The sequence below is a fragment of the Rhinoraja longicauda genome, chromosome 1, assembly GCF_053455715.1.
Source record: "Rhinoraja longicauda isolate Sanriku21f chromosome 1, sRhiLon1.1, whole genome shotgun sequence".
Classification (NCBI taxonomy): domain Eukaryota; kingdom Metazoa; phylum Chordata; class Chondrichthyes; order Rajiformes; family Arhynchobatidae; genus Rhinoraja; species Rhinoraja longicauda.
The window spans coordinates 53,271,353-53,559,710 of record NC_135953.1 but is presented as its reverse complement, the minus strand read 5'-3'; the positions used below and the strand labels follow the sequence as shown (position 1 = coordinate 53,559,710).

Here is a 288,358-nt window from a genome sequence, read left to right as displayed (position 1 = left end):
TGGGCACTGAAAGATATTGGAAAGATATTGTCAAGCTTGAAAGGGTTCAGAGAAGATTTACGAGGATGTTGCCAGGATTAGAAGGTCTGAGGTATAGGAAGAGGTTGAATAGGCTGGGACTCTATTCTTTGGAGTGCAGGAAGATGAGGGGTGATCTTATCGAGGTGTATAAAATCATGAGAGGAATAGATCGGGTCGATGCACAGAGTCTCTTGCCCAGAGTAGGGGAATCGAGGACCAGAGGACATAGGTTCAAGGTGGAGGGGAAAAGATTTAATAGGAATCTGAGCGGTAACTTTTTCACATAAAGGGTGGTGAGTGTATGGAACAAGCTGCCAGATGAAGTTGTTGAGGCTGAGACTATCCCAACGTTTAAGAAACAGTTAGATAGATAAATGGATAGGACAGGTTTGGAGGGATATGGACCAAGCACAGGCAGGTAGGACTAGTGTAGCTGGGGCATGTTGGCCGGTGCGGGCAAATTGGGCCGAAGGGCCTGTTTCCACACTGTATCACTCTATGACTCTACGACTCTATTGTTGTAGAAGTCCTGAGCAATATCCTTCATGGAGCAGATTCTGCCCATGCTGGACTGTACTTCCTTCGCTGTTTCCCTGAACAAGCCACTTGTTTCAGGGAATCAGAATGAAATGGTCATTCTTAAATGCAGGTTCAACAGCATTCACACCTTGAGAGCAAATTATAACCAAATAGGCTGAATATATATATTATTGGTTCCAGAAACTTAATGGGAAAGTTGGAACTTTTACTATTAAAAAGTACTTTGAATATGTATCGCATTCGGCCAAACGTTTGATTATTTATCACAGGCAATGAGTTAAACATTAAGGTAGAAATATTAAACGTGAAGGAGAATAAGCTATGAGTAGTCAGATGTGAAGGATTAAACATTTACATGTTGGGCTAATTGCAATGAAGAGCATAAAAAGCTTTCACACCTTGCTTCACAAATTGGAAGGAAAGGATCTTTTAAGCTTGGTAAGTTTTAAGCACACCTTTGAAAACAATAAAGGTTCCCGTACAAGGGGTGGGAGAGGCCAGGTGGGATAAAAAAATAATGAACCCAAATCCATGCACAAGCTCATTCGCTTCCACTTAACATTTGTCAAATATATTTGTTCTTTTAGTGGCCCTCCTGCTGAACAAAGTGGGTTCTAATTAATATTGTAACTTTAATAATATCAATGCAATGTCATCATCTGTATCATGATTGACACTTGACCTAAAGTGAGAGAGAAACCTGTGCTATAAGATTCATGTCCATGCATTGTCTCATAATAAGAATAAAGAAAAGGCCATAAATCAACTGCTTGCTGCTTTATCTGACATTTTTAAATTGGCACAGTTGGGAGAGCTGGCAAAGCACCAAAGACTCAGGTTTAATCCTGACCTTGGGAGCTGGCTGTGTGGAGTTTACACGTTCTCCCTGTGACCACATAGGTTTCCTCTGCATGCTTAAGTTTCTTCCCACATCCAAAGACATGCAGGTATATTGGTAGTTGGCCTCTGTAATTTGCCTCAAGAATGTAAGGAGTGGATGTGAAAGTGGGATTACTTGGTCTCGATGGGCCGGAAGGGCCTGATTCATGCTGTATCTCTAAACTAAACTAAACTGATAAAAATGGATCTCCAACCTTTTAATTATCGAAAAGGTGAAGAGAATAAAGGGAATTCTCTGATGGAGCAAGAGAGACTGAGTGGCGCAAATGGTGCTGAAATCATTGCTGAGGAATTGCAAGTAGAAGACGGTGAATGAAAGCGGAGGTACCAGCGAAAAAAATAGCTGAAACTGCGAGATGTAAAAAACTGTAGTTGTTGAATATGTGAGATCTGAAATGGAAGACAATGTTGGAGACACTCAGCAGATCAGGTAGCATCTTCCGTTTACAATGCCTTCAGGCAGATTACCTATGATTAATAATCCCTCACTGCCCTCTTCCAACCAGTACCTCCTTATGTTGTATCTCTCAGTCTCTCTTGGTCTTCACTCTAACATAAAAATCTCCTTTGTTCTCTCCATTTCTCCCTATTCCCTGCAACTTAAAACATATTAATTTCTGAACTTTTCCAAATTGCAATGAAAGTTTGCTGACTTGAGATTTAAACTGTTTCTGCCTCCACAAGGGTTGCTTAACCTACAGACTATTTCCATGTTTTCTGTTTTCATTTCAGATTTCCAGTATCTGCAGTTATTGCATTTTTATTATATCTTATTAGTTAAATTTTTTAAAAGTGCTTTGAATGTCCTATTTCAAAAAACAAAGATGTATATATAATTCTGAATATTTAATTTAGTAAAAAGCAATCAGAGATGAACATAAAATTCCAAATGTCATTCAACTTCAAGTTACATTAGCTTTCTTTAGCTAAATCAATGATTTGAAATGAAACTTTTAAAATCGCAGGATTTTAGCGTTCTGAAAAGTAAAGTGAATAGATAAAAAAATTCAATGAGTCCTGAAATATTTCCTAAGTGTTGCAATCTCTAGCAGAAAGCTTGCATGATGGATCACTATGGAAACCAAGTGCAAAGCATTCAACTCTGGTTGTTAAGTGACTTTGGACAACTGAAAAATGCCACTAATATAGATCTTGGGTGAGCATCGTTAATTAACAGGCTATTTTATGACACAATTGGTGCTGGTGTGAGGTTTTGGTCTTGCATCATTTGAGCATCTGTCAGAACATTTCTACTGTCTTTGACTCTAATTATTAAAAAAATTAATAATCTCTTGAATAGGGAACCTTTAGGTCTGTCGGATATAAAAGGGAGAAGCTACTTGACCCATCCAGTGTCATTCAAAGCATCCACGCATCTGCAATAATTTTTCTCTGGTCTCCAAGAGATTTCTTCTGTTGACTGTTTTTGAACGAAGGGCCTGAAGTGACATGTAGGCTTTGGAGAATTATAAATGTGAACCAAAAGACCCTAACAGGTATGATTGGTTTATTTAAAATTGTTCTCAGACTATGCACATGCACACAATAGTACACACATGATTAATACATCATAAGAGACTACATTTATATACAAACTATTTTCCCCTTTAAGGGAAGAGTGGAGCTACTTTAATGACATTTGCAAATTCATGCTTAATAAATTCAAGTATTTATTGAATTCATTGGTATTTTCACAACTCTATTAGTATTGTTTAGTTTTAGGTTTATTATTGTCATGTGTACCGAAGTGTGCCTTCTTGGCCTTCTGTAAAATTTCGAGACTGAACAGTCAATACGCATACAGCTTCTGCCTCTGGGTTCAAGAAATGTTTCACTTGTAGGCATTAATCTGAGAACAAAATCAGGGATTTGATGCTTCATAATAAGGCCTGATCCTGTCTTCCTTCATCTGATTCTCTTGTGCCTCTTTCATTGTAAGTGCAGATCTGTTTGGCTGTTTGTTTGACGCTAGATGTTTAGAGATATTGCTTTTGCTTTTTGTATACCTTCAATAAATAATTAATCACAGTTCACAGGAGGACTTGTCAACTTCTCAATCAGAAGTAAAAACAAACTGAGCTGACATAATCTGGGGCATGAGACAGAAAATGGTGGAAATGTTTGGTAGGCCTGGCTGTACCTGAGGAAAGAGGAAGAACTTTAACATGTCCTGCACGATTTGTTGAGTATAATGTTATCATGTTGGCAAAGTGAGTACTGATGCACATTTATCTTTATCCAGTTACACCTGAGTGACCCTGCCTTTACCTTGACAAGCTTATTCCACCACATTATTCCTCATATCCACGGGACACTTGTTATATATTTCTGCATATTCCCATTTAACCATCGACCACTGCCACTTACTATCACGATTATACAATTTGAGACAGAAAGATTATTAAGGGATTGGACACGTTAGAAGCAGGAAACATGTTCCCAATTTTGGGGGAGTCCGGAACCAGGGGCCACAGGTTTAAGAATAAGGGGTAGGCCATTTAGAACGGAGATGAGGAAAAATATTTTCACTGAGAGTTGTAAATCTGTGGAATTCTCTGCCTCAGAAGGCAGTGGAGGCCAATTCTCTGGATGCTTTCAAGAGAGAGCTAGATAGAGCTCTTAATGATAGTGCAGTCAGGGGGTATGGAGAGAAGGCAGGTACGGGATACTGAGTTGGATGATCAGCCATGATCATATTGAATGGCGGTGCAGGCTCGAAGGGCCGAATGGCCTACTCCTGCACCTATTTTCTATGTTTCTATGTTTCAAGAGAGAGCTAGATAGAGCTCTTAATGATAGCGGAGTCAGGGGGTATGGGGAGAAGGCAGGAACGGGGTACTGATTGTGAACGTTCAGCCATGATCACATTGAATGGCGGTGCTGGCTCGAAGGGCCGAATGGCCTACTCCTGCTCCTATTGTCTAATGTCTATTGTCTATTGATACCACTGCCTGATGGGTATCCTCACCAAGTGCAATTCACTCGTGGAATATTTACATGCTGCTATAGTCAGTCATGGGTCTGCATTTTCTCCATTTAAAGGAGAAGAATGAATGGTCTGTCACAAGCATTGATGTTCCCAAGACCTCAGTGTAACTTAATATCTAAAATAACTGCAAAATATTGTGAATGGGATATTATGGACATTGAGCTGTAAATTCAATAAAGTAAGTGAAGTAGCATAGAGAAAAGAACCCAGTTGTTTACTGTTCAAAACTTTTTTTCTGGTGGGGTGTTGCTTTGTAAATTTATTTTTAAAATGTAATTATATTTTTGAATATATTGTGAGAAACTTGCATTTATCTTTCATCCTTCATATCCCAATGTGCTTTACACTCAATTAACTTCTTTTGGAGGGTTTTTACTGTTATAATGTAGAAAAGATAGTAGCTTTGTTTGTGTGCAGCAACCTCTCACCAAAAGCAATGTGACCGTGCCAGATAAAGAGTTCTGCAATGTTGTAAAGAGGATCAATATTGTCCTTGTTGATTTCTGTTTGTAGCAATTTTGGAGATCTGATCACTGCATTTCTTGAGATGTTTAATAACTGAAGATACGCAATTTTCTTTGAATACAAAGAAAACCCTAAAAACATCCCCAATCTGAACTCAATCTCCAGTTTATCTTTTAATAAAAATGAATCCACTCTTAAGAACCCAACTGGTTTAATTTAGTTTAGAAATACAGAGCTGAAACAGGCCCTTCAGCCCACCGAGTCCACGCCGACCAGAGATCCCTGCACACTAACACCATCCAACACACGCTAGGGAAAATTTACAATTTTACCAAGCCAATTAGTCTACAATCCTGTACAGGCTTTGAACCTTCCCCACCTCTTTTTCAGCTTTCTCTCGCCTACTACGATCTTTCTGAGGAAGGGTTCCAACCTAAAAATTCGCCTTTCTATTCCTTTCACAGATGCTTGACCGGGCTCAGTTACTTCAGCACTTTGTGTTTTGCTTATGACTGGTAAATGTTCACTGCCAGCATGCTTATAGTTGTAACAAGATGCCTTCTGTTGTGCCTTCAATTGCTTGTCAGCATGTGTGTTATTGATGTCTTTTTGTAGGTCCAAGGATACCCTGAAAACTCCAGGAATCAAGTCCAATTTCTCACCCATGTGGTTTTATTAGTATTTTTTTTTTTTAAATAGTGTATTGCTTTGCCTATAGTGACCCCTGCTGGCTCACCTACTTCACTGTAAGCAGCCTTCCTCAGTCAAAATAACTGGCTGTTACTCCAGCACTTTGTGATTTGCTTATGACTGGTACATGTTCATTGCAAAAATACTTATAGTTGTACCAAGATGCATTACCAGATATGATAGACTACCTTTCATAAGGAGATAACAGTCAAGAGTGGGTAAGATTTCCCCCTTGCTGTTGCTATTTTATTTTAGATTTCCCAGCATGATATTTGCTATTTCTCAAAGCTTCTTTTAGCCCTGCTACCATTGTCTTAGTGGACTGGAAACCCAGAATGGCCTTGCCTGCGGGAACTCATTGTGCATTACAGAAAAATAGCCCATTGCATCCAGAACGACTTTTTAGCTTGTTTAATACTCATCATCACTTTACTTGTGATCTCAAGCACACATTAATGCAACTGACTATGCATTACAGCGGCTTTCTACAATAATGTGCACAATTGGAGACATAATGTTCTAGTTGTGTAAAAACGGCTTCAGCATAAATCTTGGAAGAGAAATCTTCTACCCTGAGCCCTAGGGGGGACATCAGTCTCAGTTTAAACATAGCAAGCAGTGGAAATTTAACTGGAATTACTTTGTAAGGATTAAGGTTTGTATATTGCTTGCTGCCAGAGGAATTGTACATTGGATGACAGTCAGCCCTGTGGGAGTAAATCTTCCTTAAAGTGGACAAGCACAAATGCATCACATTTGCTCCTGGTAGTTTCACAGTACATTCAGCAAAGCGATAGAAGATGTCATTGGCAGTGCTATCAAGTGGGACCTCTTCAGTAACAACCTACTCGCTGATGCCAGTTTGGACTTCTCCAGACTTCATTGGAGCTTTGGACCAACATGGACCAAAGACTTGAGTTCCGGAGGAGAGGTGAGAGTTATTGAGCTTGACATCAAGGCAGCATTTGATTGAATGTGCCATCAGAGAGCTCTGGTGAAACTGAAGTTAATGGGCATTGCGTGGGTTTCCACCGGGTACTCCAGTTTCCTCCCACATCCCAAAGATGTGCCGGTTTATAGGTTAATTGGTCTCTGTATATTGCACCTGGTATGGATGACAAAGTGGGATAACATAAAACTAATGTATGAGTGATCGATAGTTGGCAGGGGACCTGGTGGACCCAAGAGCCTGCTTCATTGCTGTGTCTCTTAAAACTAAAACTAAATGGATGGAAATCACGTTGTGGGTGTAACTGGTCTAAAACGCAGATTCCAGAAATAGAGGACAGAGGACAGGCAAGACATCTACATACCAAGTTGGATTGTAAAACAGTTTGGTGATAAAGGCTGATGCCAAATAAAGATGCATGCTGAGAAAATAAGAAAGGGTTAAACAGAATATGGACAGTGATCACCATTACTCAGGTTACCTGCCATATTTGTTTGATTCATGGCGTTTGGGGAATTTCAGATTGAGTATACTTAGCTCACAAAAGAAGTGAGAAGCAAAATTAAGATTTAACTGGTTCATTCAGGCAAAAGAAAGACAAGTCATAGGCATCCAATGGATTGTGGCTTTTTCAGGCGTGATATAGCCACACACAGCAGGTCTGGAGATGGCTTGATTTGGTGGGAGCAAAGCACAGGTACGAGTCTAACAAGGGAAACAGTTCTTGAATTCACAGCAAAGTCCAAGCATTTTAAAATAGGGGCTTGAAAGAGTTCATCTGGGCATAAGGTCATAAGTGATAGGAGCAGAATTAAGCCATTCAGCCCATCAAGTCTACTCCGTCATTCAATCATGGCTGATCTATCTCTCCCTTCTAACCCCATTCTCCTACCTTCTCGCCATAACCCCTGACACCCGTACTAATCAAATGTTATGTGTAGCTTGTGGTAGTGCATTTTGTAGATGAGAGAACTAAGTAAATATAAATTTGTGTCTTGGTACATTTAGACTAATTTATATTGTTTATGTATATACTAAGATTTTTTTTTTTCTGCTGATATAATTAAAGTATGCTGACAGTTGATTTGCTTGCATTTGCAAGTTTTGTTAAAAAGAGTTCAGTATAATTGAGTATGAGTGTACATTTTAGAACTGCGTGTACCGCAAACAAATCTTGATAATTTGTGATACTAAACTTTGTTGATTAATCTGGGAATAGCTGCCTTTGGTAAAGCACGATCTGTTGTTAACTCTGTCTTATCTGAGTGATAAATTTCCTCTCAACTTCCTCTATTTCAAGAAGGACAATCCCAGCTTTTCCAGTCTAGCCCCATGAATAAATCCCTTGTCTCGATAATCATCCTAGTAAATCCTATCTGCACTTAAAATGCATTGCCCAGAACTGGACAGAAATTCAGGTAGTTCTGTTACAACGCAATAGTTGCAACCTAAGAAACCTTGTGTTATAGAAAACTGTGTCAATGAGGAAAGGGGGTTCGGGGCTAGAGAGTTTCAGACTTGCAATAACTTGCACCGGATTTTCAAAATTAATGTTTCAAAAGCAATACGTTTATTTTTATTTCTGCAAGCTAAACATGCTGTTTTGTTACATTGTTTAACTGAGTATAATTGCACAAGTGCCATTAGAAGTGGTTGCTAGTTAATTTCAGTAGCCGCCCGCGGTTAAAGTAACAGCCTTGTTTTTAAATGCCAGTAGTGTCTGATTACTGTGGGGAAGTTCTTTTCCCTGAGACTGTCAGGAAAGTAATTTTTAAGTGGTCCTCTAGTTCCTGATCGAAATCGTGATATAACCATTTTGGCCCATGTAAACAAATAGTGTTCTTGAATTCATCACTCGTGTTATATCCAACTCATCTTATGCAAACACGTATTAAAGCAAAACTGCAAGTTCTCCATTTACAATGGAAATGATTATTTATTTATAAGAGTTCATCGTGACTGCCTGCCTTTTCTATTCTATTCCTTTATTTGTACATCCCAAGCATCCCATTTACTTATTGTCAGTGTTACCCTCTAATTTATGTAACCTCTCCTCAGTCTTGTATTTGACTGCATAAAATTCCATCTGCTATGTCTGCTATTCCATCAGTCTGTCCATATGCTTTTGAGGTCTATTATTACCTGTAGTCTGTATTGCATTTGTATTATTGTGTACCATTTTAAAGATTATTTTTATTAATAAAGTGCTTTGCTTGCCTCATTCTACAAGCTATCCTTGAGTATACTAGAAGGATTGAAAAAGATACAAAGACAGTTCACTATGTTTCCAAGCATATCATTTGGCAATGTATACATTTTGGCTTGAAGGTATCCAAATCCAAATCCAAATGATTAATATACATTGAGAAAAGCAATCGTCCTGGTACTGATCACTGGAAAACTCCATACGTTTTCCTCCAGTCAAAAAAACAATGTTCAACATGCTTCCTTTCATGGCAGCTGTAGCGTTGCTGCCTTAAAGCGCCAGAGACCCGGGTTCGATCCTGACCACAGGTGCTTGTTTGTACAGAGTTTGTGCGTTCACCCCGTGACCTGTGTGGGTTTTCTCTGAGATCTTCGGTCTCCTCCCACACTCCAAAGACGTACAGGTTTGTAGGTTAATTGGCTTGGTATAAATGTAAATCGTCCCTAGCGTGTGTAGGAAAGTGTTAGTGTGCGGGGCTCACTAGTCGGTGCGGACTTGGTGGGCCGAAGGGCCTGTTTCCGCGCTGTATCTCTAAACAAAACTAAACATTCACTTTGCCAATTTTCTATTCACGTTGCCATCGCCTCATTCATTCCACAGGTTTCGCTGGTGACAAGCCTATCGTGTTCACTTTATTAAATGTACATTGTATTCAGTGAAATACTTTCAATTGTTTTAAATGTCGTGGTGTCTCAGCTTTTGCTTTTCTTCAGCTTTTGGTATTTTTAAAAAGTTAAAATATTTGGGGATTTTAATATTTTATGTGTTTCTGAGACATATTGAAAACTTCAGAGAGGTTTGACATCAGGGGCTATTCCAGGGCTGGAGGCAGACCAGACGAGTATTTTCAGCTGTTACTTAGACAGATATAGTTTCAGTTCAGTTTAGTTTGGTTTATTGTCACATGTACTGAGGTACAGTGAAAAGCTTTTGTTACAAGCTAACCAGTCAGCAGAAACACAATGCATGATTACAATCGACCGAAATAGTGTATAGATACATGATAAGGGGATAACGTTTAGTGCAAGGAAAAGTCAGCAAAATCCGACCAAGGAGAGTCCAAGGGTCATCAAAGAGGTAGTTATCAACAAAGAGGTAGAGACAGTGATCATTTCTGACTCCACATGTGATGGTATTACAGACTGCTCCCACTGCAGTGCCACAGCATAGTAGATCTGGATGGCGAGGAGGAAGAAAGATTCTAAGGGGAGTAAGAGGCGACCGTGGCTGACAAGGGAAGTCAAGGACAGTATAAAAATAAAAGAGAAGAAGTATAACATAACAAAGATGAGCGGGAAGCCAGAGGATTGGGACTCTTTTAAACAGCAAAAGAAGATAAATAAAAAGGCAATACGGGGAGAAAAGATGAGGTACGAAGCTAAGCTAGCCAAGAATATAAAGGAGGATAATAAAAGCTTCTTTAGGTATGTGAAGAGGAAAAAAATAGTTAAGACAAATGTGGATCCCTTGAAGACAGAAACAGGTGAATTTATTATGGGGAACAAGGAAATGGCAGATGAGTTGAAAAGGTACTTTGGATCTGTCTTCACTAAGTAAAAGACACAATCTCCCAGATGTACTAGTGGCCAGAGGAAGTACAGGAAATGGTGTTGGGTAGACTGATGGGACTGAAGGGTGATAAATCCCCAGGGCCTGATGATCTGCATCCCAGGGTACTTAAGGAAGTGGCTCCAGAAATCGTGGATGCATTGGTGATCATTTTCCAATGTTCTATAGATTCAGGATCAGTTCCTGTGGATTGGAGGGTGGCTAATGTTATCCCACTTTTTGAGAAAGGAGGGAGAGAGAAAACAGGAAATTATAGACCTGTTAGCTTGACATCAGTGGTGGGGAAGATGCTGGAGTCAATTATAAAAGAAATTGCGGAACATTTGGATAGCAGTAACAGGATCGTTCCAAGTCAGCATGGATTTAGTAAGGGGAAATCATGCTTGGCTAATCTTCGGGACTTTTTTGAGGATGTAACTAGGAAAATGGACAAGGGAGAGCCAGTGGATGTAGTGTACCTGGAATTTCAGAAAGCTTTTGATAAAGTCTCACATAGGAGATTAGTGGGCAAGATTAGAGCACATGGTATTGGGGATAGGGTACTGACATGGATAGAAAATTGGTTGGCAGACAAGAAACAAAGAGTAGGGATTAATGGGTCCCTTTCAGAATGGCAGGCAGTGACTAGTGGGGTACCGCAAGGCTCGATGCTGGGTCTGCAGCTATTTACAACATACATTAATGACTTAGATGAAGAGATTAAAAGTAACACTAGCAAATTTGCGGATGACACAAAGCTGGGTGGCAGTGTGAACTGTGAGGAGGATGCTATGAGGATGCAGGGTGACTTGGACAGGTTGTGTGAGTGGGCAGATGCATGGCAGATGCAGTTTAATGTGGATAAATGTAAGGTTATCCAATTTGGTGGCAAGAACAGGAAGGCAGATTATTATCTGAATGGTGTCAAGTTAGGAAATGGGGAAGTACAAAGAGATCTGGGTGTCCTTGTTCATCAGTCACTGAATGTTAGCATGCAGGTACAGCAGGCAGTGAAGAAAGCTAATGGCCTTTATGACACGAGGAGTTGAATATAGGAGCAACGAGGTTCTTCTTCAGTTGTATAGGGCCCTAGTGAGACCGCATCTGGAGTACTGTGTGCAGTGTCGGTCTCCAAATTTGAGGAAGGATATTCTTGCTATTGAGGGGGTGCAGCGTAGGTTTACTAGGTTAATTCCCGGAATGGTGGGACTGTCGTACGTTGAAAGACTGGAGCGACTAGGCTTGTATACACTGGAATTTAGAAGGTTGAGAGGGGATCTTATCGAAACATCTAAGATTATTAAGGGGTTGGACATGCTAGAGGCAGGAAACATATTCTCATTGTTGGGGGAAGTCCAGAACCAGGGGCCACAGTTTAAGAATAAGGGGTAGGCCATTTAGAACGGAGATGAGGAAAAGCTTTTTCAGTCAGAGAGTTGTAAATCTGTGGAATTCTCTGCCTCAGAAGGCAGTGGAGGCCAATTCTTTGGATGCTTTCAAGAGTGAGCTAGATAGAGCTCTTAATGATAGCGGAGTCAGAGGGTATGGGGAGAGGGCAGGAACGTGGTACTGATTGTGAATGATCAGCCATGATCACATTGAATGGCGGTGCTGGCTCGAAGGGCCAAATGGCCAATTCCTGCACCTATTGTCTATTGGTTACTAGTGAAGATGATAAATGGAGATTGACAAAAGTTTGTTCATATCCTCCTGATTGAGTCCTGACACAGGGTCTCGACCTGAAACGTTGATCATCACTTTCCCCTCAGAGATGCTGTTTAACTCACTGAGTTCCTTCAGTAGTTTGTTTTTGTGCTAAAGCTTCCAGCATTTGCAGTCTCTTGTGTCTCTGTAACTTTCAAGTTGATCAGTGATAAACAATTTTTGGCCTTCTGAAGATGCAATTAACTTTGATGTAATTGGTACTTTCTAAGATGTAGGTGTTTGTGAGAGAAACTATGTGTTGGTGCTTGTCACAGATAAAACGATGAAAGAATATGGGAATAAAATAAATGTGATTAGAATTGTTTATTGGCATGAATAATAAATAGATTGGCTAGAGTAAATATGTGTTTCATGTTTTCAATCCCTCTATTTCTTTGCTCATCTGTTGTTGGAAACAAACTCCCCCTGGTTCTTTCTAAAATATGCACTTTCTTTCGGTGATGCAAAAGATCCAATTTTTACCAGTAACAATAATCAACCAAAAATTGGCAACAAATTTAATATAATAATTATTTAATTAATGTAAAATGTGTTTGCAATTAACAATCAGAATTATCTCTGGCACAGCTAAGGACATCAAACGTAACACAATTCTTAATATGTAGGTATCATGCTTTTATTTTCTATTATTAACAAAATGTCATAATTGCTACAAGGTAATTGTATACATGGCTATAGATACATTATAGATTTTAATATATTGCACGTTAGATTGAGTCATTCTTTTAATTCAACAAAATTAAAGAACACACAGTATGGTATTGAAGGCTAAATTTATAGAGTGACGTTTGTTACAATGCTAAATTGTATCATGTATGTACATGTGCAACAAAATTACTTATTATATTAAAGTAAAACAAAATAGCATCTATAATGGGATTAGTAATATTGGCTTTGTTTCCAACCCACAGCTGTTGTCTGACTCACTGAGTATTTCCAACAGTTTTGTTGAAGTGTTCTCAAAAATTGTAAGATTTAGCACAGGGGGAATGCCAGTATTCTGCACTCCAAATATTGCAGTTTATTTGCTCGATTTCTTTGAGAAACATCTTGTGCCAGATAGCACAAGGTCTTTTTTTGCGTGAATCCCTCTTTTCTGGTTAAAAAAAATCACTTTTTGTCTGAAGACAGATGAATGTGAACACTTTCAGCTTCAACATCTGGGGAATGACCGACCTCATGCTGACTGATTTTTGCTTAAATGAGAGGGAAATCAGCACCACTAGTTTAGCATTCAGGTGACAGTCACAAATTGCCTCTGATTGGATTTATGTCATTTGTATTGTTTGCTTCTTCACCCTAAGTCTCACGTATCCTCTACCATACATATTACTAACAAGGCATTGAGTATAAAAGTTGGAAAATCACGTTGCAACTCTACAAAACTATTTAGGCTAAATTTTGATTATTGTGTGCAGTTCTAGTCATCCCATTACACAAAGGATGTAAAACCATTTGGAGAGGCTGCAGCAGAGGTTGCATGAATTGGAGAGAATTAGCCACAAGGAGAGGTTAGACAAACTTGGATTGGTTTCATTGGAGCATCGGAGACTCAGGGGTAAACTGATAGAGGTTTAGAAAAATACAAAAGGCATGGATGGGGTTGACAGTAAAAGTCTTTTTCCCAGTGTGGGCATGTGAAATACTAGATGGAATAGATTTGAGAATTGAGGGAGAAAGTTTAAAGGAGATGTGTACATCAAATATTTTACAGTGGGGAAAACAGATATGATAGTAATGCTTGAGAGGCATTTAGACACACACCTGAACAGGCAGGATATAGACCACATGCAGGCAGATTGGATTAGTTAAGATTAGCAATATGGTTGGCACTATCATGGTGGCCTGAAAGGACTCTTCCTGTTTTATACTATTCTATGCTCCAAGGTTTCTGGGTTTTAAAATTGAAACACAAATATTGTCAGACAAAACAAAAATGGAAGTCCTTTCAGGTTTCCTTCTACCACCCTTATAGAAAACACTGCCACAATGATAATGGAGATTTGGACTAACTATGGTCATCAATTTCTACTCATTACGTTCAGAATACTTCGATATGAAGTAAGTGAAACGCAGTGATGGAAAAGTTTGACTTAAAAATATTTTTTTTAGAGATACAGCGCAGAAACAGTCCCTTCGGCCCACCGGGTCCGTGCCGCCCAGCGATCCCCGCATACTAACACTACCCTACACCCACTAGGGACAATTTCTACATTTGCCCAGCCAATTAACCTACATACCTGTACGTCTTTGGAGTGTGGGAGGAAACCGAAGATCTCGGAGAAAACCCATGCAAGTCACGGGGAGAACGTACAAACTCCGTACAGACGGCGCCCGTAGTCAGGATCGAACCTGAGACTCCGGCGCTGCATTTGCTGTAAGGCAATAACTCTACCGCTGCGCCACCGTGCCATTGGACACATCACTGGTCCAATGTCAGCAGTCCCACTCAAGCTGTATCTCTGACTATTTGAGCAGTGTTATTTTCTGATGAAATGATACCAACTGCTTCCATTGTATTATCAGAAAGCCTGTCCCACATAAAGACCAATCTGCTTACAAAGATCTGAATGCACCTCCCTTCAGCAAAGTCTCTTGTTCTACTTTTTTTACCAAAAATTAACAGTTTGGCTTTTCATAATATTGTCTTACAGAAATAATAAAATTTGTACTTATGTAAATCATGTCATATCCTTCAATTTTCAAAACTGAACATGTACAATTTGTTTATTATAATCCAAACTCTGCTTCACCCAGATTGCTCCCTTCATTTTCTATAAATTATGTACAACAACTTTTTGTATGCATAACTACACCAATAATTTGTATAATGGCAATATTATTATATTGATTCAATACTTTTTGTAGAGATCTGAGTTGCTATCCTGAGGATTATTGAGCAATGTTCCTTACGTTTGGTAAAAGTTCATTCTTGAATTCTTTCTTTTTCAGACTGAATTCCATCTGAATTTATTATCCACAACTACAGTCAAATCCTACTCCATCATATCTTGTTCAACTTTGGAGTCCATCAAATATTAGTTAAATGGTACCGTCCACGGAAAGGTTGCTTCCATTATTGTGAATTATTGGGGTTCTATTGCACTGATTATTTTGAAGACAGAGGAAGCAAGGAAGTAATTAAGGGATACTTCTTGAGTAAACAATCTATTACTATATTTAAACTCAATTTTCATCCTTTTGCAAATTTAGCATAGGGCCTATCTATTCCAAGGCCGTTTTAAGGAAATATGTGCCATTCTATCTGCATTAGGCTGTGAGCTATACATAATTTACCCATATATCTTTATCAAGTTATAAAAAAAACATGTATATCTTTTTTTATTTATAGGAACTAATCTTTTTAAAGTTCAGGTTATGAAAATTAAATTTAAAATATATATTCACGCAAAACACTGCTGGGGAATCCATGAATACTTGTAATAGTTCTCAAAAGAAAATTCAGTGAAGAATAAAATTTGAAAAAATGGCCATCCTGTACAGCAAAAATAAAACAGATATTTACAATGGACAGTAGGAGAAAGCAAGGGGAAATATCTTCTCACCAAAAGCATTTATTCCAAAGAATTAATACCAACATTTAATTTTTCCTTCAGTTTCTTTCAGCATCCTAGCTTGACACAAGGCAGCAAAGTCCAAAGAATCTTCGTTTCCTCCTCACGAGTGGATATGGAGTCAGGTTAAGGAGACTGCTATCATCTGTACAAGAAATATGTAACTCATTTAAATCAATTAAAAACAAATATTATCCTCACATATAAATATCGATTAACACACATTAAAAAAAATAGTAGGTTCTCTATCAGTGTTTCTGTACGATTGCATGTTTGTAAATGGAAATTAGTTTGCATGGTTGGTGATCAGTCCAAATTAACCATGGAAAATCATTTACCATTCAGATCTGAAACGAATATGTCAGCCAAGCTGCATTGAGAGCCACTTTATTCCCCTTAGCTGTAGAAGAACCTAGGAGTACAAGTACAGAGTTCCCTGAAAGTGGCATCACAGGTACACAAGATGATGGAGAAAGCTTTTGGCATGCAGATGAATCGGAATGCTTTGTTACAGTTATACAAAACATTGGTAAGGTCACCCTTGGAGTATTGTTTTTGGTTTAATCACCCAGATATAGGAATGATACCATTAAGCTGAAAAGAGTGGAGAAAAGATTTACAAAGATGTTGTCCGGACTCAAAGGAGGTACAGGGAGAGATTGGGCAGGCTGGGTCTTTATTGCTTGGAACATAGAGGACAATGGGATGACCTTATATCCTGTGCAATATCATTAGGGGCATTTTCCCATGATTGGGGAATCAAGAATAAAGAGCATAGATTTGAGGTAAATGTAATAGGAATCTGAGGGGCAACTTTTTCATACAGAGAGTGATACTTATGTAGAACGAGCTGCCAGTGTAAGTGATTCAGTCAGGTACAGCATCAACATTTAAAAACATTTGGACAGGAACATGGATAGGAAAGGTTTAGATGGACATGGGTCAAATGCAGGCAAATGTGTAACACTGGAGGACAGGGAGTCATCATGGGAAAATAATGGCCAGTGTAGTGGGGGAAATGGTTTGGAGTTTAATGTTAAAAAAGGAAGCCTCACAAACAAGTAGTTTTGCCAGGAATAATTTGGAAATGATGAGAGTACGAATGATGTTTTCAGGATGGCATGGTGGTACAGTGGTAGAGTTGCTGCCTCACAGCGTCAGCGACCCTGGTTCAATCCTGACTATGGAAGCGGTCCGGACGGAGTATATATCTTCTCCCCATGACCGCCTGGGTTTTCCCCGGGTGCTCCGGTTTACTCCCACACTCCAAAGACATACAGGTTTGTAGGTTAATTGGCTCTGGTAAAGATTATAAATTGTCCCTAGAGTGTAGGATAGTGCTAGTGTACGGGAATCGCTGGGCGGCGCGGAGTCGGTGGGTCGAAAGGCCTGTTTCTGTGCTGTATCTCTAAACTAAACTAAACTAAAACACCAAGACAGAAACAAAGTGACTAAAGTTATGTCTTTTACTTATCTGTATCTCAAATGTTTTTTATTGCCGTGGCGGCCAAGCTGAGCGAGTAAAGGTTTGAGGTTGTGGAATCATATCATATCATCATATATCTACAGCCGGAAACAGGCCTTTTCGGCCCTCCAAGTCCGTGCCGCCCAGTGATCCCCGTACATTAACACTATCCTACACCCACTAGGGACAATTTTTACATTTACCCAGCCAATTAACCTACATACCTGTACGTCTTTGGAGTAATTAATTTGCAAAAAGCACAAAAACCAAGAAGCTCTTGAAAACATAGATATAACTCCTTTGATAAAGTATTCTAAGGTTTTCCATGGGTTATTACTAAGCAAATTTGATATCAGGTCAGATCACAAGATATTGGGGCAGATTACTAAAAGCTTGATCATAGAAGTGGACTTTGAGGAGAATTTTAAAAGAGGAAAATAAGATAGAGCCATGAGAGAATCAATGGTGGGTTGGAATAAGGTTGGGAATTTGGGGGTGCATCTGGATCTTAGAACCTCGATAGCTGGAGATAACATTGCCAGTTGTGGAGGAATTAAAATCTGGCATGCTGCCAGCATTGGCAGTGGAGGCCAATTCTCTGAATGCGGAGTCAGGAGGTATGGGGAGAAGGCAGGAACAGGGTACTGATTGAGAATGATCAGCCATGATCACATTGAATGGCGGTGCTGGCTCAAAGGGCCGAATGGCCTCCTCCTGCACCTATTGTCTATTGTCTATTGAATCAGAGTAAATGGCTGCACCAGTACTTACCCCAATGTTATAATAGCAACAGACCTGTCCCCATCACTACTGCACTCCAGTCTTATAATGGAGACAGACTTCAGTACTCATCAGTACTGCACCCTACTGTTGTACAATCTTAGATGCATCTTCATTAGTGACCAAATGAAGGAATATATTTTGAAGTATCTCCACTAACATAGTCAGGAGAATGTAACATTATACTACCCTGGAATTTTAATTATGTTTGACTGAAAAAAGAGAAACTGCAAGCAACTCTCAGTGGAAGATGCAACATATTTGAACGAATGAATGGTGGGTTGAATGAAGTTGGTGATTTATTGAGTAATTTTCTAGATACTATGCGGTATATTAGATGAACAGGAATAAACAGGGGAAAAAATGACCCAAATTGCTGAAGTAACTCAGTGGGTCAGGCAGATACTCCAGCACTTTGTCTTTTATTTGTAAACCAGCAGCTGCAGTTCTTTGTTTCTCCAAGAATAAACAGGTCTCAACTGAGCAAAATAAAATTAGTGCATTTGTATTATCATGGCAGTGGTACTACGATATGTAAGAAAAATGACTTGGACATTTCATATTCATAATTCCAGTATTTGTTCCTAGAAACAATAATAACAGTTCACGATTTCACGATAGACGGTGTCAGAGGTTATGGAGAGAAGGCAGGAGAATGGGGTTTGGAGAGATAGATAGATCAGCTATGATTGAATGGTGGAGTAGGCTTGATGGGCCAAGTGGCCTAATTCTACTATTCCTTATGACCTTATGATGATTGCAATGTTTTCAATGGGATTGGACCTATATTTGTGGTCTCCTTTCCAAATAGAATGAGGAAAAAATCAAGATGATGTTAAGTAGTTCATGTTGCTCTGCTTTGCTCATGAGCTAGATTCTCCTCTGTGGCTGATATATTTAGAGTAAGCAGTTCCCAGCTGTGTTACAGGTCAAGTTGTTCCAATGCCTTGGAAAACTGATAAGCTGCCTATTTCAGCCCACTTCTGTTTTCTACCAAGTATTGCAATGGTGTTCAACCTGCAGACATCATCAAACTTACAGTCTGAAATAAGTGTTAAGAATCGTTTTGAAATATGATCAATAAGGAGTGATACTTGCCTTGGTTCTTTAATGGTAAAGGCATCGTCTCCCTGAGTTTGCTTAGAAGATTTTTCATTTCTCGTATATCCCTGTAAAAAGAGATAATTAAATGAGAAAGTAAATAGAACCCATTTCAAAATTAAAATGTTTACTAACCTTTCAGTATTTTCTATATCTGTGGAAACATGCCACGAATACGGTTGAAGATCTTGGAGAGGAGAGGATGGTGTATCTTCTAAAATTGGAGCTTGGGAACTCTCTTCCTTTCTATTGTCTATTACTTTGGGAACCACCAACGCGTCCTTTTCTTTAAAATTAAAAGAAAGGGAAAAGACAGCAGTGATCATAATAAATGCCCACTGTCCACCATCTTTGAAAAGTTATCAAGTTTATGAAGTTTCTATGAAATAATGGCTCCATAACAGCAAGCACCTAAATGTACTGAAGCAAGAGCTCAAATACTGCAGATGAATTTAACTAGGTTTAATAAACAGGGTTATTTCTTGGCAGAACACAAAGTGCTGGAGTAACTGAGTGGGTCAGACAACATCTCTGGAGGACATGGATAGACAACGTTTTGGGTCGGGACCCTTCTTCAGACAGGAGTCTGAAAAAAGGGTCCCGACTCGAACGTTGCTTATCCATGTCCTCCAGTGATGTTGCCTGACCTGGTGAGTTACTCCAGCACTTTGTGTTCTATGCAAGATTCCAGGACCTTGTGTCTGTATTTTTATTGCCAGATATATTCTCATAAGAGAGAGAAAATGTGTTCATGCACAACATGTCAATTAGGATCTTGTAAGAAAATGGTTGATAATTTGGGAGAGCCTCTGCAACACATTTTAGAGTTATATATTTTTTGAGAAAGGTCATTTACCCATCGCTGTTCATTTTCTTCTCAGTGTTTGCATAAGATCAGAATTAGGCCGGTCAAGATAATTATTTATTGGACTCAAATTTAAACTTGTTATCTGAGCCAGCAAGTACAGCTTTTTGTGGGTCAAAGTTCATTGACACTCTTTTTCTGTGAAACAGTTTTTTTGCAACTTCTCTCTGGAATGCTCTGGCTCAGATTTTATGCTCGTTAACATAATAACGCAACTATGTAGATTTCAGTGACTTTCAACAAATTAGGTATATTCCCATTACCATGATTTTAATTGTTAGCCAGAAACTAGAAGGTCGATTTTTAAAAATTTACTTTGACATATCCCTTATGACTTTTCTTTACAAAATGGAACTAACAGAACCTCACGGTTTATGATATATTCATCCTTTGCCAAAAGTTTATTGGTAAAGCAGAGGCATAGTAAAATAAAAGGGAGAAGTCAAACACAGAGAGTAAATATGAGCTACAAGGAACTGCTAAAGTTGGTTTACAAAATGACACAAAGTGCCAGAGTATCTCAGTGGGTCATGCAGCATGTCTGGAGAATATGGATAGGTGATGTTTCTGGTCAGGACTCTTTTTCAGACTTATTGCTTATTATGTAGTAAACTTATTCCTTGAGATTTACCCATTACTATTCTCAAACAGGTCTGAACGTAGAAGGACAATACATCTTTTAGAAATAGAACTCGTTAATTGTTACTCGAGGGCTGTGGGGACCAATGGGAGTCCAATGGGTGAGGGGAAATGGGGAAATTTTGCATCTTTATCCAGAAATAATGAATATTTTTTGGAGAGGGTAAGTCCTCACACCAGTGCTTGCAGATCAGAAAAACACAGTTCTCCAAATCACCCCCAAATCAACCCTTTCGGTGAAAACAGTTGCCAACCACCTAGATTCTCTGAAGACATTGAAAGTGATCTCTCCAATATGGCTGAGGCCTGAGGATTGTGGATCATCTGTTCATATTGCCACTTAAATTGTGCCTTCAAGGATCAGGTTAAGAATAAAAATTGAGGAAAATTGTTTGGCATACTATCCTGCTGGATTACATCCATCAGGACAGACACCATATGGGAGGCAATTATGCCTAGCAAACTTGTTATTGTCGATGTTGGATGAGCAGTTGGTGTCATAGTATTTTAGCAATATGCCATAATTGTATTTCGTTTTAAAATGGGATGCTTGTCAGATTGCATTAACAGTTGATTCATCTTGATTGCCGGCTGGAATTATTAATACATTGGGACTGGTGTTTACAGGCTAGTTACAGACTCCTTCCTAATGGCTTCAGAAACCAACATGCCAAAAGTGAAGATCCCTGACCTGCACAGACAGTGATATGGCCCACCAGCTGACTCAGAAGGACAATTTGCCATTTGAAGAGATAAGAAAAGTGTACTGAAGAGAGAAGCTATTTTAATGGGAGACTTCAATTAACCCAATATAAATTAGTAGCGCCCAAGAGATATTGAGACAGGGTTGTTAAAATTAATGCAAAACTACTTAACAACTCAGCGTTTATGGAGGACCACCAGAGGCCATGTTCCCCATGATGTAGTATTCATAACTAACCCAGATAACGAGAAAGAAATGGAGATCATTGCACTCCAGGGGATATTAACTATAGAACAACCAAATTTAGCATAATCAGATTATTATATTTAATGCCCTGAGCCAAATTTGTAACTTTAAAAAGAATAAATTCAAGGAGCAATGAGAAGAATTAGAAACAAATTCAAGAATGATATTTGGCAATATTTCAGTACCATATACATTTAATTCCAATGGAAGTGTAATGCTGGAACATGCAGGATAATTAGCTAAAATCAGTAAATTCAAACTAACCATGCACATTTATAAATTGAGGATTGCAGTGATTTTCATGATTATTTTAAACTGTCGCATGGTGCAAAAAGGTCCACCAATTTACTTATTGCAAGCATTAATGATCTCGATTCACGTTGCATCTAAGAAAAATGTTAATTTGGTATCTTTTGAAAATTCCAATATTTCTTCCTCAATCTTATTCAATATTCTATTTTATATAAATGCGGAATAATTTATTTGCATCCCCATTCTTTGCAACTCACAATTAGTTCCGGAGCTAATTGTTCCACAAATGTATCCTTAGCTGCTTTAATTAAACATACAAGAGGCAATGGAAATATTGCTGTGCTCCAGTTCAATGGAAGTGTCTTTCATAAGCAGAATACAATGCTTAACCTATATCATATCATGCATCAACCATAAGCAACTGAAGACATATATCACTACCCCTTTATATATAGACATTATATTCCAGCTAGCTTAAAGAGTCAGTTTCAAAATGTTTACCTGCCCATTTGAATACACAAGTAATTTTCACACCTACATTCTCACAGATTCTAAATGTCAAATGCACTCAAAGTAAAATCTTAAAGTATTAATACCTTTCCAATGAAGTTGAAGGGATCCTAGTAGACAAACTGATTTCAGCATCTCTGTTGTGTACATCTCCAGACAGCACTGGAGCTGGATATAAAGTCTGCAGATTTCTGGGTGGATTTCCCCATCTTCAGCCCTGCACCACAATATTTACAGCATATGCCATGAATACATTTTGTTAAAAAAATTTGAAATAGTAATAATGAAAAACTAGGGAGTCTAGAGTGCTAGGCATATTTGCTTCATAGTATCGTACTACTGATTTATAGTTATAAGACATGCAAGGGGCATAAATGATGAGCATGATTGATGAGAATGATGAACGATGAATTACATGGCATGAAGATATATTTAAATGAGTCCTTATGTAAATGTCATAAGCAATGGGGGACTTGTGGAGGTTTTATTTGAAGGTATTAGAAAGGATTTAAAATCAAAATTGAGAAACAAGCAACTGAGAAAGATTACTAATTATCCCAGCATTATGCACATCCACAGATGATAAAGGCAATACAATCAGTCAGCAATTAGAGGTTTAGCTGCAAACTAAGTGCAACTAGAATTGTACAAGACTCATTACATAATATTTACTCATTCAATGAATGTTGTAGTCATGGAGCATGGAAACAGGCTCATGCTGACCTTGCCCATGTTGACCAAGATGCCCCATCTACACTAGTTTCACCTGCCCTTGCTTGGCCCATACCTTCTAAACCTATCCTCACAATGTGCCTGTCCAAATGTCTTTTAAATGTTGTTACAGTATCTGCCGCAACTACCTCTTCGGGCAGCTTGTTTCAAAGACCCACCATTCTCTGTGTGAAAAGGTTCCCCCCCAAACTTATGCCCTCTGGTTCTTGATTCCCCTACTCAGAGTAAAATACTCTGTACATTCATCCTATCTATTCCCCCCTTGAACTTATGCACCTCCATAAGATCGCCTCTCATTCTCCTGGACTCCAAGGAATATAGTCCTAGCCAGTCCAACCTCTCCCCTGAGCTCAGTCCCTCAATTCCTGGCACCATCCTTGTAAATCTTTCCATTTTAGCAACAACCTTCCTATTGCAGGGTGACCAAAACAAGAAAAAACAAGATACTGTACTTGAGAATAGGCACCTCTTTCCTATTTCGAGAAAAAAATTAATGGAGATTGTAGAGTAGGAGCCTTAAGAAGGCTGCATGTACGTTGGAGCACCAGAGATTAGTCCTTTTGATTTGAACAATTATATCTGTGTGACAATGAACACAAATGGCAACATGACTATTACTTTACAAGAATGCATATTGTTGTGAAGAACTAACTTCCATAATCACATTCTACATATTGTTATCAGTGCCCAGAAATGGGTTTCATTGTCTTTTGGTGCAATTAATGAGCTGTGAATTGAGCTGTCACACAATCAGTACTTGAAATTAGGTAAACATGTGTTAGACACTTTACAATGGAGGTTTTGCTGAGAGAATCCTGCGCTGAAGCAGGACCTGACCTATTGTGAGCTGTGTGAAGAGCTTGAAACTACAGAACTTTACAGCATTGATTACTATCAAGTACTTCAAATCTTAAAGTAATTTCCTCAAAGCAGCCATAGAACAAATGTCTGAAAGGTTTTCATGGTGGTGATTGATAACACAGGTTTGAGGGTACACATTGATCTCCTGAGTGCCTGGACGTCCTCAATGCAATGATCTGCTTCAAGTCCCATACTCCCATACTGGCAAGCTATGGCAATGAGCACAGGTTGATGAAAGGGTCAGCATGCAGCTATGACATGATTTGACCAAAGAGTCTATAAATGGTTATGTGAGCAATACTGAAGCAGTTTCCAGTATCCTAAACATTCAAAGCGGAGACTAACAGATATTGTGTGAAAGATATTGATATCACAGTACAGACCCCTAAACTGATGTCTCTTTTCTGATCCCTTCAGAATCTGCTTCTTGTTTTGCTATGAGTGCTCAGTGATGTTGGTAAGTTGCACACAAAACCTCAAATCTAAGTTGGCATGGGAGGGCATATGCAATATGCAAATTGTGATGAGTTAGGTATATGACTGAAAACATTGGTTTGATTGATTGATTGATTGATAGAGCACAGAAATAGGCTCTTTGGCCCCCAAGTTCATGCCACCCATTCACGATAGTTCTATTTTATTCCACTTTTGCATTCACTACCTACACACTAAGGGTGATTTACAGAGGGTAATTAACCTATCAACTGGCATGTCTTTGAGATGTGGGGGGAAACCAGGCTTCGAGGAGACCAATGAATGGTAGGATCTTATGGAGTATTGGAGAACAGAGGGACATTGGAGTACCTTTGATCCTTGAAGGTGGCAGCACAGGTAGATTAGAAAGGCATATGGAATTCTTGCCTTCATTAATCAGGGAACTGAACAGAGAAGTAAGGAGGTTATGTTCCAACGTTATAAAATCTTGACCACCCTGGCTGCAATACTGCATGCATTTCTGATCATCATGTTACAGGATGGATGTGATAGCACTGCAGAGGATGAAGAGGAGACTCACCATGATGCTGCCAGGAATGGAACAGTTCATTTAAGAGGAGCGAGAAGCTACATGTGATTATCCTGGGATGGAGGAGGTTCCAAGGGGACATGTCTGAGATGTATGAAATTATGTGAGGTATAGATAGGGAAGATACTTCCCCATTTCAGTGTTAATAAAACTAAAGGATATAGATTTAGGGTAAGGAGGTAGGGATTTAGAAGGATATGGCCTTCTTCACTCGGAGAGATGCAAGTATCTGGGATGCACTGCCTGAGAGAGTGGTCGAAGTTGGGTCATTGAGTGCGCTTAAGAACTGTCTAGATGAGCACTTAAATCACCTAGTTATAGAATTGTGTGGACCAAGTGCTGGAAGATGGGACTAATACTTAAGGGTGCCCACTGGTTACTGTGGATGAATTTGGCTAAGTGTCCAGTTTCTATGTTGTATGTTTCTACAACTATGTATGACTCCAAACCACCCTATGTAACTGGACACATCTGTGCGTCTGTCGCTTTTATTACGTGGACATTGACTGTGAATAAAAGTGAACACTTTTTTTGGCTGAGGTGACAAATTGTTAATATGTCAATTTAGAACCCAGACACCAGATGTTTACGAAGAGGGCATTGCAAAGTTGACTGGGTTGGAAGTGCCTTTACTGCATCAGCATTCAGTGGTGGTTTATTCTTTCTCTGCTTGAACAGAGTGGTAATGGTGCAGGTGAATGACTATAGCTTCATTAGTAGTATGAAAACAGTAGAGAGTTAATAGCAATCCTACCACATACAGTTACAGATGGTGGTGGACAATTAAACAACTAAAGGGAGGAGTAGGATCCAAAGATATTCCCAATCTCAATGATGGCATGGTGCAGCATGCGGGCGACTAACGCTGGATATGGGAATATGCACATTCTCTATCTGACCACATGTGGTTCCCTTTGGTTTCTGTTTTCCTCCCATATTCCCAAAGGTTAGCAGATTGTTAGATTAATTAGCCTTAGCATTGCTGGCAGGAGATTCAGGGCAAAATGAATGACACATGAGAGAGAACGGTTTGCATGGAAATTGGTGGAGAGAATGGCATTGATGAGATTGATCAGAAATCTCAATGGGCCGAATGGCCTCCTACTGTTATGTCATAAGGAAATGAGATAATCCCTTATGCACATCCCCACACTCTTCATTCCCTATTCCCTTGATTTTTCTCACCTTAGTCTCCATGGTTTTCCTTTTTCTGCCTGTATTTCTCTTTCCTTTTCTCCACATTTAACCTCAATCTCTCTCTGCTTCCTCATTTGCTCCCCCTCCTTCTTTCTTCCCTCTGTCATAACCCTCTTTCTGTCTCAACATCTCCTTGTCAGGATTGTGTAATAACCTTATTCGCAGCATTTTTCAGATCATACCTATGCACAGAATTATGTGAAGGAAATCTCTACATAAATCGATATGCAGCATGCCTGTGAAGTGAATACGGAATTGTGTTCATGTTCACTGAGCTACTAAATCATATCTATTATCCTACAGAGGATATTTGAGTCCTGGGAAGCAATGTTAGTGGACTTTGACTGTCCACATAATAAAAATAAACACATTTTTTAGCTGAGGTGACTAATTGTTAACAGCAGCCTAAAAAGCATGAAATTAAAATGCCATTATTCATACAGCATAGAAATTGGCTGATCGGTCCAACTGGTCTATATCAGAATTTATACACAGTATAAATTCCCTTTTTCTCTTTTCTCTTTTTCTATTCCTTCATGTGTTTCTATCATTTTCCCTTAAATGCAACTTTCCTATCCGATTCAACCACTACTTTTGGAAATCTATTAACAGTTCACTTATGTGAAGTGGACTAAAATATCCTTCCTAAACCCTTCATTTTCCTTCACGAATCTCTTCAGAATCCACCTCCTGACCAAATTTTTGAACCCCATTTATTGTGTCACCTTTGAACTACCTGGCATCTCAGTTCAGACACAGTAAAATTACTATCAGTGCATGTGAGGTACTCCTCACAAATGTCTGGGGTCTAGTTTAAATTGGGAGAGTCAATATTGAGGACTCCAGAAGCTGCCACCTATATATTGTTGCGCTTGGTGGCTTTCTCTTGCCAACCGTGATGGAGCAATCTTTAAGGCATGATTCTACGAGTATGAATATGTCACGCTATTGCTTGTATCACAAAATGCTGGAGTAGCTCAGCAGGTCAGGCAGCATCTAGGAGAGACGGAATGGGTGACGTTTCGGGCCGAGACCCTTCTTCAGACTGATGTCAGGGGGCGGGACAAATAAAGGATATAGGTGGAGACAGGAAGACAGTGGGAGAACTGGGAAGGGGGAGGGGAAGAGAGGGACAGAGGAACTATCTAAAGTTGAAGAAGTCAATGTTCATACCGCTGGGCTGTAAGCTGACCAAGCGAAATATGAGGTGCTATTCCTCCAATTTCCAGTGGGCTTCACTGTGGCACTGTGGCCCATGACAGAAAGGTCAGACTGGGAGTGGGAGGGGCAGTTGAAGTGCTCAGCCACCGGGAGATCAGGTTGGTTAGGGCGGACTGAGCGAAGGTGTTGAGCGAAACGATCGCTGAGACTGCGCTTGGTCTCACCGATGTAGAGAAGTTGACATCTGGAGCAGCGGATACAATAGATGAGGTTGGCGAAGGTGCAGGTGAACCTCTGTCTCACCTGGACAGACTGTTTGGGTCCTTGGATGGAGTCGAGGGGGGAGGTAAAGGGATAGGTGTTGCATCTCCTGCGGTTGCAGGGGAAAGTGTCCGGGGAGGGGGTGGTTTGGGTAGGAAGGGACGAGTGACCAGGGAGATATGGAGGGAAGTCTCTGCAGAATGCGGAAAGGGGAGGAGATGGGAAGATGTGGCCAGTAATGGGGTCCCGCTGGAGGTGACAGAAATGTTGGAGGATGATTTGTTGGATACGCTGGCTGATGGGGTGGAAGGTGAGGACAAGGGGGATTCTGTCCTTGTTACGAATGGGGGGAGTGGGAGCAAGAGCGGAGCTGCGGGATATAGAGGAGACCCTAGTGAGAGCCTCATCTATAATGGAAGAGGGGAAGCCCCGTTTCCTGAAGAATGAGGACATCTCTGATGCCCTAGTGTGAAACACCTCATCCCGGGCGCAGATGCGGCCTAGATGGAGGAATTGGGAGTAGGGGATAGACTTTTTGCAGGAGACAGGGTGGGAAGAAGTGTAGTCCAGATAGCTATGGGAGTCAGTGGGTTTGTAGTAGATGTCAGTCACTAGTCTGTCTCCTGTGATGGAGATGGTGAGATCCAGAAATGGTAGGGAGATGTCGGAGATAGTCCAAGTATATTTAAGAGCAGGATGGAAATTGGTGGTGAAATGTATGAAGTCAGTGAGTTCTGCATGGGTACAAGAGGTAGCACCAATACAGTTGTCAATGTAGCTGAGGTAGAGTTCGGGGATGGGGCCGGTGTACGTCTGGAACAGGCATTGTTCGACATACCCGACAAAGAGGCAGGCATAGCTAGGGCCCATGCGAGTGCCCATAGCTACGCTTCTGGTTTGGAGGAAGTGGGAGGAGTCAAAGGAGAAGTTGTTAAGGGTAAGAACCAGCTCTGCTATGCGGAGGAGAGTGTTAGTAGATGGGGATTGGCTGGTTCTACGGTTGAGGAAGAAACGGAGGGCTTCAAGACCATCCTTGTGGGGGATGGAGGTGTACAGTGACTGGACATCCATGGTAAAGATGTGGGAGTGGGGGCCTGGAAACCTATTTTCCTACACATCATGCTATTGCTTGGTCAGTGTCCTCTACCAAAAGTTATATGTCCATGGAGAGTAATTGTAATCCCAAAAAATTCCCAGTGATCCATTTGTAGTTCCAATCCAAGATGACTGAATTTTCGAATTTTAGGTAAACCACACCCTTCTGTCTTCTCCTTCACCACACTCATCTGTCACCTAGTTTTCTTCTCCCTTTGTTTATTATTTTCTCCCTTTGTTTATTATCTTCTCTCTTTGTCTATTATCTTCTCCCTTTGTTTATTTTCTTCCTTGATCTCCCTTCCCATTGTACCTATACCTCATATCACCATCCTTGTGCATATGACAATAAACTTGTCTTGACTTCCAAAGATGGACACAAAATGCGGCAATATCGCAGCATCTCTGGAGAGAAGGAATGTGCGATGTTTTGGGTCGAGGCCCTTCTAAGTTACTCCTGCATTTTGTGTCTATCTTCGGTTTAAACCAGCATCTGCAGTTCTTTCTGACACATTTTGGCTTGACTTCCTATGGGTTGGGGTTTGGAGTGAGAAATATTTCTGAAGATCCTGTTCCTCATCTCTCAGCTGATTCTTGCTATCTGCCTATGACTGTACTTGAATTCAAAAGCAGCATGTTCCTAGTCTGTTGGATTGTGCATTTTTCCATTTGAGTCATTTCGTATTTTCAAAGTTGAAATAGAATTTTTAGACTATAGGGAACCTGTAAGTTCTGAAGATCAAGAAATAAAATTGAGTTGAGACATACAATGAAAGTAGAAAGGAATGCCAGAGACCTACAAGTGAATGACCTACTCCTGTTTTTATTATGTTCTTATAGATATTGCACAAAAAAATCCAATGGTAGCTTTATAAAAGCAATTTTATTTTATATTTTTCTTTTACATTTAACTTTAACCAGAGGAATGTTTTAATAAGACAACCACAATAAAAATGATAAGAACTCAAATCTATATACTAAAACTCTCGGTCGTTTGTTTACTTGTTCCTGAATTACAGCCAAAATGGTACAGGATAGCGTGACAATCTTAGGCCCACTTTACTCACCGTCATCCCTTTGGTGCTAATGAAAGACGTTTCATTGAAATTGGTTATATTTTAAAAGTTATTCACATTTTAAAGTTTAAATCTATCTCCTCGGGAGGGAGGGGGGTGGAGGGAGGGGGGAGGAGAAGGAGTGTTGAGGGGGATGGAGTGAGGGGGAGGGGAGGGGAAGGGAGGGGGAGGGAAGGAAGCTGGGGTCAGGGAGAGAGCTGGGGGAGGGAGGAGAGGGGGGAGGAAGGGGGAAGGGAGGGGGGAGCTGAGGGGAGAGGGAGGGGGGAGTGGGAGGGGGAGGAAGGGGGGAGGGGGGAGTGGGAGGAGGGAGGGGGGAGAGGGGCATGGGGGGGGGGGGGGGGGAAAGGAGAGGGTGCTCCTACAATGCAGGAAAGGTTTGGGCCCAACAGGTCCACTTGGTCTAGTATAAATATAAAATGTAAGACTTCCAGGAAAAGATGGCTAACTAAGGTTCTCGACTCGAAATGTCACCCATTCCTTCTCTCCAGAGATGCTGCCTGTCCCGCTTACTTACTCCAGCTTTTTGGGTATATCTTTGGTTTGAACCAGCATCTCCAGTTCCTTCTTACATATTTGATTACATTGCTTGGTGGACGACCATGTCATTAATCAATATTTAGCTTCTGGTGACTCATTGTCAGAGTCTCCCCTTCTTCTGCAGAACAAGTTGTAACTATTCCTTATTCACAAGCAGACATCATTTATTTTAATATTGTTATGTTATTCAGCACACAACACATTACCATTAATCTGCTTGCTTACCAGGCGCAAGTTGTGCAATGCAAGAATATGAATCAGTTTAACAGAATCAATGCCTATCGTACCCTGGGGTGGTGGTGGAGGCAGGTATGATAATACCATTTAGGATGCTTGAAGATAGGCACGTGGATAGGTAGGGAATGGAGGGATTATGGATCACATGTAGGTAGAGGAGATTTGTTTAACTTGACATCATGTAGAGCACAGACATTGTGGGACAAATGGCCTGTTCCTGTGCTGTACTGTTCTAAGCTCCATAGAAACATAGAACATAGAAAAATAGGTGGAGTAGGCCATTCGGCCCTTCGAGCTAGCACCGCCATTCAATATGATCATGGCTGATCATCTAAAATCAGTACCCCATATCACCTGATTCCCTCAGCCCTAAGAGCCAAATCTAACTCTCTCTTGAAAACATACAGTGAATTGGCTTCCACTGCCTTCTGTGGCAGAAATACCCCAGATTCATAGTTGTTTTATTCTATATTCTAATTTGCTTGAAAACACATTAGTAGAAAAATGAGTTAATTCCCTGTCATTGTCCATATCTTTCAGGCTTCCACTATTATTGCAGGACAAGGCGTGGCATGGAATAGATGAACACCGGTGAGGGGGGAGTTTGATTGGCAGATGGTTGGACAAAGGCCAGGGTTAAAAGAAGGTGTGAGACAAAAGGATTGCAGCAAATTGTGAAGCCAGAGAAAGAAATGTAGGCGGAGGGGAGAATAGGGTTCAGTCTAGGTGGGACACAGGCGATGGGAGACGGAGGAAAGGAGGGGTGTGGGGAGAAAGAAGAAGGGGGGGGGGTGTTGCTGGAGGTTACCTAAAATTGTTAAATTCAATGTTGATACTGTTGGGTTGTGAGCTGCCCAAGCAGAATATGAGGTGGAGGAACAGCACCTATTTCTCCCATCCCCCAACCCTCCACCTGCATCCTTTCTCTGGCTTCACAATTCACTACTCTTCATTCCGTTTGTCTCACACCTTTTGTTCATCTCTGGTCTTTGATCAACCATCTAACTATCAACAAAACCCTCTTCCCTGTGTTCACCTATTACCTGCCACACTTTGTTCTGGTCCTACTCTCTTCAAGCTTTATCAGCCCCCTCCACTCCCTACAATCAGTGTGAAGAAGAGTCCCAACCTATCCATGTTCTTTCGGGAAGCTGCCTAATCTGCTGAGTTACTCCAGCATTTTGTTTCTTTTTATTTTTTATCAATAATTCCTTGAGGTCTGAAATCTATCAACACACCTTGTGAAATGCAGAATTGACTGTGTAATTCCACACAGCTCATCCACACCACTAGGATGTTCTTAAAGTGATCCAGTTTGCAAGTTTACAATTTAAATATTTTGGAGCCGATTTTATTTATTTTTCCATTTCCACCAAGCACACCATAAACTGTAAAAACTTTGTTTTGACAAATAAACCCACAACCATGACATATAGGCAAACATTAAAGATATTTTTCAAGTACATGTTCAGATCTGTTGCACAATGATACTGCAAAGATTTACAACAATATTTGTATTTGGAATTCTAATTACTTTGATATGCTTTTGGCCTATGACTTAAATTTTTATAAGAATTACTTAACAACCTAATCCCAAGTCTGCTATCAAAGCAGTAGTAGTCACTACCTCTCACTGTATACCTCTGAGCCTGAAAGTTCATTACCTCATCACCACGGCATAAAAATAGGGACACAAGACTTCAGATGCTGGAATCTTGAGCAATGAAGAAAGGTCTCACCCCAAAACAATGTCTGTCCATTTGCCTCCTCAGCCTCCTTCTGTGCTCCTCGAGCAGTTGTTGTTTTTTTGACCATGACATAAATGCAAAGGCTTAACCTATGGTGTCCAACTTTAATCTCATCAAAGTGAGCAGGAACCCAGGACATACAGGAACATTTTGGTCACATGCATGATTGAGAAGGTTGCAAGCTGTGATGAAATGTATCAGTTCCAAGGAGGTAGGGGCTTCATTCTTACCTCTGCAAGGAAGTCTATGGCCCACTGTACTGCATTGAGCTCTTCTTGCCCTTGTATTATAATTGTTATAATTGCACAGTATTATAAATCTGAGCTGAGCAAGTTGAATCTGGGAAACAGGTTTGTTTATTAGAAGAGCCTGAAGCATAATACATAACAGTTGGGGGGATCACTGGTCGGCACGAACCCGGTGGGCCGAAAGGGCCTGTTTCCGCTCTGTATCTCTCTAAACTGTATCTCTCTAAAGTTGGGCAGGCAGCTGGACCGACATTCACCAAATATCAGGCTTCTCCGATGATAATGTTTATCGGTCACTGATCTCACTCCAGAGTACAGTAATATCTCCGGGCTTGGGAGTCCTTACCCTCTGTTAAATATTGACTGATGCTCTGTACCAACAAAACCCAATAGAAACTTTTAGGATAGTTAAAGGACTCCCATTGAGTTTATGATTAGAGGTCCTATTGACCCTGACAAAAATTTCTTATCTTTGCTGTCAACAGTGCTGTGGAGCACCACATGCTGCTAAATAGAGGAAGATGAGGGGACAATTTCCTTTCAACATTTACCGAGCTCTGTTATGAGATGTACAAATGGATGTCTGGCAGCTTGCTCAACAGGTTTCTTTTCATCTCCACAGGGAATATTAAATATCCTTTCTAGATCACCCCTCATCTCTTTGAAAAAAATATATAATCCTGACAGCAAACTGAAAATTATTATTTAAGATGACAGCATTAAACTAATAAATATATCCCTGTCAAATTACTGTGAATGTTACTTTTAAAACTTATTTGCATCTCATCTCCATCCAATCTTTCCTGGACATGAAAATAATCAGTTCCTGATCAGCTTAACAGGACAGTAAATCTGCGGAAAACAACCGGTCCGGATGGAGTACCTGGCCGTGTCACGAGGACCTGGCAGATGTATTCACAGCCTGCTCACTACTCCACTCTGTGATCCCCACCTGCTTCAGAAAGACCATTGTTATCCCAGTGCCAAAGAAAGGTAAGGTGGCTTGACTGCTATCCAATAGGTCTGACAACCACCATCACGATGCTTTGAGAGATTGGTGAGGGCGCACATTCACTCCAGCCTCCCAGCCAGCCTTGATCCACTGCAGTTTGCCTCCATGGGATGCGATGTTATCACCCTGGCCCTAAAGTCATCCCTGAGACACCTAGACACCAAGGACTCCAACGTTAGACTCCTATTTATCAAATATAGCTCTGGCTTCAACACAATAATCCCATCCTAACTCATCTCCAAATTTCGGGACCTAGGAATCAGTACTCACCTCTGCCACTGGATCCTCGATTTTCTGACCTACAGACCACATTCAGTGAAGATAGGTGACAACAACTCCTCTACAACAACTCTCAAAACTGATGCCCCGCAAGGTTGCATTTTTAGTCTCCTACTATACTCCCTTTATACTCACTACATTGTGGCCAAATTAGGCTCTAACTCCAACTACACGTTTGCAGATAATGCCACTGTGGTGAGCCAAATCACGAACAATAACGAGATGGAGTACGGGAAGGAGATGGAGAACTCAGTGATATGGTGTTCGGACAATAACCTCTCCCTTAAAGTCAGCAAGATGAAGGAGCCACAGTAGTTATCAACTTTAGGAAGCAAAGTGGAGACAGGTTCCAATCAGCATCATTGGTGTGGATGTGGAAATGATTGAGAGCTTTAAATTCCTTATTGTGAGGGTTGGTAGATTAACTGGCCACTATAAATTGCTACAAGAGTGTAGGTGAGATCAGAATCTGGGGAAACTGAGAGGAGAATTAAATGGATTAGGGTAGGATTAGTGAAAAATGGGTGCTTGATGGTCAGCAAGGACAGAAAGGCCTGTTTCCATGTTGCACCTCTCAAATACTCTGTGATCCCCATTTCCAGTCCAGAATTACAGGTAAAATAATTTCTGCTGCATTAGGTCAATTCAGAGATAGCAATTGGTTAAGGAATTTGTCTTTTTTCGTGGAGCTCCCAGATTCTTGGCATCAGAAGTTAAAGAGCAGCTGTTTTGCCATTCGACAATTGTGGGAGTAGGGCAAGATTTTAATCTTATGTTCACCAACATATGGGCCAGGGATTCCCTTAGTTAATGGGATATTACAAAGGTATTACTTGCAAAATCCAAGCAGAATATGTTTTTTTACAGAGCAACGAGAAAATAAATTAGCCTAGAAGACAATAGGTATATAGTTTGTGATTGGGTTATGAATGGAGAAGATTCATAGGGAGAATAACATTTTTTTTTCATCCATAACAAAAACCTTTATGAATAATACTTAGATCATTCCACTATAAATTGCACATGGCAGAATCTTCCCCCAGAGAACATTTCACTGTTTATATGTACCACTTGGCAGTCTGAAATGCATTCTCAAAAATGTCAAATTCCTATATCAAGAATACATTGAACCGTTCAATGCAAACTTAATACTCCACTTACCACTGGATTCAAGTACAGTTTCTTCCCCTATGTTATCAGACTTCTGAACTTCCATATGCTAGGGTAAGGTTCTGATTTTCCAATTACCTCATTGCTGACATAGCACTCATTCTCTGGAACTGTTCTGCTACAATGCTGAGGAACTATATTCTGCACTCTGGTAGTTTTCTCTTCACTCTTTGTACTTGTGTTTGGCTTGATTGTATTAATTTATAATACTTACTGATTCGATTGGCTCGCATGCAAACAAAAGCTGTCACTGTACCTCAGTACAAGTGACAATAATAAATCTAAACCTAATCCTAAACCTAGTGTTTACATCTTAATATCTGCTGGGTTTCACTAGGAGGTTGAACAAGGTTCCAACAGATTTTTTTTAGATTTAGAGATACAGCGCGGAAACAGGCCCTTCGGCCCACCGAGTCCGCGCCGCCCAGAGATCCCCGCACATTAACACTATCCTACACACACTAGTGACAATTTTTTTTAACATTTACCCAGTCAATTAACCTACATACCTGTACATCTTTGGAGTGTGGGAGGAAACCGAAGTTCTCGGAGAGACCCTAACCAAAAATTTCTCACAGCTATACCTCGTATTTAGTACTTAACCAAACCACAAAATTCAGCTTATCTAACAGGATCAATCAGCATTTACTGTGATGGGATACAAGATGATGAGGTGACGGGAAGTACGAGAAGAATAAACAAAATTCAAAGAAATTAATGTGTCTGCCACAAATATGATTTCCCACATTGCTGCAGTAATTAGCCAGTAAAGCCACAGAATCGTATTGTCATGCCAAATCAAAACTTTCAGCCAATGCCTTGGATTCATCCATCACAATCCCGAAGCATGTCCTGTCCCACAAGAAAAATGAACCTGTCAAAGCTAAAAACGCAATGACTATGCACTCAACAGATAACACCAAATGTGGTGATATAATACAGTGAGGAAGAATATCTAAGTTTACAACGGATCTAAATGAATTGGAAAAATCAATCAAGAAAGAGCAAATGGAATTTAACTCTAACAAGGATGAGGTGCTGTACTTTTTTTTGTCAAACTAGGGCAGGACTTACACGGTAAATGGTAGAACCCTAGAGAATGTTGTGAAACAGAGAGATCTGGGAGTACATACGTATGCATGGTTACCTGAAAGTGGGAATTCAGGTGGACAGGGTGGTGATGAAGGCAACTGGCACACTTTCCTTCAACGGGAAGTATATTGACTGGAAGGTAGACACAAAATGCTTAAGTAACTCAGTGGGACAGACAGCATCTCTGGAGAGAAGGAATGGGTGACATTTTGGGTCGAGACCCTTCTTGAGACAGAGGCTTTTGATAGAGACCCACTGAAAAACTAGTTAGCAAAATTGAAGTCCATGGGATAAACACGTCAGTGGAAACATAGATAAGAAATTGGCCTCAGGATAGAAAGCAGAGTGTGGTGATGAATGGTTGTATTGTCAGACAGGAGGAAGATGCAATGCTTCCTGAGGGTCAGCACTGGGACTTGTGCTGCTATTTGTGATGCAGTGCAAACTCAATATGACATGCTTCATGAAAATGCAATTTTGGATATACTGTGGGTGTTACCTTATCCTCCATGATTGTGTTCACTTATTTCAGGATCACTGAGTTAGAAATATGGTAAAACAAATTTCATGCAGGGAGGAATACAAATAATGTCAAAATCTTAATAAGCGTAAGAGATAGACGAGATACACTAATATACATCTGTCTTTATAAATGTTGGATGTAAAAATTACCTTTAGTGGATACCCACCCTCCTCTTTTGCAGATTTGTTATGTATTGTTTAGACTATTTACAGCCAACATTATGAAAAAGATAAATACCGGAAGCTTCAAAAAATATTGCAGCTCTTTATATCAAACATCTTCCCTGCTTGCTCATAGCATAGCACCTACCCTACATTCATACAGCATCAAATATAGCACCCACTGGAAATGGTGGTGGGAAGTTGTGAATGATTTCACCAGTTTTCTTTCAATATATAGGGAGGTCAAAGAGTCTGTGAAGTTGATACCCAGGTAGGAGGGATGGGATTTGATGATCTAGCAAAAATGAATAAACTGCTAAAGACAAAGGACGAGGAACTCCTTGACAAAGCCTGTAGGATCTTGTACGAATTGAAAATGATTAGGATGAGGAAGATGAGGTTGACAGTGAAACATGCATTAGGTTTCTTTAGAAAATGACTGGCATTTTAAAGCAGCAAAGACATTCACGACAAAAAAACAAAGTGCTAGAGGAACTCAGCAGGTCAGGCAGCATCTGTGGAGGAAAATGGACAGGTAACCTTTTGGGCCAGGATCTTTCTACATACTGATGAAGACTTATGATATATTTTGCTCAAGGTTTCCAGTATCTGCAGTCGCTTGCGTCTCCAAAGACACTTACTGCTTTGTTCTTTGAATATGACCCATCCATGGAACGTGACATTGAAATGAAATGAGAAAACATTGGTGCTCTGATAACATCTTCAGAGATTCACAAAGAACTAAAATGGAAAGCATATTGGTTGCTCATAAACTATGCCCTTTACCAAGATATCCCGTGCTTCCACTCATCTGCCAGCCTGAAACCCCACACTAGCACCCTTTCCTCTTCCTTTCAAACTGCACAATTTATAATTATTACAAATATCATGAGGTAGCAGGAGTGGTAGAGAATGGCTTTGAAAGGTAATCAATCTGAATCAGTCTTTAAACTTCCACTTGTTTCCCAAGTGAGAGAATGTGAAGTGAGTGGAAGGAGAGTGAGAATGATTGCTGAAAAGCATAAAACCCAAAAAATTGACACAAGGCTGAAAATTGCTTCAGATTTCCAAACAGTTTTTTCTCATTTACTTTGCTATTTTTCCTTTCTTACTTTAGTTGTTGTTTCGACTTTGGTGAGTTCGTGAGCAGCAGGAGTCAAAGGCTTTTGTTTTATCTTGTTCTAACGACTGTAACCTGAGCTCCACTTGCTCCTAATAAAGCAGGTTCATGGACCAAGATATCCCACACTCCACATTCCCGTTTAGTTGTTTCCGAACCAGCACATGTACAGTACTACAATCTTCTTAGCATGTGATATACTGTAAGTATTTCTGTAGTGTTATGATGTGGTTTATTGCCTACTCAGGTATTTATCTAAATACAACGGGTATTTTTTGCTTTGGCCATTATAGTGGTAGGTTTATTACTATTCATAAAATATGATAATCAGGGGCATGTCTGGAACATATTTCTCATGAGTACTGAGGGTTGAGTTGAATATTCATTATGAGTATTCTGAACTGTATCGACCAGATGAAGGGTAGTGTTATAATATGCAGTGCGATGGTTAATATATAAACAGTGCTACATTTGGCAGGGTATGTTGCACTTCAGACATCATATTTTAGTGTTGTAGACTTCTACATGTAATATTTGGAACACATTTGCACACCCCGATGCTCAGGAAGATAACAACAGATGTAGACCATGTGGCCCCTCAAGGCTGTTCATCAGTCAACTAGGTCATTACTCATTTGTACCTCACATCTATTTATCCTTGATATCCATATCCAATAAAAAGATGTTTCAGTCATGGATATTTCAGCTAACCATTTGCAGCCTTTTAGGAAGAAGAGAGTTTCAGATTTCTCCCTTTTTGTGAAAAAAATGTTTCCAATTTCATTTCAATTTTTCAGGTCATTTTGCAAATGAAGCAGGACTTTTTCCCCTCAAAAAGAAAGTTTCTCTGTATTCAGCCCGTTAAATTCTTCATCATTTTAAAGATTTTGAGTGAAAGACTCCAGTCCTGTCCAAGGTTAAGAATTGTGGCCTCGTCCGTGGTCATTTAAGGTCCAATGTCATTTTGATGAATCTTCTGCAATATACAATACTTATAGATAAATATATCACTCCTTTGGTTCAGTGCCCATTCACAAAACATTGTACACAAGATGGAACCTTACCAAGGCTCTGTGCATCTGAAGCATCGCTGTATTCCAAAACGCTTGAGGTAATGCCCAAATCAAAATTCATTTTCATACAATAGGAGCATTGGACACACCAGAGTCAGTCAAACATTAATTGAACACAAGAAAAATTATTATTAAGTTATGAAAACCAGCAGTCAGAAAGTGTAGTCAACAGAAGCTACCAATGAAATTGCTCAAGATATTTCCTAAAATCTTCCCAGTTGCCTTCTTGCTTTCCCCTCTAAATTGAGAAATTTATACTAAACTTATAACTGCATAAGAATTTAAGAAATAGGAGCAGGAGTAAACTGCCTAGCCCATGGCTCTGTGTAAAAAAAAAAGTGTCCTTCAGGTTCCTATTAAATCTTTCTCCTCTCATCTTAAACCTCTATCCTCTGGTTACTGATTCCCCTATTCTGGGTAAAAGACTGAACATTCACCCTATCTATTCGCTTCATGATTTTATACACCTCTATAAGATCACCCCTCAGCCTCCAGTCCTCCAAGAAATAGTCTAAGCCTGCCCAATTCTCCTCAAGGCTCAGGGTCTCGAGTCCTGGCAACATCCTCATAAATCTTCTCTGCACTCTTTCTAGCTTAATGACATCCTTCTTATCGCAGAGTGATCAAACCTGAACAGAGTATTCAAATGCGGCCTTACTAACATGTGGTACAACTGAGTTATGTGCTTTATCCCAGTAATGGCACAAGAATGCAATATTATTTCTAAAACATGATCATGAGATTTTGAGGGGAATTTAGAGATGATCTTTTTTTCTTGTGCGTCTGCAGTGTTTTTCTTTCTCAATGGAAGAAGTAATGAATTTTAACTGCCATATTGAAAAGAGATTTGCAGGGTCTTTTAAGGTGGAGATTGATAAATTCTTGATTAGGAACAGCATCAAAGATTACGGGGAGAAAGCGGGAGAATGGGGTTGAGGGGGAAAATCAGATCAGCCATTGATTGCATGGCAGAATAGACTCGATAGGCTGAATGGCCTAATACTGCTCCTGCGTCTTGTGGTCATATCGCCCTGCCAGGGCAAGCGGGCCCCGTCATGCTTTGTACCAACATACTGAATTGTTGCTGGAGCTGCCAAATCTTTAATAAGTGACGGAAAATATATTTATATATTGAAAACCAAATTTCCAGTTCATTATTCTTAGGGCATGACATGTAATTTGCAGCCAAGTGAAGTAAGCAAAGAATTGTCTGGCTGCATCTTTTATGCATGGGGTAAATTTTGAATATATTCTCAGAAAGAAGCTTTATTAGCATAGAGATACTTGAACACCTTGCATTTGACCACTTCTTCATTATCTACATTTATTAATGCTGCTGTATGATTTTATGGGGTTGTAAGCAAAACAAAACATTTAATTGTACCTCAGTACACGTGGCAATAAAGTATTGAATTAATTGAATTAATGCATGGAAAGCTTTGGAATCTGTCTAAATACAATTATTTTCCATTTGTTTCAAATAAAATGAGAAAGTATTTGTAGACTCGATGTCTACTATGATGCTGAGCTGACTTTTTGACGCCATATATTTACCATCAGCAGATCTATCCAGATTCCTACATCCTAAACCATATCAAGAACTGTACGCTTCTTGTGTTGCAGAGACCTTAGCCTTTCAAGGCATTGTAAAAGTTGAAGATACTCTATAAGTATAGATTGTTGTTAAACAGTCTTTAAAATTTTAAACTTCCATCTTAGAAACTATTCCTTTTTCATTTCCACCAATCACCAGATGGTGTCTTGCCTAAAAGTGAATTCAAGTGTGGGTATGGTAACAATAGATGTGAACACTTTCATTATTGAACATAGTGTGTGTGTGTGTGTGTGTGTGTGTGTGTGTGTGTGTGTGTGTGTGTGTGTGTGTGTGTGTGTGTGTGTGAAAAAACAATATAAAGAAACATAAATCATTTATTGCTAATTATGTGATCCAGAGAAATATATCTAAAGCTTTGAAAAGTTATTTTGAATACTCTAAGAAAATTTACAGTGCATCACTTGCACATAGTAGTGCTATAATTACAGACATTACCAAAGGTACAATTTTAAAACATTAAAAATGATATTGAATTTGTTATCCCTTCTACTCAAGTCAGATGAACAATACACAAGGGTTCTAGTTTTGATCAGAAACTTACTTCTCTACTCTTGACTCTTTAATTTCAAGTTTTTGAGTACCTTGTGTGTTGTGACTGTCGGCAGACCAATTTCCCTCCAGGGATGAATAAAGTTTTATCGTTTCGTATCGTTTTGAAACTCTGCTTCGTTAGCTCAATGCACATAGTAATAATATTTTGAGCTTACATTTTACATATAGTTTAGTTTGTTATTGTCATTATTATTGGTACAGTGAAAAGCTTTTTGACGTGTGCTCTCCAGTGTACAGATACAGGACTTTCTTTGAATCTATATATTACTAAAATTCTCATCTTGAGTATTTGTGTTTGTGGATATATTTATTCTCAAAATACAGCCAAAACGGGGCATGATAGCGCAACAATTTTAGCCCACCTTACTCACCATTGTCCTGCGGTTCAAATGTTTGTTATATTTTAAAGTTTTTCACAGTTTTTAATTAAAAAATCACTTTTTAAACTTTAATAAATTCCTTCTCAACTTCCCCTGCCCGTCAGCCGTGTTCGATGTCACAATGGGAACCCAACAACCGCCCGGCCAATGAGGGTCGAGGGCATGGCGGGATCTGATCAATGGGAGCTCGGAGGGAGGCGGGACCCACCCGAGTTTCCCTCCGTCTTCTCCCAGCGCCCGCTTCAACCGACGGTATCATCGAGTCCCCGCTCCCGCCCAGCCCCAGTGCTCCCAACTGTCACCGGACTACAACCTCCAGCAGGCAGCTTCTTCTCCTCCTCCCATATCTCCTCCAGCACCTGCTTCAACCAACGGCCGCCTGCCCCCGGCCCCGGGGGAGACTCCGAGCAGGAGGAAGATGGTCGTTGTCCCCGTAGTCCATCGTTCCCCTCCGTCTCCTCCAGCGCCCGCTCCAACAGATGGCATCGTCGAGTCCCCGCTCCCGCCCGGCCCCAGCACCCCGCACCATCACCGGACTTAAACCCCGCAGTGGGCAGCTTCTTCTCCTCCTCCTCCCGCGTTTCTTCCAGTACCCACTTCAACCGACAGCGCCGTTGACGACTCCAACAACAATGGCGGCCGCTCTCCTTCCTCTCTTCCTCCTCCTCCCACTCCGCCATCTTGTGTGCCTCCCGCCGGGAGGTGTAGTCCATGCTCCTGCCCGGCTCCAGTGCCCCAGACTGCACTGAACTGCAACCCCCAGCAGGCAGTGCAGTGCACACACACGCTCACCCACACACACACTCACACACCTCCAGGGTAATGGGCAGCGCGGCACACACACACACACACACACCTCCAGGGTAATAATAAAAATAATAATGATATAATGTAATAACAATACTTAAAATATAATAACATAAGAATATCAAATGTTATATTGTATATCTATTAATATATATTAATCTCTTGCAGGGGAGGGGGACCTGGGGGGTTTGACTGATGCCCGGGTTGAGGGGGGAGTGGAGTGGGTGAGTGGGTGAGGGGGGGGAGGGGAAGGGGGTGAGTGGGGGAGGGGAGGGTACTAGACCAAGGCAGGAGAGCTTTGGGCCCAACGGGTCCACCCTCTTCTAGTATTATCCTAAAAATAGTGTAATAAACATCCACAAAATTAAATATCCAGTTTGAAAATGTACTTACCATGAGACTGGATAGTGTACAATTCTGCTTACAAACCAATGTTGTTTTGTGTTTGGCTTTGGAAATCCTCTGTTATTCAGTTTGTAATGATTGTTCAAAAATTCATTGCTTTAAATAATTAAAACTGTGAATTATAACTATGAATGTTACATTAGTTTGATTATGATAATGTAATGCAAAAAAAGGAGCCAGTGGTATTTTTACTTTCATGTTCTCTTTATAAAACAGCACTTAGGTATCACTTCTTGATGCTATCTTGAAATTTGTGACTGCACAATTCTCGTTTTAAGTGGATTCTCTTTTATATCAAAGGTCTCCATTATTTAGATCTTGATAAGTGTGACAGATCTAAGACACTTTCTGGAATACGTTTAAACTAGAATACAAACAAACATCCATTTGTGTGTAATTATAAATAAAAGTTGCCTGGAAAATGAACTGGCCCTTGGTGCCTCTTCCTTTAAAAAAAAGAATGAACAAGAATGCTACTGTTTGTTTTAAATGACCTCTTGACTACCATCTGCATATAAACCTCTGTCTTCACAAAATCAAAGCTTTTTGTAGCATTGGTGTAATGGTGCAGTGGAGTTGAACCAGATTAAATTATATCAAATTCAATTAAATTATTGAAGAAACAACAGGTACAGAACAGCTCAAGGTACACAGAATTTGCCATGGAGAATGTGGCAGAAGATTGGATTAATTCGTTCACAATGTTATAGCAGAAGTATGTGTCTTGATACTGAAAGACTGAGATGCTGCACGGGATGCACCTACAATTTTGGCCACAATCAAATTTATAATCCCATTTTATATTATTAACACAAATCTGTAATTTCTAATCGGAAGAGGTTCTGTTTTCCAAACAAACACAAAACCTTGTTTATTTTAGGAAATCGTTTGTTAATAATTTTGCAGAGCATTCATTAGTAAAATGCTATTTAATCATGTTTAGAAAAACCTTCAAAGCACAAAATAAATTTCAAAAGGCTACAGTGAAGTATAGTATCAGATATGACTTTCTTTCTCTCAGACTGATCATTCAAAATAGAGAAACAAATACCAATAAAAAATCACAAAATGAAGCAAATTTACTTGCATATGAAATTAACTGGCTCCTCAATATGATGTGCATGTTCCTAATACAATTATTTTGCTGTTATGAAATTTCAGCAGCACATTTTAAATTTCTGTTACCAAAGTTGAGTTTCTCACTATAGATGGAGCTCTTACACTTGCAATACCTTGGATATAGTAACATTGAGACAGTCTTTGCATCGAGTTTTACAATATCCTCCACTTCCCTTTGACATTGCAAATCAGCACTTTTTTCTTTAAAAGAGCTTCTCATCTATGCATTTAGATTAAAATGCTTTGACTAGTTTTTTAATTTTTAATATATGTGTTAGCTTCATGCAGAAATATGTTTGTGTGTTGTATTATTCATGTAACTTTTTCAATGTACTTTCTTGTTTGCCTCTATATCGATGCTCAATACTCAAAGAATGCAGACATTTCCTCAAGGATTGACATATGGGTTTGTTCAAAAAGGTTATTAGGTAATTACTGGTGAAAGAATGTGCAGAAGTATGGAGGATGATGGATTTTGCAAATAATTGGATGGATTTTTCATGGTGTGGGCATGAGCAAGATGCTGCCTTGTGAAATACATTCTAAAACTGTCAATTTCAGTTTTTAATCTTTGCCCAAATAGGAGAACAAAACTTATATGAATAAAAGGAATGCAGCAGAAAGTGCCTGGGAAAAAATAACCCTGACATGCATTGGAGCCATGTCAGGAAAGCTACAGTGCCAAGCACAGTTGAGTACCACAAAAACAATCTGCTTAAAGATCCAAAAAGGAAACCTAAATGGAATGCAGATAGAATCATGCAATGGCATAAAAAATAATATTCTTTAAATACACCTACAAGAGAAGGACATTGGGTAATTTGAAAAGAGCAAAATGTGCCTACTTGAATCAAATAGTGTGTAAGAAAATTGAACACCCTTACTATTACAACATAATTTGGGATCTGGGAAGGTGACTGAACCAGAAGTGAGGTCCAAGAATTTCTGAACATTGGTCGGTGAAATATCTGGTTCTGTGTTCACAGGGAAGAAAATGCGCACAATTCTATATGGATCTGAGGAGGTTACTTCTTGCGTACATCTTCAATTTTATTCCTTGTATTCTACAAAAGGTGCAGAATTGTTGGTTAATAATACACAATGAGATTTATTCCTGATTCTTGAAATTAAACTTAAGCGAGGAAAGTCTATATCATGGCAAATCACTTTCTGAAGAAGCTACGCAGGAAACAGAACTGAATGAACACTTCAAAGTTTGCACAAGGGTACTGCATTTGTATTTTCTCCAGTTGGGCAGTGACTTGCTGTCTACAGTAGTTCAGGTAGTTAAAGTTAAGGTTGACAACAGAAAGTAGGGGATCTGATATTTAAACCAATAAGTTCATCTTAACTTTCTTGATTGTGTTCTCTAAGTAAAGGCATGGTGCCCATGTATGTTCTTCTCATAACTTGCTCAATATATCCTGTGCCTCTAAAGATGGGTGCTTGCAGCTTGGTTAATTATAGTTCCACAACCTTTTGCATTCCGCAACCCCATCCTGCCTGTTTCTATCTTCTTCTCAAAACCTACAAACAGTACTGTCTTGAGGCCCAGGACAGAAAGGTCAGTATGGGAATGGGAAAGGAGGTGAGTGGGCTGGGATCCCTGGATGGATGTGAGAGTGTTGGGGTCTCTGAATGGATATGAGGATTATTGGATCTCTAAATTGCTAACCATTTTAACTCCCCTTTGCAATCCCATTCTGACATTTCTGTCCATGGAGCCAAAGTTCACAGCTCACTAAAGAAGGCAACACAAGTAGGTAGGGTGGCAAAGTAAGCATATTGTATGTATGCCTTTATTGCTAGGGCCATTGAGTACAAGAGTCAAGGAGTCATGATGCAGCTCTATAAGACTTTAGTGATGTCGCATTTGGAATACTTCGTGCAATTCTGATCGCCCCATTTACAGGAGAGATGTGGAAGCTTTGGAGAGGGTGTAGAGGAGATTTACCAGAATATGCCTGGATTTGAGGGGTTCAGATACAGGGAGAGGTTGACAAGACTTGGATTTTTGTTTTCTCTGGAACGTCAGAGATTGAGGGGACACAATAGAAGTATATAAAATTATGAGAGGCATGCAAAGAGTAGAGAGTCAGAACCATTTTTCCCAGGGTGAAAATATCCAAAACTAGAGGACATAGCTACCAGGTGAGAGCGAGGAAGGTTGATGGAGATGTACAGGGCAAGTTTCTAGATTGAGCGCAAAGCACATTGATCCACATTACACAAACTTTAATGACCACGCAACTATAACTGATGTATTTTCAAATTCCACATTCTGCCAAGCACATTGCTGGACACTGATACAGCTCAAAACAGTATGTTCCCATTGTTCATTAAAAATAATATATTAAAAATCATTAAAAAATGTAAGAATTGAATAATAGACATGTTTTAATCACATCAATCTCTTGACAATTAATTAAAATCATTAATATACAGTGAAATTAATAAAAAAAGACCAAAAATGTTGCTAATCTTACCTTAATGAAAGTTGATAATCCCATTCAAAATAATAGGTCCATACCAGATGTGACAGCCATGGCTGATGTAAAGCTGAATGCATTCAACCTCTGGACCAGAAATCCACAGAATGCCCTGATGAATCTAGGCACCACCAAAAAACCTGATTCATGCACATTTGAGACCAGTGTATTCTCAACATTCGTGCTGCAGAAGCATTGGCTGGTTAGCAACACATTCTGGCCCAGATTCCATCAAACTGAACTTATCCACAATATTCAAAAGTTCATCTGACTCACCACACAGAACTTCCCCAACATGGACTCATGGCCACCTATTCATAAATGACTTTATTGCATAGTCATAGAGTCATACAGCATGGAAACAGGCCCTTCAGCCCAACTTGCCCATGACATCTGACATACCCATCTACACCAAACCCACCTGCCCTCTAACCTTTTTGTATCTACATACCTGTCCAAATGTCTTTTAAATGTTGTTGTAGTATCTGCCTCAACTACCTCCTCTGGCAACTCGTTCGATACATCCAGTACCCTCTGTGTGGAAAAGATCCTCCTCAGATTCCTATTAAGTTTTTCCCCTCTCATCTTAAACCTATGTCCTCTGGCTCTTGATTCCACTATGGGTAAGAGACTCTGAGCATTCACCCTATCATGATTTTACACAACTCTTTTAGATAACCTCTCTCAGCTTCCTGCGCTACGAGGAATAAGTCCTACCCTGTCCAACCTCTCCCTATAGCTTAGGCCCTTAAGTCCTGGCAACGTCCTAGTGAATCTTTTCTGCACCCTTTCCAGCTTAACAACATCATTCATAGACCAGAGCAACCAAAACTCCAAATGTGGCCTCATGATTTACAGTGTTCCTCCTTTTAGACATTAATCAGCAACACACTTGTCCCTCTATGGCAGGACAAGTTGGCATATAAAAGGAACCAACAAAGCTAATCAGCGAGGGACAGGCATAGCTGCAAGACCTGACCCCCATTAGTGGAAAGGACATGTCTGAGGCCCTGGTCAACAGCAGAACTAAAATAATAGAAGTAGGAATTATCATATCTCATCCTTTTTCTCTCACCCCGTTCCTCCTATTACATAATATGTTTTAGTTTAAAAGTGGCAGAGTATTCTACCCTTCAATAAAATTATACCCTCTTGCCTTTCTTTTTCAAATAAAACAGAACGTCAACCTGGCAAGATCGTGTTGGAAGAGCAAGAGTCACACCATACTTGATCCAAGCCTTCAGAATCATCTAACATTTTTGGTGGATTGTCAGAACTCCAAAAAAACTGTGTGCAATGTCAAGGTGCAGGAAGGAGAATGTCACCCAATTTGTACCATGTTTGGCAGTGTTTGGAGCTCCTTATATCTGCTACGGAAATGGAGGGAAATTCTATGAGCATATTTGTGGATTCAATCCTGATCCAGTGTATGACAGCTAAGCAGGTCAATTTTATGAAGTAATCTGCATCATCATGGATATATTTATATAACATATGTACAAATAACTGTGATGTGCACAATACTGAATATTAAACTATTACATCAGGATGCCAACAAGAAACTGATATACAATATCCTGATTTCTGAATAAAAAAGATCATTTAACAACCTATACACATTTTTAAAAATTAAAGCAATTACTTTTTGGGGGTTTTAGTAACATACCCCATGTAACAAAGGAAATGCCTCATATACATATAACAAATTTAAGAATCTAAGAACTTCCAGATATTTGGTATAGCCATTATTGTAATCATCGAAATTCAATGGACAATTTACGAACCCTAAGTTTACACTCTATGACCATTAGCAATATGATCATCTGCTTTAGTGACGTTGATTAAAGGGATAAATAGACTGGGCATAGAGGACAGCTCTCGTAATTCTATGAAATGGTGCCACAGGATCTTACATGTTCACTTAAGGGAACAATCTAAGTTACAATTTTATGTATGGTCCAAAGAACAGCTGTTCTGTCAGTTCAACCTACTGTACCATCAGAACTGCACTCCTCTAGACTGAGGCCTTTTAAGTGAGACTTTATAATTATTTTCCAAAATTGTTATACAGATAAATACACTGGTTTCCACATCGGTGGCCATCTACAAACAGCTGCGAGTTGAATAAACTTTAAAAAAATTATATTGTCCACTGAGACAAAATCGTTCGATGAGGATCGAAGAGAATTCTTCCACAGAGGGAGCATTTGTGTTAAATATCTACTGGAACTACTGGAACAGGCAAATGCAATCTTGGCTTGACAACACAAAAGATGGCTCAATAAGCATTGGAAAACCTTTGCTGGATTTCTGCTGCCTTGAATAGTGAATATCAGTGAGCTATTTAATGAGAAGAAAGGAAAACCATATTAAAGTCTTAGTCTGTCCTCATCCAACATCTAGATACAATATTGTAATTGCTGTGCGGCTGCAATCAGTTTAGTCAAACCATATGGTGAATGATGTGAATGTTTTGTCTTTTCATTAAATATCTACCCCACCAATCAAATAACATGCACCTACCAAACAACATTATCAACCATAATGAAGTTCATTAGTTCATACATCAAAGATTCAGAATTAGGCCATTCATCCCATTGAGTCTACTCTGTCATTCAATCATGGCTGATCTATCTTTCCCTCTCATCCCAATTCTCCTGCCTGCTCCCCATAACTTTGGACACCCTTACTAATCAAGAACTTGTCAATCTACACTTTTAAAATACCTAATACTTATCAAGGGATATGGGGAGAAGGCAGGCACAGGTTACTGATTGTGGATGATCAGCCATGATCACAATGAATGGCGGTGCTGGTTTGAAGGGCCAAATGGCCTCCTCCTGCACCTATTTTCTATGTTTCTATGTTTCTATGTAATGACGGCCTTCAGAGACACCCGTGGCCATGAATTCCACAGATTTATCATCATTGGCTAAAGAAATTCCTCCACCTCTCCTTTTTAAAGGTACGTCCTTTTATTCGGCAGCTGTACACTCTGGTCCTAGACTCTCAAACTCTCTTCACATCTACTATGTCCAGGCCTTTCACTATTCGTTAATTTTCAATGAGATCCCCTCCTTAACCTTCTAAATTACAGGCCCAGAACATTCAACAATCCTCATAAGTAACCCAATCATCCCCGGGTTCATTGTGGTAAACCTCCTCTGGATCCTATCCAATGCCAGCACATCCTTCCTCAGATATGGGGCTCAAAACTGCTCACAATACTCCAAATGCAGTGAGACCAGCAACTTATAAAGCTTCAGCATTACATCCCTGCTTTTATATTCTAGTCCTCTCAAAGTAAATTGCATTTTCTTTCCTTAGTACTGATTCAACTGGCAAATTATCCTTTTAGGAATCGTGCACCAGCACTCCCAAGGCCCTTTTCTCCTCCGATTTCTGAATCCTCTCCCGTTTTAGAAAATAGCCTACTTTATTCCTATTACCAAAGTACACACTTTGCTGCGCTGTATTCCATCTTTCTTTCTAAGTCAGGGTCACATCATTCTCTCCTTCGAATCTTTCTTTCTCTTTGGGATAAAAAGATCCTGTCTCTTCTGAATTGCTCTCAGAAACACCGGCCATTGCTGCTCCATCATCATTCCTGCTCGGGTCCCTTTCCAATCAACTTTAGCCAGATTCGCCCTCATGCCTCTGTAATTACTTTTACTCAACGGTAATACTGACACATCTAATTTCATCTTCTCCTTCTCAAACTCCAGGTTGAATTGTATTATATTATGGTCACTGCCTTGTAAGGGTTACTTTACCTTAAGCTCCCTAATCAAATCCGGTTTGTTACACAACACATGAAGTGTATAATGCTTTGAAAGATTGGTAATGGACCACAACTGTGCCAATCTAGAATGCTTGTAATTTGCCTACAAGAAAAATAGGTCTATAGAGGACACTATCTCACTGATAGATCTACATTCAGCTCTGGATCACCTTGACAATAACACTTATATCAGGATGCTCTTCATTGACTACAGATAGCCTTCAACACCATAATACGAAATAAACTCATCCCTAAACTTCTGGACCTTACACCCGAGGCCTCCTTCCTTTCCTCCACACTGACTCTCAATACAACCATGATTGTGTGGCCAAGCAAGGCACTAAAACTTGATCTTTAGGTTCACGGATGATACCGCTATTTTTAGTTGGACCAATAACAACGAAGAGACAAAATACAGGAAATAGATAGAGGAACTTGTGTCATGGTGTCAAGACAACATCAGCAAGATAAAAGTATTTGTTTTTGTCCTAAAGAGGCTGAATAGTGAGATTTTTGTATGATAAACACACCCTGTCCTCATCAATGGTGCTACCATAGAGATGGTCAACAACTACAAGTTTCTTGGCATCCATATCATGAGCAATGTAACCTGGCTGCTTCACATTAATGCAATGTTCAGGAAAGCACATCCATGTACCTGCTTTCGTAGATATCTGAGAAGATTCAGCATGTCCACGAGGATTCTTTTGACCTAAAGAGTATTTGATGGGACCCATTTCAGTCTGGCATGGCAACTACTCTTCTCTTGCAGAGGCATAGCAGTAGAGCTGCTGCCTTACAGCACCTGAGACCCGGGTTCAATCCTAACTATGGGTCCTTGCTTGTACAGAGTTTGTATGTTCTCCCCATGTCTGGATGTCTAGGCTAGACCAAATTAGGTAGAACGGCTTCTTCCCATCGGCTATCAGACTCATGATGCAATCACATTTTTTCAGAGGTGCAGACACATACTCTAACTCTAAATTTTGCCTTATTCATTTATTCGATTATTACACATTATTATACAATTTCATTTTGCACTATCATCCTTGACCATTTGTTGTGTTTATTGTGTACTTATTGTATTTATTGTTTACTCTGAGAGCTTCATGTGAACTAGGAATTTCATTGCACCCTGGTGTATATAGCAGTAAACTAATCTGAATCTGAATCTGATGCAGTATTTCTACTTTCTTCTGGGTAGCAATGTTAGGAATCCCAAACTGCAGGTTAATAGTCTAACAGGAAATAAATTTGTGCCATATCAATGCCTAAATGGCAGTATCATTAAGAGATAGTCTTTTCCAACATATATTCCAGGGAAATTAGTTTGCAGTTGACAAAAGATCATTGTCTATTTTAAATTAGGTAGCTCAGAGTTACTTGCCCATTACCTTCAATTCTTAATTTTGTAAACCTCACTCTTTGCATATCTCTTCTGTGGATCATCTTAACCAGTTCAAATCCAGATTCAAGTTCAATCTTTCTATTCTTCCATTTTCTTTTGTCCTTGGATTTTTCTTAAATTCTAAAACCTAGAGTTTTTGAAGACCTCTACACTTTTTTATCTTAAACTCCTTTACCTCGTTAGATGTCCCCCTTGTGTAGGAAAAAACTGCAGATGCTGGTTTAAATCAAAGGTAGACACAAAAAGCTGGAGTAACAGCAGGACAGGCAGCATCTCTGGAGAGAAGGAATGGGTGACGTTTCGGGTTGAGACCCTTCTTCAGACTGATCTGGTCTGAAGAAGGGTCACAACCCAAAACATCACCCATTCCTTCTCTCCAGAGATGCTGCTTGTCCCGCTGAGTTACTCCAGCTTTTTGTGTCTACCTTAGATGTCCCCCTGTCTTGTTTTTGCTACATATTTTAGAAACTTTGTTTGAACTATTAAAATAGTTAATTCCATATCAAGATTATTATTTTCTTAAATGTAATTTCTCATAATATCTTAATTAGTTGGAGTGCAATTAACTTTGGCTGTGGTATAATGAACCAAGCGTAAATGGGGAACTCAATGTGCACATTGGATGAGAGAGTATTGGCTATAAGGAGAGGGTGGACAAACTTGGATAGCTTTCTCTGGAGTGTCAGAGGCTGAGGGGAGACCTGATAGAAGTATATAAGGTTATGAGAAGCATAGCTAGCGTAGACAAACAGAACCTTTTGCTCAGGGTGGATATGTCAAAGCTTGAAGGTGTGAAAGGTGAGCAATGTTTAAAAGAGTTGGGGGGGCAGGGGTAAGTTTTTTTTACGCAAAGTGCTGGGTGCTTGGAACACGGTGCCAAGTGTGGTAATGGGGGAAGGTGCTATAGTGGCATTTAAGTGGCTTTTAGATAGACACATAGATATGCAGGGAATAGAGGACAATAAACCATATGCAGGCGGAGGAGTTTAGTTTAACAAGGCATCATGTTTGCAGAGACATTGTGGGTTGAGGGGCCTGTTCCTGTGCTGTACTCTTCTATATGTTCTACTGCAAAGTTTTCTCTTCTATTGTAAATCAACAGAAAAAGAAAATGGGACAGCCTATAAAACAGTCACTAGTCATTATTGTCTTCTCTGTGTGCTGACATGACTAATACAATGGTACCCATCTGTCGTTAACTCGTTTGGACCTAAATGATAATGCTTTCATCGGAATGATCAAACGTATACAAATTAAATAGACAAATTCAACAATCAACTTTTAAATGTTACTCTTATTATCTTTCTAAAAAAACATCTGCTAACCGTTTCTTTATTTTCTGGAAGTTAGCAATTCCTTGCTATGACACACATTTCATTCCTATTGGAAAAGTGGCTATTTATCAAATGAGAACTAAAATACTGACGTCAAGATAATTGGCCCAAGGAAGAAGAGGGTCAATGCTGTTGATCTTGATCCGGTCAACTCTGTTCCTTCAAGAATCCTTTAAAGAGCAGCCACGTCAATCAGTCGGACCGGGAGGCTAATCATTTTCTTTTTTTATCTCAGGACTTTGGGGAGTTTAATATCTATGGAGCCGTAGAACAAGCAAATGAGATTTCTGTCCAACATTACATATGAAGACCCCCTAAGCATCGGCAGTCCAATTGGCAAATTGAATCATCTCTCCAGCTCCTTTGCTGAGATCACAATGGTATAGGAATATAATCAAAGAGGATCACTGCAAAACAAGCTTTGCAATTGAACGCTGACAAACCCAGGGTTGGACCAACCATAGATATAGTGTGGAAACAGGCCCATCAGTCCAACTTGCCCACACCGGCCAACATGTCCCAGCTGCACTAGTCCCACCTGCCTGCCCTTGATCCATATCCCTCCAAACCTGTCCTGTCCATGTACCTGTCTAACTGTTTCTTAAATATTGGGGTAGTCCCTGCCTCAACTACCTCTTCTGGCAGCTTGTTCCATACACCCACCACCCTTAGTGTGAAAAAGTTATCCCTCAGATTCCTATTAAATCTTTTCCCCTTCACCTTGTCCTATGGTCCTCGATCCCCCTACTCTGGGCAAGAGACCCGATCTATTCTCTCATGATTTTATACACCTCTATAAGATCACCCCTCATCCTCCTGCGCTCCAAGGAATAGAGACCCAGTCTACTCAACCTCTCCCTATAGCTCAGACCCTCTAGTCCTGGCAACATCCTAGTAAATCTTTTCTGAACCCTTTCAAGCTTGCCAATGTCTTTCCTATAACATGGTGCCCAGAACTGAACACAATATTCTAAACGCGGTTTCACCAACGTCTTATACAACTGCAACATGACCTCCCAACTTCTATACTGAATATAACCAATGTACGAAGCCAACAATATACGAGCCCAACAATATACGAGCCCAACAAGGATAATAAACACCGGCAGAAAATAAATGTGACTTTTCCACGGTATCCACGGTATTTTATCACGGTAAAGCCACTTCGCAAATATGATATTTCGAGGACTTTGGAAGGTCCTTTTGGGAGCAATGCGAGTGTCACCAACGTGCTGACCAACGTGAAGGAGGTCAACTACTCCAAGGGCGAAACCGACGTTAGAAAGGCGACAGGCACGGCAATCTACGCAGTGAAACAAGAGTGACGAACAACAACACCGAGGTCTAAGTTTAATCGCCTGATATCATTTTGCAATAAGGGCATAAAAAAATCTCAAAACTCGATTAATTCATGGGTTCACCTTTTGTGATAACCTCGCCTTCTTTTGGCAAGTTTACTCATAATGTTCAGTTAATTTTTTGAGAATGTGATTTTAGTTCAATTTCAAAGCAGCTCCGTAGCTTTCGAGTTTAAAGTGCTCACTCACCCCGAGATCGCGGAGAGTTTTTGATGTGCGCTTTGTGCCATCTCACAACCCTTGGTCCGCGTCTTCTGCATTTCAGATCGCAGGCAGGGACAATCCACGGAGGCATCTCCAATAGAAATGACCAGTTCGCGGAAAAGGGCTACTTGGGTGTTGAAGTCTTGCACCATCTGAAAAAAAAAATCTGATCACCGCTTTGAAGACTTTACAGTAGTTCCTATTTTTTAAAATCAAAGGAGTGATGGAATGGGTTTAGAAAAATAAAAGGTGGGCTTTTGCCACCACTTAAGCAGGAAATAAATTTGAAGGTCAGTGGCGGGACAGCCAAGCTACTCAGCTGCGATCATACACTATTGGCCATGCATACAACCCCTACAATATAGCCAATAAGTGGCGGTGTTACCACTGCACTATTAACAATCGCGATCCCTTAAAATGTTTTTTATAAATACAACTCCATTAGTTGTACCTGTCCAGCTTCCATCTGAGCTGCAAATCAAAGCAACAACTGCAAATAAGTCTGCTTAGTTTCTGATGTAAGATCCATAAATTGGCACAATGTTGGTAAACGAAAACACGTTCATTCTTTCCAGGAATGATGGGCTATTATTGTCCACCCACATCAAACAGTTGTGTTGCACGGATACTTGATTAAAACGCCAATGTTGATTGTAGTTACGCAGAGAGAAGGGTCTCGAGTCCTTTAGGCACTGTAACTCCACTTAGTATTCAGCAAAGTACTTCAACATGCAACGAACTCACATGCGATAGATAAGCCCTCGCCATAAATAGACGCGTCAGAATAACACTGACATTCAGTCATCATTCAGGCCATTGTTCCACATCAACAAATATGGTTGTGCATTTGCACGTGACCGAAATTGGAAGTAGTTTTGATGGGGGGTGGGGGTGTGGAGAGGGTCATTGTAGATTTAAAAATGCTTTTACTAGTTCGTACTTACCATCTTACACTCGTCCAGGTCGCGGAACGACTTGGCGGCGCTGTCGGAGCTGCCTCTCCGCCCCGTGTCTCTGTAATGCTCCTTCCCGAGGTGCAGGATGGAGCCGGGCGACTTGGGGCGGATTTTACGCCCGATCAGTGCAGAATTCATGCACACACCATCCAAGATGAACTGGTCCTCGCTAGGGTGAGGCGGGTTGCGATAGATCGCGCTCTCCGGGAATTAAATAGGCACACAAAATGCAAGAAGATGGTTGTTTTCTGTGTTCTCCTCCCTTCTCTTCCCTTCCCTACATAACCTTGAGCCTGCAAAGCGGGCGCTGGCTTTCGTCTTTCAACATGCTTCAGAGTCACCACTATCTAGGATCAGGCGAAATATCCTAATGTTAGCATGCTCCGTACTGTTTGGGACGCGCAGGAATTCACATCTCGAAGATTTAGGAGTTTCCATTAAGAATTTGACGGGTGCAGGAATCTTACGTGGGAACGACCTCGCTTTTAATTCCTCACTGGGAAATCGCAGTGGATTTTTAAATGTCGGCTTCGTAAAAAAAAACCCAACAGACGAAGAATCCAGGTGATGGAAAGTGGCCGTAGTCGTTCTCTCTGACCTTAAATATCGCCGAATGGCCTTTCTGCCCTTCTAACCTTGGTGGACATGCGAAGCGCAGGGAGCAGACAGGCTGACATGGAAGGCGACAAAACAATTGATAGGACGGGAATATTAATACAATGCTAAGAGCTGACCCTTGCTGCTCCTACAGTGAGCCAAGGAAATGCGAGACAGCGTTGACACCTCCTCTGCACGGTGTGCGAACACTGACACGTTCAAATATTAGGAAGGCAAGTGACATGGCAATTAAAACAGAGCAATTTCCTTGGCGCGAAGTATTTACCGTTATGCTTGCAATATGATTCCGGTTTACTTCAACAAAACAATAATTGTCCTTACCTTAAAAACATGTACCGATCCGAGCTTCAGTGGGACTATCCGTACCACGCCATTAAGCCACACGGCTAAAACATATACACGATATTACACCTCAGTTCTCCGCATTGTAATTTTATGAAACGCGGTTACATGAGAACCCCTAACAAACACGTATTTCTGAAAGAGCGAAAATATGGAGAAGACGCTTCAGAGAACAGTGAATTTTTTAAAAGCGTCATTTTTGTTATTACCGTGGAAATGATCATTATATCCGTTTAAAGATTCTCTCGGAGATGTCAATCCATTGGTAGGAATCCGATAAACACCTGTTAAGTACAAAACGATCAGAGGCAGTCATTTCTCATAACAGATCACATGGGAAGCTTTGCTGTTAAAATTTGATTGCTGTTAAAATTCAGTTCCATTTTACAGCGTGAACCACGAGGATAGGAAAACGCATAGCAACAATCTGAGAATGAATGAACTATATCGCCATAATAATCTCTTTTCTTTCTTTTCCAATTCTTATCAAGGGTCTTCGACATAAAACGTAACTCCCTATCTCTTACCACAGACGCTGCCTGACCCGCTGAGTGTTTCCAGCGTTTTCTGCTTTATAGACTAACGTCTGGATGGCAGCGACCCCACAGAAGACCAATACATTGATAATTGTGGGTCAAATAAAGGGTACGCCTGAACTGCTTTGTTTTATTTCTACGTGCAGATTGGTACCATTTTCAGTGGTATTGTCGGTCACCATTGATATCGTGAGCGTTGGAAGAAAGAAGCTATTTAACCAGATTAACACAGGGACAGGTGGAAAGGGACGCCGGAGATGGTGTTGGAAAGATGCCGGTTTACACCGAGATGGACAGAAAATGCTGGAGTAATTCAGCGGGACAGGCAACATCTCTGGAGATAAGGAATGGATGAAGGGTCTCGACCCGAAACGTCACCCATTCCTTATCTCCAGAGATGCTGCCTGTCCCGCTGTGTATTTCAGCATTTTAATTGACATATAGTTTATTACTCCAGCATTTTGTGACTATCTCCGGAGAAGAAGTACAGAGAAAGTGAGTGGGTTCTTATAGTCTGAAGGGAAAGTCGTGACTTTTTTCCCGAGAGTATTCTCCCCACTGGATCCGTGTCCATCGTTGGAAGTATTTATTCAATTAATCACATTATTTTCCCGACAACCATACCCAACGAAGTTCAATGAGAGTCCGGGGTTTTGGTTTACTGCTCAATAAATTCACCCTCGCTTACACTTGCACGGCGAAATCCTGAAACGTTAACTTTGAGAGCACATGCACTGTTAGTGGAGACCAATATATGCAGGACCGTTACTTCAAAAAAAAGTGCACCACAATAGGGATTGTGAAACAAAAACAGAAAATGTTGGGTAAAAGCTCAGCAGGTCCGGGTAGCACCTGAGCAATGAGCGAGTTAACGTTTCAGGTGGAAGACACATTGTCAGAAATGGAATAGAGATTTTAATAGACATATAGTTTATTCATCTTCAGATTCTTGCTCTGCCTTTCTTAACCTTGTGGATAGATGATCTTTCAGGGTTTCCGATATTTCCTCAGAAATAGAAAAGAGATAGATGCAAGTTAATTTTCATTCAGAGAGAACTTGAGGGTGGAGGTGGCATTTCAGCGTGTTCTTTGTGTGCAACCACTCAATTATTCAAAGCACCATTCAGTTTTACCACAATTGCTCACTTATTCAAACTCCTGTCCATTGGCATCACAGCATAAGATTCAACATTAGATGGTGGGAGAAGACGAGAAATAACAAGTGCATGTGCTCTCAACGTTAATGTGCCAGAATCTCGCCGTGCAAGTGTGTCACGTGCAAGTGAGGGTGATCCATTGAAATCACAATTTTATAGAAGTGTATAAGATCGTGAGAGGAATAGATCGGGTGGATGCGCAGAGTCTCTTGCCCAGAGTAGGTGAATCGAGGACCAGAGGAAAGGTTTAAGATGAAGGGGAAAAGCTTTAATAGGAATCGGCGGGGTAACATTTTCACACAAAGGGTGGTGGATGTATGGAACAAGCCGCCAGAGGAGGTAGTTGAGGCAGGGACTATCCCAACATTTAAGAAATAGTTAAGACAGGTACATGAATAGGACAGGTTTGGGGGGATATGGACCAAGCGCAGGCAGGTGGGACTAGTGTAGCTGGGACATGTTGGCCAGTGTTGGCAAGTCAGGTCGAAGGGCCATCCAGAGCAAGTATGACATGGGGTGTGGTTAGAACCCAATTTAATTGCATTCTAATAAGCCGTAGATTATCTAAATCAATTCTAATACCGATATTTTCACTTTACATCAAGAATGAGGGGGTAAAATGTTAATATCCTTGGGAAATCACTAATTCTGGATTAATTGCATCAGTTGGTACTGAAGGGACACAGCCAGCAGAGGAGCAGAGTATTTCAGATAGTAACTTTCGATTTTTCAGTTTAACTGTGAATTTATTGGCAATTTTGCAGTGACAACAGCCACCAGTTAGTCAAAGTGCTTGATCTCCTTTACAATACCATATTTCATAACAATATGAGTCATTCATCTGATCGAGCATCCGCCAGTGCTCCAATCATTCTCATCAATCCCATTCCCCAGCAATCTATTCTCTTTCACATGCCCAAGAACTAACTCTCCCCAACTCCCCGGCCACCCACCTACACTCAGGGTAAATTAAAATCACAAATTATCCTATTGAAACATCCGTGGGAGGAAACCAAGACATCCCAGAGAAATCCTGGGATTTGTTGAGAATGTGCAAACTTCACACATGCAGTATCTGAGGTCAGTATCCAGCCAAGATGCCAGAGCAGTGCAGCAGCAGTTCTAATTATTGCACCATTCTGCTATTACTGCTGCACCGTTCTCGAGTGATAAAACAATGGTCACTTGAAAGCAGTGGATGGATGTTGCAGTAAAATACTGCAAAAATATCTACAAGTCTGAGTTGCAGATGCTGCAATAAAGTGGAAAATATAAGGAACACACGCATATGAAGAGTTATGTTTTCAGGCTGATGAGCTTCAGATTTATGAAAGGTCGTTAAACCTGAAACATTAATTTTGTTCTCTATCCATGGATGCCACTCGACTTTTCATTTATTTCCAGCACTTTCTGATTTATACCTCCATTTATTTTTCCATTCTGTCACTGACTTCAGTTTCCATTCATTGCAAATCCACATAATTTCAGTCAACCCTGCTATTAAAACAGACATCTGTTTATTAATTTCCCCATTTTCTCGGTGTGCTTCCCATTCAATTCAGCCGTGTGTGCACACCATTGTCTCTCTTTTTCCAATACATATTATTTACTCTGCTTTCGTTCAATTTGATCCTCTCCATATAATTTCTGCAATATATATACACACTAAACACATCACCAAGACAGCCTTCTTCCACCTCAAAAACATCGCCCGTCTCCGTCCATCCCCCTCCTCCACAGCTGCAGAAACCATCATCCACGCCTTCATCACCTCCTGTCTGGACTACTGTAACAGCCTCCTCTATGGTTCACCCTCAAAAATCATCAATAAACTCCAATACATCCAGAGCTCCGCTGCCCGTTTACTCACCCACTCCCCGACCCGTGACCACATCACCCCCGTCCTTTACAAGCTCCACTGGCTCCCCATCCCCCAGAGAATCCAGTACAAAATCCTCCTCATGACCTACAAAGTCCTCCATAACCTGGCCCCATCCTACCTGACTGACCTCCTCCACAGACACACTCCCACCCGCACCCTCCGCTCTGCTGCTGCTAACCTCCTGTCCCCCCCCATCCGGACGAAACTCAGATCCTGGGGGGACAGGGCTTGCTCCATCGCTGCTCCCACCCTCTGGAACTCACTACCTCAAACCATCAGAGACTCCTCCTCACTCACCACATTCAAAACATCACTTAAGACTCACCTGTTCAACACTGCCTTCAACCACTGACCGTCGCTTCTCCTTATCCTTCCTTTTTTTTGTTCGTTTATTTATTTATTTTTGTTTTACTTACTCTGTAAAGCGTCTTTGAGTTTCCAGAAAAGCGCTATATAAATGAAATGTATTATCATTATTATTATTATATTCTTTTTTACTACGGATGCTTGTTGTGCATTTTAGCTCTTCTGCACACCATGTTCTACTTCCAGTCATCTTGCAAATTTTGACTCTTTCCAATGGAATGATTTTTTCTCTTGTCCTCATCTTCCATTCTCTATTCATTGCATTTTCTCTTTTTGTGAATCATTCTGAGGTTTACAGAGTTTTTCCAGAATTACTGAGTCTATGGCAACCAAGAAGCACAAAGATGTAACAAGATACACGAGGGTACAGGCCAATAAAAATGGAATGCTCAACTTTGAGCCCATTGCATATGCATTCACCTCTTTTATCTTGTCTCTCTGTGCCTTTTCCACACCCCCATGCATTTTTTCATCTGCTTCTCATTTTCTCTACCCTCCCCTTATGTTGTTTTGCCTGCTTCTTGCATTAGACAATAGACAATAGGTGCAGGAGCCAGCACCACCATTCTATGTGATCATGGCTGATCATTTTCAATCAGTACCCCGTTCCTGCCTTCTCCCCATACCCCCTGACTCCGCTATCCTTAAGAGCTCTATCTTGCTCTCTCTTGAATGCATTCAGTGAATTGGCCTCCACTGCCATCTGAGGCAGTGAATTCCACAGATTTACAACTCTCTGACTGAAAACGTTTTTCCTCATCTCCGTTCTAAATGGCCTACCCCTTATTCTTAAACTGTGGCCCTGGTTCTGGACTCCCCCAACATTGGGAACATGTTTCCTGCCTCTAACGTGTCCAACCCCGTAATAATCTTAAATGTTTCGATAAGATCCCCTCTCATCCTTCTAAATTCCAGTGTGTACAAGCCTAGCCGCTCCAGTCTTTCAACATATGACAGTCCCGCCATTCCGGGAATTAACCTAGTAAACTTACGCTGCACGCCCTCAATAGCAAGAATATCCTTCCTCAAATTTGGAGACCAAAACTGCACACAGTACTCCAGGTGCGGTCTCACTAGGGCCCTGTACAACTGCAGAAGGACCTCTTTGCTCCTATACTCAACTCCTCTTGTTATGAAGGCCAACATTCCATTGGCTTTCTTCACTGCCTGCCGTACCTGCATGCTTCCTTTCAATGACTGATGCACTAGGACACCCAGATCTCATTGTACGTCTCCTTTTCCTAACTTGACACTATTCATATAATAATCTGCCTTCTTATTCTTACCACCAAAGTGGATAACCTCACACTTATCCACATTAAACTGCATCTGCCATGCATCCGCCCACTCACACAACCTGTCCAAGTCACCCTGCAACCTCATGGCATCTTCCTCACAGCTCACACAGTTAAACAACAAGTTTCATTTGAGAAGAAAAACGTGTTGCGAAAAGAGAAGCGATTACAACATAAATAAAGGCCCCATAGCAGAAGCGGGGCTGGAAACTGGAAGTGTCCTGAGCTAATTCTGCCACCACCATCATCTATTGTACAAATGATGGCTCCCAGATTGTCGCCGGAAGCTTGCGCCCTTTTCAGGATGGACAGTGATGTAACATTTGAAACATGGATGATGGACACGATAAAATAACATAAATAAAGAAAAAAAGGAAAAGTAATGTCTTTTCACTGTATCCAGATATAACTTGAGTTTTTAAAAGTAAAAACAATTTGGCAGAAAAATTGACGGAAATTTTTTCAGTCAGAGTTGTGAATCTGTGGAATTCTCTGCCTCAGAAGGCAGTGGAGACCAATTCTCTGGATGCTTTCAAGAGAGAGCTAGTTAGAGCTCTTAATGATAGTGGAGTCAGGGGGTATGGGGAGAGGGCAGGAATGGGGTACTAAGTAGATTGTGAATGATCAGCCATGATCACATTGAATGGCGGTGCTGGCTCGAAGAGCCGAATGGCCTACTCCTGCACCTATTGTCTATTGTCTGTAAATCTTATACCTGCGCAATATTTAAAGTTTTGATAATGTTATGATTGCTAGTGAAATATTCTCATTTTACTGTACCATCTTCCATTTGGTCATAGAGGAAACAAAAGTTTTCTATTGCTTCCTAATTCATGGACAACGCGATACAGCTTATGATGTACAACATGTGACTGACAGCCTACTTTAATTCAGGGGTTCACACCGCTTCGCCTCTTGACTTTGCTTGCAAGTCGCATCAGCACCCGCGAGCGACTTATCTCCCTAGATCGGGGCGCGCTCCCTTCGTCACAGTGAGCCTGGCGCCTCGCACGTGGCGCTGCGAGGCCGCCGAGGTTCGACGTTGCTATAACGACGGCAGGGCGGTTGCCGGCGGCTCCCGGGCCGTTGCTGCTGCCAATGTGAGAAGATGGCGGCGACAACGACGACGGCGCCAGGTGCGCCCGATGCGTCGAGTGAAGCATCTGCTGCAGAGACTCCGCTTTTAACCATCCTCCACTTCAATGATGTTTATGAGATTCAACCGCGTGCAGAGGAGCCCGTGGGGGGCGCGTCCAGGTTACGGTCATTCTTTTTTACACGTTTACATGGTGCAAGGTGTGAGTTATTAAACCACGAGGACCCGTCGTTGCCGTGAGAGTTTTATCATGGGTTGGGAGTGAATTGTGAGGGGAAAAAACAGTTTATTCTGTACAGTTCATATGCATAGAACATTTGCATGATTTGTAGAAAAATCAAAACCATTGCAATAACATTTCCACAGCTTCGTGACCAAAGATTACAGGGTTTTTTTAATGACAGCAACACTTGGGTGATGTAGTTGGGAAGAAAAATTCGCTTTGTGAGTTGTAATCTTAATGATACAGTGGCATAGTTATTAGAATATTATGCTAATATCGAGAGACTTGGAATATTGATCTAGCGATATGTGTTCAATTCACCATGACCAAATTCAAATAATTAAATAACTTGGTAATTCATGTAGTATCATCCATATCCTTGCATTACATTGCAAGGGAACGTTGGGAATGAATTATTAGCAAAGTTTGCATCTGACAAATGAATGCTGCAAAGAGTGCTATAAGCATCCCGTCTATGCATCATAAAGGAATTGAATATACATTTGAAAAAGGACATATTTCAACACGTTTTGAAATATGAATCTTAGGATACTTCTGTCACAGTTTCAGTTCTCAACTTTCCTTCCCCTAATAGTAAGCCTGTTACAGTTGCGAATCATGATTTTTGTCAGTTTCCCAACATTTTTCTTCCGTTTGCTTGAAAACCTCAATGTTAGGACACCATTTGCCATATCACAGTAATTTGTTTTAATTGCTCCTATATATTTTGAACCCCTTTCCCAATATTCACAGGATTCCGTGGTGCACAACTTAAGGATTCAAATCCTTCACCAATATTTGTAGAAAGCATTAGCCTCCTGGAGTACAATCTGCAGGAGGCCATACTGAAAGGCCAATAACATTAGAATCGGGTTTGTGCTGCAACTCCCAGTGTCGTCCAGATGACAGTCCCAGACTTAACACAAAATTTCAGATCCTATCCTACTGATATAACATTACCAGGAATGACCCCAAGTTATGACACACTCAGTATTCCTCAGTATTGCAGTGTTGCATATCCTTGTTCGTTCCACACTGTTTTTATTTATGATCAAATCATTAGAAGTAGAAGCAAAAGAAACCATTGACCCTTTAAGCGTGCAGATTAATCCCATGTTTCATACCCACGTTTCTATTTTATTTCCATTTCCACATTCCAGGATTTCTTAAATGCCCGTCAAAAATGTCTTTATCTACAGCACGACATAGTTCCAACCTTCTGCATAAGGGAATCTCAGTTTTGAATGGATGTTCAAGCTGAAATACACAGCCATACATACCTACAGGGTAACCGATGGTCAGACGTATTAATGAGTTTTGAATGTGAATGTCAAAAAAATACAATAAAAATTTAACTTTTAAACTTTAAACTGATTGAAACATTTAAAATACCAGAGAATATTAAAAACAGTTAAATACATTTAAGTTAATTAAAATGTTATTTAATGCCTTTTGGCTTTTAAATCTACCATCTAATGCAAAATATGCTCAACGATTAATGTGTTTGGAAAGTATCATGAGAAAATGCTCATTTTCAAGCTTGTTTTAACATAAGAAAATCTTTAACATAAGAAAATTTGAGAATGAAAATATATTTAGAATGAATTACTGCACTGAATTTAGTAGACTTTAAAAATCTGTTTATTTCAGCTGTGGTTTTAAATGTAGTACTTTTGGTTTCATGAAAGCTCAGTTAATTGATTTAGAGAATTGTTCAAGGTTTACTAACCTTGTATATCTTAAAAATCTGTGAGATATTGAACTATCTACTAACATTGAGTAATACACAATTTGATTTGTTATAGTCATCAACATTTGTTCTTTATTCAGTCACAGATTGTGAGCATCTCTGGCAAGGGCAGCATTTATTGCCTAAATGTGCCTGAGAAAATAGTAGCAAGCTGCCATCTTAAACCAAGTCTTGGCGAAGTTACTCTCACAGTAGTTTTAGGTAGGAGGTTCCAGGGCTATGACCCAGTGACAATGAAGGCTAAACTAAATATATTTGAATTAGGAAATATTCTCATTCCCTTGTTTCACCTATTCTACTGAGAATTAGAAGCCAAGGGTTTGATAAGTGCATCTTTGAGATGAAATAAAAGCATAACACACTGTATACATTTTGAACAAGTCAGGCAGCATCAGTGGAACGAGAAACGGAATTATTGTTAACTTAATCATGGGGGGGGGGGGGGGGGCGGTTGGAGAGGAGTGGGTGTAATAGTGTGGGTAAAGGCAATATGCTTCATATGGTGATGCTTGGGTTGGAAATGTAGCTATGAATGGGTGATCCTTTGATTACTTAAAGGAGAGAGAGAGAGAGAGAGAGAGAGAGAGAGAGAGAGAGAGAGAGAGAGAGAGAGAGAGAGAGAGAGAGAGAGAGAGAGAGAGAGAGAGAGAGAGAGAGAGAGAGAAAATAAATTAAATCAAGACAGAGAAAGTTAAATCAAGACAGAGAAAGTTAAATCAAGACAGAGAAAGTTAAATCAAGACAGAGAAAATGTCATAAGAGGGATATGGTTTGGAGACTGAAAACCAGACCAGGGAGTTGTGAATGGAATGATCCTTGCACAATGCTGAAAGGGAAGGGGAGATGAAGACTCTTGGTGGAAATTGAAAGGGCTGATCCACTGAATGCAAAGGGTGGTGAGGTGGGAGGTGAGGACCAAGGATGTGTCTCACAAATCTGATAGTTCTTTGAAGAGGTTACCGAGTGGTTGGGAGGGCTGGACAGTGAATGTTGTCCATATGGACTTTAGCAAGGCCTTTGACAAGATCTCTCATGGAAGACTAGACACAAAATGCTGGAGCAACACAGCGGGTCAGTCAACATTTCTGGAAAAAAACTAATTGGTAACTTTTCGGGTCGACCCTTCGTCAGACAAAAGGTAGTTGTGGAGGGTTGTTTTTCTGATTGAGAGCTTGTGATCAGTGGAGTGATGCAGAGGTCAGCGCTAGTTCCGCTGCAGTTTGTCATGTACTTTAAGGGTTTGGATGACAATATAGTTAACATTGTTAGTAAATTTGCAGATGACAATAGGTGATATAGTAGACAGTGAGAAAGGTTATGTATATTCACAACAAGATCTAGATCAGTTGGGAAAGTGGGCTAAGAAATGGCAAATGGAAATGGAATTTTACTCTGACAAGTGTGAGGTTTTACACATGGGGATATCAAACCTGGGTAGGACATACGCAGTAAATGGTAGAGCCCTGGAGAGTATTGCAGAACAGTGAAATCTCAGAGTACGAGTGCACGGTTCCCTAAAAGTGGTGAGTCAGATAGATAGTGTGGTGAAGAAAGCATTTAGCAGATTTACCTCCATTAGGAAGGGTATTGTATACACACATTTTCAACATCATGACACACCGATGCAAGTTGTTGGTGAGATACTGTACATCTATGAGTAGTGTGCAATTCCTGGGCGCCCAGCTAGAGGAAGTATATTATTAAGTTGGAAAAGGTCTAAACGAGATTCATCATGATGTTGCCTGGACTTGCATGATTGAGTTAGAGGAAGAGGTTGGATAGGCTGGGATTTTTTTTTTGAGCTTAGGAGGTTGAGAGGTCAAGTCAAGTCAAGTCAAGTCAAATCAATTTTATTTGTATAGCACATTTAAAAACAACCCACGTTGACCAAAGTGCTGCACATCTGATTAGGAAAAAAAAAAAGAAACATACAGTGAACTTATTGAGGTGCACAAGATCACAAGAGACATCGATAAAGCAAACGTTCATAGTCTTTTGCCCAAGTAGAGAATTCAAAAACTAGAGGGTGTCGACTTAAGGTGAGAGGGGAGAGATTTAGTTGGTTCTTACGGGAAGCTTTTTCACTCAGGGGTAGTCTGCTTCTGAATGAGCTGCCAAAGGAAACAATAGAAGCAGGCACAATTATGACTTGGAAAGTTATTATCAGAGTGAATATGACAAAGATGAACAAACTGGGAGAATTGAATGGAGTTTTTGCAGGAGGCAGCTTGAGGGATGTAGAGCTATGGGATTTTGAATAGGAAGGAACTGCAGATGCTGGTTTACACCGAAGATAGACACAAAATGCTGGAGTAACTCAGTGGGACAGGCAGCATCTCTGCAGAGGAATGGAACTTTGTACACTTGTAGTGTACAATTGTCACTAACCTATGTCCTGAGGTGAAGGCAGAAATATCCAGAAAGGGAAGGGAAGAGTCAGAAGAATCCGAGATGTGTTTTTGTTTTTCATTTCCTCTCTTTCTCTCTTTGTAACAATCCCCATTGCCTAACTGAGCTCATTTACAGTTTATCCCAGCAACTCTGACCTCATCTTAACAGAGATATTCTCTCATCCTCTCTATAACTGTAACCAACTTGTTTTCTCTCTTTCCCAGGACTGACAAGTATATTTGACCTAAACCATTAACTCTGTTTCTCTTTTCATAGACACTGCATGACCTGCTGAGTGCTTACAGGATTTTCTGTGTATGTTTTACAGTACCAGCATTTGCAGTTTTTTTTAAATTTTCACATGGTATTTGTTTGGTTTTCTTGATTTATTTTATTCCACCAACTCATCATTTTTTTACAGGTTTGCCACAGCATTAAAACAGTTTAAAGCACTAAATCCCCTGATCCTTTTTAGTGGTGACTGTTTAAATCCTTCCCTCATAAGTACAACTACAAAAGGTCGACACATGATACCAATTCTTAATGCTTTTGGAGTACAGTGTGCGGTATTTGGTGAGTAATTTTAAGTATTATAAGTTGATACCTGTTACCTCATTTGATTTTCATTTTTCATTCAAATATTATGTTTTCTGATTGAAATAACTTTCAGTAAAATAGATAAATCTAATGATGAGCCATTACTTTTATTTGCTTTAGTTATAAGTTTCTACACAGTTATTACCATATCAGATTTTATGCAAAAACATACTGCAGAAAGAAACTGCAGTCTTGTGTATCATCATTTCAGAATTTATGTTGTTTTCTCCATTTTTATTGCTGAAATTATTTTGCATTTCACTATGGCTGCTTTCAGAAATGGATCAGTACATTTTGTTTACAGGATATTTTGCTTATAGGAAATCATGAATTTGACTTTGGAGTTGACCTGTTGGAAGAAATAATATCAGAAATGAATTTCCCTTGGTTGCTCAGCAATGTATATGACTTATTTACTTCTGAACCACTGGGACATGGTATAGAAAGCAAGATATTGGAATGGAATGGTGTAAAAATTGGTTTGATGGGATTGGTGGAGGAAGAATGGATTGATACTTTACCAACTATCGATAAGACGAATGTGAACTTTATTGATTATGTCGTTGTTGCTAACCAACTTTCTCAAGATCTTCAAACCAAAGGTGCACAACTTCTGATAGCCTTGACACACATGAAATGGAGTAATGATATTAGACTTGCAAGGAATGCTGATGGATTAAACCTGATTCTAGGAGGTCATGATCATGACTACGGCGTTAAAATGATTAATGGAACTCTAATCATCAAAAGTGGATCAGACTTCAGAAGCCTAACCAAAATTGACATTACAAGAACTTTTGAGAATGATTACAAGTACAGCACACAAAAGGTAGAAATTATAAAAGATTTGGAGGAAGATACTTTTGTGAACAACATTGTCCAAGAATTTACATATAATTTGGAGGTATGTTGACCACAGTCTAATGATTTTAACAATCCATTTTTATTCTATGAGTTTGTCTGAACAATGAGTTTGATGGAACATACTTCTCTGATCATATGCATAACTTAATGTTGTTTGTTAACATTGAATTAACAGATAATTAGTAATGCAAAATATTCTTGTTCAAAGCACATACATTCTAAACTATCTTTACCATGAAAAGTGTTATTGTGGTTAAGGAGCATTTATTCCACATTGTCTCCATGAGGTGATCAATTTTGGATTTTCATTAGGTGATTTCTTACTGTGCAACATTGTAGATGCTATTTTAATAAAGTGTGGGGGTTGTTTACATACTATGATTTCAAACGAAAATATTAATTAATTTGGAAGGGATGGGAAAGCTAGTTCTTGCCAACATGTTTCCTGGGTTCAAGATGTTTATGAGTGGTTCAGCTTTTGAAAATAAATCCATTTTGGGGGTGTCCTTTCCTTATGCAGATCCATGAATTCTCTAGATGCTTTCAAGAGAGAGCTAGTTAGAGCTCTTAAGGATAGCGGAGTCAGGGGGTATGGGGAGAAGGCAGGAACCCGGAGTACTGATTGAGAATGATCAGCCATGATCTAATTGAATGGTAGTGCTGGCACGAAGGGTCAAATGGCCTACTCCTGCACCTATTGTCTGTTGTCTGTTGAATGGCACATAAAAAAGAATGGGGCTACAAGAGGAGGTGCAGAATGGATTGCAAGTGTTGAAATATAAAGGCTTCATATTAATTGTTTGATTAGATTGGAGAAAGCTCAGAAATGGCCAGGCATGTGAATTATCCGTGTTTCCGCGGATTTCCACATTTTAAAAATCCATTTTCTGCACTTTTTGCATGATTTCCGCGTTTTTCACTTTGCCAAAATCGCATTTACCAACGGAGAAATCAGATCGGAAAAAAAGAAAATAAATGATGTATAGACTTGTAATGAACACTAGGGTTCTGCTAGAGGTCGCTAGGGGTTCCGCAAGAAATCCCCCGCGCCCTGGATGTCTCCCCGAAAATGTGGCACCTAGGCTGGGCAAGGCAGCCAATCTTGACCTCATCGGGACTTCCACGGCCGATCGGGGGGTTGAATATGCAACCTGCGGCCGGGGCTCTGGAACTCCAGCCCAGCTGGAGCCAGCACATCTATCCCCATAACCTACTTCCTTGGCTGGCTGGATAAACCAGCAAAGCTCTGGAACCAAGAGTGCCAGAAAATCAGTGATGAAACTGTAATGAGTAAATATTAAATTTAAATGCAAGATTATGTAACTAAATTAATTAATTAAGACGGGGTTAAAATATAAAACACAGCAGAAAAGCCAATTCCCACCTTTTTGGGCTGTTTATCAATTAATGTGCAAATTTACTTCAAAATGTTATTAGTATACAGTGACATATTCACATTATTGTGTAATGTCCATTTTTACTTTGAAATGCACTAATAGAGGCTTGAAGCTGGTAATTTTGTGTACATTTTCAAAAAAATTCCAATTTGCTGACCCCCACTGTACGCCTCTTTTCCTCTTTTTTTTAACCTCACTCACATGCCTGAATGGCATATACTTACATATTCATAGTTAATCTTATTGTCCACAGTTTATATATATATATATTTAAAATTTCCAATGGTGTGTTTTTCCTAACTATAGATCTTGTTCTCTGTTATTGGCGTTTTTGGTGAATGACTGCAGTTTTACATGAGTTTGTGAAAATTACTCGTTTACATGCAAAGCCTGGAATTGTATTCCTAATCACAAGATTAGGTATTAGCTTCAGTATCTTTTTTGTTTGTGTTGCTCAGGATGCATTCTTGCTTTAAGTCTACATAACCAGAAACTGAAATGCCCTCCCCCTTTCCTCTCCCGAATGCACAAACCCTTGCTCTGACAGCATTTGCCAAAAACTGGTGGATATCTCTTTACATCTCTGAGCTGCTGGGGTAAGATCTCTGACCTGTGATGCAATTTGACTGGCATCAGATATCTAAAAACATACCAGGTTAACTTGAATCTTTTGTTGGGTCAATTGATCTGTTTGCAGAATTACAGTGTTCATAAAACCTGTTATTGTCAATTGAAGATGTATATTTGCTACCACTGCAGATTAAGTTTATCTGACAAATAGTATCATTTGGAATCACTGCACTCGACTTAGTTCAACTGAATGGGTGTACATTAAAGTATCTAACGTTTTTTTAATGACATGTTGCTGGCTGTGGATGATTTTTGGCTGTAGAAGCCTTATGGACCAGTGGACACGAGAATACTACACTGAAGTAGAATGATTCAATATCTAATTAATAGGGTTGTTTTTGAGTGGAAAATTCCTCATAAGTGATCATGAATTTATAAATGATACATAAAATAAATTAAAGTGTCTATTGTTTACATCATAAGTTGCAGTTCAGTATTTAGATCCCCCCACTCCCACCCCCAAAGGACTTGGTAGGTCTTCCACTATACTGCATATTGTTACTTAGCTGGAGGAGTATTTTGCACCTCTTGATTTCTGATTCATTTTTTGATCACACAGCTTGGTCAGAGTACCTTAAAACCATGTAATGCAATTAGTTTGGTTAATTTTCAGTACTTAAAATTAGTGGATATATAATCATAATGAACTGGGATCTGGTTTGATGTGGTTACCAGTTGATAATTTACTAGAGTATTCACCATAAACAAAAATTTTAAAAATGTTACAGACTTTCATTTTTATCTATGCAGCACCTGCTGGAAGAAGTGCTTTGTCAGATAGAGGTAGAACTGGATGGCCGTTTCACCACAGTAAGAAAATCAGAGAGCAGTCTAGGGAATCTTGTTACCAATGCCATGCTTGAAGCCACGCATGCTGATGTGGCTTTGCTTAATTCAGGTATATTTTCTTCTATAAATCCTTGTTTTCAGTAACTTAGTAGGAACTATCTGACCATTTCTATTAAGGACCAATCTACAGAATATAGAACACTTTGATCTTTGATGAAGTGTATTAGGGATTTCCATGTTTTGAAATTTTCAATAGAAACAAAGACATGCTTTCTTTGATAATTTTCCACGGTTAGGAGAAAACATGATTATAAAGAACCTTTATATATGAAATAAAAATAAACAACCACGTTTTGCTTATCATTAGGTATCTTGAATTAATGATCTCAGCTATTCAGCTACCAACCTTCATGGATCATTACAATCCCTGGCAAAAGGGAACTTGTGCAGTCATGTTTTATTTAGGTATTGTAAGAAACAGCAAAGAAATCCGTCTCAGTGGTGTTTTCAGTCAGAGGGTGGTGAAGGTGTGGAATTCTCTGCCTCAGAAGGCAGTGGAGGCCAGTTCGTTGGATGCTTTCAAGAGAGAGCTGGATAGAGCTCTTAAGGATAGCGGAGTGAGGGGGTATGGGGAGAAGGCAGGAATGGGGTACTGATTGAGAGTGATCAGCCATGATCGCATTGAATGGCGGTGCTGGCTCGAAGGGCTGAATGGCCTACTCCTGCACCTATTGTCTATTGTCTATTGTCTATTGAACAAGTCCTCAGGATGAAAAGATATTTGTAATTTACTCTGAAATAAAATGAAGGTGGTAATATAATGTAAGGCTCCCCTCAATAGCACCGTGAGTAAATGCAATATATGATGTAATATTGATCAGTAGAAAATGGCAGGCTGTTTCCTGCTCTGAAATAGACAAGTAATTAGGTGTTGTTTTTGGCCTTGGTATATTATATTCCATTCCCAATTACAATCTAGTGACTTCTACTGAAAGCTTAATTACTGTATTTAAATAAGTGCAGCATTATTTTCAAGTTATTCTGCCCGCGTGGTTACATATCAAGCTTGTCTAGGTATACTTCGGAAGAACTGGCACTTTATGGAAGTTTACAAGTGATTTTGGAAACACATACATAAATGTCAATGTCTTTATGGGTGGAAATTAAAAGGAGAACAATCTCGAAAATAAATCTTAAAAAGTAAGATATTCATAGAGTCTGTTAATGGCAGAATACAAATCAGATTTGGTATATCCGTTCAACTTAGTGTTTATACAGCAGGAGGCATTGTGATCTCTGCTGTTTAGTGGAATGGGAATCGTAATCTTATTGATTGTACACATCTGTTGGAAAATTAGAATAATATTGGTTCTTATATATTAGCACATATGCCACCCCCGTGTTTGTTACCATATTTTCAGCCTGGCATTTTCAGTTTTTGCTCTGTGGTTTAGGAATTATCACCATGTTGACATGATTGCAAATTCAAATTTTATCTTTATTGAATGCAGATTTTTTTTCTGTGTTGACACTGAATTGATCTGAGTTAGTGGATCATTGATTCAGACAGATACAGTTTTATTTTTATACATTTTGTTTTCACCATGTAGAAATTACAGCTGTGTTTATCCATAGTCCCCCCCATTTCAGAGCACCATAATGTTTGGGACATATGGCTTCACAGATGTTTGTAATTGCTTAGGTGTGTTTAATTGCCTCCTTAATGCACATATAAGAGAGCTCTCAGCATCTAATCTGACAGACAGAAAGCAAAGAGTGGGGATAAATGGGTCCCTTTCGGAATGGCAGGCAGTGACCAGTGGGGTACCGCAAGGTTCGGTGCTGGGACCCCAGCTATTTACGATATACATTAATGACTTAGACGAAGGGATTAAAAGTACCATTAGCAAATTTGCAGATGATACTAAGTTGGGAGGTAGTGTGAATTGTGAGGAAGATGCAATAAGGCTGCAGGGTGACTTGGACAGGTTGTGTGAGTGGGCGGATACATGGCAGATGCAGTTTAATGTAGATAAGTGTGAGGTTATTCACTTTGGAAGTAAGAATAGAAAGGCAGATTATTATCTGAATGGTGTCAAGTTAGGAGGAGGGGGAGTTCAACGAGATCTGGGTGTCCTAGTGCATCAGTCAATGAAAGGAAGCATGCAGGTTCAGCAGGCAGTGAAGAAAGCCAATGGAATGTTGGCCTTCGTAACAAGAGGAGTTGAGTATAGGAGCAAAGAGGTCCTTCTACAGTTGTACCGGGCCCTGGTGAGACCGCACCTGGAGTACTGTGTGCAGTTTTGGTCTCCAAATTTGAGGAAGGATGTTCTTGCTATGGAGGGCGTGCAGCGTAGGTTCACTAGGTTAATTCCCGGAATGGCGGGACTGTCGTATGTTGAAAGGCTGGAGCGATTGGGCTTGTATACACTGGAATTTAGAAGGATGAGGGGGGATCTTATTGAAACATATAAGATAATTAGGGGATTGGACACATTAGAGGCAGATAACATGTTCCCAATGTTGGGGGAGTCCAGAACAAGGGGCCACAGTTTGAGAATAAGGGGTAGGCCATTTAGAACGGAGATGAGGAAGAACTTTTTCAGTCAGAGGGTGGTGAAGGTGTGGAATTCTCTGCCTCAGAAGGCAGTGGAGGCCAGTTCGTTGGATGCTTTCAAGAGAGAGCTGGATAGAGCTCTTAAGGATAGCGGAGTAAGGGGGTATGGGGAGAAGGCAGGAACGGGGTACTGATTGAGAGTGATCAGCCATGATCGCATTGAATGGCGGTGCTGGCTCGAAGGGCTGAATGGCCTACTCCTGCACCTATTGTCTATTGTCTATTGTCTTTGGAAACCTTTATTGCTGTTTATCAACATGAGGACCAAGGTGGTGCCAATGAAAGTCAAAGAAGCTATTATGAGACTGAGAAACAAGAATAAAACTGTTAGAGACATCAGCCAAACCTTAGGCTTACCAAAATCAACTGTTTGGAACATCATTAAGAAGAAAGAGAGCACTGGTGAGCTTACTAATCGCAAAGGGACTGGCAGGCCAAGGAAGACCTCCACAGCTGATGACAGAAGAATTCTCTCTATAATAAAGAACAATCCCCAAACACCTGTCTGACAGATCAGAAACACTCTTCAGCAGTCAGGTGTGGATTTATCAATGACCCCTGTCCGCAGAAGACTTCATGAACAGAAATACAGAGGCTACATACTGCAAGATGCAAACCACTGGTTAGCTGCAAAAATAGGATGGCCAGGTTACAATTTGTCAAGAAGTACTTAAAAGAGCAACTACAGTTCTGGAAAAAAAGTCTTGTGGACAGAAAAGACGAAGATTAACTTAAGAAAGGAAGCATGCAGGTACAGCAGGCAGTGAAGAAAGCCAATGGAATGTTGGCCTTCATAACAAGAGGAGTTGAGTATAGGAGCAAAGAGGTCCTTCTACAGTTGTACCGGGCCCTGGTGAGACCGCACCTGGAGTACTGTGTGCAGTTTTGGTCTCCAAATTTGAGGAAGGATATTCTTGCTATTGAGGTTCACTAGGTTAATTCCCGGAATGGCGGGACTGTCGTATGTTGAAAGGCTGGAGCAATTAGGCTTGTATACACTGGAATTTAGAAGGATGAGGGGGGATCTTATTGAAACATATAAGATCATTAGGGGATTGGACACATTAGAGGCAGGAAACATGTTCCCAATGTTGGGGGAGTCCAGAACAAGGGGCCACAGTTTAAGAGTAAGGGGTAGGCCATTTAGAACGTAGATGAGGAAGAACCTTTTCAGTCAGAGAGTGGTGAAGGTGTGGAATTCTCTGCCTCAGAGGGCAGTGGAGGCCAATTCTCTGAATACATTCAAGAGAGAGCTAGATAGAGCTCTTAAGGATAGCGGAGTCAGGGGGTATGGGGAGAAAGCAGGAACGGGGTACTGATTCAGAATGATCAGCCATGATCGCATTGAATGGCGGTGCTGGCTCGAAGGGCTGAATGGCCTACTCCTGCACCTATTGTCTATTGTCTATATATCAGAATGATGGCAAGAGCAAATTATGGAGGAGAGAAGGTACTGCCTAAGATCCACCTGTGAAGCACGGTGGTGGGGGTGTTATGGCCTGGGCATGTATGGCTGCTGAAGGGACTGGCTCAATTATCTGCATTAATGATACAACTGCTGATGGAAGTAGCATAATGAATTCTGAAGTGTATAGACACATCCTATCTGCTCAAGTTCAAACAAATGCCTCAAAATTCACTGGCCGGCGGTTCATTCTACAGCAAGACAATGATCCCAAGCATACTGCAAAAGTAACAAAGGAGTTTATCAAAGCTGAAAAATGGTCAATTCTTGAGTGGCCAAGTCAATCACCTGATTTGAACCCAATTGAGCATGCCTTTAATATGCTGAAGAGAAATCTGAAGGGGATTAGCCCCCAAATCAAGCATAAGCTAAAGCTGGCTGCAATATAGGCCTGGCAGAGCATCACCGGAGAAGACACCCAGCAACTGGTGATGTCCATGAATCGCAGACTTCAAGCAGTCATTGCATGCAAAGGATATGCAACAAAATACTAAACATGACTACTTTCATTTACATGACATTGCTGTGTCCCAAACATTATGGTGTCCTGAAATGGGGGGACTATGTATAAACACTGCTGTAATTGCTACATGGTGAAACCAAAATGTGTAAAAATGGCTTTTATTAAAATCTGACAATATGCACGTTCACCTCATGTAATTTTTTGCTATTACAAATCTCAAATTGTGGAGTACAGAGGCAAATAAATAAATGATGGGTCTTTGTCCCAAACATTATGGAGGGCTCTGTTGAATCAATTCCCATCATGGCGGCTCTCACCTTATGCTCTCTAGTTCCTGATTCCTGCATCCTGGGAAAAAAAGGCTCTGTGCATTCACCCTATCTATTTCCATCATGATTTCATGCACTTCTGTAAGATAATTTTTCAGCCTCCAAGGTATAAAGTCCTCGTCTGCTCAATCTCTCTATAGTCCAGGACCTGAAGTCATGGCAACATCTTCATAATTCTTCTCTGAACCCTTTCCAACTTAATGGTATCTTTCTATAGCGGGGTATCCAAAATTGAACACAATACTCCAAGTGCAATCTCACCAATGTTTTATACATCAAATAATACATCCAAACAAATCATGGAAACAGATATCTAACAAGAAATAAAGTAATTAAAGGAATACCTTGCACTCCGTTTGAGAATTTGGATCAAATTTACAAAAGTAATCAATATTTTTGAATTCCTAGGTACTTTGCGCTCAGATCGCTTACATCCACCAGGTAACTTCACCATGCACGATCTATTGTTGGTTTTGCCTATCGTGGATCCACTTTTGATTGTCCAGGTGACAGCACAACAACTATTGGAAGCTTTAGAAAATGGTGTCAGCATGTATCCAGAACTTGATGGAAGGTAATGATTTCTAGAACTTTTTTACCTTGGGATAGCTGAGTGGATTATGTCATAATTACTTTGTTAAACAAAAATAAAGAAGAACATTTATTTATGAAGAAAATAAATTAGAAATGATTGTTATTGCAAAATAAAAATTGTAATGCCAAGAGATATACCAATCTCTTGGAATATTTCCATAAATATTTAGATTAATCATGAAAATATTTTCCCGCTGCCCCGAACATTCGTTCACAAACTTACCTGAATGCAGGTGGAATGCTAATTTCTATAAGATGCTTCTTGTCCCCTTCTACAACACTATTCAAAAAAGAATACGAACCTTCTATTGGGTTACATTTTCTAAATTTACTTGGGCCCTATTTCATTGTAGTTGGTTGGCAATCAAGGTAAAAATCTGATTTCATGCATAAATCCTGTCAGCAGTTAAAATCCTTCCCCAAATCTTTCTAGATTTATTCATACAACTGCTCATCAATATCCAGGATGATAAAAGAATTAAAAAACAAGCTTTTTTGAAGTGGGTATTGGGCAAAAATCAAGAGTGTTTAATTGTCATAGCCTTCATGCTGGGTGACTTCACGCTGCCTCCGATAAGCAGTCAACAAAATCAACGACGTCCTACCCCATCCATTCCTTCTTCCTGCTTCTGTCTGGCAGAATGTACAGAAGCTTGAAAGCGCGCACCACCGGACTCAGGGACAGCTTCTTCCCATCCGTTATCAGGTTTCTGAATGCTCTTTCCATGACCTAGAGTGCTTTCTGGTTTACCTCTACCTCATTGCGGACATTGGACTTTGTCTCTGGAACTGGTGCTGAGAACTATATTCTGTACTCTTTATCTTCCCCTTTTCTCTATCTATTGTACTTTAGTTTGAACTGTTTGTATTCATGTATGGTATATCTGAACTGTTTGCATAATATACGAAATAAAGCTTTTCACTGCACCTTGGTACATGTGACAATAATAAACCTAATATCCGAAATATCCCTATACCAGCCCCCTCACATCCATCCGGGGACACCAGCAGTTCTTCCAGGTGAGACCATTTGCCTGCATTTAGCCCATATCCTTCTCAACCATTCCTACCCATGTATCTCTCTAAAGGATGTTTATTTTGGGAGGAGATAAGGAAGAATTTCTTTAGTCAGAGGGTGGCGAATCTGCAATTCATTGCCACAGAAGGCCGTCGAGGCCAAGTCAATGGATATTTTTAAGGCAGAGATAAATAGATTCTTGATTAGTACGGGTTCAGAGGTTATGGGGAGAAGGCATCAGAATGGAGGGAGAGATAAATCAGCCATGATTGAATGGTGGAATAGACTTGATGGGCCGAATGGCTTAATTTTGCTCCTATCACTTATGAACTTTTAAATGCTGTAATACCTGCCGCTATCACTTCCTCTGGCTGCTTATCCCACATACCTACCACCCTTTGTGTGGAAAAGTTGCCAATCAGGTCCCCTTTAAATCTTTCCTCTCTCATCTTAAATCTGTGCCCTTTAGTTGTAGATTCCCCTATCCTGGGACAAAGACTGTAAGCATTCACCTTATCTCTGGCCCTAATGATTTTATAAACCTTTACAAGATCACCATGCAGCCTTCTGTGCTCCAGGGAAAAGACCCATTCTATCCAGTCTCTAATAAGGGAGTTTATAATATGGAGAAAACAACTGTGCATAAGATCTAAATATCTATATAATTTTTACATAACTCTTTCAATCTTAATAACTAGTCTGCATAATTTGCATTTTATGGTTTTATTAACATACTTTTAATGATTTCTGGATCTTGTAAATTATGTCAGATTGCTAAATTGTTAACTGGAGATAAAACAGCTACCCCTTAATCACACTTATGTAGTAAGAATAGCATGTTTTATTTTTCATGTGAAAATTAATATATATCAGGGTATCATGCAGGAATATTACTTTTTTAATACCTAGGCAAAACAAACAAAAAACAACAACTTAGTCATTGAGATGAAGGATTTAAGCTTGTCTTTCTACATTAGTCTACATTGGTGTAGGCGCTCCCATTCTAGCAAAGAAGTTGTTTTGTTTTCATCTTTTTTTTTGCTTTCCTACGTTTGATTGCATGTTATTGCTTTATAATCAGTTTCCTGTCAATGTGTGTATGTCTTCTTACTAATTGTCATATTTTGTTTTTTTAATTTTTATTGAGGTATTTGTCATGCTATCGCCTATTGTTCCTTTTGCTAGTTTTGCTTTTGGTAAAGACAAAGATCATATTTGATCAGTTTCACTACCTGTGATCTGCACGATTGTCCTCCGCCCAGGACTTACATAGTCTCTTGCCGATGACTTATAAACCTGCGAGATGTGCTGTGATAATTCCTTTATATTAACAAGCATACTTTTGACCAACATAGTTAACATTTTGTGGTTTAAATATTAAACATTAAACATTTTACAGTAATTTGTAACCAAAACCCCTGATCTTAAAATCTATACCCAGGTCCATTTGTACATTCCTTCATGTGAAAATACTTTTTCACTTATACATCATTCTTTGAATTTGCTAATATCTTGCATGTAACAGAATAGCTTAGAATTAATTGTAAATTATAGTTTAGTATTACCTACAAATTGTGATGAAATATTTCTCATTCCCAAGGCATGTAACTGTTGAAAAACAATTAAATTCACAGTTAACATTTCACATTAAAAGATCTTTATCAGAAATATGAAAGAGATGAAAAAAATATTGTTTTAAATTGCAGAGAAGGTGGCAAGGCAGATAAACAGGACAAAGAGAATATGTTAGTGTGATGGCAGAGTTGTGTGGAGAATGATTCATACAGCCTAATTGATTAATGCGGGCAGTTAGACCACATTGTGAATACTAAATCTCATATTTCATACTTGAAGAAGTGCAAATGAATCGCTGTTTCATCAGGATGGACTGTTTGGATCAGAAATAAAAGGATAATGGGCAAAGGGGGAGGTATTGCAGACCCAGAAGATATAGTGTGTGGGTGATGGGCAGATGGAACCAGGTGGGGGAAGAGGTGAACCTGTGTGGATATGAAGATATAAGGAAGGGGCACAGGGAGTGCAGATTGCCTGAAATTGAAAAATTCAATGTTCATACCCTTGGGTTGTAAATTACCCAGACAAAATGTCGGGGGGGGGGGGGGGGGGGGAAGGGATGTGGGTGAGAACGGACATCTGGGAAATGGAGAAAATTCCCTCTTGCTCCATTCTTTCCTCCCCCCATGCGACTCTGTTTTCCTTTTTTCCTCTCTCCTTGTCTGCCTCTACTTATCACCCAACAGCCACTGTCTCCCAACTTCATCCTACCCTCTCCCACTGGCTCCACCTGCCCATTATCCTTCTCACATGGTTCCATCTATTGCCTGCCAACCCTTATTTGCCAGTCCCTCTTTATACCGGCTATTTCCCCTCTGCACTCGGTCCTGACTTTAACACTATCTTTTCGCAGATGTGCTCGACCTATTGAGTTCTTCCAGCAATTTTTTTTTGCTCCAGTTGAGAATAGTTTTGGACAGTTAAAGAAGTCTTTCTACGTCAGTCCTCATATACTCATTGAGCACACTGCATATTATTCCAGCTATAGGAATAAAGTCCCCCTCAATTGCTTTCACTTAATGAAATATCAAGCTGAATTACACCAGCATTTTGTGTCTATATTTGGTGTAAACCAGTATCTGCAGTTCCTTCCTACACGAGTGAATAAATAGGACAGGGAAAAATAATGAGAAAAGAGTTTGAGATATTTTGCTTCATGTCTGTACCTTGCCGAATAATCATTCTTCCTTTATTTGTCTCCTCAAAGGGGATAAATGAATGGGGGGGAAAGTAGGGGGGGGGGAGATAGTACAGTGCTCCTCTTCTCCAAGAATGTTTTGTTCATTTCTGTACAATGGGGTGATTCTAATGAATAATCATGCTTGCAGCTACACCACGAAGTATAAGTGCCAATGGATTTATTTTTGAAGTGGAGATGGTCTGTAAGCATATCTTCACTGCAAATTGCTTGATTTCCCAATGGGATCTCCCAGTGAGCATCGCTTTTGGCAGAAAATGAGACATCAGACTACAGAGGTAGACCAGAGAGGATTTTGTACATTCCCACACCATGCCTAGGTAGTAAATGGAAGGATTTGAGCTTGGGTACAAAAATAAAGCATATGGTTAAAGGAAAAGTGATAAGAGTCGCTGCACAGTATTCCTCACTCAGCTCTGACAATATTTCTTTTCTTCACCTCAACAGGATGACACTAATGCACAGGTACAATTAATGACTGATCAATACCTTGAGCAAATTTGCTTTGGATCCTTCACTACTATCCATAAGACCAGAATGAAGGGCTAATGAATTTTATTTTTTAAATTAAAGCCATTTCATGCTCTGTCCCGACCATAACTGTCATCAGCCTGGCAACTCCTTTTCTCTTGAATCTTCTGAATGAGATTTCATAACCAAATGAGAATGTTATTTGAAATATGGTGTGCCTTTTTCAATCTCTTTCTTTCATTAATTTTTTTTTCACCACAGAATTTATGCTTCGAGTCACAGGATACAGGCGAGGAACTAAACGATTACTTTGCATTTGTATTCACCAAGGAGAAGGACATGAAGGGTTGTAACATCAGTGAGATGTATACTAATATCTTAGGACAATTTAAGATCAAGAAGGAGGTGGTATTGGGTTTCTTGAAAAGCAATAAGGTGGATAAATCCCCAGGGATTTATCCCAGGTCATTGAGAAGAGCAAGAGAGGAGATTGCAGGGGCCTTGACAAAGATCTTTCTATTCTCTCTGGCCACGAGCAAAGAAGTCCCAAACTACTCTCCAGGAGCCAATGTTGTTCCTTTGTTTAAGAAGGAAAATAGAGATAATCCAGAAAATTATAGGGCAGTGAGCCTTATTTCTGTGGTAGGGAAACTACTGTGGATTTTTTGGGATAGGATTTACTCAGATTTGGAGGAGAATGAGATAATTAGGGGCAGTCAGATTGACTTTGTCCACGGCAGGTTATATCTTACTATCTTGATTGAGTTTTTTGAGGTGGTGACAAAGGTGATTGATGAAGGTAGGGCAGTGGATGTTGTCTACATGGATTTTAGCAAGGTATTTGATAAAGTTCCTTATGATTCAGTTCCTGTTAAAGTTCCTGCTGATCCAGCTGATTAAAATACATGGGATTCACGGTGACTTGGTGGTTTGGATACAGAACTAGCTTTCCCACAGATGATAGAGGGTAGTGGTGGAAGGGTGTTATTCTGGCTGCAGATTCTGGTGGAAGGGTGTTATTCTGACTCATGGTGTTCTGCAGAGATCTGTGCTGGGACCTCTGTCATTTGTGAATTGATGTACACAGGGATCTTGGGGGTCCAAGTCCATAGTACCCTGAAAATGACATCACAACTAGATAGAGTGGTGAAGAAACTGCATGGTATGCTTATCTTCTTCAGTCATGGCATTGCGTATAAGAATCAGGAAGTTATGCTGCAGCTTTATAGGATTTTGGTTAGGCCGTATTTGGAACATTGTGGGCAATTCTGGTCGCATCATCACAGGAAGGATGTGAAGGCTTTGGAGAATGTGCAGAATAGGTTTGCCAGAATGCTGCCTGGATTCAAAGGTATTAGCTATAAGGCGAGATTGAATTATTCTCTCGGGAGCATTGGAGTTTGAAGGGAGACATGATAGAAGTATATAAAATGATAAGAGCCAAAGATGGGGTAGACTTAGTTTCACCTGCAGCCCAGCACATCTCCTATGTTTCCTATGCTTCTGATTCCTATGCCACTGCCCAGGAGTCAGTGAATGGAGTCGGCCACTCCATGAGGTGGACGGGTATGTACGATGGTCTGGGAGTCATGTGCAATGACGGGCACTCCAGAGGTCGGGCTCTCGGCCTAATCAGGCCTCAATGTAGAGGGCACAAGACAAATAATTAGAATTCAGCAATTATAACCTGGCTTGCATTCCAATATTTAATTTTCAACCATACAAAGAGTTTCTACATTTTTTTTTTTAATCCGTTTGAATACATGTAGAATCCTTTAGTTTAATCTATCAAGAATACCTTTATCTGAATGTTGAAAAAATGTTTACATTGAATAAGTAAATTTGCCTGACACATTTAAGCTTTGCATTCTAAAGCTGGCTAAATATTTTAATAAAATCTACTTCAATATTTGAAACTTCATATAGGTTTCGTATTTTAAAGGTTCCCTCAAGTGGCAGGGTTAGAATTTGGATTTGATCCAAGTGCAGAGCCAGGACATAGAATTGTTATGGACTCAGTGAAGGTACAGGGACAATACTTGGACAAAAACAGAACATACTTACTTGCAATCAAGGAATACCTAGCTAAGGTAAGTTGCAATGTATAATTTATTTTTATGATTATTTTATTTACTTTAAAAACACAGAAAACTGTCTAAAAGCTATTAGGTGCGTCAATTTGTTAGTAAAACAATGAACAGAAATGATAATTTGTGCTAATAGCTTACAAATGCACAACTGTCATCAATAAGTCATACGTGGATAGGACAGGTTTGGAGGGATATGGGTCAAACCCGGGCAGGTGGGACATATAGCTGGGACAAGTGTGGACAGGTTGGGCCGAAGGGCCTATTTCTATGCTGTACAGTGCATTCAGAAAGTATTCAGACCCCTTCACTTTTTCCACATTTTGTTACGTTACAGCCTTACTTTAAAATGGATTAAATTCATTTTTTTTTATCATCAATCTACACACAATACCCCATAATAAAAAGGCAAAAACAGGTGTTTAGAAATTTTTGCAAAGTAATTAAAAAGAAATGACTGAAATATCACATTTACATAAGTATTCAGTCCCTTTACTCAGTACTTTGTTAAGGCACCTTTGGCAGCGATTACAGCCGCAAGTCTTCTTGAGTATGACGCTTCAAGCTTGGCACACCTGTATTTGGGTAATTTCTCCCATTCTTCTCTGCAGATCCTCTCAAGCTCTGTCAGGTTGGATGGGAAGCGTCGATGCACAGCTATTTTCAGGTCCCTCCAGAGATGTTCGATCGGGCCACTCAAGGACATTCACAGACTTGTCACGAAGCCACTCCTGCGTTGTCCTGTTAGAAGGCGAACCTCTGCCCCAGTCTGAGGTCCAGAACGCTCTGGAGCAGGTTTTCATCAAGGGTCTCTCTGTCCTTTACTCGGTTCATCTTTCCCTCGATCCTGACTAGTCTCCCAGTTCCTGCCGCTGAAAAACATCCCCACAGCATGACGTTGCCACCACCATGCTTCACCGTAGGTATGGTATTAGCCAGGTGATGAGACGTGACGCTTGGCATTCAGGCCAAAGAGTTCAATCTTGGTTTCATCAGATCAGAGAATCTTGTTTCTCATGGTCTGAGAGTCCTTTAGGTGCCTTTCGGCAAACTCCAAGCAGGCTGTCATGTGCCTTTTACTGAGGAGTGGCATCCATCTGGCCACTCTACCATAAAGGCCTGATTGGTGGAGTGCTGCAGATATAGTTGTCCTTCTGGAAGATTCTCCCATCTTCACAGAGGAACTCTGGACCTCTGTCAGAGTGACCATCGGGTTCTTGGTCACCTCCCTGACCAAGGCCCTTCTCCCCTGATTGCTCAGTTTGGCCAGGCGGCCAGCTCTATGAAGAGTCCTGGTGGTTCCAAGGTTCTTCCATTTAAGAATGACAGAGGCCGATGTGCTATTCGGGACCTGCAATGCTGCAGAAATTGTTTTATACCCTTCCCCAGATCTGTGTCTCAACATAATCTTGTCTCGGAGGTCTATAGGCAATTCCTTCGTCTACATGGCTTGGTTTTTACTTTGACATGCACTGTCAACTGTGGGACCTTATATAGGCAGCAGTGTGCCTTTCCAAATCATGTCCAATCAATTTAATTTACCACTGGTGGACAATCAAGTTGTAGAAACATCTCAAGGATAATCAATGGAAACAGGATGAACCTAAGCTCAATTTTGAGTGTCTTGAGTGATAATAATAGTTTGCAAATATACTGTAGATAAAGTATCCAATCCTGTGGCATTGGCATTCCTAAGCTTAATTAGCACAGAAGAGCTAGTTAACAAAATATAAGGTAGACACAAAATGCTGGAGTAACTCAGCGGGTCAGGCATCATCTCTGGAGAGAAGGAATGGGTGACGTTTTGGGTCGAGACAATTATACTTTTTCTTTAGATGATGAGGTTATTTTGTTAAAGGGTACATGGAATAACATGATGATGTACAGCAATATATGTTCATGACCTTTTAAACAGGGTTCTAGATACAACTCTAGTGCCGGTGCAGGATTCCCAAAAAGTGATTCTGCAAGTCGAATCGGGAGTAAAGAAAGCAAACTCAATGCTAGCATTTATTTCAAGAGGGCTTATTTTTCCAAAATCAGAGATGTAGTGTTGAGGCTTTATAATGCCTCATTTGGAATATTGTGGGCAATTTTGGGCACCATATCTGAGGATGTGCTGGCTCTGGAGAGGGTCCAGAGGAGGTTTGCAAGAATGATCCCAGGAATTAGTAGGTTAATCTATGATGAGCGCTTGTCAGCACTGGGCCTGTACTCTCTGGAGTTTAGAAGAATGAGGGGGGACCTCATTTAAAGATACAAAATAGTAAAAGGCTTGGATAGAATGGATGAGGAGAGGATGTTTCCACTAGTGGGAGAGTCTCGGACTAGAGGTCATCGCCTCAGAATTAAAGGATGTTCTTTTAGGAAGGAGATGAGAAGAAATTATATCAGTCAGAGGGTGGTGAATCTGTGGAATTTTTTTGCTACAGAAGGTTGTGGATATTTTTAAGGCAGAGATTGCTAGATTCTTGATTAGTATAGGTGTCAGAGGTTATGGGGAGAAGGCAGGAGAATGGGGTTAGGAGGGAGAGATAGATCAGCCAAGGTCCTATTCCTTATGACCTTTGTCCAACCGACTACCTATCAAAAACCTCTCATCTGTGTTCACTGATTCCCTGCCACTTCTATCCTGTTCCTCCTCTCCTCTAGCTTTCTTCCCTCGCACCAATCAGTCTGAAGAAGGGTCGTGACCCAAACCGTTACTATCCATGTTCTTCAGGGATGATGCCTGTCCACTGAATTACTCCAATACTTTGTGTCTTTCTTTTTGGAACATCCAGTGTTCCTATCATCGGTTGGTATGCTATCCACGCAGAATGTGAGGTGCTGTTCTTCCAGTTCGCATATGTCCAGAGTGTGGGTCAAAGATAGAAAAATCGATATGGGAATGGGAAGATGACTTAAAATGGAAACTAACCAGGAGGTCTAGCAGGCCTTGGTGGACAGAACGCATGTGTTCAACAAAATGATTACCTAGTCTACACTTGGTCTGGCTGATGTAAAGGTGGTGATATTAGCAACACAGAATGCAGCAGACAAGTTTGGAAGAGGTGCATTTTAACCTCAACCTCACTTGGAAGGGCTGCTAAGAACCCTGGATCAAGATGAGAGAGGAAGTGTGGGGACAAGGCTTCATTTGACCATTTGAAATTGATAATCAAAAATCCCTGAGATGCACCTTGTCCATTTTCTAATTAGAAATTTGGTGGATTTGATTTTTCACTCGACTGGCTTCTTAGTTTCAAGCAGGTGAGATCATAATAATATTTAATAGGAGTTTATAGTTTTTGTGATACTCTGCTTCAGTATGAACTTTGGATAGAGAAATTCGCTGCATTAGTGTATTTTAAACTCATGACAAGCTGAGCAGATTGTAGTGAGTGCTTCTCTCAACCATTTTCAAGATGAACATTAAGAAATATGAGAAAACTCAGTACCTTGCCTGCAACAACCTTTGAGGATTGGTTTGACTGATGCCTCTGCCACTGAGCTCAATAAATATCCACTGCTTCACTTCATTCTGGCCATTGATGATGAATTATTATATCTATTTCAGTTTAAACCACCTCCCAGCCTTTAGTTTATAGGTTCAAAAAAAGAAACATAAGGGTTTCTCAACGATAGGCAGGGATTGGAATGGCTGATCGTCACTTTTTTAATCAACATAATTTTTCAATTCTGTCCTTAATGCCATAGGATTTTTGAGTGCAGAAGAAAACTATTCATTTCCTCGAGGCTGCCCTGGCTTTTGGTTCCAATGATCTAAAACTAATATTTTTTTTCTCCATAACTTTGTATCTCTCTCCCTTTCAAATATTGACATATTTTGCTTATAAGGTGCTGAGCTTCTTAGTTCTTAGAACTGTACAGCACAAAAACAGGCTCTTCACTCACAATGTCTGCTGAACATGATGCCAAGACATTCTCCTATTCACCTGCACATAATTCATATTCCTCCATTCCTTGCATATGCCTTTCCACAACTCTCTTAAATCCCGCAATCGTATCTGCCTCAATCACTAGCCCCAGCAGTGCCATCCAGGCACTCATCACCCTATGTGTAAATAACTTGCCCTGCACATCTCCCTTAAACTTTGCCCCTTTCCCTTAAATGCTATGCCCTCTCGTATTTGATTTTTCCATCCGGGGAAAAATGTTCTGACTGTCTACCCTATCTCTGCCTCTCATAATTCTATATACTTCTATCAGGTCTCACAGCAACCTTGGCGTTCCTGAGAAAACAATCCAAGTCTGTCCAACCTCTCCCTGATCCGGGCATCATTCTAGTAAATCTCCTCTGTGCCCTTTACAAAGCCTCCACATCATTCTTGTAATGGGATGACCAGATCTGTATACAATATTCCAAATGCGGCTTAACCAAAGTCCTATAAAGCTGCACCATGACTTCCTGACTCCATGTCCTGACTTGTGAAGGCAAGCATAACATATGCCATGTTTACCACTTTATTACTTGTGTTGCCACTTTAGGGAGTTATGAACTTGATCACGTTAGCAAGGCACAACCTGCCATGTATAAAGCTATGCTGAATGTTAACTTATTCTCTTCTAAATAGGAGTACATCCTATCCCAAAGAATCTCCGATAGCTCTCCCCCACTGATGTGAGGCTCACCTGCCTATAATTCTCTTGATTCCTTTATATAAGGAGGTGGCCAAAACTAATGGCACTTGCACAAATTTATTGTTACTTCTTTGTTAAATCCAAAATGCGATTCTCATACATTTTGTGAACAAAATATTTCACCCCAGTTCTTTTTTAGTCTTTGGCGTCTTCCTGGTGTGTATATACGTACATGATTTACTATTGTTTTCTTCTGCCAAAATGTATTACATCCCATTTCTGCACATTACGTAGCTTGTACCGTCAATCTTTGTCTTAATTAAATCTAATGCCTTTTACTTTCACGCCTCCCAAACCTACCTAATTCATGAGAATTTTCAAGATTATGCTCGTAATGTCCAAATAAAAAAAATGTTTATACCAAAACTAAAAGCTGGCAAAGAATAACCCCACTTCCTACACTTCCCTAATTCAACAGACATCGCCTGACCTATTGTTTTTTTGGTCTCTGTTAACTATTTTTTCATTAATGTCTTGTTGTTGCAGGATATACTATGTTTGTTCTGGGAAACATCTCACACAGCTCTTCAGTTATATGTTGTTAACTCTCAATTTCATGATGAATCAAATACTATGTAAATAATGTGTAGGAAAGAACTGCAGATGCTTGTTTAAATCGAAGGTAGACACAAAATGTTGGAGTAATTCAGCGGAATCTGAAGAAGGGTCTCGACCAGAAACATCACCCATTCCTTCTCTCCAGAGATGCTCCCTGTCCTACTATGTAAATAATTTCAGGCATGAATGTGAGATAATTGCTTATACATCATTGCTTTTCCTTTGAAAAGCTGAACAAGGTAGAAAATTATCAGTGGTTACCTGTGTAGGCATGTGATATGGTAACATGCACATAACAGCCCACTTTCAAATTCTAGTTATTTTACAGTTAGTTGATCTAAATGTCAGAAGCAGTGTACAGTTACAATGCATAGCTGTAATTAAATCAGGCATATAGCATGTTATCAAGAGGAATTTATATGCTGGTATCCATGAGATCTGAGCTCCTAACTATAGAAGAACATCGCATCATGTTTTCTGTCTTCCACTAATTTTGAATATGTTCTGGTTAAAAATAAACTTGCGATAAAAACTTTGTGATGAATCAAGAACATCCACTTAAATGTGTGTTTTTGAGCTGGATATAGAGAAAGTGAGGTGCATCCCAGGATTGGAGAGGTGTAGACACAGGTAGACACAAAATGTTGGAGTCACTCAGCAGGTCAGGCAGCATCTCTGGAGAGAAGGAATGGGTGACTTTTCAGGTCGAGTCTTTGGAGAGGTGTGGCAGGAGTTGCAAATCTGGTTGATCCAGGTTGTCAAAGTTTCTTTTATATGAAAAAAAGACTTACTCACATTTTTCCTTTTAAAAGAGAGGGTGCATACAAATGTTTGCGTACACTGTGACTAACAATACCCAGAATTGACTTGTTCAGGCTCTCTTAAACTGTCTTTATTAAGTTCTTAGGTAGTATTAATATATTGTCTTTCAGTCTACTTGTTAGTGGCAGTTGCAGTTAATTCGATAACTAGAACTGATTACCAGATAATTAAGACACAAGAAATTGTACATTCTGATTTTCAAAAAAAGACAAGAAGTTCTGGAGTAACTCCACGTATCTACATCTCTGGAGAACATGGGCAGGCAACATTTTGGGCCAGGATCCTTCGTCAGACTGATTGTAGTAGGGGTGACGAAGCTGGAAGAGAGATGAGGGTGGAAAAAGGCCTGGCAAGTGATAAATGGGTAGACACAAAATGCTGGCATCTGCAGTTCTTCCCTACACAAGTGACAGGTGGGTACAGGTGAGAAGGGCTTTAATTAGCAGGTGGGTAGACAAAGGCCAGAGATAGACAGAAGACGGAAGGAGAAAAGAGGTGAAAACTGTGAAGTCAGAGGAAGGGATATAGATGGAAGGGGACAATGAAGGGGAATGGGTTGTTGATGGTTAGTTGGCAAATCTCCATGTTCTCCCGAGATGCAGCCTGACCCACTGAGTTACTCTAGCACTTTGTGTCTTTACCAGATAATTAATATCAGGCATGGGCTGGATGGGCATTTGGAGTATCAGCAAGCAGAAATACAGTATGTTAAGCAAATAGACAGAGTCAGTAGCACAAAGTCCAGTCCATGGAGTCCACAGATTACCTAACTCTAGAATGTGTGGGGTGGGGTATTTGGGGTATGGTGAGTAGGAGGAAGGAGATCTTGGAAATACAGGAATTGGAATCAGCTGGGAAATCCTGACCTTCATGATTTGGCACTTGAGCAACAATAGACATTGCTGCACTGCGTCCATGAGCTTGAGATTTTTATGGATTGAAATTCAGGATATGAGAGGCAATTCTGAGAGGCAGAGAGGGAGTTGTTGACTCCCTGACAGACAAAATAGTAGCCAAGTGGTTCAAGAGAGCCTTAGGACATCTTGTCTTAGGATTTCTAACCAGTATTCAGTGCTGCAAAATGCTGAGGGAGAGGGTTCTCAAAGGGATTATAGTCATAGTCAAGGCCATAGCAGGATGGATGACTCAGTAGTATAGGGAGGAAGGAGAAGAATTATATTTAGATATTAATGCAACATGGCTTTAAAAGATTCTGTTTAAATAATCAGATACAATCAGTTCAAACTCAAATACAATAGATAGAGTAAAGGAAATGATACAGAGTACAGAATATAATTCTCAGCGTTGTAGTGCATCAGTTCCTTGGACAAAGTCCAATGTCCTCAGTGGGATAGAAGTGAATCGAAGTTGCCACACTGAGCGGCAGACTGGTTTGCGAAGCAAAACGTGCTGTTGAGCCAAAACTAAAGAGGCCGACGTCAGGCAACGCCGTGGTAGTAGGAGACTCCATTGTGAGAGGTACGGACAGGGGTTTCTGCGGCAACAGGCGGGATTCGAGGATGGTGTGCCAGGATCCAGGGTGTCACGGATAGAGCGCAGAAAATCCTCAAGGGCGAAGGTGAACAGCCGGAAGTGGTAGTGCATGTCGGCACAAATGATGTCAGAAAGAAGGGGATGGATGTTTTGGGGTAAGGGGGAATTGTACAAAAGGGGCGGATTGCACCTTAACAGGTGGGGGACCAGCATTCTGGCGGGCAGGTTTGCCACTGCTACACGGGTGGTTTTAAACTAAATAGGGTTGGGGGGGGGGGGTGTCAAATGGGATAGTCAAGGATGGAGTTAATGGGAAAGAGAGTAAAGGGTAGTTAATGACCCCAGAATTAACAGGAAAGAAAGCTCACAAAGGGATAGGAGAGTATGGCCGTGTAATAGGGAGCGATGTGAAAGGTGAAATAAGTAAGGAATTAAAAGTATTGTATATGAATGTGCAAAGTATAAGAAGTAAAGTAGATGTGCTTGAGCTCAGTTAGAGATTGGTAGATATGACATTGTGGGGATTACAGAGACGTGGCTGCAGGAGGATCAGGCCTGGGAACTTAATATTCAGGGTTATACATCCTATAGAAAGGACAGGCAGGTGGGCAGAGGTGGTGGGGTAGCTCTGCTGGTGAGGGACGAAATTCACCCCCTTGTCATAGGGACTGACGAGGTAGAGTCACTGTGGATACAGTTGAGAAATTGTAAAGGTAAGAAGACACTAATTGGGGTTGTCTACAGACCCCCAAATAGTAGCCCGGATGTAGGGTGTAAGTTGCAGCAAGAGTTAAAACTGGCATGTAACAAAGGTAATGCCACTGTGGTGATGGGGGATTTCAATATGCAGGTAGACTGGGAAAATCAGGTTGGTTCTGGACCCTAAGAAAGAGAGTTTGTAGAGTGCCTCCGAGATGAATTCTTAGAGCAGCTTATAATGGAGCCTACCAGAGAAAAGGCAATTCTGGATTTAGTGTTGTCCAATGAACCAGATTTGATGAGAACTGGAGGTAAAGTAACCGCTTGGAGGTAGTGATCATAATATGATTAGTTTTAATCTGCAATTTGAGAAGGAGAAGGTTAAATCGGAAGTGTCAGTGTTGCAGTTGAACAAAGGGGACTATGAAGGCATGAGAAAGGAGCTGGCCAAGGTCGACTGGAAAGGGATCCTAGCAGGAATGACGGTGGAACACCAATGGCAGGAATTTCTGGGCATAATCCGGAAGAAAGGATCATTTCATTCCAACGAGGAAGAAAGATTCTAAGGGGAGTAGGAGGCAACCGTAGCTGACAAGGGAAGTTAGGGATGGAATCAAACTAATAGAAAAGATGTATAACACAATAAAGAATAGTGGGAAGCCAGAGGATTGGGAAACTTTCATAGGACAACAGAAGGTAACAAAACGGGCAATACGGGCTGAAAAGATGAAGTACGAGGGGAAGCTGGCCAAGAATATAAAGAAGGACAGTAAAAGAGTTGAACAGGTACTTCGGATCTGTCTTCACTAAGGAAGCCACAAACAATCTCCCAGAGGTACTAGAGGTCAGAGGATCTAGGGGGGTAGAGGAACTGAAAGAAATTTGCATTAGGCGAGAAATAGTATTGGGTAGACTAATGGGACTGAAGGTTGATAAATCCCCTGGGCCTGATGGTCTGCATCCCAGTGTACTCAGGGAGGCGGGTCTAGAAATAGTGGATGCATTGGTGATCATTTTCCAATGTTCAATAGATTCAGGATCAGTTCCTGTGGATTGGAGGATAGCTAATGTTATCCCACTTTTCAAGAAAGGAGCGAGAGAGAAAACGGGGAATTACAGACCAGTTAGCCTGACATCGGTGGTGGGGAAGATGCTGGAGTCAATTATTAAAGAGGTAATAACGGTGCATTTGGATAGTAAAAGGATAAGTCCAAGTCAGCATGGATTTATGAAAGGGAAATCATGCTTGACTAATCTTCTGGAATTTTTTGAGGATGTGACAAGTAAAATGGATGAAGGGGAGCCGGTGGATGTAGTGTATCTAGACTTTCAGAAAGCCTTTGATAAGGTCCCACACGGGAGATTGGTGAGCAAAATTAGAGCACATGGTATTGGGGGTAGCTTGTTGACATGGATAGAAAATTGGTTGGCAGACAGGAAGCAAAGAGTAGGAGTAAACGGGTCCTTTTCAGAATGGCTGGCAGTGCCGAGTGGAGTGCCGCAAGGCTCGGTGTTGGGGCCGCAACTGTTTACCATAGAAATTAATGATTTGGAAGAGGGAATTAGAAGCAACACTAGCAAGTTTGTGCATGACACAAAGCTGGGTGGCAGTGTAAACTGAAAAGGATGTTAGAAGGTTGCAGGGTGACCTGGACAGGTTGAGTGAGTGGGCAGATGCGTGGCAGATGCAGTAGAATATACCTAAATGTGAGGTTATGCTTTGGCGGCAAAAACAAGGAGGCAGATTATTATCTCAATGGAGGAAATGCAGCGAGACCTGGGTGTACTTGTACACCAGTCACTGAAAATTGGCGTGCAGGTATAGCAGGCAGTGAAGAAAGCTAATGCCATGTTGGCCTTCATAACGAGAGGATTTCAGTATAGGAGTAAAGAGGTTCTTCTGCAGTTGTATAGGGCACAAGGTATTGGGGGTAGGGTGTTGACATGGATAGAAAATTGGTTGGCAGACAGGAAGCAAAGAGCAGGAGTAAACGTGTCCTTTTCAGAATGGCAGGCAGTGCCGTGTAGAGTGTCCACATACCACATCTGGAGTATTGTGTACAGTTTTGGTCTCCTAATTTGAGGAAGGACATCCTTGTAATTGAGGCAGTGCTGCGTAGGTTCACGAGATTGATCCCTGGGATGGCAGGACTGTCATATGTGGAAAGATTGAAAAGACTAGGCTTGTATTCACTGGAGTTTAGGATGAGAGGAAAAATGTTCCCAATGTTGGGCGAGTCCAGAACCAGGGGCCACAGTCTTAGAATAAAGGGGAGGCCATTTAAAACTGAGGTGAGAAGGAACTTTTTCACCCAGAGAGTTGTGAATTTGTGGAATTCTCTGCCACATAGGGCAGTGGAGGGCAAATCACTGGATGGATTTAAGAGAGAGTTAGATAGAGCTCTAGGGACTAGTGGAATCAAGGGATATGGGGAGAAGACAGGCAAGGGGTATTGATTGTGGACAATCGGCCACGATCACAATGAATGGCGGTGCTGGCTCGAATGGCCTCCTCCTGCACCTATTTTCTATGTTTCTATGGTAGAGTAAATAGGAAGAACTATTCTCCCATAACAGGGTTGCCAGAGATCAGGTGGCATAAATTTAAAGTAAATGGTAGAGGAATAGAGGGATCTTGATGTGCAAGAGCAAAGTTTCAGTGCTGGTAGATAATGTGGTTAAGAAGGCATATGGAATACTGGCTTTCAATATTCCGCCATTGAACATAAGAGCAGGGAAGATATGCCCCAACTTTCTAAAACATTGGTCAGGCATCAGTTGGAGAACTGAATGCAGTTCTGATCACCACATTATAGGAAGGATGTGATAGTCTGGAGAGGGTGCTGAGGGAATTCATCAGGATGCTGCCTGGAATGGAGCTGAGATTGTGAAGATGGGACATACTTGAGCTTTGTTAAATTATGAGGTTGTATAGATAGGGTACAGTGCAAGAAACCTTTCCCCATGTCAAAAGCAGATAAAACTAGAGGACATAGATTTAGGATAAAGGGATGAGTTCCCCTCCCCCCTCCCTAACCCCAGATCGACATGAATGTGACATGTTGAATGGCATATTTTCATGCTTTATGACTTTAGGATAAGGATTGTCTTTTCTGGGTTCTGGAAGTTACTACCAGATAAAAGGAGGTAGAGATGGAAATGCACATTGAAGAGCCATTACGTAAATTACTATAGATTTAATGATGGAAAGTGGGATCAGCATAGACTGACTATCCTCCTGTATTGTAAATTTTCAATGCTGTATTATCTTATTTCCCACCTTCTCTCCTGTTTGTTTTCCCTTTAATTGTAGAGGTATCTTATTCTGTGGATTTGGAGGTTTTCATATTGTTTTCCATTCTGCGATTCCAATTTTTTATGGTTATACATGAGTGTTCCCAGGAAGAAAATATACATCTGTTCTGCCCCTTCTTCCCAAAATACAAGGATATGTATTCCATTTCTGATGACAGGTATTATCGTTGGGCAGTTATGACTGAACAGTTTGTAAACATGACAGCTTATTCAATGAAAACAGGATATTTCCACTCTATCCATTACTAACCTACCAACCTCCTCAGTAAAGTGTTCGGAGGACTCATCGGAGGCCATTGGAGAGTGATACTCAGTTCAATTTCTGCCAGAACCACTGAATACCAGACTGCATAACAGCTCTAATTTAGACATAGCATAAGTAGTGAGCTGCAAACATCTATTGGCCATGGTGATGAAAACGTTTTGAATTGTTGGCTGCATACTGCTGGTAATAAAGCTTGTTAAAATATTGGGGTCCGAGAGCGATCTGTAATATTGGGGAAAGGATTGTAACATATACAGTCTTCGTGTTAAGTAAATGTTTTAATTTCTCAATTTGGTGGATGTCTTGTGTGGTCCTTTTGTTGACTGATAGTTAAATATCAGGAAGATTAAATTATATTGAGCACAACCAGCCCACCACCAGTTTAGTTTAATGGAACACCATTTCATCCAGACATCTATATACTAAAACTCTCGTTTGTTATCTTGTTTGTGACTGAACTTCAGCCAAAACGGTACACGATAGCGCGACAATTTTAGGCCCACCTTACTCACCATTGTCACTTTAGTGATAATGCAAGTAGTTTTATTGAAATCGGTCTTATATTTTTTAAGTTATTCATATTTTAAAGTTTAAAAGGAGGGGAGGGGAAGGAGGGAGGGGGCAGTGGGGGAGAAGGGAACGGGGAGGGGGGGTTGAGGAGAGAGGGGAGTGGGGGAGGACAGGGTGCTGCACCAATGCAGGAGAGGTTTGGGCCCAACGGGTCAACTTGGTCTAGTTAGATATATTATTTAAGATTTGAAAGACTAATGTTCATCTCATACATGTATCTTGAATGACAATTTTGGGCTTCATTCTTTCAATCTATAATGAATATGGTTGCCTCTTAGAGAATTTAACCTCTGTTTTATGACTGAAAATTGGACATATCACCATTGAATTCATAGCCACCATTCTTGCACCAGAACATAATAACAGAATATAAGAAATTATAGATGCTAGATTAAGAAGTGTCCACTGTATCACACTCCCTCCCCTCCCTCCCTCCCTCCCTTCTCCATGTTCCAGTAGGGAGTCTTCAGGTGACGGGCCGAGTTGCCTCATGCCCTCCCTCCCTCAGTGGAGAATACCTGTGTATTCGCTCCTCAGATACTGCTTGACCAACTGAGTTCCTCCAGCACTTTGTTTTTTTCCTTAAAACAAAATAATATCTTGCTAACCTCTAGGATTTGCAGAAGTTTGTATACCATAATAATGACTTTGGTGTACTAAAAACACATTGCATTGAGTGATCTAAATTATTATGGAGGAGTTATCTGGCAGGAAGTGTGATGATAATATTCTTAACTGAATGTTCTTCGAAGGATACTGCAGCAACTCCCAATTCCAATATTAGCTGGTCGAGTGATTACTCACTCCAGTTTAAGCAAAGTAGTGAGTCTAATGAGAGTAAACATTTTTGTTTGGTGACAGGGGATCGAGCAACGCAAATAGTCTGCCATGGCTTTCAAGCCTTCTAGTGTCTGTAGCTTGGAGAAATATTAGCTGTTTAAATATTTGTAACAGTTGTGGGAACATTGAAACAATTCATTAGAAGAAGGAAGATGTAAAAACAAGGAATGGCAATATATTGGTTTACATAAACAGACATAAAGAGCTGGAGTAACTCAGCGGGTCAGGCAGCATTTCTGGAGAGCATGGATAGGTGATGTTTCGGGTCAGGACCCTTTTTCAGGCTGATTGTGGTGGAGGAGGGAGAGGGTAGAAAGCTGGAAGTGAGGAAGGGCAGGACAAAGTCTGGCAAGTAACAGGTGGATACAGGTAAGGGAGTATTTTGATAGACGATAATTGGACAAAGGCCAGAAATGAAAAGATTGGTGTGAGACAAAAGGATTGAAGAGTTGTGAATTGTTAAGTTAGAGGAAGGAATGTAGGTGGAAGGGGAGAAATATGTGTGAGTCCAGGAGGAATACAGAGGAGAGGGTGGGTGGGGGAAAGAAAGGGAGCAGCTCTCTTTTTCACCCCTTTCTCCACCTGGACTTACACCACCCTCCCCTTCCACCCACATTCCTTCCTTTATCAGAAAAGGGAGGACGGTTGCTGTGGGCCTGATATTGCTTTGAAATTCTATTTTGTTGGCAGTGTCAAATAAAATCTGGTCCTGCATGGCTGGAGCTTTATTAATTCACAATCTTGTTTCCTTGGCTCCAAGAATTTTACATATTGTAGCACTCACACTTGCATTAAAAAAATTATATTTTGTTTACCGAAATCATACTTTTGGTTCCTCTCAATTATTTTTAAGTAAATGGACATCAAAATCAGAACATATATGGATTCCAATATTCTCTGCTCAATTTCTGGGAAATTGTATCTGCTTTTATTTTTTAAATGTCTAAAAATAATGTGTTCTAATTGGCAGTATCATGTAATATTACATTATATGATAGCAGTTTCCAGTTTTCAACCAGTGATACTATAGTTTTCCAAAACGAGTAGTATCATTGCTTTTCTAATTTAAAAAAAAAATTACTGCGGAACCTTTTAGAAATTAATTGCTATAGGCTTTGCATAACTGCTGGCAATAGTTTTCCCATGAAGACAATATATTTTGTTTTTACAGGGGAAAGATGGATATGTGATGTTCCGTAATTGTCAGTGGTTGGTTGATACAGAAACGGCTCCCAGTCTTTCCACTGTTGTCGTCAACCACTTTGAATCCGTAAAAATTGTTCAAGGACTTAAAAAATGTAAATCTGGACATCGGATGGGTTTAATCAAAGTCTCACACTCTGCATCCATAACAGGTACTTTATTTTCCTTTGTTAAAACTTGTCGAATTGTTCCATGCCCGTGTCCTTGGCTTTTGACAGATCAACAATGATTTTGTTTGAAGTCCCAATGCTGGGAAATTCAGCTGTAGATGGAACCCAAGGCATGGTGTGTTACTGAATAGGACACGTTTTACTGAAAAGGACATGATGTGTTACTGAATAGGATATGTTTGTAAAAATCCCTTTTTAAGGCACTCCACCACCCCCTTCTTCATCTCAAACTGCACAGGCATATTTGCATACCCTGTACTGATCTCACTATTCTCCAGGTCAATATTGTAGATGGATACCGATTCAAAGTGCTCCTTTAGTACCTCATTTCCATACTTTGATCCCAAGCATTAAATCCCTCCTTTATCCTTCAGTGGTCTTACCTTCTCCCTAGTTACCCTCATGTTTTTAATGTATAAAAAGATGGGATTTTCTTTAATCTGATTTGCCAATGACATTTCATGGCCCGTTTGGCCCTTCTAATTGCCTGTTTTTGAATTATTTCCTGTTTGCTCTATATTCCTCAATAGCCCTGTTTGATTTCATCTTCCTTTTTCTGTTTGACCAAGTTTTCTACCTGCCTGATCTTCCAAGGTTCCCTTAACTTGCCATCCTTATCCCTCTCCTTACTAGCATTATAGAATACTTGGGGTGCAATTCTGTTTAGCAATAAAGAGGAGAATGCTATTTTTTCCCCCAAAAGGTAGTGGGATTTTGTTTATGGGTATATTACAAGAAAAAGTGGGAAATGTTTGTTTTTCATTCCCCAAAATATTGTTTTTATTATTTCTTAGATTTTGAAAAGAAAGCTGATGACAAAATTGTGGTTGCGCCTGTCCCTGATGTAGAAGGAAGAATATATCATGTAACTGAAGAAATGAAACAACACCTCAGGCATCTACGTTCTGATCGAGAAATAGGTCAAAGGACATTTCCCTTAGATATTTGTGATGCAAATAACTCTTTTGGTTGTGAATTAAAATAGTACAAACAACTTAATCTTTGTATTTTCAGTATTCATTTTACTTGTTATTCCTATGTATAATCTTTGTAATAAAAGAAAACCTTTACTTTATGGATATGAGTAAATGTCATTTCACAGCACTGATTTTGTAACTGAACAAAAATTCTTACCAATTGATGCAAAATCAGCTGAAAAATGTCTTAGTAAAATAAAAGTTTATTATTGATCCATAGTTCTCATTTGTCTCGTCAATCTAAATATAATATATTTTTTCTATTCCATGAAAATATGAACATTTCTGAACTTTATCAAGAGCTCATTATTTCTGAGCATTATATCTTTGCACCTTTATTATTTGCTATATTATTGAATTGCCGATAATGCTAGACAATACAAGGAGGCAACACAAAACTGATTATAGGGTTATTTATAAGAAAAGTGCATAGTTTTTCATTAAATCTGATGACATAACTCAGGATGTCATGAACATACTTCCACATATCTGGTCTCATTGAAATGGCAGATGAGATTTATTTGCCAAAATATGGATCTAGCCCAATTTATTTTACAAAATAAATGGTTTAGTCGTTAGAGACAGCAAATGGGGAAAAGGTATCCAAATCAGTAATGTCCTTAGTGAAAATAAGGAAAATCCAAACAATAAGCAAACCAGACTGGAATATTAGACAAAAAGATCAGTAATGTAAAACCTATAAATATAAAACAAAAATTTAGGAAGTGCTTAATATCATTTTTGTTCAAAATTCCATTTAAAATAAAATGAAAATTTATGCATGGGTAAATCTTGGTTAATCAGACTCCATTTCATAAATAAAAATAGCAAACTACGCATTCTCTTCTGAAGAAGGGCCAGGTGCTGACTCCTACTCCTATTTTTCCACAATATAGGTAGTCCCACTTGATACATATTACAAATGTCCAGTCCTAAATCCACTTGGTAAGGTAAAACTAGTGAAGAATCAGAGCGGCACAACTTAGAATGCGTTTTAAAAGATTATTGAAACTGTAGCACGACCACAAATTCCACGCAAAATAGAACAAATAATGTGAAAGATGTTCAAAGAAACCACTAAAGAATTAAACAATATAAGAAATGTTATAAGCTATAATAAAGTACCATGTACTAGTGCATCTTTTAAACCACCAATCTTACACAGGTTTTAATTCTCAACCAACTTAACTTAAAACTCCATGAAGTGCATTTGACTCTAACTCTGATTCTGAACACACCTCACTAGTTTCTTTGCCCAGATTCAGCACCTTTGACAACTGAATGATACAAACCTCTCCCTTTGTGATTGTCCCATCTGTATGCAATTTATTCCATGTAAGAGCATCCACCATAACCCAATTAAGTCTCATCGATTTTCACAGAAAGATTGTTTTAACAAAGCATTGAATCTATCACCACCAAGTAGTTACTACAGCAAGTGAAACAGTAGACAAATAATGTAAATTTCATCCTCCGATGAATCTTGCTAGTCTTTCCCTTTCAGCTTTTTTTCCACTTGCAGCTTGCTCCCCGCCCCCCACTCCCTCCCACCACAATCAGTCTGAATAACGGTTCCAACCCGAAACATCTATCCATGTTCTCCAGATGATGCTGCATGACCTGCTGTTACTCAGGCACTTTGCGTCTTTTTTTCACAAAATCAGCTCTTACCTAATTTGTGAATCTGTCTTCAGAAGGTTGTATTCAACATGGGCTGAGCTGGTTGCCAAGCTCTTTGTAGGTAGACCACCTACAAAGAGCTTTGGCAACCAGCTCAGCCCATGTTTCCATGCTTACTGGCTACTAACACCATCAAAATGGTTTAAATTTCGTAAATGTTTTTGTTATTCACAAACATTCAGTAGCAGGGAGAATGAAATGGGCGAAGAAATGGCAAATGGAGTTTACTCCTAGCAAGTGTGAGGTCTTGCACTTTGGGAGGTTGAATATAAGGGAAAAGTATACTGTTAATGGCAAAACCCTAAGCAACATAGATGCATAAAGGGATCTTGGGATCCAGGTCCATCGTTCCCTGAAAGTGACAACACCAGTAGGTGGAGTGGTAAAGGTGTATGGTATGCTTGCCTTCTTCAGTTGTGGTATTGAGTGTGAGGATTAGGAAGTCATGTTGCGGCTTTATAGGACTTTGGTTAGGCCACATTTAGAATATTGTACGCAGTTTAGACTTTACATTAGAGATACAGTGTGGAAACAGGCCCTTTGGTGCACCATCTACGCCGACCAGCATTCACCTTGTACACTAGCACTATCCTACACACTAGGGATCATTTATAATTTTACCAAAGCCAATTAACCTACAAACCTGTACGTCTTTGGAGTGTGGGAGGAAACCGGAGCATCTGGAGAAACCCCAAGCGGTCACAGGAAGAATGTATAAACCACACCGACAGCACCCGTAGTCGGGATCGAACCCAGGTCTCTGGTGCTGTAAATCAGCAACTCTACCACTGTGCTGCTCTTGGTCTGGTCACCCCATTATAGAATGATGTGAAGGATTTGGAGAGGGTGAAGAGGAAGTTTACCAGAATGTTGCCTGGGTTGGAGGTTGTTAGCTGTAAGGAGAATTTGGACAAACTTTGATTGCTTTCTCTGGAATGTTGGATTTGAGGGGAGACCTGATAGAAGTATACACAAATATGGGAGACATAGACTGGGTATCTTTTTCCTAGGGTGGGAATGTCAAAGTCCACAAGAGATAGTTTTAAGGTGAGAAGCAAATATTTAAAGATGTGTGGGGCACGTTTTTTTTTTACACACAGAGAGTCGGGGGCGTCCGGAATGCAATGCATTGTAGCTTATGGGGTTGACTTTTTGCTGGTGTTTCTGAGAGGTAGAAAAACAGGGAGAGGAGATCAACTGACAGGAGGGTGACAAAAGGAGAGAAATAAAAGACAAAAAAGAAAGAGACTAAAATGGAAGGGAAAGAAATCAAGAGCAAGAGACAAATGGGGGAATGGTGCAATGTTGAAACTATTATGGAGATATAGCTGTGCAAAGCATCCAAGGGGTATTTAACATTTATGCAAAACAGACAATAAGGGATGGGAAATGGTGGTTTTTGTATAAATGTCAAAGCAATAATGAGGGTGGACATTGGCTTGGAAAATCATGATGTGAAATCTGGAGTTAAGAAACACATGACGGAAAATGTTAATTATTGGCTGAAAATGAGGAGACCTGATAGAAGTATATAAAATTATGAAAGGCATAGATAGGGTAGACAGTCAAAACTCTTTTCCCAGGCAGATCCTATAGAGACATTCAAGTGGCTTTTAGATAGACTCATGGATTTGCAAGGAATGGAGGGAGATGGCTTCACTTCCAACAGCTCTTTAAATACAGGAACAAATTTATTGCAATAATTCAGAAAAAGGAACTGGCAAATATCCCATCAACACTCACTATTAGAATGTTTTTGGATCTGATTCCTTTATTAACTATGTCACAAGAATTTTTTTAACTTGTGAATATTTGGAACATTAACTGTAAGCAAATGCACAAAGGATGTCTCCACGATGGAAATGCAAATTTAATTACTGCAAAGGATATGTTTATGTCCATTAGGAAATAACTCCACAATAGAACTATCCAGATTGCTCTTTCAGACAGCATATCATCATATCATATCGTATATATACAGCCGGAAACAGGCCTTTTCGGCCCTCCAAGTCCGTGCCGCCCAGTGATCCCCGTATATTAACATAATTGTTAGAATGGCTTTTTACTGTGTTTTACAGTTCGATATTTGAATGACTTAATGTGGAATTCAGGACCACAAAGTGTTGGACATTGGCAAAAATTAGTATAAATGATATTAACATGCTGAATTTAATTCAAGAATTTTTAATGAACCGTATTCAGTTTATAAAGGTGTATGCCAATCTCATGCAGACTCCATCCAAGGTCAAAAAATTGCATTGAATAAAGCAACTTGTCTTTACTCTAATAAAAGATACTTAGCTCAATAGAATTACCCAAACTTATAACAGGGAAAAACTTCTAACAGGGAAAGCAAAGAACAAAGTGCTGGAGACAGTCGGCAGGTCAGGCAACATCTATGAAGGGGATGGACAGATGACATTCCAGATTGGGTCACTTCTTCAGACCAATGACATAGAGGGGAGAAAGCTGGAAACCCGAGGTTTGGGGCTGCAAAGCCTGCCAAGTGATAGGTTGATACAGGTGAGGGGGAAGGGATGATTCACACATGGGTAAGAGTAATTGACAGAGGTAAGATTGAGGAAAAGCGGCGTGGGATAAGGAAAGAAGACTGAAATATAAACCCGCAGGGAGGAATATGGGTGAAAGGGGACAGGGTGGAGGAAAGAGGGGGAAATCCAGTATCTCCTCAATACGTCAAGGAGATATGTTTTCACACCATTTTCATACTGGCAATGAACTTCAGACCTTCATCACTGCTTATTTTCCTTTAGCACCCTTTTACAGTCTACCCCATATTCAAGCTATACCTCCCTGCTGAGGACATTGACCTTAGCTCTCATAATTTTATGCACCACAATGAAATTTCCGTTAACTTCCTATGACCTGTAAAAACCCCCTGTAGCTTCCAGAGGATCACGCATGGCAGAAGCTCCGGAGAACCGCGGACTACTGCCATACCAAGGCAGGCAGCAGGCCTGGCTCGCCCGCCATGGAACTGGGAACCCGCCTGGTGTGGGAGACTCATCCGAGGTTCATCTGCTCGTCCTAAAAACGCAGAACCGTAGAGAAGGGTCGGCGATGGCAGCAGACGCTAGAAAGGGCCAGTAAGAACTTGGAATCTTACTTTCTATGCCCTCAAGATTGACAGCGGGAGGCACCCCCGACACAAAGGCTGAAGGTGGCCAGGTGAGGAGGGACAATGAATCTGGATCATGGCGACGGCTACAATGGGCCTTTATTCCCAGCTACAGCTGGTGCCTTGAAAATGGCACTAAAACCTGGCAACACTTGCATATGGACTCAGTGCGGTTTCTATGCATTCTGCACTAAATCGGAGATTGTACTTATGCCTGACAATAATCTAATTGGTCTGAATGCAATAAAATAATTTCACTGTACCTTGGTACACGTGATAATAAAAGAACCATTGAACCATTGAAACCTTCCAACCTACCTGACAACCAGAGCTTGATTATTTTGGCTTTTATCAATATTAATTGAAAAATACCCTTGAAGGCCTACTTAAATTTTCTTTTCATTTGTTTGAAAAAAAATTACATGTCCAATCTGTGTTCGTTGTTTAGTTTAGAGATACAGCGCAGAAACAGGCCCTTCGGCCCACAGGGTCCGCGCCGACCAGCGATCCCCGCACATTAACACTACAGTATTTGCTTACTGTATCACCATGAATCTCATGCATCTTAATCTTCTGAATCAGCCTCCCATGAGGGACCTTATCACAACATGATGTCAAGACAATAACCTGTCTGTCAATGTGATCAAGACGAAGGAGCTAGTTATTGACCTCAGGAAACAAGGTGCTGTACATGCCCCAATCACCATCAATGGTGCCGAAGTCGAGATGGTCAAAAGCTTAAAGTCCCTGGGCACAAATATCACTAACAAAATATCCTGGACTGATCACACTAACGCTAAGGCCAAGACAGTACACCAATGCCTCTACTTACTCAGAAGACTGAGGAAATCCAGCATGACTCCAATGACAGACACAAAAATAGACACAAAAAGCTGGAGTAACTCAGCGGGGCAGGCAGCATCTCTGGAGAGAAGGAATGGGTGACGTTTCGGGTCAAGACCCTTCCTCACCATTGACCTATGGTCCCTTCCTACACATGTCTTCAACAACTCTTACCAACTTCTATAGATGCACCAGAGAAAGCCTACCATCAGGATGCATCATAACTTGATTTGGCAACAATTCTGCCCAAGATCACAAGAAATGACAGAGAGTTGTGGATGGAGCCCAGTACGTCACACAAACTAGCTTCCTCCCCTATCGATTCCAGCTACATGTCATGTTGTCTTGGGAAACCAACCAGCATATTCAAGGATAGACCATTTACACTTTGGACATTCCCTCTTCGAATCTTTCCCATTTTTTCTGGCTTGAAAAACATTATCTCACCATTTTCCAGCACAAATTATTTTTGTTGGTTTTCCCTATCCAACTGTCCAATCCAATTAGTTTCTTGGAGACTGTAGTTTTATTATTCACTCAATAACATGACCTATTTTTTTGTAGCAAGGTCAAGACCGCTGAGAATATATTTTTCTAAGGGGAGAGGTCGGCAGGGTGAACTGCTGGGTGTAAATCAAGTGAAAAGAAACCTAATGTAGAGGCAGAGCAAAATACAGTTTGTGGTCAAGTGATTGAATATTTACCATCCAATACAATGTTTGAAAAATGTCCAAATGGGCAAACTTGCTTGAAATGAATATGACAAGAGTTACTATGTAAGGCAAGCTCACATAATTATAGAAAACTATCAAGATAACAAATGGTACTCACACTGGACTGAAAGAGTAGAGGGGAGATTGCCAGTATAAAAAGGTGAGGGGACTCATTCTGGGTTATGTTGAATGGCAGCTCATTCTGGGTTATGTTGAACACTCCTTGTTCTAAACATACCCTGGCACCATTCGCCAACTCTTTTCTCCTCTACATCGACGACAGGTTCTGCCTCCTGCACCTGTGAAGTACTTATTGACAGCTGTACAATGGCAGCCTCGCCAACAGTCTGTCTCGTCCTTTTCTTTCTTTGTTGTTTTTAGTATGTTGTTAAATGTATGTTTTAGTGTATCTTTAGCTATGTATTATGTGGGGTTTGGGAAAGTTTTTTTAATCTCTTTCCTCGATGGAGATGCGATTTGTTCCGTATCGTATCTCCGTCCACATGGCGGCCTAACATCGTGGAGCTGGCGACCTCTTGCTGGGGACCGACTTCGGGAGCTGCAACCGCAGGAGCTTCGACCGCCCCGATCGCGGAACTTCGATTGCCCCAACGCGGGAGCTTTGATCACCCCGACTGCGGATAGTTCGACTGCCCTGTCCGCGGGAGAATAAGGAGGAAAGATAAGACTTTATTGCCTTCCTTCACAGTGAGGAATGTGGGGGAGCCGCTGTGGTGGATGTTTATGTTAACTTTTATGTAGTTGTGTGTCTTGTTGCTTTTTTCTGGTATGACTGTATAGTAAATCAAATATCACTGTATCTTAAATGGTACACGTGACAAGAAAGGATCATTGGACCATTGAACCATTGATATCATTAACCTTACTATTAATTTCCACCGTCCTCAAATTCACTTGGACTATCTCTGACATCCCTTTCTCGGTCTCTCCATCTCCATCACAGCAGAGAGACTTTTGATTGACGTCTCATGCAAACTCACTGACTCCCACAGTTACCATGACTAGCCCTCCTCCCATCAGCCTCTTGCAAGGACGTCCAGTTACTATCAATTTCCCCGTCACATCTCATCCCAGAGGATACTTTCTACTCTGGGACATCTGAGATGTCATCTTTCTTCAGTAAATATGGTTCCCAAATTGCTGTTGAGGATGGAGCCCCAACCTATGTCTCCTCTATGTCCTGAAGTTCTGCTCTTGCCCCCTCCCCCCTCCCTGCAGACAGAGCAAGAGATTATCTCGTTCTTCCCTTCCCATCCAAAACATTATTCCCCGATGTCACCGCCATCTTCGACGCGATTCCCCTGCCAGTCACATCTTCCCGCCTCCACCCCTTGCCACTTTACAGAGGTTGCTCCCTCCACAACACCTTGGTTCACTCATCCCTTCTCACCTAACCCAGCACCTCCCCAGGTATTATTCCCTGTAATCACAGGAGATGGAACATTTGTCCCTACACAGCCGCTCTCACTTCGATACTCCTACCAAGTGAAACACACATTCACATGCACCTCCTCTAACCTCGTCTACTGCATTCAGTGCTCCCGATGTGGCCTACGTCAGTGAGACCAAGCAAAGAATAGGCGACTGTTTCGCTGAACACTTACACTATGTCTTCCAAAGCCTGCTGGAGTTTCCAGTTGCTAACCAATTTGACTTTGACGCGGGGAAAACCAGGGAGGTGGTGGTAGATTTCCGCAGGTGCAGCCAGGTCCCCCCGACACCGGTGAACATCCAGGGAATGGACATCGAGAGGGTGGATTCTTATATTACCTGGGTGTCTACCTCAACAATAAACTGGACTGGACTGAAAACACCGATGCGCTATACAGAAAGGGCCAGAGCAGACTTTATCTGCTAAGGAGACTCGGGTCCTTTGGAGTGCAGGGGGCACTCCTAAGGACCTTCTACAACACGGTGGTTGCATCGGCCATTTTCTATGGAGTGGTCTGCTGGAGCAGCAGCATCTCAGCGGCGGAAGGGAAGAGACTCGACAAGCTGGTCAGGAAGGCCTGCTCTGTCCTGGGTTGCCCCCTCGACTCAGTGCAGGTGGTGGGAGAGAGGAGGATAATGGCAAAGCTAACATCACTGCTGGACAACGACTCCCACCCCATGCAGGACACTGTCACTGAACTGAGTAGCTCCTTCAGTGACAGACTCCTTCACCCCAAGTGCGTGAAGGAGAGATATAGGAGGTCCTTCCCGCTGCTGTGAGACTGCACAACCAGCACTGCTCCCAGCAGACGAGTCAACAATAACAGCTAAGAACACACAGAAAACTGGTGACAATTTATCTATCTTTTATTTATAATGAATGATCTCTTGCTCTCTTGCTCTCTTGCTATCCACTTTGCTGCTGTAACACTAAATTTCCCCGGTGTGGGACGAATAAAGGAATATATTATTATTTCCTTTCAATTCACATACCGACTGTTCTCTCCTTGGTCTCCACCATTTCCAGAATGATGCCTCATACACAAATATAGTTATAGAGTCACACAGCAGAGAAACTGGACTTTTAGCCTAACTCGTCCATGCCGGTCAAGATCACAATCTAAGCTGATCCCACTTGCCCGCTTTTGGTCCATAACAAGCGTCTATCGCAAGTGTCTTTTAAATATCTCATCCAGCAGCTCATTCCATATACCCAGCACCCTCTGTGATTTTTCCCACCACCCTCATTACCCTGCTCCTTTCCCTTCCTTTGTATGTTTATGTCCCGTCCCCAAGTCCCATATTTCCATTTTATGCCTTCCCCTTCACCTTCCACCCATATCCTTTCCTCTGCGTTTATATTTCACACTTCCGTTTCTTTTCCTTATCCGACAGCCTCTCGCCTCTAGCTTTTGTCACTTACTCCACTCAGCTGCCAATCATTCACTCACTCCCCCACCTGTATCCGTTTATCAATTATAGTCTGAAGAAGGGTCTTGACCCGAAACATCACCCATTCCTTCTCTCCAGAGATGCAGCCTGGCCCGCTGAGTTACTCCAGCTTTTTGTGTCTATCTTCAGTTTAAACCAGCATCTGCAGTTCAATCCTACACATTTCGGCCGGATGTCAATTGCCAGGCCTTGACCCACCTTTGCCTCTCTTTTCTAGTTTTTACCTTCTCTACTCGAATCAGTCTGACGAAGGGTCCTGACCTGAAACATCTTCTTGTCTATTTCCCTCCACAAATGACCTGCTGAGTTCCTCCAGCACATTTATTTGTGCTTAATGATAGTAACGGTTTAATACACTTGTCTGGAACCACATGCAATTCTTGCTTTGTATGAAATGCATTCTGTACTATTCCCTGTTACTACCCATAGTAGCCTGGATACAATATCTTCTTCATAATTAAACAAAACACCAAAAGCAGCAGCAATTGAATAAATAAATCATGTTGTAAGTTGGTTACATTTACGTTTTTGAACTAAGTCCAAATTGTGTTCAATTTCATAGAAACAGTACTCGATTAATTGCATTGGCTACACACTGCAGACTCCACTTATGGTAGCTTGAATTTGAATGCTATTGGTTAAAACTACAGAAGGTAATCACAGCTGGAAAGAATACGGTTATTTCAATCCTTCAAGCATACCTCCATCAAATACCTAGACATTATTTAATGTGTAATACTTCAGAAAATGTCTTCTAAGCTTACTGATCAACATGATGTGGTTGAATTATTATCATGTTACCAAAGTCCTAAAAAAAAAACCCATTCAAAATGATGGAAAGAAAAAGTAGCAAAGAAAGCAAAAAATAATGAACCCAATGACCCAGTTGACAGAATAGATATATATGATAACCATGTCCATATCAAATCTCCAGCCACGATTGTCATCTTCAAAATCCATTCTGTAGGCACCATGAGGGAATTGTCTTCTTGCAACAGGATCTGGACGTCTTCCAAAACCTGCGAGAAAGACAACGTTAATGACATATGGCTCAGTAGTCTCATACAAATGAGAGCAGTAAATCTGGTACATTAAAGAGCAGAGCAGTCTAGGCCTTACGAGAACAGACATTTATAAAGCGACAATAAAATTTAAGAACTGATGCCTCTAAACCAAATATCAGTGTGCACTCAATAGACCACATGGCCTCTTTCTGCGTGACGCTGATTCAATTATTGTTCATTTTCAATCTGTAACTGAAAACAGTAGAGACAAAAATGGTTAGAAAGTTAAATAACAGCAGAAACTGCAGGAAACACTCAGTAGATCAGGCAGCATCTGTGGGAGAGCAACAATGTTTCAATCTGAAATGTTCATTGTATTGCTTTCCACAGAAGCTGCCCGACCTGCTGAGAATTTCCAGCATTTTCCCTTTTTACTTCAGAGTAACGGGATTTACAGATCTAAAAAAAATGCTAGTTAGAATGTCGTTTTAATTATTGTGAACTGAATTCAGCTTAAATCAACGTTAAAATTGTTCTTACTACGTCATCTCATGAATTTCGCCATTTCTCTTTGATCACTTCCCTCTTTAAAATAATACCTGCTCTGCCCTGAAGACTCTATTCAGGAAAGAGAATTCAGGTCAGGCCCCCTACATTTACTTCCCCTCGGGTACAGCTGCACCATTGATGTTTATGGCTGTTAGTCAGGGTACAATAAGGATGACTGTTACGACCCAAAGAGTCAAGAGAAGGTTTAAGGGTGTTTTATTAGAAACATAGAAAAATAGGTGCAGGAGTAGTCCATTTGGCCCCTTTGAGCTAGCACCACCATTCAATATGATCATGGCTGATCACTGAAAATCAGTACCCCGTTCCTGCTTTCCCCCCATATTTCTTGATTCCTTTAGCCCTGAGAGCTAAATCTAACCCTCTCTTGAAAACATCCAGTGAATTGGCCTCCACTGCCTTCTGTGGCAGAGAATTCCACAGATTCACAACTCTCTGGATCATATGTCCTGAAACGGAACAATTAAATTCTTACTTGTAGCAGCCCAACAAATATGTAAACATAGTACTCTGTAAACACCATTATAAACAACAACAAAAAAGATAGCGAGCTAGAGATATGGAGAGATATTATATATATATATATAGAGGGAGAGAGAGAGAGGGGGGAGAGAGAGAGAGAGAGAGAGAGATGGGGAGGGGGGAGAGAGGGAGAGAAAGGGAGAGGGGAGAGAGGGGGTAGAGGGGGAGAGGGAGATGGGGAGAGAGGGACAGAGAGAGAGGGATAGATAGATAGATAGATAGATAGATAGATAGATAGATAGATAGATAGATAGATAGATAGATAGATAGATAGATAGATAGATAGATAGATATAGATAGATAGAGATAGATAGATAGATAGATAGATAGATAGATAGATAGATAGATAGATAGATAGATAGATAGATAGATAGATAGATAGATAGATAGATAGATAGATAGATAGATAGATAGATAGATAGATAGATAGATAGATAGATAGATAGATAGATAGATAGATAGATAGATAGATAGATAGATAGATAGATAGATAGATAGATAGATAGATAGATAGATAGATAGATAGATAGATAGATAGATAGATAGATAGATAGATAGATAGATAGATAGATAGATAGATAGATAGATAGATAGATAGATAGATAGATAGATAGATAGATAGATAGATAGATAGATAGATAGATAGATAGATAGATAGATAGATAGATAGATAGATAGATAGATAGATAGATAGATAGATAGATAGAGAGAGATAGAGAGATAGATAGATAGTGCTCCTGAACCTGGATGTTAGTTTCCAGGCTCCTATACCTTCTTCCCGATGGCAGGGGTGAAATGAGAGCGTGGCCAGGGTACACATATACTAAGTTTGATTGCAAACATTGGATGTGGTCTGATATGGTCAGTGGGAATCCTGCCCAACCCACCTCCCCTTATTCATCTGATAGAGATCGAACCCTTGGATCACAGTTTCTAAATAATAAATATACAATTTCACTGATTCAAATCAACAAAAACATTAAAATTCTTAATACAATTTCACATCACAACTACCTCAGTCATTCGAAGGTGTATATTATTCGATATCTACAGAGCACTTCAAAATATTTATTTTCAAAATATGTTGCAATGATGTAAAATGTTTATGTGCATTTAAAAATGCATAAATCATTGAAAGACAGCCGACAGAATTTCATGAATCAAATTAGTCGGAAACAAACTCTTGGGGTCTTATGTTTAGATTTAGATTTTTTTTAGATTTAGATTTTTAGATTTAGAGATACAGCGCGGAAACAGGCCCTTCGGCCCACCGGGTCCGCGCCGCCCAGCGATCACCGCACTTTAACACTATCCTACACCCACTAGGGACAATTTTTACATTTGCCCAGCCAATTAACCTACAAACCTGTACGTCTTTGGAGTGTGGGAGGAAACCGAAGATCTCGGAGAAAACCCACGCAGGTCACGGGGAGAACGTACAAACTCCGTACAGTACAGCACCCGTAGACCTGAGTCTCCGGCGCTGCATTCACTGCAAGGCAGCAACTCTACCGCTGCGCCACCGTGCCACCGTGTTCTTCGCACAACTTGAGTTACATTAATATGCGGGATAAAAGCATCTTCCAGCTATGTGCTGAAGAAGAGGCCAGAGATTATTATGTGCATTAACCAGGTTGTATTTTATGCACCACAATATAAACCTCCTGGAGATTACAACATGTGGTAGCTCCTAGTTGATGAAAAGAGCCTTTGAATTGTGATGCATGAGATTTATTTATTGCCGACTTCAGCACCACCATTGACTTAAACTCGTGTGATAAAATGTCTATAGAAATGACAGACAAAACTGAAACCAGCAACTAACAGTGGCAATAAAATCTATACAGTAGACTGCTACAACTTGCTCCACCTTCCCAAACCCACATTCTCAAAAAGACAAATGGAAGAAAGGTGTAACAAGAAGATCTCCTGCATGTCATGTAGTTCTTACTTGGAAAAGTATCCCCTCTTTACCATTTCTGTTGGATACAAACAAATAACTCGAAGATAGACACAAAATGCTGGAGTAATTCAGCGGGATAGGCAGCCGCTGGAGAGGAATGAGCGGCATTTCAGGTCGAGACCCTTCTTCAGACTGAAAGTCAGGGGAAAGGGAAACGAGAGATATAGACGATGATGTAGAGAGATATAGAACAAATGAATGAAAGATATGCCAAAAAGTAACAATGATAAAGGAACAGGCCATTGTTAACTGTAGCTAGGTGAGAATGAAAGCTGGTGTGAGGTGGGTGGGGGAGGAATGGAGAGAGAGGGAATGTAGGGGTTATTTGAAGTTTGAGAAATCAATATTCATAACCCTGGGATGTAAGCTGCCCAAGAGAAATGTGAGATGCTGTTCCTTCAATTTGCATTTAGCCTCACTCTGACAATGGAGGAGGCCAAGGACAGAAAGGTCAGTGTGGGAATGAGAAGGAAAATTAAATTGTTTAGTAACTGGGAGATCAGGTAGGTCCAGGCGGACTGAGGTGTTCAGAGAAATGTTCGCCCAGTCTACGTTTGGTCTTGACGTTGTTCACATCTTGAACAACGGCTACAGTAGATGAGGTTGGAGGAGGTACAAGTGAACCTCTGCCTAACCTGAAAGGACTGTCGGGGTCCCTGGACAGAATCGAGGGAGGGGGTATAGGGACAGGTGTTACATCTCCTGGGGTTGCAGGGGAAGGTATCTGGGGAGGTGGTTTGGGTGGGAAGTGATGAGTTAACCAGGGAGTTGCAGAGGGAATGGACTCTGCAGTAAGGGGTGGAGATGGAAAGATGTGACTAGTGGTGGCATCACGTTGGAAATGTTGGGGGAATGTTTTGTATGCGACGGCTGATGGGGTGAAAGGTAAGGACTAGGTGGACTATGTCCCTGCTGCGACTAGGGGGAGGGGGATCAAGAGCGTGGGTGCGGGGTACCGAGGAGGCACGAGTGAGGGCTTCATCTATGATGAAAGAGGGGAACCCCCGTTCCCTAAAGAATGAGGACATCTCAGATGTCCTGGTATGGAACACCTCATCTTGGGCACAGATGTGGCATTGACAGACTACAGGGGATAGAGTCTTTGCTGGAAGCCGGGTGGGAAGAAGAACCAAATAATTGACTACCCTAAACATTTATTCCATCCAATAGGGCGTCACGGTGACACAGCGGTAGAACTGCTGCCTCGCAGCACCAGAGACCTGCGTTGGATTTTGACTATGGGTGCTGTTTGTATGTCCTCCCTGTGAGTTTTCTCCAGGTGTTCTGGTTTCCTCCCACATTTCAAAGAAGTGCAGGTTTATAGGTTAATTGGCTTCTATAAATTGCCCCTAGTGTGCAGGATGCAAAGTGGGATAACACAGAACGAGTATACGGGTGATTGATGGTCAGTGATGACCCAGTGGGCCTAAGGGCCTATGTATCTCTAAATTAAACTAAACTAAGCATTAAAGTGGCTGCAATGATGTACTATCTATTAGGTACGTGGCAGTTTGCTGCCAGTCTACTCTGACAATTCCTCCCAAACTTGTTATGCCTATCACCATGGGCAATACGTGCATTGGAACAGGTTTCCTTCTAACTCTTTACACCAGCCTGACTCGTATAATCAAGGTGCTCCCACTGTGCTGTTAGGAGCACAGTTTTCGCATTTGGACCAAATGACATTGCAAGATAAAATACTTCAAGGAGTCAAGGTCGTGTAATTCAAGAAGGCAGCTCACCACAGCTATCAGCATTACTCAGAGCCTGAATACAGTTTTTTCACCTCAGACATTACTTTCCAAATCAATGAATTTCAAAGGAAAATTGAATAATTGAAACGTTTTAATTCAAAAGAGCAGAATTGAATTAGTTCCGTCACCTACTGCCACCTCAATGAAACCATTCATTTAGAAATCACTTTCAATGCTCCAGCTTTTTATTTTCATGGAACAGTGGGTTTGCCGATAAATTTGATTGTACTTTTTGGAATTTGTTTTGACAATAATTATGATAGAAAAAATCCAAGTATGAATTGGTATTTAAAAAAAGATATTCTCTTGAGTTTACTCAACTATCTCCACTGAAGCACCATCCTTCTTTCTTTCAATGACTTTCTTCACTTTATTATCTCAGGCATGAGAAAAATCTGGCATCTCCAGTAATTTTAACAGGCACCCAGTTCACCATCAGTGAGTGACACTCCTTATGTAACTGAAAATGGTGTTTAAAACATCATTTAGTACCAAATGATTTATTGACAAACCACTTTCCTCAGTGACATAATTATTTCTGAGTAGTCAGAAGGCTGTGGGGATGTGCTTCTTATACCTTATACCTAAAAATAATCTTCACTTAGAGCGCATCTGCAAAAATCTGAAGAAGGGTATCGAACCGAAACGTCACCCATTCATTCTCTCCAGAGATGCTGCCTGTCCCACTGAGTTACTCCAGCTTTTTGTGTCTATCTTCTCCACATATGCTGCCTGACCCGCTCCAGCACTTTGTGCTTTACACCAGATTCCAGTATCTGCAATTCCTTGTGTCTGGCATAATTTCATGTTGTCTTTTGGACACGATGAATGTCTACAAGTTAACCTAAATCCTTTCCTCAGTACCAGAGGACCATTAGATGGGCTACCACAAGAGCATTTTAAGTCTACCTATACTTCACACCAACGGACATTGTATTCAATTTGACACTTTATGTATAAATGCAGTAGCAGCCGGTACCATGGTAAACACTTAAGGCTACTGCATTCCATGTAAAAATGTTTTTTTTTATTGTTGAAGGATTTAAAATTGCGACAAAATTGCAGCCTTTATATATTCTAGATTGCCTGCAATCAATTCACTGAAAAAAGAAAAAGAAAGAAGCCCCAAGCTCATGCTTTTCACTCTTCGTCTCCTTTATTTACTCTATAATGATTTCTCCTTCCAACCATCAATTTTTTGACACAAACACAGATTACCGTGCTTGTACCGAGCAACCAAATCTAATTAGCCCATTATAGTAGGTTCACAGGTCATTAGCTTGGAGCTTACTGTCATAAAATGTATGAGATATGTCCTTTCTTACTTAAACTGTCACACAAAACTATCACAAGGTTAGTAACATAAGAATAGAGATCAAATCATCCTACGAAAATAAATTTCTAATACATTGTAACTTCTATGTATTAAGGCTCTGTGGGCTAAGAATAGGAATAAGTTTGGAGGAAATATCACAAGGGCCCAAATTATCTGTGGTGTTATCAGGCAATTGAACCATCCTTCAAACAAGTATAGAGCAGTCTTGAGCTACAATCTACGTCATTGGAGACCCATGAACTATTTTTGATTGGACTTTACTGGACTTTATCTTGCACCAGATGGTATTCTCTTTATCATCCACGTGGCTTGAATGTCATCAAGTATTGTCTTTCCATTGATTGGTTAGCACTGTACCTCGCTCGGTCCAGTGACAATAAACTAAACTCAACTAAACATAGGTTCATTTATTGGGGTGTCCACAAACCTGCCTGGTTTCTGATTTTAACTCTGTTGATTTAGTATGCTGGAAGAATGATTCACCAATAACAACTTGAAGATTATTGTCCTTTTAAAATACTAAAATGGCCCAAGGCATTTCTGAGGGTTCTAAAATACCAACTGAACTGAGACACATAAGTATATAATAAAGCAAATGATTGAAAGGTTGATCTAAGTGGCAGGTGTATGAAAGGAGGACAGTACAGAAAAATCATTTTACACATGATCACCAGGTTCAAGAATAACATTTTCCCAACACCCACCAGGCTCTTGAACACGACACAACACTGACCTCAACTATGAACTATGGACTATCTTTGATTGCACCAAGAACTTCAGGAAATCTTTGCACTGGTGATGGGGCTATTAATTTTGTGCTTTTTTGGTTATTATATACTATCTATGTGTATTGTGTTTATGGCCGGTTATGTTGCTGCAAATAAACATTTAATTGTTCCATTGACAGTACATGTGGCAATTAAACACTCTTGGCTCTTCACACGGAGTGATTCTTGAAATCACTGTGTGGCAGTGGCGAAGTGAGTAAATGTGGATGGGTGGGTGCCAATCAAATGGGTGACCTTGCTCTGGATGTTAAGCTTGTCGAGTGCATTTGTAAATGCAGTCATTTGTGCAAGTGGGGAGTATTTTTCATCATCCTGCCTTACGGCTTGTAAATGGTGGAGTGAATCTGAGGATTCTGGAGTGGAATTACTGGGATACCCCAGCCTCTTAACCACTCTTGTCACCACAGAAGCCCAGTCCTGTAGGTCTCTGGTCAATTGTGACCTCAGAGCGTTGATGGTGGGATATTAAGAGTCAAGAGAGTTTGAATTAGTTTTGTGTTTTATTGTCATATGTACTGAAACAGAACAAAAAAAATCTTATTTGCAGCAGCAAAACAGGTTTGTAAACACTGTACTCAGTAGATAATATAATGAATGCAATAAGTAAAAAACCCAATATAGTGCAAAAACAAAGCAAAGCCTAAAGTCCCCAGTACAACCAAAGCAGTTCATATTTCATAAGTTATAAGATAAGTGATAGGGATAGAATTAGGCAATTCGGCCCATCAAGTCTACTCCGCCATTCAATCATGGCTGATCTCTCTCTCTCTCTCTCTCCTAACCCCATTCTCCCTGCCTTCTCCCCATAATCTCTGACACCCGCACTATTCAAGAATCTCTCTAATTCTGCCTTAAAAATATCCACTGACTTGGCTTCCACAGCCTTCTGAGGCAAAGAATTCCACAGATTCACCACCCTCTGACTAAAGAAATTCCCCCTCATCTCCTTCCTAAAAGGTCCTTTAATTCTGAGGCTATGACCTCTAGTCCTAGACTCTCCCACTAGTGGAAATATCCACTCCACATCCACTCTATCCAAGTCTTTCACTAGTCGGTATGTTTCAATAAGGTCCCCCCTCATTCTTCTAAACTCCAGCAAGCACAGGCCCAGTGCCGACAAACGCTCATCATAGGTTAAACTACTCATTCCTGGGATCATTCTTGTAAACATCCTCTGGACCCTCTCCAGAGCCAGCACATCTCAGATATCGTGCGCAAAATAGCTCACAATATTTCAAATGCTGCCTTAATAGGCGCCTTATGGGGCCTCAGCATTACATCCCCGTTTTTGTATAGAAGCCCTCTTGAAATAAATGAGTTTGCTTTCTTTATTACCGATTCGACTTGCAGATTAACTTTTTGGGAATCCTGCACCAGCACTCCCAATTCCCTTTGCACCTCCGTCTTCTGGATTTTCTCTCCATTTAGAAAATAGTCTACGCCTTTATTGCTACTACCAAAATGTATGACTCAACACTTTGCTACACTATATTCCATCTGCCAATTCTCTGCCCACTCTCCCAACCTGTCCTAGCCCTTCTGCAGAGTTCTTGCTTTCTCTACACTACCTGCCTTTCCACCTATTTTTGCATCATCTGCAAACTTAGCCACAAAACCTTCAATCCCCTCGTTCAAATCATTAATATACAACGTGAAGAGTAGCGGCCCCAGCACCGACCCCTGCAGAACTCCAATAGTCACTGGCAGCCAACCAGATAAAGCCCCCTTTATTGTCACTCTTTGTCTTCTGCCATCCAGCCAACCTGTTATCAATGCTGGTACCTGTCCTTTGCCATGGCTCCCATCGTCCTTAGCAGCCACATGTGTGGCACCTTATCAAAGACTTTCTGAAAGTCTAAGTAAACAACATCTACTGACTCTCCTTTGTCTGTCCTGCAATTTACTTCTTCAAAGAATTCCAGCAAATTTGTCAGGCAAGACCTCCCCATCACAAAGCCATGTTGACTCCGGCCTCGTGCAAAGTTTAGTTATTTTTTGTCGTGTTTAGTAGCCTGGTGGTTGTTTGGAAGAAGCTGTTCATGGACCTGGTCGTTAGTTTTCAGACTCCTGTACCTTCTTCATAGAATGGTAATAATGGTAAATGTTTGAGATAATAATTACAATATTTTCTTATCAATGTCTTTATTTTCAGATGAGTTTTGAAACAACTGAAAGCTATGTCATAGTGGAACAATTAAAACAGGTGATGCCTCAAACTCCAAATTAAAGGATCACGTATCCCTCTTAGGATTATGGGTCTCGAGGAGAAAGAATGGCAAGGTGAGACTACAGTTTGAAGGAACTTGAACATTTAAAAATATTACTGAACTAGGAGTCCGTTTTTGTCAGAGAGCATGGAGTGCCAAGTAGGACACGGGCTGCAGTGTTTTGGGTGACCTTAACCCTATGGGCCTAGGCCAATTAAGGGCAGTTAGGAGAGTGAAAACTACTTGTAACAATGACACTGATGAAGTTTTCCATTGACAAGGGCGAAATCTGTTGAAGTTATAGATGTTAAAGTACTGATAGAATGATGTGATCTGAAGCAACACCATTTATGCAAATTGTGAGGTTCAGCTTCAGACAAAGTTCAGGGAAAGGAGTAGATAAGATGGCTGGAGAATAGAGTCTGCAGTAAATATAGCATTTGTGGAAGTGTTTTCATTATTAAAATTTGAGTGTATCTTCACTTTTTTCTGTAAAAGTATATATTTTACTTTATTTTCATTAACTCAATAAAACAGAGTGTTTCCTGATTTATTACAATAAATCTTAATGCGGTCATATGCATGGTTTTGCAATGCAATATATGTCTGTAGTCAACAACTTGTTTATTAGATCTAAAAATCATAACACAAAAACCATTCTGAACATTTTTTATTGATTAGGACCTATATTGTTTCTTTTCATTCCTTAATTTTTCAAAATAAATGTTCAGTAACTGGATCTAAACCATGCTTGCAAACCCAGTTGTTTGTGCAGAAAATTTTGAAACATTGAAGCATTTCCTTACCCCCTAAGACTTTGATCAGTCTCCTGCAGCTAGGCAATGGCCACTTTGCACAGCTTGCTTTTTGAAAGCTTTGTCTTCTGACTAAATACTCCTCAGAGAATAAACTTTTCATAGTGGTGTTTAATTCTATAAGCAGAAAAGAAGAAAGGATATTAGAAGTTGCTGTTAATTAAAAGTTATGTATGTTTATTTGTCAGTCTCTGAAGTAAAAAGAGTGTTAATTAAAATGTCACCAAATCCTCAGCTTCGTTTTGCTGTTGTGGAGAACTGAGCAATGAAAGAAAGACACATCCAAAATGATAGAAAGGGAAAAATTAAAGGGAGTTTCATCAAAGCTGTTGTCTAACTTTGCACCAAATTTGTGATGGAATTGAGGAGGTTGGTGAAATTGCTTCAGCTCCTAAAGTCCGAGCAGCTGACTCTTGAGAATCTCAAGGTCAATCTGCAGTTTGTCCTAATTAGTAAGCAGCTGCTGTAGTTGTGATGGGACATGACAGTAGGAGTTGACACCATGAGTAACGGAAAATAATTTAACCATAGTTCATATTTCCAGTATGAACATGACTTTTGCTGAGGTTGAATGTGTCGGTGAATTTGCCGATAAGACAAGATGGGACAACAATATCTTTATCATTAAATCCCCATTCAGGATCATACAGGAAGAATGATCAGGTTGGATTGGTGACTATGCATACAAAACAGTAATCAGGCATTTCACATGGGGAAAGAAGAAGTCAATTTCATTGAAAGAAAAAAATTAAAAGTCGTTGCTGATTTGGTTGCCGAAGGTGTAAGAAAATAACTGCAGATCCTGGTACAAATCGAAGGTATTTATTTCACAAAATGCTGGATTATCTCGGCAGGTCAGGCAGCATCTCAGGAGAGAAGGAATGGGTGACGTTTCGGGTCGAGACCCTTCTTCAGACTGATGTCAGGGGGGCGGGACAAAGGAAGGATATAGGTGGAGACAGGAAGATAGAGGGAGAACTGGGAAGGGGGAAGGGGAGAGAGGGACAGAGGAACTATCTAAAGTTGGAGAGGTCAATGTTCATACCGCTGGGCTGCAAACTGCCCAAGCGAAATATGAGTGCTGTTCCTCCAATTTCCGGTGGGCCTCACTATGGCACTGGAGGAGGCCCATGACAGAAATGTCAGACTGGGAGTGGGAGGAGGAGTTGAAGTGCTCAGCCACCGGGAGATCAGGTTGGTTAAGGCGGACTGAGTGAAGGTGTTGAGCGAAACGATCGCCGAGCCTGCGTTTGGTTTCGCCGATGTAAAGAAGTTGACATCTAGAGCAGGGATACAATAGATGAGGTTGGAGGAGGTCCAGGTAAACCTCTGTCTCACCTGGAAAGGCTGTTTGGGTTCTTGGATGGAGTTGAGGGGGGAGGTAAAGGGACAGGTGTTGCCTTGAGGGTTACCGAAGATTGTCATTGGCATACCACACCCATTGTTGGAATCACAGTGGGTTAAATGTGTCTTTAAATGCAAAGGATAATAAATATTTCAAGAGTATAGGCTACCTTTTGTATATATTCATATATTTAGTTCCAAAGCTCTTGATTGTCAATCCATTCACTATCTTGGATAGTCCATTTCTCCATATACTCACAATGTGTAGGCTTTTTACAACAGCAGCACACTAAAGCCAGAAAATACTTGGGAATATCACCATCTGCAAGATCACTTCCAAATGACATATTATCCAGATCTGGAAATATATTGGGGTCTGGTGTTGGATCAAAATCCTATAACTTTTCACCCAATAGCATAGTTGGAGGAGCTTTTCATCCAAAAATGCCAAGAATATAATATTGAGTATAGAATTAAGTATTTATTGAGTATAGAAGTTGGGACAATTGTACAAGACATTGGTGAAGCCGAATTTCAAGTATTGTGTTCAGTTTTGGTCATCCTGCTATGAAGAATGTAATTAAGCTGGAAAGAGTGCAGAGAAGATTTATGAAGATGTTCCCAGGACTCGAGGGCCTGAGTTACAGGGAAAGGTTGGGCAGGGAAGAACTTTACTCCTTGGAGCAGTGGAGGATGAGGGGTGATGTTACAGTGGTGTTTAAAATCATGAGGGGAATAAATAGGGTGAATATACAGAGTCTTTTAAGCAGGGAGGGGGAAGTTGAGGGGGATGGAGTGGGGGGAGGGGAGGGGGTTGGGAGGGAGAGGGAGGGGGGGAAGGAGGAGGGGTTGTGGGCGAGGGGAGGAGGGGGAGGGTAGCGGGGGAGGGGGAGGGAAGGGGGGAGGGGGAGGGGGAGGGGGGGAGAGGGAAGGGGGGAAGTGGGGAGGAGAGAGTGCTGCACCAATGCAGGAGAGGTTTGGGCCCAACAGGTCCACTTGGTCTAGTATTTTATAAAATGCCACAATCTTCAGCTCTTTTCATACTTTCCTCCTTGCACATCATTTTAGAGTTCACTTGTCCACAATTGATTCATGGAGAAAATCAAATTAATATTCTAAATTATGTTAATACATCCCAATAGCAAGTACACACATATGATTTAGTCTATAAACATTAGGAGGATGTCCTAAAATGACAGATTTTGTTTTTAGGTTGGTTTTGGGGCTGTAATGTGAATTAATTTGTAAGGTTAATGGAACAATTGTTGCTTGCCCACTGTTATAAGCCCTGCATTATTGGCTTGCTGATTCATTCATTGTACTGTTCTGGTCACCTTATTACTTATCACTTCAGACTGACCCGTCTGCAGAAGGGTCTTGACACGAAACATCACCTATTCCTTCTACCCAGAGGTGCTGCCTGTCCCGCTGAGTTACTCCGGCATTTATGACTATTTTGGGTTTAAACCAGCATCTGTACTTTCTTCCTACACAGTTATAACTACCCTGCCATTTTCAAAGATTTGTGTATGTAAACTCCCTAGCTTTTCTGTTGATACACCCTTTTCAAAGATTTATGTTCCCTCTCCTCATTCTTCTTCTCAAAATTTATTAAATGTTATGTTTCTTTTAATTCTGCTTTTTATGTGATAATTCAGTTGGTGGAAGAAATATAATTTACTATTTATTTATACCTCCAATTAAAGTAATAATTCCAATCAACTTGAGATAGACCCTAAGGGCTACACAGTGGTGCAGTGGTAGAGTTGCTCCCTCACAGGGCCAGAGACCTGGGTTCGATCCTGACTACGGGTGCTGTCTGTATGGAGTTTGTACGTTCTCCCTGCGACCTGCGTGGACTTTCTCCGAGATCTCCGGTTTCCAACCATACTCCAAAGGCATACAGGTTTGTCCCTAGTGTGTGCAGGATAGTGTTAGTGTGCGGGGATCACTGGTCAGCGTGGGCTTGGTGGGTCGAAGAGCTTGTTTCTACGCTGTATCTCTAAGCTAAAAAACCTAAAAACTGAAAGCCAAACACTTCTGGGATGAGCATGTCAAAAGCTGAATATTGTGAATTCAACGTTAGGTTTAGGTATGAACCATTATAATGTAATATGTTACCTGTTTGATGGTTACAGACTGACCCCGCATCAAAACAACTCTCAAAGCCAGTTGGCCATTTGTATTCTGATGGAAATGAACAGTAATGGGGAATATTTAAGAGCATTTCACCACTTGAAGTAATAGTGAAATTTCAGTGATACCTTTGCCAATCACAATTTGTCAATCGTTGCAAATCCTCAAGCAGAAATTTTGTAAATGGCTGTTCAACATCGAAATAAATTCAAATGAAAATGTTAAATGTTAAATTTACGTCAGAGCCTCTCACAGATATATTAGAAGGTATTAATTCCAAAGTTTAAATGCATTTGATTTTGGATTAAATTTAATCTTATTTGACTTTTGAACTGTTTGACTATAAACTGATAGAAATTTCTCAGTAACACAGAAATGTTAAAGTTTTTTTTCAAATGAAAGAAATCTTCCTCACAACCTGAAATTAGATTTAAAGTTCTTGACCTCAGCACAGTAATAGAGTGTGACGTACCTACATGAAGCTAACTGAAGTGAGGGGCCTTGTGGGCCTGAAAGGTTAGAGAATATTTTGTGGAACACTAGAGATGACGTTGGAGCTGGTATAAAGCATGTTTGCAGCAGAGCAAATATCTCTGCCCTATTAAAGAGGTCAGATCTGGGAGGGGAACAAATAATAGCAAAAAACAACCCACACAAATGTTCTCTAATGATGTCAAGTGGATTAATACAGATGGAGATAAATGGGAAAGACAATTGCTCTGCTGGCTCCAGAAAGGCAGAGTATGGAATAGCCACAGGATGCAAAAGAGATTAAAGAAGCTACAAACTTGTTCCTGGAATAAGAAAGCTCTGCAGTAATGCAGGGATGGCTAATAGGTCGGTGAACACAGCTGGGCACCAGAGAAAATGTGGCTTTCAATAACAGTTCTGTTGTTTACAATGACCTTTGAGAGGATGTGATATTGATTGATTGAATCAAAGCTATGTTTTGTTATGATTAGATACTGCCGGAGGCAGGGTAACTTCTCCGGTTTGTCAAGAAGTGAGAGCAAAATGTCTTGTTAAGCCAAATGCTATTCTATGACGTGTGACCTTAAAACTGGATAATACAGGCCACGTAACAATACTCAGGGTATGATAATCACTGCTGGCTTATGATCTTTAAGTCAACCCAGAGCTCTGTATATGGCTGCTCAAACAAACCGGTGACCAAACAAAATATTTGAATTCTTTAACTTCATTGTGATCCTGAATATTCTGGCAAACTAGGAGCAGTGATCACTTGCATTCATGCAATGCAATCAGACCGGAGGTTTCTCAACATCAATATTTGTTCAATTTCATGGAGACACTGAAAAAAGATTCTATTGCAGACAGTACAAAAGAAATGGGGAGAACATTTCTGTGAGGGTTCTTCTACCTACTTGTGCAGGAATGATATAACCCGCATTTTAAACAATTTCTCCATGGTTTCACTGATCTACAGCAAGAGGCTGTGATATTGGAAGAAAAATATTGATCACTCTCTCTCTCTCTCTCTCTCTCTCTCTCTCATGGAACATATATTTCAAAAGTACACTTTCTATTTTGTTTTGTACCTGTTTGAAAAAAGACCCTTGTGATGTTGGTACGGCACAAAGGGCACGGCGTACTGGTCGGGTTGTCCTTTGCAAGGGTCCGAAGACAGGGTTCACAAAAGATGTGATGGCACGGGTAGCACATGTATGGACTGAAGAAAATATCCAGACAGACGGCACAGATGTAGCCTTTCTTCTCCCATTTGATTTCATCATCATCATCTGATGTGGTTAGATTTGAACTGGAATCCTGAAAAATGAAACATTTTCTTTTAAACGCAACATTTATAATTTCTTGAATGCATCAAGAGTGCAAATATCTGGCATATTATAGTGGCCCTATCAAACATACATTTAGTTTAACCAGTGTGCCAGGTTCAACTGTTTTTTTTTGCTTTTAGCTTTGTTTAGTTTTAAGATGCAGCCTGGAAACAGGCCCTTTGGCTCACTAAGTACACTCTAACCATCAATCGTTCTATGATATCCCACTTTCGCAATACAATAGTTCTATGTTATCCCAATTTCGCAGTCTCCAGACATTAGGGGTAATTTACAGAAGCCAATTGACCCACAAACCTGCACGTCTTTGCAATGTGGGAGGAGAAAACTCAGCGGTCATAGGGAGAATGTACAAACTCCACATAGATAGCATCCCTAGTCAGGATTGAAGCCTGGTCTCTGGTGCTGTGAGGTTGCAGCTCTACTGCTGCGCCACTGTGCTGCTTTCTTAATTGATTGAAAAACCAAAATGGTTGATTCCTAATACAGAGATCAAACTCCCTTAAACCTAGTTTTTGTTGAAAGGCTGTTCTGGAATCAGGCTAAAGCATATTGATTTTTGGTACAGCCATTTGATTGATAGGAGGTCATTCCTATCAGATTCTGTGAAATTGTTCACTTAAGAAAATTTAAATGCTTCTTCTGTGTGGTATCTCTCGGAAAACTTTGACATATGTAGTAACTGAATGGTGCTGCACAGAAACATGCTCTACGAGAGATTTTCAGCACAGAAGGAGGTCATATCATTGATTGTTTTTGTGCGGGCCAAAGATTAAATCTAAGGCTCCCATATTTACTATTCTTCAAGGGAGCAAGTACCAAATGCCCGCTAGCCTCTGAGTGATAGAAAATTCCTCTCGCCTTCCCTCTAATTCTTGTGCAATCACAGTGCAGCTATGCACCCGAATAATGACCTCTTGCTATAATAATTAGTTCATTTCCATTCACTGTCCATATCCATTATAATTTTATATGTTTCAATTAACTCGCCCCAATGCTTCCCCTGCTCTAAAGAAACCGTCGTCTTTTCATTTTTCCTCACAGCTATAATTCTAAGGGGCAATATTTTTGTAAATGTCTTCTGTTCAGTCTTGCATACTAGCAATTCTGGTAATGTGATGACAGACCTATAAGCAGTTTGCTAGTTATATTCTACCCCAAAGCCTAATACAAATATAACTTCCTGCTGCAATTTACTAAGGCTTGGATAATAAAGGGAATTATAGAAATGTCTTGTTCAAAGTCAAATGAACTCTTAAAGCAGGCATCAATATTTTTGAATATTTTAAACGGCATAACTGGAAATGCACTCTTCAGTATAATATTCTGGATTAAATTTTAAATCATGAGAAAGAAGGCTTTGCTCCTACGCCACATTTTATTAAAATCTTGTTTTCTCAGGATTGTACTCATTTCAAGGATGTGAAAGAGAAACACTGCAAAGAAACATTCGGATGAAATATGCAAATATATAATGACTCTTTATTTAATGCATTGCTCATGGGAAGAAATGAGAAAAGGTTCTCCTAACTTAAAAACAGTGCAGAGATAAGATACATGCATCAAACACTCTGGGCCATACTAACCCATCGAATCTACAATGTATTTTGTTTTCATTGCTCTACCATCCTACATTTTTTTACCTGCACAAAAATCATAATGAATTATGGTAATCTAGTCCCTTCCCTTCCCCAGTTGCTACACTACCTAGTAAAATACAGCAGATGCTGCAAATCTGAAAGTAAAACAAAAAATCCTGTACTAGCAATGTTCAGCGGGTGAGGCAGCATCTGCAGAGAGAAAGAAGTTTAATGTTTCAGGTTGATGATTTTTCATCACAACTGTTTTTATTTCAGCTTGGAAAGTGTACTAAAGGTTATAACCATGCTTCAGATAAACTTAATTCCTCATAATTCACAAGTAGAAGAACAGTCAATTGTCACAACAGCGACAGTTATGAAAACAATGGATCTTACGGTAAAATAACTTCAGACTTTGCACGAAAACAATTCACAAATTGTCTTTGTTGGGTCAAATTAGGTTGGGTAAAAAGAATCACTTTCTAAATGAAATGAGCTTGGGTGATCAGACGTCAGTTTCCCAGAAGGCAAAAACTCCAGCTAAGAACACTTTTAAAGCCCCAATTAACAGCAGGAAGGCGACATGGCGCAATGTAATAATTATAAACGCTCTTTTAGTAGTTAATAGCCTTAAAATGTGGGTGAGATTCATGTGCAAAGCGGAGATGAGATTTGTTAACAACAAAACAAATACGTATGTATTGGGAGATTTATATTTATTTTGTGGTCCACATGATTGACGTAGTGTAAATGGGGTAATGGGACATAACACAATTTTGATCTGTTGCACTGAATGGACTAATGTGGAAAGCATATAAACCATGCAGGGGTGAAATCAATCCTTGTGCAATGCCCACTTGAGGCCTCCCTTGTGAATTTGATTCGTGTTGATGAAATTAACACTCAATAAGGGCCACATACGGAAAAACAGGTCTGAACAACTGGTGCAATCATTGCACTGGAGCTATTTAAAAAGATCAATTACTTGCAGTTGCCAGGGGAATAATTTGGAGCTGAGTCACTGGTAAGGACTGGTATTAAAAGTCTTGGAGTGACACTTGTTGAATCTTTAATTGAAAGTTGCTTCTGAAAAAGATTGGAATAATTTATTGGTGAAAATATTCCACTCTCAAGCCTTTTTGAGGATAGATGCACCTATTTTTTTAACCTTGGTGAAGAGACCTTTCTGCAGTTTACCATCACTGAATTCTCCATGAACAAAAAACCTGGGCCACCTTCCACTGGTGGGAGAGTCTAGGACTAGAGGTCATAGCCTCAGAATGAAAGAAAGTTCCTTTAAGAAGGAGATGAGGAGGAATTTCTTAAATCAGAGGGTGATGAATCTGTGGAATTCTTTGCCACAGAAGGATGTGGAGACCAAGTCAATGGATATTTTTAAGGCAGATATAGGTAGATTCTTGATTAGTACGGGTCAGGAGTTATGGGGAGAAGGCAGGAAAATGGGATTAGGAGGGAGGGATAGATCAGCCATGGTGGAGTGAACTTGATGGGCTGAAGGGCCTAATTTTGCCCCTATCACATGACGTTATGATCTCAACCGTGCCTTCTCAATGGCAACGCTGTTCTTGTTAGCACCACGCTTAATGCAAATGAAGATTAGCAACAAATTTGGTCCAAGTTATATTATCTAATCATTACATAACAATAAACAATGTGAACCCTGTCTTCTCATAAGAAAACATATTACAGTCCCTCTTTAAAGACCAAACTAATTTTCACAATTGCACAAATCATGAAAGTCAGAAATAAGGAAAGCAACATTTTAAATATTTTGCATTTTTAATCAGTTCAGTTCAGTTTAGTTTATTGTCACATGTACCGAGGTACAGTGAGAAGCTTTTGTTGGTGCTAAACAGTCAGTGCAAAGACAATACATGACAAAGGAATAATGTTTAGTACAATATAAAGCCAGTAATTCCGATCAAGAGTAGGAAGGGACTGGGGATGCAGGTTTAAACCGAAGATAGACACAAAGTGCTGGAGTAACTCAGTGGGACAGGTCGATCAAGTCCGATCAAGGATAGTCCAATATTCACCAATGAGGTAGATAGTAATAGGTTATAATCATAGCAGATGCTCCTGTGCCTTGCTTTAGTTCTTGACTGCCAGGAACATTTGCATACCTTATTAATCCAATGCGGTCCTCCCAAATTGTCTCCACAAATTGAGGGTAATTATTCCCATACATTAGGTGACTGAAGGCTGTTTTTAAAGGTGTACTAGATGGCCTGGCTTTGGACAGTATTGACTCACCATGAGTGGTGGCAGGTAGTACTGATAACTGACTGGCAATTGTGAGAACAGTGTTGGGAGAAAGCATGAACACTGTCATTCTGAGAGGGCAGACAATGTATTCTCCATGGATCTTATCTGCAACTCCATGGAACAGGGAATTTGATGAACAGTTTGCTGGAGCGGTTAGATACCCTCAAAGTAACAGTGGAATACAAGGCTATGATAGCAGAAGTCCAAGCATGCAGTGATGAGTAATGTATTCTCTGCCATCAGACCTTGCACCATGGTAAGTTTATGAGTGTTGAAATGTCACAGGTCACCATTTTGACTGTGTCATCCACCAATCTATTGGCCCGGTATGCAAACTGCAGAGGGTCCAGCAAGAGGTTTGTGATGTTTTTCAGCTGGGCCAGCACGTCTTTCAAAGGTCTTCATGACTACAGAGGTCAGTGCGACAGGCCTGTAGTCATTAAGAGCAGTGATCCTTGTCTTTTTGGGTACAGGGACAATAGTGGAGACTTTGAATTCCTTTCTACAATTTCATCTTCAATGTTTGGTTTAATCAAGCATTACAAGTGTTAAATTTGAACCAAGTACACATACATTTACAATATAAAAATGTTCCCCACCAAAGATTCACCAGGATGAAGCAATTCTGTTGATATTTCTTGTCCAAATCTGGTAAAATGCTTTTGTTTCTGCAAACCCAAGGGTTCCCAATATAGAAGTTTTCTAATGAGATATCATTAACACTGTGAGGTGTCTACACTGTTATGTTTTTGCTCCATGGATAGAATTGCTTTGTACTATTCTAGGAATTCATCACAGTATGGATGTTATTTCCACATGCATACATCTGCTTGGGACTGCCAAGCTGTTTTATATATTTTACAATTCTTTGAACTATCTTATCCCAGACAACAGTTTTTTTTAAATTAAGAAACTAAAGTAATCTTAACTGTGATTCAGTATAATTTGCCCAAAGTGGAGATCAGTCTTTAAAGTGCTTTGGATTCCCTTAGAAATTATTTGATTAGCACATGAATGCTCAATAGAATTATTTTCCTGTTATAACGGTAGATATATTAATCTGTTCAAAAGAAATTAGCTGGGACTTAAATAAAAATAACAAACAAAGAAATAAGAAATTAAATTCTTAAGCATTTAAAATTTAGAAGTTGGAGCCTTAAGTGCATAAAAGCAATTTATTCTTTCTAGGCTGAGCTGCAATCATTTCTTGCTGAAATTGTGCTGATCAGGATATTGCCTGAATATATCTGTGTGCCATTCATCTTGGTGCATTGACTCCTGCTGCAGCTCTACCAATTTACCAGCTGCTCAATATCATTCTGTACCCTACAACTATTCTCCTTACTGTTATCCACGCCACCAAATTTCATGTTATCTGCAAATTTACTAATCAAACCTCCCATATTCAAATCTATGTTGTTAATGTATATAATAAATAGCAAAGGCCTCAGTATTGATCCCTGAAGTACGCTGCTAGTCATAGGCTTCCAATCACAAAAGTAACCCTTCACCATCACCCTCCGGCTCCTGTAACCAAATCAATTTTGAATTCAATTTGTCAATTTTCCTTGGACTCCACAAGCTTTCCATGCAGGACTTTGTCAAATATCTTACTGAGGTCCATGAAATGCATGTCAACCTCATGCCCTTTTCAACATCTTTTGTTTTCTTTTTCAAACACTCACTTAAATTAGTCACCCAAGATCTCCAATCAACAAATCCACGCTGACTTTTCCCAGATTAATCCTTGCCTTTCCAAATTTTTCAGAAATTGCTCAGTAATTTCCCTACAACTGATGTTAGATTAACTAAAATATAATGAATTGGCTTATCCTATTGCCATTCGTGAATAAAGGTAGAGTTTAGAGCTTGGATTAGTGTTTGGGACTACGATGTTGTGGCCACTCCGGAAACGTGGTTGTGAGAGGGAAACGACTGGCAGCTCAATGTTTCAGACGTAATCGAAATGGAGGCAAAAGAGGTGGAGGAGTTGCATTACTAATCAGGGAGATTGTCACAGCGGCAGTCTTACTAGCTACTTGGAGAGGAAATATTAGAGGCTATATAGGTAGAGCTTAGAAATAAGAAAGGTAGAAACACTCTGACAGGATTGTAGTATAGGCCCCCCCCAAAAATAAGCAGGAAATAGAGGAACATCTATGTTGACAGATTACTGAAAGATGCCAGAGCATCTTAGTTGGTGACTTTAACTTCCCTAATATTAACTGGGATTTGCTCAATGCCAAAGGCATAGACGGGGTAGAATTTGTGAGGTGTATCCACGAGGGTTTCTTGATTCAGTATGTGGATAGTCCAACCCGAGAAGTGAACATATTGGACTTTGTGTTGGGAAATGAGTCTGGTCAGGTGACTGGTGTTTAAGTGGAAGACTATTTTGGCGATAGTGATCATACATTTTAACAAGGAATAAGTCCAAATTTAATAAATCTCAAGAAGGGTCCTGACCCAAAATGATACATCCATTTTCTCCAGAGATGCTGCCTGACCCCAGCATTTTGTGTCTAGCTATAAGTTTTAAGATTGTTTCGAATAGAGAGAAGGCTGGACCTTTTAGGAAGGTATAAAACTGGGATAAGACAAACTACAACATTATTAGGCAGAGCTCGGGAGGTACACTGGGAGCAGTTGTTATTGGGTAAGTCCACATCTAACATGTGAGTATGGTTGAAAGAAGTTCAGACAGGGCCTTTGAAGAATATAAATAGAGGAGGAAAGAACTCAAGCAGATATGGGCCATAAGGGGCTACAAAATAGTTTTGGCAAGTTAGATTAAAGAAAATCTCAAAGCTTTTTATACCTCAAAAGTTTCAAAGGTCTGTTTATTGTCATGTGTACCAATTAAGGTACAGTGAGACTCGATTACCTGCATTAAAAATAAGAAAGTAACCAGGGAGAAGGTAGGATCGCTGAAGGATAAAGAAGGGAATTCGTGCTTGGAGGTCTGGGGATGTAAACGAGGTACTAAATACGTACTTTGCGTCTGTTTTACCAAGATGGGTATAGAAGACAGTGAGATCAGTGCTACATCTTATCCCAGGGAGTAGGGCATGTTTATCACTAACAAAAGACTGGCACAAAGAGCTCTCCTGGATGCACTGTAAACATTTATCCCCATTTAATCCTGCCACACTAAGGTAATCCCAGTTCATATTACGGAAGTTGAAATCCTCTACTATCATAACCTATTCCTCTTGAAACTGTGTGATTTGTCTACAAATGTGCTCCTCAATCTGTGGCTGACTGTTAGGAGGCCTTTAGTATAATCCCAGCCAACTGACTGCCCCACTTCTATTTCGGTGTTCTACCCGTATGCCTTATTTGAAGAATGTTCTAGGTCATCCTCCTTATTTACTGCAGTGATGATCTCCTTGTTTCCTCCTCCTCTATATTCCCCCAACTTCTATATCTTGTAATGCAGACTTGTCAGTCCTGCCCTTCTATCAACCATGTCTCAGTAATTGCAACAATATGGTATTCCCATATGCTGATCAATTCTCTACCATCCTCTGCCTTCCCAGTCAGGCACCTTGCATTAAAAGTGATGCAATTTAATGTTCCAACCATTCCAAGTACCTAATCATACACATGGCTGCTCTGCCTACTGAACTGACCGAGTTTTGCTTCTACATTTGACTGAACCTTGCTCCAACTGTGTCCCAAGCCCCAGCCAAATTAATTTAAAATCGGCCCAACAGCATGAGCAAACCTCCCAGCGAGAAGATTGGACCTGTTCTGGTTGAGGAAAAATTCCTCGTGCTTATGCAATTACCATCTATCCCAGAAATGTTCCAATAATTCAAAACTCAAAAGCTTTCCTTCCTGCACTATTCCATGAGCCACACACATTCATCTGATCTGTATTCCTATTCCTTTACTTAGTAGTTGTGGCACTGGATGAAATCCAGAGACTACTACCTTAGAGGACCTGTTTGTTCGTTTGCTACCCAGTTTGTTAACCTGACCTAATTTCTTTATCCAACCATGTTGTTGCTACTATTGTGTTGTTTATCTTCCTCCTAAAGAATCCTCTATAACAATGCAATGACATCTTTAACACTGACATCAATGAGGCAACATACCAGTCATGTTCATGGCCATGGAATTGTATGACTGTTCCCTTTACAGTCGAGTCCCCTATGACCATAACTCTCCCAGTCCTTTCCTCTCCTATGGTCCAGAAAGCGAGGTTGGTGGATGACAAAGCTGATAGGGGGTGAAATTGGTAAGACTGGCGGGTGTGATGATGGGTGGAGAATAGTATATTTTGTACGAAAGTGGGAAGAGGGAAACCATCCTCAAAAAGAGAAAATAGGTAAAGGAATCTATCTTAGTGGAATTCTTACCCTAGTGTTGGGACTGCTCAAAGGGTAGTACTCTGTGTGTGCCCAATGGCAAAAGCATCACATAACAAAGTGGCCTAATTAACTGGGCAATGCTCTAACTCAGTGTTACATGGGATATTAATAATGTATGCACATCTGGTACATTACTATTTGGACCGGCATGGTCCATGTCCAACAGAGCCCAGACAATTTTCACTTCAATGCAGGTATCACGTTCCATTCCAGACAGAATTGATTTTCATACAGATAGTGTGAAAGGTGTGGTGATTCATGAGTCTGTTTCTGGGCACCAATCTCAATCAGTCAAATTGCAATCAATGCTGCAACCATGTCTGTATAGTTCCTCCGTCTAACTTCTCTTGAAATGACCACTGTCATAAAGTTCCTCTTTCATTACAATGTTTGGCAACTCAGGCAATTTATTTTCCAAATTACTGATTAGTTACTTTATACTCACAAGTTAAATCAGACAGTGTAAATCAGTGGTCATGACATCTGTTCCTTCAACAATGCAGTGGCTAAATCATTGCATATTGGTTTCTTCCATGATTTGTAATGGGTTTGAGAAAAATTTGTATTTTTATATCTTTTACAAGTCTAAACAACAATTAATTTGTGCTAAATACTTCCTCTCACATCAACACCTTCTGATTCACATCGTTCACATGCTCTTAGGATTAATTTAAACTTAATTAATACTGGCTGACTTATTTTTCTTTCACACTTCTCTAGTTTCAGTGCTGTTCTGTACCAGGGCCATTCTTTTACTTGCATTTCTCTCCTTAAAAATGGGCAGCAATTGATTACTTTAGGTATTATTGTCACATGTACCTAGTTATTGCAAAAACCTTTTGTTTGCAAGCTATCCAAACAAATCAGATAATATTATACGCAAATACAATCAAGCCAAACACAAATATAAAAGGCAATTCGTAGAGAAAAATACCAGCGTGCAGAATATAGTTTCTCAGCATTGTAGCTGAACAGTTCCAGAGATAAAGACCACTGTCAGCAATGAAGTAGCTTCGAAAAACAGGACTGTACCCTAGCTTATGAGAAAGAACTGTTCAGAAGTCTGAGAACAGTGGGGAATACACTGTTACTTAGTCTGGTGGTCTATGCTTTCAGGCTTCTGTATCTTCTGCCAAATGGGAGTGGGGAGAAGTGGTAATGACCAGGGTTGATGAGGTCTTCGATTATGCTGACTGTTTTCGTGGGACAGTGTGAAGTGTAGATGAAATCAATGGTGGGGATAGACACAAAAAGCTGGAGTAACTCAGCGGGTCAGACAGCATCTCTAGAGAAAAGGAATAGGTGTCGTTTTGGGTTAAGACCCTTCTTCAGAGTGATCCGTTGAATCCAGAGATTCTGTCTAACCTGCTGACTTACTCCAGCTTTTTGTGTCTATCTTCGGTTTAAACCAGCATCTGCAGTTCCTTCTGACACATCAATGGTGGAGAGTCTGCTCTATGAGATGGACTGGGTTACATCCACAACTCTACAATTGTTTGCAGTCTTGGGCAGAGTTGTTCCCAAACCTGGCTGTGATGCAACCAAACTTTATATACAGTCTTATCATCTGTTTCTTAAATAAATTGTTAATGTTGTATTAGATCAAAGACAATCTTCCAGCCATGACAGAAGTTGCACTGAATTTTAAGCTATTGTCTCATATGTGATATTAAATTTGAAATAATATTTCCATGTCCAGGCTTTAAATGAGAATGAGAATCAAAGCAAATGGGCTTAGTGCAGGAATGTCTGCTGAGGTAAAAGATCAGTAATGAACTTACAGAATAATTCTGAAGAAGGGTCTCGACCCGAAACGTCACCCATTCCTTCTCTCCTGAGATGCTGCCTGACCTGCTGAGTTACTCCCGCATTTTGTGATACCTTCGATTTGTACCAGCATCTGCAGTTATTTTTCTTACAGAATGGTGGAGTAGGAGGGAGGGACTGATTGGCTTACTTGTTTATAACTTTCATTTGTTATATCCTTACAATCATGCATAATGTTGTTATATTAATTGGAAACTTCTAAAACGCTATTCATGGTGGAACAAATATCCAAAGAGATTTTACAGAAATGCTAAAGAAATTGACAGGTACATAGGAAGGCCGTTTCAGAAACTTGGAAGGGCTGGATAATGAAGCTTTTTTAGAAGATAGTCTCAAGGGGATGGCATGCATAAGAATCTAAGTTTCAAACCACAGCACAATAGTGCCTGCCAGTGATTTTGGAGCGAAGCATATCAGAGTTGGAGTAGCAGATGGTACATAGTGGAGAAAAGACATTTTATATACTGACAAAACCATGAAAGCCTGCAGCAAATTAAGTGAGAAATTTTATTTTGTGAAACTAATTGCAAACAAAAGCTATGTTATTCATGTTCTGCTTGGCAGAGGAATGTGAAAAGGAGGGCATATTTCTTGCTGTTGCAAGGATAGCTGAAGAGCATCTTGTATATGGTGATGACTTGCGATTAAATGGGGAAAGGAGCTTATTGTTAGCAGGTTCTGTCAACTCAAGCAGTACAATACAGAAGTTAGGGTTCAGTACGTGACCCCCCACATTACAGCCTTTCTGGTAACAAAGTTCACCCTTAGGAAATTCACAAAGCACTATCCATAAATTTGTGATACGGAATAAAATTTGCTCATTTGAAATTCAAGGTGGATGAAAATAAATGTAAAAGAAACAGTAAATGTTGTCTATTTTTAGTTTTAGTAGTTCAATACTGTAGGACAATATGATTTGGATATGACATTACTCAGTCGATTGAGGTGGCAGTCACAAGTGAGTCCCTCATTTGTCATGCATGCTTCAGTCTGAAGTCATGAGAACGAACATCAAAGTGCAGCACTGCCCTGCACCACCTGGGAGGCTCAGCATAGTCATACAGCGTGGAAGCAGGCTCTTCAGCCCAACTTGCCTACACCGACTAACATGTCCCATCTATACTAGTCCCACTTTTCTGCGTTTGGCCCATATCCATCTAAACCTATCCTATCCATGTACCTGTCTAATTGCTTCTTAAACATTGGGATAGTCCCTGCCTCAACTACCTCCTCCTGCAGCTCATTCTATACACCCACCACCCTTTGCCCCCTTCACCTTCAACCTATGCCCTCTGGTTCTCGATTCCCCTACTCTGGGCAAGAGAGTCTGAGCCTGTTCCATTCCTCTCATGATTTTATACACCACTGTAAGATCACCCCTCATCCTCTTGCACTCCAAGGACTGAGCCTGCTCAACCTGGAAACAAATTGTCAAGCTTCAAAGGATTCAGAGAAGATTTCTGACGATGATGCCAGGACTAGAGGGTGTGAGCTATAGGGAGAGGTTGAATAGGCTGGGTCTCTATTCCTTGCAGCGCAGGAGGATGAGGGGTGATCTTATAGAGGTAAACAAAATCATGAGAGGAATAGATCGGGTAGATGCACACTTGCCCAGAGTAAGGGAATTGAGGACCAGAGGACATAGGTTCAAGGTGAAGGGGAAACACTTATGTTAGCCTTCTGTGGTTCAGAAGAATATGATTTACAATACAAGGAAGAATAGAGTGAATGCACAGACTCTTTTAGCCAGGGTAGTTCAGTCTAGTTTATTGTCATGTGAACCGAGGTACAGTGAAAAGCTTTTGTTGCGTGTTAACCAGTCAGCGGAATGACAATACATGATTACAATCAATCCATTTACAGCTTATAGATACATGATATGGGAATAACGTTTGGTGCAAGGTAAAGCCAGCAAAGTCCGATTAAGGATAGTCCAAGGTTCATCAAAGAGTAGATAGAAAATAACTGCAGATGCTGGTACAAATCGAAGGTATTTATTCACAAAATGCTGGAGTAACTTAGCAGGTCAGGCAGCATCTCAGGAGAGAAGGAATGGGTGACGTTTCGGGTCGAGACCCTTCTTCAGTCTGAAGAAGGGTCTCGACCCGAAACGTCACCCATTCCTTCTCTCCTGAGATGCTGCCTGACCTGCTGAGTTACTCCAGCATTTTGTGAATAAATAGTAGTTCAGCACTGCTCTCTGGTTGTGGTAGGATGATTCAGTTGCCTGATAACAGCTGGGAAGAAACTGTCCTCGAATCTGGTGGTATTTGTTTTCACATTTCTAAACCTTTTGCCTGATGGGAGACGGGAGAAGAGGGAGGGACAGGGTGCGACTCTTCTTTGATGATGCCACTGGCCTTGCCGAGGCAGCGTGAGGTATAAATATAGTCAATAGAAGGGAGGTTGGTTTGTGTGATGGTCTGGGCTGCGTCCACAATTCGTAACAATGTCTTGCGGTCTTGGATGGAGCTGTTCTCAAACCAAGCTGTGATGCATCCTCATAAGATGCTTTCTATGGTGCATTTGTAAAAGTTGGCGAGAGTTGTAGGGGACATGCCAAATATTCGAAGCCTTCTAGGGAAGTAGATGCTTTCTTGGTCGTTGCTGCAATATGGTTTGTAGGTTAATTGGCTGGGTAAATGTAAAATATTGTCCCTAGTGGGTGTAGGATAGTGTTAATGTGCGGGGATCGCTGGGCGGCGCGGACTTGGTGGGCCGAAAAGGCCTGTTTCCGCGCTGTATATATATGATATGATATGATATGGGTGATCCAAGAGGACATAAGTTTTGAATCCTAATAAGAGTAGGTGAATCAAAACAAGAGGCCATATGTTTAACCTGAAAGAGGCAAGATTTGGGTATTTGAAGAGATAGTTGAGACAGATACTACAACAACATTTGAAAAACAATTGAACAAATACATGGATAGGAAAGGTTTAGAGGGACATGGGCCAATCGTGGGCAAATGGGACCAGCTTAGATGGGGCATCTTGCTCAGCATGGACGAATTGGGTCGAAGAGGTTGTTTCAGTGTTTTATGACTCCACAAGGTGAGGTAGCCTTAACCACACTATATTCTATGACCATTGTCAGGTTAATTCCCGGAATGGCGGGACTGTCATATGTTGAAAGACTGGAGCGACTGGGCTTGTATACACTGGAATTTAGGATGAGAGGGGATCTTATCGAAACGTATAAGATTATTAAGGGGTTGGACACGTTAGAGGCAGGAAACATGTTCCCAATGTTGGGGGAGTCCAGAACAAGGGGCCACAGTTTAAGAATAAGGGGTAGGCCATTTAGAACGGAGATGAGGAAAAACTTTTTCAGTCAGAGAGTTGTGAATCTGTGGAATTCTCTGCCTCAGAAGGCAGTGGAGGCTAATTCTCTGAATGCATTCAAGAGAGAGCTAGATAGAGCTCTTAAGGATAGCGGAGTCAGGGGGTATGGGGAGAAGGCAGGAACGGGGTACTGATTGAGAATGATCAGCCATGATCACATTGAATGGCGGTGCTGGCCGAATGGCCTCCTCCTGCACCTATTGTCTATTATCTATTGTAAGAAATAGGGCCTTGGAACCCAGACAAAGGATCTGAATTAAGCAACAAATTATGCCAAACAAGAGGCCTACTCTTCGCTGAACCACTGTCCATAATTCAGTTATCTAAATCACCATTCTCTTTGTGATCACTTACACAAAAGTTTGTATGGAAAAGAAACTTCATGACACACGTAATGAAGAATTGACAGAAAGTTGAAAAGAGGATGTAATATTAACACTTTCTTTCAAATTTTCTGCAACGTTTCTTCCTTCAGTCTGCACCTTCTCAACCCCCATCTACCTAATCGACAGTTCTGTAGTTGCCACAGAGCGAGTTCCTTTCAGATCTGACAGCCTTCCCAGTATTTCCCAGCATGGCAAAGGTACAACAGTTAACAACTTTTCACTTAGCTCCCATCTGACCCTAATTTAGCATATGAAGTGAGAAATTCCTAAATTGGTGAATTATAATTTATGCTTAATTCAGTGCTTGTGCAAAACATGGCACAGTTAACATTGTAGAAGTGGATGAAATTCAATTGCTTGGCTAAGTACTGTTCCCAGCTACTTCACAACTAGGATTGGCACAAATCTAATCTATAAGTTAGCAACTAATTCAACAAAAGTTGCTTTTGCTTAAGAACTCTGGAACAAAAGCCCCTAGTTGTGCAGCTACACTTTCAGTACTGCTCACAAAGAATGCTTAGGGTGGTGGGTGTATGGAACAAGCTGCCAGAGGAGGTAGTTGAGGCCGGGACTATCCCAACATTTAAGAAACAGTTAGACAGGTACATGGATAGGACGTTTGGAGGGATATTGACCAAGTGCGGGCAGGTGAGACTAGTGTAGCTGGGACATGTTGGCATGTGTGGGCAAGTTGGGCCAAAGGGCCTGTTTCCACACTGTATCACACTATGACCATAAATTCCAGTCAGGGGTTTTCATTTGTTGATTTACTATAACATCGGTTTCTGCCAGAATCATGAATTAGCGAATATATATATATATATATATATATATATATTAAAAAAGGATAAGAAAATGACTGCTGTTGAATATAACCAAGTTTAGTATGACATTCCTATGGAACAACTAGGCAAGGCCACCATCATCAGTAAGGATGAGTCGCACTCTGCCCACTCCCTCTCCTCCCCTCTCTCTCATCAGGCAAGAGGCGAAGAAGTGTGAAAACGCATACTTCCAGATTCAGGGACAGTCTCTTCCCTGTTGTTATCAGGCAACTGAACCATCCTACCAGCAACTAGAGAGCACTCCTGAGCTACTTTCCACCTCATTGGAGACCCTTGGGCTATCTTGGATCAGACTTTATTGGACTATCTTGCACTAAACGTTATTCACGTTATTCGCTTTATCATGTATCTGCACACTGTGGACAGATTGTCTTTCCACTGACTGGTTAGCACGCAACAAAAGCTTTTCACTGTACCTCGCTCGGTACATGTGAATATAAACTAAACTAAATATTTACTGTATTAGTGAGACTAATAGTTATTCTATGTGAGGCACAGGTGTAAACCTTTGTTTCCGAAAAACAGAAAGCCACCACTTGCACTGTTTGATGGTTGAGAACACCCATGGCTTGATTGTATTCATATATGTTTTTATCTGATTTAATTGGATGGCATGCAAGCAAGAGCTTTTCACTGAAGAAACAACTGCAGATGCTGGTTTACAAACGGAGTGCTGGCGTAATTCTGCAGGTAAGGCAGCTTTTCCAGAGAACATTGATAGGTGATGTTTTGAGTTGGGGCCCTTCTTCAGACTGATGGCCGTGGGGTGGGGGTAAGAAGGCTGGAAGAGAAGAGTGCCAGGATAAAACTAGTCTGAAAAAGGGTCTCGACCCGAAAAGTCACCCACTCTTTCTCTCCAGAGATGCTGCCTGTCCCGCTGAGTTACTCCAGCTTTTTGTGTCTATTTTTGTGTCTGTCATTGGAGACATACTGGATTTCCTCAGTCTTTTGAGTAAGTAGAGGCATTGGTGTGCTTTCTTGGCTTTTTGTCAGTGTAATCAGTCCACTACATATTGTTAGTGATTTTGGTGTCTATCTTAAGTAATAGATGGATGTAGGTGAGGGGGGTTTTGATGATTAGACATAGGCCAGAAATGAAGACAGAGGTTCTTCTAGGTGCGACAGAGGTTCTTCTAGGTGCGACAGAGGTTCACATGCACCTCCTCTCACCTTATCTACCATAACCGGTGTTGCCAATGTGGCCTCCTGTTCTTCAGCCTGACCAAGCAGAGACTCCGCAACCATTTTGGCGATCATTTGGACTCAGGCCTACCGGATCTCCTGGTTGCAGGCTATTTTAACTCCTCTTCTCATTCCCATACTACTCTTCCTGTCGCAGGCCACACAGAAACTGGGGAAACAGCACTTCATATTCCATTGGGTTGCTTCAAAACCCAACAGTTGGAACACTGAATTTTCCAATTTTAGATGCTAACCATACACCATCCCCCTTCCTCTCTTTCCTCCCCCACCTGGACTTGCACCTATTTCTCCCCTCTCCCTCCTTTTCCACCTGCATTCCTCCCTCTAGTTCCACAATTCTTCAATCCTTTGGACTCATTGTCTTTTCATCTCTAGCCTTTGTCTGATCACCTATTACTTGCCAGGCTTTGTCCTGGCCCTCCTTTCTTCCAACTTTCTGCCCCCCACCCACCCCCTAACCACAATCAGTCTGAAGAAGGGTCTAACCCGAAACGTCGCCTATCGATGTTCTGCAGAGAAGCTACCGGACCCACTGAGTTGTTCCAGCACTGTGTTTTAGTTTTATAAACCAGCATCTGTAGTTCCTTGTTTCCATTCCCCAGGGTATACTTCCCTATCCAATTTTGACATTGGTGATGTAAGAACTCAGATGACTCAAGCACTATATTTTTGTTATGTATGCAACGTTTGTATTTGTCATCAATATGTAAATGCGAGCGCCCTCTGGAGGCCAGGCTTTTCATTAAATAGCCGGGCCTACTCGCCGATCTTATCGGTGTCAGACGTCTCTTTATTGTGCTAGTCACAACTGAGTTACACACGGACATTACATGGTGTCAGAAGTGAAAAAATGGTGGGACTCAAGCCACCTCCATGCAAGGGAACTTAGCCAAGAATTATAAGGACTGGATAAGGGCGTTCCAGCTGTACGAGATGGCGACAGAGCTGACGAGTAAACCAGAAAATATTTGGTGTGCAACATTCCTCCACGTGGCGGGGCCGGCCGTTCAGCAGATTTATGAAGCCTTTCAGTTCGCCCAGGAGGAACGTGACAAAATACAACCGCTGAAGGAGAAGTTCCAGGCATACTGTGAACCAAAAAAGAACTTAACTGTCATGAGATACATCTTCAATACATGTAATCAGCAGCGAGGAGAGACTTTCTCCAACTACCTAACTGCAGTGAAGGCTTTAGCAAACGATTGTGAATTTGGCAGCCTGCAGGACTCGTTGCTTCAAGACAGAATAGTCTGCGGCATCACCAGCCAGCAGCTCCGGGAGAAACTACTCCAATCCGCGGACTTAACGCTGAAAAAATGCACTGATATGTGTACTTATTCACAAAATGCTGGAGTAACTCAGCAGGTCAGGCAGCATCTCTGGAGAGAAGGAATGGGTGACGTTTCGGGTCGAGACCCTTCTTCAGACCACCGATATGTGTACGATCGCCGAAGCATCGGCCGAGCACATGAAACAGATTGCCCCAACTCGGCTTGTTATGTAAAATAGTTTCTAGTTTTGATGTTTGTAGTATGACGTTCGAAGTATAAAGAGCACTGTGTTCATTGTGGTAGAATACAGCGAGGATAAGAATGATATCCTGTGTACATTGTTATTCATTAGCTATGTCTAGCAGTAATGAATGACTATGTTCTATTCGTAAGTTCTTTATATGTATACAAACATAAGTCAATGATTTCATGATGACGGCACACTTTATATGCCTTGGACGCACACGTATATGAAACCCCAAAGTTGAAGGGGGAGATGTTATGTATGCAACGTTTGTATTCGTCATCAACATGTAAATGTGAGTGTGAGTGGAGGCCAGGCTTTTCATTAAATAGCCGGGCCTACTCGCCGATCTCATCAGTGTTGGACGTCTCTTTATTGTGCTAGTCACAACTGAGTTACACACAGACATTACATTTTCATTCCCTGCTGCTTTTGTTTGTTGGCCCTTGTAAGACATTCTGAATTCCGGCCCTATCCTCCCTTTCTCCGATTATTCCTGACCTTCCATCTCTCCATCCTTTTTTTGTTGACTTTCAAATGAAAACAGCTCACATTTTAAAATTTATTTCAAAAGCAAACTGATGGAAACTCAGAAAAATGGTGTAACTAACTGAAAACCTTTAAAGTTATTAGGGATGGAGAGTAGGGTCCATGGTAAGTTATTTGGGAAGTCTGTCTACATGGCAAGACTGCTGCTTTATCACGCATATTATTCCTATTAACAGGCAGTTCCTGGTGGAGTCAAAGAGAGAGTCATAGAGTCATACAATGTGGAAACAGGCCCTTTGGCCCAACTTGCTCCATCAACCAACATGTCCCTTCTACACAAGTCCCATCTGCCTACATTTGGCCCATATCCCTCCTATCCATGTACTTACTCAAATGTTTCTTAAACATTGCAATACCTGCAAATAGTAGGTACTATGAATAATTTTTAAAAAATCAATGTGTCCAAAGCTCATAGGATTCCATGAACATATGTCCTAAATTGCAATTCCCGTAACTTCTAATTCTAAAACATTTAACGCTTACCCTTTCAATTAAGTCTTATTATAAGAAAGCTATCCCTAGTGAGTAAATGTGCTACTTGCAATCAGATCAGCTTGGTTATGTAGGAAGGATGATAACTCTTCAAATTCCGACCCACTTCTGCACACTTCATATGTAGTTTCCACATCACTGAGATTCGTTCTTATACAATCCACATTGTTTTCATCCCATCATTGGCAGTGTTCCTTTAGCCCTCTTGGCCCGAAGCCTTTGAATGGCATTCCTAAACCTTAACCCACACTGGTAATACTCAGCAGGCCAGTTATGTGGAGAGAGAAACAAACCTAAACATGTCAGATTGATGACTCTTCAATAGATGACTATGACTTGATGAATATTTTCAATATTGTTTTTGTTTTAGTTTTTGTTATAAATTTTTGTAATTATTCCAATTTTTAGATCTAACACTGTCAAAATAGTTCAATGCCTATCGGTAGTGACTATTGTTAAAAGAGAGCATTTCAGACATTAGATTTCTATTAGAAAAATACAAAAGCAAATACTGTAAATACTGCAAATCCAAAATAAAAGCTGAAAATGCTGGAAATACTAATTAGGTCAGGCAGCAGATGTACAACAAAGACAAAGGTAGCAATTCAGGTCATTGAACAAAACCAGTTTGCTGTTCTTTGTTCAGTTTCGGTACATTTGACAATTAAACACTCGTGACTCTTGGACCTCGGGACTCCATCCCACAGCAACGTCTAAGGCACATTTGCTGCCACTTCTGACTAGTAAGAAGTCGATAAGGCCATATCCCAGCTAAAATAAAACAAGGCCTCAGGAGCAGAAGCTATCCCTGCTGTAAACTTAAAACTCTGCAAAGAGAGCTTAGTCATCACCTTCACATCATCTGGGAAGGGGGGCTGAATAAGCCAAGGGAGCTCAGGGATGCTATAATCATGAATACAAGAGAGATAAACCTGTAAGAAGGAACTGCAGATGCTGGTTTAAACCGAAGATAGATCCAAAAAGCTGGAGCAACTCAGCGGGACTGGCAGCATCTCTGGAGAGAAGGAATGGGTGACGTTGCGGATCGAGACCCTTCTTCAATACTGGTTAGGGATAAGGGAAACAAGAGATATAGATGGTGATGTGGAGAGAAAGAACAATGAATGAAAGATATGCAAAAAGGTAATGATGATAAAGGAAACAGGTCATGGTAAGCTGAAGAAGGGTCTCAACCCGAAACGTCACCCATTCCTTCTCTCCAGAAATGCTGCCTGTCCCGCTGAGTTACTCCAGCATTTTGTATAATGGTGACTGTGTTGTCTACAGATGGGTGTATCTCTAATCACAGGGGAAATCATCACGAGGGTTCATCTGCACTGCCTCCACCCAGTGACTGAAGAGATGCTCCAAGAATCACAGTAGGAATTGTATCTGGAGGCACAGTGGACATGTTCTTCATTATGCAACAACTCCAAGAAAAAATGAAGACGCTACGTGCGTGGCCTTTTTCAAACTCACTAAAGCTATTGATTCTATTAATTGGAAGTGTTCTTTGACATCCTCCTGAAATCTGACTGCCTGCATAAATTTGTCGCCCTCATGTACTTTGCTCCATGACTGCATTTCAGCTATGATATTAACAAAACTAGTCCACAGCGGGTGTGGTGGTAGAGTTGATGCCTTACATCACCAGAGACCCAAGTTCAATCTTGACTACGGGTGCTGTCTGTGTGGAGTTTGTACGTTCTCCCTGTGACTACGTGGGTTTTCTCCGGGTAGTCCAGTTTCTTCCCACATTCCAAAGACGTGTAGGTTAATCGGCTTCGGCAAAATTGTAAATCGTCCCCGTATGTAGGATAGTGCGAGTGTGCGGGGTGATGGTTGGTCAGAGTGGACTCGGTGGGCAGAAGGGCCTGTTTTTGCACTGTATCTCTAAAGTCTAAAAGTAAAGTCTAAAGTCAGAACCAATCTCCGTGAAACTCGGTGACAACAAGCCGGCATTCTTGCCTCAGTACTTTTCTCAACCTTGCATAACACTTCAAGTAAACTTCACATGGGAATGGAGCTAATGATGAGGACTAATGGGAAATTTTTCAATCCACGATGACTACACTCCAGAACCATGGGCAACCAAGGCTCAGTATTCAAGCTATGGCATGCGTTTACACTATTCAGGGACTGAGGTTCAAGTCATCATCACCTTGTTCAATAAAGTCCATGACAAGATGGGCCTTATATCAACACCTGTAGAACAAAGGTCTTCTATCAATCTGCAGAAACATAACTGCAAATGCTAGTTAATACACAAAAGGACACAGAAGTGCTGGAGTAACTCGGCAGGTCGGGCAACACCGCAGGATAACATAGGGAGGTGATGTTTCGGATCGAGACCCTTCTGAAGACCTGCTGAGTTACTCCAGCACTTTGTGTCCTTTTCTACCAACCTGCCCCTGCTGCATCACACTGTCCTATGAGGCATGGCAAAACCTTAGACAAAGATAACTTGGGAGATAGGTAGACATTATTGATGAAATTCACCATTGCCTTTATTGTGCCGGCGCAGCTTTTGATCAATTGAGGAAAAGATTATTTGAAAATCAAGAGCTCAGACCTGGTACAAAACTCATGGTCTACTGGGCAACAGTGACTCCTGGCCTTCTTCAGGCCTCTGAAACTTGGACTACCTACAACAGGAGTTTCTTTCCCCTAACTGTGGTAGCAGCGTGTACCTTGCTACCACAAGTAGATGAGGTTAATAACGACATCATTAATGTCTACCTATGTCCCAAGATATCTTTGTCTTGGGTTTTGCTATGCCTCATAGGAAAGTGTAGTGTAGTTGGGGCAAGTTGGTCAATGAGGTTAATAGCAAAGATGCAAATTAGTTACACCAAGAGGAAAGGATATGCAGAAAGGGTTAAATTAGAGCTTGTTTTTTTAAGTAAAGTTAGGAAACATTTCTGCTTTCAAAGATTGGAAATGTTTCCCCACAAACACCATTTGATACTTTCTCAATTTTAAATCTGAGGTTGATTGACTTTTGTTAGCCAAGGGGATAAAATGATCAGGGAGCAAAGAAATACAGTGTTAGCAGGTCTAATGTCACAGATCAGCCACTGAATGCCAGAACAATTTTCAGGTGTTAAATGACCCACTTCTGCTCATTGTACATTGGAGAGGGAAGAGGAGATTCCTGTTCAGGTGTTCAGAATAAATGCCAACATGGAGCAATTGGGCTAAATTAGGTACTTTAGTTCTCCGTATTTTAAGAGCCATTGCACTGGGCATAGGGTTTAATGTCTCATCTGTCAGACAAAGCCGGTGACAGTGTAACACTCCCTCAGTACATACTGAATTATCAGCTATAATCACACTGATTTTGTGACTCAGCAAAAATACCACCACTGAGTCGTGTCTGATACTTTAAATCTTTAAGGACAACTTGATTAGCTAGTGCAAGTTTAATATCCCTTCTGAATAAAATGTTTACTTCCATTTCACAAATGTAGAAAGCAATAAGTTACGGAGAGAAGGCAGGAGAATGAGGATGAGAGGGAAAAATAGATTGAATGGCGGAGCAGACTCGATGGACTAAATGGCCTAATTCCGCTCCTATGTCTTATGGTCTAATAATGATAATTGCTGAAACATGAAAATCTTGTACAAAAGATCAATTTTCAAAGTTATCATGGGATATTCTGCAAGGAATCCATTAGTCTCCCACCAAAACACTTATGGGAACCTTTACAATGCATTGAAAAATGCAGAATAGACAATAGACAATAGAGAATAGGTGCAGGAGTAGGCCATTCGGCCCTTTGAGTCAGCACCACCATTCAATGTGATCATGGCTGATCATTCTCAATCAGTACCCCGTTCCTGCCTTCTCCCCGTACCCCCTGACTCCGCTATCCTTAAGAGCTCTATCTAGCTCTCTCTTGAATGCATTCAGAGTGCAGAATGCAGAATGATGAAAATATTCATGACTGAGAAAGGGTCTATCTGACCTTTGAAAATCTTGTCACTTTCCAGCACAGGTTTGCAATTCTGAAGGTCACCATGTTTCCAGTACACAGCCAGATAGTGTTTAAATGCACTGATCGTGTCTGCCTTCATCACCCTATCCTGCAGTGAGTTTAAGACTTGCCGAACTCTGTGTGTAAAAATTTATCCCCCATCTCTTCTCTAATCCTTCTACAAATACTTTAAATCGAAGAAACACAGACTGCAGATGCAAGAATCTGGAGCAATAATCACTGATGGAGGAACTCAGTGGGTCGAGCAGCATCTGTGAACGGAAAGAAATGGCCCATGTTTTGGGTCGAAACCTTGCATCAGGACCTGGGTTCCTCCAACAAATTGCTTGTTAATTTAAATCTCTGTGACCACGTTTTTGATTCTCTTTCTAGTCCGCTCTTAATTGTATATTATGTTATTATAACATAGTTATACACATTTTAAATAAGTCTTGTTTTATTCACAAAATGCTGGAGTAACTCAGCAGGTCAGGCAGCATCTCGGGAGAGAAGGAATGGGTTAGCCCACAGTCAATTAGTGTATCACATGCTGAGTTACTCCAGCATTTTGTGAATAAATCGATTTGTACCAGCATCTGCAGTTATTTTCTTAAATAAGTCTTGCTTCAACGCACTTTGATCCAAAGAAAACAATTCTTGCTTATGCAATCTTTCCTCCGAGTTACAATTACCCAGTCCTGACAAGATCTTGCAAATTCCCAATACACCCTCTCCAGCGCAATCTCATATAATGTGAAGACCAGAATTGTATGCAGAAACTGAGCTGTGGTCTAACTAGTTTAGTCTAATGTGATCTTCTTATTCTTTTGCGTGTTGGCAATAAATAAAAGCATCTTCTGTTCCTTTCTATCTTATTGAAATGCCCTGCTCCTTTGATGGATCTTTAAAGTTCTCCAAGTTATCTTTATCTCTATCATTGAACATCCTTCCCCTTGCCTTGTTTTACCCCACGTGCAACAAATTCCATTTGGCACTCCTCCAGCCAATGGCCCGACCATCTATTCTTCGTGGTCTCAGGATTTCCTCTCCCACCTGACTCATTTGTCGCTCAACCCGTCCATACCTAGATGCATCTATCACTTGTCAGTGCTTGTCCCACCCCTCCTCTCTATCATCTATCTCCCCTCTTCTCCATCATCAGGGTGAAGAAAATCCCAAAATGTCATTGATCCATTTCCCCCAATGATGCTGCCTGTTTCGCTGACCTTCCACAACAGTTTCTTTCTGCCAAAGATTCCACCATTGCAGTCTGTTGTGTGTCCTGTCCTCCTCACCGTTAGCCCACAGTCAATTAGTGTATCACATGCAAATTTATCTATTTTGTCCCCACTTTTAGCTCTCTCATTAATATATAAGAAAAACTCAAGGGACTGAGTACTGTGCTCTGTGAAAGCTGACTAGTAACAGGCTCATTACTGTTTACCATCTGCTTTCTGTCACTGAGCCAACTTTCCCTTGGATTCCTTCAGCTTTAACTTTCATCATCTGCCTATTATATGGCTTTTCAAAAGCCTCATGGACTCCTTCAAAAGCGCAGTCAATATAACTCTGTTAGCCTCCCAAAGAAATCATTTGTTAGTCAGAAATTAACTTCACTTCATGAATCTATGCAGACTGGCCCTGGTTATCTATGGCATTCTAAATAATTAGAGTCATTGGGTCATGCAGGCCCTTCTGCCCAACTTGCCTATGCTGACCAAGATGCCCCATCTACACTAGTACACCATCTACACCCACCTGCCCCTGTTGACCTATATAACACTAAACCTCTCCTAATGTCTTTTAAATGTTACCTAGAATACCTGCCTCAACTACCTTCTCTGGCAGCTCGTTCCGTACACCCACCACCCGGTGTGATTTCAAGAGTGTTTTATTGTCATATGGCCCGAAACGGGACAATGACTTGCATTGGCACAACAGATATGTAAACATAGTACTCTGCAAACACCATAATAAACAACAAAAAAGGATTTCAATATATATAAAAATTAAACAAGCAAGAATAGTACAAAGACAAAAACACTGCCCCCCAAGTCTATAGTTCAGAGTTTATTTGGAAGTTGTAGTGTTTAAAAGCCTGATGGTTGTTGGAAGAAGCTGCTCCTGAACCTGGATGTTACAGTATTCAGGCACCTATACCTTCTTCTCGGTGGCAGGGGAGAAATTAGTCCATGGCCAGGGTCCGTGATGATACTAGTTGCCTTTTTGAGGCAGCGATTCTTATAGATCCCTTCGATGATGGGGAAGTCAGTAATCTGTGATGGACGGGGCAGTGTTCATCACTTTTTGCAATCTTCTTAGTTCTTGGCTGTTCGAGTTGCTGAACCAGGCCGTAATGCAACCAGTAAATGTATGCTCTCCACTGTTCACGTTACCGAATCTCCTCAATCTTCTCCTCAATCTTCTAAGGAAGTAGAGGCATTGATGGACTTTCTTTATGACTGCATCAGTGTTCAGGGTCCACGACAGATCTTCAGAGATGTGTACACCCAGGAATGTGAAGTTTTTGACTCTCTCCACCACCGTCCCATTGGTGAAGACAGGTCTGTGGATGCTTGGCCTTCTTCTTCCAGTCAACAATCAGTTCCTTGGTTTTACTGGCGTTGGCACCATTCGGTCAGTCAATCAATCGCCCTCCTATACTCTGGCCTCATCATCATCTGTAATTCGTCCAACAACGATGGTGGTGTCGACAAATTTGAACTGTGTCCAGCTACATAGTCATGGGTATAGTGAGTAGAGCAGGGGGCTGAGCACGCAGCCTTGAGGTTCTCCTGTGCTGATGGTTATCGATGAGGAAGTGTTGCTGCTAATTTGTACTGATTGTGTTTTGATGAGGAGGTCGAGGACCCCACCATCTGAAATATGTGAAAAAGTTGCCTCTCAGATTCCTATTAAATCTTTCTCCTCTCACATTAAGCCTATGTCCTCTGGTTCTTGATTCCCCTACCCTGGGTAAAATACTCTGCATTCACTCATTCTATTCTTCTTTTCATTATGAATCATATAGTTCGATGCAGTGGAAGGCTAACATCCTTACCAAAAGGCTTCTGATAATCTAAAAACACACTATATTCCTTGATTCCTCCTTGTCTACTCGATATATCCTCAAAGAATTCTAATTATAATACATATCCTGCTTCTTTGCCTGAAACTAAATACAAAACTGCTCTTGCTCTTCCTGGTCTTGATACATACAATACATTTGAATGCGAGATGGGAACTCTAGAATTTAATACCTTTCACAGTCAATATTAAGGGAATTGAATCTCCCATTATTACCAATATAGTGACTTTGCATATGTCAGAAATTGACATACAACTTTATTCCTCTGTCTCCCTTGGATTTTATGAAGATCAAAAGTGCACTCTCAATAGTGTTATTGCTTGTTTATTGTTATTTTGTGCAATCCACACGGTCTCATTTGATGTTCCTTCTTATGATGTTTTTGTTTCTGTTTTTGGCTGTGTATGTGTGGGGGGGGGTGGGGTGGGGTGGGGGAAACCTTTCTTTTATTGGGTCTCTTCCCCGGGGCGCAGCTCGGCCGCGGGGCCTTCCATCGCCCGCGAGGCCTTCCAGCTCGGCCGCTGGACTTAACATCGCCGGCGCGGCTCGGCCGCGGGACCTAACAGTGCCCGGCGCGGCTCGGCCGCGGGGCCTTCCATCGCCCGGTATGGCCGCGGGACGGTTCAGTGCTCGGTGCGGCTCGGCCGCGGGGCCTTCCATCGCCCGGTGCGGCTCGGCCGCTGGACTTAACATCGCCGGCATGGCTCGGCTGCGGGACGTTTCAGTGCCTGGTGCGGCTCGGCCGCTGGACTTAACATCGCCGGCGCGGCTCGGCTGCGGGACGTTTCAGTGCCCGGTGCGGCTCGGCCGCTGGACTTAACATCGCCGGCGCGGCTCGGCCGCGGGACGTTTCAGTGCCCGGTGTGGCTCGGCCGCGGGGCCTTCCATCCCCTTGCGGGGGCTGTGCGTGTCGGTTGCCTCGGTAGGGGTCGAGCTGCCTGTCCGTGGGCGCGGGGGGAAGAGAGTGGAAGTTTTGTTGCCTTCCATCACAGTGAGGGGGTGTTTGGAGTCACTGTGATGGATGTTGGTGTTGGGGTCGTGTGTCCTGTGTTCTTTTCTTTTTTGCTGTGTCTTGTGACTGCTGAAATTTTGTTCGGTATTTATACCGAATGACAATAAAGTTCTGTTATGTTATGTTATGTTATGTTATGTTATGTTATGTTATGTTATGTCTCACCCCATCTCAAAGCTGTTTCCACTGAGTCCTGTCATTTTGCCGGTCAATAGACAATACACAATAGGTGCAGGAGTAGGCCATTCGGCCCTTCGAGCCAGCACCGCCATTCAATGTGATCATGGCTGATCATTCACAATCAGTACCCCGTTCCTGCCTTCTCCCCATACCCCCTGACCCTGCTATCTTTAAGAGCTCTATCTAGCTCTCTCTTGAAAGCATCCAGAGAATTGGCCTCCACTGCCTTCTGAGGCAGAGAATTCCACAGATTTACAACTCTCTGACTGAAAAAGATTTTCCTCATCGCCGTTCTAAATGGCCTACCCCTTATTCTTAAACTGTGGCCCCTGGATCTGGACTCCCCCAACATTGGGAACATGTTTCTGCCTCTAACGTGTCCAATCCCTTAATAATCTTATATGTTTCAATAAGATCCCCATCCTTCTAAATTCCAGCGTATGGTCCTTAGTTAGAATTGCAGAAAAAAAATTGTGAAGACTAAATGATTTTAAAAAAATTCTCAACATTGTTGATACAGTCCTGCTATTGTTTTTTAAAAATAAGTGCTTTCTGCATTGTGTCAAATTGCTGTTGCCACAAGATAGGAATGGAATTCTGTTCAATGAAGGACAGCAGACAGGAATACTCCATTTGACAGAAGCACAAGTTCTGCTGATCATCACACGGTGTTGACAGCAACTATGGAGTTATTCTTGATCCAAATGCTCCAGCTGTAAAAATGAATGCAGTAACAATTGCAGAATGTAATGAGTGAGAAGGTGAAAGAGAATAACTAATCCCACTATGTAGAGGAGTTTTGTAAAATTTACCTGCACAATCAGTGGCGGCGCCTAACGGCAGCGGCTGACTAGCAGTCTGTCCGTCTTTTTTTTTGTTGAGTGTCGGTGTTGGGATGATTTTTATATATTTGTTTTGGTTGTGTATGTGTGGGAGGGGGTGGTGGTGTGTGGGGGGTGGGTGTGGGGGGGGGGGGGGACTTTTCTCTTCCTCACGGCGCGGGGTGCGGCTCGGCTGCGGGGCCTAACATCCCCCGGTGCGGCTCGGCCGCTGGACTTTACATCCCGGTGCGGCTTGGCCGCTGGACTTACATCGCCCGGTGCAGCTCGGCTGCGGGGCTTAACATCGCCCGGTGCAGCTCGGCTGCGGGGCTTTACATCGCCCGGTGCAGCTCGGCTGCGGGGCTTAACACCGCCCGGTGCAGCTTGGCTGCGGGGCTGAACACCGCCCGGTGCAACTCGGCTGCGGGACTTAACACCGCCCGGTGCAACTCGGCTGCGGGGCTTAACACCGCCCGGTGCAACTCGGCTGCGGGACTTAACACCGCCCGGTGCAGCTCGGCTGCGGGACTTAACACCGCCCGGTGCGGCTCGGCTGCGGGACTTTTCACCGCTGGTGCGGCTCGGCCGCGGGACTTAGCTGCGCAAGGCTTGGTCACGGGCCTTTCATCGCCCGGTTCGGCCGCGAGACGTTTCAGGGCCCGGTGCGGGGACTGTGCGGGTCGGTCGGGGACGAGCTGTCTGTCCGTGGGCGTGGGGAAGAGAGGGGAAGTTTTGTTGCCTCCATCACAGTGAGGGGGTGTTTGGAGTCACTGTGATGGACGTTTGTGTTGGGGTTATGTGTCTTGTGTTCTTTTTTTTTTCTATGACTGCTATGTAGTTTCGTTCGGTACTTCGGTACCGAACGACAAATAAAGCTCTGTTATACTGTTATGTTTTCTTAACTTTAAAGAACTTTACAATGGGAAACTTGTTTTTGTCAATTTGCACCATCTTATATTTTACTAAACATTTGGATTGTCGGAGGAAGTAATATGTTTAATTAATCAATTTAGTTGCCAGATTATCATCAACTACATGTAATTTTTAGCACAAACATGGAAAATTCTGCAATACCACATTCGTATTACTTGTACTGCTTTAAATACTGATTAGAATGAAACATGTTTAAATTTTGTAATTATCATATTATCATTTACATGGCTGATATTACACCAGTTTCACTTTATCAAGTTAAAATTAGTAACTATTCTAGAAACAATTTTAAAAGTATTTTTTTAGTTTAGAGATTCGGCTTGGAAACAGATCCTTTGGCCCACGCCACCCATCGATTTATCGTACATTCTAGTTTTATGTTATCCCACTTTCGCATCAACTGCCTACAAACTAGGGCCATTTTTTAAATAAAAAAGGCCAATTAATCCGCATCTTTGGGATGCAAATCCGCATCTTTGGCTCCGGAGCATCCGGAGGTAACCCTCGTGGTCGCAGGAAGAATGTGTAAATTCCACATAGACAGCACCCGAGGTCAAAATTGAATCTGAATTTCAGAATATTGTGAGGCAGCAGGTCTATCAGCTGAGCCACTGTGCTGCCCTTAATGTGATGTGGCAAATATCAACATTCAGTTAAATGATAAATAGTTCAATGTGGATTGGTTGATTTCTCAGACAAGCAGACAAACTTGTACATTTACTTTGTAGAATATTATTTCCATGACCTTCAAGACAGCTCATCTTATTTCAGATACTAGAAATGACGTAGATTCTAAAATAATACAGCAGCCCATCTATCAATGTGAGTAAACAATAACTCAATGTTTGCCTTAATCCAAAAATGAAGTCACTGAAGCACAGCTACACCCTTCACCATGTAGCAACCATTGTGATTAATCTGCCAGAAACATTCCACTGCAGCTAATTTAACTGATATGGAAAGACAGAAACTTAATTTCAAAAACAGTACAAAGATTTACGAACTGTCAATTCTGACACCTCAAACAGATTAAGTGAAAAGAGGTTTACTAACAATATAAAACACAATTGTTTACAGATGTGCATTTTCCCCTTAATGCTAATTAGATACATAGAAACATAGAAAATAGGTGCAGGAGGAGGCCATTCGGCCCTTCGAGCCAGCACCGCCATTCATTGTGATCATGGCTGATCGTCCACAATCAATAACCCGTGCCTGCCTTCTCACCATACCCCTTGATTCCACTAGCCCCTAGAGCTCTATCTAACTCTCTCTTAAATCCATCCAGTGATTTGGCTTCCACTGCCCCCTATGGCAGAGAATTCCACTTTTTTTTTTGTGGAATCTCACAATCTCAATTGTGGAATACTATAAATCTCAAGCCTGAAGAATACTTTAATATTGTGAAGCAAGATTCCTAACACCTTTCTTTCTGTCGTAGACAAAATTTGATGCAAAACTTGGCAATTCTTCTGCTTTTACCTTTGACTTCTAATCTGCTTCAGTTCCTCCAGTACAATCTTTGGCTTTTATTTTATTTGTTCGTATAGAACAACTGGTACTTATTTGTGCTGTTAGATCTGTATTTCTGCATTTGTTTTTTCTGCCATTGCAATTGCCCATTTTACTAGTCTGTCTATTACTTCCTCTTCATTGATTACTATATCTCTGAGATTTGTGTCATCTACTAAAAGTATTTCATAAAGTCATAAGTGAGCAGAACTAGGCTATTTTGTTCATCAGGTCTACTCCGCCATTCAATAATGGCTGATCTACAATGCCCTCCATAATGTTTGGGACAAAGACTCATCATTTATTTATTTGCCTCTGTACTCCACAATTTGAGATTTGTAATAGAAAAAAAATCACATGTGGTTAAAGTGCACATTGTCAGATTTTAATAAAGGCCATTTTTATACATTTTGGTTTCACCATGTAGAAATTACAGCAGTGTTTATACATAGTCCCCCCATTTCAAGTCATCATAATGTTTGGGACACATGGCTTCACAGGTGTTTGTAATTGCTCAGGTGTGTTTAATGCCACCTTAATGCAGGGATAAGAGAGCTCATAGCACCTAGTCTTTCCTCTAGTCTTTCCATCACCTTTGGAAACTTTTATTGCTGTTTATCAACACGAGGACCAAAGTTATGCCAGTGAAAGTCAAAGAAGTCATTATGAGACTGAGAAACAAGAATAAAACTGTTAGAGACATCAGCCAAACCTTAGGTTTACCAAAATGAATTGTTTGGAATATCATTAAGAAGAAAGAGAACACAGGTGAGCTTATTAATCGCAAAGGGACTGGCAGGCCAAGGAAGACCTCCACAGCTGATGACAGAAGAATTCTCTCTATAATAAAGAAAAATACCTAAACACCTGTCTGACAGATCAGAAACACTCTTCAGGAGTCAGGTGTGGATTTGTCAATGACCACTGTCCGCAGAAGACTTCATGAACAGAAATACAGAGGCTACACTGCAAGAGGCCTTGTGGACAGATGAGATGAAGATTAACTTATATCAGAATGATGGCTAGAGAAAAGTATGGAGAGAAGGAACTGCTCAAGATCCAAGGCATACCACCTCATCTGTCTCAATTATCTTCAATGATGATACAACTGCTGATGGTAGTAGTATAATGAATTCTGAAGTGTATAGGTACATTCTATCTGCTCAAGTTCAAACAAATGCCTCAAAACTCATTGGCCGGCGGTTCATTCTACAGCAAGACAATGATCCCAAACATGCTGCTAAAGCAACAAAGAAGTTTTTCAAAGCTAAAAAATGGTCAATTCTTGAGTGGCCAAGTCAATCACCCAATCTGAACCGAATTGAGCATGCCTTTTAAATACTGAAGAGAAAACTGAAGGGGATTAGCCCCCAAATCAAGCATAAGCTAAAGCTGGCTGCAATATAGGCCTGGCAGAGCTTCACCAGAGAAGACACCCAGCAACTGGTGATGTCCATGAATCGCAGACTTCAAGCAGTCATTGCATGCAAAGGATATGCAACAAAATACTAAACATGACTACTTTCATTTACATGACATTGCTGTGTCCCAAACATTATGGTACCCTGAAATGGGGGGATTATGTATAAACACTGCTGTAATTTCGACACGGTGAAACCAAAATGTATAAAAATGGCCTTTATTAAAATCTGACAATGTCCACTTTAACCACATGTGATTTTATCTATTACAAATCTCAAATTGTGGAGTACCGAGGCAAATAAATAAATGATGAGTCTTTGTACAAAACATTAGGGGCACTGTATCTCTCCCTCCTAAACCCATTCTCCTGCCTTCTTCCCATAATCCCTGACACCATACTAATCAAGAATCTATCTATCTCTGCTTTAAAAATATCCATTGATGGCCTCCACAGCCTTCTGTTGCAAAGAATTGACTAAAGAAATTCCTTCTAATCTCCCTTCTAAAGGAACGTCCTTTAATTCTGAGGCTATGACCTCTAGTCCTAGACTCTCCAACTAGTGGAAACATCCTTTCCACATCCACTCTATCCAAGCCTTTCACTATTCGGTACATTCCAATGTTCCCCCCTCATTCTTCTAAACTCCAGCAAGCACAGGCCCAGTGCCATTAAATGCGCATCATAAGTTAACCTACTCATTCTTGTAAACCTCCTCTAGACCTTCTCCAGGGCCAGCACATCTTTCCTCAGATATGGTGCCCAAAATTGCTCACAATATTCCAAATGTGCCAGCGCCTTATAGAGCCTCAGCATTACATCCCTGTTTTTGTATACAAACCCTCTTGAAAAATAAGTGCTAGAATTGCATTGCCTTCTTTGCTACCGATTCGACTTGCAGACTAATTTTTGGAAATCCCACACCAGCACACCCAAGTCCCATTGCATCTCCAATTTCTGGATTTTCTCCCCATTTGGGAAATAGTCTACACCTTTATTCCTACTACCAAAATGCATGACTCCACACTTTGCTACACTGTATTCCATCTGCCATTTCTCTGCCCACTCTCCCAACCTGTCCAAGTCCTTCTGCAGAGTCCCTGGTCGTAGCTGCTGGGGACAGCACTTTCTTCAGGCACTTTCTTCAGGCCACTGCTACTGACTGGAGGCACTTGGTCACTGTGGGGCTTCCTCCCCTCTCACCCGTCACTTTGTCCACTCCCCACTCGCCCGCCGCCTCTTCCTGCCCCACCCCCGCAGTTGGCGACATCTTCCCAGGTGAAGTATGTAGCCTACTGCAGGGAAGGAGGAGGAGGTAACGGTGGAGGAGGGAGAGGGGGCAGAGGCCGAGTGGACAGGGTGTCGGGAAGAGGAGCAGAGACGGCAGTGGGGAGGGAGAGGCCGAGTGGACAAAGCAATGGCCAACCGAAAGATGAGGAAGCAGGTGAGAGGGGATGGAGCCCCACAGTAAACGGGCACGTCCTGTCGGTGGCAGCAGCTGAAGAAAATGCTGTCCCCAGGGGCTACAACGTGAGTCATAACAGCCTCATCAATTAGACAGTGGAGAGTGAAGGAGGGCTTGCTGGTGCACTATGCTAGCCGGAGGTGGCTTCGGAAGCTGGGACTGGGGAGGTGGTATGAGCTGTGGTAGCGTTGGCAGGTCACCCCGCTATAACCAAAATCCATTATAAAGGGATCTGTTCAAACAAGGATTTAGTGTAGGAGCACAAAAAACAAAAATGAGATTGATTTATTCTCCCAGAAGTATCACTGCAACATATTTCCTGCTTTAGTTCCCTGTCAGGTGATTGGAATCATTAAAAAAAGACCATCACTGGACAAGTGATTGAAATGACAGTTCTTTGACCAAAACAGTCACCTTCCCCCAGCTAACAATGAACCAATCTACATGTCCTTGAGCAGCTTCTGCTTTGATATGTCATTTTCACACCTTTCTCTTCCATCTCCCCTGACTCTCTGTCCGAAAAAGAGTCTCAACCCGAAATGTAACCCATTCCTTCTCTCCACAGATGCTGCCAGTCTTGCTGAGCAACTCCAGCATTTTGTGTCTATCTTTGGTGTAAACCAGCATCTGCAGTTCCTTCCTACACTTTAACTCCCCTTTCCATTCCCATACTGACCCTTCTGTCCTGAGCCTCCTCCACTGCCAGAGTGAGGCCAAACCAGAGTGAGACCATCCAGTGATGGTCTTTTTTTAATGATTCCAATCACCTGACAGGGAACTAAAGCAGTAAATTGGAGGAACAGCACCTCATATTTTGCTTGGGTAAACCCAGTGGTATGAATATTGATTTCTCTAACTTCAAGTAACCCTTACATTCCATCTCTTTCCATCCCTCCCCCACCCGAGTTATCGTACTAGTTTCACTGTCATCCTGCTGAGTTTCACTGTTTGTATCACTAATTTTCTTCTCCACAACCAACAATTGACTTTTGTGTGCTCCACCTTTCCTTTATCATTGTTGCTGGCTTTTACCTGATTTTTTACATATCTTTCATTCATTTCATTAAATATGTACCCTTTCATATCTCTCGTTTCCCTCTTCCTGACTCTGTCTGAAGATGGGTCTCGACCTGAAATGTCATCCTTTGCTTCTCTCCAGAGATGCTGCCTGTTCTGCTGCGTTACTCCAGCATTTTGTGTCTATCTTAGGTGTAAACGAGCATCTGCAGTTCCATCCTACACAGCGGTACACTTGCCTATTTGTGGTGATGCAAGTTGGTTCAACTAGAGAATTTAGAGAAACTGTAATAGAGCGCAAAGTAAAATGTTCCAAGCTTTATCCTTTTCTTAAATAAGCTATATATATTTTTAACAGTATTCCCTTTTGTTTTGCAGTAGAGAATACACTTAAATTGCACCTCCTTTCCAGGAAGCACTCAGTAAAGGAAATGTACTGTAAAGACAATGCTCATGACAAGCAACACACACCATCCAGCAATAATCTCCAAATGTACTGAATGTTTTGTTTATCTGCAATAAAGACTACACATTCATTCTGATCCATGCTGTGCAGCAGAAATGTATCTACTGGTGCCGTAGGAAACTGTAGATGCTGGAATCTTGAGCAAAATACTAACTGCTGGGGGAACAGCAGGCCAGGCAGCAACCGTTGTGGGAAAGAAACAAGTGAAGTTTCGGAGATAGACGCAACATGCTGGAGTAACTCAGCGGGTCAAACAGCATCTCTGGAGAATAAGAATAGGTGACATTTCAGGTCGGAACCCTTCTTCAGACTGAAAGTAGAGGTGGGGGTGGAGGGTAATAAATTGGAGGTGAATAAAGGCCAGAACAAATCAACAGAGCTGACTTTTACTGCCATAATCTCTTACTAATAAGCACAGAGTCAATAACAACAATAGGAATCTTTCACTCTTGGTTCACCAAAACAGAAAACCTGCTCTGGTCTCGTACACACTCAAATAAAGTGAATATTCAAAAGTTTGAACGTTACTTTAAATATCAGCATGTAAGAACATGAAATGTTATTTTTAATTGATAGCACTTCACACAAAATGGGCTGATTAATCCCCATACATTTGTTTTACAAAGTCTGTGTGCACCTGAGACAGCTCAAGGTGGGAAGATAATGTGGAGCTCATTGCTCACTTCCAGCAATATGTTGCCTTTCTGATGGAAACAGAATAATGTTCTGTCATAGTTGTCGTCTGTCATTGTGATATACCTCTCACCAAAACAAAGCTTGGCACAAGGCCCAGAAATTCCGATTATGGTGTTCTGGACAGAGACCTGCAGAAGTGACATTGGATATCCATCCTTATCTGGTCAAAAGGTCCAGAACTGAACTTTGCACAATGGACCTGATTGCATTAGGCAAAAGGATTTTAAATAATTTCATTTGCTCAGTACATAAAAATATTCCATTTGGCAAAAGAACCGCTTGTCCCATAAGTTGGTGCTGGAGGATACCGGCAACTCCAATCTCAACAGGCATGCCAGAAAAGTGTCCTGTGTATTTTCTAGTTTTGTTGCTCGATCCTTAGATCTAGAAATTAAGAGAGCATCAGGAAATCTGTAAATCAACCACAAGAACCATTTAAACCATTTTCCACCAAAAAATGAGCATCAGAACCATACTCCACATTCAGAATACTCATGATTAACGTTTTATCGTTTGACCATCTATTCGTAAATTAACATTTGTTATAGCTTTCTCAAAACTTGTTTTAGCTTGGTTTTGTATGGATTATTGATCAAAAACAAGATTACCTGCTACCTTTTAAAGCCAGATGGAACATGACGTGGAAACCTCTGAAAAGTAGCACTTCTCACAATAAGCAAATAAACATTCAAAAAGAAGCCATTAAGTTATATTAAATCTTTGTAAAACACCAGTTAGTTCTTAGATGGACTATTGTGATGAATTATGAATATTTTACTACAGGAAGGAGTAAATGCCTTAGACAGTGTAGTGGAAACTTACAAGTATAGGAATAGCACAAACATATTTCAGTTAGTTGAAACCATGGGAGAAACAAGAGTTCTCCGTGCACAGATGATAAGGAGAGATTTGATATGGTTATTCAAAGTCTTAAAAGGTTTTATTCAATAAATAAGGGGAATGTTTTTTTCCAGTGGCATAGTGTCAGTAATTACAACAAACAGATTTAGGCCGACTGGCAAAAAAGAATGATAAGCAACACAAAGGAAACAAAAATGCATAGAAAGCTGTGCATAATGTGAATACGCTCAGAGTGTACATTCAATAAATAGATAAATACATCAATTGATAAAATGTTACAGGAAAAGTACAATGGTACAGCTCTCTCAAAGAAACAAAACAAGCATGAAGCCACAAGAGACTGCAGATGCTGGAATACCTGAAGAGTTAGATGAAAGGTCCCAAACCTGCACCTCATCCATTTCTCTCCACAGATGCTGCCTGACCTGCTGTATTCCTCCAGCCGTTTGTTTTTGCTCAACAAAACCAAATACTGGACTGAATGGCAGGCTTTTGTGTTGGATTAAGTATCTGATACTGCATGTACTGTTATTATATCAAATTATTTACAGAAAGGCACACAATAAATACCCCGACACATTTATCTACACACTAATCATACAGTTTTAGTAACTGTAGTAACTTGTGTTACTTGTCAGTCATGGAGATAAAGCATGGCCGCTAATCTCCCGTTTTACACTAATTTTACATTAATCACGTTTTTAAATTTTTGCCAGTCTCTTCAACTAGCCAAGTATCAAATGTCAGGTGAAAGACAGTTTCTCTTGACAACCTATCATCCTCTCTCATTGTTCCTACATATTGACCAGGTTTTGGTAGAAACATAGACATAGAAACATAGAAAATAGATGCAGGAATAGGCCATTTGGCCCTTTGAGCGAGCCAGCAACGCCATTCAATATGATGATGGCTGATCATCTTTAATCATTACCCTGTTCCTGCTTTCTCCCCATATCCCTTGATTCCATTAGCCCTAAAAGCTATATCCAACTCTCTTGAAAACATCCAGTGTATTGGCCTCCACTGCCTTCTGTGGCAGAGAATTCCACAGATTCACAATTCTCTGGGTGAAAAGGTTTTCCTCATCTCAGTCCGAAATGGCCTACCCCTTATTCTTAAACTGTGACCCCTGGTTGTGGACTCCTCCAACATCGGGAGCATTTTTCCTGCATCTAGCCTGTCCAATCCCTTAATAAGTTTATGTTTCTATCATCCCCTCTCATCCTTCTAAATTCCAGTGAATACAAGTCCAGTTGTTCCATTCTTTCATCATATGTGAGTCCCGCCATCCCGGGAATTAACCTGGTGAACCAACGCTACGTTCCCTCAACAGCAAGAATGTCCTTCCTCAAATTAGGAGACCAAATGGACACTAAGGTAGCAAGGCCACAGAAAATGGGTGGGGGATTTCACTGTCCATCTGCAAGTGTGACATCGTGCCACTATCAATGACTGAGCTGGCCAGGTCCTGAAGGCCATAACTGCTAGACTGGATCTGCAGCAATCGGTGAGTGAACCAACACAAGGGATAAATCAACTTGTCCTTATTTTCCCTAATCTACTTGTGCCCGATTCACCTGTCCACGACAACAACACAGTAATGTGGAGACAAGACCTCGTTTCAGGTGTCATGTGCCTGTGCAATCTATTTAAATGAGAGAACAGACCAGGCAGTTCAAAACTGATAGTCCATGAGGCATTGTGGACCTTCAACACCAGTTCCAACCAGTGGAAAACTCTCAAAGAATTTGACCCCAATCATGACAAAGCTGCCCACTTGATTGGAAGTTTATCAATCACACTAAACATTCATTTCCTCCGCCACTGACACCTTCTACAAAATGCAGTGCAGTTAAATTCCCAGGTTACTATGTCAGCTCCGCCCAAACCCATCACCTTCATCACTAGAAAGGACAAAGGCATTAGGTGTTTGGGAGCATTGCCACTTGCAGTTACATGGTACTTGATCTGCATTAAACATACAGCACAAAAACAGGCCCTTCAGTCCACAATGTCTAATGCCTAAACTATAATTTACTGCTTATTTGCACATAGCCCATTTTCCTCCATATCCCCCCTGCCGATCTATCCAAAGGCTTTGAAATGCCACCAATGTACCTGTTCAACCACCACAGTCAAGGTACTCATCAACCTCCAGGAAAAAACTTGCCCTGCACATTTCCTTTAACCTTTGCCCATCTCACCTTAAAGCTATGCCCTGACAACTTCTGGGATTTGGGAGGAGCAGAAGGGTTAACAGTAGGGCGGTGGCAAAAAGATAAAGATTGCTTATCTGTGGTGCTCATAACATCATGGCCAGAATTGCAGATAGCAAACACCATTACAAATCTTGGGATGCCATTCAATAAAAGCAGAATTTGCTGTATTCACTTAATGCACGTCCTGATATTATCTCCAAATGTTGTAAAATACTGCATTCTCCGACACCACGTACTTGTTGGAAATATGATATCACTGACCAGCAGCTGAGTGTCAAAATGGGTCCAAAACACATCATAAAGTGCAGTTTGAACATGAGGTGGTGTTCCTCATACTTTGGTTTATGACTATGACCAATGAATCTTTGCAAAATCATTGTGAAGAACTTTGCTATGCAATAAAATACAGTGCTGGGGGAATTCTGTGGGTCAAGCAGCATCCATGGAGGGCATGGACAAGCGACGTTTTGGGTTGGGTCCTTCATTCAGACTGATTAGAATAGGGGGAAGAAAGCTGAAGAAAAAGTGGGGTGGGACAAGGCCTGGCAAATGATAGGTGGCTAGAGGGGAGCGAGGTAATCGGCACATAGGTGGAGTAAGCGAGAAGAGGTGAAAAGGAGACAAAAAGTAGTCAGATAAGGAAAGAAAAGAAGTGTGGTGTAAAGCTGAAGGGAGGGATATTGGTGCAAGGGGACATGGGGAGGGGGATTGAGGGAAGCCTGGGACTCAGATGGGAGATGAGCGTACAGAGGAGGGGAAAGGAGCTGGGTGACTGCCATGGTGGGAAATTGTGGAAGAGATGTATGTGTACTGCATTGGGGGCACTGGAAAAGGTAGAGAGGCTATTACTTGAAATTGGGGAATTCTATTTCATACCATTGGGTTGTAAACTAGCCAAGTGGAATACTGTTCCTCCAGGTACTGTTCCTCCAGTTTGTATGTAGTTTCATTCTGGCAGTAAAGGTCAAGGACAGAAAGGTCAGCATGGAAATGGGAAAGGGAGTTAAAATGGTTAGCAATCGTGAGCTCCAGCAGGCCTTGGCGGACAGAGTGTAAGTGTTCGGTAAAAAGGTCACATAGTCTACGCCTGGACTTGCCAATGTAAAGGAGGCCACATCGGGAGCACTGAATGCAATAGATAAGGTTTGAAGAAGTGCACATGATCATTTGTTTTATGTGGAAGAGCTGTGGCAGGCCCTAGATGGACATGAGAGGAGGTGTAGGGATAGGGTCACATCTCCTGTGGTTGCAGGGAAAAATGCCTGGGGAGGGTCAGGTTGGGTGGGAAGGATTGAGGGAACCAAGGAATTGCAGAGAGTCCCGGGTGGGACGGTATTTTTTACAATGCATTGTTTAGACACATTACAAACATTTTGAAATATCAACTTTTATTTCAGGATTTGGGCACGGGGCTAACATTTTTTGCATTTCCATAATTGCCCTAGCAAAGGTGGTGATGAACTGTGATCTTTCTGGTATTAGGGACTTCCATGACGCAAGATGGGGAGGGAGTTCCACAACTTAGATCCAGTTAAAAATATGTTGAAGGAAATGTTTCCAGTCGCACATCATCCTGACACTATGCTGCTGGTCAAGACCCTAGAGTTCTGCGCCTCATGAGGTTCGCAGCATCTATCTCCTTTGCTGAAGTATGTCATGTTAAAATGGATAGAAATGTAAAAGCCAACTATGACAATGGCACAGTGGCACAGCGGTAGAGTTGTTGCCTTATAACGCTAGAGACCCAGGTTCGATCCTGACTATAGGTGCTGTCTGTACAGAGTTTGTATGTTCTCCCTGTGACTGCGTGGGCTTTCTCCTGGTGCTCCGGTTTCCTCCCACACTCCAAAGATGTACAGGTTTGTAGGTTAATTGGCTTTGGTAAATTGTCCTTAGTGTGTAGCATAGTGTACAGGAATCACTGGTCGGTGTGGACACACGGTGGGCCGAAGGGCTTGTTTCCATGCTGTATCTCTAAAACTAAAACAGATGAAAATATAACTGGATAACTACTTAATGTATTCATATTCCTCTTCGTAATTTTTATTCTGCCTTTTTATTCCTATTAATGATTCTATTAAAATAGCAAGCAGATGAATGTCATATGATATGTTTTCAGTTTAAATCATTATCAGTAGTTTCTAGCCTTGCAATTCCTGTTAATTGGAAGAAACATTACTCGGAAGTGAATCCTCACATGCGAGTGCTATGGGATTTCTGCACCAATGAAGATCCATTACTACTAAGTAATTGTGCAGTGCTGCTTGTCATCTTTGATAAGACTAAATTCTTCAAAGTTGGAGTTTAACTATCAGTTGCGTACTTTCAAAAATCAGTTGTAAAGAAGAATAATCAGCTTCAATCTCCTCTAAGCAGATCTGTTTAAACAAACTTGTTTAAAGGAACTGAATATTTGTTAAGCAATCAATGTGCTCACATTACCAGTTGTAGTTTAGTGTAGTTTTAGTTTAGAGATACAGTGCAGAAACAGGCCCTTCGGCCCACAGAACTCACATTGACCGGCGATTCATGAGAGAGCTAGATAGAGCTCTTAAGGATAGTGGAGTCAGAGGGTATGGAGAGAAGGCAGGAACGGGGTACTGATTGAGAATGATCAGCCATGATCACATTGAATGGTGGTGCTGGCTCGAAGGGCCGAATGGCCTACTCCTGCACCTATTGTCTATTGATTCCATGCACACTCGGGACAATTTACAATTTTTTTACCAAAGACAATTAACCTACAAACCTGTACGTCTTTGGAGTGTGGAAGGAAACCGGAGCAGCCGGGCTACACCCACCCAGTCACAGGGAGATCGTACAAACTCCATACAGACGGCACCCGAGGTCAGGATTGAACCCGGGTCTCTGCCGCTGTAAGGCAGCAACTCTACCGCTGTGCCACCATGCTGCCCCTGTAAAATCATTTTATTACTTTTAAGTATCTTTAAGGTAATTCCCGGGCAAAACTGAACTAACATTACATTCCAACTTATTTGTAATTGAGATCACAATATGATTTAGCAATAAATCGGTCGCTCTGATAACACAATGAGCACAAGATCATGTTACACCCCTAATGTTGTAAAACTCACTGTCACAGGAGATCCAAGCATTATTATAAAAATAGTTATAAAAATAGTACCTTTGCATACCCTTCCTATTAGTTACATTTCAAAAATTTACACCATGCTTTTGACAGATTTGCTGAAGTTTGACAAAAAATCAAAACAATGCAGTAAAGAAAGAATAATTACCAATAAAAAGAAAAAACTGAACCAAATTGTCACAAATTTCTATTCATTTTTAAACTTTTTTTCCCCATTACCTAGCTGATTACACGTAGACAAATATTACAATTTTCAACATAACAAGGAAGTAAAATATGATACTTACGTGTTGAAAGGAACTGCAGATGCTGGTATACACCAAAGATAGACACAAAGTGTTGGTGTGATTCAGCAGTTAATAGACAATAGACAATAGGTGCAGGAATAGGCCATTCGGCCCCTCGAGCCAGCATTGCCATTCAATGTGATCATGGCTGATTATTCACAATCAGTACCTCGTTCCTGCCTTCTCCCCATACCCCCTGACTCCACTATCATTAAGAGCTCTATCTAGCTCTCTCTTGAAAGCATCCAGAGAATTGGCCTCCACTGCCTTCTGAGGCAGAGAATTCCACAGATTTACAACTTTCTGAATGAAAAAGTGTTTCCTCATCTCCGTTCTAAATGGCCTACCCCTTATTCTTAAACTGTGGCCCTTGGTTCTGGACTCCCCCAACATTGGGAACATGTTTCCTGCCTCTAATGTCTCCAGTCGTTCAACATACAACAGTCCCGCCATTCCAGGAATTAACCTAGTGAACCTACACTCTCTCAATAGCAAGAATGTCCTTCCTCAAATTTGGAGACCAAAACTGCACACAGTACTCCAGGTGTGGTCTCACTAGGGCCCTGTACAACTGCAGAAGAACCTTTTTGCTCCTACACTCAACTCCTCTTGTCATAAAGGCCAACATGCCATTAGCTTTCTTCACTGCCTGCTGTACCTGCATGCTATCTTTAAGTGACTGATGAACAAGGACACCCAGATCTCTTTGTACATCCCCATTTCCTAAATTGACACCATTCAGATAATAATCTGTCTTCCTGTTCTTACCACCAAAGTGGATAACCTCACATTTATCCACATTAAACTGCATCTGCCCACTCACACAACCTGTCCAAGTCACCCTGCATCCTCATAGCTTCCTCCTCACAGTTCACACTGCCACCCAGCTTTGTGTCATCTGCAAATTTGTCAGTATCAATACCATGTGCTCTAATTTTGCCTACTAATCTCCTATGTGGGACCTTATCAAAGGCCTTTTGAAAGTCCAAGTATACTACATCCACTGGCTCTCCCTTTTCCATTTTTCTAGTTACATCCTCAAAAAATTCCAGAAGATTAGTCAAGCATGATTTGTCAAGCAAGTTCAGGCAGCATCTCTGTATAAAAAGGATGGGTAACATTTCGGGACAGGACCCATCTTCAGACAGAAAGTAGAGGGGGGGGGAACTGGAGGTCAGAAAAGGGGCTCCTACTTACCCCATAAAAAGGCCCCCTTTCCTTACCTCCAGTTCTCTCCCCTCTACTTTCAATCTGAAGAATGGTCACAACCCAAAACGTCACCCATCCTTTTTCGCCAGAGATGCTGCCTGAACACCTGAGAGACTCCAGCACTTTGTGTCAATCCTAAATTTGATACTAAATTGGAATAAAATTGTCAACCTCTAACAAGCTGCAAGGCACGCAATATCAGAAAGAGGTAGATGGAGGCCATTTTACTCAGCACTCAATGAGATCACTATCCTCATATCCTTTGATTCTTTTAATATCCAGAAATCTTTGGAGTGTAAGCAATGGTAGAGCCTCCACAATCCCTTGGGGTAACGAATTCCAAAGATTCACTAATCTCGGAGTGAATTTCTCCTTATTTCACTGTAACCCATATTCTGAGAACGTGATCCCGAATTCTAGATCACAGGTAAAATATCCTCTCTGTCAATCCTTCAAACAATTCTATAGTTTAGTTTAGAGATACAGCGCGGAAACAGGCTCTTCGGACCACCAAGTCCACGCCGACCAGCGATCCCCGCGCATTAACACTATCCTATACCCACTAGGGACAATTTATATTTACACCAAGCCAATTAATCTACAAACCTGTACGTCTGTGGAGTGTGGGAGGAAAACGAAGATCTCGGAGAAAACCCACGCAGGTCATGGCGAGAACGTACAAACTCCATACAGACAGCACCCGTAGTCAGGATCAAACCCGGGTATCCAGCGCTGCAAGCGCTGTAGGGCAGCTCTACTGTACATTTTATAATGAAAGAGAGATACACCACAGGCACCTTATCGTGCCACAGGCCACAGGCACCACAGGTGATCCTTAGATCACCACCTTTACTACAGCTGGAGCAATTTCTGAAGCCCCTTGTAGAGATCAGTCTAACTAGAGCCCTACCTATTGATGCACTGCCTACCTGGTTAAGTCTACCTGGAAACAAACTGTTTCATCTCAAACTGATCTTGCCCATTTTGTCTCCAATGTTTTGATCGCTGGTTTGGATTGGCACTGGCATACATTCAATCAAAGCCAATCCTGGCCTCACAATGACTTTGCTTAAAGCCAACATTAAATAAGCATATGTGTATTTTTACAATACTGGAGAGATTTTGAGGAACAAGATTATAATTCAGGTTTTTACACCAATACACTGTTCTTAACAAAAATCTACCCATCATGTGAAACCTTATAAATAACAGATATAAATTAGATAACTTCAAGACCGAAAGTCAAAAACTTTTTTCATGACAGACAAATTTTCATCGTTTTACCACCATTTTGGCCACCAAAAATGTGACATAAAAACTCTGCCACATTTAGTCATGAATATTTAATTCATAAATAAACTTCATATGGCCCCACATACATACACGTTTTGATAATGACTTAGGGAAATATCTTCATCAATACCAGGGGAAAAACACAGTAACATGTCTGGTATTCCACCCAGCAAAGATCCGCTAACGGTCGTTGTGCTTGGTGCCCGTTGTCACAACGACCGTTATCGGGGTCAGTACCTCTGTAAGTTAAACCACGGAGGCTCCAAACCTCTACTGCTTTTCACAAACCCCAGCGAGGTATCCTATGGCAGTAATGATTTTGGGGTGAGTTAATTATTTTTTCTTATATTCAAATTGAATATATCAAAAACATCATGGTGTCAAAAACACAATGACCGTTTATGATATATTTTCTGACTTTTCAAAGTCAATTAAAAAAAAATTGGGGGGCATAAATTGGGCATCAAAACTAAAAAACTGAGCCAATCTTCAGTTTGGCCACTGTCTCTTGGTCGTACGGACCAGGTATCACAAAATGCTGGAGTAACTCAGCGGGTCCAGGCAGCATCTCAGGAGAGAAGGAATGGGTGACGTTTCGGGTTGAGACCCTTCTTCAGACTTCGATTCATACCAGCATCTGCATATATTTCCCATTCCTTCTCTCCTGAGATGCTGCCTGACCCGCTGAGTTACTCCGGCATTTCGTGATACTTTCGTACGGACCAAGTCGCTAACTTCATTCCTTCGTGTCAACTTCCGGAAGCTCCACAACAACCGTGACGGAGACAAAAAACATCAGACCCATGTCAGCTACAAAGCTGTTGCAGTGTGTGTGTGAATACTGTGTGAATATAAACTTTCTCCTGCAGTCCCTGAACATGAAATGCCTTCAAGTAGGTCACAACAACAGTCTGAAGAACAAAGTATTTTTATTATATGTATGTATCAAATTCGACTTGGTAATTTATTTCAGACTTTTCTTCACTGAAGAAGGGTCTCTACTCTCAACAAAGCCACTCCAGCACTCTGTGAAACATCACCCACCCACGCTCTCCAGAGACGCTGCCCGACACGCCGAGCCACTCCAGCACTCTGTGAAACGCCACCCATCCAAGCTCTGCAGACGCTGCCCGACCCGCCAAGCCACTCCAGCACTCTGTGAAACATCACCTACCCACTCTCCAGAGACGCTGCCTGACCCGCTGAGTTACTCCAGCACTCTGTGAAATGTCACCTATCCACGTTCTCCAGAGATGCTGCCTGACCCTCTGAGTTACTCCAGCACTCTGTGAAACGTCACCTATCCATGTTTATACATGCCCCCCCCCCAATTCAGGGCACCATAATGTTTGGGACACATGGCTTCACAGGCGTTTGTAATTGCTCAGGTGTGTTTAATTGCCTCCTTAATGCAGGTATAATAGAACGCTTAGCACCTAGTCTTTCCTTCAGTCTTTCCATCACCTTTGGAAACTTTTATTGATGTTTATCAACATGAGGACCAAAGTTGTACCAATGAAATTTGCCTTTACATACAAATGAAGCCAAAGATACAATGTATTGTAACGTATGTTTTTCCTACGTAAGGCGCATCGTCCACTCAGATGGATGCAGTATTCTACTACATGATCAGGTGAATGAAGTGGAAATGGTGTTTTATTGTTCTGTGTGGTATTCATAAACATAGAAAGGAATAAGAAATATGTGCACTTACTGTGCCAACCAGGTCACAGGTGGACATCACGCGACAACCGTTACACAATATGTATTTGTGTATTCTGATGCCATTTTCAAAACTTGCCATCAATATGTTATCTTTTCTTATATTTTTGTTCATGAACCCAATAAAGTGCTTGTCAACATTTTTGAAGGAATTTGAAATTTGACCCCCTATGTCAGTATTGTAAAAATACACAAATGCATTGAGAAAAATAGACAGGGTTATCCCATTGAATTTACTATCCATTTACTGTAAGGGCCATCTGAATCAGATTCAGCCCCATCTTCCTGGTCTAGCTAATATGCGACTTCAGATCCACAGTAAAGCGACCTACTTATTTTGATATTGACACCATCATAGTAACTAATTAATGACTCTGCTGACATTAATACCAACACCTTAGACTCCATATTTATAGAAAAATACAGATATTAAACTCTAAAGCCTCCTGGTGGTCAACAGGTCTCTGCTTTAATATGTGAAAATATAAGATAGAAGATAAAATAAGACAGAAACAAAATATGTACAAAATCAATAAAACCCAAGGGAGATTGAGAAATTCATCAAAAAGCAGGCAAAACCATTAAGCACTACTGAAATGTATAAATGCACAACAAAAATTCCAATAAATGTAATTTCTTTTAACATTTACCTGATGAAGAAATGTATTTTAAGGTCGGCTATTAATACTGCACAAATTTAAATGAGATTCAGTGCTCTCTACTGGCAAATATTCCCCATTGCTTGCTTCACAAAGTACTATTATTTAACTGATCTCACGTTGTCTGCAAATTAATTACAATATATCTACATAGGGACTGTTATTTTGCACAGAACAAATCTCTCTGTTGTGGTTTATTTTTGAATGTATACCACTTATTGTGGAAGTTGCAACATCTCATTAGATGGGAGATTCCTGATAGTTGCACCAAGAGGAAGAACATACCACAAGCAATAGTTTTAGTTTTGGAGATACAGCACGAAAACAGGCCCTTTGTCCCACTGAGTCTGCACTGACCAGCAGTAATCCCCACACATTAACACTATCCTAGTCACACACTAAGGACAATTTACACTTATCCCAAGCCAATTAACCAACAAACCTGTACTTCTTTGAAGTGTGGGAGGAAATCGAAGACTTCGGAGAAAACCTATGCAGGTCACGGGGAGAACGTACAAACTCCGTACAGACAGCGCCTGTAGTCAGGATCGAACCCAGGTCTCTGGCGTTGTGAGGTAGCAACTCTACCGCTGTGCCGCCTTGCCGCTAGGAAACAAATGCTTTACTGCTATACGGTCATATTAAAATCATTTGTCGTTATATTGATGGGTACAACATTAAAAATAAATCTTTTATGATCCTATCTCATTTGCCAAAGTATGTCAAGTTATTAAATAGTATTACATTGTATGTTTGTATTCCTCACTGACGTATGTATGTATTCTTCACAGGAATAAATTTGCTATCTGTACCTGGTTAGCCTATAAGGGACTCTCAACCCACAGAAACTTGACCTTTGAAACAGCATGTACTCTACGTAAGAGTCAGCATTGGGCAGTAAATGTTGCACTTGCTCACAAGTAAATTGAGATTAACTTCAAAGTTATGTCTTAATACTGAAGGAACACAACATACATTGACTGCACCTTCGCAATATTACCCTTTATTGAAATTATCTTTAACTATTTTGGTACAAGATATATAGAGCTCTGAATTCACCTCATACTCCAGCGGGCAATTGACCTACCTCAGTGCCACAGAGCTGGATGGCACTGCTCCAGTCACAGAAGGCAGTTTTTAATATTTTTCCCCATTTAATATAATTTTAAGTGACATATAAATGACCAGATTGCAGCAGCAAAAAATAAATAAATCTAAAGAATGGAGCCAGTAAAGAGCTGTGTAGAGAATGGGCAAAACTGAGCACAATGTTGTTCAGTAACAGAAAATAACAACGAAAGAATGCCAGACTTTCTTTTAAACCAATAATTGTCCTAACTAAATTACTGTATATTCTACCCTTCCATTGCATGAAACATTCAGATACAGCAACCAATATTCTACCTAAAATAAAACTGCAAATCAGTTTTCATTCATGTAGCGTAGAAGGGATCATGGATTGAACCAAAGTTTGCCAAAAGGATTAAATGTTAATTGCACAGTTTTTGAATTATTGCTATACTGAGATCTGTGTGCTCTCTTTTTATCTGAGGTCTGTCCATTTTGGATCATCTTAACAGACTTATGTTAGGTCTCCATTGAAAAGCACCAAAATATAAGCTTTGCTTAGTTGCTGTTCAAAGTGTCACAACAATTTAGTGAACAAAACAAAATTGGTCCCTTCAATGTACGATTTCAAAAGCAACAAACAAATAAAACATTTTTTCTTGCAACGATTTTAATTTAATTTAAAATCGTTAAAAACCATTAGCGACGCAGTGGTGCTGGTTTCTGACGGGCACGACGACGGACGCGCCACACATCTCTGGCCTCCATACAGCTGGTAAGCTCTTCTTTTGTCTCTACATATGTGTATTCTATCAACGTCTTCAGCATGGTCTTGTTTGGTCGTCCCTGGTTCCGTTTTCCATGGGTGGGTTCCCACAGCACAACCTTGTTTGCTGGTGTTTCAGGATGGCGGTGGCAGTGACCAGCAAGCCTCATCCTTCTTGCATTGAGAATATTCAAAACTCTAAAGGTTATGCGCTGAAGTTTGTACTGATCTTACATGGGACATAATTCAACAATATTTAGTTTTGAACAATCATAATATTTGAGGTTGACGTCTGTGTCAGAATTAACTTAATGCTGATAGAAAATTAAATTCAAACTGTTCTGAGTTGGTAGACACAAAATGCTGGAGTAAGTCAATGGGTCAGGCAGAATTTCTGGAGAAACAGGTGACGTTTTGGGTTGGAACCCTTCTTTAGAGCTTTCTTCAGTTCCAACCTGAAACGTCTCCTATTTTTCTTCTCCAGAGATGCTGCCTGACCTGTTGATTTACTCCAGCAATTTGTGTCCATCTTTGGTATAAACCAGCTTCTGCAGTTCCTTCCGACACTGTTCTGAGTTGGCATGTGCACAGACAATTTTGCATTCCACACTATTTTTACATTGCCTCAAAACTTAAATGTACAATCTTCTATTAGAATGGAGAGAATGGAGAAGGAATATTGCAGATAAGAGTACAAAGTTACAAAGGGGAATGGAGTCGTTATCAGAGAGTGGCAAGCTGAAAAAGCGTGAGATCATTTGCTTTGGAATTCAAGAAAGAAACATTGGATATTTTATAAATGGCAAGAAGCCAGAACTATTCAGATTCAAAAGATTTGGGAATGTAGGAATGCAAATCATTAAAAATTTGAAAGCAGCTACAATAGTCTCTGGAATCACAATTGTAAGTAGTATTATCAGACTCCATGTGAAGCACTGCATTCAAGGAATGTAAGAATGCCTGCAAAACTGGCAAAAATGGCCACCAGGGCCCTATGAGCCTGCTTGCCATTAATCAACACCATGGCTCATCTTCCACCTGTGCCATTTTCCAGCACAGCCAATATCCCGTAATATACAGAAATCTATTTGTCTCTGCTTCGAGTGAACACAATGACTAAGATTCTACAGCACTCCTGGGTAGAGAATTCCAAATGTTCACAAATATGAGTAAAGAAATGTTTCCTCTTCTCAGTGCTCAAAAGCTTACTCCTTCTGAATCTGTGACCCAATGGCACAGATTCCTCAGTTAGGAAACAAATCCCTCCCTGCACCTAACCAGACAAGCCCTTTAAGAATAATGCAAGTTTCCATGAGATCTCATTTCATTCTTCTAAACTCAAGAGAAAACAGGCCGAGTTTACTCAAAAAAGACACAAATTATTGGAGTAACTCAGCAGGTCAGACAGCATCTCTAGAGAACCAAGATTAGTGACATTTAGGGTCTGGACGCATCTTCAGACTCTCACCACGCCCCTCACTGCGTCCCAAGTCACTGACAAGCCAGACCTACCGACGGCGACACCACCACCAGTCCTCAGAGCCTCTCCAACCACTCCCATGCTGGGGCCCACCAACACTAACACCAACCTTTACCTGTACGCCAGTCACTGATTCTCACCTCCCTCCCCCAGCCGCCAATTGGCCCAGTTTCAGGCCAGGGGCCTCCACGCTGTTGGTTCCAACAAGGTCACGTGGATTGACTCTCCTGGATCCTACTGCTCCCCTTTCCAACAATGAACCTCAATACTGATACTACTGGGCCCTGCTGCCCCTCCCGCTATTCCAAACATGTTACTTCTCCTACCCATCCCCACATCACCCCTCACACTGCCCTCTCCCCTGAGCCCCCATCATCTCCCCACAGCACCTCCCCAGAACTGCCCTCTACCCCCTGCTGACAACAGCCCTTAAACCCTCTTGGGATTTCAACATTCCCCCTGACCTCCCTCATTTTGATACAGAAGGACTTAACTTTGTACTCCTACACCCACATCTTGAATTCCGGGCCCATCATGATGTTGAGCTCTTCTTCCGTCGCCTCAACCTTCTTCTTCTGTGCCTTCTACCCTCTCCACACCTTTTTATTTACAACTGCTGCCATGACATCAACCATCTTGACTTAGTCTGAATAACGGTCCCAACTTTAAACATTACCTATCCATATTCTCCAGAGATGCTGTCTGATCCACTGAACTACTCCAACACTTTGTGTCCTTCTCTGTAAACCAGCGTTCCTTGTAAACTTGCATTTCCTTGCTTCTACTGCCTTGTTTACCCAATCTCTTCTCCTACTGCATTTATCCAGTTCAGTGAATCTTCGCTGCACTCCCTCACAGGTAAAGAAAACCAACACTGCACGCAGTATTTAGCTGTGTTATCAACAGCTGGAGTTCACAAGTACAATTAGGCTTTCCTGATCAGTCTGAAGAAGGATCCTGACCTGAAACATCGTTTATTCATTGTCTCCACAGATGCTGCCTGACCCTCTGCGTTCCTCCAGCACTTTGTGATTTGCTCGATTCCAGCATCTGCGGCTTCTTGTATCTCCAAGACTTCCTCACTCGTCTATCCAGATCCTCTTGTGATAAAGACTAGCATATCACGTGCCTTGGTCACATGTAGAAGTCACATGGACCATAGACTGTATTGAAATTTCAAAGCATGGGAATAAATAAAAATGCTCATAAATATTTATTTTATTCTGCAGGATCAAACATTTCAGATACTAAGATTGAAAGTAAAACTTTTTTCTTTCATTTATCATTTGTTTTGCTTCCCAACAGTGTGTCAAATCATTTCAGATGTCCAGGATTTATCAATTCTCTTTAAACTTTTCTTACAGTACTACATTAGTTTGATTGCTATCGTTAGACTTACATTATTACAAGTTTGATAACCAATCAAATATTGTGCGTGGGCAGGTTCACAGCATGTTGGTTTTTAATAGAAATTTGTATTTCTACAGGTTGAAGCAGGGTACAAAAATGGTATACAGCACTCCAGGGATCAACACACAATTAAAGTCTGGCTTTCTTAAACGAACTACATATTTGGACAATGTACTTCATTGCAGGATGGTTCACATTGTGCTGCAATGCAGAGAAGAAGTTTAGCAAACTTCCACTACCAAGTGCAACAAATAGGAAGAAAATTCATACTTGTACAGATTCATACAAATCTAACTTAAACTGGTTACATTAACAAGAACTAATCATTTTGGATCTCCTTTATCGCAAACCTTTTTCCACTTCCCTTCTTCTTATGATGATGGTATGGTTCAATTAGTCGAGAAGGAAAGTTTATCTCCCACTCAATTTAGCTAAAACAACTTATTTGGTCTTGAAAAAAATATTTTTTATTTCACTGAGAGACTTCAGTATCCAAACCAAATGCTGTTTTTCTACATTATAATGGTGATTCCATTGAGTACATTGATTACATTGAGTTATATTGATTACATTGGCTATAACTTGCTGAGGTTAAGAAAATAAATATTGCTTTGATTTTAATATTCCTCCATTGCTTATCAAACTTGAAGTACTTGAGATGCAATTACAGAAACCATAGAATCACAAAATACAACATTTCTGCAACCATTTGACCGCTAATGTCAGTGCTGATTGAAGAAGGTTATCTAGTTAATCCCATTTGACAAAAATAGGGTTGAGACCCTGCAGATTGCAGCTCTTGATTAGATATGCATCTGGTCATTTTTAAATGCAAAGTGGGGCTTTGCCTCTACTGCCTTTCCAGGCAGTAAGTTCCAGATCATACTACCTTATTTATTCATGTATTATGACACAGAGAGCGGCCATTCAGCCAGCAGATCCATGCCATTAACCAACTGAGCAATCCCATTATTCTGAGTAGATTTCAGGAATAAGAAAGGTGTAATCACAATTATGGCGTATAATTAGCAGGTTCACAAAGGGACTGGCATCGGTTTCAAAAGATCCATTCCAACTAGATATGAGCCATCTGAATTCCAGGAGAAGTTGGGAAATGCTGCGAGACATACTTGCAAAGTGCTTTCCTCACAACCCCAACCTGCCAGAACGACGTGGCAGATCATGTGTGCACCCACTTCCCCACTATAGGAAGAAACTTTTAGCATTGTATACTTCTCAATCTTTAGTTTATCCACCTGACATTCAGCATTCAAAATTACAGAGCATTTTTATGTTTACTTTACAAGACCCACAAATTATGTTCAAAGATTGTAAAGATAATAAAAACACTCCTAATTGTAATCGAATACAGTAATTTCAAATAAAATGTAATATTACTTTTTCACTCCATCAAAATACAGCTTTTATTTTCTTTTAAAATACCTTTACCTTGCTTTCTTAATTTTTGGAATCATAGCTACAGTAAAGTACAAAAATGTATTTAGCTCTACAAATCTATGCGGGTTTGCAGCAGAATAATCCCCCACTCATTCTCAGCAACCTATAACTTTCGAATATGTGTCCAGCAATCAGTATGCACCATACATTCTGTGCATTCAAGATCATAATTTCTCAATGTGGGAAAAAAAAGTTTAATTCTCATGACATCCTGAATCTTTTGATGATCACTTTAAAGCAATGGTTTATGGAACCTGCACCCTCTAACAAATCTCCTTCTCCAAATAACACTAAAAGAAAATCCTAGCTTCTCCTGCTCATCCATACACTTAAAATTTCTAATTCCTGAATCCCTTCGAAAGGCTTCAACATCCTTCCAAAAATCTGGTGACCAGAATTAGGCACAATACTTTAATTGTGGCCTTCGCAGTGTTTTATAAAGATTCCAAATAACATTTATTTTCACAAAAGGACACAAAGTGTTGGAGTAACTCAGCAGGTCAGGCAGTATCTCTGGAGAAAATGCTATATTTTTGTATTTTGTTTATTAAACCCAGGATTCTTATGGTTTATTAATCATTTTCTTAATCTGACATACCGTCTTTTAATATTTGCACCTAATCCTCTTGGATTCTGCACCTTTACAATTCTACCATTCAGTCTGAATGGTTTCTCGTCATTTCTCACTTCACACTTGTCTGCATTAACTTGCATTAATGCACACTTCGCCAGTTTCTCTGTGGTGTTCACGTCTACTTTGGGTCCTCCTTACTGTTAACATATTTCTAAGTTGTATTAATTACAAATTTGGAAATTTTACATAACGGCCATGTCTGCTATTAATATATCAAAAATAACAGCAGCCATAACACTGAAGAACACAGTTATTCTTTGGCCAGTCTGAGAACAACCTTTTTCTCATAACTGTCCCTCAGCCAATTTCTTATTCATGCAGTCACTGACCCGTTGATCCTAATTTCAATATGTATAATGTTGCGCCAGAAAATTTTACGACATTTATTAATGGCTCAATGTTCAGTCTGATGTTATGATATTAACAGTATTGCATATAGAATATCTCTGCACTGACCTGTTTTTGTTCCTTCAATTTGCTCTGCTGCCATCGCTGCCATTTCCGCTGTTTCCTCTTCAAACTCTTAAGTTTATTTCTTTGCCGTTTACTTAAGGGTCTATCTCCGACAGTGGAGAATATGGGGATGCACGGTGCAGGATCATCACAAGGATTACTTGTACCTGCTTCATGTCCTTCCTCCCACTCCTCTGCATCACTTGCCTCAGTACTTAAATCGGGTGACCAACCTCTAACAAGGGAGGAAATGTGAGCAGTTTTGCTCTTGCGGAGTCTTGGCACAGACGGACCAGGATCACCATCTTCGCATTCTTCTTCAACAGGATGATTTCGGAACGATTGAGGGCTCAACACAAAATCAGAGTCTTTAACATATTGACTGCGAAAGAGAGCCCCATTCAATTCTTCATGTGTAGTTTGTTGCAGATTAGTACCTTCTGCCAGAGGAATCTGCTGCATAGGAGTAGCAGTCTCATCTATGTGATTCATTATAAGCCCACAAGAAGACGATCGCGAACACAATCCATGAATGCCAGCAAAACTGACAGATGTGTCCTTTGAGTTAGTGCTGTTAAAATCCAGACTGAGAGACTTTTTATGAAAACCTTTCACTGCACATCTGGCTCTCACTGGCTGTGAAGCAGAAGAGCAAGTCTGTGGATAAGCTGCTTTGAAGTTAAATTCATTCCTGTCAACTTCTACAATTCCTCCGCTGCGTGATCTTGCCTCCAGGCAAAGTGCATCAGTCATTCGTTCACGATCCATCTTCCTCAAATGGTGTGAAAATCTGTGGTGCCTGTAGCGGGACAAGCTGCTTTCTCTCCCATGCTCCATCTTCCCCAACGTTTCCAACACGTGCATGTATTGTAGTCTCCGCAAGGATTTCACTCCCGCAGACTCACTGATTCTGATTAAACGTGGCGGCTCATAGTCAGTCCGACTCTTACAGATATGCACAGTCACTGTCTGCCCACAGGGACATTTGGCAGGGCGGACAAAGTTAAAATCCCCTAGACGGGCCCCGCAACGCGGGCAGTTCAGTCTCCCAATTGTCCACCATGACTATGGGAAAGAAACAAACAACAATCTGGTCATTGTCATGAAAAAGCGGGAAAATGACCACATCAACTATTTCATTCAATTCATAGGGTCAGCTTTTCTTTTCTATGGGTCATGTGGAATCTAGTATTTCACAGAAAAGTCCATGCAACAGCATCCTGGGACACCTGATCTGGCAGATTGTGTTTGTTCACAGCGCACCAGAGCAGCAGACTTTAGAAAATACATATTATTCTGGTGTGCCTGAAAATTCCACACTATTACAATAAAAGCAAATCAACAATAGTGCTTTCACAGCAAAGAATGCAAGTGGTTTGATAAACACTGACCAGAGGCATGCCATTGATTTGAGATGATAAAGGAAGGTTAAGCTTTCAAAATGATCTCATAACTAACCTGAAAGTACTACAAAACTCATCTATTTTCTATCTCAAAAACACGAATTAAAATGCTGAATAGATGCTACATTGCCATTTCAGAATTGATTAGAAAAAATGTTAAAAGACTTGAAAATTATTGATAATTAGTCAAAGAAAACAATTTATGTTCCTTTCATTTGATGACTGGAAAAAAGTCCTGATTTGTTTTAAAATGGCACCAATTATATTTTGATCACAGAGGATGCAGATTTGCCACATTGCTTATTTTTAAGTATTCTAATTTGGGCCTTGCTCTAAACTAAATAGAGATTTTGCCTGTACTGTGTTGTTTTCCTAAAATACACATTACAGATTTAGTTTTCCTAAAATACACATTGCAACTTCAGTAAAGATTTGCGCAGAGGCCAAAAGTTATGGAACTAAATAATCCTTGGGAAGTGGTGAATATTATCATCACGTAATGTAAAGTGGGTACGAACTCTTGGTACTGATGATGCAAGAAACTTCAAAAATCTGCAATCATATGTTGATTACAAAAACAAATACCGTCAATTGCCATTAGAGATATTGGCACTGCGGGAGAATGAATACAAAACAGGAAAATCTGTTTCCATTTACGTCAAGATTCATAAAATATAATCAATATTTCTCAATGTGTAAACAAAATGATGAAGGTAATGCCGAGAGCTCTACAACAAGGAGGCTTAGTCGCAGCCATTTAATATGAAGATAAGAAGCAATTTCCTCACTCGGAGTTATGTATCTTTGCAAATCTCTCAGCAGTGTAGTTGTTAAGTACCTTCAAGGTTGAATTTTTGCATCAAGCCTCGTCTCAGTCAAAAGGATCAGGGGAAGATACATGATTAAAAATTGGTCGCCTATCACATTAAGTTGAGAATGCTCAAGATGCCACGGTCCACTGATTCAGATTCTTATTAGTTTCAGATTAGTTTGTTGTGGTACATACCAAGGAGCAATGAAATTAATAGTTCACATTAAATTCTTAGGGTAAACAATAAATGCAATGTGCAAAAATACATACAATAACAACTGCAAAACAGACAGAACGGAGCAAAGATTGTAGTCAAGATCAGTGCAATATGAAGTAGTACAAAAATACATCCAAAAGTACAATACTGGAATAACTGAACAATTCTACTTCTAATACTTTTATAATTAAACTATTACCACCTCTTTTTTCACATTAGAAGAGCATCAAGAGAAAAATGATATGCTAATCCCACAGTGTTCGCAACCCAGGAGATTACCTAAACAGGGTGAATACCTGCCAGGAATGGTACCTGATAGCTGGAGTCTTCTGACAATGTTTGTTTAATGGGACAAGTTTTAACAGTATGTAGGTTAATTGGCTGGGTAAATGTAAAAATTGTCCCTAGTGGGTGTAGGATAGTGTTAATGTACGGGGATCACTGGGCGGCACGGACTTGGTGGGCCGAAAAGGCCTGTTTCCGGCTGTATATATATGATATGATATGAAAACAAATAAATAAATAAATAAATGATTATTTAATTAAAAAACTATTCTGCAGTTAAAGATAGTGAAAACTTCTCAGTTACAGAAGTCCAGTTACATTCAGATTCTTGTGTGAATGATGCCCTGAATGTAACATGGCAAAAACTAGTTTTTTGTTAGTTAAAAATAACAATTAACTGTTGCAGAAATTGGTACTCAGTGGAAAGTTAATGAAAGAACCTACACAATTAACAGTTAGAATTGAATTATAGGCTAGAAGTTATTTTCCAGTTATTAAAATAAACTCAAGAAAGACAAATCTAAGAATAGCAAAATTAGTACTTACTACTTAAATTAAAATATGCAATGTAATCACTTTGGAGGTATCCTGCTGATACATTAACATCTTCTTCTGGTCCATTTCATTGCTAAACTTTGCAACTTATTTTTTGAAATTTAGACACTGAAAAAGCATTAAGCAGATAAGATTTTATCTACCTCTATACTTATTTACTGCATTCAATTTAAGTGCTTCAAAATAGCCCAGTTTAAAATAGGGTCCAAATAACTTTTCCCCCTCGGGTGAGGAAGATCCTCACCACTTCCGTTTCATACTATGTGACTCTAGACTCAAAGTCTCGATGATGAAAGAAGTTATAAGAATTTTAATTCAGAACAAACAGTATCTCCACCACCGACACCTTTGAAAAGTGTTTTATTCCCCAAAGATAGAGGCTTCTAAAACTGGAGGGCATAGGGTAAGACATGAGGGGAGAGATTTAAGCAGGACCTCAGGGGCAGTCCTTATCTGGAATAAGCTGCCAGATGAAGCTACTTAAGCCTCAGTAGACGGTCATAAATTATGGTTTCTAAAAGACCTTTGAACATATATACATATTGATATAGATATGAAGGGATTAGGGAACTATGGGCCAAATGCAAGCAAATGGGACACGCCCAATATGCCAACTTGCTTGGCATGGACACCGTGTTTTGAAAGACCTGCTTCCGTGCTCTACAGTTCCATGACTATAGAGCAACAGTAATAAATAAGGATGGTAAAAAAAAAGTTATGTGGTTGGTGCCGTTGGGTTTCTGGTCAAACGGTCCCAAACAAGATCATGTTCAATGGATGCCAGGGGTAGGTGGTCTGCCTCACTTTTATCGACTTATCAACCAAATTGAATGCAATTTAGATCTGAGAGACACAGGAGATGGTAGATGCTTGAATCTTGCACAAAAATCAAAGTGCTGGTGGAAATCAACGAGTCAGGTAGCAGCTACAGACAGAATGAATAGATTCCATTTCAGGTATGAAAAAGGGTTCTGACCTGAAATACATCTGTCCATTCCCTCCAGATGCAAAGCATTCATTTCAAACTAATGCACAAGTACAATCCATTCTGCTCACATTGTCTGTGTCGAACATGCTGCCATGTTAAACGTATCTCGTTTCCCTGCATGTGAGCTATCTCCCTCCATTCCCTGTGTATCCATAATCCTATGTAGAAGGCTCCAAATGGAAACTTTTCTGCTATATGTTTCCTACATTCAATATTTTAAATTCATCATTATTTACCTTTTCTATCGCTTTTCTTATCCACTCTGGAGCAGTCTCTAAATTCACATGCCAAATTGTACAGTTGATTTGCCCAGCATTCTAAAATAAAGAAAAATTAAATCTGTAAAAAAATAAAGGCCATTTAATTTACTTCACCGTAAAGAAGGCAAGAAACTTACAGCAAACAGAAGTTAGAAGAAGCTATGAAACATTGAGTCTGACATGTCTATCATCTCGTTGAGAGGATTGTAACTGAAGATTTCTCTTCTAATTCTCTCCATTTTGGTTCTGAAGACTAAAATGGGAGTTGTAAGTTAAAATATGAAGAAAAAGAGAGGAACTTCCCTTACTGGTGAACGGAGTAAATGAGCGGATGAAAGAAAAGAGATGACATTAGAAACTGTTGCAGAGTAGAAACAGATGGAAGTGCTGGCGTTGCCCGATCAGGAGAGGAGAATCGGATGCTCAGGGGCTCAGCAAGCCCATTTCAGAAATAACCAAAGAACCATGGAAACACAACAATATGGGAGGCTTCTGTTTGGTCCATCGTATCCATGTCTGTTGAAAAAGAGCTCACCAGCCTAATCCCACCTTCAAGCAATAAAATGGAGATACAAGATGCTGCAGATACTAGAATCAGTCCATAGACCATCAGGTCATTAATCTTCAAGTACGTATCCTAATTTTGCTTAATTGTGATGAAGACATTTCCTCTACCCTCTTTCAGACAGTGAGGACCAGAGTCTCCTAGGTTACCGTATTACCCCTTAGTAGATCTCTAATCCCCCTACTAATTATTTTAGCTCTGGCTTCTGTTTTATCTCAGTTATGTCTCCTCTTCGTTTTCAAACTCCTCCATTAAAATATGAATCAATATTATAAAAAGCAAGACGTGACTGCTTGTAAACCCATTCTTGATAGAGTTCCACTCATGAAAGTATTGGTGAATTATTACCCTCTAATATTTGCCATTGTGCCAATTCTTGGATCAAACTTGTCATTCTTGCATGACCCATTTACTATTTTGAACTACCTCCCATGCAGGTCCTTGCCAAAACCCCTGATAAAAATAAGGTGGGCTACCACAAATATATTATTCTCAGCAACCTTCCTTATTGATTCCTCAAACAATTTAATCAGTCAGGATATAACAAATTCATGTTGATTATCCTGGATTAATCTGTGCCTTTCTAAACAAAGATTTATATCGTATGTTAAGCAGTGTAGATAATTTGTTCACCACAGTGGTTAAGATCACTGGATTGTAAACTGAATAGACTGAAATTACTTGGATTATCTCAGCCTCTTCTTTTTTGAATAATGGCATAATATTAAGATGTCTAATGTAAAATATTACACCTCGGTTCCATGGATGTGGTATGTGTTGAAGAGCAAATGGAAATGTGCTTGAGAGTAAAATAGTGTAATGCATTTATTTCAAAGAGTTTAACATTAATAGAGTAATTTATGCTCACGCAAACAGCACTGATAGCATGGGTAGCTTTCGATTAATCTGCCTTGCAGGCACCATTTGCATTTCTGCGTCCTTGGCAAAGGCCCTTTCTGTGTCTCCCCAAAGATATATATATATATATTTATATATTATATACACTCTCTCTCCCCCTCATCCGGGAGGTCCTCGGCTCTTCATATTCCCCACTTCTATGTGCACATCAGCAGATGAAGCAAGATCAGTAGATGTTTGTTTAGTCTATTCAATGTTCTGCACCCAATTATACCCAGCCATATCTTGTTCACCACACTCTAAATCAATGTTGTCGCATGGTAGTCCAAGGAATCATTAGTCAACCCTTTGCTTACAATATCCTCCAGCATGACAACAGGATTGAAAAGTTGTCGTCAAGTCTCATGTTTTGCACTTCTGTTATTTTTAAACAATCTGGGATACGTTTTATCTAGACTTGGTGATTTGTTCATTTTCAAAAAATGACAAACCCTTTTATACTTCCTCGTTTATCTTGCTTTTCCTACCTAATATTTTACATAGATTCCTCAGCAACATCCCCCTTTTTCTGTGACAAAGGTACAAAAAGTTCATTTGGAAGATTACCCATATCGTCCACCTCCATCATTGTTTTCTTAAATAACTATGCTAAATCTAATTTAATTATAATTTCTAACACAAAAATTGCTTCGCCATTAATAATCCTTCCATCCACACAGCTTCATATAGAAATGGGAGCAAGCGAAGGGCAAGTGGCCCTTTAAGCCTTCAACTGTATTCAACAAGATCAAGGCTGTTATCTTACCTCATCTTCATTTACTTTATCTATCTGGATATATTTTTGATTCCTGTAGCATTCAAACTTCTACTAATTTTAGTTTTGAATGAAATGAACAGCTGAACATTCACAGCCCTCCAAGACAGTAAAAACAAAATCAAGTAAAATCCTAAAGCTGAATTTCTCGAGATATATGTATTGCCAGCTTATGATACGTGGCATTTGCGTTACTAAAGATGAATTGTACCTGTGTTTTGGATGGCTCTATCCCTTGTGAAAGGGACAAACTACCAGCATCCAATACCAATCGTCGACATTTCCAGCATCGTAGAATGCCTTCCATTTATGAATTCTAAGCAGATCATCATATGCCTGGGAGATAATAATGAGCTTGAAATAATTACAAATAACAGTCATTAGAAATAATTAAAAGGTAAAGCTTAAATTGAACATTCTGCAGATATGAGAAATCAAAGTTGCATTAAACCAAATCATAACACTAATTTTGGTGACAACATACAAATTTGAAATGTCTGAAAATTTACTTTTTATCATGTCGTTAGAATTTATGTTCACAATACCAATACAATCAGCTAAAAATTGCAAATGACAACTTAATAAACTTGTAACTAATATCTTGCAGAAAATTTATAATTAACAATGAAACTAACCATTCATGAAGCATCTGCGATATTTAAGAGATTTGCTCCTGTTAAAATTTTCCTTATTCATTAAATATTATTGTAGTCAAAAATCATCAGAGGGGCCATTATTTAAAGCAATGCAATTTTTAAAAAAAGTAACGTCAAGAATAAGCTCTGGTAGAATCAATCTTGAAACTTTGTCACAAATATGGAACATCTGAAACTCAGATACACCCCACAGGCTTTGCTATAACACTTCAACCAACACGTCGTAGATTTCAGAACTTTATTCACAATATTTATCTGTTCATGAAAATAACAATTTTCATTCATGAATACATCTTTATTATGAATTAATATTTGAATTAAGAACGTGCACGTAGGTGTTCAGTTGCAGTACTTTTTCATTCCTAATAACAGCTTTAGAGTTATTTAGAGATAGTGGAAAGGCATTGGAATGTCAGGAGGTTAATTGTTACCACAGGATACTCCTTCTCCAATCTGTTCTTGTAGCACAATATTTATGTGGCTGGTCCATTTGAGTTCCTCATCAATAGTGTGCCCAGAATGGTGTTGGCAAGAGAGCCTTAGTGATGGTAGTGTTAAATATCAAGCATATGTGGTTAACATTTTTCTTGCTGTAAATGATTATATGGTCATTGTCTGGAAATTTCCCTTGAATACCATCAATTTTTGATTTTATCAGGAACCCTGTTGCCTCAATGATGAAACAGGAGTACTATCTTTTTCGTCACTGCTAGGGTTTAGCTGTCTAGTTAAAGTTTATATCAGAGCTTGATAATCTCAGTGGCTAAGTGATACTCATTAGCAATTCTGTGCCTGAATACTCTGTGCATTCACCCTATCTATTCCCCTCATGATTTTGTACACCTTCATAAGACATTCCCTCAGCCTCCTGCCCTCCAAGGAATAAAATCTTAGTCTGCCCAACCTCTCTACAGCTTAGCCCCTCACTTCCTGGCAACATCCTAATATTTTCACTGCACTATTTCCAGCTTAATAACATCCTTCCCGTTGCATGGTGACCAGGACTGAACAGAGCTCTCCAATTGTGACCTCACGAACATCTTGCACAACTGTACCATAACATACAATTGTTTATAGTCACCACCCAGACTGATGAGGATCAATGTATCAAAAGCCTTCTTGACCACCCTATCTAACTGTGACTCCACTTTCAGAGAACCATGTACCTGTACTCCCAAATCTCTCTGCTCAACACTCCCCAGGTTCCTGCCGTTCACTGTGAAGGACCGGCACTGGTTTGACTTCCCAAAATGGAACACTTTGCACTTATCTGCATTAAACCTCATTAACTATTCCTCAGTCTACTTGCCCAGCTGATCAAGATCCTGCAGTATTTTTTTATAACTATCTTCACTATTTACAATACCATCCACTGTAGTGTCATCTGCAAACTTACTAATCATGCCTTGCACATTCTCATCCAAAACATTGATATAAACCACAAACAGCACTGGACCCAGCACTGATCCCTGAGGCACAGCACGAGTCACAGGCCTCCAGTCTGAAAAACACCCTTCCACCATTACCCTCCGCTTCAATCCATGAAGCCAATTCTGTTTCCAGTTGGCTAGCCCTCCCTGAATCCCATGCGATCTAACCTTCCAGAGCAGCGTACCATGCGGAATCTTATCAAATGTCGTGCTGAAGTCCATAAAGGCAATGTCTGTGACCTTGACCTCATCAACCTTTTCAGTTACCTCTTCAAAATCTCAATCAACTTCGTAAGACATAAATACCCACTTACAAACCCACGTTGACTATCCCTGTAGGAAAATAATTGCAGATGCTAGTTCAAATCGAAGGTATCACAAAATGCTGGAGTAACTCAGCAGGTCAGGCAGCATCTTGGAGAGAAGGAATGGGTGAGGTTTCGGGTCAAGACCCTTCTTCAGACACGACCCGAGTCGGGTCTCGACACTAAATGTCACCCGTTCCTTCTCCCCAGAGACACTGCCGGTCCCGCCGAGTTACTCCAGCCCTTTGTTTCTATCCTCAGTGTAAACCAGCATCTGCAGTTCCTTCCTACACTTGGAGTACAGAGGTGTAATGGTTATGTAGGAAAATAACTGGAGATGCTGGTACAAATCGAAGGTATCACAAAATGCTGGAGTAACTCAGCAGGTCAGGAAGCATCTTGGAGAGAAGGAATGGGTGACGTTTCGGGTCAGTCCCTGCCTGTCCAAATGCATGTATATCTAATCCCTCGGAATCCTCTGCAGTAACTTGCCTACCACAGATGTTAGGACCACTGGTCTAGTTCCCAGGCTTCTCCTTGCAGCCTTTCTTAAATAGAGGCACAACATTAGCCACCCTTCAGTCTTCTGGCACTTCACCCGTGCCTAATGACGAAAAGACCACATCAGGAGTAACAAATAAAGTATACTAAATTGGAAAGTACAAGTAAATCACTGGCTTTACCTGACATTTTCATTTGGGGATTTGGATGGTGAGAAGCAAGAAGGTAAAATTGCAGGTGTTGCATTTCCTGTCATTGCATTGGAAATTATCAGAAGTCGTCGACAGTTTGGTGTTGTTCAAGGAACAGTCCTTTCTAAAGCTGGAAGCTGAAGGGAAGGAAAGATATGTTAGGTGGAGGCATCATTGGAAGTATTAGAGGTGGCAAAATTCTACGTTTAATTGCACATATACAATAGAAAGATGTTTTCATCTGATGTCCATATAAATAACAGCAAGCTTTGATTGTTTTCATAATTAGGACTAATCTCCTTTTACCTAGAGTCAGCACTCTGGTCTGGGTCCACAGTCTATTTTACAAAATCAAAAACCTCCTGGAATTCAATGGCATTATCTACACGTTGGCAGGACTTCCACTATCACAATGGAGTTGTCACCCTAAAAAGTCTCTTAAAACCTGGACTGCTGGCAAAGTCCTAACCTCTAGCTTTACCAACTCAAAACTACAACATAGAGTACGGAAACAGATCTTCCATGCCAACTCATCCAGGCCTGACTAAGATACCCCATCTAAGCTAGTCCCATTTGCACGTTTCTCTCTAAACCTATCCTATCCATGTACTGTTTAAAAGTCTGTTAAATGTTGTATCTGCCTCAACTACTTCCTCTGGCATCTCGTTCTATATACCCACTACTCTCTGTGTGAAAAAGCTGAACAGGTAAATGTTGCCTCCCAATAAATCTTCCCCTCTCATCTTAAATCTGTGCCCTCTGGATCTTTGGTAGACTGAAGAAGGGTCTCGGCCCAAAATGTCACCCATTCCTTCTCTCCAGCGATGCTGCCTGTTACTCCAGCATTTTGTGTCTACCTTTGATTTAAACCAGCATCTGCAGTTCTTTTGTACCCCTCTAGATCTTTATTCTCCTATCGAGGAAAAATACATTTTTTGCATTCACCCTATCTATTTTCCTTATGGTTTTATAAACTTCTACATGTTCATCCTTCAGCGTCCTGCACTCCAAAGAATAAAGTCTTAGCCTGTCCAATCTCTCACTATAGCTCAGGCCTTCAAATTCTGGCAAAATTCTCGTAAATCTTCTCTGCACTCTTTCCTGTTTAATGGCATCTTCCAACAGCAGGGTAACACAATACTCCAAGTGCGGCCTCACTGACGTCATATGGGATAGGAGCAGAATTAGGCCATTTGGCCCATCAAGTCTACTCTGCCATTCAATCATGGCTGATCTATCTCTATCTCCTAACCCCATTTTCCTGCCTTCTCCCCATAACCTCTGACACCCGTACGAATCAAGAATCAATCTATCTCTGCCTTAAAAATATCCACTGACTTGGCCTCCACAGCTTTCTGTGGCAAAAAATTCCACAGAATCACCACTCTCTAACTAAACAAATTTCTCCTCATCTCCTTCCTAAAAGAATATCCTTTAATTCTGAGGCTATAACCTCTAGTCCCAGACTCTCCCACTAGTGGAAACATCCTCTCCACATCCACTCTATCCAAGCCTTTCACTATTATGTATGTTTCAATGAGATCCCCCCCTCATTCTTCGAAACTCCAGCGTGTACATGCCCAGTACATCCTCATTCCTAGGATCATTCTTGTAAACCTCCTCTTGATCCTCTCCAGAGCCAGCACATCCTTCCTCAGATATGGTGCCCAAAATTGCTCAGAATATTCCAAATGAGGCCTCCTAAAGCCTCAACATTACATCCCTCTTTTTGGAAAAATAAACCCTCTTGAAATAAATGCTAGCATTGAGTTTGCTTTCTTTACTCCCGATTTGATTTGCAGATTAACTTTTTGGGAATCCTGGACCAGCACACCCTTTGTACCTCCGATTTCTGGATTCTCGCCCCATTTAGAAAATAGTCAACACCTTTATTCCTACTACCTAAATGCATGACTCCACACTTTGCTACACTATATTAAATCTGCCCACTCTCCCAACCTGTCCACATCCTTCTGCAGAGTCCCTGTTTTCTCTGCATCACCTGCCCTTCCACCTATTTTCGTATCATCCGCTAACTTGATCACAAAGCGTTCAATCCCCTCGTCCAAATCATTAACATACAATGTGAAGAGTAGCGGCCCCGGCACCGACTCCTGCGGAACTCCGTTAGTCACTGGCAGCCAAACAGAAAAAGCCCCCTTTATTGCCACTCTTTGTCTTCTGCCATCCAGCCAACCTACTATCCAGGCTAGTATCTGCTTTTTTATACCACGGGCTCTCATCTTCCTTAGCAGCCTCACATGTGGCACCTTACCAAAGGCTTTCTGAAAATCTAAGTAAACAACACCTATGTCTCTCCTTTGTCTGCCCTGCTATTTACTTTGTCAAAGAATTCTGGCAAATTTGTCAAGCAGGACCTCCCCATCACAAAGCCATGCTGACTTTGGCCTATTTTATCGAGAACTTCTAAATACTCCGTAACCTCATCCTTTATAATGGACTCTAAAATCTTACCAACCACCAAGTCAGACTAACCGGACGGACTATAGGTCCCACTATTCTGCTTTGCTCCCTTCTTGTGCAGCGAGGTAATATTGACAATTTTCCAATCATCTGGGACCTCTCCTGTCTCTAGTGATCCTTGAAATAGCACTGTCAATGCCTCCACAATCTCTAAAGCCAACTCTTTCAGAACCCTAGGGCTAGCAAACCTGCCTGCCAGATTGTTGGTCTCCCTCCAGTTAAGGTGCAACTCGTCCCTTTTGTACAGGTCACCCCCGGCCCAGAAGAGATCGCAATGGTCGAGAAAACTAAATCCCTGCCCCCTGCACCAACTCCTCAGCCACACATTCAGTTCCCCTATCTCTCTGTTCCTATCCTCACTAGCACAAGGTACTGGAAGCAAACCAGAGATAACCCAGGACGTCTTGTGCAACTATAACATAACATCCCAACCTGTATACATAATTCCCTATCAGATGAAAGTCAACATGCCAAGAGCTCTCTTCACCACTCCATCTACCTGGGACTCCACTTTCAGGGGATTATGTATGTGCTCGTTGATCCATACACTCTACAACATTCCCCAGATCCCATTGTGAAGGCCCTGCCCTGGTTTGACTTCCCAAGAGGCCACACCTCAAGGTCTTTTAATTAAACACCATTAGATTGTTTAAATATTTAGAAACATTCAAAACTTTAAGTGATATAAGTAATGTATAAATTATCAAAAATGATTAACAATCTAAAAAATAATTACAACACAAAATACTGTTAAAAAATGTTTCCCCCTTTATTATTCTTATCTAAGCCTCAGATAATGAACTAACTATTAGTGATAATGAATATGCCTGCCAGATGGTATTCGTCCAATATTTCATTGCTGGAAAAAGAGTGCTGCAATTAACTAGTGTGCACGGTTCTGCCATTCCCTTGCAAAGAAGGCAGCCAACAGTATCTTATGCAGACTCTTATTTTAAGTTTCCAAGGCTGCCTGTGCTAACTTAAATAAAAATGTGTGAGAACACACATTGACGAGTTATTGGTGATACGAGACAAGAGGCCTTCTGTTTGTGAAACTTGGAAAAAAAAAGAGTAGTGAGTGGGAAATGCTGCCAAGCCCAATTTAGAGTCTGCCTTTCCTTTTGTAAAATATGCCACATGTTTATAACAGCAACACCTTTCTTACAGGTTCATCTGAGAATAAAAAAATAATGAATAATGATTCACAAGAAATGCAACAACTTCTGAAGAAAGGCCTGATTTAAACATGTATAATTAAATGCAACTTTCTCTATTGCTAAAAATGTTATAAAGGAATGATGCCTGCTAAATCTTATGTATTCTATATAATTTTTAAACAATAAGAAACTGCAGCCTGAATCGATATGCCACACACCCACACAATCTTGGCTGTCTTTTCATTAATGAACAGGATTGCTTCCAATAATATCCTAATTGTCTAGTCACGTGGACACAAAAGATCTATTAATATTTTCTTCATTTGCCGAGGAAATTTTAATAGTGCTCTAGTAACATCAACTAACGCAACCAAAACTGATTAATTGGTCACTCACCCCAATGCTTTTTTCCCCTACTCGTTGTATATGTTCAATTTTCTGGGTAGCTATAACAGAAATAATTATTGGCCAAATGTTTCCGGTTCTATTGACAATCGGTGTCCATTGTGATTCGACTCCAAAACTGGCAATAATTTCAGGATATTTGTGAATGTCGTGAGGGGCAGATACTAGCATTGATAGTCGGTTGGCTGGATGGCAGAAGAGTGGCAATGAAGGGAGCTTTTTCTGTTTGGCTGCCAGTGACTAGCGGAGTTCCGCAGGAGTCGGTGCCGGGGCCGCTACTCTTCACATTGTATGTTAATGATTTGGACGAGGGGATTGAAGGCTTTGTGGTCAAGTTTGCGGATGATCCGAAAATAGGTGGAGGGGCAGGTGATATAGAGAAAAAAGGGACTCTGCAGAAGGACTTGGACAGGTTGGGAGAGTGGGCAGATTTAATATAGTGTAACAAAGTGTGGAGTCATGCATTTAGGCGGTAGGAATAAAAGTGTTGACTATTTTCTAAATGGGGCGAGAATCCAGAAATCGGAGGTGCAAAGGGACTTGGGAGTGCTGGTGCAGGATTCCCAAAAACTTAATCTGCAAGTCAAATCGGTAGTAAAGAAAGCAAACTCATTTATTTCAAGAGGGCTCATTTTCCCAAAAACAGGGATGTAATGTTGAGGCTTTATAAGGCCTCATTTGGAATATTGTGAGCAATTTTGGGCACCATATCTGAGGAAGGATGTGCTGGCTCTGGAGAGGGTCAAAAGGAGGTTTACAAGAATGATCCTAGGAATGAGGATGTACTGGGCAGGTACACACTGGAGTTTCAAAGAATGAGGGGGGGGATCTCATTGAAACGTACAGAATAGTGAAACGCTTGGATAGAGTCAATGTGGAGAGGATGTTTCCACTAGTGGGAGAGTCTAGGACTAGAGGTTATAGCATCAGAATTAAAGGACATTCTTTTAGGAAGGAGATGAGGAGAAATTTCTTTAGTCAGAGTGGTGATTCTGTAGAATTTTTTGCCACAGAAGGCTGTGGAGGCCAAGTCAGTGGATATTTGTAAGGCAGAGATAGATTGATTCTTGATTCGTATGGGTGTCAGAGGTTATGGGGAGAAGGCAGGAAAACCATAAGGAAAATAGAAAGGGTGAAGGCAAAAAAGTAGTTTTCCTAGGATAGGAGAATAAAGATCTAGAGGGTAGGAAAGAACTGCAGATGCTGATTTAATTCAAAGGTAGACACAAAATGCTGGAGTAACTCAGCGGAACAGGCAGCCCATCGCTGGAGAGAAGGAATGGATGACATTTTGGGTCGAGACCCATCTACAGTCTACCAAAGATCCAGAAGGGAAGTGATTTAAGATGAGAGGGGAAGATTTATTGGGAGGCAACATTTACCTGTTCAGCTTTTTCACACAGAGAGTAGTGGGTATATAGAACGAGATGCCAGAGGAAGTAGTTGAGGCAGATACAACATTTAACAGACGTTTCAACAGTACATGGATAGGATAGGTTTAGAGAGAAACGTGCTAATGGGACTAGCTTAGATGGGGCACTTAGTCGGCCTGGATGAGTTGGGATGGAAGATCTGTTTCCGTACTCTATGTTGTAGTTTTGAGTTGGTAAAGCTGGAGGTTAGGACTTTGAACATAGAACATAGAACATAGAAAATAGGTGCAGGAGGAGGCCATTTGGCCCTTCGAGCCAGCACCGCCATTCATTGTGACCATGGCCAGCAGTCCAGGTTTTAAGAGACTTTTTAGAGTGACAACATTGTGATAGTGGAAGTCCTGCCAACCAGGAGGTTTTTGATTTTGTAAAATAGACTCTGTGGATCCAGACCAGAGTGCTGACTCTAGGTAACAGGAGATTAGTCCTAATTATGAAAAAAAACAAAGCTTGCTGCTATTTATATGGACATCAGATGAAAACATCTTTCTATTGTATATGTGCAATTAAACGTAGAATTTTGCCACCTCTAATACTTCCAATGATGCCTCCACCTAACATATCTTTCCTTCCCTTCAGCTTCCAGCTTTAGAAAGGACTGTTCCTTGAACAACACCAAACTGTCGACGACTTCTGATAATTTCCAATGCAATGACAGGAAATGCAACACCTGCAATTTTACCTTCTTGCTTCTCACCATCCGAATCCCCAAATGAAAATGTCAGGTAAAGCCAGTGATTTACTTGTACTTTCCAATTTAGTATACTTTATTCATTACTCCTGATGTGGGCTTTTCGTCATTAGGCACGGGTGAAGTGTCAGAAGACTGCAGGGTGGCTAATGTTGTGCCTCTATTTAAGAAAGGCTGCAAGGAGAAGCCTGGGAACTACAGACCAGTGGTCCTAACATCTGTGGTAGGCAAGTTACTGCAGAGGATTCCGAGGGATTGGACCGGCAGGGATTGCCAGGACTTGAGGGGCTGAGCTGTAGAGAGATTGGGCAGACTAAGACTTTATTCCTTGGAGCGTAGGAGGCTCAGGGAATGTCTTATAGAGGTGTACAAAATCATGAGGAGAATAGATAGGGTGAATGCACAGAGTATTCAGGCACAGAATTGCTAATGAGTATCACTTAGCCACTGAGATTATCAAGCTCTGATATAAACTTGAACTAAACAGCTGAACCCTAGCAGTGACGTAAAAGATAGTACTCCTGTTTGATCATTGAGGCAACAGGATTCCTGATAAAATCAAAAATTGATGGTACTCAAGGGAAATTTCCAATCAATGACCATATAATCATTTACAGCAACAAAAATGTTAACCACATATCCTTGATATTCAACACTACCATCACTAAGGCTCTCTCGCCAACACCATTCTGGGCACACTATTGATGAGGAACTCAAATGGACCAGCCACATAAATATTGTGCTACAAGAACAGATTGGAGAAGGAGTATCCTGTGGTAACAATTAACCTCCTGACATTCCAATGCCTTTCCACTATCTCTAAATAACTCTAACGCTGTTATTAGGAATGAAAAAGTACTGCAACTGAACACCTACGTGCACGTTCTTAATTCAAATATTAATTCATAATAAAGATGTATTCATGAATGAAAATTGTTATTTTCATGAACAGATAAATATTGTGAATAAAGTTCTGAAATCTACGATGTGTTGGGTGTGTGTTGAAGTGTTATAGCAAAGCCTGTGGGGTGTATCTGAGTTTCAGATGTTCCATATTTGTGACAAAGTTTCAAGATTGATTCTACCAGAGCTTATTCTTGACGTTACTTTTTTTTAAAAATTGAATTACTTTAACTAATTGCCTCCCTGCTGGTTTTTGACTACAATAATATTTAATGAATAAGGAAAATTTTAACAGGAGCAAATCTCTTAAATATCGCAGATGCTTCATGAATGGTTAGTTTCATTGTTAATTATAAATTTTCTGCAAGATATTAGTTACAAGTTTACTAAGTTGTCATTTGCAATTTTTAGCTGATTGTATTGGTATTGTGAACATAAATTCTAACGACATGATAAAAAATAAATTTTCAGACATTTCAAATTTGTATGTTGTCACCAAAATTAGTGTTATGATTTGGTTTAATGCAACTTTGATTTCTCATATCTGCAGAATGTCCAATTTAAGCTTTACCTTTTAATTATTTCTAATGACTGTTATTTGTAATTATTTCATGCTCATTATTATCTCCCAGGCATATGATGATCTGCTTAGAATTCATAAATGGAAGGCATTCTACGATGCTGGAAATGTCGACGATTGGTCTTGGATGCTGGTAGTTTGTCCCTTTCACAAGGGATAGAGCCATCCAAAACACAGGTACAATTCATCTTTAGTAACACAAATGCCACGTATCATAAGCTGGCAATACATATATCTTGAGAAATTCAGCTTTGGGATTTTACTTGATTTTGCTGTGAATGTTCAGCTGTTCATTTCATTCAAAACTAAAATTAGTAGAAGTTTGAATGCTACAGGAATCAAAAATATATCCAGATAGATAAAGTAAATGAAGATGAGGTGAGATAACAGCCTTGATCTTGTTGAATACAGTTGAAGGCTTAAAGGGCCACTTGCCCTTCGCTTGCTCCCATTTTGTATGAAGCTGTGTGGATGGAAGGATTATTAGTGGGGAAGCAATTTTTGTTTTAGAAATTATAATTAAATTAGATTTAGCATAGTTATTTAAGAAAACAATGATGGGATAGGAGAGGTGGTTTTAAATTGGAGCAAGGCCAATTTTATGCAGATGAGAATTGCTTTAACAAAAGTGGACTTGGAACAAACACTTAAAGGCAAATTATTCTTGAAGTAATAGGAGACATTTAAGAGGACAATTCAAGAGCTGCCTGGATGCCAAAGTACATACAAAGTAAGATAAGATCAAATGGGAAAGTATGTGCAGGACGTTAAGAGTCTTTTTTTTACCAGGAAATCTGGAAAAATATTTTAAAACTGTAGGAATGAAACTACATGAAAATATACGGGCAGTAGATTAAAGAATAGCCAAACAACAAGGGGATAACTAAGGAATGAGTGGCCTTAATAGGGATTCCACCTAAAGAGATGGAGGTGGACGATATGGGTAATCTTCCAAATTAACTTTTTGTGCCTTTGTCACAGAAAAAGAGGGATGTTGCTGAGGAATCTATGTAAAATATTAGGTAAGACAAGCAAGGTAAACGAGGAAGTATAAAAGGGTTTGTTATTTTTTGAAAATGAACAAATCACCAAGTCTAGATAAAATGTATCCCAGATTGTTTAAAAATAACAGAAGTGCAAAACATGAGACTTGACTACAACTTTTCAATCCTGTTGTCATGCTGGAGGATGTTATAAGCAAAGGGTTGACTAATGATTCCTTGGACTACCATGCGACGACATTGATTTAGAGTGTGGTGAACAAGATATGGCTGGGTATAATTGGGTGCAGAACATTGAATAGACTAAACAAACATCTACAGATCTTGCTTCATCTGCTGATGTGCACATAGAAGTGGGGAATATGAAGAGCCGAGGACCTCTCGGATGAGGGGGAGAGAGGGAGAGAGGGAGAGAGAGAGAGAGAGAGAGAAAAATAAATAAATATATATATATATTTCTTTGGGGAGACTCAGAAAGGGACTTTGCCAAGGACCCAGAATTGCAAATGGTACCTGCAAGGCACAGTAATCGAAAGCTTCCCATCCAATCAGCGCTGTTTGCGTGAGCATAAGTTACTCTATTAATGTTAAACTCTTTGAAATAAATACATGACACTATTTTACTCTCAAGTACATTTCAATTTTCTCTTCAACACATACCACATCCATGGAACCGAGGTGTAATATTTTACATTACACATCTTAATATTATGCCATTATTCAAAAAGAAGAGGCTGAGATAATCCAAGTAATTTCAGTCTATTCAGCTTACAATCCAGTGATCTTAACCACTGTGGTGAACAAATTATCTACACTGCTTAACGTACAAAATAAATCTTTGTTTAGAAAGGCACAGATTGATCCAGGATAATCAACATGAATTTGTTATATCCTGACTGATTAAATTGTTTGAGGAATCAATAAGGAAGGTTGCTGAGAATAATATATTTGAGGTAGCCCACCTTATTTTTATCAGGGGTTTTGGCAAGGACCTGCATGGGAGGTAGTTCAAAATCGTAAATGGGCCATGCAAGAATGACAAGTTTGATCCAAGAATTGGCACAATGGCAAAAATTAGAGGGTAATAATTCACCAATATTTTCATGAGTGGAACTCTATCAAGAATGGGTTTACAAGCAGTCACGTCTTGCTTTTTATAATATTGATTCATATTTTAATGGAGGAGCTTGAAAACGAAGAGGAGACATAACTGAGATAAAACAGCAGCCATAGCTAAAATAATTAGTAGGGGGATTAGAGATCTACTAAGGGGTAATACGGTAACCTAGAGGACTCTGATCCTCACTGTCTGAAAGAGGGTAAAGGAAATGTCTTCATCACAATTAAGCAGTATTAGGATACGTACTTGAAGATTAATGACCTGATGGTCTATGGACCGATTCTAACATCTGCAGCATCTTGTATCTCCATTCTATTGCTTGAAGGTGGGATTAGGCTGGTGAGCTCTTTTTCAACAGACATGGATACGATGGACCAAACAGAAACCTCCCATGTTGTTGTGTTTCTATGGTTCTTTGGTTATTTCTGAAATGGGCTTGCTGAGCCCCTGAGCATCCGATTCTCCTCTCCTGCTTGGGCAACGCCAGCACTTCTATCTGTTTCTACTCTGCAACAGTTTCTAATTTCATCTCTTTTCTTTCATCCGCCAATTTACTCCGTTCACCATTAAGGAAAGTTCCTCTCTTTTTCTTCATATTTTAACTTACAACTCCCATTTTAGTCTTCAGAACCAAAGATGGAGAGAATTAGAAGAGAAATCTTCAGTTACAATCCTCTCAACGAGATGATAGACTGAATGTATCATAGCTTCTAACTTCTGTTTGCCGTAGGTTTCTTGCCTTCTTTACGGTGAAGTAAATTAAATGGCCTTTATTTTTTAACAGATTTAATTTTTCTTTATTTTAGAATGCTGGGCAAATCAACTGTACAATTTGGCATGTGAATTTAGAGACTGCCCCAGAGTGGATAAGAAAAGAGATAGAAAAGGTAAATAATGATGAATTTAAAATATTGAATGTAGGAAACATATAGCAGAAAAGTTTCCATTTGGAGAATTGATACCTGCTTTATGTACAACATGAAATCAGAAATGGGTCAAATCTAGGCCCCTATGATCATGATCATAAGTGATAGTAGTAGAATTAGGTCATTCGGCCCATCAAGACTACTCCGCCATTCAATCATGGCTGATCTATCTCTCCCTCCTAACAGAGAAGTGGCAGATGGAATATAGTATTTCAAAATGTGGAGTCATGCATTTTGGTAGTACGAATAAAGGCGTAGACTATTTTCTAAATGGGTAGAGAATCCAGAGATCGGAAGTGCAAAGAGATTTGGGAGTGCTGGTGCAGGATTCCCAAAAAGTTCATCTGCGAGTCGAATCGGTAGTAAAGAAAGCAAACGCAATGCTAACTTTTATTTCAAGAGGGCTAGGATACAAAAACAGGGATGTAATGCTGGGGCTCTATGAAGGTGCCGAACAGGCCGCATTTGGAATATTGTGAGCAATTTTGGGCACCATATCTGAGGAAGGGTGTGCTGGTTCTGGAGAGGGTCCAGAGGAGGTTTACAAGAAATACCCAGGGAATGAGTGGGTTAACATAGGATGAGCATTTGACAGCACTGGGCCTACACTTGCTTTGGTTTTGAAGAATGAGGGGGGACTTCATTGAAATGTATTGAATAGTGAAAGGCTTGGATAGAGTGGATGTGGAGAGGATGTTTCCGCTAGTGGGAGAGTCTAGGACTAGAGGTCATTGCCTCAAAATTAAAGGACGTTCCTTTAGGAAGGAGATGAAGAGGAATTTATTTAGTAGAGGGTGGTGAATCTGTGGAATTCTTTGCGTAGCAGGCTCTGGAGGCTATGTTAATTGATATTTTTAAGGCAGAGATAGATAGATTCATTAGTACGGGTATCAGGGGTTATGGGGAGTAGAGAATAGGGTTAGGAAGGAGAAATAGATCAGCCATGATTGAATGGCGGAGTGGACTTGATGGGCCGAATGGCCTAATTTGGCTCCTATCACTTATGACCTTATCAATGTTCAGTTTGATACAAGAAAACCCTGCATCTCAGACCTCCTCTAACAGTGTACTGCTTTACATCTTTTTTCTATTGCCATCAAGGAAGTCAGTTGAGTTGATGATTCAAGAACACGCACTATTTGCTGTGAAATATTGAAATTGTAGTAATTCAGTGTATGAAGGCTAAGCTTTGTTTAAAATTGTGCATTAAATCACAATTACCTCTTAACAAACTTTCTGGCCCCAACAAACTAATTGTAATTCCCAAATATCAATATTTCAAAAATGTTGTAAGTTTGTATTCGAGTTCCTATTTCAACCATATATGCAAATTCTAACTTTTTAAATAAAATCCTGTGCAAACATTTAAGATATCAGAAAAAAAAATCTATTTCACCCTTTTTTCCGTTTTGGCATGTTGAACAGCTTGACGACATCACAGCTTCTGAATGCAAATAAACTCATGAAACTGGAAAATTACAGCAACTGATCCTGAAGAGGATACAACACCGCTCAATGTTAGTGGGCAGCTGTCCTTGATGCAAGTGGCTAAATGCCACTGTTTCACCATTGACTGCAAAATGCAGGCAGCTCTCAAGTTGTGTTATTACTTTATATTCAGAGCATTCCTTGCCTATTTCTGGATGCACATAGACCTGCTGTTCATTTCTAAAATTATGCACTCGTCTTCTTTTAATTGCTATTTATTTCTACATGAATTCATTTCATCCACTTTCAATTAAATAAATGTCAAATCAAAAATGAAAATAGAGTCACGCAGGCTTTGCATAAAAATAGCAAAATTGGTTTTCTTTGCTTGAACTCCATGTTCTGAAATAAGATTTGACATCTAATGGACCTAGTATGCTTTGCAAAAATAATATCTAAGTTATGAATATAAGCCAAAGTTATGTTGTATGTATTGCCCAAGCTAGTATTATTCCTTTTGTACTTTACCCTTTATGTTTCTATTAAACACAGGCATTTTGCCTCCTTCAGACCTCCCAACATTTGATTTTACAAATTCAGAATTTTGATGTCCAAAATTCAGAATTTTGATGTCCAAAATTCAGAATTTTGATGTCCAAAATTCAGAATTTTACATCAAAATTCATAATATGGCGCGTAATGCAACTTTCCAGTAAAAAAAAGTATGCACGCCAAATGCGCATTGCGATACATTCATGTGTGAAAAACGACTATTATTTCCAACAATCTGTAGTTCTTGGACTACATGTACAATGTCAGGCCTATCATGAGTATATTCTGCTATTTATAGAAAGGTTATTGAACAGAAATACTTTTCACAACACAAAGAAAAAAATGTTTTGTTTTGTTTTCTCTATTTTGCTTTTTCCTTACACAAAATGTATGGCTAAGTTATGAAGAAAGAGTTTCATTTAAAACTGCACATACCTAAATTCATTGAAGACATACTTGCTCCAGTGGTCTTCAACAGCAAATCACAACAGTCCATGTCCCCTCACCCCCCACTACCCTCCTCACTACCCTCCTCACTACCCCCACTACCCTTCCCCCCACTCCAACCCCCCTCCCTCTACCCCCACTCCCGACTCCCTCCTACTCCCCCTTTCCCCCCCTTTCCCGCCCTACTCCCCTCCCCCCTTTCCCCCCACTCCCGCCCTCCTCTCCCCACCTTTTCCCCCCACCTCCACTCCCCCCTTCACCGGACCCTCTGACACCTTCACCCTCCCCCTCCCCGTGCTCCCGCTCTCACCCGCTCTCACCCGCTGCTCCCTCTACCCCGAATCTCTCCCCCTCCCACTCTCTCTCTCCCCAGTCTTCGCCCCCACACACTCTCTCCCCTCACTCTCTCTCCCCCCCCCACTCTCTCTCCCCCCCCCCACTCTCTCTCCCTCCTACTCCCCCTCCCACTCTCTCTCTCTCTCCCCCCCACTATCTCTCCCCCCCCTCTCTCTCCCTCTCTCCTCTCTCCCCCCCCCCCCCCCCCCCAGTGGTGGTCACTGTATTTTTTCTGTTTTATAAATAATTGTATACCTACGGTGTATATATATTCCAATCATTCAAGCTCTTTTTAAAAATTGAATATTATTTATTTGTTGCCATATAAACCTAATGTAAACTAACTTAATCTAACCTAACCTAGTTTAACCTTTCCTAATCTAATTTAAAGTAACCTAGTCTAAACTTTTTTGAGTTCATTAAATATATCATATCATATCATATATATACAGCCGGAAACAGGCCTTTTCGGCCCTCCAAGTCCGTGCCGCCCAGTGATCCCCGTACATTAACACTATCCTACACCCACTAGGGACAATTTTTACATTTACCCAGCCAATTAACCTACATACCTGTACGTCTTTGGAGTGTGGGAGGAAACCGAAGATCTCGGAGAAAACCCACGCAGGTCACGGGGAGAAAGTACAAACTCCTTACTGTGCAGCACCCGTAGTCAGGATCGAACCTGAGTCTCCGGCGCTGCATTCGCTGTAAAGCAGCAACTCTACCGCTGCGCTACCGTGCCGCCCAATAAAACTCACACTTCTTATTTTTTCCAATGGCCCGCAGAAATGTGCCAAATGTATAATGTGGCCCTCATGCTGAAAAGTTTGGAGGCCCCTGCTCTGGCACGTCGGAGTTTGAGGAGAGACCTAAGAGAAGTACATCAAATTATGAGATGCATAGATAGGGTAGGGTAGATAGAAAAAGACAGAATCTTTTTTCTCATGGTGAAAACGTCAAAGCCTGGAGGGCAGGTCTTCAAAATCAGAGAGGGAAAGTTTAAAGGGGATGTGTGGGGCAAGATTGTTTACACAGAGAGTGCAGCTCAACTGGGACATGCTGCCAAGGATGGTGATGGAAGCAAACATAATAGTGGCATTTAAGAGGATTTCTGAAAGGCACTTGGATATGCAGGGAATGGAGGCAGAGAGATCAGTTTAGCTTGGCATCATGCTTGGAACAGAAGGGCCTGTTCTTGTGCTGTTCTATGTCCTATGTTACTTCTTATAATACTGGACTTAATTGCCCATTCATTCAGATGCATTCTCAATTTTCTTGATGATGATGATGATGATGAGAATAATTAATCCAGTAACTATCATTATATTAACAATTAATTTACAATTTTAATGTTTCAGTTCCCTAATGCAATAACATCTGATAAACTAGGTCAATCACAAAGCAGAGCAAAGCTAGCTCTTGTATATGACATTGATTCTGAAATATTAGGCTATTCGTAACATTCAAAAGATGATGCATTAAAAATAAAGTTTGGTTAAGGAAGGTTAGATTCATAATAGTCAAAATCTGTCAACGTATAAAAGCTGTAGGAAATGAACCTGCAGATGCTGGTCTAAATTGAAGGTAGACACAAAATGCTAGAGTAACTCAGCGGGTCAGGAAGCATCTCAGGAGAGAAGGAATGGGTGACATTTTGGGTGGAGACCTGCAACAAGAGCTGTAAGCCGACAGGGGGAACAGAGCAGCCAGCCACGACTTGTATGCAAAATAAGTACAGCCTGGTATGTTCATCTTCTTGTTTGTACAACTACTTCAATAAACAACTAATTAAACTGGAAAAAACATCTTAAAGATCTCTCTGTTGGGGTTTGCTCCCACTCCCACTATAGTAATGGCAATTAGAAAAGAGTTTACTGGAAAAGACTGATGTTGCCATTACATTTTAAGTAAGAACTTTAGAGCCGGCTTTAAGTAAGAACTGACTCTATGAGGGAAATTTAAGTAAGAACTTGCTCTGTGAGTGAGACTGGAGCTTGTGAATCAACTGGACAAAACAAGAATTGTTTTATTTCACAAGCCTGAGGCCCAATCCTACAGACTGGACAAGGTCAGCACCTGCATTAATCTCACTAACGGAGATTGGAAACTTCGAAAGCCAATCGCGCAGGAAAAATGAGTACAGCATTAAGCTTTATTGGAAAAGCTATATATCAGAAGCTGTATTGTAAAATGGCTGCTGTAATGGAATGCTGAGAACAAAGAAGTGACCTTGAGCATCGCATGATATCAGTTGTTTTGAATACTTGTGCTGATACCACATTACGTCAACACGTCTTAAAGGGATAGTGTACAAGTATGTCTGTGGTTAGATCTGATGTTCGGCCACAAGGTGGCGATATCAGAAAAGATTCTGAAAAGGAAAAGAGGATTATCGAACTCACTGCCAAGGGCTTGGAATCGCTCATTGGGAAGCACCAGAGAGGAAAAATTCAAGATATAAACAAGCTGCCAAGTTAATGGAAATGATGAAAGAGCTCATTAAATCAAGTGAAAATGTAAATGAAGTACAATCTAACCTGATTCAATTAAGCCAGCTCCGTGATGAAATCAAAGATTACGAGGCATTGGTAAAGTTATCACTGCCTAAAGATGAACTCGAAAAGCAAAATCAGTGGATTCACCAAACAGATCAGAAGATGTGAAAGCATTGCAAGCGTTCTCACTGTTCCTTAGAGGTTGTTGCAATGCAATGGAACATCTCACCAATATGGAGGAAATGAATGTCGCTTCCAATATGAAGACTATCCTAAAACTGCCTTACAAGCTCAGAGACGAGTGGAGGGATAAGGCATGTAAGCTACAGGAAGAGCTTGGACGTCGAGCAAGATTTTCTGACCTGGTAGATTTTCTGACGTAGAGAAACAAGTGAAGATACTATCAGATCCACTTTTTGGGAACATCCAGGAAGCCAAGCCAGTTGCAGTTGCAACTGTCACAAGCTCTACTTTTGCTAAGGCAAGAGAAAGGCAGCAACTAAGAGGAAGCAGTTTTGCAACAACTGCAAAGCCCGTAGAAGCACAGGTGCAAGAGAATCTGAAAACAAAGGGAATGAAAAAGGATGTATCTACCGCCAAGCAACAAGGTTCTTGTTTGTTCTGTAATAAAATTGGTCACACATTAGGGCGGTGTCCACAGATCAAGAAAAAGGAGCACATAGAAAAGATAGACTTCTTAAAGGAGAAGGGACTCTGTTTTGGATGTTTGAAAATAGGTCACGTGAGCAAAGACTGCAAACGTTGTTTGGCTTGTGATGTTTGCAACCAAAATCATCCTGAAATACTTCACATTGAACAAAAGGACAAAGAAAAGAAACCAGAACATACAGAACAGTATGAAAAACCAATTGTGAGTGATACTGTTCTCTCATCTCAAATGTATGGGCATATTGGGGCCAGTGATGAAACCTGCATCTTCTCCATTGTACCGGTACAAGTAAAGAGCCACAAGAGGAGCAAAGTCTTGCAAACATACACAGTTTTGGATCATGAAAGTTCATCTACCTTCTGCACAGAAAGTTTGATGAGAAGGCTGAACTTTACAGGACCAAAGACCAAAATTCTCTTGCGTACCATGAACCAAGTGAAGCCTGTGATCAGTCATCAAATTTCAGGTTTGGAAATATCAGGTCTGGACAAAGACGATTTTATTCAACTATCTGATGTGTTCACACATAAGACCATGCCTGTTTCTCAGCTAAACATTCCCAGACAACGAGACCTGAAACAATGGCCTTCCTCAGGAATATCAAGATTCCTGAAATAGACTCTGGCATTGACCTACTCATTGGGACAAATGTTTCAAATGCATTGGAACCTTGGGAGCTGGTCAACAGCCAAGGGGATGGACCATACACTGTGAAAACCCTAATGGGGTCGGTCATTTATGGTCCCCTGAGAAGAGACAACGACAGCAGGGATGTAAATGGCTGCCCTGCTGCTGCTGTCAATCGAACATCCATTGCAAACCTGGAGGAGCTACTGGTCAAACAATACAATCACGACTTCAGTGAAAGAACCAGCAAGGAAACAGATGAAATGTCCAGAGAAGAGATAAAGTTCTTGGATATTATGAATCGCTCAGCAAGGATGACAGATGGACACTATTGTCTAGACTTACCTTTCAAGCAAGAAAAACGCCAGCATGCCAAATAACTGTTGCATTGCTGAGCAGAGCATGCAGAGCCTGAAATGCAAGTTTGGCAAGAATGAGAAGTTTCACGATGAATATACATCTTTCCTCACAGAAATTATTGACAATGGTTATGCTGAAAGTGGACCAGCTAAATTAAAGTGATGGAGAACTCTGGTACATCCCTCACAAAGGGTGTATCACTCAAAGAAAGGAACTTTAAGGGTGGTCTTTGACTGTGGTGCAGTCTTCAAAGGAACATCACTTAACTGCCAACTGCTGCAGGGTTCAAACCTAACCAACTCACTCATTGGAGTTCACATCAGATTCAGTCAAGAACCGGTTGCTTTGATGGCTGACATCAAAGCAGTTTCATTAGGTCAAGGTATTAGAAAAGCGTATTGACTGTCTGCAATTTCTGTGGTGGCCCGATGGTGATGTGCAGCAAGATCTTGTTGAATACCAGATGAAGGTACATCTTTTTGGAGCCGCGTCATCACCAAGTTGTGCAAATTTTGCATTAAGGAAAACTGCTGAGGACAATAAAGCTAATTTTCCAGCAGAGGTGACAAACACGGTAAAGAACAACTTCTACGTAGATGATTGTTTAAAATCCATACCTTCGGAACAGGAAACAGGAAACAGATGGTAAAAGACCTGACTGCCATCTGCCAAATGGGAGGATTCATGCTGTCAAAATGGATCCGCAACAGCCGTGCTGTATTGGTATCCATTCCACAAGAAAACGGAAACAGAGATCAAGGAGTTGGACTTGGACAAAGATAATCTGCCAATGGAAAGAGCACTGGGATTGTGCTGGTGCGTTGAAACAGATGTGTTCAAGTTCAGAATTGCTGTACAGGAACGACCATACATTAGGCGTGGCATCGTGTCCGTGGTCGGCTCTATATACGACCCTGTAGGATTTCTACAACCATTTACTCTGCCAGCTAAGCTGATTATGCAGGAACTCTGCAAGGAAAAGCTTGGATGGGATGAAAACATACCCCAAACCTTCTCTCAGCGATGGACAGGATGGCTAGCAGATCTCAACAAGATTGCGGAGTTTAAAGTGGACCTCTGCATGAAGCCAACAAGCTTTGGTCAAATCAGATATGCACAGCTGCATCACTTTTCAAACGCCAGTGAAAGAGGCTAGGGTACTGTTTCATATCTAAGATTGGAAAACGATAGCAAAGAAGTGCATGTTGCATTCATAATGGGGAAATCCAGAGTGGCACCATTAAAACAGGTGACGATTCCCAGAATGGAACTTACAGCTGGAGTCCTAGCTGTCAGAGTTGACACAATGCTGCGAAAAGAATTACAGCTTTAACTGGACAAATCCATCTTCTGGACCGATAGCGCAATGATGCTTAAGTACATCAACAACAAAACCAAACACTTTCAAACATTTGTAGCAAACAGGATCTCTTTTGTAAGGGATGCTACTGATGTATCACAATGGCGAAATGTTAGCACAAAAGAAAATCCTGCAGATGAGGCCTCTAGAGGACTAACAGCAGACCGCTTCTTAAGCTGTAAAAGATAGATCAAAGCAGCAGAAATTTTCTGTTAGCCAGACAGAGAATGGCCAAAACCTCACTTGGAATCTGCAATCACTGCTAATCAGAAATCAAGCAAGACATCACAATGAACGTCATTGTCAAAAATCCATTGAACTCCACAAACTCTCTGATCAGCTATTTCTCATCATGGAGGAATCTGAAAACTGCCGTAGCTTGGCTTCTTAAAGTAAAGACAACACTCTTGCAGCTAGAAACAGATCCTGGCAAACTGAAAGAAAAGGTTGAAAAGGAGATGCAAGTCTTTAAAGCAACACTCCACGGACAATGTTTATTTCCTGAAGATCTTTCCCAAGCAGAAAGCGCAATCATCTCTTTCAGTCAAAGACAACGATTTGAAGAAGAACTATCAGGACCAGAAGCTGGTAGTAATGGTGTCAAAAGAAGCAGTTATTTGTACAAACTGGATCTAGTGCTGAATGATGGACCTCTGAGAGTAGGCAGTGGCCTGAATAGACTAGCGATGCCTGAAAAGGCTAAACATCCTATTATTCTCTCGAAGGACCTTCACATATCAACACTACTGTTACGATATATCCATGAACAGTTCGGACATGGAGGAAGAAATCATATGCTGTCTCGTCTCCGTAAAAGATACTGGATTATCAAAGCTAACTCCGCTACAAGAAAAATCATAACAGACTGTGTAGTGTGTAAACAACAGTGGGGAAAAGTTGGGGAACAAAAGATGGCAGATTTGCCCCTGGTGAGAATTCTGCCAGACAAGCCTCCATTTACAGATGTAGGAGTAGACTACTTCAGTCCTATAGAAATCTAAAGAGGATGATGTTTTGTTAAAAGATTTGGAGTAATCTTCACCTGCATGGCAAGCAGGGCAGTACATCTTGAAGTTGACACACAGACTCCTGCATCAATGCATTACGAAGCTTCATTTGTCGATGAGATCAAGTTTCATCTTTAAGATCAGACAACGGTACAAATTTTAATCGGAGCAGAAAGAGAATTAAGAGAAGCATTCAATAACTTGAATCAGGACAAGATCCAGGATGCTATACTTCAGCAAGGAATAAGGTGGTACTTTAACCCTCCAGCAGGATCCCATCATGGCGGTGTTTGGGAACGATTGATCCGCATGGTTCGAAATGTGCTGCGCTGTTCTTAGCCAACAAGTTCTGGACAATTAAGGATTGCAAACTTTAATTTGTGAAGTTGAAGCAGTTTTAAATGATCGACCCATTACCAAGAATTCTGATGATTCAATGGACCTGGAAGCACTCACACCAAACCATCTTCTTCTGTTGAAAGCCAGGCCAATACTACCACCTGGACTCTTTGTAAAGGAAGACATACATTAGACGCAGATGGAGACAGGTACAATATATGGCAGATCTCTTTTGGAAATGGTGGATGCAAGAACACTTGCCTCGAATCCAAGAACGACAACGGTGCTCAAAGGTGAAAAGAAGCTGTGCTACGTGACATTGTCGTGGTGGCTGATTCCACTGCACCACGAGGCTCCTGGCTAATGGGCAGAATATTGGAGACCATACCAGATGCACGAGGTCTTGTGCACACAGTTCGACTTCAGACTAAGAGCAACATCTTGGAAAGACCGATAACCAGTCTGCTCCTAGAAGCTGATACCTGAGTACAGCAAAGACTGGTGGCCTTAAAGGTTGAAGAATCACTAAAGTAGATTAGATGCCAACACATTGTACATAGCTTTTTTTTAAATTATGTGTAAAGTCTCCTTTTAATGTTTATTGGTAATTGTTTCGTTATAAACGTAGACCAATTAAGGGCCGGTGTATGGGAGCCATTTGTGTTTGGACTAGCTGCTCTTAGCATATTATAACGTTTTGTCTAGATATATCCTGCCGTATTAATTTGGCCACTTGGGGGCTGTCGTTAGATGAATACATAAATTATATGGGCATAACGGACTGGTTGGAGCCGGAACTAGGTGATATATCTGTGGACGCAGGGACTGGGAGGAGCTAGACACAGGGAGCCGAGAGAGGATACAGTTCTTACCAGACCTGCAACGAGAGCTGTGAGCAGACAAAGGGGAACAGAGCAGCCAGCCACGACTTGTGTGCAAAATCAGTACAGCCTGGTATGTTAATCTTCTTGTTTGAGGATGTAACTAGGAAAATTGACAGGGGAGAGCCGGTGGATGTGGTGTACCTCGACTTTCAGAAAGCCTTCGACAAGGTCCCACATAGGAGATTGGTGGGCAAAATTAGAGCACATGTTATTGGAGGTAGGGTACTGACATGGATAGAAAGTTGGTTGACAGACAGAAAGCAAAGAGTGGGGATAAATGGGTCCCTTTCAGAATGGCAGGCAGTGACTAGTGGGGTACCGCAAGGCTCGGTGTTGGGACCGCAGCTATTTACAATATACATCAATGACTTGGATGAAGGGATTAAAAGTACCATTAGCAAATTTGCCGATGATACGTGTGAACTGTGAGGAAGATGCTATGAGGTTGCAGGGTGACTTGGACAGGTTGTGTGAGTGGGCGGATGCATGGCAGATGCAGTTTAATGTGGATAAGTGTGAGGTTATCCACTTTGGTGGTAAGAATAGGAAGGCAGATTATTATTTGAATGGTGTCAAGTTAGGAAAAGGGGACGTACAACGTGATCTGGGTGTCTTAGTGCATCAGTCACTGAAAGGAAGCATGCAGGTACAGCAGGCAGTGAAGAAAGCCAATGGAATGTTGGCATTCATAACAAGAGGAGTTGAGTATAGGAGCAAAGAGGTCCTTCTGCAGTTGTACAGGGCCCTAGTGAGACCGCACCTGGAGTACTGTGTGCAGTTTTGGTCTCCAAATTTGAGGAAGGATATTCTTGCTATTGAGGGCGTGCAGCGTAGGTTTACTAGGTTAATTCCCAGAATGACGGGACTGTCATATGTTGAAAGACCAGAGCGACTAGGTTTGTATACACTGGAATTTAGAAGGATGAGAGGGGATCTTATCGAAACGTATAAGATTATTAAGGGGTTGGACATGTTAGAGGCAGGAAACATGTTCCCAATGTTGGGGGAGTCCAGAACCAGGGGCCACAGTTTAAGAATAAGGGGTAGGCCATTTAGAACAGAGATGAGAAAAAACTTTTTTAGTCAGAGAGTTGTGAATCTGTGGAATTCTCTGCCTCAGAGGGCAGTGGAAGCCAATTCTCTGAATACATTCAAAAGAGAGCTAGATAGAGCTCTTAAGGATAGCGGAGTCAGGGGGTATGGGGAGAAAGCAGGAACGGGGTACTGATTGAGAATGATCAGCCATGATCACATTGAATGGCGGTGCTGGCTCGAAGGGCCGAATGGCCTACTCCTGCACCTATTGTCTATTGTCTATTGTACAACTACTTCAATAAACAACTAATTAAACTGGAAAAAACATCTTGAAGATCTCTCTGTTGGGGTTTGCGTCAAGATCAATCACTCCCACTCCCTGTATAGTAATGGCAATTAGAAAAGAGTTTACTGGAAAAGACTGAAGTTGCCATTACATGGGCTTTTGTAAGGCATTAGACAAGGTGCCGCATGTCAGGCTTTGGCACAAGGGATCCAATGCAAGCTGGCGTATTGTATCCAAAATTGGCACTGTAATAGTAGGCAGTGGTAGAAGGATGTTTTTCTGATGGTAAGTCCGAGACCAGTGGGGTGCCACAAGGACGAGTGTTGGGACATATTCACTTGCCTATCAGAAATCCTCTTAAATACAGGCATCTTGTGTTTCACGCGGGGGTTAAGCACTGGAAAAGCCGTACGTAAATCAAAATGCGCCTAAAAATCAAATGTAATACAGGCACCGCATGCAAGCACACTGCCATAAGGTGGCAGGCATAAATTGGCGCGTTATTCAAAAAATAGGGGTATTAAATTAAACTTTGGTAATAATTAGAAAAGTACAAAATCGTGAGAGGAATAGATCGGGTAAACGCAGAGTCTCTTGCCGAGAGTGGGGAAATCAAGAGACAGAGGACATAGGTTTAAGGTGAGGGGGAAAGATTTAATAAGAACCTGTGGGATAGCTTATTGTTTACACAAAGGGTGCTGCATGAGTATGGAAGAAGTTGCCGGAGGAGGTAGTTGAGGCAGGTACTATTGCCGCATTTAAGAAACGTTTAGACAGATACATGGATAGGACGGGTATAGAGGGATAGGGGTTAAACACAGGCAGGTGGGACTGGTGTAGATGGGACATGTGGGTTGGTGTGGGCAAGTTGAGCCGAAGGACCTGCTTATACACTCTATGACTCTCTCTATAACTAAGTGCGTTATTCTAAAAACGCATAAATCAAGCACTCGTAAAACACGAAGTGCCTGTATCTGTAATTCACTTGAATGTGAATATAATAGGTATGATTTACAAGTTTACGTATTGCACAAAGTTGGCAACATTGTGGATAGCGAGGAAGGTTGTCTAAGGCTACAGCAAGGTACAGTACAGATGGAAAGTTAGGCAGAATATCGGCAGATGGAATTTAATCCCGAAAGGTGCACGTTGATGTATTTTGGGCTTTACATACACGGTACATGATACACCCAGAAATGTTAACGAACAAATGGACCTTGGAGTTCAAGTCCATATAGTTCAGAAGCAGCCACACAGATAGGCACGGTGGTGACGCAGCCATTTGGTAGGTTCACAGGTCGAGGCATTGAACATTAAAATTGGCAGTTCATGCTGCAACATTACAAAATGCTTTTGCATGCAGTTCTTGTTACCATGCAGTGGGATGAATATTGCTTTGCTGCAGGGAATGCAGAGGAGATTCACAAAGATGGTGCCTGGATAGGACGACTGACACAAAACTGGTTTACAAAAAAAGAGACAATGTGTTGGAGTAACGTAGCAGGTCAAGCAGCATCGCTGGAAAGCATGGATGTGTGACGTTTCGGATTGGGACCTGACCCGACCCAAAACGTCACTTATCCATGTTTGTAGGATGGTGTGTGTGGTGTTATTGCAATGTGCCTTTAAGACTACACAGGTCTATTGGTAGGGGGTCATCAGGGGGCGACAGGGAGGAGCCCGGCGGAGCAGATGTGCGGTTGAATAAACACTCGGGTAAAAACAGTCGGACTCACTGTATCTTTTTAAAGAACACAACATAGTGTCAGAAGTCCTGTAGGGTGCGTGAAGTGTACTTTGAGTCGAACAACTATCGTTTGGAGCTCGTTGACGGCAAAAGAGAAAGAAGAGTGCGACATGCAAGACGACAATGCACAGAGAGCCCCGGTAGGACCAAATGCTACATTTAGCATCCAGCCTCCGGAGTCCTTCGACTTTTCAAAGCTGCAAGAGTGGGCCAAATGGATACGGAGGTTCGAAAGGTTCCGTCTGGCAAGTAACTTGAATGCCAGCTCCGAAGATAATCAAGTTAACACGCTGATTTATTGCATGGGAGATGAGGCGGACGATGTTCTGCGCGGGTTAAACCTGACAGTAGCACAAAGCGGAACGTACATAGGGGTGCGCGATGGCTTCCAACGATTTTTCATAGTAAAGAAAAATATAATCTATGAGCGTGCCAAGTTCAACATGCGCAGGCAGGGAGAACATGAAACAGTGGATGCCTTTGTCACTGCGTTATATGCACTGGCAGAGCACTGTAACTACGGGGTGCTACACGACGAGCTGATACGCGACAGGCTTGTTGTCGGACTGATGGATAAGCGGCTGTCCGAACGTATGCAGCTTGACGCAGAATTGACGCTCGAAAAGGCCGTCAATATGGCGAGGCAGAGTGAGGAGGTGAAACGGCAACAATCTTCTCTGCGAGGTGACACCAGGACAGAGACAAGTGATGCTAAATCTGTGGACAGAGTGTATAAGAGCAGTAGTAAAGGTGCTAAAAACAAACCTCACCAGGCTTATGGCCACCAACTCAAAACACAGCGCCCAACACAGCAGGGGGAAAAGTGTACAGTGCCATAAATGTGGCAGCTCTCCGTCCCATCCAAGGCAGGATTGCCCGGCAAAGGATGCGAAATGCCATTTATGTGGGAGAAAGGGACACTACAAGCGTGTGTGTAGATCACCCAAAACCGTGCAGGAAGTTGAAGAGGACGAGGGTGTTATGTTCCTAGGCAGCGTCACAGCCGATGGAGAGCCATGGATGGTAAACATCGACATAAATGATAAAAACGTGTCATTCAAAATTGACACCGGCGCCGATGTTACAGTCGTACCCCACACCGTGTTTAAAGAGATCTATAGAGACAGCGATCCACCTACCCTCCGTAAAGCAACCAAGCCACTGCTGGGACCCGGGAGGAGTCCACTAGAAGTTGTGGGCATCGCTGGGCTGTTCCTGGTGAAAGGAGAGAAAAGGGTGATGGAGGATGTGTACGTCACACGACACCTGCACACTGCATTGCTGGGGAGGCCTGCTATCGGCAAGCTGGAGCTTGTGGTTCGGCTAGACAGCATCACCATAGAGACACTTACGACTAGCTACCCGAAGCTATGCAGCGGTCTCGGGGAGGTACGACAGCAGTATGCCATCAAGCTGAAACCAGGGGCCCAACCGTTCTCATTGAAGACACCCAGAAGGATTCCGTTGCCGCTGATGGGTAAAGTCGAGCGAGAACTGTCCCGCATGGAAGGCCTGGGAGTGATCACTAGGGTTGAAGAGCCTACTGACTGGTGTTCAGGCATGGTGGCGGTGCCGAAAAAGACAGGAGCCGTACGCATATGCGTCGATTTCACTAACCTCAACGAGTCGGTGTGTCGAGAAAAGTACATCCTGCCATCGGTGGAGGAAACACTGGGGATGCTGGCTGAAGCCAGAATATTCAGCAAGTTGGATGCCAACACGGGGTTTGGCAAATACCCCTGACCGAAGACTCAGCAAAATACACAACATTCATCACACCCTTCGGTCGTTACTACTTCAAGCGGCTGCCCTTCGGCATTGCCTCTGCCACCGAACACTTTCAAAATAGGATGGTGTCAGAGGTCACGGAGGGACTCGAGGGAATCGTCTGCCACATGGCTGATGTACTGGTCTGGGGCCAAACACGAAAGGAGCACGACGCTCGTCTGCATACTGTGCTGGCGAGGATCCAAAAGGCGGGCATTACGCTTAACATTGACAAATGTGACCTGTCGAAGGAAGAGGTGACCTTTCTTGGTCATGTCCTCTCCTCCAGTGGCATTAGTCCTGACCCGAGCAAGACTGAGGCTGTAAGGAAGATGGAGGAGCCGACCAATGTGAGTGAGCTGATGAGCTTTCTCGGAATGGTTAACCAGCTGGGGAAGTTCATCCCGCAACTAGCAGAGAGAGACAAGACTCTGCGAGACCTCCTGTCAAAGAGGAACTGCTGGCTGTGGGGCGTCGACCAGGCAAGAGTGTTTCAAGATTTGAAAAATGCACTGGTATCCCCACCTGTACTAGCCATGTACGACACGAACCGTGAATGCAAAGTCTCAGCAGACGCGTCATCTTACGGCCTGGGAAGAGTACTTCTCCAAAAATGGGATGAGGAGTGGAGACCAGTAGCCTACGTGTCGCGATCTCTCACACAGACGGAGCAGAGATACGCGCAGGTGGAGAAAGAGGCCTTGGGCCTGACCTGGGCTTGTGAAAGGTTCCGCAACTTTCTCATCGGTAAACACTTCCAGATGGAGACGGATCATAAGCCTCTCCTGAGTCTGCTGGGGTCACAGGCACTGGATGCTCTCCCTCCACGGATTCAGCGTTTCCGGATGCGCCTCATGCGCTATTCTTACTCCATTTCTCATGTGCCAGGAAAGTGTCTGTGGACAGCTGATACGCTGTCGCGTGCTCCTGTGAAAATGGGGGAAACGCCTGACGAAAAGGAGTTGTTTGAGAATACAAACATCTATGTGGACATGATAATAGAGAACCTGCCGGCAAGCACTGCCTACCTGGATGAGTTGAGAGCGGAGCTAAAAAGGGACAGTGTGTGCGCACGCGTAATGCAGCTGTGTCAGGAAGGATGGCCAACGAATAGCAACAGTGAACCGGCACTCAGGCTGTACTGGGCAGAACAAGCATTGCTCACGGTAAATGACGGACTGTTACTCAAAGGGGACAGATTAGTCATACCCTCAACTATGAGGAACGACGTGCTGACCAGACTACATGAAGGTCACCAGGGAGTGGTGAAGTGTAGAGAGCGTGCACGACGGTCAGTGTGGTGGCCTGGACTAAGTCAGCAGCTGAACGAATTGGTCCTCAACTGCCGGACATGCAGCAAAGAGAGACAGAACCACACAGAGCCGCTGATGCCATCACAATACCCAGGCCGACCATGGCAAAAGCTGGGAGCTGACTTGTTCATGCTGGGAAGCAAGAACTACCTGCTGGTAGTGGATTATGCATCGAGATACGTGGAAATCGCTCCACTCAGCCCCACCAAGTCGACAGATGTAATCCACCACCTCAAATCAATGTTTGCACGTCACGGCATTCCGGAGACATTGGTCACAGACAATGGGCCTCAGTTTGCCGGAACCGTCTTTGCTGCGTTTGCAAAGTCGTATGGTTTCCGCCATGTCACAAGCAGCCCGAGATATCCTCAGAGTAACGGGGAGGCCGAATGTGCAGTCAAGACAGTGAAGGGTCTCCTGAAGAAAGCGGCAGATCCCTACCTCGCTTTACTTGCATATAGAGCGACCCCACTGCAAAACGGGTACAGCCCAGCCCAACTCCTTATGGGGAGAAGGCTTCGCACTACGGTACCAACACTTCCAGCCCTGCTGAATCCTGCTCTTCCCGACAATGAAGTGGTTGCGTGGAAGGAAAAGGAGAAGAGAATCAGAGATGCACAACGGTACAACCTGCGGCATCGTGCACGGAGTCTCGACAGGCTCTTTCCCGGACAAGAAGTGTGGGTCACGGATCAAGGCGAAGCTGGAGCTGTGATCGGCAGCCACACCGCCCCCCACTCTTACATCGTGGAGGGACCTCACGGGACGGTCAGGCGAAGCCGTCGCCATCTAATTCCCATGAAACCCTTGCCGGACCAGAGTGGGGGTGGTATGAAAGAGCAACTCCCGGGTTGCATTCCAGAGCAGAGCTCAGCAGAACCACCAAAAGAGAACATTCCAGAGCAGAGCTCAGCAGAGCCACCAAAAGAGAACATTCCAGAACTGCCATCCACTCCCAGAACCAGGTTTGGGAGAAGAGTGGTGAGACCAGATAGGTTGAACTATAAGTGAAAAAAAAAAAAAAGAGAGTTTCTAAAGAAAAATGTTTTTCTAATTTTCACTAAGACAATGTGTTTACATGTACTTATGTTGAATTAATTTAGTTCAGATAGGAACAGACCTTCCAGCTAAAGAGGCAGAATAATCCTCTAAGGTCTGGTGAATCAACCGCAGTCTACCGATTGATTCTAGAAAGGGGAGATGTGGTGTTATTGCAATGTGCCTTTAAGACTACACAGGTCTATTGGTAGGGGGTCATCAGAGGGCGACGGGGAGGAGCCCGGGAGAGTAGATGTGCGGTTGAATAAACACTCGCGTAAAAACACAGTCGGACTCACTGTATCTTTTTAAAGAACACAACAGTGTGTTGCCTCCAACTAACAACGTAGGTAGTAAAAAATAAAAGAATTCTGACCTCCCCTCATCATGTCATTCATAATTTTATGTTTCTATCAGGTCTCCCCTCTCTAGCCGGGTGCCCTTACTCGACCCGGCTATGCCTCCAAGTACTAGAGAAAGCAATCCAAGATTGTCCAAGCTCTCCTCATAGCTAATATCCTTTAATCCAGGAATCATCCTGGTAAACTTCTTCTGTACCTTCTCCTTAGCTTCCACATCCTTCCCATAATGTGAAAATCAGATCTGCAGACAATTCTCAAAATGACACCTGACCAATGTTTTAAAAAGTTGCAACACGACTTTCTGATTCTTGTACCGAATGTGCTGACCAATGAAAGCAAGTATACCATATGCTTTCTTTACCACTCTACCAAGTTGCATTGCTATTTCCAGGGAGCTATGGATTTGGACCCCAAGATCTCTCTGTACATCATTGTCATCCATTGTTATTCCTCAGGCTTGGGCCTGATTGTAACAGTACAGGAGGCTTTGGACAGAAAGATAGTAGTGGGAGTAGGCTTAGGAATTAAAGTGACAAGCAACCAGAAACTTAGGGTCATTGCTAGAGACTGAAAGCGAGTGGTCTGCAAAATTATTCCACAATTGGAAAGGGTACAGAGAAGATTTACAAGGATGTTGCCTGGGCTAGAGGGTCTGAGCTATAGGGAGAGGTTGAGTAGGTTGGGACTCTATTCCTTGGAGCACAGGAGGATGAGGGGTGATCTTATAGTGGTCTATAGAATCATGAGAGGAATAGATCAGGTAAATGCACAGAGTCTCTTGCCCAGAGTAGGTGAATCGAGGACCAGAGGACATAGGTTTAAGGTGAAGGAGAAAAGATTTAATAGGAATCTGCGGGGTAACTTTTTCACACAAAGGATGGTGGGTGGCTGGAACAAGCAGCCAGAGGTAGTTGAGGCATGGACTATCATTTAAGAAACAGTTACACAGGTACATGGATAGGACAGATTTGGAGGGAAATAGACCAAACGCAGGCAGGTGGTACTAGTGTAGCTGGGATATGTTGGCCAGTGTGGGCAAGTTAGGCCAAAGGGTCTGTTTTCACACTGTATCACTCTTTGACTCTCACCAGTCATGAAGTGATCCATCACCTTATAGACAGATTAGCTGTCATTGACACGACTTGGACAGCCTGTCAGCAGATACTATTGTCTCTTGCATCCGCCCTAAAAAAAAGAATCTTTGTGCTCTCCTCCTCCACACTTTTCTGTACATTAAAATAATGCCCATTCTCTAAATTCCCCCCCTTCTGACAAATAGCCATCAACGTGAAATGTTAAATGTTAATCCTGAAAAGTGCAAAGTGATGTATCTTGGAAAGCTCAATCAGGGCTTTACAAATGCAGTACATGCCTGCCCGGCGAGGGCTTCAATGTCGGGAGCCCGACCACCCTGACGTGGCAATTTCGACTGCCTGACCACGGGATGAAACGGCAGGGAAGAGAAAGACATTCTGGCCTTCCATCACAGTGAGGAGGTGACTGGAGGAAATTCACTGTGATGGATGTTTTTTGTTTTATGTTGGTTTTTGTGATTGTGTGTTTTATTGCTTTCTTTTTTATTTCCTCTCATTGGTGACTGTGGGTAACGTAATTTTGTCCAAAAACATGTTTTTGGGTGACAATAAAGGCTATTCTATTCTATTCTATTCTATTCTATGATAATGGCAAGGATCATTACCAAATAAATGGACCTTGGAGGTCTTCTATTGCTCAAAAGTAGCCACTTGGGTAGTGGTGAAGAAGCCAGGCTGTCTGAAGAAGAGTCTCGACCTGAAACACCACCCATTCCTTCTATCCAGAGATGCTGCCTGGCCCGCTGAATTACTCCAGCATTTTGTATCTATCTTCGGTGTAAACCAGCATCTGTAGTTTCTTCCTACCCATTTGGAACCAGCTGGGACCACCTGGTTCGCAGAGCCCGCGGACCAGACTTACCATCTGCGGAGCTGGCTGCCTTCGGAGGCTGTGGTGGCGCTGCGGGAGCGGCTGCAAATCGCCTTCGGAGGCTTCGGCCGTGGGCCGCGTGGATGTCGGAAGCCCACTGGCCCTGCCCTGGGTGGGGGCCGACATCGGGAGCTCCGGCAGCGGCAGCGTCTTCGCTCGCCCCGAATTGTGGGGCTTGGGTCGGCCCGCCGTGGACTTTTCACCATCTGGCGCGGCCTGAAATAGGCCGCGGGATTTTTTTCTGACCGCCCCGACATGCAGCGGCGGCGTCTTCGCCTGCCCCGGATCGCTGGGCTTGGGTCGGCTCGCTGTGGACCTTTCACCGTCCGGCGCGGCCTGGAACGTGGCAACTTCAACAGCCTGACCGCGGGAGAAGACGGCAGGGGAAGAGAAAAGGCATTCTGGCCTTCCATCACAGTGAGGAGGTCACTGGAGGAGACTCACTGTGATGGATGTTTCTTTTTTTTTGTTTTGTGTTGGTTGTGATTGTGTGTGAAATTGTTTATTTTCATTTTACTGCACATCTTGTATGTGTATGTGACAAATAAACTTGACTTGACTTGGTAGGTTCACACGTCCAGGCATTGAACATTAAAGTCGGTAGTTCATGCTGCCTGACCTGCTGAGTATTTCCAACAGTTGCTGTTTTAAATCAAATTTACAGCAACTACATTTTTTTCTGACATATTAAATTGGAGCCACTGGTTAATCCAAGCACAAGTGTCAGCGGGGAATCCTAACTCCCTGCTGCGTTTTCATCAAACTACTAACATCTTAAGACTCGTAAAATTGTTTCACAGCACAGCTCTCAGGCAAGTTTAAAATCATCTCACCAGTCATGAAGACGGCTGAGCAAAAGTAGGTCAAGGAAAGGTTACCTTGTCCCTCTCGCAGAAGGGTAGTGTGAGGACAGCAGTTGCACACATTCACCTTACACACACACACACACACCAAGGTGCTGCCTTGGCACATTGCACACGCGAAACAAGGTGACAGTCAGAGGAACACTGCTCACCGGCAGCACCGGTGCATGTCCAGCTCGGCCGCGCACCGTCCCCAATCCCCGGGCTCAGCGCCGCTCCCCACCCACCCCCGGGCGGGCCCATCCCAGCCGCGTCCTCCAGGCAGCCGTCTGCAGACCCGACCTCCCGCCGCCCGCACCCGTCTCACCGCCCTGCCTCGGCTCCCTTAGCCCAGCCACCTCGAGCTCCACGGACCCGGAACCCGGCCTCATCTCACCGCCCGGACCCGGCCTCGCCACCCGCGCCCGGGCCCATCTACCCCGCAATCACCCCGGGCTCCGGCTCCCTGGCCCGGGCTCAACTCCCCCGCTATCACCAGCTCCCGGGCCCATCTACCCGGACCGGGCCCATCCCCGCCCCCCCCCCATCACCCCGGGCTCCGGCTCCCTGGCCCGGGCTCAACTCCCCCGCTATCACCAGCTCCCGGGCCCATCCCCGCCCCCCCCCCCATCACCCCGGGCACCGACTACCCGGCCCGGCCCCCGACTACCCGGCCCGGCCCCATCTCCCCCCTATCACCGGCTCCCTCCCCCACTATCACCCCGGGCCCATCCCCCCCCCCCCCCCCCGCCATCAACCCGGGCACCGGCTCCCTGGCCCATCTCCCCCCCCCCCCCCCCCCCCATCATCCCGGGCCCATCTACCCGGACCTGGCCCATCCCCGCCCCCCCCATCACCCCGGGCCCATCTCCCCCCCCCCCCCCCGCCATCAACCCGGGCACCGGCTCCCTGGCCCATCTCCCCCCCATCACCCCGGGCCCATCTACCCGGACCTGGCCCATCCCCGCCCCCCCCATCACCCCGGGCCCATCTACCCGGACCGGGCCCATCCCCGCCCCCCCCATCACCCCGGGCCCATCCCCCCCCCCCGCCATCAACCCGGGCACCGGCTCCCTGGCCCATCTCCCCTCCCCCCCCCCCCCCCCATCACCCCGGGCCCATCTACCCGGACCGGGCCCATCCCCGCCCCCCCCATCACCCCGGGCCCATCCCCCCCCCCCCGCCATCAACCCGGGCACCGGCTCCCTGGCCCATCTCCCCCCCCCCCCCCCCCATCACCCCGGGCCCATCTACCCGGACCGGGCCCATCCCCGCCCCCCCATCACCCCAGGCCCATCCCCGCCCCCCTCCCCCCCCCCATCACCCGGGCACCGGCTCCCCGGCCCCCCCCCCCATCACCCCCCTATCACCCCGGGCCCATCTCCCCCCATCACCCGGGCACCGGCTCCCTGGCCCGGGCTCCCCTCCCATTCACCCCGGGCCCATCTCCCCCCATCACCCCGGGCACCAGCTCCCCGTCCCGGGCTCCCGGGCCCACCTCCCCTCCCCCCCGCCATCACCCCGGGCTCCCGGGCCCACCTCCCCTCCCCCCCGCCATCACCCCGGGCCCCCGGGCCCACCTCCCCCCCGCCATCACCCCGGGCCCCCGGGCCCACCTCCCCCCCGCCATCACCCCGGGCCCCCGGGCCCTCCCCACCGCTGCTCCGTTTGGCTGCTTTCATTTCTCTTACCCCTCGGCTCTTTCCTTGGCCTCCAGTTCCTTCTCTCCGTCTCCGTTCCCCTCACTGTCTGTGCGAGACCAGGATTTCCTTGATGTGTAATTTCAATCTGACCGCATTTTGATATTCCCATCCAGCAAAGTAATGTGAATGTAATAAAACATCTTTAAACGGGAGGTTTTTTGTTTTTTTTATCGGTAACGTAAAGTCACTTCATTATTGCTCTTTGAAGAACGTTGTTTTAACACAAAGTTCCGAAAACGCAAAACTTTTCAACAGATTGCCACTTGTATCATTTGCACATAAAATAAACAGCTGGAGGAACTCGATGTTAGGCAGCATCTGTGGGAGGGATGGATAGTCACAGATTCCCGTTCCCTCCACAGATGCTGCCAGACCCGCTGAATTCTTTGTGGATCTTTTGCATTGCATCTGAGCTCAATTAATTTATAACTTCTCACCATTTATAACTACTTCACTAACATAAAAATCGTTTGTATCAAATAATTCCCAACATTTCTTTTTAGGTTCCTTTAAGACATAAATGTAACCATTGCGTTATTAACAGTCATCTAACACACAAACAGGTTCTTCAGCCCAACTTGCCCATGCTGACCAAGATGTTCCTTCAGCACTGGTCCCAACTGGCTGCATTTGACCCATCTATATACCAAAACTCTTGTTTGTTTGTTTATTTGTTCCTGAATTACAGTCAAAACGCTACACGATGGCGCGACAATTTTAGGCCCACCTTAGTCACCGTCGTCCCTTTGGTGCTAATGGAAGTAGTTTCATTGAAATCGGTGTTATATTTTAAAAGTTATTCACATTTTTAAGTTTAAATCTATCTCCTAGGGAGGGGGGGGAGGGAGGGGAGAGAGGAGGGAGGATAAGGGGGGTGGAGGGGGGAGAGGGGAGGGGGGAAGGAGGGGAGGGGGGGGAAGGGGGGGAGGGGATGGGGAGAGGTGAGGGAGGGGATAGAGGAGGGGAAGGGGAAGAGGGGGGAGAGGGGAGGGAGGAGGGGGGGAGAGAGATGGGGAGGGTGCTGCACCAATGCAGGAGAGGTTTGGGCCCAATGGATCCACTTGGACTAGTATTCCTCTGAACCTTTCCTATCCAATTACCTGTCCAAATATCTTTAAAATATTGTTTTGGTACCTGCTTCAACTCTGGACAGCTCGTTCCATGTACCCACCATGTAAAAAAGTTGCCCCTCGGCTTCATTTTAAATAATTCCCCTCTCACGTTAAACCTATGTCCTCTGGTTCTTTATTCCCCTACTCTGGGTAAAAGCCTCTGTGCGTTCACCTTATTGATTCATCTCATGATCTTATACGATTACCTCTATAAGATCACCTCCCAGCTTCCTGCACTCCAAGGAATAAAGTCTATGCCTGCCCAACCTCACCCTACATTGCAGGCCCCCAAGTCCTGTAACTTCCTTGGATATAGTCTCTGCAATCTTTCTAGCTGAGCAACATCCTTCCTAAACCAGGGTGACCAAAACTGAACACAATACTTGAAATGCAGCAGCACCAACATCTTGTACAACTGGAACATTCCAACTTCTATACTCAAAACTCTGACTGATGAAGGCTAATGCACCGAAAGTCTTTTTTGACCACCCTATCTACCCGTGACACCACTTTTAGAACTTTCTACCTGCACTCCAAGATCCCTCTGCTCAACAACACCCCCCAAGGCCCTGCCATTCACTAAGATCCTGTCCTGGTTTGACTTTCCAAAATGCAACACCTCGCACCTATCTGTGTTAAATTCCATTAACTACTTCTCACCTCACTTACCCAACTGATCAAAACCTTGTTGTAATATTTGATAACCGTCTTTGCTATCTACAATACTTCCCACTTTAGTGTCATCTGTAAAATTACTAATCATGCCTTCTACATTCTCATCCAAATCATTGATATAAACCACAAACAGCAATGGGTCCAGCATTGATCCCTGAGGCACACCACTAGTCACAGGCCTCCAGTTCAAGAAACAACCTTCCATCATCACCTTCCTTTCATGAAGCCAATTCTCCTTCCAGTCGGTAGCTCTCCCTGGATCCTATGCAAACTAACCTTCCAAAGCATCCTACCACCTGAGCTATAGGGAGAGGTTGAGTAGGCTGGCACTCTATTCCCTGGAGCGCAGGAAGATGAGGGGTGATCTTATAGAATATTGTATAAAATCATGAGAGGAATAGATCGGCCAGATGCACAGTCTCTTGCCCAGAGTAGGGGAATCAAGGACCAGAGGACATAGGTTTAAGGTGAAGAGGACAAGATTTAATAGGAATCTGAGGGGTAACATTTTCACACAAAGGGTGGTGGGTGTATGGAACAAGCTGCCAGAGGAGGTAGTTGAGGCTAGGACTATCCCAACGTTTAAGAAACAATTAGACAGGTACATGGATAGGACAGGTTTGGAGGGATATGGACCAAGCACAGGCAGGTGGGACTGTGTAGCTGGGACGTGTTGGCCTGAGAGCTTGTTTCCACACTGCATCACTCTATAACGTGGAACCTTATCAAATGCCTTGCTGAAGTCCATATAGAAAACATCTACGGCTTTGCCCTCATCAGCCTTTCTGGTTACTTATTCAAAAAACACAATCAGATTTGTAAGACACAATCTCCCATGTACAAAACCATGCCGACTATCTTTAATCAGCTCTTATCTATCCAAATGTATGTATATTTTATCAATCAAAATCCTCTCCACTAACTTACTTATTAAAGATGTTTCCGAACAGAATATTTGTGAAACATTGCATTAAAAAAATTGGGTTAGATAATGCTAGCAGTGGTTTTCTTTTCAAACCTCCAGCACACAGTTTATATACTGACTACAATCCAAAGGAAGCCATTCACACTATCATGTACGTGCTAGCTTCTGACGGAGAAAATCCCTTAGTGCCATTCCTGTGAAAGGGATTGGCCAGGAAATTATAAATTACTTAATTTTTACCCCGTTTATTTTAATAATTTAATGCATATTTGTTTAACTCTATTATGGTTTAATTAATTTGATGTAATTTTTTTAATGATTTGTACTGGCACAGTGGTGCAGCAGTTGATGCTATAAGACCATAAGACATAGGAGCAGAATTAAGCCATTCGGCTGTCGTGTCTATTCCACCATTCAACCATGGCTGATCTATTTTTACCTCTCAATCCCATTCTCCTGCCTTTTTCCAGTGATCTTTGACGTCCTTACTATTCAAGAACCTATCAATCTCTGCTTTAAAAATACCCACTGTCGTCACCTCCACAGCCGTTTAAGGCAATAAATTCCACAAAATCACCACCTTCTGGCTAAAGAAATTCCTCCTCATCCCTGTTGTAAAGGTACGTCTTTTTATTCTTGAGTCTGTGCCCTTTGTTCTAGACTTTCCCATTACTGGAAACAATTTTCCACATCCACTCTATCTAGGCCTTTCAGTAGGTTCCAAGGAGATCCCCCCACATCCTTCTAAACTAGAGAAAGTACAGGCCCAGAACCCAATCATCCCCAGGATCATTTTCGCAACTCTCCTCTGTAGACCTCTCCAATGCCAGAACATCCTTCCTCAGACATGGGGCCAAAAACTGCTTAGAATATTCCAAATGTGGCCTCACAAGCACCTTATAAAACTTCAGCATTATATCCATGCGTTTATTTTCTAGTCCCCTCGAAATGAATGTGAGCATTGCATTTGCTTTCCTTACTGCCGACTCAACCGGCAAATGAACTTTTTGGGAATCCTGCACCAACACTCCCATCCCTTTGCACAGAGGTTCAAATTTCTGAATTCTCCATCAGACACCCATAAAAGGTATGACCCACCATGGAAAATGATGACATAATCCGGAAACACTAAACAGATCAATTATTTGTCTATATTACGCCATTCCAGATTACTTTCCGCACAAAGTTGCACTTCTATTGTTTATGGTACTTTATGGTCATTTGTATTGAGGTACAGTGAAATTCATTTTTGTATACTACAAAGGATGCCATGTAGTGACTTTCAATGCTCCCTTTTAAAGTGAGAATATCAATGTACCTTTTTGGGTGCCACATCCCCCGTGACACTATAATCTCAGTTACTGAGGGTGATATGAATGAATGAATTAATAAGTTTATTGGCCAAGTATGCATATACAAGGAATGTGCCTTGGTACTCCGCTCACAAATGACAACACAAACATACAGTTAACAATTAAGAATAAAGCATAAACACATCAAAAGCATAAAGAATTAGAATAAAGCATAAACACATCAGAAGATCCTTCATGAAGGTGAACCCTCAGAAAGAATCTGATCCCGATAGTGTACCTGGCTGCATTCTCAAAACCTGCCAGCCTAAATGGCTGGAGTTTTTTTGGGCATCTTCATCCTCTCATTATTAGTGTCTGAGGTTCCTACCTGCTTTAAAGGACATCGTAATGCTGGTGGCCAAGAAGAGCAAGGTGACATGTCTCATTAATGACCCACCTGTGGCACTAACGTCTGTGGTGATGAAATGCTTTCAGAGGTTAGTTATGACACATTTCAACTCCTGACTTGGCAAAGACCTGGATCACTGCAATTTGCCTACTGCCACAATAGATCAACAAAGGATCCCACTGACTCTTCACTCTGCACATGATCACTTGGACAATAAAATCATGTATGTGAGTCTGTTGTTCACTGACTACAACTCGACATTCAACATCATCATCCCCTCCAAGCTTGTCATCAAACTCAGAGAACTGGGACTCAGCTCTTCACTATGTAATTGGATCATTGAATCCTCATCAGCAGAGTGCAATCTGTAAAAATTGGAAACAACATTTCCTCCTTGATAACCATCAAAAGAGGAGCAAATCAGGGCTGCGTGCTCAGTCTCCTGCTCTACTCTCTCTCTGCACCCATGACTGTGTGGCCAGACACAGTGCCAACGCCAACAGTAAATTTGCTGACAATCCTACCATTGTCATGTGACTGATTGTAATGGTGCATCAAAGTACAGAAAGGAGATTGATAATCTGATTGAATGTTGCTGGAACAACAATCTAACACTTAACATTAGCAAGGACAAGGAGCTGATTGGTGACTTTAGAAGGGAAAATCCAGGGATCCATGAACCTGTCAACTTCGACGAGGTGGATGTGGAGAGAGTCAACAACTTAACGTTCCTGGGCAGGCATATTTTTGAAGATCTGTCCTGGACCCAGCAAAACAATTAAAGCTCATCAATATCTCTATTTCCTTAGAAGACTGAGTGTATGGTAAAGAGCAAAGTGATTGGTTGTATCGCAGCCTGGTTTGGCAATTTGAACGCCCAGGAATGAAAGACATTACAGAGAGTGGTAGACATTGCTCAGTCCACCATAGATACTGATTTCCCCACCATCAAAGGGATGCATAGCAGGAGTTACCTCAAAAGACAGGCAATACTATCAAGGACCAACACCACCCTGGCCACGCTCTCATTTTGCTGTTACTATTGGAAAGAAGTTTTAGGAGTCTGAAAACAGTGAGCACCAGGTTCAAGTAGAGTTTCTTCTCAGCAACCATCAAGTTCTTGAACACTAACCTTTTGCACACTAACACTATGATCTAACATTATGATCTTCCATGGACTGTGCCTTTGGTTGCACTATGGACCAGTGTTTGCACTATTATGGTTAGCTCGTATTTTGGTTATTAATGTATTACATTTTTGATTAGTATCTATTATCTGTGCGTTATTGCATTCAGGGGCCTGTTGAATGGCAGCAAGTAAAATTTTCATTGGTCTGTTGTCGCTACAGATGACAATTAAACACTACTGACTTTTGAAATAAACTGCAAGATAGCTATTATTTTATAAACCAATATAACTAAATTATTTAAAGAATACATATCAGCCGATATATTTAGTTCATTTTTAATTCCCATATTAACTTGTTTTTTTAAATTGAAAATCTTACAAGTAGCGGCTGTTAACATAGCACTTGTGGTAGTTTCCCAGGAGGATTGTTCATCCCAAGTTAACTATTACTGTTGACACAAGTGTTCCTTTCAAATTGGAGAGGAACTATCCAACCTACCTTTTAAAATTTTAAATGGCAATGTTACAATGAACCATTATGTGAAAGAGGCTGTCTGTCAGCACCTGTGAAAAAACAATTTCTCACATTTAAATTTAAAAACAATTCTAGTGGGTCTGTGTCTGATCAAGAACACCTACACAAGGCCTTCCAGTTCTGCACTAAAGCCATTTTTAAATTAATGTCTGTGATCGTGGAATACCTGGGCCTAATGGGAGGCCACTGAATTCAGTCATCTTTCATCGTTAATGACGCCAAGGTTTAGGGTAGCAAAATCTCCCAACGCATTTGACAAGAGTATTAATGAAGTAGAATACCTTCAAGGAGGTATTTCGGGAGATATTGGTGCATGAGATCTAAAGGTTAAAGAGGTGAGTTATAATGGGGAAAAAAAGAAGAGTAGCAGGACAAACTCAGCTGTCTAGGCAGTAGGCAGAGGTTTAGGCAGTATCTGTGCATGGAAATGGCTAGTCAATTGTCTATTGCACGAGTGCAGCTCAGAGTCTGCATACCTTTTTAATAACTGCTGCTTAAATAAAGAGAAAGGGGGGAATTTTTATCTTGTTGAATAGAGTTTCAGAAGAACCCTCTATGCGGTGGTCTTGATCAAATTAGGAAACGTTGCATTAGCCCCTGCCAATGTCTGGGAGGTTATTGTGCAAAAAACCTTTATTTTTAAAGGCAGATGAGTCCAGGCATAATATGCAATGGAGGGCAATCCACAGAAAATCTCCATCATCTTTGCCTCCCAGAACCTTGCTCTTCAGGGTGGTGTGAATGGAAACATTGATCAAAGAAGTTTCCTAGATTTGGATTCTCCTCACCACTGCTCTCCTCCCCTTTCTCCTGCAGTCTACCTTGTGACAGAGGTTTTTGCCCCTCCTCCTGCTCTTGATAATAGCTCATAATCTGAAATAATTATAATCTGAAATATGATCTGACAATAGCTGAAAGCCTATTTACGCCATAACTGAAGCATTTTGCGGTTGTAAGTGATAGTTTCACCTCTGTGATGTTGAGAAAACTCCCAAACCATTCCTAGACCCAAGTTTGGAGTGCCCATCCTCCAACATAACAATAACCCTGGTAATTGATTCTCTCTTGGAGCAGAATAGTTTGATCCTGTTTTCCTGTGCATGGTCCAAACTGTATGGTGAATAGGTTTCACAAGGAAAAGTGAATTTTCATTGGAAAATGACTGACATCACCCCTACACATTCCAAATGCCCTGTACATCTATCTATCCGCTTGGGCACAGAACCATATCATTTGCACGACACAATACAGACGGCTCTGAATCCTCAATAGGTTTTTACACCACAATCCTGTGTTTTCTGTGCAATTATTGGGCCTTTGGGTAAATTTTTGAAATGCATGTTCTGGACAGTTAAGATAGCTGAAGTTACATCTTCGCTCATGGTTATTAATAATCCCAGTTACTTTCTATATTGTGGCATTCACTTACAACTATTTCAAGCAACTTCCCAATAACTTGACCCCTGTCCATAATAAATATGCAACTTTGATGAAATTGTTTCTTGGTCCCTTTTAATTTTCATTATTGTTCATTCTGTGCATTTGATGCCTCATTCCCACATATCAAGGAACTGCTGAGATTAGGTCACTCCAGTCCTACCGTTACATGCCCTACTTGGTCTATCAGTAGAATAGTACTTGGGTGCCCCCTGGAGGTATTAATATGAAGACTGTAAACCATTACTTTGAAGAATAGTTTTTAACCTGAAAGATCAAAGTTACCATGAAAATATTGAACTCTAATTTTTGGATTAGTGATCAAATTTTACCACTTTTGATCTACGTCAAATTAACTTTGGAGTTATCAATTTAAACTCTGTGTCTTGCTTAAGTTGACCCTGTTTAACGGGTGCAGCCAACGCACACATTAATGCATTAATCAATGCTGTCATGAAGGAGAGGAGGAAGTACTGTCATAGAAACATAGAAAATAGGTGTAGGAGGAAGCCATTCGGCCCTTCGAGCCAGCACCGCCATTCATTGTGATCATGGCTGATCGTCCCCAATCAATAACCCATGCCTGCCTTCTCCCCATATCCCTTGATTTCACTAGCCCCAAGAGCTCTATCTAACTCTCTCTTAAATCCATCCAGTGATTTGGCTTCCACTGCCCTTTGTGGCAGAGAATTCCACAAATTCACAACTCTCTGGGTGAAAAAGTTTTTTCTCACCTCAGTTTTAAATGGCCTCCCCTTTATTCTAAGGCTGTGACCCCTGGTTCTGGACTCGCCCAACATTGGGAACATTTTTTCTGCATCTAGCTTGTCCAGTCCTGTTGTAATTTTATATGTTTCTATAAGATCCCCTCTCATCCTTCTAAACTCCAGTGAATACAAGCCTAGTCTTTTCAATCTTTCCTCATATGTCAGTCCCGCCATCCCAGGGATCAATCTCGTGAACCTACGCTGCACTGCCTCAATTACAAGGATGTCCTTCCTCAAATTAGGAGACCAAAACTGTACACAATACTCCAGATGTGGTCTTACCAGGGCCCTATACAACTGCAGAAGAACCTCTTTAATCCTATACTGAAATCCTCTTGCTATGATGGCCAACATTCCATTCGCTTTCTTCACTGCCTGCTGTACCTGCACACCAACTTTCAGTGACTGGTGTACAAGGACACCCAGGACTCGCTGCACCTCCCCCTTACCTAACCTAACTCCATTGAGATAATAATCTGCCTCCTTGTTTCGGCCGCCTAAGTGGATAACCTCACATTTATCTACATTATACTGTATCTGCCACGCATCTGCCCACTCACTCAACTTGTCCAGGTCACCCTGCAACCTCCTAACATCCTCTTCACAGTTTACACTTCCACCCAGCTTTGTGTCATCTGCAAACTTGCTGGTGTTGCTTCTAATTCCCTTTTCCAAATCATTAATATATATGGTAAACACTTGCAGCCCCAAACCGAGCCTTGCGGCACTCCACTCGCCACTGCCTGCCATTCTGAAAAGGACCCGTTTACTCCTACTCTGCTTCCTGTCTGCCAACCATTTTTCTACCCATGTCTACACCCTACCCCCAATACCATGTGCTATAATTTTAATCACCAATCTGCCGTGTGGGACCTTATCAAAGGCTTTCTGAAAGTCTAGATACACTACATCCACTGGCTCCCCTTCATCCATTTTACTTGTCACGTCCTCAAAAAATTCCAGAAGATTAGTCAGGCATGATTTCCCTTTCATAAATCCATGCTGACTTGGACTTATCCTTTTACTGCTATCCAAATGCACCATTATCACCTCTTTAATAATTGACTCCAGCATCTTTCCCACCACCGAAGTCAGGCTAACTGGTCTGTAATTCCCTGTTTTCTCTCTCACTCCTTTCTTGAAAAGTGGGATAACATTAGCTATCCTCCAATCCACAGGAACTGATCCTGAATCTATTGACATTGGAACATGATCACCAATGCGTCCACTATTTCTAGAGCCACCTCCCTGAGGACCCTGGGATGCAGACCATCAGGCCCAGGTGATTTATCATCCTTCAGTCCCATTAATCTACCCAATACTATTTCTCGCCTAATGAAAACATAGAAAATAGGTGCAGGAATATGCCATTCGGCCCTTTGAGCCTGCAAAGTTCTTTCAGTTCCTTTACACCCCTAGATCCTCTGTCCTCCAGTACATCTGGGAGATTGTTTGTGTCTTCCTTAGTGAAGACAGATCCGAAGTACCTGTTCAACTCTTCTGCCATTTCCTTGTTACCCATAATAATTTCACCCATGTCTGCCTTCAAGGGACCCACATTTGACTTTGCTATTCTTTTTCTCTTAACATATCTAAAGAAGCTTTTACTGTCCTTCTTTATATTCTTGGCCAGCTTCCCCTCGTACTTCATCTTTTCAGCCCGTATAGCCCATTTTGTTACCTTCTGTTGTCCTATGAAAGTTTCCCAATCCTCTGGCTTCCGGCTACTCTTTGCTATGTTATACATCTTTTCTTTTAGTTTTATTCCATCCCTAACTTCCCTTGTCAGCCACAGTTGCCTCTTACTCCCCTTAAAATCTTTCTTCCTTTTTGGAATGAAATGATCCTGGGTCTTCCCAATTATGCCCAGAAATTCCTGCCATTGCTGTTCCACCATCAATCCTGCTAGGATCCTGGTTTGGCAATTTGAACGCCCAGGAATGAAAGACATTACAGAGAGTGGTAGACATTGCTCAGTCCACCATAGATACTGATTTCCCCACCATCAAAGGGATGCATAGCAGGAGTTACCTCAAAAGACAGTCAATACTATCAAGGACCAGCACCACCCTGGCCACGCTCTCATTTTGCTGTTACTATTGGAAAGAAGTTTTACATCACAATGCATATTAAAATCAACAATTTACATTAGAGAGTGACTTCAACTGTGGATGTATTATCAGAAGGCCGTTACAATTGAACTATTATATTTGTCTTGCCTTTGCAACTTTTGTTATTAATTTTGTTGAAAGGCAGAAATTTATGATGAAATTAATCATTGTTTTCAGTGTACTAGAATCCTTTGCCCAGAGGAAAAAAAGGAAGTCTGAAGACCATGAATTTAATGATGGCAGAAATCTCATGTTTGCCTAGACAACAGAGATCAATAAACCTAGAACAGTACAGCACAGGAAAGAGTCCTTTCCCTTTGCCCATAATGTTCATACCAAATGTAATGGCAGTTTCTATACCATCTCGAAATCCCACTTCGATAGCCATTACGTCACTCGTGGCCGGCTTCTCCATTTGTTCCACTTGCTCCGGCATCGCGTCCGTATTCCTCTGTTCGGTGTGAACCAATTAATGAAGAAAAGAAGTTTGGAAGATTCGTTTTGTCATATCAGGGCGCAACGTGTGCGTAAGCTATAACTACATTTCATCCCCGAGAAGTAATGGCTATCGAAGTGGGATTTCGAGATGGTATAGAAACTGCCATTACACCAAATACGATGGCCAAGTCAGTTTAATCTCCTCTGCCTTCACATGATCCATATCCCTCTTTTCCTTATATCTATGTATCTAAAAGTTCCAATCTAAAAGTCTCTTCAATACCACAATCGTATGAACCTTTATACCTGCTTTGTTTCTGAGACTCATTCAACTTACCTTAAGCACCTCAAAGCACTGGAGAGATATTATGAATGTTGTCTCCATGAAATGTACTGGCAGAATAAGCAAACCAATGTCTGTGGTTTTCCACAGGTCATCATCCATTGGCTTTGATCAGCAGGCCACATAGTTCACATGCCCTACATACCCTCCCTAAACCTATGCACTGTTCTGAGCTAAGTCAAGATTACAAACTTCCCACTGTAGCTCATGAACAAAGCATGCGTATGTGCTTACACACAAGCATGTTGCCATCTGAGTTTTCTCCCTGTCTTTGTCATGCAGACAATTACAAAGAAGGTTACCAATGCCCTCTAAGGATACCTGATTTCATTGTCTTATGTATTTGGAGGGATTATGCAATATGCAGGTAGACTGTGAAAATCAGGTTGGTTCTGGACCTCAAAAAATGGAGTTTGTCGAGTGCCTCCGAGATGGATTCTTAGAGCAGCATGTACTGGAGCCTACCAGAGAGAAGGCAATTCTGGATTTAGTGTTGTCCAATGAACCAGATTTAATAAGGGAACTCAAGGTAAAGGAACCACTTGGAGGTAGTGACCATAATATGATTAGTTTTAATCTGCAATTGGAGAGGGACAAGGTTAAATCAGAAGTGTCAGTGTTGCAGTTGAACAAAGGGGACTATGAAGGCATGAGAGAGGAGCTGGCCAAGGTCAACTGGAAAAGGATCCTAGCAGGAATGACGGTGGAACAGCAATGGCAGGAATTTCTGGGCATAATCCAGAAGTTGCAGGATCATTTCATTCCAAAGAAGAAGAAAGATTCTAAGGGGAGTAAGAGGCAACCGTAGCTGACAAGGGAAGTTAGGGATGGAATAAAACTAAAAGAAAAGATGTATAACATAGCAAAGAGCAGCAGGAAGCCAGAGGATTGGGCAACTTTCTAAGGGCAACAGAAGGTAACAAAAAGGGCAATATGGGCTGAAAAGATGAAGTACGAGAGGAAGCTGGCCACGAATATAAAGAAGGATGGTAAAATTTTCTTTTGGTATGTTAAGAGAAAAAGATTAGTAAAGACAAATGTGGGTCCCTTGAAGGCAGAAATGGGTGAAATTATTATGGGTAACAAGGAAATGGGAGAAGAGTTGAACAGATATTTTGGTCCTGTCTTCACTAAGGAAGACACAAACAATCTCCCAGATGTACTAGAGGATGGAGGATCTAGGGAGACAGAGGAACTGAAAGAAATTTGCATTAGGCAAGAAATAGTATTGGGTAGACTGATGGGATTGAAGGTTGATAAATCCCAAGGGCCTGATGGTCTGCATACCAGGGTATTCAAGGAGGTGGCTCTAGAAATAGTGGACGCATTGGTGATCATTTTCCAATGTTCTATAGATTCAGGATCAGTTCCTGTGGATTGAAGGGTAGCTAATGTTATACCACTTTTCAAGAAAGGAGCAAGAGAGAGAAAACAGGGAATTACAGACCAGTTAGCCTGACATCAGTGGTGAGGAAGATGCTGGAGTCAATTATTAAAGAGGTAATAACGGTGCATTTGGATAGCAGTAAAAGGATAAGTCCAAATCAGCATGGATTTATGAAAGAGAAATCATGCTTAACTAATCTTCTGGAATTTTTTGAGGACGTGATAAGTAAAATGGATGAAGGGGAGCCAATGGATGTAGTGTATCTAGACTTTCAGAAAGCCTTTGATAAGGTCCCGCACGGGAAATTGGTGACTAAAATTAGAGCACATGGTATTTGGGGGTAGGATGTTGACATGGATAGAAAAATGGTTGGCAGACAGAAAGCAAAGAGTAGGAGTAAACGGGTCCTTTTCAGAATGGCAGGCAGTGGCGAGTGGAGTGCCGCAAGGCTCGGTGTTGGGGCCGCAACTGTTTACCATATATATTAATGATTTAGATGATGGAATTAGAAGTAACACTAGTAAGTTTGCAGATGGCATAAAGCTGGGTGGCAGTGTGAATAATAGACAATAGACAATAGACATTAGATGCAGGAGTAGGCCATTCGGCCCTTCACGCCAGCACCGCCATTCACTGTGATCATGGCTGTTCATCCACAATCAGTACCCTGTTCCTGCTTTCCCCATATCCCTTGACTCCACTATCTTTAAGAGCTCTATCTAACTCTCTCTTGAAAGCAGCCAGAGAATTGGCTTCCACTGCCTTCTGAGGCAAAAATTTCCAGAGTTTCACAACTCTCTGGGTGAAAAATTATTCCTCATCTCCGTTCTAAATGGCCTACCCCTTATTCTTAAACTGTGGCTGTTGGTTTTGGACTCCCCTAACATCGGGAACATGTTTCCTGCCTCTAGCGTGTCCAATCCCTCAATAATCTTATATGTTTCAATAAGATCCCCTCTCATCCTTCTAAATTCCAGTGTATACAAGTCCAGTCGCTCCATTCTTTCAACATATGACAGTCCTGCCATTCCAGGAATTAACCTCGTGAACCTACGCTGCACTCTCTCAATAGCAAGAATGTCCTTCCTCAAATTTGGGACCAAAACCGCACACAATACTCCAGGTGTGGTCTCACTAGGGCCCTGTACAACTGCAGAAGGACCTCTTTGCTTCTCTATTCAATTCCTCTTGATATGAAGGCCAACATGCCATTAGCTTTCTTCACTGCCTACTGCACCTGCATGCTAACTTTCAGTGACGGATGAACAAGGACACCCAGATCTCGTTGTACTTCTCCTTTTCCTAACTTGACACCATTCAGATAATAATCAGCCTTCCTGTTCTTGCCACCAAAGTGGATAACTTCACATTTATCCACATTAAAGTGCATCTGCCAGGCATCTGCCCACTCACCCAACCTGTCCAAGTCACCCTGCATCCTCATAGCATCCACCTCACAGTTCGCACTGCCATCCAGCTTTGTGTCATCTGCAAATTTGCTAATGTTACTTTTAATTCCTTCATCTAAGTCATTAATGTTTATTGTAAATAGCTGCGCTCCCAGCACCGCGCCTTGCGGTACCCCACTAGTCACTGCCTGCCATTCTGAAAGGGACCCGTTAATCCCTACTCTTTGTTTCCTGTCTGCCAACCAATTTTCTATCCATGTCAGGATTCTACCCCAATACCATGTGCTCTAATTTTGCCCACTAATCTCCTATGTGGGACCTTATCAAAGGATTTTTGAAAGTCCAGGTACACTACATCCACTGGCAGACACAAAATGCTGGAGTAACTCAACGGGTCAGGCAGCATCTCCGGAGAGAAGGAATGGGTGACGTTTCGGGTCGAGACCCTTCTTCAAACTGATGTCAGGGGAGGGGGGCGGGACAAAGATAGGATGTAGTCGGAGACAGGAAGACTGGTGGGAGAACTGGGAAGAGGCAGGGGAAAGAGAGGGAAAGCAGGGACTATCTGAAGTTAGAGATGTCAATGTTCATTCCGCTGGGGTGTAAACTACCCAAGCGAAATATGAGGTGCTGTTCCTCCAATTTGCACTGGGCCTCACTCTGACAATGGAGGAGGTGCAGGACAGAAAGGTCAGATTGGGAATGGGAGGGGGAGTTGAAGAGCTGAGCCACTGGGAGATCAGGTTGGTTAAGACGGATTGAGCGGAGGTGTTGAGCAAAACAATCGCCGTGCCTGCGCTTGGTCTCGCCGATGTGGAGAAGTTGACATCTGGAACAGCGGAAAGAGCAGATGGAGCGACCCCACCCCCTCTGCCCACCTGATAGGACGTATACTCCTGAATGTTCAGTTCCCAGCCCTGGTCCTCTTGCAGCCATGTCTCTGTAATTCCTACAATATCATACTTGCCAATATCTAACTGAGCCTCAAGCACATCCACTTTATTTTTTATACTTCGCGCATTCAATTACAACACTTTTTTGGTATTCACCTCCCCTCTCACACCGATCACTATTGGCCCTGACCTTACTCTCTTATCCCTTCTCGAATTTTCCTTCCCATTAATTCAGGAGTCTTTTGCAACTTTTCCTGTACTCACTTCCCCTTTAACTCCATCTTTATACTCCCAATTTGTCAACCCCCCGCTATTTAATTTAAACCCCCCACACTTGTAGCACTAGAAAACCTGCCTGCCAGAACGTTGGTCTCTCTTCAGTTAAGGTTAACTCGTTCCTTTTGTACAGGTCACCCCTACCCCAGAAGAGATCCCAGTGGTCTATAAATCTAAATCCCTGCTCCCTGCATCAGTCCCCCAGCCACGCATTCAGATCCCCTATCTCCCTGTTCCTGCCCTCACCAGCACGAGGTACAGGAGGCAATCCAGAGATAACCACCCTAGATGTCCTGCTTTTCAGTCTTCTTCCTAACTCTCTAAATGCATGTTGCAGAACCTCCTTCCTCTTCTTCCCAATGTCGTTTGTGCCCACTTGCACAACTACTTCCGGCTGTTCACCTTCCCTCTCGAGTATGTTCTGAAGTCGATCCGTGACATCTTGAACCCTGGCACCAGGGAGGCAACGGACCATCCTCGAGTCTTGCCTGCCGCCACAGAATCTCCTGTCCGCATCTCGGACAATAGAGTCATCCACCACTATGGCTCTGCCCGACATCGGTCTCACCAGTCGAGTCTCATCGCTAGGATTGGAGCCACTGACCTGTCCACCGCTCGGACTGGAAACGTCTTCTGCCCCAACAGCTTCCAAGAGACTACCTGTTTTCATTAGGCACAGCCGCCAGGGTCACCTGCACTCCATGTTTACTCCCCTTTCTCATAGTCACCTACCATCGCTCTTTCTGCATCCTTGGCGTGACAACCACACTGTAAGTCCTGTCCAGGAAACTCGTTTTCCCTGATGGCCCTGAGGTCATCCAGCTGCTTTTCCAGTTCCCCAATACATTCATACAGGAGCTGCACCTGGACACAATTCCTTCAGGTGTAGTTTCCAGGAGCTCCAGCGGTGTCCCTGACTTCTACATCCTGTAGGAAACACACTGCACCAACTTGCCTGCCATTTCTACTTCCAGCCAATACTCGCTCTCACTGCTTCTGGCTGCTGCTTCTCTTTTACCTTCACGGAAAACACTTCAACCGGGCCTTTGGCGCTCTTTTTAAACCTTCTTTGCCTGTGACTCACCTACTTCCAGCCAACACACGCTCTCGCTGCTTCTGGCTGCTGCTTCTCTCCGACCTTCACTGAAAAGAGGATGCGAAGAGGATGTTAGGAGGTTGCAGGGTGACTTGGACAAGTTGAGTGAGTGGGCAGATGCATGGGAAGTGCAGTATAATGTAGATAAATGTGAGATTATCCACTTTGGCGGCAAAAACAAGGAGGCAGATTATTATCTCAATGGTGTCAGTTTAGGTAAAGGGGAAGTGCAATGAGACCTGGGTGTCCTTGTACACCAGTCACTGAAAGTAAGCATGCAGGTAGAGCAGGCAGTGAAGAAAGCTAATGGCATGTTGGCTGTGATGTATATGTAATGTAAATGCCAGTGCCCCCTTGAGGGCAAGAGCAGAAGCTGGCCAATGGGCTTGTGCCTTGTGACTGAGGTCAGGTGACCTTCTAGGGCCAATGGGCTTGTGCCTTGTGACTGAGGTCAGGTGACCTTCTAGAAGTTTCCTGGTGAAGGATCAGTAATAAAATCTTCTTACAAGATGTTGAGCTATATTCATTGTGCTAGCCACAACAGGGTCTTACAGAGGACATTACATTGGCCTTCATAACGAGAGGATTTGAGTATAGGAGCAAAGAGGTCCTTCTGCAATTGTTTTGGTCCCTGGTGAGACCACATCTGGCATATTGTGTGCAGTTTTGGTCTCCTAATTTGAGGAAGGACGTCCTTGCTATTGAGACAGTGCAGCGTAGGTTCATGAGGTTAATCCCTGGGATGGAGGAACTATCATATGGGGAAAGATTGGAAAGACTGGGCTTGTATTCACTGGAGTTTAGAAGGATGAGAGGGGATCTTATAGCGATGTATAAAATTATAAAAGGACTAGATAAGCTAGATGCAGGAAAAATGTTCCCAATGTTGGGGGAGTCCAGAACCAGGGGTCACAGTCTAAGAATCAAGGGGAGGCCATTTAAAACTGATGTGAGAAAAAACCTTTTCACCCAGAGAGTTGTGAATTTGTGGAATTCTCTGCCACAGAAGGCAGTGGAGGTCAATTCATTGGATGAATTTTTAAAGAGTTAGATAGAGCCCTAGGGGCTAATGGAATCAAGGGATATGGGGAGAGGGCAGGGGCAGGTTACTGATTGTTGTTTGATCAGCCATGATCACAATGAATGGCGGTGCTGGCTCAATGAGCCAAATGGCCTCCTTCTGCACCTATTTTCAATGTTTCTATGATTCCCAGTCTTTGCTTAAAGTAATCTCTTATTTTTATCACTCCCTGAACAAAGGTCTTCAACGCAGCAATCCTCCCAAACCTTGGAGTCCACGCTTTCCCTTATTGTGCTTTTCTTGAATGTTTTTATTCATTTCAATTTGTTCACCCTGAAACCGACTCGCGCCTATATGAGAGCACCAAACCTCCATTACTGGTCAACTTGTCTGAGTTATCATGGTGCAACTTGTATGTCGTGTTTGATTACAATCACTGTAAAAGTGTCTGTATACATTTTGAGTGCATAGTGCTCTCTTTCCCTTCGCAATGCGTGGATGACAATGATTAATGGTGAAATTACTGCTCCATTCGAGGCCCAATTGACTTCAAAGTTCAGTCCTTAAAGGGCACTTCTTCACTAAGCCACATCACTGATGGAATTGTACACCCTTTTCTATTGAAATGGAAACAGGTATCATGCTTTGCAAACATGGATTTTTACTTTTTTTTGGAGAAGATGAAAAGAATGAGGCATGTCCACTGAAAACAAAATGTACCTAGAACGACCACTAATTCAAAAATTAGCTGGTGAAATAACTCAGATTGATTTGTTCCCACAGCTGGGCATAACAGGAAGCAATTCCACCTTCTCATTATATTTGCCAAAATTAAAGCTCCTACCCTTAAACCTTTGAATGTAATACATGCAAGACACATGCATATGTGCTTTCAGATATGTACACAGAAGCATGGATGAGCAGCACACACACAAATCTTTATGTTGCCATCTGATATCCCTCTCGACATCAGCCCTTGTCATCAGCTAACACAGCTCAAACCACACATCAAGCGCACAGTCACAATGGTTGAACAGCTTGTTGCAAGATGAAGTTGCCTGCCATATGTTTCTATCCAAACTAACTGGTGGAGTTGCAAGAAACTGCAGATGCAGCAATCTTGAGCAAAAAAAAAGCAAAGTTTCAGAGGAAATCAGCAGGCCAGATCGCATCCATGGAGCAAAATGCAAAGATAACGTTGAGGGTTGGGATCCTTCTTTGGTCTCGATGAAGGGTCCCAACCCAAAAAGTCCTAGTTTATTTCCCTCCACAGATGCTGCCTGGCCTTCTGAGTTCCACTAGCAATTTGTTTTTTGCTCAAGAAGTGGTGGAGAATTGTGCTAATTTCCAAGACTGTCGGGTTGATGGAGGAAAGGATTCTGATCCCTATGGGATAATAAAATGGTGCAGGTTGCCACTCTGAACCTGAACCAAGTAAGCTCTGAACTACAGCGATTTGGGAGCAAGAATTTTCATTGTTCCATTTCAGGACATATGACAATAAAACACTCTGGACGACTACAGGCGAGGTGCTGGTAAACTGGAGGATAGCTAATGTTGTGCCTCTTTTTAAGAAAAGCTGCTAGGAAAAGTTTGGGAATTATAGACTGGTAAAACTAACATCAGTTATGGGTAGTGTAAGAAAATAACTGCAGATGCTGGTACAAATCAAAGATATTTAGTTCACAAAATGCTGGAGTAACTCAGCAGGTCAGGCAGCATCTCAGGAGAGAAGGAATGGGTGACGTTTCAGGTCGAGACCCTTTATTGGAGGGGTTTCTGAGAGACAGAAACTGCTTGCATTTGGAAAGGCAAGGACTGAATAGGATAGTCAGCATGGCTTTATACATTAGTAATCACATCTCACTATTTTTATTGAGTGTTTTGAAGAAATAACCAAGAATATTAATGAGGGCAGTGCAGTAGATGTTGTCTGCATGGACTTTAGCAAGACCTTAGATAAGGAACGCATAGTAGGCTGGTTTGGTTGGTTAGAACATATGGGTTCCAGAGGCAACTAGCCAATTGAATACAACATTGGCTTGAAGGTAGGAAACAGAATGTGCTGCTGGAGGCCTGTATCAAGTGGAGTACCGTAGGGATCAATGTTCGTGGAGCGATTGCTTCACAGCTCCAATGATCCATGTTCAATCCTGATCTCCAGTACCATCTGTGCAGTGCTTACACATTTTCTCTGTGTCTAGGAATAGGAATAGGAATACTTTATTGTCACATGTGACTTGGCACAGTGAGATTCTTTGCTTATAGACACAATGTATACAAATAGCAGTCCCCTGGATGGTCAAAGTTATTTGTGGTTCGCCAGCTCAAATAAAACTCAAGGGCCTAATCAGATATATCCAAGGAAATTATGGGAAGCTAGAGAAAAAAAATTGCAAGAGTCCTGGCTGAGATATGGGAGTCGTTGTTAGCCATGGGTGAAGTGCTGGGAGACTGGAGGGTAGCTAATGTTGTGTCTCTATTTAAAAAGAAAAGCCTGGGAACTATTTACCAGTAACTATTTACCTGGAGAAAATTCTGAGGGATAGGATATGCATCTATTTTGGGGGAAAATGGGTTGATTAGTCAACATGGATTTTATTTGTGGGAGATAATGACACAAATTTGAGTGTGTTTTTTGAACAAGTAATTAAGGTGGTCGATGTGTGGTACAGGTGGAATATATATGAACTTCAGCAAGACCTTTGAGAAGATTCTGCATGGTCGAGATCTTGATCAGCTGGGCAATATTAGGCTGATGAATGGCAAATAGAGTACAATTCAATTCAGTATGAGATTTTGTATTTTGGGAAGTTAAACCAGAACAAGATTTTCACAGGTCCTTGGGAAGCATTGTAGATAAAGAGGGACCAAGGAGCACAGTGCATTGTTTTCTGGAAGTAGTACCACAGGTGGACAAGGTGGTAAAGACTGTTTTTGGCTTGTTGACCTTCATCAGTCAGTTATGTTGCAATTGTAAAAAAAGGTGGTGAAGCTGTGCTTGCAGTGTTGTATTCAGTTTTGGTTATTCTGCTATAAGACAGATCCCATTAAATTAGAAACAATGCAGAAAAGATTTAAGAGGATATAGCCAGGACTTGAGGAAGGTAGTTACATGAAGAAGTTGGGCAGGCTAGGACTTTATTCCTTGGAGTTTAGGGGACTGAGGGGTGATCTTATAGAAGTGTACAGGGCGGCACGGTGGTGCAGCGGTAGAGTTGCTGCCTTACAGTGCCAGTAAACCTGGGTTCGATCCCGACTACAGGTGCTTGTCTGTATGGAATTTGTACCTTCTCCCCACGACCTGTGTGGGTTTTCTCCGAGATCAGTTTCCTCCCACACTCCAAAGATGTACAGGTTTGTAAGTTAATTGATTTTGTATAGATATAAAATTGTCCCTCTTGTGTGTAGGATAGTGTAAGTGTGCGGGGATTGCTGGTCGGTGCGGACTCGGTCGGCCAAAGGGCCTGTTTCCGCGTTGTATCTCTAAACTTAACTAAGCGATAAAATAGTAAGATTAAACGAGAACTTACCAGTTCGAAGTTTGATCTGTATTTTATGAGGAGTTACGATGAGGGATTACGTGAAGACCCCGTCCAGCACGTGTGCGCGACATTCTTCAAAGCAGCGGTGTGGATTCACAGAAAAAACACAACGATTGAAATAAATATAGTAAATAAAAAATAAGAACTTAATTACCAGTTGATCTGTAGAATAGAGGGTGGGAGCGGAGGGCACGTAATCCCTCATCGTAACTCCTCATAAAATACAGATCAAACTTTGAACTGGTAAGTTCTCGTTTAATCTTACTATTTTATTTCGGAATCACGTGAGTGACTACGTGAAGACTTCAAAGCTCTGTGATTCCGAACCGTGTACCAGCTCATGCTTCACTCACTGTCTGAAGACCTTAGAGGGAGGAAGTATGTTATCGCAATCAAGAACCTGTTTGTGAACAAAAAAGGTTTATTAATGACAACAAAAAACAGAGAGCTCCCCAGGGCTTAAATTAAATATTATCTGCAGACTCTAAAATTCTGTCTGCAAATGTAGCAGGTTGCGCCAGCGGCTTATTATAAAACCTTTGGAAAGTTCTTTCCGAGGACCATCCTGCTCTGGCCAGAATATGGTCCATAGGCACGTCCATTCGACTAGCCGCCGACGTAGATGCAGCCCTGGTGGAGTGAGATTTGTAAATATTAGTATTGACTCCCGCGGACTTAAGCACCTGCTTGAGCCACCTTGAGATGGTTTGGCTCGTCACCTGACCATGAGGCTTCTTGTGGCTTATCCATAAGGCTTTTTCTCTCCCTCTTAAGTTGTATGTTGTGTCTATGTAATTGGCGAGATGGGTCTTGGCACACAGCCGTGGGTCAGATGAATATGCCCAGAACTCCATGACTGGAGGCGTGGTACCTGGTCTAGTTTGTTTGACCAGTCCCTGAATATGGAATGTGAAACAGTCCAATGACTCTGTCATGCTGTCCAGCCTCAGAAGGTGGAGGGACTGTACCCTTTGAGCTGACACTAGTGCCATGAGCATGACTGATTTCAGTGTAAGTTGTTCCAGCGTGAGTGCCCTGGGCGGTGGCCATCCCCTAAGGTACGTCAGCACAATGCTGACATCCCAGATCTGAGTGTACCTTGGTCTGGGGGAGTTAGTATTAAAAATGCCCCTCATGATTTTGATTACTAGTGGATGGGACCCGAAAGCCAGTTGTCCTGCTGCTGGAACCAAATAAGCTGACAACGCACTCCTGGCTGTATTTATGGCGCTGTAGCTGAGTCCTTCCCGATGTAATCCAACCAGGAACTCCACAACACTGGTGGGTGTCGCTGTAGTGTAGGTAGTTCCTGTTTTGGAGCAATACCGTTCCCATTTCCTTATGTTGGTCAGGTATTGTCTCCTGGTGGACTCCCGGTGGGATGCGGTCATCATGTTGATGGCGTCCTCAGACAGTCCCAGGCCCAGTAGAGGTCTTTTTAGAATCTGCAAGCGAGGAGATTGACTCTGTCATGGCACGGGTGACTAATGCCTGACACTGGGTGGATTAATAATTCCGGACTGCTGGGGAATTCCAACGGTGTTTCGACAGCCATGTCGAGGGCCACTGGGAACCATGGCTGTGTAGGCCAGTCGGGTGTTATCAAGATTCCTGAAGCGGAATCCAATTGAATCTTGCGTAATACCCGACTGATGAGGCAGAAGGGAGGAAAAGCATAAACGAACATTTTCCCCCAATACAGCGTGAATGCATCAACTGCTGCTGCCTCAGGGTCTGGTTCCCAAGCGACATACGTTGGTACCTGGTGATTCAGCCTGGATGCAAATAGATCGATATCTGGTGTGCCATATTGCTTTGTAATTTCGGCAAATACTTTGGGATTTAACATCCATTCGATGTTATCGTTAAATTTGCGTGACCTGGTGTCTGCCACTGTATTTTGCTTACCTGGTAGGTAAGTTGCTGATAACCAAGTATGTCTTTCGACACACCATTGCCAGATTAGGTTGACCAATTTGTCACACGATATCGACTTTACACCACCCATGTGGTTGATATAAGCCACCACCGTGGTATTATCTAATTGCAACCGGACATGTGCATGATGCGTATTAGATGAATATGCTTTTAAACCATAAAACGCACCCAACATTTCTAAATAGTTGATACCCCGTGTCTGTAGGCAAGATGATTCAGAATTAGTCCATCTGCCCCCTGTGCTGGATTGCATGTTAGTTGCTCCCCAGCCCAAAGCACTGGCATCCGTTTGAATGGTTAATACTGGGTTGGTGATTATTATGGGACTGGAACTGAGCCTAATGTTCCTTGTCCACCATTGTAACTCTGGAATGGATTCAGCAGTTAAATCCATAGCTCGGTCAAAGTGACCTGAGTTTTGCTTTAGTGCGTGCACTTTTGCTCTTTGTAAATTTTGGTAGTGCAAAGGCCCAAATTGTACAGCTGGAAAAGCTGCTACCATTTTACCAATAACTCTCGCTACCTGCCGTATGGTTGGCTGACGTTTATGCATTAGTTCGTGGCATGATAGTGCCAATTCTGATGCTTTCCCCTTCGGCAGAGTTACTAACATGCGAACAGTATCAATCGTAAATCCAAGATAGTCCATGGTAGTGGACGGTGTAAAATTGGATTTATCTGGATGTATGACAAACCCCAAAGTTTCAAACAAACGTTTGGTGGCTGCTACTGCCAAAATAGCTGTCTCCAAGGTTTTCCCTACTATTAAAATGTCGTCTAAGTACGCCATGACTATATGCTTTTGTTTCCTCAATAATGCCAAGGCGGGTTTTAAGATTTTAGTGAACAACCTTGGAGCGGAGGTTAGTCCATTTGGTAAGGCTTTAAATTGCCATAGCTGTTTCATCCAGATAAACTTTAAGTATTTACGATGCTCCTTGTGTATGGGTACTGAGTAGTAGGCATCTTTTAAATCAATGCCTGCTAGAAAGTACCCTCTAGAAATCAAAAGTCTGGCGGTTTGAAAAGTTTCCATCTTAAAATGTGTATACTTAACTGACTCGTTTAACGTAGTTAAGTCAATGATGATGCGACATCCACCATCTTTTTTAGTTTTAGTGAAAATATTAGACACAAATTCCAAAGGTTCATGTTTTGTTCTTTCAATGACACCTTTTGCTAGTAGCCTCACAAGTTCAGCTTGACCCTCTTGTTTCTCTTTGACTGAGAGGGTGAATACCCTTTGGGGTATATGCTGAACTGGCGGAATGTTTTCATGAACAAAGTCAATTTTATAGCCATGAATGCAGCTTAGTATGTACTTGTCATTAGTGATGGTTTCCCATGCATCCAAAAACAAGTGCAATCTCCCCCCTGATAGTATAGAGCCCCTACTGCTCATATGCTGAGAGGAACCAGATCCACCTACCTCCATGGTTACTGGTGCTACTTCTGCCTCTTGCTGTTGATGTAGATGTTGACGTTGATGTTGTTGGGGGTGGCGCATTTTCCATGGGGTCCGCTCTGGGCGCGGGCCTAAAAAAGGCTTACGGGGAATGGTTGCGGACCCCGAGCTTTCACCAGTCCCATATGGTAGTCTACGACTGGTGGACGCCGTGGGGTACTGCCGCCTGGGTTTGTTAGGTCTGCTCGGTCCCAAACCTGCCCTCACGAGACCAAAGGTCTTGGATTCTTCCTCTAGGTCTTTCACCTTTTTTGGAAGGTCCTTTCCAAAAAGCAGAATTGGAGGTTCTGAACCCGGTGTTTTGCAAAGTCCCGCAAACTTAGGGTTGAGGGCAGGCTTGATGATTTCCTTCCGTAAATTGTTTATCTGATATTGAGTGGTGCACAGCAGAGCTAATGTATCTTGCTGATTTGTGGAGATGTCCACACCATCAATGGACCGAGCATATGATGTCATCCCTGCAGTCAGGAGTTTAAGGATTTTCTGGAGCTTCAACTCCAGGTTCCTGATGTTCTGCCCCAAATGTCCCCAAATTTGGCTGTTTACAGCTGGTACATTCAATGATGTACAATTTTCTGGGGCTGTATATAGTTCAAGAGCCTCATTGACCACCCATTCTTGTAGGGGTTTTGAGGACAGGTGGTCAATGCTGGCTGCAAGTTTCGGCTCTAAAGGCCGACCCCCTCGTGGAATGACCACGTAGCGGTTGACCACACCCAGCAGCTCTTCCTGATCCTGTACACTCTGCGTACTCCGGACATCTTCAGCCAACAACCCCTCTTGTTGACCAGCCCAGACCTGGTCGCCAATGCTGCCTTCAAAAGAAGGTGAGGCAATGGCCAGTGCCGTAAAGGGCACTGCGGGAGTGCCTGGGCTCCCTTGGCGAGTCTGCTGCTGCTCTCTCAGCAGATCTCGCTGGAGCATTTGCTCCATAAGCCGTTCCATTCGGCTTAGGCGGCTGCCAGTGCCGCTCTCGAGCGGTGTGGCATCTTCATCCGAATCGTCGGATACTACCGCCCGGTTCTGGCTGCAGGTACCTACAGCTCGCTGCTCAGGCTGCACTAGCGGTGCTGGGCTCGGCTCGGTAGTTATTGCTGCCGCCTCTTGCCCCCCCTCCAAAGAACGTTCCTCAACGGAAGACGAACGGGGGCGAGCTGCAAATTTCTTCCCTCTGGTCTTGCTCATTTTCCTGGAACATAAAGCAGACCACAGAGAAAATACTCACGGCCACGGTAAAACTTACCTGTCGGCCCGACTTTTCAATTTGTAGCGGGAGCACCTTGAACTCCCGTTCGTCGCGGGTGCACTGCATGAACGCTAATGTCGCGCACACGTGCTGGACGGGTTCTTCACGTAGTCACTCACGTGACTCCGAAATAAAATCATCAATGACATAGACTGTGAATGTACACAGACTTCTTTCTAAGGATTAGGGAATCAAGAACTAGAAAGCTTTAAGGTGAGTGCTTTAAGCATTAACGATAATAGGAACCTTAGAGGCGACCTTTCTCACAAAGGATGGTGCATGTTATAGAACAAGCTGCCAGAAGAAGTGGTTGAAACAGGTATAATAACAATATTTAAAAAGGCATTTGGACTCGTAGGTGAATAGACAAGGTCCAGAGGGATATGGTTCAAATGTGAGCATTGAGCAGCATGGATAAATTGGGTTTAAGGGCCTGTTTCCATACTGTACGATTCTATATCTTCAAGATGAATGACATTTAACTGATTTATTATTTCTAACTTCCCCACGGCAGCTGCAAGTTTTAGATAATCATTTCTAGATAAATTGAGTGTTCTCTCTTTTTGCACTCACTCAGCTTTATGTAAGCTTCAAACTCAATCAGGTTTGGTTTATGAATCGGACACCAAGATAACAATAGTAAGCAACAAATAACTAAAATTGCTGCAATTAGCAAGCTATTGAGCTTCCTTGTGGAAATGGTGGTGTTACCACAAAAGGCTATCTCAGTTGGGTAGATTTCCTATTGAATTCTGACTGTAGAACATCTCGGGTAGGTCACATGGTACTGAAATTTCTTCTGTAGCCAGAATCATACAAAGTTAGAACCATTAATGCTGTACAATGCTCACAATAAAGAAATCTTTGTGCTTCTCCTGGAAGTAGCAACATGCTGTGGAGAGCCATTAAGTATGAGATAGTCGTTTCTTCTTAGTTTAATAAAACATTGTACAAATTCTCAACTGATCACATTTTGAAGTATTTCTTCCAAAATAATAATAAGCATTGGGAAGAAATAACTGAATTGGTGTAAAATCATTGATTTTATGCACCTCTCTATCATCGTCCCTCAGTCGCCTAAGCTCCACGGATTGAAATCTCAGCCTGCTCAACCTCTCCCTTTAACTCCCTCATGTAATGTTTTGAAACCTCTAAAGTCTACTTGGTCAAGATTACTGCCAATCATCTTTCACAAACTGATCGACTTTGATAAGACTTTTATTGTGCCTAGGTTGAATATGTCCTCCCTTTATTGATTTTCCCTTTATTGCATGCAGTTAAGGTATGGATGAAGCTTAACATCTTATCAACTCAATTTATTTGTAATAAAAGGTAACTATTGTTGGAGTAGATCATTCATATTCATACGAGGTGTTTGGGATGTAGCCAAGCTTTAAAAAAAACGATTAGAATACTAATATTGTGCATATCATAATATTTAAATTATATTAATCACTGCATTGATTTTAATGATAATATACAAACCAAGATTGTAAACACGAATTTTAATCAACCAGTAGATAATCGTTGATTGAAATTTGTCATTATGAATTACTGCGGTCTTGTGTGCCACATGCATCTTTTGATGTAAGTGTTAACTATCTGCTGTTGTCAAGAGTCAAGCATGTTTCATTACAATATGTCACATATTAATGTCACATAAATGGAACATTGAAATTCTTATTTGGAGTAAGACCACAACATGTCTGTAAACACATTACTCAATAGTACTCACAGTTCCCAGTTGCTAGGCTTTAAATCATCCCTCTTTCTCCCTCACTAATTACCCATAGTTTGCCTCAATTCTTTCATTTTGGCTTTCAGTAGGGGTCCAACATTCTGCACCCTACCATCTCAGATCTATCCTACCCACCAAATTCATGGTCTCCCCTACCATTCCGTTCTTGACAATATTCCAACAGGAATCTTACAAAGACATGGATTCTCAGTTGCAATGAAAGGCTAACGCTATTCTTGTTATCATTTGAAATGGCTTGGTGGTGCCATTGTTGGAATATTTTTGAATCAGTGCGAGAATAATGAGTCCAGGAAATGAGGAATAAATACTGATCATAGAGCTGACAGGAAGGGAGCCTGGAGTGAAACGAGTAAAACGGGATTGCAGGGAGGGGGGAGGGGGGATGGAGTGAAAGCAAATCAAGAAATACTCACAAAGATGAAAGATAATGATTTTCAAAGGAACAAAGAGAACAAAGGAATTATAAGGACACGGGGAGATCAAGGAAGAATTCAAAATATGAAAGGGACTAGGAAAGTTACAAAATCTACAATGCTTATTTAACTTGCTTCACATGCAACAATTATTGTGCATCAAAATTCTTCACAATTAACATATTTTAATTCTTTCCAATCAAAAACAGCATTATATCTTTCATGTGCTCTGCTTGGTTTCCTATCGAATCATTCTTTTGCTATTTCTTTGATAGTTATGAAGTTCCTGTAGATTTCACATCAGGTGTGATTATAAACAGGATACTAATGGTTCAATCCCTTCAATATGGCTCAGAAAGGATCTTAAGATTGCACGGTGGTGAGGATTAGACACTCATGCCTGAGATGACACAGCCTCTTCATAAGATGAGTAGGAAGAGGAGGAACTGAATGCAGACAGTGCCCAAGAGCTTTGTGCATTACTACCCTGATTGTCCGGCTGCTCATATTACTGTGAAGTTTAGCCTGCAAGAATTAAAGAATCAAAAAATCATCAGAGATCCAAAAGAGGTCTTTCAGCCCAATGAGTCTGTGCCAACCCTTTGTTGAACAATCCATTTAGTCTCATTCCTGCATAGTTGCTCCATATCCCTGAAAATCCTTCATATTCAAATATTTATCTAATTATCTAACTGTCTCTGGGAAACCTGGTTGAATCAATTAGACTTTCAAGCACAGCATTCTAAATGATACATACCTTTGGTAGGAAAACACTTGTATCTTGCCGCTAATGGATCTCTTGTCAATCATTTTAACCCTATGTCCTCTGGTATTTCAAGCTTTTGCTAATGGGAACAGATTTATTCACCCTATCTAAATTCTTCGACGTGATCTTTCATCCATATTTATTCTCCTGTCAAATATTTCCAATCCACAGAGAACAGTCCCGGATTCCTCGTAAACGCAGTTGCTCATTCCTACTTCAACTCTAAGTTTGCAGATGACCCAAAGCTGGACGACAGTGTGAGCTGCGAGGAGGATGTTATGAGGCTGGAGGGTGACTTGGATAGGTTGGGTGAGTGAGATGCATGGCAGATGCAGTATAATCAGTATAATGTGGATAACTGTGAGGTTATCTACTTTGGTGGCAAGAACAAGAAGGCAGATTATTATCTGAATGGTGTCAGATTAGGAAAAGGGGAGGTGCAACAAGACCTGGGTGTCCTTGTACATTAGGCACTGAAAGTAAACATGCGAGGGGAAAAAGCAGAAACGGGGTACTGATTTTGGATGATCAGCCATGATCATATTGAATGGCAGTGCTGGCTCAAAGGGCCGAATGGCCTACTACTGCACCTATTTTCTATCTTTCTAACTCATACATGCTGCAACCTTCGTGCTTTCAGCCAAGGCAACGGCACAGTGCTCAGGTCCTGTATGTTACCAGCATCTTTCCCTGAGTGATTTAACACTCAGCTCATGGTCCTATGTAACTAACTGAATGGGTGTGGGATAAAGCATAAGAATGGAGAGTGCCACCTTCTCAAATGTATCCGCACTTCCTAAATAGCTGTTCTGCTCATTTACAGTATACTAAATAGACAAGGATGGAAGTTCTTCCTCCTATTACAAGTGTAATATAAGCCTTGCAATCTTTTGTTGGAGGTCATAGTGGTGGAGGAGCTGGACTTGCATTCACTACAATTTGCGTACCGCCACAATAGATCAACCTAGGATACAATCTTGCTGGCTCTCCACTCTGCCTGGACCACTCGGTTAATATCAACACATGAATCAGGCTAATGCTCTTTTTTTTCTTTTAAAAAATTTTTTTTTTGAAAAGCATATGTACAAATAGAAATAAAAAACACATTTGGTACAGAGTTCTTACATAGCTTCAATTTTTAAATTTTTAAAAAGAGAAAATAAAAAAATAAAGAAGGAAGGAAAAAAAAAAAAAGACTATAAACTATTGGGAAGAGAGAATAAGAGGATTAAAACAAAGATATAACTATAAAAATTAAAGGGGGTAGATCCGGGAGACAATAACCACAGTTGTACATCCAACCCCTAACTCAAGTTTCAACTTTTAATTTTAAATTTTTATTTTAGTCCTGTGCCAAACCCATTTACTTTTCTAAAAATTCAATAAATGGAGACCATATTTTAAAAAATAACAGGTTTGTCAATTAAGGCAAATCTTATTTTTTCCAAATGCAGGGTCTCTGTCATTTCCGTAGTCCACATTTTAATTGTGGGGGCTATTGGTTTTTTCCAAAATTTAAGTATTAATTTTTCCGCAGTTATTAAACTGTAATCAAGAAAATGTACCTGACTTGTTGTAAAGTTTGTAGTATGTTCTGATAATCCTAATATAATTAATTTTGGATCCATATCCAATTGCTTGTTAATAACTTTAGAAACTATTTTTAAAATCTCCAACCAGAAGTTTTGCATTTTTATACAAGTTACGAAAATATGAGTTAAATTAGCTTCTTGAAATTGACATTTATCACAAATAGGAGAGATACTAGGAAAAATCCTATTTAATTTCGTCTTCGAATAATGTAATCTATGTATTATTTTAAATTGTATTAAGGAATGTCTAGTATTTAATGAACATTGGTGTATATGTTGTAAACTTTCATCCCATATATCTTGCATTATGAGTTGATTCAATTCGTCCTCCCATGCTCGTCTATAAGATTGTGATGACGGAATGTCAGTGTCTAGGAGAGTATTATAAATAAAGGATATTAATTTATTTGAATTATAATGTCGATTCAGGCATACATCAAGTGTTTCTGGACCTCTAAACATATTCTTGCATGTGTAATTTTACTACAGCTCAGCATTCAACACCATCCTCCCCTCTAAACTTATCATCAAATTCAGAGAACTGGGTCTCTGCTCATCCTTAAGTAGGATGATTGACTTCCTAATTGGCATGAATGATTGACTTCCTAATTGGCATGAATTGGCAACAACACTTCCTCTTTAATAACCATCAACACAGGAGCACCTCAAAGCTGCATGCTCATTCACCTTCTCTACTTTCTCTATACTCATGACTGTGTAGACACAGCTCCATGTTTAAATTCACCCATAATACGATCGTTGTTGGACAAATAATGGGTAAATATGAGTCAAAATGCAGGCGGGAGATTAATAAATCTGAATGGACGTTACAAGAACTACCATCTTTTGTACAATATTAGCAAGACAAAGAAAGGGACTTCAGAGGGGAAAGCGGATCCACGGACCTGTCTTTATTGATGGGATGGCAATGGAGAGAGTCAACAGCTTCAAATTCCTGGGTGTGCATATATTTGAAGATCTGTCCTGTGCTCAGCACACCGATTCAATTACACAGAAAGATCAACGCCTTTACTTCCTTCAAACTTTGAGGAGATTCAAACAAATATTCTTATCGACCCACTCCCCGATCCGTGCCCATATCACCCCCGTCCTTTACAAGCTCCACTGGCTCCCCATCCCCCAGAGAATCCAGTACAAAATCCTCCTCATGACCTACAAAGCCCTCCATAACCTGGCCCCATCCTACCTGACTGACCTCCTCCACAGACACACTCCCACCCGTACCCTCCGCTCTGCTGCTGCTAACCTCCTGTCCCCCCCCCCCCCCCCCCCCCATCTGGACCAAACTCAGATCCTGGGGGGACAGGGCTTTCTCCATCGCTGCTCCCACACTCTGGAACTCACTACCCCAAACCGTCAGAGACTCCTCCTCACTCACCACATTTAAAACATCACTGAAGTCTCACCTGTTCAGCACTGCCTTCAACCACTGACCGTCACCTCACCTTCTTTTTCCTTTTCTGTTCGTTTACTTATTTATCTATTTATTTTATTTTCTATGTTTTAGTAAACCCTGTAAAGTGTCTTTGAGTGTTTAGAAAAGCGCTATATAAATGTAATGCATTATTATTATTTTTATTATTATACAGATATGCAGAAGAGAGCCACTGACTGTTGCCTCAAGGCTTGGTTCAGCAGTTCGAAAGTCCAGGAACAAAGGAGATTACAGAGAATGGTAAACACTGCCTGGTCCATTACAATTACTGACTCCCCACGTTGAAGGAATGTATCAAAAAGGCAGCTTATATCATCAAAGATCTACACCCCCCTGGCCACACTCTCATTTTGCTACTAATAATGGGAAGAAGCTACAGGAGCCTGAAAACCATGACAACCAGGCTCAAGAACAGCATCTTTGCTGGCCTGTGAAGCTTCAGCAAGTAAGAATTTCATTCTTGCATTATCAGCACATACGACAATTAAACATTCTTGATTCTTGACTCCTGACTCAACCTATTTGTTGGTTGTGAATTTTGGTGCGCTGCAAAGGTAGACATCTTTTCATGAAATATAACATAATTGCAAAGATGTGCAATGTCATACAGATCCCTCTGAAGACAGACATCTCAAGACATTGCAATTAAAGTCACACAGATAATTCCAAGAATGTTGTAGGTAGGTTACAAGCTGTAGGACCTATTTTTTTATGATGTTTAAAATGTTATTTTATAAGCCTTAATGTACTAGAATGAATGATTTGGCGTCCAGATATAGGAACTTATTGCATACCATGAAGGTGAACATTTATGTAAGAAAGAACTGCAGATGCTGGTTTAAATTGAAGGTAAACAATAGACAATAGACAACAGACAATAGGTGCAGGAGTAGCCCTTTTGGCCCTTCGAGCCAGCACTACCATTCAATGTGATCATGGCTGATCATTCTCAATCAGTACCCAGTTCCTGCCTTCTCCCCATACCCCCTAACTCCACTATCCTTAAGAGCTCTATCTAGCTCTCTCTTGAAAGCATTCAGAGAACTGGCCTCCACTGCCTTCTGAGGCAGAGAATTCCACAGATTTACAACTCTCTGACTGAAAAAGTTTTTTCTCATCTCTGTTCTAAATGGTCTACCCCTTATTTTTAAACTGTGGCCCCTTGTTCTGGACTCCCCCAACATTGGGAACATGTTTCCTGCCTCTAACGTGTCCAACCCCTTAATAATCTTGTACGTTTCAATAAGATCCCCACTCATCCTTCTAAATTCCAGTGTATACAAGCCTAGTCGCTCCAGTCTTTCAACATACGACAGTCCCGCCATTCTGGGAATTAACCTAGTAAACCTACGCTGCACGCCCACAATAGCAAGAATATCCTTCCTCAAATTTGGAGACCAAAACTGCACACAATACTCCAGGTGCGATCTCACTAGGGCCCTATACAACTGTAGAAGGATCTCTTTGCTCCTATACTCAACTCCTCTTGGTATGAAGGCCAACATTCCATTGGATTTCTTCACTGCCTGCTGTACCTGCATGCTTCCTTTCAGTGACTGATGCACTAGGACACCCAGATCTCGTTGTTCATCATCTTTTCCTAACTTGACACCATTCAGATAATAATCTGCCTTCCTATTCTTACCACCAAAGTGGATAACCTCACACTTATCCACATTAAACTGCATCTGCCATGCATCCGCCCACTCACACAGTCTGTCCAAGTCACCCTGTAACCTCACAGCATCTTCCTCACAGTTCACACTGCCACCCAGCTTTGTGTCATCTGAAAATTTGCTAATGTTACTTTTAATCCCTTCATCCAAGTCATTAATATATATTGTAAATAGCTGCGGTCCCAGCACCGAGCCTTACGGTACACCACTAGTCACTGCCTGCCATTCTGAAAGGGACCCATTTATCCCCACTCTTTGCTTTCTGTCTGCCAACCAATTTTCTATCCCTGTCAGTACCCTACCCCCAATACCATGTGCTCTAATTTTGCACACTAATCTCCTATGCAGGACCTTGTCGAAGGCTTTCTGAAAGTCAAGGTACACTACATCCACTGGCTCTCCCCTGTCCATTTTCCTAGTTACAAAGGTAGACGTCACCCATTCCTTCTCTCCAGAGATGCTGCCTGTCCCGCTGAGTTACTCCTGCATTTTGTGTCTACCAAGGTGAATATTTACCTTGGTTGCTGATAGTTGCCTAGGCTTTAGCTATGCATCTACTATTAAGTTCAGGTATTTTAACTTTTAAACTGGATTAATACAGTTCAGCAAAATTTGGAGATATCTTTTCTAAACTTTCAAGACTTGTCTAATCTATTTTTTAATATTTGGATAATATTCTGTAATGTCCAGCCCTCAACCTAATCTGAAAAACAGAGTACCAGTCATGAAGGTGGCATCACAAAGTAGATAGGGTGGTTAAAAAGGCTTTTGGCACATTAACACATTAGAGACTACTCTAGTCGCAGTGTTGAGTATAGATGTTGGGTGGTCATGTATATAAGACGTTGGTGAGTATTGCTATATAAGATGCCATTTAGAGTATTGTGTTCAGTTTTGGTCACCATGCTACAGGAACGATGTTGTCAATTTGGATAGGGTACAGAGAAGATTTACAGAAGAAGGATGTTGCCAGGACTTGAGGGTCTGAGCTATGGGGAGAGGTGGAGCAGGCTGGAACTCTTATCGTGGGTTGCAGGAGGATGAGGGGTGATCTTACAGAGGTGTATAAAATCATGAGAGGAATAGATCAGCTAGATGCACAGAGCCTCTTGCACAGAGTACTATAGGTGAATCGAGGACCAGAGGACACAGGTTTAAGGTGAAGGGGGAAAGATTTAATAGGAAACTGAGGGGTAACCTTTTCACACAAAGGGCGGTGGGTGTATGGGTTGTGCTGCCAGGGGAGGTAGTTAAGGAAGGGACTATTGCAATGTTTAAGAAACAATTAGAAAGGTACTGTACATGGACAGGACATGTTTAGAGGGATATGGACCAAACACAGGCAGATGGGACTACTGTAGATGGGACATGTTGGTGGGTGTGGGCAAGTTGCGCTGAAGTGCCTGTTTCCATAGAAACATAAAAAAATAGGTGCAGGAGTAGCCCATTCGGCCCTTCGAGCCAGCACCGCCATTCAATATGGTCATAGCTGATCATCCAAAATTAGTACCCCATTCCTCCTATTTCCCTATATCCCTTGATTCCATTAGCCCCAATAGCTGAATCTAACTCTCTCTTGAAAACATTCAGTGAATTGGCCTCCACTGCCTTCTGTGGCAGAGAATTCCACAGATTCACAACTCTTTGGGTGAAAAGGTTTTTCCTCATCTCAGTCCTAAATGGCCTATCCCTTATTCTTAAATTGTGACCCCTGGTTGTGGACTCCCCCAACATCAGGAACAATTTTCCTGCATCTAGCCTGTCCAATCCCTTAAGAATTTTATATGTTTCTATAAGATCCCTTCTTTCTAAATTCCAGTGAATACAAGCCCAGTCTACCCATTCTTTCCACATATGTCAGTCCCGCCATCCCGGGTATTAACTTGGTGAACCTATGCTGCACTCCCTCAACAGCAAGAATGTCCTTCCTCAAATTAGGAGACCAAAACTGCACACACTACACCAGGTGTGGTCTCACCAGGGCTCTGTACAACTGCAGTAGGACCTCATAGCTCCTAAACTCAAATTCTCTCGCAATGAGGGTCAACATGCCATTAACTTTCTTCACTGCCTGCTGTACCTGCATGGTACAAGGTCCCCAGGTCTTGTTGAACCTCCCCTTTTCCTAATCTGACACCATTCAGATAATAATCTGCCTTCCTGTTCTTGCCACCAAAGTGGATATCCTCACATTTATCCACTTTATATTGCATCTGCCATGCATCTGCCCACTCACCCAACCGATCCAAGTCACCCTGCAACCTCATATCAATCTCCTCGCAGCTCACTCTGCCAATCCAGCTTTGTGTCATCTGCAAACATGGAGGTGTTACATTTAATTCATTCGTCTAAATCGTTAATATATATTGTAAATAACTGGGGTCCCAGCACCGAGCCTTGTGGCACCCCACGAGTCACTGCCTGCCATTCTGAAAAGGACCCTGTTCATTCCTTCTCATTGAGTTCCACATTGTATGATTCTATGACTCAAAGACTCTATGACCAGCACTTGAAAGTCAATGACTTTTAAAATAAACATACTGTTTATTCTTCATTTATGATCATAATAAATATGACCTATTATTTGTGAATTCCAGATCATTTATTGAATGGTTATACTGCTAATATTTCTATTTTAACTGTTTGGTAAAGCACCCTGCCTCCCTGTGCAATGTGCTACCAGCTGCAGTTTCAGATGTTCTACTTCTGACAATGTGTTAGAAAATGTTGACAAAATAAAGTCCCACCATTCATCACTGGTATTCTTCATTCACCAAAGCAGCCGAATTAGAATTCTTTAACATGATCATTTATTTCCTCTGCTCCAACCAATTTATATCAGTATATTTTTGGAGTATTCATTGGTCTCTTCTCAGAGACTTTATTGAGCAAATTCTGAAAATGAGACTGTGAAGTACAACAATGCTCTTTGAAAATGAATTGTTTACAATCAACCCTCTGACTTTTAACACTATAACCACATATTCTCGTCTGCACTTTTATTGAGAAATCATTCTCAACTATGCTTAATGATAAGGTGGAGTGAACAATGCAATCCAATTCGTAAAATAATATTGGTTCATAATTTTCCTTTTAATGCCAAGAGAAGTCTTTTCGAGCATACAAACATGATGAGCTGAAAAGAGTCAGCTAGTTAAAATGGGCTACCCCACATCCAAAGCATCTTGATGAAACATCTCCATTGCCCTTACCCAATCTGAATTTGCCGCTGAAAATTGGAATTACAGCAGAATCTATGGCTAGTGAATAAAGATTCTGGAAGTTTTCTCCATGGACCATGCTGACCATTCACCCATAGGCTAGTTTTATGTTATCCCATTTTTGCATCCTACATACACAAGGGGCAATTTACAGAAACCAATTAACCTGCGTTCCTTTGGAATGTGGGAGGAAACAGGAGCACCTGGAGAAAACCTATGCGGTCGCAGGGAGAACATACAAACTCCACACTGGCGTCACCTACAGTCAGGATTGAATCCTGGTCTCTGGTGCTATGAGGCAGCAGCTCTCTTGCTGTACCACTGTGCCACTATGACTGAGCCACCATTTCTTGATCTTGTTGGATTTCCAATATGAAAGGACGATCTGAGGAAATTTTATTTTACACTCTAAAGAGATCTCCACAAAAAGGGAATTGCAGAGCAGAAAGATATCTCTACTTGGGCAGCACCTGGCACCCTGCTCCTAAGTTAACCTGCATGAGACGGTGGGCTTGGTGAAGCAGTGCTTTATGACCAGCAATGCAGTCCTTGGGATACATCCACTGCCCGGGCTGGTGGTGGGCGCAGTTACCATAGTGGCGTTTAAGAGGCTTTTAGATGGGGAAATGGATATTTAAGGCGATGGATACGGATCAATTCAGGCTGGCATCTTGGCATCTAGGTACTTGTACCCCAAGGTCTCTCTGTTCTAAAAACTCGCCAAGGCCCTGTCATTCACTACGTTGCCTTGCCCAGATTTAACTTCCCAAAATGCATCATTTTGCACCTGCTTAAGTTAAATTCTATCTGCAGTCCCTTTGTCTACTTTCCTAGTTGATCAAGATCCTGTTGTAAACTTAGATAACCTTTTCATTGTCCACCACTCTGCCAATATTTGTGTAATCTAAAAGAACTTCCGAATCATTGCCATCTACGTTCTCATCCAAATGATTAAGATATATGACAAATAACAGGGGATCCAGTACTGATGCCTGTAGCACACACGTCACAGGCCTCAAATCTAAAAACTAACCCTCCACTACCATGATCTGATACCTTCCACCAAGCCAAATTAATATCCAACTGACTGGGTTTGACCTGAATATATCCTATATTTATACGTAACAGTGATTGCAGCAAAACGGCGGACCGTAGCACGACGGTTTTCGCACCGCCTCAATCGCCAATCTCGCGCTCGCTCGGCCGTGATATTTTCATTTAATTTGGTCGCGTGTTTTTTAAGTTACAGAGGTTTTAAAGCGCTGCCCCCCCCCTTTTTCAGGGGGGCGCTGCGGTGCAGATTTAGTTTTCAGCTTGTGGCTTGTGACGGCTACATTTGTTTCGAAAGTTTCCAGAAAAGGATTTAGTTTTCAGCTTGTGACGGCTACATTGTTTCGAAAAGCTTCCAAGTAGTCTTTTTTGTTATTGCAAGTCAAGTCAAGTCAAGTCAAGTCAGTTTTATTTGTATAGCACATTTAAAAACAACCCACGTTGACCAAAGTGCTGCACATCTGATTAGGAAAAAAAAAAAAAGAAGGCTATAGTGGTCACTTGACATACACAGATCAGGAGGACGGGCCCAACGGGCACACTTGGAGAGTAAGAGTGGGGCTGGGGGAGGAGAGAATGGGGGGTGTGGGGACGGGCCCAACGGGCCCTCTTTTCTAGTATAATACTAAAACTCAGATCTTGTGAATATATATATATTTTTTTTTTGGGTTTGACCTGAATATATCGTATATTTATACGTAACAGCGATTGCAGCAAAACGGCGGACCGTAGCATGACGGTTTTCGCACCGCCTCAATCGCCAATCTCGCGCTCGCTCGGCCGTGATATTTTCATTTAATTTGGTCGCGTGTTTTTTAAGTTACAGAGGTTTTAAAGCGCTGCCCCCCCCTTTTTCAGGGGGGCGCTGCGGTGCAGATTTAGTTTTCAGCTTGTGGCTTGTGACGGTTACATTTGTTTCGAAAAGTTTCCAGAAAAGGATTTAGTTTTCAGCTTGTGACGGCTACATTGTTTCGAAAAGCTTCCAGAAAAGCACTGATTGTTTTGTTATTGCAAGTCAAGTCAAGTCAAGTCAAGTCAATTATATTTGTATAGCACATTTAAAAACAACCCATGTTGACCAAAGTGCTGCACATCTGATTAGGAAAAAAAAAAAAAAAGAAGGTTATAGTGGTCACTTGACATACACAGATCAGGAGGACGGGCCCAACGGGCACACTTGGAGAGTAAGAGTGGGGCTGGGGGAGGAGACAATGGGGGGTGTGGGGACGGGCCCAACGGGCCCGCTTTGAACGGGCACACTTGTTCTAGTCTATCTATCTATCTATATACTACTAAAACTCAGATCTTGAAGCGATGTTTGTATATATATTCCACTGATGTCGGCTGAAGGCAATTCCGGCAAAACGGTGAACCGTAGCGCCACGATGTTTGAACCGCATTAATCAGAATGCGATTCGCTGCTGGAAAATGATGTTTTTATTTAATTCGGACGCATATTTTTTAAGTTACAGAGGTCTAAAGGTGCTGTCCCCCCTCATTTATCGAAGTTTTGACAGAAGGAGGGCGCTGCGGTCAGGCAGTGCTCAGTACGCATGCGCGGAATCTCCTCACTCAGTACTCAACACGCATGCGCGGCATCTCCTCACTCGCACCAAAACAATGGACGCCGTTAGCGGCGCCAGCCCGCGATCACCGCCTCAATCGCCAATCTCGCGCTCGCTCGGCCGTGATATTTTCATTTAATTTGGTCGCGTGTTTTTTAAGTTACAGAGGTTTTAAAGCGCTGCCCCCCCATTTTTCAGGGGGGCGCTGCGGTGCAAATTTAGTTTTCAGCTTGTGGCTTGTGACGGCTACATTTGTTTCCAAAAGTTTCCAGAAAAGGATTTAGTTTTCAGCTTGTGACGGCTACATTGTTTCGAAAAGCTTCCAAGTAGTCTTTTTTGTTATTGCAAGTCGAGTCAAGTCAGTTTTATTTGTATAGCACATTTAAAAACAACCCACGTTGACCAAAGTGCTACACATCTGATTAGGAAAAGAAAAAAAAAGACAGTTATAGTGGTCACTTGACAGACAGAAAAGGATTTAGTTTTCAGCTTGTGACGGCTACATTGTTTCGAAAAGTTTCCGGAAAAGCACTGATTGTTTTGTTATTGCAAGTCAAGTCAAGTCAAGTCAAGTCAATTATATTTGTATAGCACATTTAAAAACAACCCATGTTGACCAAAGTGCTGCACATCTGATTAGGAAAAAAAAAAAAAAAAGAAGGCTATAGTGGTCACTTGACATACACAGATCAGGAGGACGGGCCCAACGGGCACACTTGGAGAGTAAGAGTGGGGCTGGGGGAGGAGAGAATGGGGGGTGTGGGGACGGGCCCAACGGGCCCTCTTTTCTAGTATTATATAAAACTAAGCAACACCTATTGAATTCAGAATGATTTCTGTGCCAAATTAACGTAACTGTCCTTATTTTCTTATTTCTCAGTAAATCTGACATATTCTATGGATTAAGCCCCAAATCATGTACTGCTCATGATGCCAATACATCAGCTAATTATACTTTCTAAAGTATTACCTAATTACACAGTCAAATGATATCAGAAAATATGAATCATTCAGAGCACAATCCAACAGAAAAACACAGTAATCAAATTCATTTTGACCTTGAGCTATTTTCAAGGTTATGTTTAGCAACATCATCACAATTGCTGAAAGAACTGTTCATCTTCAGTTTGTTAAAAAATGTGCGTTCAAAAGTCAGTACTTGGTTTGCAATAAAAGTGCCAACCTTTTATCCACATTTCAATGAATCTACAATATGTAAAAAGTAAATATCAAATATTATTCTCTTTATGGATATGTAGTTCACGTAAAATTAATGATGCTGATTTTATGATTTTATATAACATGCAAACAAATTTTCTTCATTAAAAAATGTATTAAAGGGACATCACTGTCAATTTGTGTGGGAAAAAATAAGGGCAAAGAAGTACCTGAAAAATCCTTAAATAAGTGTTATATGAATAAATGTGAGAAAATGCCAGGGGATTCAAAACTGTGATATCTAAGTTACTAAAGACACTAATTAACCTTTCCATACAAAGTGGTTAAATCAGTGAAAATGGCATAAACATAGTACAGAAAATAAATAAAGCTGCATTTAAAAAGAGCTCCTTTGAATTGCAGAATGTGCCAGAAAGAAACCTAACAAAGCCAGTTCCCTGTGCCTGAACCAGGCATCAGATGGTTTTGTTACACATCCAAAGCTCATTGTTCTATGACATCCTGTCCTGAGCTCACGTGACCCTTCCCTCGCACTCAGACCAGACTTCTCACCATTGACTCCATTTACACTTCACTCTGTCTCAGAAAAGCAGTCATTATAATCAAAGAATTGTCCCAACCTTGTTACTTCTTCTCCCTGCTCCTGTCTGGCAGAAGGTACAGAGTTTATCGACATAAAGTTCGATACGGTGCAGGTACAATTAATATTTTGCATCACAGGCAAATAGCCTCAGACAACACACAAAAACATAAATTATACATTGATTATATCTAAATTGCATATACATTCTACAAGACAGGAAAAAATGGATTGTGTACAAAACAAGAGGTTATCCACTTTGGTGGCAAGAACAGGAAAGCAGACTATTACCTGAATGGTGGCCGATTAGGAGAAAGGGAGATGCAACGAGACCTGGGTGTCGTGGTACACCAGTCATTGAAAGTAGGCACGCAGGTGCAGCAGGCAGTGAAGAAAGCGAATGGTATGTTGGCATTCATAGCGAGGGGATTTGAGTATAGGAGCAGGGAGGTTCTGCTGCAGTTGTACAGGGCATTGGTGAGACCACACCTGGAGTATTGCATACAGTTTTGGTCTCCTAATCTGAGGAAATACATTCTTGCCATAGAGGGAGTACAGAGAAGGTTCACCAGATTGATTCCTGGGATGGCAGGACTTTCATATGAAGAAAGACTGGATAGACTCGGTTTGTACTCGCTGGAATTTAGAAGATTGACGGGGATCTTATAGAAACTTACAAAATTCTTAAGGGGTTGGACAGGCTAGATGCAGGAAGATTGTTCTCGATGTTGGGGAAGTCCAGAAGAAGGGGTCACAGTTTAAGGATAAGGGAGAAGTCTTTTAGGACCGAGATGAGAACGTTTTTTTTCACACAGAGAGTGGTGAATCTGTGGAATTCTCTGCCACAGAAGGTAGTTGAGGCCAGTTCATTGGCTATATTTAAGAGGGAGTTAGATGTGGCCCTTCTGGCTAAAAGGATCTGGGGGTATGGAGAGAAGGCAGGTACGGGATACTGAGTTGGATGATCAGCCATGATCATATTGAATGGCGGTGCAGGCTCGAAGGGCCGAATGGCCTACTCCTGCACCTATTTTCTATGTTTCTATGTTTCTAAGATATCAGTGCAAAAATACACAATCAGAAATTTAAATGGTGGAGCTTCTTAAATACTGTGGCTGCATTAGTAGGTTAGACTTTAGATTCACAGAACATAGAACTGTATTGCACAGGACTGGACCTTTACGTCCACAATATTTGTGCCAAACATGATGCCTGGATGAATTGATCTCATCTGCCTGCACATGATCCACATCTCTCTATTCTCTGCATTTTTCTGTGCCTATCCAAAAGCCTCTTAGATCCACTATCCCAATGACCAATGAATCTCTGGGTGGGCCCCGACGAGCCTTCAGGCGGGTTCCCGGTCCCGCCGACCGGCAAGCCTTTTGGCGGGTGGGTCCTCAGTTACATCGTTGGATGAGCTTTCTGGTGGGCCCCAATGAGCCTTGTCCTGTCCTGTTCCTGGACCTGTCGTCCGTCGAGACTTCAGGGAAGGTCCCGCCAACTGACAAACCTTGCAGGCGGGCACCTCAGGAAGGTCTCCGCCACACACCTTTGTAGGTTAATTGCCTCTGCAAATTGTCCCTAATCTGCAGGACACAACCGGTGGTATGAGATGGTCGGCACGGACACGTGGGCCGAAGGACCCTGCCCCTTGAGAATGTTCTGCAGCTGCTACGAGACATCTGGGACCCTGGCACCAGGGAGGCACATGACCACCCTGGAGTGCTATTTGCTGCCACAGAATCTCCTGCCTGTCCCCCTAACTATTGAGTCGCCTATCACAATTGCTCTGCCTGACTTCATCCCACCTCGCTGTGCCTCAGATCAAGGGCCGGTCGGTGCCACAGACCCGACTGCTGCTGCTCTCCACTGAACGGTTATCCCCTTCAACAGTATCCAACACAGTATATCTCATTTGCAAGGGAATGGTCACAGGGGATTCCTGAACTCTTTCCCTATCCACTTTCCTGGTGGTCATCGGTCTTTTCTCTATCTGCACCTTTGGTGTGAGCACCTCACAATAGTTCCTATCTATAGACAATAGACAATAGGTGCAGGAGGAGGCCATTCGGCCCTTCGAGCCAGCACCGCCATTTACTGTGATCATGGCTGATCATTCTCAATCAGTACCCCATTCCTGCCTTCTCCCCATACCCCCTGACTCCGCTATCCTTAAGAGCTCTATCTAGCTCTCTCTTGAATGCATTCAGAGAATTGGCCTCCACTACCTTCCACAGATTCACAACTCTCTGACTGAAAACGTTTTTCCTCATCTCAGTTCTAAATGGCCTACCCCTTATTCTTAAACTGTGGCCCCTTGTTCTGGACTCCCCCAACATTGGGAACATGTTTCCTGCCTCTAACGTGTCCAGCCCCTTAATAATTTTATATGTTTCGATAAGATCCCCTCTCATCCTTCTAAATTCCAGTGTATATAAGCCTAGTCGCTCCAGTCTTTCAACATATGACAGTCCCGCCATTCCGGGAATTAACCTAGTATACCAGTTACGGAACTGGAGCTGCAGCTGGATGACCTTAGACTCATCTGGGAGAATGAGGAAGTTATGAGGAAGGATATTCTTGCTATTGAGGGCGTGCAGCGTAGGTTTACCAGGTTCATTCCCAGAATGGCGGGACTGTCATATGTTGAAAGACTGGAGCGACTAGGCTTATATAGTTCATCCAGCTGCAGCTCCAGTTCCGTAACTGGTATACTAGGTTAATTCCCGGAATGGCGGGACTGTCATATGTTGAAAGACTGGAGCGACTAGGCTTGTATACACTGGAATTTAGAAGGATGAGAGGGGATCTTATCGAAACGTATGATTATTAAGGGGTTGGACACGTTAGATGCAGGAAACATGTTCCCAATGTTGGGGGAGTCCAGAACACCCAACCATAGATACTGCCTAAAACCAGACCAGGCCAGACGTGTGTATTTATTTGACCCCAAGGAGAGTTCTTCACTGAATATCCATTGCATTACTAAGACTGCCTTTATTTTCCCCATCTTTTTGACATAATCTAAATCTTACTCTGACTCAACTCATCCAGAGCTCATTCACATTATTGTTAAGTCAAGGTTTGACTCTTCATCTCCATTATCCTAGCCAGTTTCCTGTCTTCTTCAAAACCCATGTGGAGGCACTTAAACTCACTTAATCTGCTTCAAGCATCGCAATATTAGGTTTAGGTTTATTTTTTGTCACGTGTACTGAGGTACACTGAAAAGCTTTGTTTTTCTTGGTATCCAAACAGTTCCGATATAACATACATAAATACAATCAGTGCAAACTCAAGTACGATAGATAGAGCAAAGGAGAAGACACAGAATGCACAAAGTATTTTTCAGCATTGTAGTGCAGTTCCATGGACAAAGTCTAATGTACTCAATGGGGATAGAGGTGAATCAAACAGCTTATGGAAGGACCACTTAGAAGGCCTCATAACAGAGAGGAAGATGCTGTTCCTGAGTCTGGTGGCAAGCTGGCAACTTTTGCTGGATGGGAGGAAAAGAAGGAATGAGCGGGGTGAGACATGTCTATGATTATGTTGACTACTTCTGCGAGACAGCATGGTGTAAATGGAGTCAATGGTGGGAAGACAGGGAACCTTCTTTTCCCCTTCCTCTCTTTCCTGTGCCCTTCTATTGCAGAAAGGCAAAAACAAAATTGTATGTTCTTTTCTACTTCCTTCAGACTGAGAAAGTCCTCCCTTTTCAAATATTTTGGCTGATGCTGAAAATAACAATACTTCACAATGCTTTCAAATTTCTCTAAGTGTTTATGACTGTACTATTGGAGAACTCAGTGATACAAACCTTAATTACAATGAATTTCAGTACTGCAATGGCATTTTAAGAGTGATTAGTAAAAGACCAGAAAACTGATAATTACAGGGGACTTGGTAGGATTGGATTTGAAGGGAAAAAAACAGAGCTTGCTTCTTCTGCCTGATTTTCAATCTCAAAATTGGTCAGACTGGTCTTCGATCTGAAATGTTACCTGTTTCTCTTTCCACAGATGCTTGTTTCCCAGCTGTTACCAGGCAACTGAACGGTCCTCTCATCAACTAGAGTAAGGTCCTGACCTCCCACGTACCTCATTGGAAACATTTGAACGATCTTCAATTGGGCTTTATCGGACCTCAGTGTTATATCTTGCACTACATGTTACACCCTTTAACTTTTGACTGTGCACTGTGGACGGCTTGATTGTTTTCACGTATAGCTTTTACTTTGACTGAATAGCAGGCAAACAAAATCTTTTCACTGTACCTTGGCATACGTAACAATGGTAAACTAAACTAAACTTTCCAATCTGCTAAGTGGTGAATCTGTGGAATTCTTTGCCACAGAAGGCTGTGGAGGCCATCAGTGGATATATTTAAGGCAGAGATAGATAGATTCTTGATTAGTACAGGTGTCAGATGTTTTGGGGAGAAGGCAGGAGAATGGAGTTAGAAGGGAGAGCCATGATTGAATGGTGGAGTAGACTTGATGGGCCGAATGGCCTAATTCTACTCATCACATGATCTTATGATCAAAGTGTTATCATCGTTTCTATTTTTACTACTAGATACAAAGCATTTAGGTGGCCAGGCACAAACCTACACTGAGTAATAGGAGCTACCTCATTGGAAGCATAAGAGCACTGGTCACGTGAAGCCCTGTCTGTGATAAATCTCTCCCCAGCCAGAAGCAAGAACAGTGTGCTTTCTAGTTCTGGCCGCTGAGTCAGCACACTCACCGGCAATCAAGAACACAATCTCGTGCAACACTGTAGCTTCAACATCTTTCCCCTCTGTTGTGGGGATCATTTGTGCTGCTAACTGATGTTGTCAAAGATCAAATGATTGCAGCATGTCAAGAGTCAAGAGTGTTTTATTGTCATGAGTCCCAGATAGAACAATTATATTATTACTTGCACCATTCATGTACTTTCTGATTAACAAACACAACACTTTATTGAGCAAAGTGCGACACAGTGGTGCAGCAGTAGAGTTGCTGCCTTACAGCACCAGAGACCTGGGTTTTATCGTCACTACGGATGCCCTCTCTACAGAGTTTGCACGTTCTCCCTGTGACTGCGTGCGTTTTCTCCGGATGCTCCGGTTTCCTCTCTCAGTCCAAAGATGTGCAGATTTGTAAGTTAATTGGCTTTTGTAAATTGTCCCTAGTGTGTGGGATAGAACTAATGTATGGTTGATTGGTGTTTGGTGTAGACTTGGTGAACCGAAGGCCTGTTTCCACACTGTATCTCTATACTAAACTAAACTAAAGCACTGGACGAAATGAATGGGCCAGGCAACATCTGTGGAGGTAATGGATCAATATTGTTTTGAATTGGGACTCTTCTTAGTACTAATAGGAATATGGGGGAGAAAACTGGAAAGGAGAGGTGGGGGACAAAAGAAGGCCAAGAGCGATGGGTGGATACAGTTCCTTATGACAAAAACATTTTATTGTTGCCCAATATCACTGCCATTACAACGTGGGGACACACATCCCCTGGTGCCTCTCTCATCATTCAATGTGATTACAGCTGATCTATGTATTAATTCTATTTGTTTGCCTTGCCCTCGTGATTCAGATAATGTCTGTCTAACAATAATCTATTAATCTTAATATAAAATTCTTGATTCATCAACACCACGTACAGAAGGTCTGTTGCTCTTTGTTCACACCTCCATCACATGAGGGCGGACTCTGTTTCCTGCCACCATATTTATTTGGTATCTTTTGGTTTTCGCTGCTATTTCTTTTGTCTCACAGATTTTACATAAGACTGAACAGCATAATTTAAATGAATAGGTGACATTTCTTCGCCTATCCACGTCCTCCAGAGATGCTGCTTGACTCACTAAGTCACTCCAACACTTTGTGTCTATTTTTTTGGAAACCAGCTTCTGCAGTCCCTTGTGTCAACATAATTTAAATATTTGCATTCTTGCAAAAGATTAAAACTGTTTTTCCCTGCAGAGCTGCTTCGAGTTAAATTGTCACATGCCATTAGTCTGCAGCTCTCAAGGTCTTTTGTGTGCATATTTTTCTTGTCCCAGTGCTGGGCTCATCACAGACTCTATCATAGATAACCAATGTTACAGAATGCTGTGACATTAAATAAAAATGGTATTCGCAAGCACTAAGCTCTTTTTTTCCACAGCAGCTTAGCTTTCCATCTGGAAAAATTGCTCCAGAATGTGTGATTATAACACTCAAGCCAGCTTAATCTAAGTCAGAAGATGATTTGCTAAAGTTGTGCAGTGCCCTAGTCAAATTGTGTCTTGAGCATTGTGATTATCTTAAGTCACCAAGATGTGAAAAAACATTTGGTAACCAAATAAAAAGTTGTTTCCAAATCTGTCAGAGAATTTAATGTCAAGGCAAGATTACAGAAGCTCACGTCTTTAGCACTGAAAGGTGGAAGTATGGCGAGTCCGAAACTTGTTGGTTGTAGAAGAAGTTTATTGCAGCCGCAATATTCGAATACAGAGTTAAACAACAAGGTAAAGGACAACCATCACAAACTTACTGTCTTCCTTGAAGACTTCGCAGAACTAACTAAATCGGGCGCCAAACGCGCACATGACATCGCTGGCCAATCAGCGATGTCGCTCCCTGGACCAATCCCCATGGTCGCGTTTCCACGTGACCTCGCTGGCCAATCCGAGGGTTTGACGACCTGGACCATTCTCTATGGTCGCTACATGACCCCCCCCAGAACCCGAGGTGCGGAACCTAACAGGGAGCCGGATTTCGCGACCATAACGAGTACGGAGAGGGACAGCCTGAACCACAGGAGCCGGAGGTTCCGGACTTGGCGGAACAACCGGGACGGGAGGTTCTGGAGGAACTACCGGAACGGGGGGTCCTGGAGGAACTGTCGGAACGGGGGGTCCTGGACTGAGCGGAACTAACGGAGGTCGGCCTCTCCTAGGGGTTTGACCGACCAGGACTGGTTGATCCGGATCCAAATGGGCAGGTTTGAGCCGGGACACCGAGACGAGCTCACTCTTGCCGCACATGTCTAAGGTGAAGGTAGCCGTTCCCTTACGCAAAACCCGGAACGGCCCTTGATAGACCCTCTGCAACGGGGCGCGATGGGCATCTTTACGCAAAAAAACAAACTCACAGTCCTTCAGGGAAGACGGTTCATGTACCATGGGACACCCATGACGTGACGTCGGAACTGGAGCCAGGGAGCCCACCCGTTCCCGGAGAGATGCTAACACTGATGGGACTGTAGGCAGCTGGTCTGAAGGGTCAGGAAACAGATCTCCGGGTACTCGAAGTGTCGAGCCATATACTAGCTCTGCGGACGACGCACCGAGATCTAGCTTAGGAGCAGTCCGGATGCCCAAAAGAACCCAAGGGAGTTGGTCTACCCAGTCCGGGCCTTCAAGCCTTGCACTGAGGGACGCCTTAAGTTGGCGGTGGAACCTTTCTACGAGTCCATTTGCCTGGGGGTGATAAGCAGTCGTGGGTTGTAACTTGGACCCGTACAGTTCTGCCAGCGCGGCCCAGAGGGACGAAGTGAACTGTGGCCCTCTGTCAGTGGTAATAACTGCCGGGACCCCGAAACGAGCTACCCAATGAAGGGCCAAAGCCCTAGCACAAGACGCGGACGAAATATCAAACAATGGGAAAGCCTCTGGCCACCGGGTGAACCGATCCACCACCGTGAGGAGGTGGGTGTAGCCCCGGGAGGAAGGTAAAGGCCCGACCAAATCCACGTGGATGTGGAAAAAACGAACAGCCGGGACCTCGAAATCCTGTACGGGGGGCTGGACGTGGCGCTGGACTTTAGCGGTCTGACAGGGCACGCAGGAACGTGCCCACCCCGCTACCTGTTTCCGCAGGCCATGCCAGACAAACCTCGCTGCTACCAAGGCAGAGGTGGAGCGGATAGACGGGTGCGCCAGCCCATGAATGGCATCGAAAACCCGGCGCTGAAGGGAGGGCGGTACTACCGGCCTGGGACGGGGAAGAGAAACATCGCACCAGACTTTCGTGCCCTCCGACCCACAAGCTACCTGGGCCAACTTCAATCCCGAAGTGGTGGACCGGTAAGCCGAAACGGTATCCGCTAGGAGCTGTGCCTCCGCATGCTCCTGGGGATCCACTTCGCAGTCCACCGCCGAAATAGGGGGAAAAGCAGGTCTAGACAGGGCGTCAGCAACGGCATTAAGCTTACCCGCGACATGACGGACATCGGTGGTAAATTCGGAGATAGCAGTCAGATGCCGCTGCTGGCGGGCCGACCATGGGTCAGACAATTTCAAAAAAGCAAATGTTAATGGCTTGTGGTCCGTAAATGCCACAAATGGGCGGCCCTCGAGAAAGTACCTGAAATGACGAACAGCTAAATAGAGAGCCAGAAGCTCTCGGTCAAATGCGCTATACTTCAGCTCGGCCGAATTTAGTTGCCGGCTGAAAAACGCTAAAGACTGCCAACGGCCACCGACCTGCTGCTCCAGAACCCCGCCCACCGCCACGTCAGAGGCGTCAACCGTCAGGGCCGTGGGGGCGGAGGGGCTCGGATGGACCAACATGGTGGCGTCTGCCAAGGCTGCCTTAGCTGCTGTAAAAGCCGACTCAGCGGTCGGGGACCACAACAACTCTACCGGATTCCCTGCAAGGCATTGGAAGAGTGGGCGCATGACTCGCGCAGCTGCCGGAACGAACCTATGGTAGAAATTAACCATGCCTACGAACTCCTGTAGCCCTTTTACTGTGGTGGGCCTAGGAAATGCCCGGATAGCCTCCACCTTTTCGGGCAAAGGGGAGGCGCCGGCAGGGGTAATTCTGTGCCCTAGAAAATCAAGAGCAGGAAGGCCGAATTGACATTTGGAGGGTTGGATTATGAGCCCGTGGTCTTGGAGCCGCTGGAACACGGTCCGCAAATGGGCCTGGTGTTCCTGCACGGAGGGGCTGGCGACCAGGATGTCGTCTAAATAAATAAACAAAAACGGTAAACCCCGGCCCACGCAGTCCATCAGTCGCTGGAAAGCCTGTGCCGCGTTCTTTAAACCGAAAGGCATATGCAACCACTCAAACAACCCGAACGGAGTAATTGTTGCAGTTTTCTGTATGTCCTCCGGTCGCACCGGAATCTGATGGTATCCTCGCACCAAATCGATTTTGGAAAACACCACCGCTCCTTCCAGCCCAGATGAAAAATCCTGTAGGTGCGGTATGGGGTAGCGATCAGCCGTGGTGACAGCATTGAGACGCCGATAATCGCCACATGGTCTCCACCCCCCAGATGCCTTGGAGACCATGTGTAACGGCGAGGCCCACGGGCTGTCAGACTGACGGACAATCCCCATTTCCTCCATTTTCCTGAACTCCGCCCTTGCCACCACCAGTTTGTCTGGCGGTAGACTCCTGGCCCGAGTGAAAACGGGAGGGCCTTCGGTGCGGATGTGATGGACCACACCGTGCTTAGCCGAAGGCGTGTCAAAACGTTGGACGAGCAGCTCCGGAAACTCTGCCAGAATCGCAGCATACGAGTCGGGGGCCGCGACGACGGCCTGGACAGTAGGGCTGGGCGAGGAGGCGATTGTCGGAGCGACGTGCTCATCTTCGGCGGAGGGTCGGAGGTCGTTACCGCGGACATCAGGAACCAGTGAAAAAGCCCAGAGAAAATCTGCGCCCAGGATCGCTTGTTTGACGTCGGCTATGATGAATGGCCATTCGTACGTGCGGAGGCCTAACACAAGGGACATCTTCCGTGTACCGAAAGTGCGAATTGGGCTGCCATTAACCGCGATGAGGGTGGGACCTGTCTTACCCGATCTGGTTTCGAGGTCGGTCGGCGGCACTATGCTGACGATGGCTCCCGTGTCTACCAAAAATTCTGTGTCCGTGAATCGATCATGGACATAGAGGCGCCGGTTCTGGCCAATCGTAACTGCCCCTATGTACGATCGGCCGAGGCATTTCCCGCGAAGGTACAAGGCAAACGGCAGTTGCGGGATTCGTTACCCCATCGTAGGTGATAATAGCACCAGCCGCGCTTGTGCGGATCTTTTTGGCGGGCTTTCGGAGAATTGGCAGGAGACGTGGCGCCATCTTGCCGTCGCTGTGGCGTGGTCACTGATGTCGAGACTTTGTTGATCGAACCACTTGCCTTGTTTTTTGCCGCTATGAGCGCGTCCGCTTTCGCTGCATATGCTTCGGGGTCCTTAAAAGAACAATCCGTGAGCAGCAGTCGGACATCCTCGGGAAGTTTCTCGCGGAATGCCTGTTCGAACATAGGGCAATCCGTATGCTCACCGGCTAGCATCATCATTTCGGCCATGAGGACGGAAGGCAGTTGGTCTCCAAGATCTGGTAGGTGCAGAAGTTTTGCCGCACCACCATGCTTATTAAACCCGAAGGTTCGCAGTAATACTTTCTTCATGGCCTCGTACTTGTTTTCCGCAGGTGGATTCACGATGAACCGCATCACGCGCTTGGTTGTGTCCGGCGATAGAGCGCTGACGAGGTAGTAGAACATCGTGGATTCGTCCGACACCTTCTTTATATGAAATTGAGCCTCGGTGTGGATAAACCAAGCTTGCGGTGCGTGCGTCCAAAACAACGGAAGATGAACGCTTCCGGCGCTTGACTCCGGTGTGCCCTGCTCGGTCATCGTCAACGAGGCGTCGGGTTCCTGCTCAGTCGGTGATCGTCCAGATCACGTCGGGGTCACCAATATGGCGAGTCCGAAACTTGTTGGTTGTAGAAGAAGTTTATTGCAGCCGCAATATTCGAATACAGAGTTAAACAACAAGGTAAAGGACAACCATCACAAACTTACTGTCTTCCTTGAAGACTTCGCCGAACTAACTAAATCGGGCGCCAAACGCGCACATGACATCGCTGGCCAATCAGCGATGTCGCTCCCTGGACCAATCCCCATGGTCGCGTTCCCACGTGACCTCGCTGGCCAATCCGAGGGTTCGACGACCTGGACCATTCTCTATGGTCGCTACAGAAGCCTAATTTAAATCTAATACAAGGTGTTGAAAGGCAGAGGTGCTTTTAACATTGAGCATTCCTTTCAACTATGCAAAAATATTCAAGTAAACGCAGAGACATATAAACAAAATGAATTCAGTGGCCTCCAACAGACTTTTTGCGAATAGGTAGTGGAGGCTTACCAAGAAGTAGACAAAGAGGAATTTAAAAAAAAATTATTACATGTTTGAATTAAGATTAGCAGTTTGGCATCCTATGTCAATATTTATAATGTGTACTTAATATTTTGCCCATTTTGGGAACCTTGTAATTTCTTATCAGAATAATTTAGACGATCAAAACCATCTTAGGAGGTCACTCTGGCACAGGCAAGGCCATGCACCATCCTTTCTGCCCCAGCCAGTAGAACTAGGTCTTGTGAATCAGCCTTCCTGACCATCCTCTCTACCTGCAATGTCACTTTCAAGGAGCTATGTACTTGCACTCCTCTCCTCCACAACACTCACCAGGCCCTGCCATTCACTGTGATGGTCCTGCTTTGGTTTGACTTCCAAAATGCAACACATTGCACTTATGTGCATTAAACTCCATTAACCATTTCTCAGTCCACCTACCCAACTGATCAAGATCCTGCTGTAATTTCTGATTACCATCTTTGTTGTCTACAATACCACCCACTTTAATGCACACTTACTGATCATTCCGCATACAGTTGGTTATGTTGACTGCTTTCCTGAGGCAGCATAACAATCATCCCTTCCCCCAACTGATCAATATCATTCTATAGCCTGAAACTGTCCAACATCAATTTACATGCCATCTGCTAAAATGCATAACCTGGCAGCCTGTTTTGTAGAGCCAATATTCTTTGTGTAAACACCAACTACCAGATGTCCAGACTACCCCAGCCGACTCCTGGTCTTCTTAAACTGAAAATTTAGACTGTTGATTTTCCCTAAAGAATTAACTTGAGAAAAAATCTATTACATTTATTTTAGTTTAGAGATCCAACGTGGAACAGGCCCTTCAGTCCACTGGGTCCGCGCTGACCAGCGATCCCAGCACATTAACACGATCCTCCCTACACTAGGAACAATTTTTACATTTACCAAGCTAATTTACCTACAAACCTGTACATCTTTGGAGTGTGGAAACCAAAGATCTTGAGGAAAACCCATGTGGTCATGGGAAGAATGTACAAATTCCGTGCAGACAGCACCAGTAGTCGGGATCGAACCCGGGTCTCCGGCGCTGCAAGCGCTGTGAGGCTGCAACTTTATCGCTACGCCACCGTGTTGCATTGATTTAGAAAACTTGAACCAATCGCCCCCAAATTAGCATTCTGAGAAGAGATACAACCCCTGTATTTAAGCCTGTTGACAAAGTACTGCTAATTACTTACTTTGGAAAACATGCCTTGAATATTTTCCCCAGTAAAGGCATTTGAAGACAATAATGTGAATCAAACGAAGTGCTGCATGAGCAAGCATGGAGGTTTTAGCCGTACAACCGCAAGTTAGATGCTAATGATTTTATAGAAAACCTTGGGCAATTATTGAGTAATAAGTAATAAAAATACTGTGATAATATTTCAAAGTTCAACAACTCTGAAACATCCAAACCCATCGGGAATATGCAAAAATTAATTTGTTCAGTCTGCGGTTCAGATCTAGATGAAACATTATCCTAATATGATTAGGTAGATTGCTTATTTTAGCTAATCTGATTGATGAAATGTAATTGCATTCAATATCACTATCTATTTGAGGAAACAACAGGATACGTGGCATTTGTTAGCTGTATATAACCAATTCAACAATCAGTTATATTATTTTACTAGATGGATATATGAGCCATTTCAAAGACAATTTTCTAATCATTTTCAATGCATAGATAATTTAATTTAATTATCAGAATGCATAGTAATTTCCCTAATTGTTTTTCACAGGAATCCATGTAATTTATTGTTTTTCACAGGAATATGTAATTTATTATCTTGAAAAATTACTCCGTGCAAACTCATCATATGTTGCCTGACCTTCTGAGCTCCTCCAACATCTAGTTTTTTTCATGTGCAGCATGAGCTGTTTCTTGTATCTTGATTTCTATTCCTTGCTTATCAAGAAGGTGTCCATCTCTGCCTTTAAGGCAGTCAATGTCTCTGCTTCTTCCATCCTTTGTGGAAGTGTTCCAAAGGGTCATAATCTTCAGAGAAAAAAATTATCTCTATTTTCACGGTGACAATTTCACCATGTTCCGCATTATAATTTAATTGCCAGGTCATTGCACATTCACTGAGCCACATTCCTTTACAGACTTCTTAGCACTGTATCTTTTGTCAGAGAGTTATACAGCACATGAATATACCCTTTGGCCCATTATATCTCGGTCAATTATCGTGGCAATCTAATGATAATTCATTAATCCAATGAATTAGCACATGGCATTTTATTCTATGAAACATATAAAATAGGTGGAGGAGGAGGCCATTTGGCCCTTCGAGCGAGCACCACCATTTATTGTGATCATGGCTGATCATCCACAATCAATAACCTGTGTCTGCCTTCTCCCCATATCCATTGATTCCACTAGCCCCTAGAGCTCTATCTAACTCTCTTAAATTCCAGTGAATTGGCCTCCACTGCCTTCTGTGGCAGAGAATTCCACAAATTCACAACTCTCTGGGTGAAAAAGGTTTTTCTCACTCAGTTTTAAATGACTTCCCATCTATTCTTTGACTGTGTCCCCGGTAATGCTTTGCTAATTCAAGTGTTCTTGTCGACAACACCACCATTGTGGGCCGGATATAAAATAATGTAAGAAAATAACTGCAGATGCTGGTACAAATCGAAGGTTTTTATTTCACAAAATGCTGGAGTAACTCAGCAGGTCAGGCAGCATCTCAGCAGAGAAGGAATGGGTGACGTTTCGGGTCAAGACCCTTCTTCAGACTGATGTCAGGTGGGCGGGACAAAGGAAGGATATAGGTGGAGACAGGAAGATAGAGGGAGAACTGGAAAGGGGGAGGGGACGAGAGGGACAGAGGAACTATCTAAAGTTGGAGAATTCAATGTTCATACCGCTGGGCTGCAAGCTGCCCAAGCGAAATATGAGGTGCTGTTCCTCCAATTTCCGGTGGGCCTCACAATGGCACCGGAGGAGGCCCATGACAGAAAGATCAGACTGGGAATGGGAGGGGGAGTTGAAGTGCTCAGCCACCGGGAGATCAGGTTGGTTGAGGCGGACTGAGCGAAGGTGTTGAGTGAAACGATCGCCGAGCCTGCGTTTGGTTTCGTTGATGTAAAGAAGTTGACATCTAGAGCAGCGGATACAATAGATGAGGTTGGAGGAGGTGCAGGTGAACCTCTGTCTCACCTGGAAAGACTGTTTGGGTTCTTGGATGGAGTTGAGGGGGGAGGTAATGGGACAGGTGTTGCATCTCCTGCGGTTGCAGGGGAAAGTGCCCGGGGATGGGGTGGTTTGGGTAAGAAGGGATTAGCGGGTCTGTGTCAAAATGTGGTCGTAGAGCAGGAGGGCAGGAGAAATTTAGTGGGTCTGTGTCAAATAATGTAATGATGAGTCGGAGTACAGGAAGGAGATTGAGAACCTCATGTCCTGGTGTCGAGACAACAACCTTTCTCTCAATGTCGGTAAGACAAAGGACATAGTGATCGACTTCAGGAAGCGAAGCAGTACACATACCCCAGTTTGCATAGGCGGTGCTGAAGTAGAGATGGTTGAAAACTTCAAATTCCTAGGAGTCAATATCACCAACAACTTCTCCTGGACCACCCATATTGAAGCAACGACCAAGAAAGCACACCAACGCCTCTACTTCGTTAGAAGGCTTAGGAGGTTTGGCATGTCCCCTACAACTCTCACCAACTTCGGCAGATGCACCATCGAAAGCATTTTATTAGGATGTATCATAACTTGGTTTGGGAACAGCTCCATCCAAGACCGCAAGAAATTGCAGCGAATTGTGGAGACAGCCCAGACCGTCACACAAACTAAACTCCATTCTATTGACTCCATTTATACCTCACGCTGCCTCAGCAAGGCCAGCAGCATAATCAAGGATGAGTTGCACCCTGGCCACTCCCTCTTCTCCCCTCTCCCATCAGGCAAAAGTTATAGAGGTGTGAAAACACACACCACCAGATTCAGGGACAGTTTCTTCCCAGCTGTTATCAGGCAACTGAATCATCCTACCACAACCAGACAGCAATGCTGAACCACTATCTACCTCATTGATGACCCTCAGCTTTACCTTTTACTAAATGTTATTCCCTTTTAAATGTATCTATACTCTATAAATGGCTCAATTGGAATCATGTTTCATCTTTCTGCTGACTGGTTAGCATGGAACAAAAGCTTTTCACTGTACCTCGGTACACATGACAGTAAACTAAACTGAAAGATTCTGTGTATTCACCCTATCAATTCCCCTCACAATTGTATACACCTCTATAACATTACCCCTCAGCCTCCTCTGCTATAAGGAATAAAGTACTAGCTTGCACAACCTCTCGGCTTTCTATAGATCAGGCCATCAAGTCCTGGCAAGATCCTTGTAAATCTTCACCGCAATCTTTCTAGTTTTATGACATCATTCCTGCAGCAAGGTGACCAAAACTGAACATAATACGCCAAATGCAGCCTCACCACCTTCTTGTAACATAACATCCCAACTTCTATACTCAATACTCTGACTGATGAAGGCCAATGCACTAAAAGCCCTCTTGACCGCCCTCCCTACCATTTCAGGGAACAATGTACCTGCACTCCTAGATCCCTCAGTTCTTCAACGCTCCCCAGAGCACTGCCATTCACAGTGAAGGTCCTGCCCTGGTCTAACCTCCCAAAATCCAACACCTCGCACGTTATTAACCATTCCTCAGCTCACTTGCCCAGCTGATCAAGATCCTGCTGTGTTTTTGATTACCATCTTCGTTATCTATGATACCGCTCATTTTATTTATCTTCTGCAAACTTACTAATCATGCCTTCTATGTTGGATTATGTTGACTGCTTCCCTGAGGCAGCATAACAATCATGCCTTGTACTGTCCTTCCTACCAAGATCATTCTGTAGACTGAGACTGTCCTCCCTCTATTAACACAACATTTCATGTTGTCTGCATACTTATTAATTTTACTTTCCACATTTATATGCTAATCATTAATTTATATAATAACCATTAAGTCTCCCCGCACCATGTTGTATAGTAAAACAATCTACTGAATAGTTTTTATACCACAGAAACAGGCCAATCGGCCCAGCATGTGTAGGGAGGAACTGCAGATGCTGGTTTAAACCAAAGACAGACACAAGAAGCTGGTGTAACTCAATGGGTCAGGCTGCATCTCTGGAGAAAAGGAATAGGTGATGTTTTGGGTCGACCTTTCTTCAGATGGTGACGTTTCAGGTCGAGACCCCACAGACGTCTCTTAATCAACCCAGCAGCTCTATGTCAGCGTTCATGCCCTTTATGAGCCTCCTTCCATTTTAATTCATCTCATCCATCAACATAGTCTTCTATTTCTGCACCCTTTCCTGTTTAATGGCATCTTTCTGTGGTATGGTGACCAAAACTGAACACAATATTCCAAGTGAGGCCTCACCAACGACTTGTACAACTGTTCCAAATTCTCTATTCAATTCCCTGATTGATGAAGGCCAATGTGCCCAACTTGTTTTGCATGTTATCCAGACAAATCATCTTGTAGATGAATATATCAGATAGTGCAAAAGAGGAAATAAGCAGAGCACAGAATATAGTGTTACATCTGCAGATTAAAAAAAATGCAAGAACATCGATGTAGATTAGAAGATTGGGAACTTATCCTTAGCACATGAGAAATCCATTCAAGAGACTCGCACAAGGGAAGGGATATCATCCCAGGGAACCACACGAGTGGCAAGGGTGTTTTGTTTACAGACCGATGAGAACACTGCTGAAGACGACACCATTAAATGTATAGAGTATGTATGAAAGGTTTTTGCACTGTTTTTGTTTTGCATGTATTTTTTATTCTGAAAAGTTTATTTTTGAAATAATAATTTTTATAAGAACTGAGTTGCCGCAGGTGCTGCTGGAAGACCACCGTGTGATGTGAAAGATGCTATTTGGTCTGCCTGAAACCTGTTGGTCTTCCAGCACAGCGAGATGTCCATTAGGGAATGATGCTGACTGGCCCATTCCAGACCGCAGGAGAACGTGCTGGGGATGCACTGGAGCTTGGTGCATCCAATGCGAAGGCTCTGTGGGGGAGCACCATTGCCAAGGATCCTTCCGCTGCTGAAAATTGAAGGGCAGAGTCCAGTGGGAACATCCCTGAAACAATGGGAAGGATATCACCCCACGGGGCCACATGAATGGCAAGGATGTTTTCTTTAAAGGTAGTTGCCATTTCTACTGATTATGACCTTATTGAATGCATAGAATGTATGAAGAGTATTTGCACAGTATTTTGTGTTGTATGTATATTTTAATTCTGAATAAAGTTTATTTTTGAAGTGAATTTTTTTTAAGAACTTTTAGTGCTCACATTGAGTGTGTAATCTCAGAAGCATAATTTATTCAATCATTTTTCATGCCAAAATGTAAATATGCCAATTATATAAGCCCTTTTTTTCTGACTGCAAAAGTACACAGTGATCAGCTGTGCACATGGATTGTAAATTCTTCATACTTCATTGTTTCAAAACAAAATTAGTTAAAAATTCCAATTATAAACTTTAAATGAATACTAAGGAGACCTGAGTAAAAGGGCTGCAACTGGAGTCATGCTCCTTGAAGCTGGATCCCATATAATAACATTCATGTGATGATGTGATGGGGGTTTGGGGGCTGACCATTGCACTGATACATGGGGCAACATATTCGAGGTAATTGATTAGTCCTGATTTTTGGCACTGTGGGTCGGAGGGGCAAGGAAATGATTTATTTCAGTGAAGGCAGTAGAATGGAAATGCATATTTACCACCACCACCACTAACCCACCCTCACCACAGTCTCCCTAATGCCTCACATTTGATTGTCGTATTCTTAAGGTTGTTGGCCTGGCTACTGGTAATTCAGCACACTCCCCCCTACTCCTTCCCCCGTGCCTACCCCGCACCTCTCCATCACACCCTCTCCCCTACCCCACCCTCCCTCCACCCTCCTCCCACCCTCCCTCTCCACTCCCCTCTACCTCCTTCCCTCATACCACCCTTTCCCCCTCTCCCTCTCTCTCCCCTTCCCCCCTCTCCCTCCTCCTATCTCCTCCCTCCTCTTCCCTTCCCCACCTCCTCTACCCCTCATCTTGCCAAACTACTCCCACTTCCTCTCCCTCCCCCTCCTCTCCCCCTGCCCCCCCTTCCCCTGTTCCCTCCTCTTTCCCTGCCCCCCCCCCTTCCCCCTCTCCCCCCCTCCACATGAACTCTGCATGAATGTGTCAGGCCTTCCAGCACATGCTGGGGCATCTGCTACGGGTCCAGCTTCCAATTAAACCTGATGCAGGATTTGCAGGTCCTATTTGAATGATGGTTTCATAGCTTCAAGGAAATGAAAAAGGCAAGAATAAGGTAAGTTACATTTCTAAAATTGTTTATACTTTCATTGGTCCTTTTAATTGTATAAACATGTTATTGGGTGATGTGTTAAATATCTAATAATGTTTGAAAGTAATCATTTATTCGATTTTTTATGGTTTTTCAAAAGCAGTTCAGTGTTGGCAGTGTTGTTCCATTCTATCCACTTGAGTGGACTGAGCAGCAGGTGACTTGTTGAATGGGTCACGATCTTTCCATTCGTAGAGTTCAGCCTTCCTAATGTAACTCAGACAAGCATGCAATCACAGCTGGGAGTGGAGCAGCATGCTACTTCCAGCAGGCGATGGATGATTGAAATCCCAATCCCATCTTCCCTAAATTGGCAAATGGAAATCCTGCTGTGCTAAGAAAATAATTCCAAATTATACAAAAGAGAAGAAATAAGGATAATGGAGTAAATGATGTCGGAAACCTTTCTGTTTTCTGCATTGAACTAAAAGGTTTGGAGCAGGAGCTGAATTTCACTCGAGAGAAATAATCGAAGTTTGACACTAGACATGCATGGAATGATATAATGCCCCCTGCAATACTCCTTTATTCCTGAATGATTCCTGGGAAATTAGGTCATATTTTGTCCGGAGGTGGATCTGAGTAATCAGCTTTTAACATTGCTGCTTTCTGAATGGGCCTCAATGCCAAGCTGTAAACCTCACTCAGAAAAGTTTCCTTGCTTACCGACTGCCCCTAACTCCTGGCTCTCTATCCCCAAGTGACCACCCTGAATTTACCATTTGTCCTGGATTAGCCTGATCATTTCTCTTCAATGGTTTCGAATGGGCAGTACACAAACTGCTTAAGACCACTCAGAAAGTCTTGACACCTTGAGCCATGGACACTGTTGAATTTAACTGCAATAGGTCCACAACCAATTTTCAAACAACCAATTTAATCATATTAATTATATATCTACCGCATTAACTTGTTCTCAATCTTCTGGGTATTCATTGGAAACTAGGCACCTAGATAATGACCAGAACTTTCAGTACAGCTTCCCCAGCATGAGTGGACCTCTGGGCTGAACATTGCTTCCACTGGCAAGTTATTCACTAAAATGAAACAAAAATCTTTGGAAATCTAACTACCTTGAAGATAAGTTTAAAAAGGCTTGAAAAGGACTGTAGGTAATTGTGGATGATCAGCCATGATCACAATAAATGACGGTGCTGGCTCAAAGGGCCAAATGGCCTCCTCCTGCACCTATTTTCTATGTTTCTGTGTCACACTAATGGAAATCTAATCAACTCAGCACTTATTCTTAGCTTTCACTCATTGTGAATATCATAAGCTCAAGCACATCTAGAATTCATAAATATATTGAAAATATCTTAAATCAAAAATACTGGTTTCAGTATTCTATTCAGAAACAAGTGAATCAGGTTGCATCAGCTTTAGAAGAATCAGGCTGCATTGTATAATTTGTATTCGTACCCATTGTTCACTTAATGAGTGCTGTTAAATTCTTGCGATCAAAGTTGACTTATTTGTATTCTTTTCATTCTTTGCTGCATGGCCATGCGCCCTGCCAATCAAAACTAAGTGTCTGCCTGCATGATATTGGATAAGCAACAGACTGTGGCAGACTAGTTAACAGACAGTGTTCTGAACTATTGATGCAGAGACACCAGTTTAAATTCTGCATGGCATTGGGGGAATTTCAATACAAATAATTGAACACCTCTGGAATTAAACAATAAGAGTCTCTGTAACTGTAACAACAAAAGTCTCAGATTGTGGTAAAAAAGCAAGCTTGTTCACTAAAGCCCTTCAGAGAAGGCAATATGCCATCCTTACCCTGAATACCCTCACCCTTGATTCCAGACCCACTAATGTGGTTGACTGTTGCCTATTGAACTAGTGCTCAGTACTGATTAGAGATAAACAATAAATGCTACATTGTCAGTGATAATGGCGTCTCTTAAACTACAAAATAAGACTCACTTTAGACTTTAGAGATACAGTGCGGAAACAGGCCCTTTGGTCCACCGAGTCCATGCTGACCAATGATCATCCTGTGCACTAACATTTTCCTACACGTTAGGGCAATTTACAATTAAAAATATATATATTTTTTTATTTTTGAAAAGCATATGTACAAATAGAAATAAAAGACAAATTTGTTACAAAGTTCTTACATAGCTTCAATTTTTAAATTTTTAAAGAGAGAAAATAAAAAATAAAGAAGAAAGAAAAAAAAACTATAAACTATTGGAAAGAGAGAATAAGAGAATTTAAAAAAAAGATATAACTATAAAAATTAAAGGGGGTAGATCCGGGAGACAATAACCACAGTTGTACATCCAACCCTAAACTCAAGTTTCAACTTTAAATTTAAAATTTTTATTTTAGTCCCATTTACTTTTCTAAAAATTCAATAAATGGAGACCATATTTTAAAAAATAACTCAGGTTTGTCAATTAAGGCAAATCTTATTTTTTCCAAATGCAGGGTCTCTGTCATTTCCGTAGTCCACATTTTAATTGTGGGGGTTATTGGTTTTTTCCAAAATTTAAGTATTAATTTTTTCGCAGTTATTAAACTGTAATCAAGAAAATGTACCTGACTTGTTGTAAAGTTTGTAGTATGTTCTGATAATCCTAATATAATTAATTTTGGATCCATATCCAATTGCTTGTTGATAACTTTAGAAACTATTTAAAAAATCTCCAACCAGAAATTTTACATTTTTATGCAAGTTACGAAAATATGAGTTAAATTAGCTTCTTGAAATTGACATTTATCACAAATAGGAGAGATACTAGGAAAAATCCTATTTAATTTTGTCTTCGAATAATGTAATCTATGTATTATTTTAAATTGTATTAGGGAATGTCTAATATTTAATGAACATTGGTGTATATGTTGTAAACTTTCATCCCATATATCTTGCATTATGAGTTGATTCAATTCGTCCTCCCATGCTCGTCTATAAGATTCTGATGACGGAATGTCAGTGTCTAGGAGAGTATTATAAATAAAGGATATTAATTTATTTGAATTATAATGTCGATTCAGGCATACATCAAGGGTTTCTGGACTTCTAAACTTATATTCTTGCATGTGTAATTTTACATAATCTCTAAGTTGTAAATATCTAAAATAATTATTAACATGTAATCCATACTTCTGCTGTAAATCCTGAAAAGAAAGAAAAGTTCGCTTATGATAAAGATCTCCCACCCTTTTAATTCCATAACTTTTCCATTGAGCAAATCCTCTATCTAAGACAGACTGTTTAAAAGAAGGGTTATTCGCAATAGGAAGGAAAGCAGATAATTTACTCAAAGTAAGATTTAATTGTTTCCAGGTACGAATAACACTGTGTATAATGGGATTACCTCCATATGTTTTTTAATTTAAATTTATTGGAGCTAAGAGGATCGCACCAATATCAAATGGTAAACAATCCTCTTTCTCCATCTTTAACCGATCTGGTTGTTGATCAGTATCATCCAACCAGCAACTTATCTTTTTAATATTAACCGCCCAATAATAAAATAAGAAGTTAGGTAAGGCAATTCCTCCATTAGTTTTAGACTTACATAGATGTCTTTTATTTATTCTATGAGTCTTGTAGTCCCAAATAAAATTAGTAACAATTGAATCAATTTAAAAAAAAAACTTTTTTGGAAGATAGATCGGAATTGCTTGAAATAAGTATAGTAGCTGTGGGAGAAAGATCATCTTTATAGCATTACTACGACCAACTAATGATATAGGAAGTGTTTTCCAAAATTGGATATTTCTGTGTAATTTAGTGAGTAAAGGAGGAAAATTTAATTTAAATAAAGAAGTATATTTCCTAGTCACGTAAATTCCAAGATATTTAAACTTTTCATAGGCAATTTTAAAAGGAAATTGTTGAAGTATGGCCGGATTGTGCTCCATTATTGGCATAATTTCACTTTTGTACCAGTTAATTCTATAACCTGAAAATGAACCAAATTGAGTTATGAGATTTAATAAATTCGGAATGCTAATTTCTGGCTTTGTAATGTATATTAATACATCATCCGCATATAAAGAAATTTTATTGGTTGTATGTTTAGTGTTATAACCGTGAATGTCTGGATTTGATCTAATACTCTCAGCAAGTGGTTCTATAATAAGGGCAAATAGAAGCGGAGATAGTGGGCATCCTTGTCTACAACCCCTAAATAAATGAAATTTGGATGACAGCATTTGATTAGTTAATATTCTAGCTGTTGGGGATGTATATAAAAGTTTCATCCATGAACAAAAATTTTCACCTAATTGAAATTTTTCCATCACTGAGAAAAGATAGGGCCATTCTAGTTGATAAAATGCTTTTTCAGCATCTAGCGAGATGATTGCTAAATCTTCGTTTAATAGTCTATTTGAATATATTATATTATATTTACAATTTTAACTGAAGACAATTTGCCTACAAACCTGCACGTCTTTGGAAATGTGGGAGGAAACCAGAGCACCTGAAGCAACCCACTCGATCACAGAGAGATTGTACAACGTTGCAAGCAGCAACTCTCCTGCTGCGCCACTGTGCCGCCCCTTGGTTTTCCATGATTTTTCACTTCTTAATTTTCCTTCCACTTTTGTCAAGAGTGAATGACTACAATTTAGTGTCTCATTTTCATCATTCAGCGAACAAATCCAAAAAGAAAGGCGGACACACAAGATGCCGCAGATCTTGAACAAAAAACAAAGTGCTAGATGACCTCAACATATCAGGCAACATATGCGGAGGGAAATCACATTTTTCAAGTCTAAGGTGTAGCCATGGGCACTAGCAAGGGGCCTTTTTATTTATTACTGGACCAAGTGGACCTGTTGGGCCCAAACCTCCCCTGGTTTGGTGCAGTACTCTCCCCTCCCCTCCCCCCTCCCCCTCTTCCCCTCCCCCTCTTCCCCCTCCCCCTCCCCCTCCCCCCTCCCCTCCCCCCTCTCCCCTCCCCCCTTCCCCCTCCCCCCTCCCCCTCCCCCTCCCCCTCCCCCTCCCCCTTGCATCATGTCCTAGGATGCACAGTCAAGGCCTAGAGATTTATCCAGCTTCAGGTGCTTTAAGACAACTCCCACCTCCTTTTCTGCAATATTAATATGTTTCAATATTGAAACTTGTAAATAATATGTGCATTAGATTATATGTTATGCTTCAGCAATTATATACAGCACTGAAATCTTTCTTCCTTAAATACAATCCTGATTGTCGTCAACTTTCAACTGTGATGTTGCCTAGCTTTAACTCTTCTCTATCATTCGGTAGCAACTCGATGCCTCTGTGTGATTGGACAAGGAACCTTAGATGATTATTAATTTCCTCCAGTTGCACACGGGGATAGCACAGCCACTATTTTATCTCCAGCCATAAATATCGGACCCTTGACATGTAATCTACATTTACAATGTCTCTGTCTCAAACAGACTACTTACAATTTTATTCATGTATTTAATCTGAGACTTAGCCTCCAGTGCAGGAGCTGCTTCATCCAATCTATTACGTTGCCAACCCATTTTGTCTGCTGCTGAGTACTCCAATTTTTTTCATTCTATGAATTCTGCTCATTCATGTCCAATCCTGTTCCCCACCCTGATGCTACTGTATGTTCATGTTACATTGTCCCTTTCTGTATTTGCAGTCTTCTACACACTTTTGCACCATATTCCCTGATTCCCCTGATTCTAAACATATCCTAGTCATCAGGAGGGGTTGCCTTAGGCCTCCTGGTTTAACATTCTCTTTTTGAATTATTTTGCCCTTATTGCATCAGCTCCTTGATGGGGGCACATTTAGTTTAGTTTTAGTTTAGAGTTACAGCGGGGAAACAGGACCTTTGGCCCATCTGGTCCGTGCCGACCAGCGATCACCCTGTGTGGGGGATCAGCGTGGGGGATCAGTGCAGTGGGTAGACAGCGGCGCCTCTCCCACTGACGGCCCTCGGTGCTGGACTCTTCCCCCACCTGCCTCCCGGCCGCAGGACTCTGGGCAGCGTGGGAAGGTGCTGAGCCAGCCGGGGAGAGGAGGGGGGACAGGGGAACCGAGAGCAGGCCCAGCACCAGGCCCAGGCCTCAGCCTCCACCAAAGCCTGGCCTCCCACTGCTGCTGCCACCTTTCCCCTTGGCCCACCTCAGGCTCGTGGTTACCCGGTCACTTCCAGGCCCAGGCCCATGGCCAGGCATTGGCTGCTTCCCCCGCCACCAGGCCTGACTCTCCCGCCGCTTTGGAGCTGGCAAACCCGTCCCCAAGAGACAGGCGGCCGAGCCCTGCTCCTACCCGGGATTAACGGGCCACAACTGTGCAGGCGCCGACATGTTTGTTCTGCGCACGCGCGGATGCTGCGGCCATCTTATGTAAATACCATATCAACGGAGCCCCAACTGTGCATGCGCGGTTTTTTAAACTTTAAAATGTGAATAACTTTAAAAATATAACACCGATTGCAATTAAATGGATTAAAGGCAGATAAATCCCCAGGGCCAGATAGGCTGCATCCCAGAGTGCTTAAGGAAGTAGCATCAGAAATAGTGGATGCATTAGTGATAATTTTTCAAAACTCCTTAGATTCTGGAGTAGTTCCTGAGGACTGGAGGGTAGCTAATGTAACCCCACTTTTTAAAAAAGGGAGGGAGAGAGAAAACGGGGAATTATAGACCAGTTAGCCTAACATCGGTAGTGGGGAAAATGCTAGAGTCAGTTATTAAAGATGTCATAGCATCACATTTGGAAAGTGGTGAAATCATCGGACAAAGTCAGCATGGATTTACAAAAGGCAAATCATGTCTGACGAATCTTATAGAATTTTTCGAGGATGTAACTAGTAGAGTGGATAAGGGAGAACCAGTCAATGTGTTATATCTGGCCTTTCAGAAGACCTTCGACAAGGTTCCACATAGGAGATTGGTGTACAAACTTAAAGCACACGGTATTGAGGGTTCAGTGTTGAGGTGGATAGAAAATTGGTTGGCGGACAGGAAGCAAAGAGTAGGAATAAACGGGTCCTTTTCGGAATGGCAGGCAGTGACTAGTGGGGTACCGCAAGGCTCAGTGCTGGGACCCCAGTTATTTACAGTGTATATTAATGATTTGGACGAGGGAATTGAATGCAACATCTCTAAGTTTGCGGATGACACGAAGCTGGGTGGCAGTGTTGGCTGCGAGGAGGATGCTAGGAGGCTGCAGAGTGACTTGGATAGATTAGGCGAGTGGGCAAATGCATGGCAGATGCAATATAATGTGGATAAATGTGAGGTTATCCACTTTGGCGGCAAGAACAGTAAAGCAGAGTATTACCTGAATGGTGAACAATTAGGAGAAGGGGAGATGCAACGTGACCTGGGTGTCATGGTGCACCAGTCATTGAAAGCAAGCGTGCAGGTGCAGCAGGCAGTGAAGAAAGCGAATGGTATGTTGGCATTCATAGCAAGAGGATTTGAGTTTAGGAGCAGGGAGGTTCTACTGCAGTTGTACAGGGCCTTGGTGAGACCGCACCTGGAGTATTGTGTGCAGTTTTGGGCTCCTAATCTGAGGAAAGACGTTCTTGCCTTAGAGGGAGTACAGAGAAGGTTCACTAGATTGATCCCTGGGATGGCGGGACTTTCATATGAAGAAAGACTGGATAGACTAGGCTTGTACTCGCTGGAATTTAGAAGACTGAGGGGGGATCTTATAGAAACATATAAAATTCTTAAGGGGTTGGAGAGACTAGATGTGGGAAGATTGTTCCCGATGTTGGGGGAGTCCAGAACCAGGGGTCACAGCTTAAGGATAAGGGGGAAGTCTTTTAGGACCGAGATGAGAAAACATTTCTTCACACAGAGAGTGGTGAGTCTGTGGAATTCTCTGCCACAGAAGGTAGTTGAGGCCAGTTCATTGGCTATATTTAAGAGGGAGTTAGATGTGGCCCTTTTTGCTAAAGGGATCAGGGGGTATGGAGAGAAGGCAGGTACAGGTTACTGAGCTGGATGATCAGCCATGATCATATTGAATGGCGGTGCAGGCTCGAAGGGCCGAATGGCCTACTCCTGCACCTATTTTCTATGTTTCTATGTTTCTATGAAACTTCTGCCATAGGACCACAGGACGACTGTGTTAAACCCCACAGTAGGGCGGGTTTAAAATAGTTGCGTTATTGTGTACCATTTTGGCTGTAGTTCAGGAACAAGCGAACAAACACACGTTTTAGTATATAGATTCATAATATATCTTTTATTAAATTGGTGTCAGTCTAAATAGAGCCCAGTACAATGAGAATTTCACTGGAGCATATTAAGAAAAGCTCTATAATTTGCGTGGATCACTTTGGACCTGCTATACTTTCTCAGATTATTAGTTATGAATTTATGCAATTATATTTTCCATTGTTGA

General features: G+C 41.7%; 3 protein-coding genes across 11 annotated transcripts; 1 reads left to right on the top strand and 2 right to left on the bottom strand.

Annotated features, from left to right (window-relative positions):
* Positions 1–12,529: 12,529 nt before the first annotated feature.
* On the bottom strand, positions 12,530–56,724 carry rgs7bpa (regulator of G protein signaling 7 binding protein a). Of its 5 annotated transcripts, XM_078397464.1 has the most exons (7): positions 56,672–56,724; positions 56,354–56,428; positions 54,214–54,380; positions 22,256–22,386; positions 19,090–19,240; positions 18,952–19,022; positions 12,530–15,753 (listed from the first exon to the last, which is right to left on the bottom strand). In XM_078397464.1, the coding sequence occupies exons 2-7, from the start codon at positions 56,366–56,368 to the stop codon at positions 15,665–15,667; spliced, it is 624 nt and encodes a 207-aa protein (XP_078253590.1). In that variant the 5' UTR covers positions 56,369–56,428; positions 56,672–56,724; the 3' UTR covers positions 12,530–15,664. The 5 variants fall into 5 exon arrangements, with proteins under 5 accessions (XP_078253590.1, XP_078253599.1, XP_078253609.1 ...); XM_078397473.1 differs by lacking the exon at positions 56,672–56,724 and having other exon boundaries at positions 56,354–56,444; XM_078397483.1 differs by lacking the exons at positions 56,354–56,428; positions 56,672–56,724 and adding an exon at positions 56,124–56,340.
* Positions 56,725–62,421: 5,697 nt separating this feature from the next.
* Positions 62,422–98,662, top strand: LOC144599408 (mannosylglucosyl-3-phosphoglycerate phosphatase-like). The gene is made up of 8 exons (XM_078410257.1): positions 62,422–62,637; positions 67,262–67,413; positions 67,758–68,341; positions 71,079–71,226; positions 76,400–76,565; positions 82,790–82,937; positions 97,313–97,496; positions 98,309–98,662. Exons 1-8 carry the CDS (start codon positions 62,489–62,491, stop codon positions 98,497–98,499), a joined length of 1,722 nt encoding a protein of 573 aa, XP_078266383.1. The 5' UTR covers positions 62,422–62,488; the 3' UTR covers positions 98,500–98,662.
* Positions 98,663–106,998: 8,336 nt separating this feature from the next.
* rnf180a (ring finger protein 180a) lies at positions 106,999–220,938 on the bottom strand. 5 transcript variants are annotated; one of them, XM_078397394.1, is made up of 8 exons: positions 220,735–220,938; positions 187,472–187,617; positions 184,609–184,751; positions 182,137–182,217; positions 177,645–178,706; positions 123,766–123,994; positions 118,718–118,843; positions 106,999–108,789 (listed from the first exon to the last, which is right to left on the bottom strand). In XM_078397394.1, the coding sequence occupies exons 3-8, from the start codon at positions 184,702–184,704 to the stop codon at positions 108,596–108,598; spliced, it is 1,788 nt and encodes a 595-aa protein (XP_078253520.1). In that variant the 5' UTR covers positions 184,705–184,751; positions 187,472–187,617; positions 220,735–220,938; the 3' UTR covers positions 106,999–108,595. The 5 variants fall into 5 exon arrangements, with proteins under 5 accessions (XP_078253520.1, XP_078253529.1, XP_078253548.1 ...); XM_078397403.1 differs by having other exon boundaries at positions 184,609–184,733; XM_078397422.1 differs by lacking the exon at positions 220,735–220,938 and adding an exon at positions 215,278–215,299.
* Positions 220,939–288,358: the final 67,420 nt, after the last annotated feature.

Excerpts from the sequence above, each read along its gene's own strand:
- rgs7bpa (XM_078397445.1), bottom strand. The coding sequence starts at position 55,322 with ATGAATTCTGCACTGATCGGGCGTAAAATCCGCCCCAAGTCGCCCGGC. Across the intron at positions 19,241-22,255 it reads CCTTCAACTTCATTGGAAAG|AAAAGGACGCGTTGGTGGTT; the intron begins GTATTAATACTT and ends TTAATTTTAAAG. Across the intron at positions 15,754-18,951 it reads TTTACCATTAAAGAACCAAG|ATGATAGCAGTCTCCTTAAC; the intron begins GCAAGTATCACT and ends TTTCTTGTACAG.
- LOC144599408 (XM_078410257.1), top strand. The coding sequence starts at position 62,489 with ATGGCGGCGACAACGACGACGGCGCCAGGTGCGCCCGATGCGTCGAGT. Across the intron at positions 62,638-67,261 it reads CCCGTGGGGGGCGCGTCCAG|GTTTGCCACAGCATTAAAAC; the intron begins GTTACGGTCATT and ends ATTTTTTTACAG. Across the intron at positions 67,414-67,757 it reads AGTACAGTGTGCGGTATTTG|GAAATCATGAATTTGACTTT; the intron begins GTGAGTAATTTT and ends TTTTGCTTATAG.
- rnf180a (XM_078397394.1), bottom strand. The coding sequence starts at position 184,704 with ATGGAAGGCATTCTACGATGCTGGAAATGTCGACGATTGGTATTGGAT. Across the intron at positions 123,995-177,644 it reads AATTGAAGGAACAAAAACAG|GATTCCAGTTCAAATCTAAC; the intron begins GTCAGTGCAGAG and ends TTCATTTTTCAG. Across the intron at positions 108,790-118,717 it reads ACTGATCAAAGTCTTAGGGG|GTTTTGGAAGACGTCCAGAT; the intron begins GTAAGGAAATGC and ends TCTTTCTCGCAG.